Raw genomic sequence first — 288,358 nt, forward strand, 5'->3', positions numbered from 1 at the left:
ACAGGAAGTTGCCTAGGATGGTGGTTTAAAGAGAAGTAGCATAGGATGCTTGTATAACAAGAAGTAGCTTAGGATGCTGGTAGAACGGGTCATAGGAAGCTGGTATGAGATGTGGCTGAGGATGCTGGTAAAATGAGAAGTAGTAAGGATGCTGGTATAAGGAGAAGACCTTATCAAAACGTTCCAATTAGAGCTCTAATGTTTATAATCATTTATTGATGTGAATGAAAATGCTCTTCTTTTTTTATTTTATCAAAAATCATTATTAATGGCTTTTGAAAATTGAATCCTTTTTTGCTCAAATGAGCACTTACATGTTGCTGTTTGGTATTTTTTTCATATAAGTAACATAAATAACTCAACTTCCATAGCTTTTAAATAATTTTAGCAACATTAATTATGCTAACAAGTCTCTTTTAGCCATTAGCTTTTAACAAATTCCTATGCAATAGAACATAAAAAATAGCCATACCTACTTCTCTTGGCTTGAAGTTAGATTAAAGTCCTCCCATTGAAACACTGCATCTAAAATGAACTGTAAAATCAATATGGACTTTCTGGCTGCAAGCTCCTTTCTCGTGAAGAAAGGTCCTATAGCGAGCACCCTGCCTGTCCCCTCAACCCTGGTTAGAAGATAAGGGAATGTTGTAGTAAAGGTGGATGGCAGCTGACATCAAATTGGCAGAAAGTCTGCAAGTTATGTTACGACTGTTAAATAGGCCACATATTTTTTTCAGTGGCAAATCCAGTTCAACAGACTAGAAAAGTATTTACATGTACCAGGTAGTTTACACTGGTCTCAGCAGATAAAAGAAACCTTCAAGCAGCATGTCTTCCCCCCAAGTCATCATCTTCACTTAGATGTGGAAAAAGCAACTATTAGCAGCTAACATAATTATGTAACTGCACATTGAATGAAAACTTTTCAGTAAACTAGGCACCTGATGAACAAATGTGTTAATCTCTTGAATGCCCCTCAACTCCATGATATTACATAGAACCTTTTCCGTCACGAAAAGTTGCAAAACAAAGCATATCACTTCAAATTTCAGTTGACATAAAGAACCAAATAAGGAAGCACATTAGCTTCAACCAGTATTCTCTATACATTTCGGTACCTTATTAAGATAGTTTATTTGTGAGCCAGTTACTTTCAGGATGCCGGAGCAAGGGCAGTGTCAGTGAGCAATCCTTTTTTATTGTAGAAATTTTACGTAATATATCTAAATTGACTTAAAATACAACATGCTTTTAAGGGAGAGTCAGGTACCACGACTTCCTGTCCATCTTTATAATGAAGTTTTATAAAGCTCGATCTGCAATTTTTTATTATTGAATTCTTATTTAAATGAATACATAACAAAATGTTAATTGAAGATTCTTTATTCAATATTTATTTCTTCAACAAATTCAAACAACGATAATGTCAACACTAGTGGTTGACAAAAACATTTTACAATGTAAAAACACACAATACTAGCTAAAGCAGCTTCCTAAACAACTGAAAATTCCATACAAAATACAGCAACGAGTCTTGGAGTGTAAATTACTGCAAAGCACACAATAAGTAGGTCTTGAATAAAATATGAACATGATATGAACCAATCTGAACTAATTGAAAAAGACAAGAAGCATGTTATAGGTACAAATCATACAAGTTTAAAACCAACAGGGTATATTAAATACAGAAAATGACATGTGTACAATCGCAATTTAGTTTTAATTCTGAACTGCACAAATTTATATTCCAAGTAAAAATTCAGATAGTATAGGGATAGGGTTAGAAGAATTGTGTAATTTTTCTTTCTCTTTTTTACATTATGCAATGTCAAAAAAAATTGTCCAGAAATATTCCCTGACGTATACATACAGGATTTGTTCAGATATATTCCCTGACGAATACATACAGGATTTGTCCAGATTTATTCCCTGACGAATACATACAGGATTTGTCCAGATTTATTCCCTGACGTATACATACAGGATTTGTCCAGATTTATTCCCCGACGTATACATACAGGATTTGTCCAGATATATTCCCTGACAAATACATACAGGATTTGTCCAGATTTATTCCCCAACGTATACATACAGGATTTGTCCAGATATATTCCCTGACAAATACATACAGGATTTGTCCAGATTTATTCCTTGGCATATACATACAGGATTTGTCCAGATTTATTCCCTGACGTATACGAACAGGATTTGTCCAGAAATATTCCCTTATGAATAAAAATAATTACAGTGAAATGTTTACTGATATCAACTTAGACGTCATCATCTTAGTTTTTAGTCAAGTGCTAATAACAGCCTATACCCTTATCTACTCTACAAGCGTATGACAGGAGGTTTTACAGACAAGGTCAATATTCTGTAAATAAAAAATTTAAATGGAAAAACTGCTGAAGTTAAAGCGCTTATTGATGCACAATCTTGAATAAACAAGTCTACATATGACTCATTTTACATTAGAACTACCACAAAATTTATCATAAATAAGCATGAATTATGTTTTACATGAAAACCATAGCATTACATAGCTCCAACATAAATGGGGTGTACTTTATGTTTACCAGTTCCAACGAACAACACCAGAGGAAAAGTTTAAATGCTTTATACTTGAGCTTGTTTTTAATATACATTGTTCATTTTGGTCTAATTTCTTTTTATGTTTAAACGCTGTTGTAATTATTTTTACAAAATTTAGTGTTCATAAAGACATGATGATATAAATCCTTTCCTTGTTTTAGGTACCTCGGAACATCATAATATTTATTTATTAACGTAGTGACCTTTTTAATTATTTATATACATCAATGTGTCATGAGTTGTAGCAAAACACTCTCACAAAATTAAAGCAGAACAGTAATGGCTCCATTCTAATTCAGCTCCAGGATCATGTTTGTTTATGTTTGCTTGACTCACAACATCACAAGTGGCAAAGTTCAGTTTATACACATATACAGTCAGGCAAGCGAGTCTCGGTGTTTCTACACCACAAGTGTCTGTTCCATCACGCCCTTGTCTCACAATAGCTGACTGATGAGCTCTCAGATTCTGCACCAATCAGCTCTCAGTGCTGTGACCACTTGATTGACTTCAGGTCGATTCCTTCCTGCACCATCTCCCATAGTGGGCTGTAATAACCAGATACAGGCACGGTGAAACAGAAATCCATAGAAGTATTGATTGCATATTTTATTGTGCACATTGTGTGTGTTTGTGCTGTAGCATATTTGTGTGTGTTTGTGCTGTAGCATATTTGTGTGTGTCTATGCTCGAGCATATTTGTATGAATTCAAATAGCATCAAATAAGTGTGTGTTTATGCTCGAGCATATTTGTATGAATTCAAATAGCATCAAATTAGTGTGTGTTTATGCTCAACATATTTGTATGAATTCAAATAGCATCAAATTAGTGTGTGTTTATGCTCGAGCATATTTGTATGAATTCAAATAGCATCAAATTAGTGTGTGTTTATGCTCGAGCATATTTGTATGAATTCAAATAGCATCAAAATAGTGTGTGTTGATGCTCGAGCATATTTGTATGAATTCAAATAGCATCAAATTAGTGTGTGATTATGCTCGAGCATATTTGTATGAATTCAAATAGCATCAAATTTGTGTGTGATTATGCTCGAGCATATTTGTATGAATTCAAATAGCATCAAATTTGTGTGTGATTATGCTCGAGCATATTTGTATGAATTCAAATAGCATCAAATTTGTGTGTGATTATGCTCGAGCATATTTGTATGAATTCAAATAGCATCAAATTAGTGTGTGTTTATGCTCGAGCATATTTGTATGATTTCAAATAGCATCAAATTTGAGTCTGTTTATGCTCGAGCATATTTGTATGAATTCAGGTAGCATCAAATTATATGTGTTTATGCTTGAGCATATTTTTGAGTTTGTTTATACCATAGCATATTTGTGTGAATTTAAGTTATAGCATATTTGTGTGTTCATGCTGTAGCATATTTGTAGGAATTGAAGTTTTTGCATATTTGCTTGCGTATATGCTGAAGCATATATGTGTCTTTTTATTCTGAAGCATATTTGAGTGTGTTAATCCTGTAGTATAATTGTACATGTTTATGATGTAGCATAATTGCGCGTGTTTATGATGTAGCATCATTGTGTGTGTTTATGATGTAGCATATTTGTGTGTGTTTATGCTTAAGCATGTTTGTTTGTGTTTATGCTCAAGCATATTTATATGAATTCAGAAAGTATCAAATTTGTGTGTGTTTATGCTGTAGCATATTTGTATGAATTTAAGTTGTAGCATATTTGCTTGTGAAAATGCTGAAGCATATTTGAGTGTGTAAATGCTGTAGCATAATTGTGTGTGTTGATGCTGTAGCATACTTGTGTGTATAAATGTTGTAGTATATTTGGTGTTTTTATGCTGAAGCATATTTGAGTGTGTAAATGTTGTAGCATACTTGAGTGTATTAATGCTGTAGTATATTTATGTGTTTTTATGCTGAAGCATATTTGAGTGTGTAAATGTTGTAGCATACTTGAGTGTATTAATGCTGTAGTATATATATGTGTTTTTATGCTGAAGCATATTTGAGTGTGTAAATGCTGTAGCATACTTGTGTGTATTAGTGTTGTAGTATATTTGTGTGTGTTTATACTTTGAGTGTATTAATGCTGTAGTATATTTATGTGTTTTTATGCTGAAGCATATTTGAGTGTGTAAATGCTGTAGCATACTTGTGTGTATTAGTGTTGTAGTATATTTGTTCGTGTTTATGTTGTAGTATAATTGTGTGTGTTTTATGCTCTAGCATATAATTATGTGCATGTTAATGCTGTTGCATCATTGTTTGTGTTTATGCCGTATCATGTTTGTGTGTTTATGCTGTAGGATAATTGTTTGTGTTTATGCTGAATGCAGGAATGAAATCCTTTCAGGAAAAATCTGCATGCTTACCCTCCCGAATGCATGAATTTCTCTTAATTACATTTAACTTATTTCTTTTAGCTTGTTTGTGACAAAAGCCGCCATCTTAAGGACACCCTTAGACCATTGAACCCAGATCTTCTTTGGGTGAAAGGCACCCTCACCCTTTCATAGGTTCAATGCATGAACATCTTAAAAGCCCTCTTCATAAACCAATAACCGATTAAACAGACTTTTGGCCACATGAGGGGTTTAATAGGACAACAACAGTATCACAACATACACCCCACACAAAAATGCCTATAATTTCTACCTCATTTCTCTTAATCTTGTGACATGCTCCACACACTTTGCCGCTGTGTAATCTATCTCATCTTCTGTTGTGAATCGACCTATCCCAAACCTGAAATACACAATTATATCACTTCTATATAAAATTACAATTTAAAAAAAAAAGTTCCCTCTTCCAATCTTGTGAAGGTGATAAGCGTTTAGACTTTCATATTCTGGATCAAGGGGTTCTGAGTTCAATGAGTGCTTGGTGGCTGCATATGAACAGATAAATAAAAGACTATTTACACTACAGTCAAAACCCACTGACTGGGTATTGCTTAGCTCGAATTTTCATTGGCTCCAACTGGATGTAAAGGACAGATTTTGTTTTTATCTTGCCAAGCATTCCATCTTTGGTAGGTATCAAGAGGCTGATCCCTGGAATATTGAGGTAACAGGTTAGGCTTTACATGGATCAGGTATACACTTTGGTGGTTGTACAGCTTGAACTAACATGCTACATTGACAAAATCCTCATTTCATCCTTGCCTTGCAGAATGATCACAGTTACAAGCTTTATATGGTAAAAGTCAGCTGCCACATTGTCCATATGAGTTCATAACTAGGGCTAAAAGTCACAATATTATAAAATATGCTGATCATTTGTCTTTCAAAGGGCACAATTAATTAAACAAGAGCCGTCGTAAGACAGCGCGCTCGACTACGCCGCTTTGACTTAGAATACAATAACGATGTAATATTACCAAGTTTGGTCTCTTTATGTCAAACCTAACTAAAATTATTTGATACATAAGGTGACTTCGATGCTGCCCTCCCACCACCAGGATATGGAGTTATGTAACCTCATTGGGTGATGGTCCTGGACAATTGTGTGAAGTATTAAGTCAATTGAATGAAGGGTATAAAAGTTATTAATAAATATCCCAACCTGCCCTAAAACTTTAACCTAAGTTCTATAGTCAATCAGGGGCCATAATTTGTATAAAAGATAATATGCAGTTATCTAACCTCATTATGTGATGGCTCTGAACAACTTTGTGAAGTATTAAGTCAATTGAATGAATGGTATTGGACTTATAAGTGAAAATCCCAACTTGCCCTAAAACTTTAAAGGGGCAACAGGACTATATAAACCTCCAGGTGGCGCTGGGGCAAGCTTTTGTATAATTTTATGCATGTTTCACTTCAGGGACACTTTTTTCAAAATTAAGCAATACCTACAAAGAGTTTAGACCTGAAACTTTGCAGGCATGTAGAATGAAGGTTACACCAATGAAAAGTCCTTTATTTGTTTTTCAAAGATAACTAGAAACATGATTTTGAGAAAAAAAATCTGTCAGATTGAAAATTTGAATTTGCCGGGGGGAGTTGCTTATTGGTGTTCTGAGGGTTATGAACGTGCTGGTGTTTACATTCCTAGCAGCTTGCTTGTAGCAGACGATCTGCCTCACTATCAAATACTGTAGTAACAAAAGTGAACAAACCTTGATAAGTTTTTATTCCACATGTTTTAAGCATATCCAGAAATTATTGATAGATATCATCAGCTTCATATGCTACATTTTCAATCTGATTGTTTTCTATGATATTTACACTTTTTCCTTTTTAGTAATTCTGGTGAATCTTTCCCAGGTTTAAATATAGAACACTCTTTTCATATTTGTCTTTTTTTTAAAAAATCATGAATTTCATTGCTTCAATGTTATTTACTCCTTCACTTCTCTATCACAGCCTTTGTCATCATTACAAATGTATATATCCCATGTAAAATGAATATCTCCTATTGGTCTTCAGTCATGTAAACTATATGTCTGTCTTTGTGCTGATTATTTTATTCCATATTTTCTTATTCTTCCCAAAGTAATTATTTTAAAACACGGCAGAGCCTAGTTCCATGACTCGCAAATGTTCATGTATGTCTGTGTTTGAGTTCCCTCCTTTTTGACTCAAATGTGAATTTCTTTTCCTGTTATCAATACACAAACCAGATTCCAGCCAGTGACATTTAATTATCAATTAAAGGTGTCAACACTATCTTAATTATGGTATGGCAGACTATACTGTATCCGGGCTAACTCGGTTACAATAAGGTGAATTTGTACTAGGGTTGTGGATGCATTCAAGAAAGCATTATTATAGTATGTTGGCAATATAATAAGTTTTGGATTCCAAACTGAGAATAAACCTTGCTATTTTGGACTGGAATGAGAATGTAGATTTTAAACATTTGAGAGGGATGTCCCATACAGAAAAAAGATCTAGTCAAACTTACAAAATGCCAGTTACGAACAGGAAAATAATCATTTCAAAGAAAACATCAGGAAAACTTTGCTTGGTCATCTTTAGTTCATATAGCAGATAGTAGTGTGGGGAAATACATCGTCTGCTCTGATCAGCCCTGTTTGTTTACATTTCTCCAGGGTGTGCTAAAGAAAGAACACTGAGTTTAACCGACAGGTACATAGCTGAGAGAATTTACAATAAGCCACTCCCCATTTACTCGCTGCCGGGGCAGCCAATGTTGCCCCTTTAACCTGCCCTAAAACTTTAACCTAAGTCAATCAGGGGCCATAACTTGTATAAAGGATAATATGGAGTTATGTAACCTCATTGTGTGATGGTCCTGAACAACTGTGTGAAGTATTAAGTCAATTGAACAAAGGGTATAGAAGTTATTAATAAATATCCCAACCTGACCTAAAACTTTAACCCGAGTTCCATAGTCAATCAGGGGCCATAACTTGTATAAAGGATAATATGGAGTTATGTAACCTCATTGTGTGATGGTCCTGAACAACTGTGTGAAGTATTAAGTCAATTGAACAAAGGGTATAGAAGTTATTAATAAATATCCCAACCTGACCTAAAACTTTAACCCGAGTTCCATAGTCAATCAGGGGCCATAATCTGTGTAAAGAATAATATGGAGTTATCTAACCTCATCATGTGATGGCCCTGAACAGCTGTGTGAAGTATTAAGTCAATTGAATGGAGGGTATTGGACTTATAAGTGAAAATCCCAATTTGCCCTAAAACTTAAACCAGACGCCGACGCTGGGGCGAGTAGAATAGCCCACCTATTTTTCGAATAGTTGAGCTTAAAAGTATATATTTCTCACCTAAAACAGCCCAAATATACCCCTTTATCGAAACACATCAGCTTTAACGCAAACAATCTTATTTATTACCTTACTTTATTTTGGTTGTGCTTTAATCTTGATAGATTCTTCACCCTAAGTGGTTAAGTATGTTTTCAGTAAACAAATGTGGATATTGTTGTGTGTATCATCTTATTAATCCATAATATTATTAATCCATAATTCCCCTTAAATGGGAAAACTCCTTCACTGGTATCTGTCAACAAAGAGTAGAAAATTGCCAGTAACAATGGTGGCATCTGGGTGGTCTTGTACTTAAAGGCTTGTCATGTTAATGAATGTCAATATCCTGATGGTCAAGTATAGAACACCTGCATGAGGGATGATGATCATACCACAAAAAATATAAAGTACATGTACGTCAGTTAAAAAAACTAGTCAATATTCAAAATCTCAATGAAAGTTAGACAAATATTCAGGAAATATCATCCAAAGGTATACACTATTTATACAAGAAGCTTTATACTGTAAGATTGACATCTTTCTTATTGTAGACATTGTACAATTATAATTTGCCAAATAATTTGCTGTTTATAAGCTACTTGCCAGATTACCTGATAAAGGAGTAGACAAGGTACAACACTACCCATGAGCTGTATAAGCTACTTGCCAGATTACCTGATGGATGAGTAGACAAAGTACAACACTACCCATGAGCTGTATAAGCAACTTGCCAGATTACCTGATAAATGAGTAGACAAGGAACAACACTACCCATGAGCTGTATAAGCTACTTGCCAGATTACCTGATAAAAGAGTAGACAAGGTACAACACTACCCATGAGCTGTATAAGCAACTTGCCAGATTACCTGATAAATGAGTAGACAAGGTACAACACTACCCATGAGCTGTATAAGCAACTTGCCAGATTACCTGATAAATGAGTAGACAAAGTACAACACTACCCATGAGCTGTATAAGCAACTTGCCAGATTACCTGATAAATGAGTAGACAAGGTACAACACTACCCATGAGCTGTATAAGCAACTTGCCAGATTACCTGATGGATGAGTAGACAAGGTACAATACTACCCACAAGCTGTATAAGCTACTTGCCAGATTACCTGATAAATGAGTAGACAAGGTACAACACTACCCATGAGCTGTATAAGCTACTTGCCAGATTACCTGATAAAAGAGTAGACAAGGTACAACACTACCCATGAGCTGTATAAGCTACTTGCCAGATTACCTGATGGATGAGTAGACAAAGTACAACACTACCCATGAGCTGTATAAGCAACTTGCCAGATTACCTGATAAATGAGTAGACAAGGTACAACACTACCCATGAGCTGTATAAGCAACTTGCCAGATTACCTGATGGATGAGTAGACAAGGTACAATACTACCCACAAGCTGTATAAGCAACTTGCCAGATTACCTGATGGATGAGTAGACAAGGTACAACACTACCCACAAGCTGTATAAGCTACTTGCCAGATTACCTGATGGATGAGTAGACAAGGTACAACACTACCCATGAGCTGTATAAGCTACTTGCCAGATTACCTGATGGATGAGTAGACAAGGTACAGCACTACCCATGAGCTGTATAAGCTACTTTCCAGATTACCTGATGGATGAGTAGACAAGGAACAACACTACCCATGAGCTGTATAAGCTACTTGCCAGATTACCTGATGGATGAGTAGACAAGGTACATCACTACCCACAAGCTGTATAAGCTACTTGCCAGATTACCTGATGGATGAGTAGACAAGGAACAACACTACCCATGAGCTGTATAAGCTACTTTCCAGATTACCTGATGGATGAGTAGACAAGGAACAACACTACCCATGAGCTGTATAAGCTACTTGCCAGATTACCTGATGGATGAGTAGACAAGGTACAACACTACCCATGAGCTGTATAAGCTACTTGCCAGATTACCTGATGGATGAGTAGACAAAGTACAACACTACCCATGAGCTGTATAAGCAACTTGCCAGATTACCTGATAAAAGAGTAGACAAGGTACAACACTACCCATGAGCTGTATAAGCAACTTGCCAGATTACCTGATAAATGAGTAGACAAGGTACAACACTACCCATGAGCTGTATAAGCAACTTGCCAGATTACCTGATGGATGAGTAGACAAGGTACAGCACTACCCATGAGCTGTATAAGCTACTTTCCAGATTACCTGATGGATGAGTAGACAAGGAACAACACTACCCATGAGCTGTATAAGCTACTTGCCAGATTACCTGATGGATGAGTAGACAAGGTACATCACTACCCACAAGCTGTATAAGCTACTTGCCAGATTACCTGATGGATGAGTAGACAAGGAACAACACTACCCATGAGCTGTATAAGCTACTTTCCAGATTACCTGATGGATGAGTAGACAAGGAACAACACTACCCATGAGCTGTATAAGCTACTTGCCAGATTACCTGATGGATGAGTAGACAAGGTACAACACTACCCATGAGCTGTATAAGCTACTTGCCAGATTACCTGATGGATGAGTAGACAAAGTACAACACTACCCATGAGCTGTATAAGCAACTTGCCAGATTACCTGATAAATGAGTAGACAAGGAACAACACTACCCATGAGCTGTATAAGCTACTTGCCAGATTACCTGATAAAAGAGTAGACAAGGTACAACACTACCCATGAGCTGTATAAGCAACTTGCCAGATTACCTGATAAATGAGTAGACAAGGTACAACACTACCCATGAGCTGTATAAGCAACTTGCCAGATTACCTGATGGATGAGTAGACAAGGTACAATACTACCCACAAGCTGTATAAGCTACTTGCCAGATTACCTGATGGATGAGTAGACAAGGTACAACACTACCCATGAGCTGTATAAGCTACTTGCCAGATTACCTGATGGATGAGTAGACAAGGTACAGCACTACCCATGAGCTGTATAAGCTACTTTCCAGATTACCTGATAAATGAGTAAACAAGGTACAACACTACCCATGAGCTGTATAAGCTACTTGCCAGATTACCTGATGGATGAGTAGACAAGGTACATCACTACCTACAAGCTGTATAAGCTACTTGCCAGATTACCTGATGGATGAGTAGACAAGGAACAACACTACCCATGAGCTGTATAAGCTACTTTCCAGATTACCTGATGGATGAGTAGACAAGGAACAACACTACCCATGAGCTGTATAAGCTACTTGCCAGATTACCTGATGGATGAGTAGACAAGGTACAACACTACCCATGAGCTGTATAAGCTACTTGCCAGATTACCTGATGGATGAGTAGACAAGGTACAACACTACCCATGAGCTGTATAAGCTACTTGCCAGATTACCTGATGGATGAGTAGACAAGGTACATCACTACCCACAAGCTGTATAAGCTACTTGCCAGATTACCTGATGGATGAGTAGACAAGGAACAACACTACCCATGAGCTGTATAAGCAACTTGCCAGATTACCTGATGGATGAGTAGACAAGGTACATCACTACCCATGAGCTGTATAAGCTACTTGCCAGATTACCTGATAAATGAGTAGACAAGGTACAACACTACCCATGAGCTGTATAAGCTACTTGCCAGATTACCTGATGGATGAGTAGACAAGGAACAACACTACCCATGAGCTGTATAAGCTACTTGCCAGATTACCTGATGGATGAGTAGACAAGGTACAACACTACTCATGAGCTGTATAAGCAACTTGCCAGATTACCTGATGGATGAGTAGACAAGGTACATCACTACCCATGAGCTGTATAAGCTACTTGCCAGATTACCTGATAAATGAGTAAACAAGGTACAACACTACCCATGAGCTGTATAAGCAACTTGCCAGATTACCTGATGGATGAGTAGACAAGGTACAACACTACCCATGAGCTGTATAAGCTACTTGCCAGATTACCTGATGGATGAGTAGACAAGGTACATCACTACCCATGAGCTGTATAAGCTACTTGCCAGATTACCTGATGGATGAGTAGACAAGGAACAACACTACCCATGAGCTGTATAAGCTACTTGCCAGATTATCTGATGGATGAGTAGACAAGGAACAACACTACCCATGAGCTGTATAAGCTACTTGCCAGATTACCTGATAAATGAGTAAACAAGGTACAACACTACCCATGAGCTACCCACAAGCTGTATAAGCAACTTGCCAGATTACCTGATGGATGAGTAGACAAGGTACAACACTACCCACAAGCTGTATAAGCAACTTGCCAGATTACCTGATGGATGAGTAGACAAGGTACAACACTACCCATGAGCTGTATAAGCAACTTGCCAGATTACCTGATGGATGAGTAGACAAGGAACAACACTACCCATGAGCTGTATAAGCTACTTGCCAGATTACCTGATAAATGAGTAAACAAAGTACAACACTACCCATGAGCTGTATAAGCAACTTGCCAGATTACCTGATGGATGAGTAGACAAGGTACAACACTACCCATGAGCTGTATAAGCAACTTGCCAGATTACCTGATGGATGAGTAGACAAGGTACAACACTACCCATGAGCTGTATAAGCTACTTGCCAGATTACCTGATGGATGAGTAGACAAGGTACATCACTACCCATGAGCTGTATAAGCTACTTGCCAGATTACCTGATGGATGAGTAGACAAGGTACAACACTACCCATGAGCTGTATAAGCTACTTGCCAGATTACCTGATGGATGAGTAGACAAGGTACAGCACTACCCATGAGCTGTATAAGCTACTTTCCAGATTACCTGATAAATGAGTAAACAAGGTACAACACTACCCATGAGCTGTATAAGCTACTTGCCAGATTACCTGATGGATGAGTAGACAAGGTACATCACTACCTACAAGCTGTATAAGCTACTTGCCAGATTACCTGATGGATGAGTAGACAAGGAACAACACTACCCATGAGCTGTATAAGCTACTTTCCAGATTACCTGATGGATGAGTAGACAAGGAACAACACTACCCATGAGCTGTATAAGCTACTTGCCAGATTACCTGATGGATGAGTAGACAAGGTACAACACTACCCATGAGCTGTATAAGCTACTTGCCAGATTACCTGATGGATGAGTAGACAAGGTACAACACTACCCATGAGCTGTATAAGCAACTTGCCAGATTACCTGATGGATGAGTAGACAAGGTACATCACTACCCACAAGCTGTATAAGCTACTTGCCAGATTACCTGATGGATGAGTAGACAAGGAACAACACTACCCACGAGCTGTATAAGCAACTTGCCAGATTACCTGATGGATGAGTAGACAAGGTACATCACTACCCATGAGCTGTATAAGCTACTTGCCAGATTACCTGATAAATGAGTAGACAAGGTACAACACTACCCATGAGCTGTATAAGCTACTTGCCAGATTACCTGATGGATGAGTAGACAAGGAACAACACTACCCATGAGCTGTATAAGCTACTTGCCAGATTACCTGATGGATGAGTAGACAAGGTACAACACTACTCATGAGCTGTATAAGCAACTTGCCAGATTACCTGATGGATGAGTAGACAAGGTACATCACTACCCATGAGCTGTATAAGCTACTTGCCAGATTACCTGATAAATGAGTAAACAAGGTACAACACTACCCATGAGCTGTATAAGCAACTTGCCAGATTACCTGATGGATGAGTAGACAAGGTACAACACTACCCATGAGCTGTATAAGCTACTTGCCAGATTACCTGATGGATGAGTAGACAAGGTACATCACTACCTATGAGCTGTATAAGCTACTTGCCAGATTACCTGATGGATGAGTAGACAAGGAACAACACTACCCATGAGCTGTATAAGCTACTTGCCAGATTATCTGATGGATGAGTAGACAAGGAACAACACTACCCATGAGCTGTATAAGCTACTTGCCAGATTACCTGATAAATGAGTAAACAAGGTACAACACTACCCATGAGCTGTATAAGCAACTTGCCAGATTACCTGGTGGATGAGTAGACAAGGTACAACACTACCCATGAGCTGTATAAGCAACTTGCCAGATTACCTGATGGATGAGTAAACAAGGTACAACACTACCCACAAGCTGAATAAGCAACTTGCCAGATTACCTGATGGATGAGTAGACAAGGTACATCACTACCCACAAGCTGTATAAGCAACTTGCCAGATTACCTGATGGATGAGTAAACAAGGTACAACACTACCCACAAGCTGTATAAGCAACTTGCCAGATTACCTGATGGATGAGTAGACAAGGTACATCACTACCCACAAGCTGTATAAGCAACTTGCCAGATTAACTGATAAATGAGTAGACAAGGAACAACACTACCCACAAGCTGTATAAGCAACTTGCCAGATTACCTGATAAATGAGCAAACAAGGAACAACACTACCCATGAGCTGTATAAGCAACTTGCCAGATTACCTGATAAATGAGTAAACAAGGTACAACACTACCCACAAGCTGTATAAGCTACTTGCCAGATTACCTGATGGATGAGTAAACAAGGTACAACACTACCCACAAGCTGTATAAGCAACTTGCCAGATTACCTGATGGATGAGTAGACAAGGTACAACACTACCCACAAGCTGTATAAGCAACTTGCCAGATTACCTGATGGATGAGTAGACAAGGTACAACACTACCCATGAGCTGTATAAGCAACTTGCCAGATTACCTGATGGATGAGTAGACAAGGAACAACACTACCCATGAGCTGTATAAGCTACTTGCCAGATTACCTGATAAATGAGTAAACAAGGTACAACACTACCCATGAGCTGTATAAGCAACTTGCCAGATTACCTGATGGATGAGTAGACAAGGTACAACACTACCCATGAGCTGTATAAGCAACTTGCCAGATTACCTGATGGATGAGTAGACAAGGTACAACACTACCCATGAGCTGTATAAGCTACTTGCCAGATTACCTGATGGATGAGTAGACAAGGTACATCACTACCCATGAGCTGTATAAGCTACTTGCCAGATTACCTGATGGATGAGTAGACAAGGTACAACACTACCCATGAGCTGTATAAGCAACTTGCCAGATTACCTGATGGATGAGTAGACAAGGAACAACACTACCCATGAGCTGTATAAGCTACTTGCCAGATTACCTGATAAATGAGTAAACAAGGTACAACACTACCCATGAGCTGTATAAGCAACTTGCCAGATTACCTGGTGGATGAGTAGACAAGGTACAACACTACCCATGAGCTGTATAAGCAACTTGCCAGATTACCTGATGGATGAGTAAACAAGGTACAACACTACCCACAAGCTGAATAAGCAACTTGCCAGATTACCTGATGGATGAGTAGACAAGGTACATCACTACCCACAAGCTGTATAAGCAACTTGCCAGATTACCTGATGGATGAGTAAACAAGGTACAACACTACCCACAAGCTGTATAAGCAACTTGCCAGATTACCTGATGGATGAGTAGACAAGGTACATCACTACCCACAAGCTGTATAAGTAACTTGCCAGATTACCTGATGGATGAGTAGACAAGGTACATCACTACCCACAAGCTGTATAAGCAACTTGCCAGATTAACTGATAAATGAGTAGACAAGGAACAACACTACCCACAAGCTGTATAAGCAACTTGCCAGATTACCTGATAAATGAGCAAACAAGGAACAACACTACCCATGAGCTGTATAAGCAACTTGCCAGATTACCTGATAAATGAGTAAACAAGGTACAACACTACCCACAAGCTGTATAAGCTACTTGCCAGATTACCTGATGGATGAGTAAACAAGGTACAACACTACCCACAAGCTGTATAAGCAACTTGCCAGATTACCTGATGGATGAGTAGACAAGGTACAACACTACCCATGAGCTGTATAAGCAACTTGCCAGATTACCTGATGGATGAGTAGACAAGGAACAACACTACCCATGAGCTGTATAAGCTACTTGCCAGATTACCTGATAAATGAGTAAACAAGGTACAACACTACCCATGAGCTGTATAAGCAACTTGCCAGATTACCTGATGGATGAGTAGACAAGGTACAACACTACCCATGAGCTGTATAAGCAACTTGCCAGATTACCTGATGGATGAGTAGACAAGGTACAACACTACCCATGAGCTGTATAAGCTACTTGCCAGATTACCTGATGGATGAGTAGACAAGGTACAACACTACCCATGAGCTGTATAAGCAACTTGCCAGATTACCTGATAAATGAGTAGACAAGGTACATCACTACCCATGAGCTGTATAAGCAACTTGCCAGATTACCTGATAAATGAGTAGACAAGGTACATCACTACCCATGAGCTGTATAAGCAACTTGCCAGATTACTTGATGGATGAGTAGACAAGGAACAACACTACCCATGAGCTGTATAAGCAACTTGCCAGATTACCTGATGGATGAGTAGACAAGGTACATCACTACCCATGAGCTGTATAAGCAACTTGCCAGATTACCTGATGGATGAGTAGACAAGGTACAACACTACCCACAAGCTGTATAAGCTACTTGCCAGATTACCTGATGGATGAGTAGACAAGGAACAACACTACCCATGAGCTGTATAAGCTACTTGCCAGATTACCTGATAAATGAGTAGACAAGGTACAACACTACCCATGAGCTGTATAAGCTACTTGCCAGATTACCTGATGGATGAGTAGACAACGTACAACACTACCCATGAGCTGTATAAGCAACTTGCCAGATTACCTGATGGATGAGTAGACAAGGTACATCACTACCCATGAGCTGTATAAGCTACTTGCCAGATTACCTGATGGATGAGTAGACAAGGTACAACACTACCCACAAGCTGTATAAGCTACTTGCCAGATTACCTGATGGATGAGTAGACAAGGAACAACACTACCCATGAGCTGTATAAGCTACTTGCCAGATAACATGATGGTTTAGTAGACAAGGTACAACACTTCCCATAAGCTGTATAAGCTACTTTCCAGATTACCTGATGGATGAGTAGACAAGGTACAACACTACCCACAAGCTGTATAAGCTACTTGCCAGATTACCTGATGGATGAGTAGACAAGGAACAACACTACCCATGAGCTGTATAAGCTACTTGCCAGATAACATGATGGTTTAGTAGACAAGGTACAACACTACCCATGAGCTGTATAAGCAACTTGCCAGATTACCTGATGGATGAGTAGACAAGGTACAACACTACCCATGAGCTGTATAAGCTACTTGCCAGATTACCTGATGGATGAGTAGACAAGGTACAACACTACCCATGAGCTGTATAAGCTACTTGCCAGATTACCTGATGGATGAGTATACAAGGTACAACACTACCCATGAGCTGTATAAGCTACTTGCCAGATTACCTGATGGATGAGTATACAAGGTACAACACTACCCATGAGCTGTATAAGCTACTTTCCAGATTACCTGATGGATGAGTAGACAAGGTACATCACTACCCATGAGCTGTATAAGCTACTTGCCAGATTACCTGATGGTTGAGTGGGCTGTGTAAAACACTGCCCATAAGCTGTATAACCTACTTGCCAGATTACCTGATGGATGGAAAGGCAAGGAACAACACTACCTGTATAGGGTTTATGCTTACCTAAATGATAAGTCAATAAAGTACAACACTGCAAGTGAACAGTATCAGGAACCTGCTGGTTTAACTTATAGATGAGTTGGAAGAACACAAGCTACTTGCCAATTTACCTTATAGATGAGTTGGAAAGACACAAGCTACTTGCCAATTTACCTAATAGATGAGTTAAAAAGACACAGAATACCTGGCAAATTTACCTTATAGAGGAGTGGGCGAGGTCGTCGTCAGCACCAATAGCTCGTAACACATAGGAGGGTTCCAGTGAGGCGGACGTGCAGGCACTTGAAATACACCAGGTTTGATGGAGCATATTAAAAAATCTAACATTATGGCTAACAGCTTTGTTACTAGAATGTTATATTACATTTTTTTCAAAATCTTCAATAAAAAAACAGAAATCTCTCATTTCACAAACAAACATTTCTGAAAGTGTTGTACTGTATAAAGTTTTATTTATTTCATAAATCAGTGTTTGTTTGTATCTGTATTTTACAACTTAACTTCCTTTATCTTTTTACTTTTTCCTATTACAGATATTTTTCATTAAGTTTTCCATTACGGTGGCATTATGGAAAGCTTAAAACAAATTCCATAAAGACAGTTGTTTTTGTAATAAAACACAGACGTCAACCGCCTATAAATGTCTCTTTTAGTGCAACAACATTTGACAATGGGAAACAGAAAAAAATGTATGGAAAAGCATAAAACGCTTTAAACAAAAACAGGCATACATACACAATAAATACCTTGTGTGACCTGAACTTGAACATAGCTGGTTGTAACATGAGCTCTGTACATCGTCTCAATATGAAGAACAATTGAGGCGTGTTATTTCATAGTCCCTCAAACAGTTTACAAAGTATTGACCTGACACGAAATGTTATATTATAGTCATATGACCTTTGACCTCAAAGTGTGACATTGACCCCACTTGTTGCAACATGCACTCTGCACATTGTTTCAATATGGTGAACATTTACGTCGGGCTATTTCAAAATCCTTTAAGCCGTACAAGTGATATGGAGCTGACACCAAATATAGTCATATTATAATAGTCACATGACCTTTGACGCCTAAGTGTTATATTGACCTTAAACCAACCTAGTTGTAACATGTGCTCTGCACATTATTTCAATATGGTGGATGTTTGTGGGTAGTAATTTCAAAATCTTTCAAGGGATTCAAGAGTTATGGAGCGTACATGATATGTTGTCATATGACCGTAGACCTATAATTGTGTCCTTGATCCTGAACTGAGCCATTAACTGACTGTTTCAATATGATGAACATTTGCAGCACATACTTTAGAATCCTGTGGTTCAAGAGATATGGAACAAAAATGAAATGTAGTCATATGACCATTGACCTATAAGTGTGATATTGACCTTGAACCGAGCTGGTTATATCATGCATTCTCCACATTGTCTCAATATGGTGGGCATTAGTATTAGGTTGAGTTCTCTTAAAATCCTTCAGGCTGTTCATGAGATAGGAAATGGACATGATTTGTGACGGACAGACACACCCTTATGTGCACCCAGACAGACAGATAGACCGACAGACAGACATCTTCGGCAAAAACAACATGTATATAAAGAGAGACATAATGAACACAGTAATCTTACCTGCCGGAAGAGAGGGCGATATCTTTAAGGGCCATCAGCAAACTCTCCCCCTCAACAAAGGCGAAAGACAAGTTCACGCAGCCTAAATTATAATACATAAAACAACTGTTAAAACTGAAACCAGAGAAAATTTAATGTTTCAATGTTTTGTAGCATTGAGCAATGATGGTGTTAACTCCATTCATCAAGCGAATATCAAATTAATTGTGAAAGCCTATATCTTGTTGATTGATCGCACACTTCAAAGGAACCGTTTGCCACAGTCAGCAATCTTGTGGCATTAGCTGTTGGAGGGGCTGCTTAATAAGGTGAGCTCAAAAACAATCAACCTTTATAAGGTTAATTTCAAACAACCAATTTAAGTTTTGATATAACCAAAAGAAATAACTATGCCACAACATGATGTATAGAAAATGAATAATTAAAACAGGTAGGGTGGTGTAAATCTTCTGTGCTAATTGTCATGTTGAGGTTTTTTTTACTCTTGGACAAGAATGTGTGGTTATTGAATGAGTATTGATAACACTACATACTAAAGTTGTCACAGGAGTGACGAGTACCCCCACAAGCAGCTTGAATACAGAAAGGGTAAACATATTCCTTGGTGGAATGTAGTTAAAGTCATCTTGTCCTAAAGTTACAGGTGTTAAACATTCGTTCCAATGGTTTTTTGCACTGCCCTTCTCCCAAAAGTGATCTTTATGTCTATGATGTTTGAAGTCAATGCCTCAAAGACTTCAGTTAATACTCAAAAAACGTACAAAAATAATCCAAGGGCAATAACTCAAATCAAAATATCATACACAAAATGATATTTCTTTTGCACAGCACAATCAATGGTGTTTTTTATCATAAGACATGTATATACCTGGGTAAGACATGTATATATCTGAATAAGACATGTATATACCTGGATAAGAGTGTTCTGGGTCTCCGTTCCTGATCACCTGGGGAAGTTGTGATGTGATTCTGTCTATAAGTCTGTCAGCCAACCGCGAAATACGGACATGGTCGTACTGAAATACAGTCAGGATGGAAAGGCATGGTCGTACTGAAATACGATCAGGATGGAAAGGCATGGTCGTACTGAAATACAGTCAGGATGGAAAGGCATGGTCGTACTGAAATACAGTCAGGATGGAAAGGCATGGTCGTACTGAAATACGATCAGGATGGAAAGGCATGGTCGTACTGAAATACAGTCAGGATGGAAAGGCATGGTCGTACTGAAATACGATCAGGATGGAAAGGCACGGTCGTACTGAAATACAGTCAGGATGGAAAGGCATGGTCGTACTGAAATACGATCAGGATGGAAAGGCATGGTCGTACTGAAATACAGTCAGGATGGAAAGGCATGGTCGTACTGAAATACGATCAGGATGGAAAGGCATGGTCGTACTGAAATACAGTCAGGATGGAAAGGCACGGTCGTACTGAAATACAGTCAGGATGGAAAGGCACGGTCATACTGAAATACGATCAGGATGGAAAGGCATGGTCGTACTGAAATATAGTCAGGATGGAAAGGCATGGTCGTACTGAAATACAGTCAGGATGGAAAGGCACGGTCATACTGAAATACGATCAGGATGGAAAGGCACGGTCGTACTGAAATACAGTCAGGATGGAAAGGCACGGTCATACTGAAATACGGTCAGGATGGAAAGGCATGGTCGTACTGAAATATAGTCAGGATGGAAAGGCATGGTCGTACTGAAATACAGTCAGGATGGAAAGGCACGGTCGTACTGAAATACAGTCAGGATGGAAAGGCACGGTCGTACTGAAATACGATCAGGATGGAAAGGCACGGTCGTACTGAAATACAGTCAGGATGGAAAGGCACGGTCATACTGTAATACGATCAGGATGGAAAGGCACGGTCGTACTGAAATACAGTCAGGATGGAAAGGCACGGTCGTACTGAAATACGATCAGGATGGAAAGGCACGGTCGTACTGAAATACAGTCAGGATGGAAAGGCACGGTCATACTGAAATACGGTCAGGATGGAAAGGCACGGTCGTACTGAAATACGGTCAGGATGGAAAGGCACGGTCGTACTGAAATACGGTCAGGATGGAAAGGCACGGTCGTACTGAAATACAATCAGGATGGAAAGGCACGGTCGTACTGAAATACAGTCAGGATGGAAAGGCACGGTCATACTGAAATACGGTCAGGATGGAAAGGCACGGTCGTACTGAAATACGGTCAGGATGGAAAGGCACGGTCGTACTGAAATACGGTCAGGATGGAAAGGCACGGTCGTACTGAAATACGGTCAGGATGGAAAGGCACGGTCGTACTGAAATACGGTCGGGATGGAAAGGCACGGTCGTACTGAAATACAGTCAGGATGGAAAGGCACGGTCATACTGAAATACGGTCGGGATGGAAAGGCACGGTCGTACTGAAATACAGTCGGGATGGAAAGGCACGGTCATACTGAAATATTGTCAGGATGGAAAGGCACGGTCATACTGAAATATAGTCAGGATGGAAAGGCACGGTCATACTGAAATATAGTCATGATGGTAAGGCACGGTCATACTGAAATATAGTCATGATAGAAAGTCATGATAGAAAGGCACGGTCTTACTGAAATATAGTCATGATGGGAAGGCACGGTCGTACTGAAATATAATCAGGATGGAAAGGCACGGTCATACTGAAATATAGTCATGATGGAAAGGCATGGTCATACTGAAATATAATAATGCCAGGAAGGCACGGTCATACTGAAATATGCACCTCTTCATATTTTTCACGGTATTAGTTAAATCAGGGCTTCTGCTACATATTAAATCACTGCCAATCTACCTTTATATCCTGCCTCCCCATGCCCTGCTCTTGTCCCCCTTTATGTGTATGTTATAGTGTCTCACACCTACCTCCATTTCCTGCATGGCCAGTTCACATGCCGCCCCAAGGCCCACACACAGGGGTGTGGGCAGTGTTCCACTTCTCATGCCCCTCTCCTGTCCCCCACCACTCTGCGGGGCCTCCACACGCACACGTGGTCTCCGCCTCACATACAGCGCACCTACCCCTGTAAACCATGGGATGAATGTAAGCCTTCCTAGTTTACATAAATTCATCAATTGAAACTTTATCAAAAGATCCCAAGTTATCTATAATTATAAGGTTAAAACTTAACTCACAACAAACTTACAACATGCAAAAGTTTGGTGTGCACTCTGTTCACTATTTTATCCCTGTTGACCTATCAAGTTTCAGCAGCTGTTTCCAACAAGAGTACTTGAAGCAGATGCCAACCTCGGTCCATTGTTCTCAATACATCAATAGGTATAACTCAACATTTATCAAAGCCAGAGTAATGGGCTTTGTTACAGCATCAACGTTTGCATATAAGTGTAGTTTTATACACAGTTACTTCAGAATGATTCTTCAGACTGCTATATTTATTCTGATATATTTTCACTCCTATTGCACTTCCTTAGTTGAACACATTTCCTTTTTACTTCATTTATATTCTGATGAACACATCATCTTTGAAATACCTCTGCTGTTACAAAAACCATGCTTGTGATGAATTAAATTATGTGTCATTGCTTCAAAAAGTCTGTGACGATGATCCAAGTGACTTTCGTGACCTGGATGCAGCCCTATTTATACAACATTCAATGCATTGGTAAAAAAATTTCAGTTTTAAATTAAGACATTCCTGAGAAAATTTGCAAATTATGGGGTGATTGTTCAAATCTTTAACAAGTTAACAACATTGTTCAAGTTACCATTTTTAAATTTCAAATCGTTAATGTTCTGGAAGTTAAATGGATACATTTTTGATCAGCTGTTTTTCCAATAAGATTTCAAACAGGTTTTTCAGCTGTACTTATTACTATTCAAATATGTGAGCCCATAATCCAATATTTCATATTCAAAAGTTAACAACGAAGTTTAAAATCACGTTGATTACTTTAACAAAGTATTGAACAATAGGCTGGTTGTGTTGACTTCTGGCTTGAGAGGCAAACATCTATAACAGAAGACCCTCACTCACATTGTCATCACTTGTTTTATGTGTATCTTTGTAAATGGTGAATGGTGCTTTTGTTTTGGCTAAGATAACAACGTCAACAATTACACAATGGCTGTGACAATACCTCAACCTTCTTCCTTGAAAGGAAACTCAGAAGAGGATAAACCTGATCACTGCCTACATAATGTTTCACACTGATCCATTTACAAACTAACCTGAATGCCAAAAAATTTAAACTTTATTTATGATAAAAAAAGATTCAATAAAATAAGTTTCACAATCATTACATACTTCAAAAGCAACTCTATAATTACCTTTTGGGCCATATATTTTGTGTCCGCTGATAGACATGAGGTCTATGTTCATCTTGTTCACATCCATAGGGATTTTTCCGACAGCTTGAGCTGCATCAGTGTGGAAAAACACCTTGTTTGACCGGCATAAGGCTCCTACAAATGAACAATTGTAATTACAGGGTTGCCCACAAAAAGGACAAATAAATTTCCAACACTTTTCCCAGATTTTCAATGACCGAACCATGATTTTCACTAACCAATAACCTCTTATTTTCCAAAACCCCTTATCCTATTGCCCACCTCCTCCCTCTACGGCCGGCCAATCCAACCATTTACTGTTATTGTAGGTTTCCAGTAACAAGCAAATGCTAACTACACACTAAAGTTTAAACACATAACAGCCTTACACATTTGATGATATAAGTCAGTGAAGATATGCTGGTAAAGATTGTAAGTATCTACATGGCTGCTCGTGTAAGATAGGTTCATCCCGACCCGAGCCTTGGGTGTTTTGCGGAAATGAGGCTTTGCGCAAAACACCCTGCGGGAGGGTTGGGATGAACCTATCTTACACGAGCAGCTATGGTCGATGCTTTTTCTCCCCCCTCAGTTAAACAAAACTTAAAAAGCATGTGTTTTTTGCTTGAACTCTGTTGTGCGTAGTGAAAATAAATGTGTATGGATATGTGATAATTCCTGGTTGTCATGAATATGCGCACAGCGATTCAGATTATGTTAATAGTCAAATTGGTCTTTAAATAGTTGCTGAGGAGAGTGAAGCATTACTTCTTAAAAGGTGCGTGAAAACGTTTTTATGGTGACATTTGATCCGAGAAATAATTAATAAGCATTCCAAAAATTGCCACAAGACAAGGTTTTATGATGGTACAGACGACAGTCTTCAACCAGGGAGGTAACTACAATGTTGTGATCATGATAAAGGAGTTCCTTACGGGTACTTGTTTGATCTTTGCCAGTGGGCAAGATAAGAATTTCTAGCATGGTCAATTTATCAGATCTACTTATCTGAGGTGGGAGGAAAAAGTATCTCAGTGTATAATACGAATAAGAAGAGAAACTCATTAAACAAGCAGGGTATCTTGTCTGGGGAGAGTTTGTCCACTTGGATTTTGTCCCACATTCTGTTCAAAAAACCACGTGCAATAAGTAAATGGATAGGCTGTATTGTCACTGAAACAATCAAACTTATTTTGTTCCTATACAATTCATGGCAGCTGTCTACTCCCATTCACCAACTATCAGTACTCTTTTACCTATTTCTTCCATAGGTTGTCGCACCCCTATCTCGTTGTTCACCGTCATTATGGAAACTAGGACAGTGTCCGGTCTGATCGCAGCTTCCAATTCCTGGAAAACACTTGGTACAAGTAGTCCACACAAAATTGCTGCAATACATGACAGCAATTAACACACAATTTCTAAACTTCAGGCTGCACTGCCTGTGAACAATCAGATTTTTTTGTTTATCTAATATCATTTTGAATCTAACTAACAATAAATATATTTTACAACACAGTATTCTACCAGTACTTGAGTCAGAATATTGAGGTGTGTATGCCAGAAGAGTTAAATTGCCTTGCTGATACTAACACTTAAAACAGGCAATGTAATTAAAACTAGAAACACTGCTATGGGACGAAGCCAGATCGTAATGTTGTGGAAACAGAAACTTGAGTTGAGTTTGTAACAAGCAGTGACCTTCACCCTCCTACCAACTACAGCTACAGTGACCTTCCCCTTCCTACCAACTAGATATGCAGTGACCTTCACCTTCCTACCAACTAGATATGCGGTGACCTTCACCTTCCTATCAACTAGATATGCAGTGACCTTCACCTTCCTACCAACTAGATATGCAGTGACCTTCACCTTCCTACCAACTAGATATGCGGTGACCTTCACCTTCCTACCAACTAGATATGCAGTGACCTGCACCCTCCTACAAAATACTGATGTAGTGACCTTCACCTTCCTACCAACTACAGATCAATGCTAACTGGAATTTTTACACAAATGAAGTAAAAATGAAATTTACTTTTTTTACTTAAAAAGCAATCCTAAGATACACCTTCAGATAAGCTTCCTTCACAAGTTTCATCAATAGAAGGTATTCCTAACTCTTGATATTGAACCCACAAACACAATACGCAATCCTAAGTTAAGCTACCTACACACCAAATTTCATCACTATCCATCAATGCTAACTTAATGCACTTGTCCATTTAGTGCACTCGCTTCTCATCTAGGCGACATAGGTTTGATTCCCGGCCTGGGTGCATGTGAGTTTGGTTTGTGGTCACCAAGTCAGACCAGTGCGTTTCCTCTGGGTACTCTGGTTTGCCCTACAACACAAAGCCACACTCTGGTGCAATATCGTGCCAACCAAAGTGATACATATAAGTTGCAAAAGCTTGTTTCACAATCGTTTAAACTAATGCTAACCTAAGCTATTGAGGGGAAACCATATTTCTATTTTTAGTTACAGTGACCTTACCCCATAACTCCCAAAAACAGATCCGCTGCTATGTCATTACATAAGCTATTCACACATACTATGCATCAATGCTTACTGAAGATTTTGAGCTGAGAACACAATGTACATTACTAAATTTAATGACCATGGTTTCTTTATTCAGTAAAACTTTTTATTTTAAAAACACACAGTATTTGTTGATTGAAAAGTGTGTTTAGGTTAAAGCACCTTTTAATTTCAGAAAGAGCTTAATTATGTCCATGTTTTCTGTAAAACCAAGACCTAAAGTTTACCTTGAGATCAATGAGACCATTTGTCTGCACAGGGAGGTATGTGACCTCAAACCCTTCACCTTCCAGGGCCCGGCAGGAGTCCAACACACACTTGTGCTCCTACAAGATCAAGTCAAGTATGGAATCTGAACATATTTTCTGTTTCTGATATTTGTGATATCTTTTGACCACATACAGCAGAAATGTTTCCATTTCAGAGTAACATATCAACAACATTTCAAACAGCAAATGAAATATGAACAATAATTTTGTTAATGCACACTATCATACATTGTAATAAAAAGTCATTAAAATACAGACTTATTTCTTTTTTAAATTGACAATTTTTCTTATTTGTTAAAGCAAATGTTTGATATTGTCATCATTAAAAAAGTTTTCAAAACGTAAACGTTTGATCTGCTCTATTGCAGACTGAGACAATGCACTTACAGTCTGTGTTGTGATCACATGTTTCTTCTTGCTCTTGTAGAACCTTGCAGCGCCTTTCACGCTGATGTTGTTGGACTCAGTGGCCCCGCTGGTGAACACAACCTCACGTGGGTCGGCACCTATACAGTCTGCTACTTGCTGACATGAGGCAAAAAACAGCACCCTTTTAACATGGCCACAAATCAGGCAACATATAATAAGATGGACTCCTACAGTCATGTTATATATGTTGTACATTTCTTCAATATAGCTACCAAATGTAGCTGTAGACTAAGCAGGCTTAACATAATAAGCATGGTAGTCTCCTGAGTTAACACTGCTTTTCAAAGTGTGATATACCGGTACTAGTAATGTGACATGCATATTTTGGACTAGACTTTTTCTGATTTTTGCAATCAGTAATCACACTTTTAAGTGTGTCTCTTGTACACTGTACTAGGAAACATGTGATTGCAACTTTGGTTCATGAAGAAACAGCCTCACCTTCCTTGCTGTTTCCACGGCAGCCTCAGTTTCCCAGCCGTATGCATGGGTTCTGGAATGTGGATTACCATAGTAACTGACCAGGTACGGCAACATTGTGTCCAGAACTCGTGGATCCTGCAGAAAATAGGGCATTTGAAACAATTATCACACTAAGTTACATTTTTGCTTTTTTTTTTATTGGTACTGCAAAGTATATAACCAAAGATTTCTCCTAATTTTGAAATATTGTCCTGAGCACAAGCTCAAGTGATAAATATTATTATACAAAAAAATCTATAACTAAATTGACTGCTACTGATAATTTTTTGCCAATGAATTTCTTATTTATGTTTTTTTTTCAGAAAAAGTCAGATATTTTTCTATAAAAAAAGTAGTGTCAGTGCAGAAAAACACACACATTAGTACTGTTGTGTTGAAGCCTTACCAATGGTGTACTAACCTGTGCATCCATATAAACTGGTCCCAGCTGGTCATTATCTGACATATCTTACCAATGGTGTACTAACCTGTGCATCCATATAGACTGGTCCCAGCTGGTCATTATCTGACATACCTTACCAATGGTGTACTAACCTGTGCATCCATATAAACTGGTCCCAGCTGGTCATTATCTGACATACCTTACCAATGGTGTACTAACCTGTGCATCCATATAGACTGGTCCCAGCTGGTCATTATCTGACATATCTTACCAATGGTGTAGTGACCTGTGCATCCATATAGACTGGTCCCAGCTGGTCATTATCTGACATATCTTACCAATGGTGTAGTGACCTGTGCATCCATATAGACTGGTCCCAGCTGGTCATTATCTGACATATCTTACCAATGGTGTACTAACCTGTGCATCCATATAGACTGGTCCCAGCTGGTCATTATCTGACATATCTTACCAATGGTGTACTGACCTGTGCATCCATATAGACTGGTCCCAGCTGGTCATTATCTGACATATCTTACCAATGGTGTACTGACCTGTGCATCCATATAGACTGGTCCCAGCTGGTCATTATCTGACATATCTTACCAATGGTGTACTGACCTGTGCATCCATATAGACTGGTCCCAGCTGGTCATTATCTGACATATTTTACCAATGGTGTAGTGGCCTGTGCATCCATATAGACTGGTCCCAGCGGGTCATTATCTGACATATCTTACCAATGGTGTACTGACCTGTGCATCCATATAGACTGGTCCCAGCTGGTCATTATCTGACATATCTTACCAATGGTGAACTGACCTGTGTGTCCAGGTAGAGCAGTCCCAGCTCATTACCTGACATATCTTACCAATGGTGTACTGAACTGTGTGTTTAGGTAGAGTAGTCCCAGCTCATTATCTGACATATCTTACCAATAATATACTGACCTGTGTGTCCAGGTAGAGTAGTCCCAGCTCATTATCTGACATATCTTACCAATGGTGTACCGACCTGTGTGTCCAGGTAGAGTAGTCCCAGCTGGTCATTATCTGACATATCTTACCAATGGTGTACTGACCTGTGTGTCCAGGTAGAGTAGTCCCAGCTCATTATCTGACATATCTTACCAATGGTGTACTGACCTGTGTGTCCAGGTAGTGTAGTCCCAGCTGGTCATTATCTGACATATCTTACCAATAATGTACTGACCTGTGTGTCCAGGTAGTGTAGTCCCAGCTGGTCATTATTTGACATATCTTACCAATAATGTACTGACCTGTGTGTCCAGGTAGAGTAGTCCCAGCTCATTATATGACATATGTTGTACTGACCTGTGTGTCCAGGTAGAGTAGTCCCAGCCCTTTATCTGACATATCTTACCAATGATGTAGTAACCTGTTCATCCAGGTAGGCTGGTCCCAGTTCATTATCTGACATATCTTACCAATGGTGTAGTGACCTGTGTGTCCAGGTAGAGTAGTCCCAGTTCATTATCTGACATATCTTACCAATGGTGTAGTAGCCTGTTCATCCAGGTAGGCTGGTCCCAGTTCATTATCTGACATATCTTACCAATGGTGTAGTAGCCTGTTCATCCAGGTAGGCTGGTCCCAGTTCATTATCTGACATATCTTACCAATGGTGTAGTAGCCTGTGCATCTAGGTAGAGTGGTCGCAGTTCATTATTCGGCATATCTTTGCGAACATTGGCAAAGGCAGTGTGTCTTGCAGGTGGAGCTGAAAGCATGTAAAAAATACTAACTTGCATCAGTTGCAACATGTACACTTCCAAGCATTTAAATAGTAAAATAACACATCATATTGACATTCCACTACTACTTCTTTGCTATAAAAGACTCGCAGAATAGAGACACAAGTTAATTCCATATAGAGGTCATCAGACAGGTCCAAAATACAGTGGATTAAGATTTTTATTTAACATTGTATTGAAATCAATGTTAACAATAGTGCTGCGGAATGAGGAGCCTAGCTCATCATGTGCACAATGTCACTGGTAATATCTGAACAACGTTAGAAGTTATCAAGGGGCATAACTGAATGATTATTAAAGTATTGGCCTTGCTTCACATCGCTTACAATATCCATTTGTTGATAGAAATGTAATAAAGTTGTACATTCTCTGAATGCAAGTTATTTGGGGACAATTGGTTGAAAAATAAGTTAGTTATAGTTTTACAAAAACACAATCATCCATACGAGGGCCTTAATATGTCAACCCTTATAAAGAAATTATAATGATTTTTTTATTTCATGGAAATTTTGGTTAATGTTTATGTTTTTGGAATAATGATCATGTTCGTGTAAAGTGGGACTTCAAACAAGGCCAACAGATCCAATCATAGAAAATCATGCTCGACCCTATAACATAATGTTACACTATGAACGCACATCCACCACCTACAGCAGACTGTTACATTACTTTCCACTCCAAGAAGACTCGTCCCGAGTCTAGACCTGGAAAACTCGTGGGTAAGGCAACTCCCATTCGGCAGTTGTCAATATCCCACAGCTACCACCATTTGTAACGTGCGACGTCAAACAAGGCCAACAGATCCCTTCAGAGAAAAGCATGCTTGACCCTGAATGGGTCCACTAGTCTTTATATACAGTAAATTCTCAATCCACACCGAGTCCGGGCTTTGCTAATTTGCATATTACCATCCAAGTAAACATACAATATTTGAACGTACTTCCGTCTATAACCGAATGTTACACAATGAACGCACATCCGCCACCAACGGACCGTTACATTTGTAATGATGACTGTGAAGTCATATACCGTATTTCCCCGACTATAAGGGGATCCGCTTCTAAGACGACCCCCCAACTTTGCCCATGAAATCTGGTGTTTTTGTCTAGACTCGTTTATAAGACGGGGTTAATTTTTAAAGCAAATCCAGCACTTGAATTTCTCCAAGTCTGTGGTTATGTTCAAGCTAAACAGTCAATAATCACTTAATTTGTTCCTTTGCTTGGAAGAAAATCGCCGATTTAATGTCAACTGTGTATTCTCTAATCTGGAGGTAGGTTAATAATAGACCAACGTTACATGGTTAAGGATTTATTTAATTTTTTTCGTAGAGCCAAAGGTTCATTCATATTTGTAGTAAACTCTTATATAATGGCCATGATTTGAAGGTTCTCAGACGGGAATTATTGATTATTATTTTTCTGATCGTATGGTATGTTCTAACCAGCCTTGATGCAATCTTGGGAGTAAATGGGATTATACGGTAAAGGCTGACCTATTTAAATACAAACCACTGCCATGCACCTTTGATGTTTACAAAGCTCGTGCTGTGACGTCAAAAATTGTACCGTTTGATCTGCAGCCGACAAACATGACACATTCCATTGCATGTGTTAATAAGTTAAATTTTCGCAGGTGTTTGTTTGGATTGCAGTTGATGGGACTTAAATTAGGAGAAATAAATATCCATTGAAGATTGTGGATAAATTAATGTATATCAAACGATTAATGAAATGTGTATAGAAATATCAGTCAGTCGAATACCGTATGTTGAATATTACTGATTCTGACTCTATTCTTTCTGAATTTCTTATAGACTCGCCTACTTTGAGGTTAAAAATCGGGACCCAATTTCCACGTCTTATAGTCAAGGAAATATGGTAGTCAAGTGACTTTGAGATAACAACACAAATGTGAAATAATATATTTAATATAGAAATACTAGGTATGTTGTGCAACTATAAAGAAAAGAACTGCTTACTCAGACCATGCCGGCTGATATACATACAAGAATAGTAATAGTCTGTTTCACATTATGCACCAGTCAATTGTAACCACAGCCCCCCAAGTCCGGGGTATACCGAGGAAATGGGCCGTGTTTTTACCTTCCAGGTGGCCACTAAGTGCGGGGTGAATGTGGTGGTTTTGTCTTCGCACCAAAAATGGAGGGGAATGGGCCTTACCTAGGGTCCCTGGGGTGTGGGGATTTTACCAGCAGTTTGCCGCAGCAGGAAGAGGATTTTACACGGGCTTTGCTGGACCAAAAGTCAAAGTCCCCGCTATACCCGGACCTGGGGGGGCCATTGTTACAATTGACTGGTGCATTATGTAATGAGTATTAAGACATAATGGATCAGTGTTCCAATCATTTTAAGAGGGGGGGGGGGTCAAATAGGGTGGGTCTTGTCAACGTCACTGCCGCCTGTGATTTACATTGGTACTGGAGACTGTAGTGATGGGTAACATTGCGTAACATGAATCTTGGTTAGTGATGTAATATATGAATACAGGAATAATTACCATTTTGCGTCTGCCCCTGACTTGGTTCTTTCGTCTGCATCGTTCGGACAATATTTTGAGATACAATCGTCCGATGCAAAGGACTGCCACGGCGAACGATGCAAGAAAACATTGTTAAACTATTGTAAATTTATATAATTTCTTTAATGTCAAACCAACAGCATGCGCTAACGAAAATAGCAGAACACTTCCGAGTGTATAATATTGTTCTTTGTTACGAATTCTCCAATCAAGACATTATTTCATATTATACACATATTTAAATAAAGACTGATGAATGAAGTTTAAATGAATGATGTTGATAATAATTTAAGCGGCTAAAAATCGCAATTTATTATCAGATATTTATGTAAAATTAACATTTTAGTGCGATTCGCATGTACCACTATTGAGTGAAAAGCTGGCCTCCAGTTCCCATTAGAGAATTTAAACTACTAGAACCTTTAAAAACTGAAGAAATGTTTGCGATGAAACAGTATATACATTGACATTAATATTTACATTGATGTTGTAACAAAACTAAAACTTGGCTGTAATGAGATAAAACGGGAGACTGGTCAATTGAAAGTAGGCTAAATAACACCATATTTTTAACAAGCAAAAATGTGATCTTACACAGTATAACTGCATTATGCATATAAACAGTACATGTATATGTGTTCCATGTTCTGTAAACATTCAGAATATAGTTTAAATATTGTGATATTAAATAGTGACATGATAACAAATAAAGTGACACAAATTGTGAGTATAAAAGCTTCATTAAAAAAGCCAAGAGGTTTATGTGGCAGTATGTATATCTCGTCTCTACAATAGGTATAAACGATATAATGTTTTCCTTCCTAGTAAGAAGACCGCCATTGACATTGCTGCTGAAACCAGCACTCACTAAGAGTCCCATTACAAGGCCCAGCAATACATATGTGAAGCGAATGTTGTCTGATTTGTACCCAAAACTTATAAAGCAGCAAGTCACATGGTTTTTGAGGCAGAATGAATTTAGCAGTGGTGAATTAAATGAGGGTGTCATAAAGAGTTTTATGTCAAATAGTTTGCCAGCCTGTAGTCCTACAGAAGACAGAGCAGCAGAAGTCAAACTCAATCTTCCTTCTGATGAACCGACTCACAGATACATATTTGGTGTCTTTGATGGGCATGCTGGTGGTGAATGTGCTCAGTTAATTAGTGAAAGAATATTCAGCTATATTGCAGTTATGCTATCTCCATACTCTATTCTGGAAAAGATACAGAAGGAAGAATTAAATCCATGTCATGACCTGACATTTCGCTTTAATCACAAGGGTAGCTATTATAATTCACATATGGACAAAAGATACAAAGCAGCATTACAAAAACTTGCAAATGACCTGCTTGAATCACCTAATCATGACTGCTCTAAAGAAGACTTGCTTAAAGGAGCATTCATGCGACTGGATCATGATTTACTTGCTGAGTGTATTCCAAAAGAGGGCCAGGATGATTTAATTGATCTTGAGTGCCTATCACTTGCTTTTACAGGATCTTGTGCAAATATTGCATATATACATGGGAGAAATGTTTATGTTGCAAATACTGGGGATTGTAGAGCAATTATAGGACAGCAAAATCACAAAGGGGAATGGCTACCTGTTGCACTGTCAAAAGATCATGATGTTAACAATGCTAATGAAGTACAGAGAATTTACAACCAGCACCCAGGTGAGGAGAGTACAGTCATTAGAAACGGAAGGCTTCTTGGAGACCTGGCACCATTGAGAGCATTTGGAAATGCAAGATATAAATGGCCTGCCAGGGTTATGAAACATATACTTAATATCTGTTTCAACCCCAATGCAATCAGTGTGTATGGTGATCATTTAATACCAAAGAATTATCACCGACCTCCTTATTTGACAGCAGAACCTGAGGTGATTCACCATGCATTGACTCCAAACGACAAGTTCCTAGTTCTTGCCTCAGATGGCTTGTCAGAATATCTTGACCCTCAAAAGGTTATAGACTATGTAGCAGAGCACATGGAAGAAAGGCAGATAATGACAAATTTTTCTTTGCCAAGAGAAGATATTACGATTAAGGAGATAAACAAACTACTTAAAGACAGAAAGAAAAGTTTAGTACAGAAAAAAGAAGATGAAAATGTTGCAACTCACCTCTTGAGAATGGCTCTTGGGCCAGACCATACATCATTATCTCAGCACTTGAGCCTGTCTGAAGATGAGGTGAAGCACTACAGAGATGATATTACTATTACTGTTGTGTACTTCAATACAGATTATATCCATGTGATGCAAAGAAATTGACCCTGCTGTGGTTGCTGTTTACAGTCATATAGCTTAATAATAAGGTATATTCATACAATACAGACAATCACATCAATATTTTTTATTGATGTTTATACCAGTAAAACTGCATGCTATACATGTTTACAATTTGTATTACATAATAAAACATTATATTGAATGCTTACATCAGCAGTATTTGAAAATATATCAAAGAAACTGACCACAACTCTAATTTCTAAAACACAGGCAGGATATTTAAATGCTACAAAATAACCTTAACACTTTTTTTGACTAAGAACTGAGAAACAATAATCGGAAACTCAATTCAAGAAGGTTAATTTAAGCTAAGTCACTAAAGTGTGTAATAACCTAGAGATATTGCTACATGTTAAGAGATACTAGATGCAGTCATGTATTTAAAAAAGTGCTTTACATGGAATAAGATAGTGACTGTACTGTGTAGATTGTTATTAATTTGAAAAATGTTGTATGATTTTTTTTGTTATCATTTTGAAAATGCCTTTTTTGAAGCATCAGCAGTCTTATGAAATTTTGCCTGCACTGTTACTTGAGAAAGGTTTTTCAACGACTATGAAACTTCACTCGAAGCTTTCCCAGAAGGTGACCCCTTTTGCTTTTAGGTCAGTATGTGAAGGTCGCATTTGACAGTCTAATGAAAATAATTTGCCCTTTTTTTAGTCTAGGGCCATGAAACTTTAGTGGTAGGTTGCCCCTCATCAGTAGGTCAATTGTCTCAAGTCTTATGAAACCTTTGTTCACACAATAACTTAGACCAATAAAACTTCCATGGTACATTGCTGTTGACCAAGAGATGACTCCTATGTATTCATTTACCAAAAATGGGTTATGTTCGTAGATCAAAGGTCACTTTCAACTGTCTTATGAAAACTTGATCTGCAGCTCAAAGGTTGAAATGTAAGTCTCACTTTCCTGAGAAACTTTTTGCAAATATTAATACAGTAATTTTTTTCTTTTCCCTTTTTTTATTTACGATTTTTTTTATGAAAAAATGGTGCTAAGTGGGCATAATGTTTGACAAACATCTCTGTTTTACAATATTTCTATTTCTATTTTAAGGATCATTATTTTTGAATGACCTTATTGAAAAAAGGGCATATTGGGTGGTGATATTTGTCATCACTTTCCTGAAAACTTTGTGCAACCATTATCATACATGCCATATCTCCCGGTGGGGGAAAAAATCCCCCGGAATTTCGATCCATCCCCCGGTCTCCCGGCGGGAGATAAAAATCCCCCGGAATTATTTTTTTTTTTTTTTAATTTTACATCAGGCAATAATGACAAAGTGAAACCACAGTATGTGAGTGAAACTCTCCAAAAGGAAACTTTTACAACAAGTGTTCAATTAATTTGTAGTAATTATCAAAGGCAAAGAAATATTACTCTTTTGGAAGGAAGAAATTAATAATATTTATTCTATTCTCTTATTGTCTGAAAGTCATCAAAGCTGATAGAATTAAGCACAATTTTTTTAAAGACTTTGGAGGAAGGTAAATTTAATTTAATTGTCTCGAAAACATATTTTTCCAATGACATATTTTGTTCTGCAAGTGCATTACAGTATGACATGACAGTGTATCATAAAAATATGATAAATCATGACATAAAATAATTATGTATAATGAAAAAGTTTAGAGGTTTTCAAAGCAAACTATATGTGAATACATTTTTTCATACTTGCGTCTAAAAATACTTTAAAATTTCGCCAACTTAGACCTGCTAAAAAAATCCCCCTGAATACAACCAAAATCCCCCTGAATTTTCAGCCTTTTGAACAAATCCCCCTGAATGGTCTCCAGAAAATATGGCATGTATGCATTATTAATCAATGCATTCATCTTTATTCAGTATTCTTCTTGTTTATGATAAAATAGCACTCAGGGTGCATAATGACAAACGCCTTTTGTTTAAGCAGGGTTAATAGTCATACTAAGCCTTGATACAATCATGGCTTGTAGCTAGTAAAATCCAGACTTGTATGTACATGTACATATTGATAGTTGCATAATTACTTTGATGATCATTCTAAATGATCATCAATAAAACTATTTTAATTTTAGACTTATACACAATCTATACCTTTTTTGTACATTTCAGGAAACATTTAAATGCTTAACTTCTGTTGTATTAAAAGAATCTCATGTTTAAAGGTCTCTTAGTGATTCATGTAGCTGACCTATTGGTTACGGTAATGTATTACCTTTATAATGGAAAAATAGATAAATGTGGCTGTACTTTTGATGAATACAGTCAGGTACCTTCTAAGTGTGTATGTATATATGATTGTTATTTATTCTGCCTAGCCATATTTTATTACAGTTTGTTGTTATATTTCATTTTTTAATATCAATTGCACATGCATACCGGTATGCCATAATATAAATCACATTTTGTGTCAGTTTTTCAGCACATTTTGAGTTTATTTATACATATTTATATATGACTTGATGACATCTATTTACATATAATTTTTTTTATATGTTATTGATTTTGTTGTTTAAAGACTTTTATTAAAGTATTTATCTATTTCACTATTGTTGAACAGTTTGTTGTTAGCAAACTCTACCCTTTATTACTGTGTTGAAATGGTGTTGTTGGTCCCCTTCTGGTCTCAGACCAGGTGTTGGGAGATTTTTATAAGCTTTGCTTGATTGTTATAATAGATTATTACATATATTTTTTACTAGGGCGTAAAACAAAAACTATTTTGAGAAATTTTCTATGAACTCTTTCGATTTCTTCAGCTTTACAAAATCTCAAAACATCACAAGCATATAATGGCAGATGAAATTAAATAAATCTAATATAATTTTAACAGAAGCTTCACCACCTGTAGCTTTACCAAACTAATTTCTGATATCTTTCACTTTATTGTCTGTTGCATTTATAAATGAACCTCCATTTGACATGACAATACCAAGATAATTAAAGACCTAACCTCATCATTATGAAAAATAATCATTTTCAATTTAAGTACCCCCTTCTTATATATGACTAAGTATATGCCCAAGAATGAAGTTTAAAGGGCGTATTTTTTAGTCGTCCTGTAGTCGGTCAGTTGGTTTGTGTTTGTACATAGTCATAAATATTTCCCTTATTACTTTTTCTTGTCTGGAGCATAACTTGAAAACTACTGGATGGAATTTAATTAAACTTTATACAATGGTAAAGCAGAATGAAAAGAAGTCCAGTGTATAAGACTTAACTGCATTTTAGACAAGTACAGAGTTTTTGTCCTTTATTGTTGTTTTTTTGTCAAACGATTGTCTGGACAATATCTAGAAAACTACTACATTTAGAATATATTGAAACTTCATTTAATGGTTAATACCAAGACGGGAAGTGCAGCGTTCCCTTTTTCATGTCTTTATCTTAATTTGAAGTTACTGGATGAAACTATATAAAACTTCATTCAAAGGTTATGCAGAATTAAAGAAAATGGGTGTTCTAGAACCAAAACTACTGTTTTAGGATAGTCTAGCTAATTATGTCTCCCCCTCTCTGGGGGAGACATTTTGTTTTTGCCCTGTCCGGTAGTCCGTCAGTCCGTCCGTACGTCACACTTCGTTTCCGATCGATAACTGGAAAACCGCACGACCTAGGATCACCAAACTTGGTAGGGAGGTTGGTCGTGAGGTGTAGAGGATCCCTATTGTTTTTGGGGTCACTAGGTCAAAGGTCAAGGTCGCGGCGACCCCCAATATAAAAAACATTTCTGCTCAAAATCTTGAGAACGGTTTGACCTAGGTTCACCAAACTTGGTAGGGAGGTTGGTCATGAGGTGTAGAAGATCCCTATTGTTTTTGGGGTCACTAGGTCAAAGGTCAAGGTCGCGGCGACCCCCAATATAAAAAACATTTCTGCTCAAAATCTTGAGAACGGTTTGACCTAGGTTCACCAAACTTGGTAGGGAGGTTGGTCATGAGGTGTAGAAGATCCCTATTGTTTTTGGGGTCACTAGGTCAAAGGTCAAGGTCGCGGCGACCCCCAATGTAAAAAACATTTCCGCTCAATATCTTGAGAATGGTTTGACCTAGGTTCACCAAACTTGGTAGGGAGGTTGATCATGAGGTTTAGAAAACTCCTATATTTTGGGGGGTCACAAGGTCAAAGGTCAACGTCGCTGTGACCTCTAATGTAAAAAAATATTTCCGTGCAATATCAGGAGAATGCTTTGATCTAGGTTCACCAAACTTTGAAGTGAGGTTGGTCATGATGTCTAGATGATCCCAATTGTTTTGGGGGTAACAAGGTCAATAGTCAAGGTCGTGGTGACCTTCCATGTAAAAATCATTTGCGTGTTATATCTTTATGTCTCCCCCATTCATGGGGAGACATATTGTTTTTGCCCTGTCCGTCAGTCAGTCCATCAGTCTGTCAGTCAGTCAGTCAGTACGTCACACTTCGTTTCCGCCCAATAACTATAGAACTCTTAGACCCAGGAACTTCATACTTGGTATGCTAGTTGGTCATGACTAGTAGATGACCCCTATTGAATTTGGGGTCACTAGGTCAAAGATCAGGGTCAACGTGACCTTGAGGTGAAGAAACGGTTTCCACTCAATAACTAAAGATCCTTTGGGTCCAGGAACTTCATACTTGGTATGCTAGTTGTTCATGACTATTAGATGACTCCTATTGATTTTGAGATCAAAAGGTCAAAGGTCAAGGTTACCTTCAGGTAAAAAATGTTATGTTGGCAGTGACCTTAAGCTTAAAAATGGTTTCTGCTCAATAACTAAAGAAAGCTTGTACCCAGGAACTTCATAGTTGTTCATGACTAGTAGATGACTCCTATTGATTTTGAGATCAGTAGGTCAATGGTCAAGGTCACCGTGACCTTGAGGTGAAGAAACTGTTTCCGCTCAATAACTAGAGAACGCTTGCAACCAGGAATTTCATACTTGGTATGCTAGTTGGTCATGACTAGAAGATGACCCATATTGATTTTGAGATCACTAGGTCAAAGGTCAAGGTTGCCATGACCTTGAAGTGAAGAAAAAGTTTCCGCTCAATAACTAAAGATCCTTTGGTTTCAGGAACTTCATACTTGGTAAGCTAGTTGTTCATGACTAGAAGATGACCCCTATTGATTTTCAGATCAAAAGGTCAAGGTTACCTTCAGGTAAAAAATGATACGTTGGCGGTGACCTTAAGCTTAAAAATGGTTTCTGCTCAATAACTTAAGAACGCTTGTACCCAGGAACTTCATTCTTGGTACGCTAGTCGGTCATGACTAGTAGATGACCCCTATTGATTTTGAGATCAGTAGGTCAAAGGTCAAGGTTGCCATGACCTTGAGTTGAAGAAATGGTTACCGCTCAGTAACTAAACAACACTTGCACCCAAGAACTTAATACTTGGTATGCAAGTTGGTTATGTAGATGATCCCTATTGATGTTGTGATCAGTAGGTAAAAGGTCATGGTCACGATGACTGTGAGCTGAAAAATGGTTTCCGATCAATAATTGAATAACGCTTGCGCCCAGGAACTTCATACAATGCAAACTTTGTTTACATTTTCCATGATTAATCAACAACACTTTCTTCTCTTCACTATTTAATATAATCGAATAAACCAAACTTCACTGTTGGTTTGTCTCCAGTCCAAAGTTACAAATTTCATGTCCATCATTTATTTTTTCTCAGCTACGACCACACAATAGGGGAGACAAGCGCTTTTTCAAAAAAGCAATCTCTAGTTTAACATAGTTGTTGCCCTTTTATTTTTCAAGTGTCTGTTCTAGAAGTGGTAATTTCATTTTACTCTGCTATCCTCATAAGCCCATTTGGAACTTTATACTGTCTGATATGTTAATATTAGATCATATTTGCCCTTAATTTCAAAAAACCTACTAAAAGGGACTTCCCTTCATAATTTCATCGCCACTCTGTGACTTAGGGTAGGTGCTCTGCTTTTTCAAAAGTAATCAACAAACCATTACTTGGAGCAGGTTTTAACCAAAGGTACATTATATTATGTTTAGTTACAAAGTCTGAAAGACATAGTTCAACATCTCAACTTAAGGTTTAATGTCAAGAGGTCATAATGCACCACAATTTGACTTGTTGCACCCACAGTTGTCCTATTGCACCCACAATTGTCCTATTGCACCCACAGTAGTCCTATTGCATCCACCGTTTTCCTATTGCACCCACAGTTTTCCTATTGCACCCACAGTTGTCCTATTGCACACACAGTTGTCCTATTGCACCCACATTTGTCCTATAACACCCACAATTGTCCTATTACACCCACATTTGTCCTATTGCACCCACAGTAGTCCTATTGCATCCACCGTTTTCCTATTGCACCCACAGTTTTCCTATTGCACCCACAGTTGTCCTATTGCACACACAGTTGTCCTATTACACCCACAGTTGTCCTATTACACCCACAGTTGTCCTATTGCACCCACATTTGTCCTATTACACCCACAGTTGTCCTATTGCACACACAGTTGGCCTATTACACCCACAGTTGTCCTATTGCACCCACATTTGTCCTATAACACCCACAATTGTCCTATTACACCCACAATTGTCCTATTACACCCACAGTTGTCCTATTGCACCCACAGTTGTCCTATTGCACCCACATTTGTCCTATTGCACCCACATTTGTCCTATTGCACCCACAGTTGTCCTATTACACCCACAGTTGTCCTATTGCACCCACAGTTGTCCTATTGCACCCACAATTGTCCTATTGCACCCACAGTAGTCCTATTGCACCCACAGTTGTCCTATTGCACCCACAGTAGTCCTATTGCACCCACAGTAGTCCTATTGCACCCACAGTTGTCCTATTGCACCCACATTTGTCCTATTGCACCCACAGTTGTCATATTGCACCCACAGTTGTCCTATTGCACCCACAGTTGTCCTATTGCACCCACAATTGTCCTATTGCACCCACAGTAGTCCTATTGCATCCACCGTTTTCCTATTGCACCCACAGTTTTCCTATTGCACCCACAGTTGTCCTATTACACCCACAGTTGTCCTATTGCACCCACAGTTGTCCTATTGCACCCACAGTTGTCCTATTGCACCCACATTTGTCCTATTGCACCCACAGTTGTCCTATTGCACACACAGTTGTCCTATTGCACCCACAGTTGTCCTATTGCACCCACAGTTGTCCTATTGCACACACAGTTGTCCTATTGCACCCACAGTTGTCCTATTGCACACACAGTTGTCCTATTGCACCCACAGTTGTCCTATTGCACCCACAGTTGTCCTATTACACCCACAGTTGTCCTATTACACCCACAGTTGTCCTATTACACCCACAGTTGTCCTATTACACCCACAGTTGTCCTATTGCACCCACAGTTGTCCTATTACACCCACAGTTGTCCTATTGCATCCACATTTATCCTATTACACCCACAGTTGTCCTATTGCACCCACATTGTCCTATTGCACCCACATTGTCCTATTGCACCCACATTTGTCCGATTACACCCACAGTTATCCTATTACACCCACAGTTGTCCTATTGCACCCACATTGTCCTATTGCACCCACATTGTCCTATTACACCCACAGTTGTCCGATTACACCCACAGTTATCCTATTGCACCCACAGTTGTCCTATTGCACCCACATTTGTCCTATAACACCCACAATTGTCCTATTACACCCACAGTTATCCTATTACACCCACAGTTGTCCTATTGCACCCACATTTGTCCTATAACACCCACAATTGTCCTATTACACCCACAGTAGTCCTATTGCACCCACATTTGTCCTATTGTACCCACATTTGTCCTATAACACCCACAGTTGTCCTATTGCACCCACATTTGTCCTATTACACCCACAATTGTCCTATAACACCCACAATTGTCCGATTACACCCACAGTTGTCCTATTACACCCACAGTTGTCCTATAACACCCACAGTTGTCCTATAACACCCACAGTTATCCGATTACACCCACAGTTGTGCTATAACACCCACAATTGTCCTATAACACCCACAATTGTCCGATTACACCCACAGTTGTCCTATTACACCCACAGTTGTCCTATTGCACCCACATTTGTCCTATAACACCCACAATTGTCCGATTACACCCACAGTTGTCCTATTACACCCACCGTTTTCCTATTGCACACACAGTTGTCCTATTGCACCCACAGTTGTCCTATTGCACCCACATTTGTCCTATAACACCCACAATTGTCCGATTACACCCACAATTGTCCTATTGCACCCACAGTTGTCCTATTGCACCCACAGTTGTCCTATTACACCCACAGTTGTCCTATTACACCCACAGTTGTCCTATTGCACCCACAGTTGTCCTATTACACCCACATTTGTCCTATTACACCCACAGTTGTCCTATTGCACCCACATTTGTCCTATTACACCCACATTTGTCCTATTACACCCACAATTGTCCTATTGCACCCACAATTGTCCGATTACACCCACAGTTGTCCTATTACACCCACAGTTGTCCTATTGCACCCACATTTGTCCTATAACACCCACAATTGTCCTATTACACCCACAGTTATCCTATTACACCCACAGTTGTCCTATTGCACCCACATTTGTCCTATAACACCCACAATTGTCCGATTACACCCACAGTTGTCCTATTACACCCACAGTTGTCCTATTGCACCCACATTTGTCCTATAACTACCACAATTGTCCGATAACACCCACAGTTATCCTATTACACCAACAGTTGTCCTATTGCACCCACATTTGTCCTATTACACCCACAGTTGTCCTATTGCACCCACATTTGTCCTATTGCATCCACATTTATCCTATTACACCCACAGTTGTCCTATTGCACCCACATTGTCCTATTGCACCCACATTGTCCTATTGCACCCACATTTGTCCGATTACACCCACAGTTATCCTATTACACCCACAGTTGTCCTATTGCACCCACATTGTCCTATTGCACCCACATTGTCCTATTACACCCACAGTTGTCCGATTACACCCACAGTTATCCTATTGCACCCACAGTTGTCCTATTGCACCCACATTTGTCCTATAACACCCACAATTGTCCTATTACACCCACAGTTATCCTATTACACCCACAGTTGTCCTATTGCACCCACATTTGTCCTATAACACCCACAATTGTCCTATTACACCCACAGTTGTCCTATTACACCCACAGTAGTCCTATTGCACCCACATTTGTCCTATTGCACCCACATTTGTCCTATAACACCCACAGTTGTCCTATTGCACCCACATTTGTCCTATTACACCCACAATTGTCCTATAACACCCACAATTGTCCGATTACACCCACAGTTGTCCTATTACACCCACAGTTGTCCTATAACACCCACAGTTGTCCTATAACACCCACAGTTATCCGATTACACCCACAGTTGTGCTATAACACCCACAATTGTCCTATAACACCCACAATTGTCCGATTACACCCACAGTTGTCCTATTACACCCACAGTTGTCCTATTGCACCCACATTTGTCCTATAACACCCACAATTGTCCGATTACACCCACAGTTGTCCTATTACACTCACCGTTTTCCTATTGCACACACAGTTGTCCTATTGCACCCACAGTTGTCCTATTGCACCCACATTTGTCCTATAACACCCACAATTGTCCGATTACACCCACAATTGTCCTATTGCACCCACAGTTGTCCTATTGCACCCACAGTTGTCCTATTACACCCACAGTTGTCCTATTACACCCACAGTTGTCCTATTGCACCCACAGTTGTCCTATTACACCCACATTTGTCCTATTACACCCACAGTTGTCCTATTGCACCCACATTTGTCCTATTACACCCACATTTGTCCTATTACACCCACAATTGTCCTATAACACCCACAATTGTCCGATTACACCCACAGTTGTCCTATTACACCCACAGTTGTCCTATTGCACCCACATTTGTCCTATAACACCCACAATTGTCCTATTACACCCACAGTTATCCTATTACACCCACAGTTGTCCTATTGCACCCACATTTGTCCTATAACACCCACAATTGTCCGATTACACCCACAGTTGTCCTATTACACCCACAGTTGTCCTATTGCACCCACATTTGTCCTATAACACCCACAATTGTCCGATAACACCCACAGTTATCCTATTACACCCACAGTTGTCCTATTGCACCCACATTTGTCCTATTACATCCACAGTTGTCCTATTGCACCCACAGTTGTCCTATTGCACCCACATTTGTCCTATTGCACCCACATTTGTCCTATTACACCCACAGTTGTCCTATTGCACCCACAGTTGTCCTATTGCACCCACAGTTGTCCTATTGCACCCACATTTGTCCTATTGCACCCACATTTGTCCTATTACACCCACAGTTGTCCTATTACACCCACATTTGTCCTATTGCACCCACAATTGTCCTATTGCACCCACATTTGTCCTATTACACCCACAGTTGTCCTATTGCACCCACAGTTGTCCTATTACACCCACAGTTGTCCTATTGCACCCACATTTGTCCTATAACACCCACAATTGTCCTATTACACCCACAGTTGTCCTATTGTACCCACATTTGTCCTATAACACCCACAATTGTCCTATTGCACCCACATTTGTCCTATTACACCCACAGTTGTCCTATTGCACCCACAGTTATCCTATTACACCCACAGTTGTCCTATTGCACCCACATTTGTCCTATAACACCCACAGTTGTCCTATTACACCCACAGTTGTCCTATTGTACCCACATTTGTCCTATAACACCCACAATTGTCCTATTGCACCCACATTTGTCCTATTACACCCACATTGTCCTATTGCACCCACATTTGTCCTATTGCATCCACATTTATCCTATTACACCCACAGTTGTCCTATTGCACCCACATTGTGCTATTGCACCCACATTGTCCTATTGCACCCACATTTGTCCGATTACACCCACAGTTATCCTATTACACCCACAGTTGTCCTATTGCACCCACAGTTTTCCTATTGCATCCACAGGTGTCCTTTTGCACCAACATTTGTTAGTTTTGTTTATTAAATGCTATCCATAGGTTTATAGAGATTTATCAGTTGATTAAAAATGTTTGCTTCAGTGTGCATTACAAACCCAAGTATTTTCATTTTCTGGTAGTATCATATCGCTAATTAGTGTGTTTCTGATTTGTAACTGAACAGCATGGAACTAAATTTGATATAACTTGGTCAATAAGAAGTATGTTCCCCATACATCTAGGAAAGCTATTGTGCAAATCTCACTCTGTAGGTATAAGGTCAAGGTCATAAATCAGTGTAGTCAGGAAGCATTCAATAGAATGTTTATTTTGTAATAAGAACCAAACCAAATATAATATGCATGTTCACCACCTCTGTTAATTATCATGCAGAACTCTGACAGTGTTGTTAAGGTGAAAGGTCAAGGTTACAGATTTTGTTTGTTTCCCTTAATTGTGTGATATGGTTTTGTCTGAATTGCAAATCTAACTGCAGGGTTATGATGCATCTTTTTCAACAGCATTTTGTCTTAGTATTACTTCCTTTTAAAATGGTATTCATATGGTCAATTTTAGTATCATTCACTGAAATGCATCATATTTTTATTATGACTGTTGTATAACCCATTTATCTTTGCCTTAAATATCTTATGCAATTTGAAGATCTTATCACCAAATTTTTAATGTGATTGACTTTATTTTATATGTATACATCCATAACAGCAAGAATGAGAATAAATGTATACATGTACATAGTCACAACCTTGTCATTCCATGTCTGTCCCCCTTTTTCCACTACTCTTAGGATTTGAAGAAGTTGACAAATTTTCACCACCAATCCAGCACATGTTGAAGTCACACACTTCAAAGGTCAATGTCATACATACATGTAGGCTGAAAGGTCAAATAGAATGCGCATATATTTGCCACGGCTAACTGACGGGCAGAGTGCATGTTTCAGCCATGTCTCTTTTAATCATATATAAGGTATAAAGGATGTGTATGGGTAAAACCTTGTACATTAGAGACTTGATTCCTACTCAAATCTATGATATGACAGAAAAGGTGCTTGGTTATATTTAGGTCAAGGACATGTATTGATCATGTCCAGTTGAATTTAAATCATACATAAAATTTTCAAAACATCTTTCATCATCGATGGACGCCTGTCGTCCACAATTAATTCGGTTATACTTCAGAGACCACAGGTATGGTCCAAAATCAATAAATCCTGGTCAGTATGTTTGTCTTTGTAAAACCAATATAGTTCACTTTTGGGTGATGTGTGGTCAAAAGTAGGTCAGAAGGTCAAATCAGGAAAATCAAGTTAATACTCAGAAGAACCGCAATTATGGCCTCAAATAATTAAACTTGATCAGCTTAATTGTTTTCAAAAAAATACATTTATTTTAATACAGGGTCATATGTGGTCAAAAAGTAGGTAAAATGAACAAAAATCCTTGTCATTAATCAACATGCTTTTACTTTGGTCCAAATCAATCAATTAGGTTCAGTATGTTTGTCATCTGGAAATCAAGATTGAGTTCAAGTTGTGGTCATATGAGGTTTCATACTTGGTCATGTGGTCAAATGAAGAAAATCTTGTTAACACTAGAGACCACAGTTGTGTCCTAAAAGTCAAGGTCGAATTCGAGTTTTGATCAGTTAAATGGAAGATAAATCTTGTTAACACATTTGGGGGCACACTTTTTGCCCTGAATTTATTAATCTACATCAAAATGTTTGTCATCGTAAAACCTAGGTCAAGTTTGGCTATTGGTCAAGTTGGGTCAAAATACTGAAAATAAAGATCATATAGATCTACAAACTAAGGGGATAGAGTTGTGTCCCTAACTCAATGAAACTTTGAAATTTTGCCTCCGTAAATATTGTTGCGCCACAGCTGTTAGGGGGTGTCGTCAGGTTGCAGAAAGAATGCGGCTCGAACATTTCAAGTTATTTTATTAGGTGAAATAAAATTACAACTTCTTCAAATATTTTAATAGCGTGTCTCAAATTAACCAAAGTGTTAGCAATTTCAGTTTCTAAATCTAAATATATGCCAAAACTGTTCCAATTCCGTAGAAAATAGAATGACAGCCGCAGAATAAATGTTATTCATTTTAAATCTTTGTAAAATTATCAAACATTTTCCCCCAAAATTAAAGTTTATAAAATAATCAAAGAAAATTAAAAATGTGGCTTGTCTCAACGAGAACCTAAACAAGAATGCCATCTCCCAGCAATTTCCAGGGAGTTGGCCATAAACTGGCCGAAAATTGGCCGGGTCGTTTTCTGGCCGGTGTCAAAACAGAGCGGCCCGTTTTCGGCCAACAAACGGCCAAGAAACGGCCAACTCTCGACATGACACTTGGCTGTAGCAGAAACAGCGGCGGCCATATTGGATTTCTATGAAAAACAACGTATAGTTGACAAATTCCCGACTTCCTAACAAAGATTTAACATATAAATTTATATAAACAATTCTCACTCAGGACACCAATATTCGCAAGTAACTGTTAATCGATTAAATGATGCAACATAGCAACGTTCAACAAGCAAGAAGGAAGCTGTGAAACATCCTTCAAAAATGGAACTGTACTGTATACAATAGTTCGTGGGCAAGCCTCGTTACCTGGCAACGCAGGTGCCCTCGAAACGGATTTTTCAATCCGGAACGGGAACACATGACAGATATTATTATTCTTGCATACCGGACGTGTGTTTCCGGTCATGTGATCAGTGCTGGAAAAACCATCTTACAAACTCATTTAAGATGAGTCATCATGAGTCACGCGCAACAACGCGCCACTTCTAATTTCATATATTGTATGGTTTATGAAAAATATATTATGTTATTTCAATCAAGCGCAATCAAATATATATGTTTGCAAGACTTTTAATTAAAATTGAAAATAAATAATCGTAAAAAATCGCTATTTTTAGTTATTTAAAATTACTGGTCTCTATGACGTCAGTAAACAACGTCGCACGCGCTTTTTGGTGTAATTGTACAAAAGATTGTTTTCAATGTGATTCTTCCACAAATTGATAAATTTTGATATGCAAGAAAAATTATTCGGGCACGCTGCGTGGCCGGTAACTCGGCAAGCCTCGTTACCGGCTTACGCACGTGCCCTCGTGTCGGTTTTTTTATCCGTACCAGAAACACATGATAGATACTTTTAATGCCAAAAAGCAATGAAATTTGGTCAGAATGTTTGTCTCCATTGCATCTAAATTAAATATATGAAATTGATACTGGATAATTTGCGGTCTTAAATAAGGTCACAAGGTCATCTCCGAAATATATGTTAACACTCTCAAGGCTACAAATTTTATCCAAACTACTAGTATTTAAATTTTGGTCAAAATGTTTGTTACCATTATATTTAGATCAAGTTAGATACTGGGTCGTGGACGACAAAAAATGGTCACTGGGTCAAATTAAAAAGAAAGAAATATTAAGGCAAATCCCAGAAGTCAAAAATTCAAAAATAATCCCTGCTTAGAGGCACTTGGCACGAGTCCAAACGACAATGAACTAGAGACACAGACGTATAAACAATCCACAACTTAGGTCCAAAATCAATGCATTTTGTCACATTACAAATAACTTTGCGGCCGAGTAGAACCTTTAAACAAATGCATTCTATAATAAATATTACAGTAAAAGGCACATATATCTGAGAAACAAAGCTCTATTCTTAATTCTTTTGTAATTGGCAATTACGAACATGCAAGTACTTTCACTGTGTTTTATTTTGGAGTTATAGTGGTATCCGCTCCAAAGATGAATCCAACTGAGTGAACATTATACCCCATATGTACGAAATGCCGTTAGAGCCATCGCCTATGAATGTGTTGATCTGAAATGCGATACTCGATAGTACGATGATGAAAACGCGAACTAACAAAACAACGGGCGATACTATTTCCCGGTCTCTCCTCGTAAAATCCGGTCTCAACCGGTCTCATAATTCCCGGTTCATAACTTATGGCCCCGGGCAACGGATTGTGTTGCCGATGTTTGTTTTTATATGTAACAAAAATGGAATAAAATATATGAACATTATGTCTTAATTTGTTATAGGTCTAAACTGTTTATGCAATTCGTGTTAAAGGTGTAGAGAAAGATGCGATGGCAATAAAAATGCTCATGTGTTTTTCCATAAAAGGTTGAGGACGGCTAGAGTATGTAGTAACGCAGAATTGCACCTTTTAAATTATGCTATGTCAAAGTTGGTTTATTGTTTACCCCCCCCCCCCCCCCCATCGTACTATCGCATTTTCATCAGCGTACTGTTGTGTTTCCATTGTCGTACTATCGCCTTCCGGTGCCCATGCGCATAGAAGAATTTACCCTCCTTGTGACAAAATGGCGGTTTCAGGGGTGCTTGTATTAAGTCAATGAATCATGTCTTCAACTGCAGCTTTTATCACGCATTTTGAATTGATCTGAAATACTGTTCATTAAAAGTTTAAACATCGATTGACACAATTAAGATTAAATTATGAATTGAATTTCATACAATAAAACCAACCAGTCAAAACAGTATCCTCGAACAGTTTTCCAAATGCAATACCTCTGAGGTCACATCATCATCATCATCAGCAACACCACCACCACCACCACCACCATCTCAACCACCACGATCATGATAACGACCAACTTAATGACAATTACAAAGGCGTTTAAGAAACGTCTCGTAAACTCTCCAGTCGTTTAGAAACAAAACTAACGATAGTGCAGCTTTCAAGCGAATGACACATCCTGAAGTGAAATGACGCCACGTCATATAAACCTGATAAGAGCACCTGTCTTTTTTATGAATGATAATTCTACTACAACTACTACTGTTTCTGCCACTGCCACTGCCACAGCCACTACCACTACCACAACTATCACAACTTCCACGACTACCACTACCACTACTACCATTCACTTCCACCACCACCACTACTACTACTACTACTACTACTACTACCACCACCACCACCACCGCCGCCACTGCCACTGCCGCTGCCGCTGCCGCTGCTGCTGCTGCTGCTGCTGCTACTACTACTTTACTACTACCACTTCTACTTCTACCACTACCATTACCACTACTACTACTACTACTACTCGCGGTCTCTTTTCTGATTGACTATGTGTTGCTTATGCTGCTATTGTATCTGTAATATATCAGTCTTATACGTTGTATTCTTAAAAAGCGTTGAAAATAATCCACAAGCACTTGTGGATTATTGTAGATGCTTGTGTTCAGAGAACACGACATAATAATGAGTGCTTGCTAGTGACTATCGTACTGTTGCGTTTTCATCATCGTACTGTCGCGTTTTCACCATCGTAGTTTCGTGATTTCGCGTTTTCATCATCTTACTATCGAGTATCCCATTTCAGATCAACACATTCATAGGCGATGGCCCTAACGGCATTCCGTTCATATGCGCATTCGAGCTACATGTATGTACAAAAACAAATCCACAAAAACAATTGCGGTATACTGCCAAATTCTCTGCATTTCTTTCACTCAAATGACAGCGTTTAGTACAGTTTTGGGATGAAATGCAATCGATGGCGGACAAACAGTTTTACACAATGTAGTCAATTGTGGATCATGCCTGAAAGCTGAGCATGTGGTTGCCGCATAAACTCTCTTTCACAGTTGCTGTCATTCCGATCGCAAAGTCTTTTAAATTGGAAGAATGACGAACTTTTCAAGAATATATTTTCGACATGGTGGAAACTGCCAGTCCGTAGACAATTTTCCGTTTAATCGTATAGGTGATACTTTGCAACAGGTCTGTAAATATCTGGTATCAACCAAGCTGTTTGGTTGACTTCTAGCATACATGTACATGTAAATCTTGTTCGACACGTTTGTGGCCAAATATTTAGTGACAAGTCTGCAAACTTTAGTTTCTATGGCAACTGTGTCCATTGAATAAAGCACGAAGTCAGTGTTTAATATTTTGAAGAATGTTCGTATTTTTTTTAAAACAAAACGATGGCTAGTTTCTAGTTTCACATAGGCGATATGTTTGTCCACCAATCACATCCTTAATAGTTTCGTAGTTTGACAATTGTATAGTACACTATCTGGTTAAGACTATCTGAATTAATTCCACTGTTAACGATAATACAGAATGTCACTCTTAGCCTCATCCATGTTCAACGACAGTAGGATCATGAAAACGCGACAGTACGATGATGCTAACGCAACAGTACGATACTGCGACAACGACGATGCGATATCACGATAGTGAAAACGCGACAAAATTGGCGCATTCTGAGCGTGTTGTAAAACTTTTGTTTCTCCAAAAATGACATACAAAGCAAACTTGGAACTTAAAATGTAGTCACTTTTTGTAGATACCACCGTCACTAATTGTTGCCCAGCTAGTACTAACATGGGACCGATGTGGGCTGAAAAGCGGCGTATCGGTTCATGTTGCCGATGTAGTGCCGATCAAAAAATCGGATTCAAACAGCAGTTCGCTGTGTTTTAACGGGAGCAGGACTTTTCAACCCCTTCAAAAACAAAGACTTTTCAACCCTTAGACTTTTCAACCCCTATTTCAAAGACTTTTCAACCCCTACCTGTTTGGACATTTCAACCCCTAAATCAAAGACTTTTCAACCCCTAGTTGAATTATTTTAATAGCCATATTGAAGAATTTTCAACCCCTAAATCAAAGACTTTTCAACCCATTTTATTTATTTTTTTTTCATTGTTTTTTGGTATAAAACTTTTACACATTCATGCATTCAGTTGGAAATAAATGTGTTTGTTATTTTAATGCTTTTAGAGCACACGTCAATTATAGCAATTAACACATTGTTATTGAAATACAGTTAAAGATATTTATGATGTATATGAAACACAAACAACTGTATAGTTTACGTGTAATAAATTCTGTTCTGTTCTGTTCTGTTTGACCAAACTTTTGTTCACATTGTTATTGAAATACAGTTAAAGATGTGTTTGACCAAACTTTTGTTGTCTAGATAACAAAACAATACTTGTATAAATGCAAAAGAAAGTAATTGCATAGAAGGTGTCATTTTAATAATAATGTATTGTACTGTACTATAAGTTAAAATTAAGTTTATTTCCTGGGTTGGGTTATGAAACTCTGAAAACCATACACATAATTTATCATAGTGTAATACGTTAAATTTAATTTCCTTGGTTGGGTTATGAAACTCAGAAAACCATACACAAATTTTATCAAAGTGTAATACGTTACGATTAATTTCCTGGGGTGGGTTATGAAACTCAAAAAACTATACACATAATTTATCGTAGTGTAATAGGTTAATTAAAATTATTTTCCTGAGTTGGGTTATGAAACTTCCGTAAAAACCGTACACATAATTTATCTTAGTGTGATAAGTTAAAGTAAAGTCGGAATTTGATGCCCCAAAAGATGTTTTATTCTAAGTGTATTACATATTTGAACGAACTAACATATATAATGGACAAAGTTATGTTCATACTTTTGTTCTTTAAGTAACAAAGTTGAATAATTGCAAACGAAAATAAACACAAAGAAGGATTTACAGAACAAACTCCATATTTTGCTTGTAGAACACCTATACAAACTTCCACTTTAACAGTTATCAAAATTTCATTGCTTTTAAAAAAGGTCAGCGGTCAAAACATATTGTTTTAGTACCATATTGCTATTTCAGTACAGTTCGATTTCTGTTGTTGATAATGTAATAAATTATGTATTATCTAATAATTCTGGGAATTGGGGTAGGGTAATAAGTTAAAATTAAGCTTATTTTCGTTTGGGTTTTTAAGTCCGGAAATCATACAAAATATTCATCAAGCTGCTCATGGTTTGAAATGATGGCCATCAGGGTATTACAACCTTAATTAACTGTCACTTTCAAGTCACTATAACCTAAATTAATGGTGTTATGAAGCCCCTTTATCCCTTACGGATTTATGACCATGTCACACGTCTTGCCCATTAAAGGATGTGTGATCTTGATTCCATTCTTTAATGCATAAACATTACTACGCTTAAAGCATTTTTACATATATACCACTTCATAATTGAATGTGTTTTTTTAACTTTAGAAAAAAACATTTATAAAATCTTTTGTAACACCAAGTTATGTTTAACATTTTATCAACACATTCGAAAAGCATATAGCTCTTAATACATTTTAAATAACTTTGAACTCAATGTATACTTTCGTATTTCTTAAACTTTCTCTGCTAAATATAGATATTTTGAAATATTAATATGAAGAATTTTATTTTAAGCTCAACTCATTTTGTGTTTTAAAAAATGTTTTTAGTTCTATGTATTTTGGACAAACATAAAGAAAAGATATTCTGTTTTAACTAATTGTGGGAGCAGTACAATGCACATGATATATTGTGAGAGGATTTCCTCAGGGAGGTAAGGGAAGTTTATTTTTATGCGATTGGATAGCTAAATGAACAGTCATGCATTGTTTTTATTTATTTCCATGTAAATATTTTAGGGATGATTGTATTATCATGTGTTTCTAGAATGTATATTTTGAGTTTATCTTGTTTTCTTAATATATTCTTATTTTTTAAAATAAATTTCTAAATATATTGCGTATTGTTGTACTTATTATCAAGTAAAAGGTGTGATATTAAGGGGTTGAAAAGTCTTTGTTTATTAGGGGTTAAAAAGTCTTTGTTTTAAGGGGGGTTGAAAAGTCTTAGCACTCTTAGGGGTCGAAATGACAAAGGGGTTGAAAAGTGTTGGGGTTGAAAAGTCTGACTGCACTTTTAACTATCAGTAAAGACAAGTCAATTACATGTGTAGACAAGTGTAACTCCAACCCAACTTCCCTATTTTGTATAGCCACATGCATGTCCATGTAAATGTCATGTTCTGAGTGTATGTATGGTGTGGTGTTTGAGTGGATAAATAAGTTTTATATTTGTATCTTTCATTCTGATTGATTCCTAGTATAACTTCACCGCCCTTTTCTATTTTCTGAGTACTGGTATACATGTATAATAATATAGTCCATTTGTATTTGTTTCAATAAAATGGGCGTGGCCCTTGCATTTTGTATTGTACATTTCATACATGTGCTATGTTTTTATATTTACATTAGATATATTCAATTTGTATGCTTATAAGAAAAAAAATAAACATTCGAAACCCTAGCGTGTTGGTTGTGAAAACCCCAAATCCTACAAATTGGCTCCCAAGACGGGAAATCGAACCCGGTCTCCTGCGTGACAGGCGGGGATACTTACCACTATACTTATATATTCCATGTTTTGAAAGCATGTAAAAAGGGCTGTTAAATACCAATTTATTTACTCTACCTGAATGCGGGCCGATGTCGTGCCGGTAATGATGTGTATATGTTATTTTTTATGTCCGTTTACGGAACTATTATTTGATATTTCAGCATTCCAGAAACTATTATTTATGCTGTATATGTGACACATTTAAAATAAAAAATAAACATAAAAAAACCATATTAAAACTTATTTATGACATTATATGATGCTGTAATATTTCATTGTATCTTATGAATTAGAAATACTATTAAGAACTATATATATGCTTCTCAAGACGTGGACTATAAATGTTGGGAGTATCCCCGCCATGCGCCGATTGAAGTACATCAAAGTTATTTCAACGGTTAATTCAACGTATTCACATTGAAATTATAACTCAGTTACATTTAAGGAATGAATCAGGGCTTGATGTAATTTTTGGGTTATGAATGCAGTTTAGCTGGTTTAAGTATTCGAGTCCGAAGTCAAGTTATATTCGCTAATGGTGGCAGAGAGCTATTCTGCTTGTCAGGGGAGGTCACTGCGTAGGAGAGTTTTGTATCATGGCGCATTTTAGGAACATCGGTGTTGGCCAAGTAGTTTCGCATTTGAAAAAAAATAAACGACATTTCCTTTCTTAGACTATTGTTTTTCTTTAATATAAAACAATAACCAGTGTACGTAATAACATATTTAGCTAATTCTGAAAAAAACTAATATACGAAACTAAAACTGTTTACGGTAAAGTCGGCCTCCAAGAAAAGGAATGGCACCTGGTTGACATTGGTTGAATAAGGAATGAATGACAAAAATAATTAGCTTAAATATGAACAAGATAATTGCAAAAAGTAATACTTACCAAAAAGCGTTTAAACGGTTTCGGTCAAGTGTCAAGTCAATCCTGTTTGATGGAAACCACAGAAGGCAAACACGCAACCAGTTACAGAAAACGGTCATCAGGGAATTGACATCGGATCAGTACCCAAAATTATCAAGACAGCAAGTATCATGGTATTTAAGATACAACGAATTTAGTAGTGGGGACTTGAATGATGGTGTTGTTAAGAGTTACATGACAAATCAACTTGCAGCAAACAATCCTATAGAAGATAGAGCAGCGGAGGTGAGGCTCCATATTGATCCAGATGCATCCACAAACAAATATATTTTTGGAGTTATTGATGGACATGGAGGACCTGCTTGTGCTCAAGTGGTTAGTGAACGGCTTTTCAGCTATATTGCTGTTATGCTTTCACCATTGTCTTTTCTGAAAGGAATTATTGTTGAGGACATAGATCCATGTGTTGGCTTAACTTCACGATTTACAAGAAAAGACTACTACCATAGCACAGATATGGAAGAAATGTACAGGGTTGCATTACAAAAACTTGCCCATGATCAGCTTATTGCTCCAAGTGATGAATGCACAGTAGAAGACATACTGAAAGGTGCTTTCATGCGCCTTGATCATGACATTCTTGCAGATGCCATTCCAAAAGAAGGTTCTGCTGATTTAATCAATCATGAAACACTTTCCCTTGCTTTTACTGGGGCATGTGCAAACATTGCTTATATCGATGGAACAGATGTTTATGTTGCAAATACAGGTGACTGCAAGGCCATTATTGGACAACACATTGATGATGAAACTTGGATGCCTGTATTCCTATCAAATGAGCATGATGCCAATAATGATGATGAACTAGATAGAATTTATGGGCGTCATCCTGGTGAGAAACAGACAGTTATCAAGAACAGTCGTCTTCTTGGTGATCTTGCTCCATTGAGAGCATTTGGAGATGCGAGGTACAAGTGGCCTGCAAGGATTATGAAACATGTTCTCAATGTTTGTAACCCAAATGTAATTAGTGTATATGGGGAGAACCTGATACCTCAGAATTATCAAAGTCCACCATATTTGACTGCTGAGCCAGACGTTATGCATTATTCACTGACACCTAGAGATAAATTCATGGTGATTGCATCAGATGGTTTGTGGGAGAATCTAGGGCCACAGCAAGTGATAGATCTAGTTGCAGCTCACATGGATGAAAGGCAGATTCTGACAGAATTTGTTTTACCGAGAGAGAATGCGACATTGAGAGAAATCAATGACATTCTTAAGATAAGGAAAAGAAAACTTGCAAAGAAACCTGAAGATGAAAATGTTGCCACTCATCTATTGAGAATGGCACTCGGACCGAATCACACCATTTTATCGCAGCATTTAACTCTACCAGAAAATCTTGTTAGGCATTATAGAGATGATATCACCATAACTGTTGTATACTTTGATACAGATTTTGTTGCTAAGAAAACAACATAATTTTAGTAATTTGTTTGAAATGTTTTGACCAGCTGCTGTGAAAAAAAGTGAACAGTGGTCAAAAAAGCAGAATCCTGCAAGCCCTGTACTAGTGAAATGGTTTTCGGGCTGGCTCAAAATCTTGATTTTATATAGGGCTATAAAATGATGCCAAGCACTAGTGTAAGCATTTGGGTTTAATTGCCCGGTAATTTCGATGACCGAATGAATAACACTTTGTAATGATGTCATGTATACATGGGTGAAAGTTTTCCGTATTAATACGGAATTCCGTATTTTCGGTCTTCTCAGGGGTCATTTTTCTAAATCGTGTAAATCCGGGGAGTTTTTCGAGGGGGGAGGGGGAGGGTACCCCATCATCAACATCGCGATCTACTCAAAATCGTAGATAAAACGAAGTTAAATTTTCTGGTTTCCCAATTTCGTTCTATAAATAGCGTTGCCATAAGCGGTAAAATTCTGTCGGCGATATCAGCCGAACGTTTTCGTAAATAGTCGTTTCTTTTCGTAAAAAAGCATCGTCATTCCAATGTTCTCCGAATAACCTCGGCAGTTTCCACGCCAACAAAAACTTCGATGGCGGAAAAAGCCGGTTTTTGCCGAATATACGATCAGTATCATTTACGACATACCGCAAATTGGAGGCAAAAATAAACAATGAAATAAATCGAAATACTGCTGTCAAAATTGAACAATGAAGTTTGTACCCCCAGGGTATAATACGAAAGAGCTTGAACAGCCTGCGAAAAACAAATGGAGGTGGCAAAGGCTGTCAAAAGTCGATTCGAAGGGTGTGAAATGGTCCGATTGGTAACTTGATAAAAATACAAAACACTATTCAATATAAATCTTTAATTGTATTCTGTTTTTCATTTTTTAACTTTTATTGAATGAGTTTCAGAGTTAAATGAATTCTTGATTAATGAGCAAGAATTGAAGTATTGAGGGATGTTTCTGTCAGGGGCCTTATGTAGTCATTCTAAAATGCCGTCCAGGCTTCTTTTTTTTAATGATGGTTAGCCTGGTCCAGGCTAACCATCATTAAAAAAAAGAAGCCTGGACGGCATTTAAGAATGACTAGGGCCTTATGTACATATATGTTGACAAAAGCTGCCAGAAATATTATAAATATACAGCATATATTTGATTGATTAAAAGACAGGAAAGGCTTTGAAATGTGTTTTAAAATGCTTAATTCCGGGAGCCTCCGGCCCCCTGAACCCCCGGCCAGGGCTTTGCCCTGGACCCACCAGGGGCCCTGCGGCCCCCTGGCCCCCAGCTTAATTTTTCAGTATTTTGAAAATTTGCAACTTTCACCCATGTGTATAAATTGTGTTATTATATATAATATAGCTAGCTACATCAGTAACTGCTTGGCTGAAATAGGCATTGTTTTATTTGTTACCATGATTGGATGTTTATGAATTTTAATGCGTGAATATACTTGTTTATATTCAAAATTCTTTTTTCTGAATTCTTAATGAAAACAACACTAAAAAAGTATTCCGGGTTATATACTTAATATATAGGTGTGTTATATGATGAGTAGAATGTTTAACTTGTAGAGAGACTGCTTTATTTTCATTAACAAAGTACATCATCTTCTTAACCAAATGAACATGTATCAACCCAAACATTGTGAATTAACAGGTAAAACAAATTATGTAATAACAGTAGTATATATACATGATCAAATAAGGTGAGGTTTAACAGAAGGAACGTTAAATTTTCACATTCTGTAATAAGATATATCAAATAATATTCAATTATGATCAGTAGTTATGAACAAATGCAAATGAAATGGAATTCATCTTCGATATCTGTTGCATGACCAAATAAACAGTACCTTTCATCCAGTTCAATATGATCACGGTTATATCTATCTGTTTCAAGACAAACTGATTGGACAGGTTTTTTCCCTATATTTGTAAATAATAAAACTTCTTGTATTGTGGAAAATAACCAAGATTGAAGAAATACAAAAGCTTTAAATAAACTATTGGTCATTATATCTAGATATGTTAGCTGTCATGTTTGTCAAACTAACATTTTACTTAATGTATTAAAAGATTTTTAATTTGAAGTGTTCATGCAGAGACCAAATGGTCACAGACGTGCACTCATTTCAATGTTACCTTTAAATTTGTGTTCCACTGTTTACTGTGCTGTATCCTATGTTAAATATTAATTGTTTTAGTGGAAGATGGGTCTGTTGTAAATCCCAGTTTAAAGCTGCACTCTCACAGATTTACCGTTTTTACAATTTTTTCATTTTTTGTCTTGAAAAGAGCAAATTTTTGTGTAAATATCTGCAAACCAATGATAAAAGATTGCTGACAAAAGATCAGATGGCAGATTTGCATATTTCCGTTTGAAAATCAATGTTTTATGGCTTAAACCGTGACTAACAGTTTAAGAAAAATGCATAAAACATTATTTTTTTATTTTAAATATATAACTCTGCAATCTAATTTTTTTTGTCAGCAGTTTTATATCAGTGGTTTCCATGGATTTTCGCCAAAATTGGCTCTTTCAAGACACACAAAAAAAGCTGACAAAACCTTCAATCTGTGAGAGTGCAGCTTTAAAGGTTTTCCATCCATTATTAAGTTGTGTTTTTCGAAGTCCTATTGATTGTTATATTGAATGTTAGTGTATATGTATAGTACTCCCATGGTTTCATTTGATGCATAGTAGCCCTATGGTTTCATTTGATGCAAAGTAGCCCCATGGTTTCATTTGATGCATAGTAGCCCTATGGTTTCATTTGATGCATAGTAGCCCTATGGTTTCGTTTGATGCAAAGTAGCCCCATGGTTTTATTTGATGCAAAGTAGCCCCATGGTTTCATTTGATGCATAGTAGCCCTATGGTTTCATTTGATGCATAGTAGCCCTATGGTTTCATTTGATGCAAAGTAGCCCCATGGTTTCATTTGATGCAAAGTAGCCCCATGGTTTTATTTGATGCAAAGTAGCCCCATGGTTTCATTTGATGCATAGTAGCCCTATGGTTTCATTTGATGCAAAGTAGCCCCATGGTTTCATTTGATGCAAAGTAGCCCCATGGTTTCATTTGATGCATAGTAGCCCTATGGTTTCATTTGATGCATTTTTAGTAACCCCATGGTTTCATTTGATGCAAAGTAGCCCCATGGTTTCATTTGATGCATTTTTAGTAGCCCCATGGTTTCATTTGATGCATTTTTAGTAGCCCGATGGTTTCCTTTGATACATTTTTAGTAGCCCCATGGTTTCATTTGATGCAAAGTAACCCCAGTTATTTCCTGGATGTATTTTTATGGTTTGGGACCCCCATTTCAAATCTGCTGTTTATTCCTGTGACCCCTAAAATAAACTTGAACCAAGTATTGACCAGGGTCAAGTATTAGGATGTTTTAAGAATATCAGAGACCCCTATTTCGTCATTCTCATTCACCAGAGTGATGATGTAATGCATACCATAAGTGAGTTGGATTTATAAATATCAAATCTCTGATAAATGAGAATGCATAAACCATAAAGGTTCCAGGTTGCCACTCAGAAAATTCCATGGTAAAACTCTGGTCTAATTGGTTAGATTTTGCATTATAAAAAGTTGATATTTGTGTAACAGTTGTTTGTTACCAATTTTGAGCTATATCGTACCAAGGCAAAAAATAATCATTGTTAGGTCTACTATTTAAAAGATTATGGAGAGCTAAACTACTCACCCTAGTGTAGGCATCACAGCTTGATTTCGCATATAAGCACCTTCTAAGTCATTGTTTCAGCAAAACATGTTTTACATTGAAATATTATATATATCTTCCCAACTATTAAACCTACTAACTAAATGAAGTAAAGATAACACTATTTTGAATATAATGCAAATTATGGGCCTTCAATATTGGACAGAAATTCTGGTTATGGTTTTGCAATTTGTAACCAGGTTTAAGCCAATATCTCAGAAAATACATCATGTATTGCATTGAAACTTTATACAAGGGCTTTCAACCACCCAACCATAAACTCTATCTTGCATGTTATATCAATTTTCCCTCATTATAATTCAACTTAGAAACTATGGTAATGGTTTTGCATGTAAGCACAAACCATAGAAATCAATTTAACTTGTCAACTACTTGATGGATTGGATTGAAACCTTATAAAATCAAGTATGATAAGTCTATCTTGCATATAATGCCCCTTTATTATTTGACTTCTGGTTAATTCTGGTTGTGATTTTGCATGTTAACTAATTTTACAGTTATCCATACATGTTTTACCAAAACTTTGCAATCTTTAAAGTTAAAAGTGGCGTAATAGTCAAGTGTGTTTTCCATGTAACAACTCGTTTGTTAAATAATAAGACAAAACTTCAGTGCCCTTGAGTTGCTCTTGAACCCTCAAGAATCCAATTTAGATACTTTTCTCAGAAAAGGAGAGCCAGTTACGGACTCCTGCACATGCAAATTTCAGTAGTTAAAATGAAAATTTTGGAGTTTTTGCGGAGTGTGGACAAGACATTATAAATTTAAATTGTAGTATTATTTGAATAAAAGAAAAGTCGTTTGTGAGTTTTATATATTAAGAAAAACAATTGTTTTAGAATATACAAAAATGCCTGGTAGCTGAGTAAGAAAATTGCACAAGTACTTAATCAAATTTTGCAAGTCTAGATTGTTCTTCGAACAGACTCCTGGCTATTTCACAGACTGCCAATTAATATGGGGTAGCCAAGTATCCTTTTAGAGGAGGGAATACCTTAATTGTTGAAGTATATAAAAAATATGTGCTCAATTTTCACAGAAAAACATCTGCAGAACTTTTAATTAGTTTCTTGGGCCTAAAGAAGCAAACCTACGTTGAAAGCTGCACTCTCACAACTTTTTTTATTTTTTATCTTGGAAAGAGCAAATGTTTCAGTATATAACTGTAAACCATTGATATAAGGTTGCTGACCAAAAAATCAGATCGTAGATTTTCATATTTTTGTTCAAAAATTATGTTTTATGGCTTAAACCGTTACTAACGCATAATGCATAAAACATCAATTTTTGAATTTAAATATAAAAATCGGCAATCTAGTTTTTTGTCAGCGACCTTATATAACTGGTTTCCATGGATTTTCACAAAAAAATAGCTCGTTCCAAGACAAAACAAAAAAAAGTTGTCAAAGCGTTCAACCTGTGAGAGTGCAGCTTTAAGGCCTACCTAACAAAACCCATCAGTCCTAGACATTTTTTTCGACTCTAGATAAAAACATATATCAGATTTTCTGATTTTAAGCACTTTTGGCCAATGGCAAGAAGAGCTGCTGCGATGGTGCAGTGTCTGACGTCCATAAACAACTTTGCTTAATATGACTGTGATAGTCTTCAGTTTTGATTGCATCTCAAGTAGTTAGATATCCATGAAAGCTTGGTAGCTTTTTAAAACCAGCCAGATCGACCACTCATCCATGACTGGATAATGGCCCTTGAAATGATAAAGCCCTATCAAAATTATACTCTTAAGAAAGACAACTTGTACAGGTTTTGGTATTTTGTAGTGTTACCCATCCTTTGCCATGTGTTACAAAAAGCTGGAAAATATGGTTCACTGATTGCTTTCCTTTGAATCTGTGTTCAGAGTATTGCCCATTACTAGAATGTACATGCTTAAGTAAAGCATAGGCCCTTGTGGGCCTCTTGTTAGTTGTAATTGACCATTTGTGTCCATTACTATTGAAAAAATGAAGTATTAAACATTTCATACACAATATACTGAAATGTCATGGTAAGCATTTGCCAATTGCTTTGCTGTTTTGACGAAACATAAACATCAAACACTTTTTCCTTACTCTTAGTAACCTAGCACTTTTGAGACTGTCGCTCTAAAATAAATGAAGCCTTTATTTACACAGTATGAAAGCTTAAATGACCATGACAGTAGTAATAAAAAGAACAATTCATTTCATCATTCTGGTTCTTGGAAAATACAATGTTATGTTGTAAAATGTATGCAGTTATTGAATCTCTGATGTGCCAGTTAATCACTTTTCTGCATTTTATTGTGTGATCAAGTGAATAATAAAATACTCTCACTAATTTGTTGTTGTTTGTTTTTATAATAATAGATGATATGTTTTATGAATTAAAATTGCTGAGTGACTTTGGTATGTAGCTTGTAATATTTAGTTCCAGTTGGACTGAAGCATTTTAGATGAAGTTGAAAAGTCTGGGGTTTTTTACTAAACACAATATCAGTCAATGCAAATTAATGTTCAAAGTGAATGTAGGCAACTTTTTTTTATACTGAATGTACTTACATAATGCATTCAGTTTCATCACAACTGTATGAACAGTGTGTGTATACCACCTGATAAATTGGGTCATAAATGCTACGTCAGAAGGCAATATTTTGCTTTGAATGAAGACTTTAAACAAAGATAACCATTAACCTATTTCTTCACCATTTTAAATGAAACATAGCGCAGTCAACGCTGCTTTTACCAGAGTTTGTTTGAGAGTTTAGTTTCTTAAAACACTTCGACAAACCTTTTCACAATACGGCCGCCTGATGGAGCACTGTCAAAACATTATTTTGGAAACAGGTTTGTTGAAGTGTTTGATGAAACTAATCACCTTACAAAACTCCGGTAATAAAATGAAGGCGTGGCTCTTAAAGCTGCATAGACTGCCCTTTGTTTCATTTAAAATGGTGAAGTAAAAGAAAAAAAAAGTAATCATTGATTTAAGTCTTTATTTTAAGCAAAATGTTGCCCTAGCATAATTTTTAATTTTTATATGACATAATTTATCACGTGGTATACACACACTGATGAATAATTTCAGAGGTTAAGTCTGGACAACGTTTGTGGTTTTTTATTTCATTTTTAGCTCGACTAATCGAAGAATAGGTGGGTTATACTACTCGCGTCGGCGTCCGGTTAGGGACCTTGGGATTTTCACTTGTAAGTCCAATACCCTTCGTTCAATTGACTTAATACTTCACACAGTTGTTCAGGACCATCACACAATGAGGTTACATAACTCCATATTATCCTTAATACAAGTTATGGCCCCTGATTGACTATGGAACTTAGGTTAATGTTTTAGGCAAGTAAAAGTTAAGGGCAAGTTGGGATTTTAATAAAAAAAACTTCTATACCTTTCATTCAATGCACTTAATAAAATTCAAAAGATTTTACGACCATCTAAAACAAGAAATATAACTCCATTTTAACCCTAAATACAAATTATGCCCCTTGAATATTCTTTTTTTTATATATATATTTTAATATCTTTTGAAAGGCACATTTTTAAATTCTTAACGACATTTTCATTAAGGGAAAACAAGTTATTTGAATGACTTGCGTCATTGTTCAGGTGGGCTGGTGGGAGGGCAGCATCAAAGTCACCTTATGTATCGAATAATTTTAGTTAGGTTTGACATAAAGAGACCAAACTTGGTATTATTACATCGTTATTGTATTCACTTCTAAGTCAAAGCGGCGTAGTGGAGCGCACTGTCTTACGACAGCTCTTGTTAAATAACCCAAAGCCTTACGTCGTCTAAACTGATGTCAGTGCCAACAGCCTTACGCTGAGCATTCCTTAAGTCGTGTGACATTTTATTGCCAGCTTTTCAAAGTTCAATGTCATTCTTTGATGTCAATGTTGCCTATTTTGGAGTTCATAGCAACACTTCTGGTCCCAGCTGTAACTTTGTAACTATTTATGGGGCTTATTTAACTTTAAATATCCTCACAGAATGGTTCAGCAGCATGAACTGTGTTGTGGAAAGATTTCAATCCAATGGTTAGTGTTAATCTAGCTCTCATCAAGGTCACTCATAGAAGGTCAATGTTGCGCAACATAGGCTGCATACCAAATTTTCATGTCTCAGCTGCTATGGCTTTGTAGGTGTGGGTGTATGATGGGAATGTTCATACTGGAACTCTGCTTTATGGATTTCATTGTTTTATACTTTGTAACGATACTAACGGAATAACAAAATGGTGTCACTTATATAACTCTGAAAGTTGTCAAGTAGTATGGCAGAGAATCTCTCTGTATCCAAGTTTCATCAATAGCTTAAATAATTGAGTCAACATCATTTTAATCAGCCATTTCTCAATTTCATGAATATATATACTTCTCTCATCATGTTGTTCGGTGTTTTCGGCTAGTACCGGTATATTAATTGGAATTAAATTTTACAGATTTTGTACTGCAACATATTAAGAAGAATTTTCTAATTCTCATAATAAAGATCAAGCTCACAATATTTCCAATCTAGATAAAGCTTTATATCTACATAATTCTACGAGACTTCATAAAAACACATAATTCAAAATTTATGTCATGAACAAATGGCTTTCAATCTGACAAGCCCAAATCAGGGGCAATTGTTACATTCCTGTGATAGCTCTTGTTTGTAAACATGCTATCGTTCTATAAAATGTCATTATAATCATGGCTCAATTTAGTTAACCTTTAATTACTTGTATATCAAAGTATGAATACAAGTTCTATTTTTGTATGTCCATATAAGTATTTAAATGCTATCTGTTTGTGGCCATCTTCCATTAACCATGTCAGGGTTTATTCTGCGAAGTCATAATTGTTTTTAAACCCGATACCCTGAAACAATTACATGAATGAGCACCGTAGTATGCTTGCAATTAGACCTTGTCAATTTATGGTTATTTGATATTCGAATGACATTGTCATAAAATGTATCAAATCAGGAAACATCATCTAGACCGTTGTCACTGAAACAAATGCCAATGCCCTGGTAGTGGCAATCGATTGCCATAAAGATGGACAATTGCTTTAGTAACTACTACAGAGACCGGACAGCTCCCCCCCCCCCCCCCTCAAAAAAGGGAAATAACAACACTATGAAAATGGAGTATCCAGCTGGTCTTAATGACCTATGTCAAGATTTGGCCAAAGTGTTGTTACCAAGTTGATTGATGCTCATCATACATCATATAAGGTTAAGTAATACTCAAATTTTGGATAAGCAAAGACATTTAAGTAACTATTTTAATTGCCAACTGAAGGATGTCATTCAGGATTGACAGAAGTCATCTCATCAACATTAAGTGATGACTGGAATAGATATTACATTTGTTGGGTGTAATTATGACCATAACTACGACAACCAAGTTTCGAGATTTTTTATAGCTAGGATGTAAGATAGGGAACAGACATTTTATATCACTCTAGACCAAGCTAAAAGCTTAAAAATTTGGTCAAGATTGGATAAGAACATGCATACAAATGACAATTTCGTCAAGGCCATAATTCAACAGGTAATTTAGCCACAATTATTCAGCTTGCAGCACACACATCGATCTACTTCTCAATATTATGAATATGTGTACTATTTTCTTAGAAACAGTTAAGGGCAACAACTCCACCTTAACTTTGAAGATCAGACCTACTAAAAACAACTTTGGATGGTAAAGTAAACAAGAGCTGTCACAGTATGTGACGAATGCCCCCAAATGTGACATTGACCTACGAACAAGGTCAGTACATGAAAAGTTGATCTTGCCTTTACGTGTCAAATACATATGGCAAGTTATTTTAAATTGCCTCTGAACATAAAAAATACCACCCATACTTGACAACCTACACTGTTATGTCCTTATATTCAGAATTCCCTTGTGAATAAACACTTAGTGTATCTTTCACCTTAGAGGTAGGGACATGGGTCTTGCACACAACACGTCGTCTTCGTATGTGGAACACATGTAGCAAGTTATTTTAAAATCTGTCCATACAAGGGAAAGTAACAGCCCTGACACGACAACCTATACTCTATGTCCTTATATGCAGCACTCCATTGTGAATAAACACTAAGTGTGACCTTGATTTGAGGTAGGGACACGGGTCTTGCACGCGACATGTCGTCTTGGTATGTGGTACACATGTGGCAAGTTATTTTAAAATCTGTCCATACAAGAGAAAGTTACAGCCTGGACACGACAACCTATACTCTATGTCCTTATATGCAGCACTCCATTGTGAATAAACACTAAGTGTGACCTTGACCTTTGAGGTAGGGACACGAGTCTTGCACGCCACACGTCGTCTTGGTATGTGGAACACATGTGGCAAGTTATTTTAAAATCTGTCCATACAAGGGAAAGTTACAGAGCCGGCCGGCCAGCAGGACGGTGCGATTTTAATATGCCCACCTTCGGGGGCATAAAAAGAATCACGATCATCAAAGAATGGAGCATCAGTTTACTCAAATTAATAAAATAAATATTGTAGGAATTAGAGTTATGGAAGGGTGCTGCTCCATTCTGTTCTCATGGAGACCAGCATAATGCTCCCTCCTGCCTTCATAGAAATAAATACTTAAGATATAAGTGAAATGTTTCTTTTGTTTTGAATAAAACTTACAGTAAGATTATAAACACATACAAAGTTGACATATTTGGCAGTTGAAACCTTCTATTACTTAAATTAAGCACAATTCCTAACATTTTCAGTCAAATTTGTGATGTTAAGGTCCTTAACAGCCTACACAATGTGCCATTTATTCCCTTAACAGCGCTTTTCTTTTCCTGCAGCACCTGGTCATTTTTTAGCCCTGGTGAAACAAGTATGTGTAAATACCAGAATTTCATATAACAAAAATTCTGACATTTTAAGCTTTATTTTCAGCATATTTTCTAATATATGTACGACAGGATCATTTATACAAGTATAACTGAAAGTTCTTACACTGATGACACTTGAGTTGTCTAAAACATACAAGAGTCATATATGCAAAATGAAATTATACACATCTACATGAATCAAGTATACAACATAGACAGGTTTTACACGGAAGTTTTCCACTAAACAAAATACAGCTGATGTCATGTAGATAAGACCATAATGGTTAATATGTTATATGATGCTTAACTAACTGCCTTCTGAAATTAAAAAAGTCACGACATGTGATTCCTGCAAGTAAATGCTTTCAGTATAATAAGTTTATTGATGGGTGAAAACGAAAAGTTTTGTCACACAACACCTTTTTGCTTTAATCCCTCAACATGTTTTAAAGCTTAATAGAAAAAATAATGGTATGCTTAAATTTCTAAGAATTCCATTGTTTTTACTATATTGTACAGCATTGCATTGTTCAAATGAGCAAATAAATTCCATGTACATAAAATGAGGTGTGGTTATCCAAAACAGGCCAAAAATACACAAATAGCTTTGTAGATTAACAAAATACTCTGAAGGAAGAGGGTCTTGATCAAAAGCAACAGAAACAGAAGTAATTACAATATGACTTTAGATTACGGTAAGAGACCATGTTACTTTTTGACAATTAAGAGAATGTCAAGTGTATACCAATTTTCTAATCAAAATTTAATTTATCTTCAGAGTCAATGAATGAATTAGCAACAATCATTCAAACATTTCAGATTTTGACTACTGCTAACAAGAAACATCTGTTTACAATTCTTGGGCAATTCTACTGATACAAAGTGTTAACAACACAAACCCATTCACTCCATGCTCTCTATATATTATGTTAAGTTGTCTTACAATGGCAACTCTGCTTTACACATATAAAGGTTAGTTTTTCACCAAAGTAAACAATGACAAACAGATAATTATTTTACATATTGTATCACTTTTTACATAAATTTAATCTATTTACAAACTTAAATAGTCTGTGCACAAGGCCTGTACAAAAAACAAGTTCCACCACAACATTATTATCAGCTAATCTGTTTTGTAGCAAACACTATGTATACAAAATCTAGGGAAACGAAAGCATCACATTTAAAAGACTCAATTAATTAAATGTTGTTGCCATGTACGTTACATGTACAAGTATGTTTTCCCAGTATTGAAATAAGTTAACTTTTCAAGTGCAAATGCCTAAAGGTATAAACTTATATATCTATACATGTGCATGAAACCAAATATATTACAAACTGGTATACAATACATTTAATGATTTGCTGACATCAGCCGCATGTGTGGTAAAATCAGCCCTTTTCTTAAAATTAATACATGTAAATACAGGGCTTATCTAGCACTTTGTAACATCTGGCACCAGTGTTTTAAATCTTGAATGCCAGTGTGTTTAAAATCAAAATTGCGTCTAAAACCAAGCTCTCAGTTGCTTGTATTACAAGGAACAACACTTTCCCCTTCACAGTTTGTAAAACCTTGAAACCAATGATATATGATAATGAAATGAAGTTCAGTCCAATCTTGCATCGTTATAATTTAAGTTAGTCTTGTGCTCATGCATACTTAATGATTATCAATTAAGTACAAGTCTTGCAATAAAGAAGCTCTAGGTTAATTGTTAATTTTATATAATTGTGTTAATTCTTGAGTCTTTCAAAGAATTCAGAACAAATATTAAGCTCTTTCTGCAGCTAAATTAAAATTTGACAAGATTTAACAACAATTTTGTGAAGATTACATTTTTTTCTGCTGGTTTTCACAGAATTATTTGCAATAACAATATAGATTGTTTAGTATCATCATAAAAAGTACAAGAAGATATTATTTGAAAAACAATCTAACAAAAATCCAAAATATGATAGATTTATTTCCTTTACACTTAACTAATTATCATGATAAAATGTAGATAATCGTGTGTAAATAAATGTACATCTTGCTGAGTGTTATGTGTTTTTTATTTCACATTTTAGTCAGAACAGTTTCCTTCAACGACCAGTGGTCCCTTGAGTGACCGGATTAGTTGATGATTGGGCAACTGCTGCTGCCTTCTGTTTTAACATTGTCCAGTCGAATGTGTAGTCATACTGGTAGTTCAGAGTGCGGAAAAGGATTCTGAAGAGCTGGCGTAGATACATGTAGTCTGGGGCTTCTTCAAAGCGCAGACCACGGCAGTAATTGAGGTACATGGCAAACTCTGCGGGGAATCCTTTACAGAGCACCTCAACTGGAGTAGACATTTTCTTCTCACTGATTTTTTCATATTTCTGCTTTTTCGTGTTAGCTTTTAAGCCCTGCCAGGGTAAACTTCCACGATTGAAATACATCAACACATAACCAAGGGACTCCATATCATCCCTCCTGCTTTGCTCTATACCCAGGTGAGCATTTATACTAGCGTATCGGGCAGTACCCGTCAGATTCTTATCCTCCCGGTAAGCTATATGTTGCCGTGTGCGGCTATCTCTGTACTTTTTCGCAAGTCCAAAGTCAATCAAAAAGACCTTGTTACAATGGCGACCGATACCCATGAGGAAGTTGTCTGGTTTCACATCTCTGTGAATAAAGTTTTTGTTGTGAACATACTCAATACGCCCAATCATTTGATCAGCGAGCATAAGAACCGTTTTCATTGTGAATCTCCTCGAACAAAAGTTAAAAAGGTCCTCTAAACTGGGCCCCAAAAGGTCCATGACAAGCACATTGTATTCTTTTTCGTTACCATAATAACGAATGTGGGGAATGCCTACACCTCCTTGCAGGATTTTGTAGAGTTTGCTTTCGTACAGTAACTGGGGATGTCTAGCCTTTGTTGACTCCAATTTCACGGCTACTTCTTCTCCATTTGTTATGTTGATGCCAAGATAAATGTCACCAAACGAGCCACTCCCAATCTTTCTTACGAGGCGATATTTACCCCCAACCATGAAATCCCCAGAGTTCTTAGCGCTATCCATAGTTTCGGCGGTTTGATGGAGTCTATTTTTGAGTTAAAGGCTCTGAATAGTCGCTCAAACCTGTTGAAAAACCAGTTTTACTTCGTTGCCATCTTGGGTGGTTGCATCGCAATATATTACCCAGCGTTCTCTTTAAGCGACACTGCGCGTGCGCTATTACACATATACTCATTTCCTGTTCCATTTTTGGATACGTTTCTCATCCAGTTTCGACTTTTTGTCATGAACTAAATCACAGTTTTGTCACAAGACATTGCAAATATGATTAAAACTGTTCCAAGGCAGCAATCTCTGATTGCTCCCGAAATACAGAATCCATTCGTTCACAACCTAAGGCTGGGGTATTTGGATATTTTACAGGTTTGGATAACTAATGCTTTGTTTACTGAAGTGTCACAACATTCGGATTTAACTTAAGTGTACAAGATTCGGATAGACGGTTCACAATTTTTATTCTTCACCATTTACTAAACTGAAAAAGGACAAGTTTTGTGCTTGATATACAAGAACAAAGCAATTTCATTTAATAAATGTGGTGACAGATTTTGTACAATAATTAGAAGATGTTAACTTTTAACTTGAGGAAATCAAGTAAAGATACTGTGCACCTTTCTCAAGCAAGCTATGATTGATTCTATACCAATGCCAGTCAAGAAGGCCCTCTTTCAAAAATGCCCGGTACCAGAAAGGCCCAGTACAAGGCACTTACTTTTTTTGCACATGTTTTCATTTACAGTTTTACCCCTAGAAACTAGTCCAAATAATCGTACATTAACAGATTTTTTTACGATTTTTGATATGGCAAATCCTTCACATACAAATTGTTTTGTACCAAAAGTGGGTAGTTATTCCGATCGGGATTCCGGGTTAAAGCATATTGCGTCTCTAATATATCATAAAAGCATGAAATATTACTAGATTATGTTATTTTAAATTAGTTCCGTGCACCAAAAAATAAATATCCAACGAATAATTGGTTTTCTTCATTTCATTCTGTCAAAATATAACAATATATACATGAAGGGCACCTGCAAGGCTTCAGGGCACAATTTTAAAACAATCGGAACATTTCGGCCATGGCCGAGTTGTTACGATTGTATTTACAATGTCTATCTTGAAGCTTGTCGGAGGTGGCCGAATTATTATGATTGGGTCGAGTTGTTCCGCTTGGCATAATTGTTGTCTGTGTCAGTCAACTTCTGTTTTATTGGAAAGGTAAATAATGTGTTTTAATGCATTGAATGCTTGTTTTGTGCAAAATAACTTTTCACTTACATGAATATAAACCTTTATGATCAAATTCAACCATAAAATACTTCACTTAATACCATTTCAATATTTTTCAAACACCCCCGGTTTTTGCACAAACCTGTTTAGACGTTAGGGATTGGAAGAATCCCGTATATTACGTCTATTATTTTAGACTACCCTAGAAGCGGACCACTGTTAATATTTTATAACATTGATAAGTTTAGTAATCATTAAAATTAAATTAGAAATTTGCATCTTGGACCATAGACAGAGGTAGGTTAAACAGGGTTTTTTTGGGCTACTTAAACAACTTTTTTTAATTTATTCACTTACTACATACATTTTACTCAATTTCGAGTATATCAGTTAAGATGTAACATATTATATTAATATAAAAAAAAAATCCAGGCAAACACACTGAGGCATACATGTAGTCCTCAGAATACTAGCACATACCGCCCCTGTCTTTGATGGGGAGCTTTAGGAAACTAGCTGGTAAGAAATCCTCTTTAAAAAATAATTTCAAACTAGCACGTTAATAAAGGAAATATATTTTTACATTCATAGATTATTTTACCATTTTGACAACTTGAATTTATAGATTTATACATGCTGTTATTTTATAATAATGGATGTGAAATGATGTTAAGATAATACTTCTAAACCTTGACCATTAAACTGTAGATACTTCTAAACCTTGACCATTTAACTGTAGATACTTCTAAACCTTGACCATTTAACTGTAGATACTTCTAAACCTTGACCATTTAACTGTAGATTTTTATGCCCCATTCTCAAAATTGAGAGAAATAAACACACACTATTTTTTTTATCTTTTCTGTCTATTTTTAAGTATGGATGTTTTGTTGTGATTTCAAGGAATTCCCAATTGTAGGTTTTATTCAATTTTAAACTTTTCTATTCATTGAAAAAAGCCTGATCAGGCTTGATAGATTGATTTAGTTATAATACATGTAGCTTGATTGTAAAGTAAATGTGCCCAGCCTCTTGAATCTCCGCACCACAATGTTACATGTCATTTTCCCAGAAAAGTTTATGCTCCAAATAAAGAATGAAGAAAAGAAACATTATATGAATCAAGAAAGTTTGAAATAGTTTTTACATTTATAAGAAATGGTCTTGCATTCAAGCATTATAATGATCAGTTTTAAGAATGATCACAAGGTCTTGATATAAATGTGAATTACGACATTCATATTTATATATATGATAGATTTATTACATGAATGATGTACCTGACATGTAAATTTTTTTTTCAGATAATTATCATGTCTGTGACCATAGCACCACTTCGATTGCTGCTGGTTGGCCTATGTCTGTTGCTGGCCTGGCCCCTTGCAGCTATTGTGGTTGCAGGGCGCTCGGAGGAGGACAAGAAGGAACCACTCACTGGATGGAGGAAGTATGTGCCTGAATTTTTAATCATTCATTAATACATTTGTAAGTGATATAAATTAATTTACTTTGAATATGTTTTACTTAATCCTAAATACTCAGTCTTGATATATAAACTGAAAACATTAATTTCATTAAAAATAGTATTACCAGTTGGCAAACAGTTTTCGGACATGATTGGTTCTCAGACAGCCACAATTTTTGCCTTTAATATTTCAGAAGATAATATCAAGTGCTTGGTGAAATTTCAATCAAGCTCTTGAAGCCCATCAGATAAGGATTGATTGAAGTTAAATAACCAAATTTCTAGCTGTTAACAAATCTTTTTCATTTTTACTCAAAAACTCGAGCAAACTATGCATGCGTAGCCGTACAAAATGAGTGAAATAGAGACAAAAAATAAATTAAGGGAGGAAAGTCTTCAATGCACATTATGGGAATGTTACTTCCGCTGCCAATATTAATAATTAATCAGACAAACAAGCTACATCGGAAGGCATGTCAGGCTTACTAATGATAAATATATTCAGGGCTTTGTCTGCCCATTTTGGGAAAAAGACCCTAGACATTTTGGGAAATTTTGCGTCGTGAAAATGCGGAAATTGGGAAATTTTACAGTGAAAAGAAAAAGCTGTCGAGTCTCCTGTGAATTAGGAAATGATTTAATATTAGCTTATTTTCCCTTTAAAAGACCCACAATGGCTGAAATATCAATCCTTGGAGTGTAAATATCTATTGCAATAAATCATGACAGATAATATTTCATATCTCTGAATGTGATGAAAATCAATGATTTCTGAATTCAATTACCAAAAAAACTTCACATCACATAATTTATTAGGATGTTGAAAATGAACCAGTACAGGTTAAAAGATTTCTAAAAAAAAAAAAAAAAAAAATTGGGATTGGGATTTTTTTCTGAAGATTGGGGAAAATATCTTATATTTTGCTTTGGGAATGGGTCCCGTGGATACTATAGAAAAAGCCCTGATATTTGAAGGCTCTACTTAACAAAGTTACTTGAATAGCAAATGAAATCTGGTTTAAACATTCAACTTGTACACAGATTACTTTAAAATTGTTTAGGGACAAGATTCCCTGTATTGTCCTAAATTTAAGGAAGCACCTGAAAGGCAAACTAGATTTTGGTCATTCAGAGCCAAATTAAATAAAGTAAAGTATGAATCTAATTAATACAAATTTTGCATTAGTTGGACAGAAGAAGGGCTGCAGTTTATTATAACGAAAACGTTCAGAAAAAAATCAAAAAAGTGTCTGAGAACTAATCGCCTGCTGGTAACAGACTGACATAATCAATACTTAATCATGATCATTACACTCATGTTCATTTATCATGATCATCAAAATCACTGTCAATCAGGTTCATTTATTTCTGTACTTTATCATTATCATCACAATCACGTTCATTTATTTCTGTACTTTATCATTATCATCACAATCACGTTCATTTACTGATGTACCTTATCATGATCATCCCAATCACGTTCATTTATTGCTGTACCTTATCATGATCATCCCAATCACGTTCATTTACTGCTGTACGTTATCATGATCATCCCAATCACGTTCATTTATTGCTGTACCTTATCATGATCTTCACAATCACGTTCATTTACTGCTGTACGTTATCATGATCATCCCAATCACGTTCATTTATTGCTGTACCTTATCATGATCATCCCAATCACGTTCATTTACTGCTGTACGTTATCATGATCATCCCAATCACGTTCATTTATTGCTGTACCTTATCATGATCTTCACAATCATGTTCATTTACTGCTGTACGTTATCATGATCATCCCAATCACGTTCATTTATTGCTGTACCTTATCATGATCTTCACAATCATGTTCATTTACTGCTGTACTTTATCATTATCATCCCATCATGTTCAATTATTGCTGTACTTGATTATGATCTACATAATCACATTCATTTATTCCTGTACTTTTATCATGATCTTCATAATTATGTACATTTCTTGCTGTACTTTATCATGGGTCATGGCTTGTAATAGAGACCTTTCATAGTAAACACAAGCAAAAATATCAATAGAAAGTGTACAAAGGCCACACATGTTTGGGTATCTTGAAGAGCTATTGGATCTGTAGGATATTTACAATGTCTCATGGCAGCTGCAGCGTTTTTTTAGGCCTTTCTGAAGAGGGCCATTGCATGGAAATGGTTTTACACCTGTTATTTTTAGAGTAGGCAAGTTTTGCATAATTTGGATGTGAAAGAAATGGTGCTAGAACATTAAAAAAATTATATACAGTTTATGAGTGACTTTTGACTATTGAATCAAACTCACCATTGTTTTAATTAAATACATTTATATTACATTTTTTAGCACCCTACTGCGGCCCATTATTGTGTTTTTATCCCGTGGTGTGTTCTTTGCGGCTGGTTTTCATCACATTAAAGTGTCGGGCAAGCGGGCAAACCCTAGCGAGGCAATGATCCTCGCAGTGGCTCCCCACTCCTCATATATGGACGCATTGCCTGTTGTTTTCCTTGATTTAACTTCATCAGTGGCCAAAAGTGAAAATGGAGAAGTCCCACTGTTTGGAAGTATGCTTTAAGTTGGACATTGTTTAATGCTTATAATTTTGAATTTTCCTTTCTGTACCCGTGGCTTGAGTTTGATGGATATATGTTGTAATTTGCTTGCAGATAATTTATGTCAGGATTAAATGGAAAAAACAACACTTTCATATTTTTAACATATTATATGCTTATGTTAAGCTCAGACTTTTGTAAAGCTGTCAGAAAAATTATGTCTGTGTGGTCAATATTTTATGTGTGTATATAATGAATGGGGTTATTTGCATGTAAAGCGTAGATGTCACCATTTTTACACCCATACCTTACCCTGTAAATCCAATGGAGGTAACATGCTAAGAATGTACATTGTATTCAAGCAAAGGAAGAGCATGATGCCAGGGAATGTAGGGAAATGACAAACTACAGATTCCCTACCTAGGTGTTGGACTGCATGGGGCATGATGTTTACAAAATGTATTATTTCTGTGGTGCTTTTCAGTTATGTGTTTTCAATCCCTTTTGTTAAATTTCACAAACTCATTTTGGTTATCAAATTGGACATATTTAGTTCCCCCTTTTTATAGCATGTCAGACTGTGTTTATGATTTAAATCCACCTTAAGGAAGCTGATTCTAGGTAAAAGACTAGACAAGACCATTTCATGTTTACAGCAGAATGTTTTATTAAATGTTCTTATTGTAGACTTATGCAATGGAAACTACAAAGAGGAGCCCAACAGCCCATGGGTTTAAATTAATTCATTTCTTAGACATTAGCCCAACAACCCATGGTCTTATATTAGTTAATCTCTAAGGCAAGCCCAACAGTCCATGGTCTAATATTAATTCATCTCTTAGGCAAGCCCAACAGTCCATGGTCTAATATTAATTCATCTCTAAGGCAAGCCCAACAGTCCATGGTGTAATATTAATTCATCTCCAAGGCAAGCCCAACAGCCCATGGTGTAATATTAATTCATCTCCAAGGCAAGCCCAACAGCCCATGGTGTAATATTAATTCATCTCTAAGGCAAGTCCAACAGCCCATGGTGTAATATCTTAGGCAAGCCCAACAGTCCATGGTCTAATATTAATTCATCTCTTATGGCAAGCCCAACAGCCCATGGTGTAATATCTTAGGCAAGCCCAACAGTCCATGGTCTAATATTAATTCATCTATAAGGCAAGCCTAACAGCCCATGGTGTAATATCTTAGGCAAGCCCAATGGTCCATGGTCTAATATTAATTCATCTCTAAGGCAAGCCCAACAGCCCATGGTGTAATATCTTAGGCAAGCCCAACAGTCCATGGTCTAATATTACCTCAGCTTCGCCTCGGACAAAATTGGTTTTCGTCTTAGGGAAATGGCTTCTTACGTCTGTAAGAGGACTCTTTTGAAGAAAAACTCATACTGTATCTAATTTACTTTTTATAAGGTTTTCTGTACCTGTTATTAGAACATAACAATGGAGTAATTATATGTTATGGCATGAATAAGCATTATGTATTTCTGGAACAAAGGAGTTATTCTCAATACCTGTCACATTTTTCAGGGCTAAGCCATCTTCAAAAAGTTATATTTCTGTAGTTATTATAAGAATGTTTTTGCATGTACATTGACTTCATTCCGTTAGTACATTTTAGTTAATTGCTGTTGCTCAGTATTAACTTATGATGACAACAGAAAGCAGACAACTGCCGAGCTTTAGCTAGAAATAGAATAGGACAAGTAGATTAGAATTAACTTGGACAGCTTTCCTCCATAACTGGCTTACAGATATGTCTGATTCAGGCAAGGTAATCAATCAAAAAATAACCTCCGCTGTTTATGGAAATTAAACTGCGGAAATGGTTCGTAAAACTGCCGAGAATACATGCTCCTGGTATTGAGATAAAGCTGTGAATGACAGAAAATGCTGTGGAAACTTTAAAGTCTAATTCAATATATAATGCTGATACAATTTTTATCAACATATCATAATGATGCTCTAGATATATTTAAAAAAAATATAATATTAAAAAAGTTTAAAAAAATACAATATCTGTCAGCCAGACCTTTTTTGATGTGTGCTATGTCAGAATTTGACTTGATACCCCACTTGTCAGTGTATGTTAGTTGTGTTCAAAGTACTCTGTTGGATTATAAAACATGTGCTTGTATTTAGTGACAAAATAATACTGAACTTTGTACAAGTCTTCCTAGTCACCAAACCTACTAAAATAATCAAGTAAGTCAACTCCTCCTTTCATATGATGCAAGTTAAGGCCCTTGTTTGTCAAATAATGTTTCAACTTTGGTTAAAGATTTGCCTGCAAGTAACATGATGTCCATATCACTGACACACCAACCAGCAATGAAGTTTTAAACAAAGCTTTACACAGATCTACAAAATGAATCATGTTGGATAACCTTTGAATGATTTTTGCAAATTATGGCCCTTGTTCTACTTGAAATTCTAAATAAACTTTTGCTGGAAAGTATTATAAAATTCATATCACACAAACCACAGATTGTGTGTTTGATTGAAACTAAAATTTTAAGCTTCGAAGTCAACAGCGTACTAAATTAAGCTGCATTTACGTCAAACACACTGTCTTACAGAGAGGTCTTGTTAGAATTTCCAGAGCACACACCAAAACAGGAGGCTGTCTGTTCTTTTTAGCTAACTTTTCGAAGAATATGGAGAGCTATACTATTCACCAAAGCGTAGGCGTTGGCGTCACCTTGGTTAAGGTTTTGCGTGCAAGCACACAACGGTTAATATCTCAGCAACTACTTGAGGTATTGCATAAAGACTTGATACAATGGTTCTCAACCCTACAACCTACTTAAATAACCAAGTTAGATAACTCTAGTTTGCATTTAATGCAAATAATAGGCTTTTATTATTTGCTTTGAAATTCTGGTTAAGGTTTTGCACGTAAGCACACATTAATAGGGTTAATATCTCAGCAACTACTTGAGGTATTGCATTGAGACTTGATACAATGGTACGCAACCATCCAACCCACTAAATTAACCAAGTAAGATAACTCTAGTTTGCATTAAATTCAAATAAAGGCTCCTTTTTTTGACATAGAAATTCTGGTTAAGGTTTTGCATGTTACCACTTTAAGTCAATACCTCAGCGAATACATCATGTATTGCATTGAAACTTTACACACAGGCTCCTAACCATTTAACCTTCTTCTTTAATCAAGTAAGATGACTCTATATCTTTCATATTATATAATTTTTGGCGCCTTTATTATGAGACTTAGAAATTCTGGTTAAGGTCTTGCATGTTAGCACACATAGGATAATATCTCAGCAACAACTTGATGTATTGCGTTGAGACTTTATACAATGGTATTCAACCAACCAACGTAATTGAATAACCAAGTTAGATAACTGTATTTTGCCAATTATGGCCCTTTATTATTAGACTTAAATTCTGGTTAAAAAATTTCATGTAACCACAGTTATGTTAATATCTCAGCACATCATGTATTGCATTGAAATCTAATCTAACAGTGATCCATGCATGTTTCGCCAAAACTTTTCAATCCTTACATTGAAAAGCAGCGGAATAGTCAAGCGCGCTGTCTCTGTGACAGCTCTTGTTCTTTCTAGCAGTGCAGCTTGCCTAACAGGCTGATTTTTTGCTTTTTATTATTTGTAGGGCGTTTGATTGGCCCCTTTTGACGCTGGGCAGACTTATGGTGGTTTTCATGGGCTTTCAAAATATCAAGGTCAAGGGAAAACCAGCAGGAGCCAAGGAAGCACCTGTTGTGGTAGCGGCCCCACACTCCACAATGTTTGATCCAATGTTGCTTTTCTTCCTTGCATCTGTGCCCAGTGCAATATCTAGAGCCGAAAATACCAAAATGCCTGTCATTTCAGGTACTGTTGACTAGAGTGTGTTTTCCCACTTAGTTTGCATAGTTAGCTTGAAGTCCTTGACCATACTGTGGTACCGAAATCTGTTTTTGTACCCGAAAACATTTATTTTAAGTTTGTCTTATTTATATTTGTTTGAGAAGAATAACCTTGGTGTCGTCATCATTGTTGGAGTTGATGTCACGTAAAAACTTCAATTTTTACTAGGGATGGCAACGAGTAGTGAAATTAATACTCGAGTACTCGGACGATCGTTCGATCGAGTACTCGGGTACTCGATTACTCGGAAAATTGAATATGTGTTCGCGAAGACAAGATTATGTATACATGTATCGTTAATGAAGTATATTGTGCGTTGGTCGTATTATTGGTCATTTTCACCTTTAAAGTAAACTTTCATTACGTATTTTAACAAAATATGATATAAAAAGAAAACAAATGTTGTTTCAGGCTTTAAGTTTGTCTTATTCGTTTCATTTGATACAAGTATGCTCTGCAGAAATGAACAACAATCAGAATTACAATGAACGAAAATTAATAGCATACATAAAAATAGTGAACGAAATACAAAGTTCAGTTGTTCAGTTCTTTACCCTATAAATTATTATTTTTAAAATGATAGTTTTTCGTACTGTGTAATTGTTGTTTACCTCATTAATATTCATAATTCTTGATTTAAAATATCAACTAATCAAGAGTGATAATCATTGCAAAAATAGTTAAAATACGCCCATTAAGAAATTGGTAAAGGTCGATACTCTTTCGCTCGTTAGCGTCCATTGTTTGGTGAAAGGTCTCTAATTGGTAAACAATAGAATTGTGTAGGTTAGGTACCGCTATCAAAACATTGCTAATTTGAAATAGGGGTCCTTTGATGACAGATTGCAACTATTACAACAACTGTCAACTAATTGATTGAGGTCATTTGTGTACGCAGCGGGGATTAGAGGGACCGTAAATTGTCCTCTTGGCAACTAACCAGATCTGATATTTTGTCTGTAAATCGTGTATTTGGTGTTTTTTATAAAAAAAAAATTCCGAGTACTCGAGTAGTGATTTGGTACTCGAGTACTCGGACGTTCGATCGAGTACTCGAGTACTCGGGTACTCGTTGCCATCCCTAATTTTTACCATTTACGAGTATATACTTTAATTCAGTTAAAGTAATAATATTAATGTTAAACTTGGTACTTATAATATTAACATGGAACTTGGTACACATTGATTATCTTACTAGTTTTACAACTCATGTTAATATTTGTTGAGTTGTGTTACTGGAGCTAAGAGAAGCAGACCCGTGTTGGCTTACAGATCTCATCTGTTGTCTTATTACTTTTTCATGATTTTATTGATTGCTTGTTAATAGGTTGATTGTATAATTCTTCGTTTTGTTAAAGCTACATTATGTCAGTCTCAGATCGTTTAGCAGGTGAAAAAAACCCACCACAATCTCGAAACTAAAACTGTTTATAAAATCTTGCCTAACAATGCTAATTTTCAATCATTACGACAATCAAAATAGACTTTCAACAAAAGTGACTTGTAAATTTCTGAAATGTCTTGAACAGTTTTATTAACTACCGGTATACGTATATATTAAGAAGTTTGTGTAAAATGTTGAACACTTACTAAATGGATATATAACCGATCTAACAAAATGTACCTTTAAACTGCAACTTATTTAATTGTGACTTTTTTTAAAACATATGCTCTGGTATGAGACATATTCCTTGAAAATATATGAGAATATTATACCACAGTATAGTCATGTTATGTTCTAAAAATATCTCATTTTTATCAAATAAATATGTATACGTGTTATTTGTATGTAGATTACTAATATACTTCTGTATATATCAAGTTTCTGATGATTTAATGTACAGACACTTGAACACAAAGTCATGTCATCCTTGAATATTTCAATATTACTTAACATCAGTGGTTGTCTGGCTAGCGCACTGGTTCTCGCTTCTCACCAAGGTGACCCGGGTTCGATTCCCAGCCTGGGCGCATGTGAGTTTGGTTAGTAGTCACTAAGCCAGCAAGTGGGTTTTCTCCGGGTGCTCCGGTTTCCCCCACAAAACAAGACCACACTTTCACACAACATCATGCCAATGAGAGTGATTGATATAAGTTAATATCTTGTTTCACAATCGTAAAATTAAATAGGTTTAAACTAACTAAATCACTAAAACATGAATCGTTTGACAGTTGTCCTTCTTGGAGTTGAGTGTTTGTTATATGGCCAGTTCAAAGGAAAAATTCTTTCATGACCATTTCTTGAATTATTGTTAGGTGCTCGAAGATTTATATAAAAAGTTGACGCAGTCTGCTCTCAGGTAAAACTTTCAAATGAACTGTGTGTTTCTAGCTGGATTGCCGACAGGGTCTATGTGATCCGTGTGAGAATTGTACCCATGGTCTAAAGGCTCTGTGTGAAAATTGTACACATGCAAACATGTATGATGAACATTTTACCTTCGGAATTAAAGTGAAGTTTTGTCTCATATTTGCACTGCCACTTGAACAAAATCTTAAAAGGATGTTTGCAGAATATCTACATGTTTTGAGTATATTATTGCAGCCTGGCCTTTAATGCAATTTACCTTCCTGAATATATACATGTAATTTAGCATCAGCATATATTGACTGCCCAATTGCATGGTTTCGCATTGTTTTCCATGGTGTTTAGAATGCCCATTTTTCCTTGTTTTGCAATGGTGTTTTTTTGTATAATCATGAGAAATCTGATCAGTAGGCGTTGACTTCCGGATATTTTTCACTAACTATTTACTGAATTCCATTAGTTGTCTAATGCACCGAGTGTGAATTCCTCCACTTGTTTCTATTGTTACAATGCTAATTTACTGAGTAATAAATGGTCAGATTTCTCACAATATGCATGTTTTTGAAGGAATGGTTGTTTGATTTGTAGAATGTCCATTGAATAAATTAAGTAGTTACATGTCAAACGCTTTTTCTGACACCTTAAATAATTATCAGGATTGTGTGCACACGTTATTTCAATGGGCATGTATACATACACCTTCCATGGTGGCTGTAGCCTTGCTGTTGTTTGCAACATTTGTTTGGTTGAAAGTATTCATTATAACTAAGCCTTAAAAATTCTATGATAAACTCTGATATTATAGTAATATATATATATAAATAAATTTTATTTCACAGTATATAATTATGTATTTAATATCATAATGTTTGTGCGCGATATAAACTATGTGCATTGACACAGGTAACTGACTACACTACCGTATACAGAACTTATCATGGCTATATAACACTTATCAGAATAAGCACAATAATTGAATTTGATCAAATGATAATTTTTAGATATCGCTATGTAAAGAAATGAGTTTAATTCTTTAGATATATTACAATAATTCTTTAGATATATTACAATTCTTCATTTTTATAATGCAAAAAAGGAACTATATTTTTTATGCTCTAATAACCTTAACCCATCTGTTTTAGCTCTTTTGGAGTTTACCCAGCCTGTGTTGGTACAGCGTGAGGATGTAAACTCTCGTCTACACACGATCCAGGAAATCCAGCGTCGGGCACGGACCGGCGGAAAATGGCCACAGATCATCATCTTCCCAGAGGGAACATGCACAAACCGATCTTGCCTGATCTCATTTAAACTTGGTAAACATTGAAATGGAATTGTGACCAGTGAATGGTTTGCATGTGGCATTTTTTCTTTTGATTACCCGATATTTAGATCTTATACAATGAATTTTTGCCAAAATTGTTATTTTAACTGACAAAGTACATCAAAATATTGTGCTTTCAAAAATATCAGGATCTTTTTAAACTTGGTAAATTCTGAAATTGAAATTAAGGGTTTCCTGTGAAACTTCTTTAAATTAAGGTTGTAAGTACAGTTTTGCAGGATGTTGTTGAAGTGTTATTTGAAGGGTTTAGCAATATTTATCATTTATGAAAACACTTGTTATAGAATGCAATCAAAGTTGTTTTCTTGGCTCTGAAAGCGGTAGTTTCCTCTTAAAAAAACTCTTTTAGCTTAAAAAACATAATTTAAGTAGGAAATTGGTTGATAGTTTGTACATGTGAATGAAAGTTATGGGGTGGGGGTAACCTAGTTAAAATGTTGTGGCTATATTTGTGACATTTTTCAGGTGCATTCCACCCGGGCGTGCCTGTACAGCCCGTTTGTCTGAGATACCCTAACAGACTGGTATGTACATGTTGGCATGACTTTGAAGTGCGTAAAATGCTTATAAAAATAATCTAGATCTTGTTTAAAGAATTTTTCTTTCATTCTTTTGAAGATTTTGTGATGGTTTTGAAATTGATAAGGTTCAAATTTGATAAGGCTTGAGTCGTTATTGGTAAAACATATTATAATTCAACATTTACGAAAATAAAATAAATCTGCAAACCTCATGGTTTTCATGCATATGTCATGTTGGTCAACAGCAAAAACACTGGGATAAACTTATGTTTCTGTAAAAAACAACCTCTTATCGAAGCTTGCAATGCTCCAATGGGTTTACAATAAAGCTATATTATGATGATGTTGTATATTTCAGGATACGGTCACATGGACCTGGGAGGGACCAGGGGCGTAAGTATCTCAAATATGCTTCATAGTATTTATGCCTTGAAATCTTGCCATAGTTACTTATTTCATCACATGTTTTTTTAAGCCCAAAACAGAATCTTGAAAAAAACATTGCACTGGTAAAATACTTTCCGGGCTTGCTCATGATCTGGATTTTATAAAAAATGTTATGCTAAGAAGTAGTATATGAATTTGGGCTTGTTCATGTAAAAGATTAATTTTTATGACTGATAACATGGTGGACAATCACTCCAAAATTAATTGAACAAGTCTGGTAAAATTGAGCCTTTGCTCATTTTTCATTGATTTTAGTAATCTAATCATGTCTAATGGATTGCATAACAAATGAGCAAGAATGTGAAATTCTGTCTCTATTATACATACTTATTTTGTGATTCACAGCGCTATATACTGACAACATCACTATATGTTAACGTGTACATTTTCAACGCTATTCATTTGTGATGTCACATCAAAAGTTAATAAATGTGTTTTTTTCATGAAAAGAGTATGATGATGTTATTTCATGAAGGCAACATTTATGGTATTAATTAAATTATAATAATTTTAGCAGCCCTGATATTAGTTATATGCTGATGTGTTGGTTTTGCCGAGAAATGAATTGGGTTAATATTCCTGTGATGTTACAATGTACCTTATTTACCCAAAATAAAGAACTAAAGGACTACATTACCAGTTGATATTGTTCAGTGTGATGAGAAAAATATCCAGTAACAAGACTGTTATTTCCCATTGACAAGTTCATGTGATAAATCTGTTCCCAACATTCAGCTAACCAGACTTGTGATCCGTTCATCTGAAAATCACAAATTTGACCAGTGATAACATAGCAGCTGTCAGATACTGCAGACAGCTATTTGTGCTGATAATGTGTTATTACTATTAGGCAATAATTCTGTTACAGCATGTGTACTGTTACATTTTTCCCTGGACAGCAATAACATGTCAGCTATAAAATATTACAATGCCAAGTGCAGTCATGAATTATGCAATATGTGGTGAAGGATTATATTAGTTGATTTCCAGAAGCTGATCAAACATTTTATGTACATAAGTACATGTAAAAACAATCCAAAATGCTTCAATGCCCCATTGTTAACTGTGTTTACAGTTGGTGGTTTTAAGTGGTGTTGGGTTTCCTTGTTCTCTTGCTAAAAACAGCTGAAAATGAATTACAATTTTATGAGTATATGAGGAAGAATTCACTGTCCAGCTTGTTTTGTTACATCACAAATTGCTTGGTGTCCACATAATTTTTTTTTTTGATCAATAGTTTAGTAAGTTCTTTTACATGCTACTGCATTTGTTTTTGTCACTTCTAAAATACCTTAGAAGATTTAAATAAAGCACTTCACACAAAAAAAGTAATGAGCCTTTAATTTATTTAAAAAACATTCCATTATAAATGGAACCCTTTCTTGTTGTAAACATTTGCTTTATTATAATTTGTAATGCTTTGTCACATAAATAGTTGTTTTTTATGCAGAAAAACAAAGCAAACCATGCCGAGTTTTGAAGCATACAATCGGTTTTAGGACTTTACATCCAGATGTTACTGGACACAAAGGCGCACATCAAAGAGTAAAGTTATATACTTTTGTGGCAGTAATATGAGCTATTTGAGGCTTATTTCTCGTATATGTCTCTTGATTATTGCGTAACACAGGTACATAACATGTTTATACATTCTTTCTTACTAGCACTAGAGACTTAAAATGCTTTTCAAAATTATTTGGACGTAACTTGGGACTCTTTTACCCAAATGTCAAAATCGGTAATGAATGGTGTCGCCGTTACATATTTGTGTAATAAGAGCTGTGTGACAACAGGCATTTTTTAAGAAATTCCCAATTATCTGGTTAAAATTTACTCAGTTTATATGCAAAATTGCGAATTATGACGGCTTAAAATACAGCGTGTACCGATGTAAACACAATGACTTCGTAGACGTAACATAAGACACCAAAATACTTCGTAGACATAACATAAGACACCAAAATACCAGCTTCAGTTCGATCTTTACAACACATTTGAACTGAACGCGCGTGAAATCGAATGTTTTAAACCTCAAGGCAATTGAGACAAATCATTAGTTTATGCACCCGTACAGGCGAAATATACAAGATGCATCAATTAATGTCATGAAACTGAATGAAATAAGCCCACCTCGAATCTGTTAGGACGTAACTTCCACGACAACACTTACCCATGCTTTGCTTGTTCCGCCATCTTGGATATACTACACAGTATCAATGCGCGCTTTCGTTGCTACTTTTCTGTCGCGGTATTAGCTATATGCCACACAGTTAAAGTTTGTCGAAATACACAAAGGGCTGTGTACATGAACAAAATCTGAATAATTTGTGACGTAACATTTGAGACACAACTTTAGACGAAATATTTCGGTCGATCAATACACGTTTTGTACGTATTTATGGGAACTATTGTTTTCATCAAATGAACACCTGACCTCGGTAAAATTAAAAACAGGTCACTAAAGTGAATTATACATGTCTGTTGTTGTCAAAAAACCAAGCGACTCGAGACGTAACATATTTGACACGAAATGTTACGTCATGTTTTCTTCAGATTAAATCGTGATTTATATGTTTTCAACTCTTCCAAATGCTTATTTGGCAAATGGACGTTGGGAAATATACCTTTCTATAAAGATAAATCGTCTGAAGCGACCAAAAGTCCAAAGTGCTGAAGGAGGCAATATCAGTTTTCTGAACCCACGGTAAAAATGTTCATCAAATGTCAAACAAAACTGACCAAATTTTATAAAAAATAACTAGTTTCTGTATTTTTAAAAATTATTATTATACACATATAAAATTCCATCAATGTTGTCTTTCTAATGATTACAACACTGGAAGCATAGAAAAAACGCGAACTACAACTAAATCCAATTATTTGAGATGTAACTGAAAATGCAGGACAGTGAATTCTTCCTCATATCTTTGTGGTTTTAAAAGATGTTTACATGTAAATGTCATTTTTATTTGGGTTTCCTTGTTCTCTTGCTAAAAATAGCTGAAAATGATTCATAATCTTTGAAGTATATTGATGGTAAACAGAAACAGAACATCAGCGTAAGCCTTTTTAACAAAATGATGTGTGGTTTGTATCTTTTCAGATATACTTTATTTTGGCTGACATTATGCCAGTTCAACACCAACTTAGAAATTGAGGTAGGGTTTGTAATCTTTCTGTAGTAAAATATATATGTGTCCCCTCTTGACCATGAGACCACTCTCACAACATCTAAGGTTAGAGGTGAACACCTCCACCATAAGACCACGCTCTCACAACATCTTGGGTTAGAGGTGAACACCTCAACCATAAGACCACTCTCTCAGAACATCTAAGGTTAGAGGTGAACACCTCGACCATAAGACCACTCTCTCACAACATCTATGGTTAGAGGTAAACACCTCAACCATAAGACCACTCTCTCACAACATCTAAGGTTAGAGGTGAACACCTCGACCATAAGACAACTTTCTAACAACATCTAAGGTTAGAGGTGAATACCTCGACCATAAGACAACCCTCTCACATCTTGGGTTAGAGGTGAACACCTCGACCATTAGACAACTCTCTCACAACATCTAAGGTTAGAGGTGAACACCTCAACCATTAGACAACTCTCTCACATCATCTAAGGTTAGAGGTGAACACCTCGATGATAAGACCACTCTCGCACAACATCTAAGGTTAGAGGTGAACACCTTGACCATAAGACCACTCTCTCACAACATCTTGGGTTAGAGGTGAACACCTCGACCATAAGACCACTCTTTCACAACATCTTTGGTTAGAGGTGAACACCTCGACCATTAGACAACTGTTTTTCTTTATTATTGATACAACATTAGATACTATTTTAGTGTTCACCTTCCTAGTCTTTCTTTATGGAAATTTTTGAGCACAATATTAAATCTATAATGTAGTACACTTGATTTTCCTGTGTTTCAGTTTTTGCCTGTGTACAAACCAAGTGCCGAAGAGATAGCTGATCCGAAATTGTTTGCAAAGAATGTCAGGGATGTTGTTGCCAAGTATGTACAGCCAGAATGTTTCATGTAGTATTTATGAAATGTTCAATTGTCTTTTTATGGTTCACCAAATGTACTGTCTATTCATTAGTTACCATATCTTAAAACAACAATTGTTATTCAAATATTTCTTGTAGCATTTACCTGTTTATTATTAAATTTTAAGGTCATCAAGCTCCAAGTTTAACATTACTCAACAGGTGCATTGTGAAAGTAACGAGCTTGGTACCACTAGTATGGTAAAGATAAATTGTGACCACACCTGTTGATCATTTCACTAGTGTATGACTGTCAGCTTTTTATGATTAAGACCATTGTCATATCATTATGTTAATATTTGTTTTCTTTATTTTCTACCATAGAGCATTAGATGTGCCGGTTACAGACCACACGTTTGATGACTGTCGACTCATGGTAAAGGCCCGCAAGCTCAACCTACCAATGGAAGCGGGCCTCGTAGAGTTTCAGAAACTTCACAAAAAGCTTGGGTAAGACCCCTTGACATTGGGAGCAGTTAAAGTGACAAAGTCAGCATATTGCTCTTGAGTTAGGGTGCAATGTTTTGGACACTGCATGTGTCACGACAGAGTACAATTAAAGGATGCTGATGTATGACTGGATGAAGATAAAATCTTAACCAAGTGATCAGTTTATGAAACACTATCAAGATGGAGTTTTATTTTGTGTGCAAAGTTGGCTTTACAATGTGACTTACAGTGTGACTTACAGGACTTCAGTTGTTGAAAGTGTTACCATATTTATGATTTCTCAATGAAGAATTCTTTATTCATACTCACTGATCATTTGGGTCGCTTTTCCTGAATGTATTTATTTGCAACACCAAGTAATCCCGAAATGAATCTGATTAAAAGACTGTATGAGTATGTTGATAAAACTAACAGAGTTCTGTCAAAGAAATTGTAAATATTTACGTTTTAAAACATCAAGCCTAAATTTACATGTCTTTAGAATACCTACCTTTCTTGTTTGAACAAAATCATAATTCATAAAAGATACAGTATTATTGTTGAACAATGTGTTTCCTAGATAATGACATGTCAAATTGATTCTATGTTGAGTGTCATCTTGCTGATAGGTTAAGGGTCTTTGAAATTGAAAAAAAAAACATATTTCAAATAGCATAATATATGAAGAAATCTACATTTACAATGATAAATTAGTTCTACAGCATAGAATTATATCATATGTAAAAAAACTATCTATCTTTAGTAATTTATGAACCTGTAAGTCGGTAGTTTTGTTTGTATGTTTGCAATTGCCATAAAGCTTGAATAATTCTTGAAAATTAGACTTTTTGATGAACAAGCCTCATTTCTTACAATAGTGCCTCAATTCTTACTCTAGTTCCTTAGATCTAACACTAGGGCCTCAATTCTTAACTAGTGCCTCAATTCTTACACTAGTGCCTCAATTCTTACACTAGTGCCTTAATACTTACACTATTGCCCAAATTCTAACACTAGTGCCTCAATTCTTTCACTAGTGCCAAATTTCTTACACTAGTGCCTTAATTCTTACACTAGTGCCTCATTTCTTACACTAGTGCCTCATTTCTTACACTAGTGCCTTAATTCTTACACTAGTGCCTCAATTCTTACACTAGTGCCTTAATACTTACACTATTGCCCAAATTCTAACACTAGTGCCTCAATTCTTACACTAGTGCCAAATTTCTTACGCTAGTCCCTTAATTCTTACACTAGTGCCTCATTTCTTACACTAGTGCCTCATTTCTTACACTAGTGCCTCAATTCTTACTCTAGCTCCTTAGATCTAACACTAGTGCCTTAATTCTTAACTAGTGCCTCAATTCTTACACTAGTGCCTCAATACTTACACTAGTGCCTTAATACTTACACTTTTGCCCAAATTCTAACACTAGTGCCTCAATTCTTACACTAGTGCCAAATTTCTTACACTAGTGCCTTAATTCTTACACTAGTGCCTCATTTCTTACAATAGTGCCTCAATTCTTACACTAGTGCCCTGATTCTAACACTAGTGTCTCAATTCTTACACTAGTGCCTTTATTCTAACACTAGTGCCTCAATTCTAACACTAGTGCCTCAATTCTTACACTAGTGCCTTAATTCTAACACTAGTGCCTCAATTCTTACACTAGTGCCTTAATACTTACACTATTGCCCAAATTCTAACACTAGTGCCTTAATTCTAACACTTGTGCCTCAATTCTTATACTAGTGCCTTAATTCTAACACTAGTGCCTCAATTCTTACACTAGTGCCTCAATTCTTACAATAGTGCCTCAATTCTAACACTAGTGCCTCAATTCTTACACTAGTGCCTTAATTCTAACACTAGTGCCTCAATTCTAACACTTGTACCTCAATTCTTACAATAGTGCCTCAATTCTTACACTAGTGCCTTAATTCTAACACTAGTGCCTCAATTCTTACACTAGTGCCTTTTAACACTAGTGCCTCAATTCTAACACTAGTGCCTCAATTCTTACACTAGTGCCTTAATTCTAACACTAGTGCCTCAATACTTACACTAGTGCCTTAATACTTACACTTTTGCCCAAATTCTAACACTAGTGCCTCAATTCTAACACTAGTGCCTCAATTCTTTCACTAGTGGCAAAATTCTTACACTAGTGACTTAATTCTTACACAAGTGCCCCTAATCTTAGGCTTGTGCCTCAATTCTAACAAATAGACTTAATTCTTACACTAGTGCCAAAATTCCTACCCTAGCACCTTTACACTACAGCCTCAATTCTAACACTAGTGCCTAAATTCTTACACTAGTGCCCAAATTCTTACACTAGTTCCTTCATTCTTACACAAGTGCCCCAAATCTTAGACTTGTGCCTCAATTCTTACCCAAGGGCCCTTACACTACACCCTCACTTTTAACACTAGTTCCTCAATTTGTACACTTGTGTCGCAATTCTTACTCTAGTGCCTCAATTCTTACACTACTGCCCAAATTCTTACTCAAGTCTCTCAATTCTTACACTAGTGCCCAAATTTAAACGCTATGTCCCAAATTCTTACACTACTGCCCCAATTCTTACACTACTGTCCATTTTTTTACACTATTGCCCCAATTACACTTGTTCCGAATTATTACTATTGTGCCTCAATTCTTACACCAGGGCTAAAATGCTTTCACAAGTGCCCCAATTCTTACACTTGTTCCTCAATTCTATAACTAGTGACCAATTCTTACATTTGTTTAGTGCCTCAGTTATAACCCTAAGGCCCAAATTCTTACCAAAGTGCCTGATTTCTTACTTTAGTGCCCAAATTCTAACATAAGTGCCCAAGTTATTTTAGCCATTATGAAAATCAATGGACAAAAGGTAATATTTTAATTCAACCAAACTCCAAATTCCCTCAAATTTCAGTTATCCTACAAAAGTTCCACACATTTTACCCTAATTTAAAATTATCAAGCTCCTTCACTGCACAGAAAAAGTAATTTAATGACTTCATTTTGTAGTATATTTTCTAAATGGTGTTTTTATTTGTTGAAATGACAAATGATTGGAATCTACAAATATCATTTAATTATTTAAAGCAAATTATTTTTTGAAGGTACCTATAAATTTTAATGACAAGTAATGACAAGAACATAGTAGCATATACACAATCTATAGAATGCTCACACAATCCACCATTGCCCTTGTATGGACCCTGTGTATCTTTTCTAGGATCAGCCTGGACCAGATGCATGATATGTTGGAGAAGTTCTGCAGTATGGATTCCCAGGGCAAAGGTCACATCACCATGGAAGAGTTTTCACGCTACCTTCAGCTGCCAGAGTCACACTCCCTTAAAGAGGTGTTTGCACTGTATGATAGGGTAAGCATATTTTTCTTTACATCTGTAGACTGTGTGTGCTTTATTATGTCCATCGGTCTCTGTCTGCTTTTTGTACAAGCAATTCTGCCTGCATCTTAAATGCAATAATTATAATACTTTTAGGAAATAGTTTACTGAATAACAGAAATAAAATGTACTGTTTAAATCAGTAAGTTTGTATTTTCAGGTGTTGTGTGTATCCATTGTATACACCATAGGTGTGAACCATATGTATACATTTCCTTTTGTAGAAACCTCACCATAGATTTCCGGGGGATATATAATAGATTTATGGGCACTTGGGCATTTCAAGTTCAAGGTTTACATGGCTTGTTATGTATAACCCTATTGTCTGCACACATTGCAGGATGGCTCAGGGACCATAGATTTCCGAGAGTATGTGATAGGTTTGTCCCTCGTGTCTACTCCAGTCAACACAGACAGCACCATTTCACTTGCATTCCAGGTAAGTACGAAATTAGGATGTTAGTTCATGTATTTTACACCTGTGCAGTGTATGGGCTGTTAATTTCTGATTTTATAACAGCAAAGAACCTATTGGGGGGAATGATGTGTGTTCCATTAGGGGGAATGATGTGTGTTCCATTATGGGTGTTCTGTTAGGGGTAATGATGTGTGTTCCATAAGGGGCAATGATGTGTGTTCCGTTAGGGGTAATGATGTGTGTTCCGTTAGGGGCAATGATGTGTGTTCCATTAGGGGCAATGATGTGTGTTCCATTAGGGGCAATGATGTGTGTTCCGTTAGGGGCAATGATGTGTGTTCCGTTTGGGGCAATGATGTGTGTTCCGTTAGGGGCAATGATGTGTGTTCCGTAAGGGGGAATTATGTGTGTTCCGTTAGGGGCAATGATGTGTGTTCCATAAGGGGCAATGATGTGTGTTCCTTTAGGGGTAATGATGTGTGTTCCGTAAGGGGGAATGATGTGTGTTCCGTTAGGGGCAATGATGTGTGTTCTATTATGGGTGTTCTGTTAGGGGTAATGATGTGTGTTCCGTTAGGGGCAATGATGTGTGTTCTATTATGGGTGTTCTGTTAAGGGTAATGATGTGTGTTCCATAAGGGGCAATGATGTGTGTTCTGTTAGGGGTAATGATGTGTGTTCCGTAAATGGCAATGATGAGTGTTCTGTAAGGGGGAATGATGTGTGTTCCGTTATGGGCAATGATGTGTGTTCCGTTAGGGGCAATGATGTGTTCTGTTAGGGGCAATGATGTGTGTTCCATTAGGGGCAATGATGTGTGTTCCGTTAGGGGTAATGATGTGTGTTCTGTTAGGGGCAATGATGCGTGTTCCGTTAGAGGGAATGATGTGTGTTCCGTAAGGGGCAATGATGTGTATTTCATTATGGGTGTTCTGTTAGGGGCAATGATGTGTGTTCCATTGGGGGAATGATGTGTGTTCCGTTAGGGGCAATGATGTGTGTTCCATTATGGGTGTTCTGTTAGGGGTAATGATGTGTGTTCCGTAAGGGGCAATGATGAGTGTTCCGTTAGGGGTAATGATGTGTGTTCCGTTTGGGGCAATGATTTGTGTTCTGTTAGGGGCAATGATGTGTGTTCTGTTAGGGGCAATGATGTGTGTTCTGTTAGGAGCAATGATGTGTGTTCCGTTAGGGGCAATGATATGTGTTCCATAAGGGGCAATGATGATTGTTCCGTTAGGGGTAATGATGTATGTTCTGTAAGGGGCAATGATGTGTGTTCCTTTTAAGGATATTATGTGTGTTCAGTTAGGGGGAATGATGTGCTTTCTGTTGAGGGCTGTGTGTTCTGTTTGGGGCAATGATATGTGTTCCATAAGGGGCAATGATGTTTGTTCAGTTAGGGGTAATGATGTGTGTTCTGTTAGGGGCAATGATGTGTGTTCCTTTAAAGGATATTATGCCTGTTCCATTAGGGGCAATGATGTGCTTTCCGTTGATGGTTGTGTGTTCTGTTAGGGGCAATGATGTGTGTTCCGTTAGGGGCAATGATGTCTGTTCCGTTAAATGATATTATGTGAGTTCAGTTAGGGGGAATAATGTGTGAGCCATTAGCGGGAATTATGTGTGAATCATTTTGGGGAATGATATGTGTTTGGTTAGGGGGAATGATCTTGTGAGCCATTAGAGGGAATTATGTGTGATCCATTAGGGGGAATGATATGTGAGCCATTAGGGGGAATGATGTGGGAGCCATTAGGGGGAATTATGTGTGATCCATTAGAGGGAATTATGTGTGAATCATTAGGGGGAATGATGTGTGAGTCATAAGGGGGAATTATGTGTGATCCATTAGGGGGAATGATGTGTGAGCCATTAGGAATGATGATATGTGAGCCATTAGGGGGAATGATGTGGGAGCCATTAGAGGGAATTATGTGTGAATCATTAGGGGGAATGATGTGTGAGTTATAAGGGGTTATGATGTGTGAGCCATTAGCGGGAATTATGTGTGAAACATTTTGGGGAATGATATGTGTTTGGTTAGGGGGAATGATGTGTGAGCCATTAGGAGTAATGATATGTGAGCCATTAGGGGGAATTATGTGTGATCCATTAGCGGGAATGATGTGTGATCCATTAGGGGGAATGATGTGTGAGCCATTAGGAGTAATGATATGTGAGCCATTAGAGGGAATTATGTGTGATCCATTGGGGGAATGATGTGTGAGCCATTAGGAGTAATGATATGTGAGCCATTAGAGGGAATTATGTGTGAGCCATTAGGGGGAATGATGTGTGAGCCATTAGGAGTAATGATATGTGAGCCATTAGGGGGAATGATGTGGGAGCCATTAGAGAGAATTATGTGTGAATCATTAGGGGGAATGATGTGTGAGTCATAAGGGGGAATGATATGTGAGCCATTGGGGGGAATGATAAGTGAGCTATTAGGGGGTATGATGTGTGAGCCATTAGGGGAAATGATGTGTGAGCCATTAGGAGTAATGATGTGTAAGCCATTAGGAGTAATGAGGTGTAAGCCATTAGGAGTAATGATGTGTAAGCCATTAGGGGGAATGATATGTGTGCCATTAGGGGAAATGATGTGCGAGCCATTAGGGGAATGATGTGTGAGCCATTAGGAGTAACGATGTGTGAGCCATTAGGGGGAAGATGTGTGAGCCGTAAGGGGCAATGATATGTATGCCATTAGGGGGAATCCTGTGTGAGCCATTAGGGGGAATGATGAGTGAGTCATTAGGAGTAATTAGGTGTATCCTTTAGGGGGAATGATGTGTGAGCCATTAGTGGGAATGATGTGTGTGCCATTAGGGGGAATGATGAGTGAGCCATTAGGAGTAATGAGGTGTATGCCATTAGGGGGAATGATGTGTGAGCCATTAGTGGGAATGATGTATGTGCCATTAGGGGGAATGATGAGTGAGCCATTAGGAGTAATGAGGTGTATGCCATTAGGGGGAATGATGTGTTAGCCATTAGGAGTGATGATGTGTAAGCCATTAGGGGGAATGATGTGTGTGCCGTTAGGTGAAATAATTAGTCTTGTTAAGGGGAATCGTGTTTACATTGTGCACAATCTCTAAATTGTTGTTGTAATACTAAAACATTTTAAGTTATTGACAAAACCTACATTTACATCTGCACCAAATTATATTTAACAATATCTATCTTCGTAATCAAGCTTAAGTATCCATGTGTTTACTTTTATACTTTTAACCTGAAAAAGGAGACTTATATTTGTAACAGTACAGGAACTTAATGCCCCCTGGTCTGATATTCCATCCATTGTACCTTTCAGTTGTTTGACTCAAGTCAGCAGGGTTTCATCAGCCATGAGGACCTACATGACATTCTTCACAATGCCTTCAACATGACCGACGTGGATGTTGAGGAGCTGTTCAGGCACATTGACGCAGACTGTGATGGCAAAATAACATTTGGTAGGGTATAATGGGGCAAAAAAATTGTTTTGTGTATATGGACATGCCATTGCATAGATAACATTTTCTGACAAAAGGCGATAAAGTATTGTTTCATATTGTTTCATGTTTTTGATAACAAATGTGTCTGTGTTAAAAGATACCTGTAGTACATATTTTAAGCATAGGACATGTGTCAGTGTATGTATACCATGTGATAAATTGCGTCAAATGTGCTCCGTCGGAAGGCAATATTTTGCTTCGAATGAATACTTTAAGCGAAGATACCTTTATTATTCCTTCAACGCCTTAATTTAAACCTAGCCCAGTCTACAGAGCCACGCTTTCAGTATTTTACCAGTGGTTGATTGAGAGTTTAGTTTCTTAAAACACTTCGACAAACCTTTTCACAAAAACTTTTCACATAACTGCAGCCTGATGGAGCACTGTCAAAACATGATTTTGGAAACAGGCTTGTCGAAGGGTTGGAGAAAACTAATCACCTTATCAAACTTGAGTAATAAACCAAAGACGAGCTCTTTAAGCTGCAAAGACTGCCCTTTGTTTTATTTAAAATGGTGAAGAAAAATAAAAGTTCTCTTTATTTTTAAGTCTTCATTTGAGGCAAAATATTGTCTCCCGATGTATCATATATAAAACTGGTTAATTCTTTGATTTGGTTTAAGTTTGCCAAAATGTTCATTGATTGGTCAATATTACACAGCAATTTTTATTAACCAATCAAATCGTTTAAATGTGCAAACTAGCCTAAAGATAACTTGTAGACACCTTAATAAAGTTTTACACAGTTGGCTGCTGGTGATGTTATATGTACAGTAGTCGAAAATCACTGTTGTAAACAGTCTTAATTAATGAGTAGAGTATGCATTGCAAGGTGTCAATTATCATTTCAGAAGAGTTCAAGCGGTTTGCCTTAGACAGACCAGAGTATGCGCCATTGTTTCTTGCCTACCAGGAAAGTCAGAAGGGCAATAACAATAGTGTCACAACACTCACAGCAGGCAACACCAACAGTAATGCCACCCCTGTCAAGGAAAATCGAAGTGCCCCTAGCACGCCATTGGCTGAAGATAATGGAGACCATCTTAAAGCTGAATAAACTACTACCCGTCTCATTTGGAAGTGCCCTTAGCTCTCCATTTGTTGAAATATCACAGTGGCAATCTCAATGCTAGATAAATGTGCCAACCAATGACAAAGCAAAAGGAAAAGGGGTGGGGGGTTTCAAACAATTAAACACATATTTTAAAATTATTTTTAAATATAAAAAAATCAAGAAATATTTGAAGGACTTTAAGAATTAATGCCAGTATTCAGCGGGTACCTGGTGCAATGTTTGTACATTTTACTTATCAAGTCTTTATAGTGCTTGGCTTATCGGAACGAGAAGGAATGAAAATCCAGAAAGTTTTTATTCTTTTGATAAATATATTTTAAGCTTCCATGTTTTCTTAAACACTATTTATCATCGAGCGCTTTTGTAAATGACAGTAGGATTATGTTATATATATATGATTACTCTTTTCACAAACTCTTTTTGTTTATTACTTATTACTGTATTTGAGGAGATTTTGTTAAGACAATAGTACTTTGCGGTTAACATTCTGAGGGACCCAAATCATAGTTTAGTGCTTATTGGTATTGGCTTTAAGCTTTGACTTTAGCTGAATGACTGTTAGAATTGTTCACAAGGGCCCAAATTTTAATAACATATCTCACTTGTAAACTTTGAGTGCTCAGGTTCAACTGTAAAGCTCTGGGCAGAATCTATGTGATAAATGTCCTATGATATTTTTAGGCGAAAATGAAAGTTATGCCTAGAAAGTTATGTTCTTAAGTATTACGACCTTTATTGGAATGGGTCCCTGACCCCTTAGTTGGCTTAGTGTTCATATGTGTAGGATGGCCTCAAATATTGTCGTGTTTTGCCGATTGATTAGCTGTTGCCTCCATAGATGTGTCCTTGTTTTATGTTAAGAACACGAGCAATACAACACTGTTTATTTTAAGAAAAAATATAAAACCTTTCTTCATATGTTATACATTTATGGTGGCAATATCAAATTAAAACGTGTATTAAAACCTTGAATGGTGGCTGGTTCATGCAATATTGTTTTGTTTTCTGTTGTTTTATGTGTACTAAGGTCTTATGTGTATATTTTGGTTAAGAATGTTTAATTGCACGTATGTAAGTTTATTATGTGTTGATATTGTTTAATTGGATTTCAAGTTTATAGTGTAGCTGAATATTGTGAAAATGTGCAGGGTCTTTGAAACAAATAGTATTGTGTTATTTCATAAAAACTATAATTCCCTGTAGCTACATACCAGTATTTCTGCATTTCTTACTTTACATTTGAAATAGTATGGTGTATGGTATATTAATGTATTTGTTTTATGTTTTATGTTAATTGATGTATGCCGGTCCTAGTTGTAGTATGTCTGTTTTCGTTATTGCCTAGCTCTCGTCTTAGTTATTGGCTTCATACTCAAATTAAGATTTTCAAAGGGAATCTGATACAGATAATATATTGCTCTTACTTATGATAATGAAGATCTGAAACTTTAGTGTGTGAGCTGAATCCGATAAACTTTGTCCGATAGTTGTACGCCTCCTGTGCATTGTTATTATTCAAGAATCTGATAGCTTTAGAAAAAAAAGTGTTTATAATTACAGATGAGCATTATCTGGAATTGAAATGAACATAGTATAATCCCCTTACTGCAAGAACTCTATATTTGAAGAGGACAATAATAATTAATCTGATAATAAAATGACAAATTTTATACTGCTTCTTTAAGTTACTTAAATTGTTTTTCAAGTTACTTCAATTGTTTCACCATCAGAAGTTAATATCAAGAAAAGATTGGTATAGAAGGCATAGCAGTATCAGTCCACGTTGTCTCAGAAAGGTGTTATTAAATTTACATTTTTTTTTGTCATACAAGTCAAAGGCTGGAATTTTGAAATCTTAATGAATTCTAAGAACAAACACCATGCCAGAATGCATTTTGTCTCCTTACAACTATTATAGATAATTAATTATATTGATATTATTATAAATTTGTTTATTTACATTAAGCTATAATTTTTGGCTAATTGTTTTGTTTTGTTTTTAAATTCCACATTCTTTTACTTGCCATTTGTATTGTTTTTTAGGGTTTAAAAAAAACAACAACATTTTGTTGGACAAAGATTTCTTTTAAGAAATATGGTTGAGCTTGTTTTTTGAAATACTAAAATTGAAAAAAAAAGTCCTTGGAGTTAAATTTGTTCCTAATTGTGTTCATTTTCAGTCAACAAGCCTAAATATCTGCTTGAGTTGACTTCTAAGCAACTATTAATAATTTAAACATAACGATTTCATTCTTATATCTGCTGTCTTTCATTCAGAAATGATGTATTTATTTATATTTGAAACTCATTTCATTTTTATCTTCATGACAACATAGTTTCAACATGTGCTCCAAGCATATATATTTTAATACTTGCATATTGCATGTAACAGTGTATGCATACATTATTGGATATTGTTCTCTTGACAGTGGTGCTAGCAACTTTTTATAAGGGACTTGTTGTCATCTTACATTGTAGAATTTTCAAGCTCTTCAAACATCTTGCTCAATGTAAGAACTCGTAATAAATCATTCAGACTCTTGTACCTCAAGATTTAATCTCATGTGTGACTTTATAAATATTTTGATTTTGATCGCTTTTTGTAAAGGAATCTTTGTTATATTCCCACCTAAGGTATATATATATAATATTTTTTGTAATAAAACTAATTTGTAAAATATGTTGTCATTTTGAAAGTCCCCCTTGATACACATTTAGAAATGCTTTTATGCCAGTGTAAGTATTTGTCTGCTTGGTTTATCATTTAAGAATTGATTATCAATTTTAAAGACAGCTATCAGCTTGTACACATGACTCTTGTGTTCATTTCCTGGGTAGAAATTAGAACAAGTGTTGTTTTGAGAGGCGTAGAGAATGTAGACACTACCACCAGACAACCATCATCCTCTCCTTCTGTATGTCTGACATCATGCTTACCTAATAAAAAGAAGTTACTTCCATTTTGATGATTAGGTTGTTATCAACTTGGTACATTGAAGAATATCTGTTTTTCACCGAGCTTGCTAAATATCTGCCCGCCATTATGCTTAAATCAACTCCTGGTGTTCTTTAAGAATATCAAATAGCTTGTAATTTATTTAGATACCATACTTTATTGATACAGAAACATATACATACAAATCTAAATATATTGGACCCATCTTAAAAACAGATGTGATATTCTACAGAAGAAATATTGAAATGAAGGAATCTGGAAAATATTTCAACATGATCAAATGTATTATAATGGAAATGAAGAATTACACGAAATGAAAATCAAACATAGATACAAATATTTCATCATAATTGACACCGCTTATGTCAGAACTTGTTGAAATTTAATTACTTTATTAGGCAAATGAAGATTCTGTTTCATCAAGCACATTGCACAATCCTGTTCACTCCAACTTAATCATAAACAGTTTGTTTTGTGTCATTGCGAAGAATCTGTCATTTGTAGCAACAGTGCCCACAATGGTGTCCGTGTTGTCCAAGGTGATGACCTGTTGCTTAGCAACCTCTTTCACCTGTTCCCCTGTCTTCCTGTTTCTCAGAGGTGTGGACACAGGTGTAGATTGTCTATACAGGTAAACATGGCGTGTGTTCTCACATATAATTACGTAAGAATGATCTGGGGGACACACTGAAAACTTCCTCTGCTGTTTTGAAGCCTGAACATATCCAAATGCATTGAAGGTAGCTGTGTGCACCCATTTCAGTTCTGATTGGCTGGTTTCTTGTTTCCATAGCAACCCATCAACATCATGTCTCAGACAAACGAGTGGGGCATTGTTATTTATGCCAGCGACATTGAACAGCCACTGATGACCCCCTAATCCAATCTGAAGGATGATTTTTTATTTCATTATAAAACAAGTATCAGACATTAATTTTTTTTAGTTTTTAAAAAAAAAAACTTAAACCCAGATCAAATGTTGACCTTTTTAATATTATAAACTATTATGCAATTTTAATCCCAAGCAACACCTTTAGGACCTTTGTCTTATATCATAATTAATTTTTTTTTTAAACAAATAGAAATTTATAACATCTATGTAATCATTCAAGTCATGGATAATTTTCTTCAAAGTTAAAAGATAATGCCTTATAAACAGATATTTATTATTTACTATACAAATTGTAAGTGAAAACGAACCCTGTGTGTGGCCTTGTGAGTGTTGCAATCGATACGGACTAGCACAGAATCATCGTCGGGATACATGTCACACTCCTCCAGCTGTTGGGTGTTGTAAGGCTTGTTGTCCTGCTTGTCTGGGCACGGATTCTGAAAATAACAACCGGAATGACATGTTTACTTGTTTTTTATTATTATAAGAAAATTCCTCTAGATTCATGATGTTTCACTTAAGTGAAGTTAACCAAAGATAATTTTGTATACATAACAAGTAACATACAGCAGACAGACACTAAAGGGCCTTCCACAGCGCAAAAGTTGTATGAAGAACCAAACCAAAAAATGTTTTAACAAATCATTTTTAATTTTTTTTTAGAGTCAATATTAAGCTAGCACAATACATATATCCGTTGCAACATGTGTAGCTGTAATTATGAGTTAGGCACAGTCTACGAATTTTTTTTTTATCAGATTTCCAAATAAAAAAACATTTGCATTTTTTCATAAATGTCTTGATACAGAATTAATATGTTATGTGTCAAAATAGTCAGTGCTCCCCAATTAACAATGTATTGAGGCTTTGTGGTGGATGCAGCTTTTTAAGAAAAATATTTGCTTTTTTGTTACCGTAAAATGAATTTAATCCACTATTTTTCATTGAATATCTTTCTTATTTGAAAATATCATCAGGAAACCACAATTGATGATTAGGTAGTCTGGGGCATTTTGATACATAGTGCACAGACTTTTAAAAAAAAAATGCAAATGCTTTTTGATCCAAAATCTGATCAACTCCTTAATTACCCTACAACATGTCGCAAATGTATGTTTTACTCAAGAAAAAGATTGTTCCTTAAAACTAAATAAAACATGAATTTTTAAAACATTATTAATGTTTGACCTTCGTTCTACGTTCTTTGCACTGTGGAAGGCCTTCCTACACATGAACATATTGTATTTGATTCAGGCAACATGTATACCAAGTTTTAAATGAATATCTTGATATAATTTTAAATTTATGGCCAAGGTCAAGGTTTTTGCACAAGAAAACAGACACGCTGAAAACAGAGTAAACAAAGTATATCTTCTTCAGTACAATAATAAAACCATCAAAAATTAAAATGGGTTACCAAAAAAACTCATAACATAAATGGTTACCCAAATCAAAGTAATACTCTGTTCAGTAAACAGGATTGAAAAAACAAAATTGTCTCTGGCTCTGATTATTAGTACCGTAGTATTATGTTTACATGCACTTGCAATCTAATTTTAGAAACATCTAGGTTTTTTCGAATCTATAAATAGTGATCCCATTCCACATCATTGACTTGGAAATCCCAATGTTTATAAATAGAATATAACATATTTCAGTTGGATTGCAACAAATAACAAGGGTAGGTGGACGTACTTTACTGTTTTTCCCCTTTATTCCATAAAAACATACACTATTATCAAGTAAATCTTACACTACTGTAGAGTTAGTCATGATATTAAACTATTTTGATTAGACACACATTTTGAAAAAAACAAACTTTCAGTTCCATTTTATAAACCTGTATACTATGACAAATTGACAATGTAAATTGTAATTAAAGCTGTTCACATTAATTTCTCTAATTTATCACCGAAAATCATTTATGTATTAAAATTAAAATGACTACCCAATGGGATAAAGGATATGACTAAAAATGCATTTTTAACAACAAATTTTGTGTTGTGGCATAATTTAAGATTCTACTGTATAGACTATATACAGTTTTGTAAATCTATTACACAGGGATTGAGGTAGTTGATAATAATGTCCTGTAAAAAGTACTTAATTTATTGTGATGTTTGTTAGCAAGCATAAAGATACAAGATACAAGAATCTTTATTTAAAGTCGGGTATATGATAACAAGAATAATTTAAGCTCAATGAGCTATTTGCCGACATACCTTGCATGACATAAACAAATAAATATAAAAAATAATGTCCAAACTGTTAGTTGAAATTATGTCAAAGATAAAATTGCTTGAACACACAGTCATGTTTTCATATACCTGAAATGAGCTATGAATGTGGAGACCAGAATATGTCAGTACAGATGTCAATGTAGAGTGTTTCACCCCCAGTTTGAACATGGCGGAATACTATCCCCCAGAACAAGACTGGCAGTCAACCAAACCTACAATAAGCGAGTGTAGCAAACACATGTGGACACACAAGCTGGCCTGTGACATCACCTTTAATGTCGGACCAAACAAGAAACCGATTCAGGTAAAGCTGATAACAGCCAGTCAAATGATAATGAAATATGGCAACTGACATAGTCAATCACACTTCACCCAATCAGCACCCAGAGTTACATTTCCTGCATTCCGTTTTATTAGCCTACAGGCTACATGACAAAGAACCACCTAACATCATAGTAAATGATCTTATATAGATCTAAGTTTAAAGGTTAAATTGTAAGTCAGTTGTAACGCTTTTACCCGGCTAAGCTCCCTAAGAATACTAGTACATCTGTTGATTTTTTAATTACACGTGTTCTATAAAACAAACTTGACCAATTAATTGATAATGGTTAGACAGTTCTGACTGATGTCAAAACGATGCTGCATGCACTTCAGGCCCACAGATATGTGCTGATGTCTCGGAGCTGTGTTTTCTACGAAATGTTAGCAGAACAACCGAGAGAAGGCAGCATAGAAATCCCCGATGTGACAGAGGATTCATTCAACCTCTTCATGCAGTAAGTATGATATAACCAGTTATAACTTCAGGTATGGACAGTTATAAACAAAACAATTAGGGACTTACCAATACACGTTACCATGGTAACTGATTGGAAGGATTGGAAATTTTGCCGTAAAAATAATGGACAAACGATCTTTGTCAAGAAGTTCTAGATAAATGCATTGAAATTTTTTTAGAGCTTGAATATAGTTGTAACTAAAGCTTACTTCAACCGAATGGTCTCATGCAGCCAAGGAAAAGTTAACTTGTATAGAACAGTGTGTGCATACCACGTGATAAACTGCGCCATAAATGCTACGTCGGAAGGCAATATTTTCCTTTGAATGAAGACGAAAAACGGAAATAACTTCAATATTTCTCCACCATTTTAGATAAAACATAGCGCATTCTACGCCTCTTACGGAGCCCCGCATTTAGTCTTTTACCAGAGTTTGATCGAAAGTTTAGTTTCTTCAAACACTTCGAGAAACCTTTTCACAACACGGCCGTCTGACAGAGCACTGTCAGAACAATATTTTGGAAACAGGTTTGTCGAAGTGTTTGATGAAACTAATCACCTTATCAAACTTCGGTAATAAAACGTAGGTGGGGCTCTTTAAGCGACATAGACTGCCCTTCGTTTAATTTAAAATGGTGTATTAAAACAAAAATATCTTTGATTAAAGTATTCATTTAAAGCAAAATATTGCCTTCCGACGTAGCATATATGACGTAATTTATCACGTGGTATACACACACTGTAGAAACTTAGTCGTTGTTGGAATTACAAAATGGTCTTTCTACGCTCCATACCAAAAACAATTGTGCGATTGAATTCAGATAGCTAAATTCAATGCAAAAAATAACCAAAAAGGTGGTAGTAAATTATTATTCTTGTATCACGGTAGTTTATCTCAATCTTGGTTTCACAAAATTACAAATAAATATTTATAAAACAATCAACATGCATCAGCTCTTTTTATAAAACCATTATGGGAATTGGAACAGGGCCTTTTCAATTGGGAAATTTGGGTCATTTTGATAAAAATTTGAAGTTGTTATTTTGCCAATTTTTTTATTAAGAATGCTTTATAAATTGACAGAAGAGATAAAGAGTGTGATAAAGTTTGTTTCTTTTAGATCACATTATCTCTCGATACACAAATATTTTTGGGATCAATTTCTTTTTATCAAAACATGAACTTTTAGGATTTTTTTTAGATTTAGCATTGTGAATGGGTTTCAATTCAGCCCAATAATGGTCAGAAAAAGAACACTGAACATCAACTTCCCCCTGGTGACATCAAATACCATTTAATAAAACTCAGTTGCATATGTATATGATTATAAAGCTATGAAGACGTTTAAACATTATAACCCATTTTAACTGTGTTCAAAATAGCGTTGGCCATGAATTATCAATGTAAAGGTAAAAACTGTTATCAGCTTTTAAATACACGGTTAAAATCTTATCAGTAATTATAGTATTTGCTATAAATGCATTGTTTAGTAAGTAGTTTAAGGTTTATCACTCAAAATATATGTTGGTTATACATGAGTACGTATTGATTTTAAATAATTAAGAGTTTACCGGTAAAATAAAGTTTTAATTTACAAAAGAAATGTATATCCATTAGCTCATCTGTTATTCCAAACAAAAAGCATGAAGTATGGTCCTGGCAATAACTAAAACAATGTTAAAGATATACAAATGAAACAAATGTTGCCGGAGACAGCATACATATGCATTATGATTTACAAAGTCCATTACTCTAGCTTTAAAGCTGCACCATCACAAATTGACAGTTTAGAAAGTTTTAAATTCTTGTCTCGGAATCAGCTTATTTTGGCATAAATGCCTTATTTAGTCATATAAGACTACCGTAACTAACATACAATAGAACAGGACTCATTTGTTCGTAAAACATGCATTTATAAGGTCCATTTACTCCATGTTGGACTGAAAAACAACAACAGACGAGTCTAAGTGTTCTTATCTGAACGCTCTTGCATACATGTGTATGAACATAAGTTGATATGAGTATATTTCCACTTGCAGGTACCTCTACTACGATGACTTTACTGCCAATGTCACGGGCACCCTGGGATTGCTCAGGTGTGCTAAGAAATACAAAGTCCAGGGCTTAATTAACAGATGTCTGCTCGTTCTTAAAAATCAAATGGACCCTAAAAGTGTTTGCTCCGTGCTAGAGAGTGCTCATGTATTCAACGATGAAATCCTCAAAAACAAATGTCTGAAGACGATACTGTATGAACCATTGCCTGTCCTGGAGTCTGATTCTATTGGAGATCTTTGCAGTGAGTGTTTTGCCGAGATTATTTCTCGAGATGATTTGGCTGTGCCTGAGGAGAAAGTGTTTGATGCAGTTCTGAAGTATGCCAAGATCAAGTGTAGAGTTCAGCGCCAGGAAGAGTTACCAGACAATGTAAGTCGATTTGCCAAAGACTTGATCAAGCATGTTCGCCTTCCACTGACTTCTTTGGAATATTTTTCTGAGGTGATAGAACCAAGTGGACTTCTCGCAGAAAGTGAGGCTCTTAGACTGTATCGTTACTTCGCTAGAAATAAGACTGGCGATACAGGAGAATTTTCCCAAACACCCAGAAAATGCATGTACGAAATTTGCAGATTTAAAAGCACTGCATCTGGATGGGGATACAAAAGGGATAACGTGGATGGAATCACTTTTGAAAGCTCTGAAAATATTCAGCTAAGAGGGATTCAGCTGTATGGGACAGATCAAGGACCTGGGGAGCTGAAGGTGACAATAAGGCTGGTTCAGCAACCATACAGGGCAGTATTGACCACCAAACAAGCCATCGTGGAGTGCAACGGCAAACAAAAACTTTACAGCATCTTCTTTGAGCAGCCCAAAGAAATCAGAAAGGGCAAAAGGTACAGCTTTGATGTGATTATTCGAGGACCGACTACATTCTACGGAGTTGAAGGACAGAGAGAAGTAGAAGGTGACAATGTGAAGTTTTGTTTCTCAAATTCAGACAAAAGCTCCAACAACACGGTCATAGAGAGAGGTCAGATTCCAGGGCTGATATTCGAGCTTCCATCTCCCGCACCTGGAACTGGTGTGTAGTCTCAATGATCTGTTTATATGACAAAAGTTGACCCAGATGGTGCAATTACCCACAGGGGTAAATTTAACCTCACTAGTGGATGTTTCAGCCTCCATCTCTTACAAGTGTTGCCAATGTGTTGGCAGAGTTTTCATGTGGTCAGTTCCCATGTGACCAGCTTCCATGACAAACAATTTCAGTTATGTTAACTTTTACAGAAGTATGAAACAATTTCAACATAACCTGTGTCCAGCATATGACAAGCACTCTTACAGTTCCTTCTAATTATGAAACTTAGAAATAAGTGTTGCAGTATTCTGGAAATCTGAAAAGTTAAACTGGCTCATGGAGTTACACAAAGAATGACAGATTTGTACTTGTTATGTGTTTTTGGTTCTACAGGACATTTCCCTTTGTGGAAAAAACATTATAAACTTGTTCTCTGATGATTAAAATTTTATAGTTCTTGAAATGTGCATGTGAGTTATGTAAATTATATTTTTGAATCAAAATGAAATAAATTCTGACATTCTATTAAATAGATCATTTATCCATAGAAATTGAATTCCAACCTTTTTCGTTGCAAAGACAGTGGACATGCCCAACAAAAGTGCCGCATAATGACCATAATTTTTTCATAGGTCCTAATTAATACCCAGGGCGCATGTTATTTTATGACCCATGTCATATCAAGACCAAAGATGAATTAGGTATGAAACTTTGTTGCAAACAATACTGGTAAAGAGTAACCTACTAGAAGTTGACGTTCACTACAGAAGTGATTTACGGGGAGGATGTCAGCAAGTGTGCTGTCTACAGTGACTGATACAATGTATTACAGAGACATAAGCTGTATTTTCACTATGCTTTGAGCCAAGGTAAGCTTTGTTTATATACCAAGAGTTAGATAGAAAAGGCAAAAAGACCCCCTGTATTTCTATAAGGATACATACAAAAACACCAACCCATTCCTTTTAGTGGACTTGCCAAACAAATGTTGCACATTACAATGGACTCACCCATTCCTCAGAAGTGAGGTGTGCCAGCCTCTCATGAATGGAGTGCACCTCATCAGGGTGCATGACCATCTTCCCACGTGTATCACCCTCCACAATAAGTGGCCAGGAATGCACTCCCTCTCTCTTCCTAAGGGTCACATCAAGCCTGTCAAATAAGTAAATAGATTACCTTTAGAGTAATAACAAACATTAATTGACAAAACATTTTCAAACTTCATTAGGAATACCTTACTTTCGTTTCAGTCAACATAGAAAACTGGATGAAATGTTAACAGGGTCTCAAATAATGTATTCCGCATCCAAGTACATGTAGATATCTGACAAGACTTCCCTCAATGGGTTTTCTTTACAATGACCTTAAAATTTGTAGATTTTTTTAAATCTGATACAAAAAAAATGAAAGTGAAGGCCAAATCTGGCAACTAACCTCCTTCCTTCCTTGGTCCAAGTTGATCCCTCCTTGTCTATTTCCCCGCAGAGGTCACCCTTGAGAAGCTCTGCTTTGTTTTTGACTCCAAGGTCAATGTGGTTAAAGGTCAAGGTCATGTAGATGTCCTTGCTCTCTATGCCCTCTGGCAGGGTAAACTGTATGTTGATCTCTTCAGCATCTTGGTGCCAGGTGTAGTCTGGAGGCTTGATATCTGTATATAAAAGGCAGACAGCTACCAGTATGCGTAAATATACAATGTTATCTTACCATCTGCATAGATATTGTTTGTCAGTCAAAAGCTATCCATAGCTGATGTTAATTGTTCTATAAAGTACCCAACAAAGAATAAATACTGATCTGACTTGACTTGGCCTAACAGGATGCTTGATGTATTTGACTTTATCATGTTAGTAGGCCACATGTTGTTGTTCCCAGATCGGTTAATTATGTAACAAGTATTTACATGCAAAAATAAATAAAAATATAATGCATACAAAAAAGTCCATCGAAAGCAGATGTCAAAGCTTGCCTGTATTTTTCTGTAAATCAAAGGCCGCAACATGACACTTTTAAAAGTTATAAAAATGGTTCTTCGTACCAATGCTCATATTACTACTGCTAGCGTGTTTTATGTAATTACCTTTTTGCCATGTCCATGGGTAAAAATTTAGCATGATGCCAACAGAAATATACACACTAAAGCTAGGACAATATCACAACTATTATCCTTTGAAAAACAGATTAGTTTTCATCTATCTTGTCGTGACCACCAAATGCAACAGAGAAAGAGAAACCACCAACAAACTTAAAAACAACAACAAAATTTATTCACTTAAAGTTTGAGTTTCACAAAAGTTTTTTGACATAAGTAATGTAAAAACTTAAATTCTTTGAACTTAAAATAATGTCCAAAATTCACTAGATATGTTCACTGATCCTGTTATTATTTAATGTGCATAGAATGAAATCCACATAGAACATGAACAAACCAGATGGGGATTTTTTAAATTCAACAACAATTTCAGAATCATTCCCGAAAAAGGATAAAATGTAATCCACAGAATAATAACATTAAACCCATGATTTTAGAAATGTTCTAACTCTAGTTAGACTTTAATAAAGACTTAAAAACGTTTTAAAGAAACTTTAATGTGTACCCAAAGATGTTTGCCCCTAAATACCAAAAGAGAAGGTTCCAGAAAATATTACAAAAATTCTCAGGAACCAACAATATCAAAGTCCATAAGAATCGTAAAATATTGTATATATATATGTAAAACATTATTTTTTCTTAATAAGTCTAAGTCACCATGCAGACAAAATTAGATTATCAAACAATGAACAAGTACTCAGTTTAACACGTACTGAGTTTAAAACTCATATACATGTACCAACCTGTGTTTTCTGCTTCCTTCTCCTCATCACTGACGATAGGTTGCTCAGAGTCCCGTGTGAAGATAAAGTCTGCCTCCCCTGCCACGATGATTGAATCACCTACCCTCCCCAAGGACGCATAATGGAATGGCTTCCTCCCTATAAGCTGCCGTGTACGGTCAAGGGACCAGACAACCCTGTCAACTGAAAACGATAGTGACACAGCATGATATAATTTATGCTAAACAAGTGTAAAACTGGAGTCAAAATAGAAAATAAAGAGCACCACATGGATAATAAAAAAATGAAAACAAGAGCTCCCAAAGGTGATCACAAATGCTTGTGTGTTTTTTTCTCTCATCAAGGAGCATATTGTGTCTGGCAACAATTGTACCAAGATTCTTTTCTATCTTTTCAATTGTTTTTTGAGTTATGGCCAAGGTTTAAGATTGTGCATTACACCAAGGATAGCCACTAGGAAGGAGATGAAATCGCTCATCTCATCTCCATCACATTATCCATTTGGGAGCATATAAAAACTATGAAAGGTACTGTAATGAAATGCAATATTCTTAGAAGCTTTTAACAACTTTGATATAACAAGAGATGTTTGTCAAACATTATGCCCCCCCCCCCCCCCTGAGCCCCATGTTGTCAGGATTATATTGACAATTGAATGAAAAATGCATGGACAGAAATGACAGCTGATTTTTCACTGACATTGGATGCCGTTGAGGCAGTTTTAAGATTATGACCATTCAAAGTGTGAGGATAGAGTGTGTTATGACCATGACCTTTGACTCTATGACCTCAAAATCCATAGGAGTCATCAGCTGCTCACCAAAAACCAAAACGTCAAGTTTGAGGGCCATGGGTGCAGGCATTGTCAAGTTATCACACAGACAAGCTTTTTTTGTTCAAGGTCACTGTGACCTTGACCTTTGACTCAATGACACCAAAAATCATAAGGGGTCATCTACAGGTCAGACATAACCAGAGTCAAGTTTGAGGGCTATGGGTGCAGGCATTGTTGAGTTATCACTCAAACAACATTTTCGCATTCAGATCACTGTGACCTTGACCTTTGACCCGATGACTCCTTGAATCAATAAGGGTCATCTACTGGTCAGGCCCAACTTCCATGTCAAGGTTGATGATCATAGATTCAGGCATTGTTGAGATATCACTGGGAGAAGATTTGTTAACTTTTTGCGTTTAAAGCTACTGTGACCTTGACCTTTGGCCCAAAGACCCCCAAAGTCAATAGGGGTCATCTACTGGTCAGGCCCAACCTTCATATCAATATTGAGGACCATAGGTCCAGAAATTGTTGAGTTTGCTTTCAAGGTCACTGTGACCTTAACCTTTGACCCCTAAAATAAATATGGGTCATCTACTGGTCAGGCCCAACCTCCAAGTCAAGTTAGAGTGCCATGGGTGCAGGCATTGTTGAGTTATCACTCAGACAACCTTTTAACATTCAAGGTCACTGTGACCTTGACCTTTGGCCCAATTACACCTAAAATTAATAGGGGTCATCTACTGGTTTGGCCTAGCCTCCAAGTCAAGTTTGAGGGCCATGGGTGCAGGCATTGTCGCGTTATCACTCGGACAACCTTTTACCATTCAGGGTCACTGTGACCTTGACCTTTTGCCCGACGACCCAAAAAAACAATAGGGGTCATCTACTGGTCAGGCCCAACTTCCATATCAAGTTTGATCACCATAGGTTAGGCATTGTTGATTTATCACTCGGACAAGCTTTAAAATTATTTTACCATTAAAGTTCACTGTGACCATGACCTTTGACCCAATGAACCCTAAAATCAATAAGGGTCATCTACTGGACAGGCCCAACTTTTATGTCAAGTTTGATGACCATATGTCCAGGAATTGTTCAGTTATCACTCAGACAAGCTTTGGTCTACCGACGGACCGACCAACCTACCGACCAACCGTCATGTACAAAGCAATATACCCCTCTTCTTCGAAGGGGGGCATAATTATAAATCATAACACATGGTTAATTGTTGAATTATTCTTATATGCTTAACAAAACTTGGATTAATCTCCCTAATAGTCAATAAAAATAAGATGATCAACCAATCAAACCTGATGTGAATGTGGCCCACTCCAGTACAGTGAGGTACTGGGTCTGGTATTTATCCTTCTGCTCAGGGGTTGCCTCGGCAACATGCACCAGAAGTATCTCAATGTGGTGACTCTCTTTCTCACTCATCTCCACAGCATCTACCAACATACATGGAACATTCTCCTCTGGAAATGTCTTTGTCAAAAGGGTCTGCAATTTAGAAATAGAAACAGGTCTTTGACCTTCATTTATTTCAATTTTCTTATTCAATTTAACAAAATATCCTTAACCATTATTTCAGTCCACAACAGCATCAGCTAGCAACACAGAAATAGGAATTTCAAACGGCAACTTGACAACAACCTGTTAAATGCATTAAACTGGTTATTTTTATGGCTTGTAAAAGTTGGCTCACATGATTACAGAATAGTTTATGTATTTAATAAATAAAATTGCTCTAATGTGAAATAACATGAAATGTTGGCAAATTATCGAAATATTCTACAAATGGATAGGTGCTGACATTTCAACTCCTTTTGTGTACAGAAAATGTCCTAGTATCTTGATACCTTCCAAGGAATATCATCCCCAGTCTGCCTGTTTCCCGTGGCAACAATATGCACCTGTCCCGTGCCGTCACCAATGACAACCAGATCACATGACAGGAAGTGAAGATGAGGGTTGAGGCCACTCGGCACTAGACCCCTGTTCTCCAGGTCAGAAATGGTGTAGACTGGCTCACTGACACTCACCGATGTGTCCTGCAAAAAATTATATGATAAAGGAGAAAAAAAACCACAAGCATCCGATTCTCTAAACTGAACATGTTGTATAATTCCACAGCTATAAAAGCCATGTCACAAGTTATCTCACCATTGCACCATATTGTGCAATCAACAGATGCACTAAGTTATCTTCCATGGCTGCTCATGTAAGATTATAAGTATCTTCCATGGCCGAGAGTGTAAGACCCGAGCGTAGGGTGTTTTGCGGAAACGAGGTTTACCGAGTTTCGGTAAAACACCCTGCGCGAGGGTCGGGATGAACCTATTTTACACGAGCGGCCATGGTAGATGCTTTTTCTCCCACCTCAGTCAAACAAAATTAAGTAAAAATGTATTTTTTTGCTGGAACTCTTTTGTGCTTTATGAAAATAATTGCGTACGGATATGCGATAATTCGTGGTTGTCATGGATATTCGCGCAGTGATTCAGAGTATGTAAATGGTCTGATCGGTCTTTAAATAGTTCTAAGAAGAGTGAAGCATTATTTCTTGAAAGGTGCGTGAAAACTGTTTTCTGGTGACATTTGAAGCGAGAAATAATTAACTAGCGTTCTAAATATTGCCACAAGACAAGGTTTCCATGATGCGCTACAGATGACAGTCTTCAACAAGTGAGGTAATTACAATGTTAAGGCCATTAAAAGAAGTTCCATACGGGCATTTTATCTTCGCCCGTGGGCAAGATAAGAATTTCTAGCATGGTTCAAGTAATGGATCTACTTATCTGAGGTGGGAGAAAGGTTTATCCCACCCTGAGCGTAGTTTCCACAGAAAACCCTGCTCGAGGGTTGAGATGAGCGGTGGTAGATGCTAATTCTCCCACCCCAGTTAAACAAAATAAAGTTAAAATAAATTTTCTGCTGGAACTCTTTTGTGGGTAGTTGAACATAATTATGGAATAGATATGTGATAATTTGTGGTTGTCATAAATATGCGCGCAGTGATTAAAGATATGTCAAATAGTCAAATCGTTCTTTAACGTGGCTCGCTCATGAGTTTAATTTTAAACATACGAAATAAAGTGTGGCAAATCATAAGGAGTATTAAAACAAAATACAAAAAGTTCGATCCCTTCAACAAATGTTGATATTTGCTCAAATATTGTCTTTAAAGATCACAATTTCATAAGCGCTTATAACGCGATTGAAATTAATTACAGCTGTGGTGTTGTGTGATTGGTTGATTGACATTATCACATGATGTTATCAATGTTATCATTAACAGGTCAAAATATCCACCACTTTTGTTAAAATCCTGGTGGCCGTGTGAACTAGCCAGCTGTTTTAGAATATTTTCTGGACTTTACCGGTGTGGGTTCAAACCCCACTAAAACCAAAATATTTCTCTATGCTATAACTGTATTTTTTTCTACATTTTCAATATCATAGAGAAAAACAATGATAAAATAAGTGTTTTCAGATGCATAACTGAGAGTCATATTAAGTAGTTCAAAGGAATGCAGCGCGAAAACTTTTTTTGGTGCCACTTGAAGTGAGCAACGACTTATTTGGGTTTAAAATATTGCCACATACAAGTTTGCCATTGTGCTACAAGTGACGGTCTTTAACAAGGGAGGTTATTGCGTGATGACAATAAAAAAAAGTAGTTCCGTACAAGTATTTTTTATCTCTGCCTGTGGGCAAGATAAGGATTTCCAGCATGGCCAAATATTCAAAACTACCTATCTGGGGTGGGAGAAAGGGCTCTCTAATAAAATGTTCTGTATTATAAAACTCTCATATCAGAATGTTAATCAGCTTACTGTACAATTAGTAGCTCATAGATGATTTACAACGATCTCTCACTAGTCACTCTAAATATTGCACAGTAAACTCGACAATAAAAGGTACAAAACAGTTACTACACCTTCTGATTGAAATAAAACATTACTTGAGATTTAAGCATGTTGTGTATAATCTCAACAACTGGGATAGTGGGAGCAGTAACTATTACTTAACACGAAAAAGCCAACCAATATAGTCGGAGTCAGAACTGTTAACTAATGAATAACAAAAACACCTAATTGACCTTGATAAGGAATATAACTTGCCAAAGCATGATTGCTTTCCGAATTGTAATAATTTCATAAAGTAGGCATTATAAAATTTCGAAAAAATCCATTTGTTGTAAATAAAGGCTTCATAAAAGATTATTAAGGATTTATACGGTATGGATGGTATGTCTGATGTTCCACTGCTTGTCAATGAAGAAGGCTCTCTTCCCGTCACTCCAGGGGTCAGCAACTAGGGAGTTGTGTACACCGAACAGTTTAGCATGGTGGTAGGAAAACTGGTCATCTGATAGCTCTTTGCTGCACACTCCTGAAAATATGACCCATAAATTGAAATAAATGTCTAAACAGGTTTGTCAAAAAACAGGGGAAGGTTTAGAAATATATTAAAATTATATTTAGATATGTATTTGATTCATGAAATAGATTATAAGAGGTTACAGTTATATTTTTTCACCTTGTTATTGCAAACAAATTTTGCAGAAAATTGACATTAATTCTACTAAAAAAAACGGTTTTCGGTAAACAAAGCTTCAAATGAAACAGAACAGTTTTCCATGTAAACCACCGCAAAACTGTTGTCATGTTTCATGTATATACTGTTATTTTGACAGTAAACTTAAACTAATAATTTTTTGTTAGATATTCACTTTTCGTGCAAGGAATTGATATGAAATTACAATTAAGGATAATTTAGCTTGTTTTTATGATTTTCTAAAGACATATTATGCTTTAATCCTTCAAATGTTATTGAAGGTAATAATTAATATAAGGCGATTTCATACAGTGTTGCATAGAGACAGTTCCGAGTTGCAGATAAGTTTTCCAATGTATTTGAGTATGATTCCACACTTTAAAAAAAAATGGGATCTCACACCACAAATAATAATTGAGTAAAAACAATGAACAATTGTCTTTTATTAGTGTGATTGGAAATAATAAATGGCAGGCTTTTTCTGCCTATTTTGGGAAACGACCCTAGACATTTTGGGAACATTTGCGCTACGAATATACCCAAATAGGGAAATCTTGTAGTTAAATATTTAAACAACCTTTTAAGTCTCCTGCACATGAGAAATTATTAATTATTAGTTTATTTTCCCTTTTGAAAGCCCTAAAATGGCTGAAATTTCCCCAGAACTTTGCATCACATAATTTATTAAAATGTTGAATGAACAAATACAGGTAAAAAACCTTTATAAGAAAAAGAGATTTTTTTTACTCTTGATTGGGATTTTTTTCTGAAGATTGGGAAATAATCATATATTTTGCTTTGGGAATGGGTCCGATAGTCGGACCTGTGGGTTCTATAGAAAAAGCCCTGACTGGTAACAAAACAAGAGCTGTCACAGAGACAGCGCACTCGACTATTCCGCCGCTTTTCAATGTAAGGATTGAAACGTTTAGGCGAAACATGCATGGATCACTGTTAGATTAGATTTCAATGCAATACATGGTGTGCTGAGATATTAACATAAATGTGGTTCCATGCAAAATTTTAACGAGAATTTCTAAGTCTAATATTAAAGGGCCATTATTTGCAAAATACAGTTATCTAACTTGGTTATTCAATTAAGTTGGGTGGTTGAATACCATTGTATAAAGTCTCAATGCAATACATCAAATAGTTGCTGAGATATTATCCTATGTGTGCTAACATGCAAGACCTTAACCAGAATTGCTAAGTCGCATAATAAAGGGGCAAAATTATATATTATAAAAGATAGAGTTATCTTACTTGATTAAATAAGAAGGTTAAATAGATGGGAGCCTGTGTGTAAAGTTTCAATGCAATACATGACGTATTCGCTGAGGTATTGACTTAAAAGTGGTTATATGCAAAATCTTAACCAGAATTTCTATGTGGAATAAAAAAGGGGCCATTTTTTTAATTTAATGCAACATGGAGTTATCTTACTTGGTTATTTAAGTAGATTGGATGGTTGAGTACCACTGTATAAAGTCTCAATGCAATCCATCAAGTAATTGCTGAGATATTAACCTTTGTGTGCTTACATGCAATACCTTAATCAGAATGTCTAAGTCAAATAATAAAGGCCCATAATTTGCATTATATTCAAAAAAGTGTTATCTGGGAATACATATCTAATGTTTCAATGCAATACATGATATATTTGCTGATATATTGACTTAAATGTGGTTACATGCAAAACCTTAACCAGAATTTCTAAGTCGCATAATAAGGGCAATTATTTTGCATTTAATCTAACTTGGTTAATTTGGTAGGTTGGATGGTTGAGTACCATTGTTTCAAGTATCAATGCAATACCTCATGTAGTTGCTGAGATATTAACCTATGTGTGCTTACACGCAAAACCTTAACCAGAATTTCTAAGTCAAATAATAAAGGGCAATTATTTGCATTAAATGCAAACTAGAGTTATCTTACTTGGTTAATTTAGTAGGTTGGATGGTTGAGTACCATTGTATTAAGTATCAATGCAATACCTCAAGTAGTTGCTGAGATATAAACCTATGTGTGCTTACACGCAAAACCTTAACCAGATTTTCTAAGTCGAGTAATAAAGGCCTATTATTTGCATTATATTCAAATAATTGTTAACTTCATTAATTTAGTATGTAAGATAGTTGGGAATACATATCCAAAGTTTCAATAAAATAACTGATGTATTTACTGAGAATATGACTTAAAGGTGCTTACATGCAAAACCTTAACCAAGGTGTGACGCCAATGCCGACACCGCCGACGCCAACGCCAGGGTGAGTAGTATAGCTCTCCTTATTCTTCGAATAGTCAAGCTAAAAATGAGTGAAACTGAGTGTTTAAAGTTGCTGTATAGCATAAAGTTTACATTAATACAAAATAAACTAGAATTTCAAAACAAACACATTTAACACTAATAGTATATAAACTAACAATGTCTAGAACAACTAAGTATGACATAAACAATCTGACCAATTATTGACCCTGGGATGCAGCACTGATTCTGAATTGAATGTATCCGAAATGTCACCAACTATCTTCGATGATGATGGTGGGCTTTAATAATGTGTTAATATGTTGAGTTGGTAATACCTTGGTAATACCTAATTCGACCCTTTTTTCTTGACATGTTAGCGGGGAAAGCTTGCATATGAACACGTGAGTTTCCGCCTGCATCCATCTTTAATTGTATTTACTTGTTAATCAACAGAAAGGGTCCAACCCCCAGGTTTTTGATTATTTTCGGCTTGCTTCCAGAAAATGATTTGCCAATTACAGAAACCAGTGTTAAAAATTTGCGGTAGCCCGATAGTCTGAGGCTACCAAATTTCAGTTCAGGCTAAAGATTTTCCACAGAAACTAGCCCGACCCGGCTACAGTTTTTTTCCTAATGTGATTTAAAAAACATGCCAATTAAACATGTAAAGCATCATGTTTTTTTATGCTTTTTATTCATGAATGCGTCCTTCAAGGCGACTTGGGCGAAGTCAGATTCGCCGAAATTTACGATCATCAAAAATCTAATTGCTCTGCAATTTAGTGCCGCAAGCCAAGTGCTGAATGTTTCTTTATTCAATTAATGAATATAAACACATGTCAAAATTGATTAACACCCGAAGTGACAAGTGACTATCGATCAGTTTCTAACCAGTAACTGTGTCTATTAGCAGCGGTCAAACTAAATGACGTCAACAATTCTGCCCATTATGTAAATTAATGGATAACTTTAGCAGTTTTCGCTAACTATGATGGCTATGAAAATCATCAATGCTAAAATAGCATTATCAACATTGATATCTTATTTCATTTAAATGTTTTTTTATTAGCTAACATAAAAAGAAAGATCTTTAAGTTTTTAATGCGAACAGAAAATAATAATTCAACAGACATCATCTTAAATGCGCGGGAAAAAGGTGCCCGTTACTTCCTCACAAATTTAATCAAAGTGAATGGAGAACTGTTGGACTTAGTTAAATCGTTGTCAGTGTACAGTACAGTAAGGTTCTATTTTTATACCTTTGAATTGGTTTGCCATTTATTTTAAAGAACAATTAATGAATATTGGCAATAGAAACATCGAGTATTTTTGTTGTTACTTCTGAAACTTTTAAGTGAAACTGAAAGTAGAAAAGAGAACGCCATTGCACAATTGCTGGAGCATATCGGATTTGAAAAGCATTGGATAATAGAACTTATAGTATATATGCATAACTCATCCATTAAATAAATGATATGTTCAGAAAATATTTTTTCTTTTTTTTTAACCTTTTAGAAAACTTTATTATTTACAGAACTTTTGATGACTACACTATCATATGGGTGAAAATTAAAGAAAATGAAGCCTTTTAATGATTTCCTTTTTACTTTTCACTGAAATAGAAAACTGGTTCAATTTTTACTCCTGAATATGTGATTTATAGTGGTTTATTGTTGTTCCAAGTTTCATCGCATTACAACGGTCCATTGAAAAATAATGCAGAAAAAACCTTCAAATCATGTCCCAAGTGTACTGGTTTTAGCATGAAATTTAACTGAAATCATGTTTTGAACTTAAAATAACTTTGTAACCACCAAAAATATCAAAAAAAGGTTTTCTTTATGCTGAAGTGTAATGTGTTGGTTATTGCATTAGCAAAAGTTTATGAAATATTGATGAAAAGTTTTTCTATATGGTTTCTTAGAAATTTAAGGATGTCAGGTTTTGGTTTGCTCCGAAAACGGCCAATTGATACTTTTCTGCTTACAGCATTGAAGAGTATTATTAATTAGATGAAGTCTTGTTTCTTCATTTAGTAGTGATATGATTTTTTTTTTTTTTTTTTTCAATATTTTTTCGACTAATTCCGTTCTAAACGGCACATTATTTGTTAAATGGAACAAGAGATGTTTGTCAAACATGATGCCCCCCCCCCCCTGAGCGCCATGTTGTCAGAATTATTTGGACAATTGGATGAAATATATATGGACCTCCAAGTCAAGTTTTAGGGTCATGGGTGCAGGCAGTGTCAAGTTATCACACAGACAAGCTTTTTGCTTTGAAGGTCACTGTGACCTTGACCTTAGACCCAATGATCCCTTAAATTGAAAGCTCATCAACTGGTCAGGCCCAACCCCCTAGTCAAGTTTGATGATCGTAGGTCCAGGCTTTGTTGGGATATCACTGGGAGAAGCTTTGTCGTGTTAAAGGTCACTGTGACATTGACCTTTGACCCGATGAAACCCTAAATCAACAGGGGTCATCTATTGACAGGCCCAACCTTCATGTCAAGTTTGAAGACCATAAGTCCAAAAATTGTCAAGTTTGCCTTCAAGGTCACTGTGAACTTGACCTTTGCCCTGATGACCCCCAAAATAAATAGGGGTCATCTACTGGTCAGGCCCAGCCTCCATGTCAAGTTTAATGACCATAGGTCTAGGCATTGGTGATGAATCACTTGGACAACCTTTTATCATTCAAGGTCAATGTGACCTTGACCCGATGACCCCCAAAATCGATAGGGGTCATCCACTGGTCAGGCTGAACCTCCAAATCAAATTTGACGGCCATAGGTGAAGGCATTGTCGAGTTATCACCTGGACAACTTTTTATCATTCACGGTCAATATGACTTTGTCCTCTGGCCGGATGAACCCCAAAATTAATAAGGGTCATCTACTGGTCAGACCCAACCTCCAAGTCAAGATTGAGGGCCATGGGTGCAGGCGTTGTCAAATTACCAATCGGACAACCTTTTAGCATTTAAGGTCACTGTGACCTTTGACCCCTAAAATCAATAGGGGTCATCTACTGGTCAGGCCCAGCCTCCATGTCAAATTTGATGATCATAGGTCTAGGCAATGGTGATTAATCACTCGGACAAGCTTTAAAATCCTTAAACCATTTAAGGTCACTGTGACCTTGACCTTTGACCTGATGACCCTTAAAATCAATAGGGGTCATCTACTGGTCAGGCCCTATCTTCATGTCAAGGTTGATGACCATACGTCAAGGAATTGTTGAGTTATCACTCGGACAAGCTTTGGTCTACCGACGGACGGACCGACCTACTGACTGACCGACCGACATGGGCAAAGACATATGCCTTCTTCGAAGGGGGGCATAATAAGTGTGTATTTGTGTCTCAAGTGTACAAAAAATATCAAAAATATGTTGCCAATGAATTATATACATTTGACATATGTTGATATATTGTTATGAAACTTTGCACATTTCATTCATACATCGTGAGACTTGAAAATGTAGAAATTAACCACTAAAAATGACACTGTAATGGATCTAACTAAATTTCAAGTGGTACAAGTATAAGAAACTGACCCTTTACAGTAAAAAAACTTTTGATTTTGACACTTTTTTGCTTTAATATGTTGACTGTTTACTGTTAAAATGTTATTAATACATTTTATTAATAATAAGATTGATCTAAAACAGCTTTAAACCTGTTATTTAAAAAAACAAAATATATCAAAGTATTGTACTCATTTCACAAAAATTTCAATATTGTTTTCAAAAATAATAAGTTTGCAATATTTTCTTGTTTTTGAATCCACTTGCCCTTTTGATATATGTAACTAAAACCTTTTAGCTACCTTATTCAATGTATAACTTACCGTAAATGACTGGTTATAAGACGATAGGGGTTATTAGACACAGCAAAAAATTCTGTGAAAAGTCGGAGAAAAAAAACTTTTAATCTATGTTTTTGGTTAAAAGACGCATAGAAAATATGTCAAAAATGTCTGTCAATTTCGGCCACCATGTTTGTTGAAAGTGACGAAAAATATTTTTTTCGTGAAAATGGTGATGGTTATCTTTAAAACCATACAATGATAATGCAAAATGTGTTTCATTTTAATTCGTTTTATGTTAGGAAAGGCACTTAAAAGAACTGATTGTGACCATTTGTTTCTGGGTAGCACTGAAAGGTGCCTTTTATGAAAATATGTAAGATTTCTTTTTGACAGTATATCGTAAACGATAACCTGTCAAGAATGAAGTCAAGTTATGCACAAACCTTATATTGTGCGGGTTTGTTCTCAAAATGTCAACACCTACAGAAAAGAATAAAGTTCGCGTAATTGTGTGAAAAAAACAAGACCATTATCGCATCAATTTGTAGTATTGGTATGTTAAACAGAACAAAAGGCAATGCGAGTTTTTCACAGTCCTTATCATACAACTGACAAAAAATATTTTGACAGTGCCCAACTTTGCTTCCTTATATGCAAGTTTAATTATTGTTCAATTCAATTTATTATTAAAAATAATATTGAATAACTTGAATCAAAAAATATTTAATCGAAAAATATTTTTGTTAAAATTATAAACGTCTTACGATATACCGTATCCCGATCTTCAACTGCCGTTTTAACTCGTATATACTCGATCAATATGACGCGAGTAACATCCCTTTCTACATAAATCTAAACAAACTCTCGGCTTGAAATCGACCTCAGAAAAAAAGTTCAAAAATTTGTTACTGGTTATTATACGCAGGCATTTTTTGCATCGGAATCTGAGGGAAAAAACCGCGTCTAAAACCCAGTCATTTACGGTACTCCTTGCATGTGGTATAAAATTTACCCTTTTTCACGCTCAGGGCTTATTTTTTTTATTTTCACCCATATGTACCACTTTAATTTATCTACGTTTGGGGGGGGGGGGGTTTACTTCTCCCTCAAATTTCGGCCTAGGAAGAGCCCTCGATGCTTATTGAATTATTGATGCATTGTCTAAATTGAGGAACAATAAGTAAAACTGTATGAGCGTGCTCGATTAGTTGGTCACAATTGGGGCGGAATTGCATTCAAACTTTCATAAAATATTCCAAATGAGTGATACTTTATGGTGTTAAAGTTTGGGTTAGTGAAATTGGTTTCAGGCTAGTAAAATTTCCTATCGGGTAGATCTAATGGGCTCGTGGATTTAAATCCGAATTTCGTACACTGAGAAACCATTATCAATTTTTAACTGAGTTAAACAATTTAATTGACCGAATCGAGTTTGCGGAATTAGACGAAATGAGTTTCCAAATTTCATTTTATATAACGTGTGCCTTTTAAATTAATTGCGTATTCTGCCTTTCCTTATGCATTTTGTTACTCACTGAATTTCAAAACAATTGTGTTTTCTATTTAAATTGCGTAATTTCGCAAATACGCAGCTTATTTGTAACTCTGGAGACTTTGCTGACTAACTTATTCGCTGACCAGTTAATCACAAGGTTATACCCAAAATGGTGTCAACACATTTTGAACGTGAAGGATCTGCCACATAAAAAAATCATAAAAAAATCTGTCCATATTCAATTATTTGGATTATGCAAAAGGAAGTATGTTTTTTCTAGAAAAAAAATTCTGTTTTCATCCTAACCTTTAAAACAATGGTACATGCAAAACAATTGAAGATAGATACGGTAATATGTCGTTTTATTTCTACTCGTTTTTTAATCACACAGTCTAGTCACAAAGATGTTTTTTAATCACATAGTCTAGTCACAAAGATGTTCAAAGTTTGCTAAGGCTAGGGAATTATAGCTTAGGCTACCTCAGTGTGTAACCACATTGGCTATCACGGTAAAAAGGTTAATTTCGCACACTGAGGGTCCCTGATGCACCAGTCAATTGTAACCATGGCCCCCTCAGGTCCGGGGAATAGCGGGGACTTTGACTTTCTGTCCAGCTAACCCCGGGTAAAATCCTCACCCTGCGGAGACAAACTGATGGTGAAATCCCTGCCAAATGCCCAGCACCCCGGGGACCCTATGTAAGGCCCATTCCCTGCTGTATTTTGAGCAAAGACAAAACCACCGCATACACTCGGCACTGCGGGGCCACCTGAAAGGTAAAAACACGGCCCATTTCCCCGGCTATCTCCCGTATACCCCCGGACCTGGGGGGGCCGTGGTTACAATTGACTCATAAGTGTATACAGGAATTTTTGGGACTTAAAATTCATCCTAATTATTCAGCTGAATTTAACAATTATTCTACCATGTGTGTCATACATGTATGTGGACGTATGACGTGGATATGAACACATCATACTGAAGTTTTTACTGTTAACCAAGTCATCAAAACACAATGTAGACCATAAATAACAATTGTCAGTCACCCATAAATGAAGAAAATACTCACCATCATTTATTTCCTTCGAATATGTTGGAAGTTTGTCCAGAGAAAGTTTGTATCCCTCGAAATTAGGATGTAACAGATTTCTATCTGGACGAAGTTCCATGGAGGCCGCCATGTTGAAAAGTAGATCTCGTTCAATTTCCAATGCCGTATTATTTCAATTTGGATAGACACCACTATTAAATTCGATACTGTGCTTGAAAAGTTCTTCAAAGCAGCGAACTATGGGAATAATAATTACTTAATCTAATTTGAAATTATCCATTGACAAAGCGGTTATAGTAGTACAGTACATAATAACAAACTCAATTTTGTGGAATAATCTGGGAGAAAATGGAACAATCGTATTGTTGTTGTTTCTATTAAGTACAGTTTTTTTTCACTTTGACCACCCAATTTGTTCTAGTTAAAATGGAAAGTTTTTCCATTTTTTAAAATACTTTTTTTCGAGAAGCAAATATGGGAACACTGGTCCATAGGTTATTGTTTTGAAATGAGACTGAGTCAAACAATTATCAATATTAAATTTCCATTCAAGTTCTCAATATACAATGCGTAATCTGTGACTCTTTATAATCAATAAAGGGATTTAACAGTGTGTCACATATTCATGGTTCATATAAAGAAATATATAAAAAAAACTACAGAAATAAGTCCAGTAGTCGAAAGTTTAAACATCAACCCCGTTTAATGGCACAGGGTCAACGACAATGACATAGACTATGACACATACACAAAAAATCATAAACCGGAAACATGGAACAACAACACTAAACTTCACAAACAACACACTACATATATACTATGTATACAACTCGACACCTAGAAAGTCTATACTGAGTCTAAACTTTAATTCAAAATCTTTTCAGTGATAATCGTAAGTAGATTGATTTGCTAATTATTTATAAAGTCTACAAAGGGCAATACATTATACAATATCAAAGTTGGAGTTACTTTTCATAAGAGAACATATTGTAACTATGAACAAATATATATATTTTTCAGTTGATATCTCCAATAGGTTTATAAAGTCATTAAGGTAAACAGACGGACGAGGAGCGTGACAACTAAAGGGCACCCGCCTTTTGCGGGCCCTCAAAATAAGAAGAACAGACGGATGGACTATTCTAAAAGAACAAAATAACTTAAATTCAAGCTTTCTACCATATATTCCAATTGAAATTCATGTCACCCTGAAGAGCAACTGAAGACTGCCTTTTGCAAGTGACAGCCCAAAACTGATTTAGGTTCAAATATATTCTTGATAACGAGTTTGGGTTAGTGTAAGGATTTCCCTAACACTTAACGTAACCATAAACCTCAGTCTAACGAATGTTTTTAAGATATTTTGAATGTTTACATTGTTTATATCAATTTAAATTTTCTACTGTAAAGTAACAAATTGGTTCTGAATGTTTTCAAGCTGGATATTTGTGAACTGCAACTACTGAATGATAATTGATCATTTGTATGTTTCTTCAACAATAATATGCAAAAATGAAAAATGACGAGGATGTAAAATGACTTTTTATAAAGTTGACAAAAATGTTTTACCCTAAGTATTTAAAATAAAAATAAAAGACAATTTTAACTTTGTTACAAATATTTCAGCCTTTATACTTTTACATTAGAAAAAATAAATAAATGAACTAGCACATTTAAGATACTATAAATTTAAATCAGGACATAATTTGTACTTGAAAAAAATCGGTCATGACAGTATGGATAAAAACTGAGTCAACAATGTTTCACCTTATCAAATCCTACCATATTCAGAGGCGTCACTAGGACAATTTTGTTTTACGTACAACCCCTTACCGACTTTGCCCTCAATTTGCCAGGCTGGAGATATGCATGCGCCTAAGTGTGTATCGCTAGCTACGCCTCAATGTTAATGTTAGTGACTTTATGCGAGTGAAGATCCAATCATCTGCCCCATGACTTTATTTTCTCATGAACTATGACATAATTTCATGGTAAGACTTAGATAAGGTAACATCTAGCACTTTCCACCGAAGAAAATAATTGTTGGTAGGTCTATCTTTAACGCTGATTATGAATGTAAGTCAACGGTATGTTTGATCTGTGTAAGAACTTCAGTTCATTTCAATGGGTTTCTTAGGTACAAACTTTTCGCCAATGGCCAATATGTCATCGAGAAACGCAAGCACGGAGTTCCGATTCAAGCCATGTAGCTCTAAGTTGACGACTCGCACAAACGTTGCTGGCGCATTGAACAGTCAAAATGCCATGCTCACAAACTCCTACAAGCAAGACTTGGTTTTAAACGCCGTTTCCTTTTGGTCCGTTTCTTTTATCCGCATCTGCTAGTATGCCGAATAATCATCCGACTTTGAAAACAATTTCTGACCTGCCAACACATTTATGCCGTCGGACATGAATGGTAACTTCTACGCATCTTTCAGGGTAACGGCATTCAACCACAAAAGTCTACACACAAACGCACCGACCAATATCGTTTTCTAAACAGAACAGGAGCTGAGCAACACAGTGTTCAATTGCTGTGAAACCACCTAAAATCAAACTCATTCTCAGTGAAAACACCTGGAACTCTATCATCAATTCTGCTAACTACTCTTTATGGAGTTTGTTGAGGTTTTCGCAAAAGTCTTTGAATATGTTCAGGAATCTCTGAACACTGGATTCGCACTAAATAACTGGCGGGACACGATGACACCCCTTCTGGCACTGTCCTAATTAATTTTACCTCTTTTGATATACAGTCAAAACTCGTTGGCTCGATAGCCTCGTTAGTTCGAACTGGAATGAATGCATTTCCAAATGGATAATGTATAAAAAATTATCAAGTGCTGAGCTTATGTGAGCTGTATGATATCAAATTGTATATAACATTTTGCAAAGGCCTCATAAAATATCGGGCTGAGTGCTTCTTCAAGGAAAGTATTTGTAAAATGCTGAGCTGATGTGATAGTCACTGTATAGACTATTTTGTTTATTGCATTGATATTTTTTTCTTTTCCCTACATAAATCACTAAACTTTCTTTGTATTATCATAGTATCGAATGGGCCATGAAGCAAACAGTACGATATGTGCACGGACAGCATGCCAAATAAAAAAAAATCTCTAGCGGAAATAACGTATAAAATAATAAGCAAGTTTAACATGACTAAATTTAACGTTTCAAAGAAACAACACATTCATAAAGCATTTCCGCTTGGCTTGCTATTCTCGAGGCTCGAAGGATCTTTGCCGGATCATGGAATATCGAGCCAACAAGTCATGCCTAGAGATCCCCTCTCTGATGAAAATGTCTTAGGGCAAATCAAACAACCATATCTAAACAACAGAAGTTCATTGACCATGCAACACTCCGCTTTCGAAAATCTTATTGTATAAGTTCGCTAAAAGTCGGTCAAAGATAAGGAAGGTCAGATAATTCAGTATAAAAACATGAACTGAAGCCAGTCACAGCACATCGTGCTGAGAAGGTATGGACTTAATTGTGACAATAACTGATAAAGCTATCAATTAGATATTACAACGCCTCAATCTTTTTTGAAGACAATATATTTCATTATTTTATTCTTTTCACCATGCGGGTTCTCCTCATTTGCGTTGTACTGACTATTGGCGTCGCTACGGCGTCTGAACTACGTGCCAAGTCTTCGAAGCGCTTTCTTCTGACCAATGGACATGGTCTAACCTCGACCCAGCAGAGTCAAATCCAAAATGGCTTCAATGCAGCCAAATTCGTCGCAGATAAAATCGACAAGAAGGATTTTGGGGGTGCTGTTGGTGCTTTAGTAGGCAAATTCAGCTCCTTTCTTGGTGTTTTGGGTCCATTTGTAGGACTTGCCCTCAGTTTCTTTGGTAAGCCTTCAGCCGAATTAACGCTACTTAAAACGTTGTTCACGGAGGTTGAGAATAGGTTCGATCATATAGATGTACAATTTGCACAGCTTCGTCAGCAGGTCGCGTTTATTCCAACGCAGGTACACTTCACGGACTTGGAATCAAATATCAATGCTGTTCACTCAGAGTTCATAACCTTGTCCAAAACTACCAACTTAGCAGGCTACAAATATGAGGCAGGTGAGTTCAAAAACACATACGATCGCACCTACGAATCATCTGGAATAAAACTCTATCAAGGGATAACCCATGGTGGTCTGACAACTGGTGGAATATTTCAAGAATTCATGGCCCACAGCGGCAATGACAGAAGAGGAACACAGAATTTCATGCTTGGCACCTTGAACCTCTTGATGAGAGCTGCTGCATTGGAAATGACGTATGCCGAAATCAACAATGATCCAAACCACGCTAGAAAGCAAAGCGATTGGGTAAATCGCATAACACAAGTTAAAAACAAAATGGTGGCGCTTGATAATGAGATTGTCATACATTACCATACACAAATGACCAGTGACGTCAACAACTTCGCAACAACTCACCCGAAAGGCGGACTGAGCAATACGGACTTCTCTTCCCAACTATACGGAATGCTAACAAACAAGGTAAAATCAATTAAGTGTTACATCCTTCATTTATTTAATCATGTTTAACATTGATTAGATAGAAAGAAAAAATATAACTCATACATGCTGGTGCCTTGTATAAAAAGAAAATGAGAATAAATTATGACCCGTTTCATTAGTGTGCAGTGTAACTAATTTCCTGACAATAAAACTGCTTAAAACGAGATGTTGTATACTTGCTAATTCTTTCGATTAATGAGCTTTGAAACATATTCTACAACTTGTTCAATTTCTTTAATTTAACAAGTCACAGAACTGCAGTAAAAAGTCGGGCTTCTAAGACTAGTTACACATACAGGCATTGATATTGTAAACATGAGTACCAAGTTGCAAATGTCTTCAAATAAACTGTTTTCTAGAACTGCCAGCTTTAAGCCTATCACATAATCTCAAACATAACGGCTTACAAAAAAAACACAAGCAGACACCAACACACATTTTGTTTCGGTTCAAAACACAAGTTGCATCGGTCTTGTCAACTGTCATGTGAACATTCTGAATATTTTGTCGGATTTTGTTTAATTTTGAAGGACATGTATGATGACGATGCCGAAAGTCAAACATTGGCTATGACAAAACCTTTTTTTCTTTCGTTGAAAAACAGACGAAAGCTTAAAGTGCATTTTCTTTGCTTAAGTTCTTCTGGCGTGATTGGTTTGTGATGGTCGGCGATACGTATGGCTCAGACAAGCTAATCACCCACGCGTGTGAATACAGCCAGCACGATAACCACGGACGCTCCATTTACATTGCCAGCGTTGAGAGGTCAAAGACGGCTATGGACCAGCATGCTGCCACCACTGCAATGAGTGGTCTGCATTTATACAGGTATAGGTTCATTATCTGATGAAAAGACAATTTAACTGTATGTTAACTAGTATTACGCATGAACATGTTCGAAATTCAAAATTTGAAAGATAAGGAGGAGTGAAGTAACTCATTGTCATAACCTCATTTTTTTCTGCGAAAAATGTGTATGAGGTATTGTCATGTCCTGCTTTTGGAATATGAATCATTGTGGTTGCTTTTGCATTGCAAAAACTAAACAGTTGAGGCATCAGGGATTTACTATAAGAGCTAGTGATCTAGGGGTAAAATAGTTTGTTTGTGTGTTTTTTATGTTTTTGTTTTATGTATTAGAATGTAGCTATAAGTCTGCAAGTTGACATGACACTTCTGTAATTGCCTGCATTTATCATTAAAGGCACAGTGGCAAACAAGTTCAAGTAAAATAAACATGTGTGTAAATCTGATAACATTTGACAGATCTTTCATCGGTCATGGTGATCTACAACGCCACTAATTTTCTTGCCTGCATTTAGCATTAAACGTGCAGTGGCAAACCAATTCATTCAAAATGAATATGTATGGAAAAAAACCCTCATCATATGTTACAGATCTTTTGTAAGTCACGCTAACCAACAACGCCACTACCTGTGTGTCAGTCCTGCAGACGGATACAACGGGCTGCCCGACTCAGCACGAAACCACTGCAACACGTACGCAGCTGCCGGGGTCTACTGCACCCACAACACCGACATCCACTTACACGCTCCAGCTGCGAGGATGCATTCGATTACGCCACACGGGGCTAACCGTGCCTTTTTGTTCGGTTAATATTCTTGAAAAAAAGATCTCGATCGACCGAGAAATAAACCATAGCAAAGCTTATGTTGTTTGTTTTCATTGTTTTCGTACTAATTGAGATTAATAACAAGACCTGTTTACCAATGATAAATGCATCCGGATTCGCCTTTTCGTATGCTTGCACAAAACGAAATCAAGCCATTTTTTAATCGTTTCATGCATAGACCTCTTTTAACGACGAAGTGTACCGCTCGTGTTAAGTATGAAATTGTTGAATTTAACTCTATACTGGTTGAGAAGCAGTTTCCGACGGAAAGCAGTTTCCGACAAATCGCTTTTTCGCGTACCTTCCATAGATCTTCATAAAGAATGAACTGCAATTCAGCTATATGGTAACTAGGCAATCAAAAGCTGATTTTTTTTCCGAGACACGTAAAAAACTTTTATTATTATTTAATGTTTAATGTTTATTTTTCATTTTGTACACAAACTTGCACGTGGGGGATCTGCACGCGCAGCGTATTGCGCATGCGTGTGAACCTAATTTGCATATCTATGAATAGCTACAAGGTTTTCCTTAATTGACTTATACAAACGATGATCATTGTGTACATATTTGTGAACACTGGTGTCATGCTTGTTTCGCATCCACATTCACTTAGATGTATACAAACACAAGTTTTCATCAGAAATGAATAAAAAAAATCATTGATATTCAGTCTCTGCCTGATTTCGAGTATGAATTGAATGTCGTAAATTTTAAGGTTTAATTTTTTTTGTAAATGCTGAAAAATTAAATAACATTTCTCTTATTACAGGATTATGTTTAGTTTATTAAATAAACGGATAATAAAAACACACAACAGGCACCTCAAATATGCCCCGCATTCAGATTGTCGGAAACTGCTTCTCATCACAAGCTAATCAGAACAACGTAAGTACCCTCTTTGCGCCCCTATTAGATACACTATTATGTGACGTCACACATGTTAGAAATATATCGACAATAGCAACTTGAGCTGTAGTTATATAAAATGTGAACACTTTCAGTAGATATTTAAACACGTATAAATAATTCAATAAAAACGTTTAAAAACTGTCGGAAACTGCTTCTCAACCAGTATTCGTGGGAAAAATCGTGGTGCATTTTTCGGCCCGTTACGTGGTGCATTTTCGAATTGTCGTCTTTTTGCGGCAAAAACAATAATCAAGACAAACAAATCAATATTGTTCAAATATGAAAACTTAAAGTTATGAATATCGGACACTTTTTTACTTGATAATAACAGACTGAGTTTAATTTTATTTAGGCGACACAAACAAAAAACAACAACAATGGAAATCATTTCTTGAAAGAAAGGGAATTGATGATAAAACTAAACTGGTATTTGAATGATAAACAGGCAATCACCAACATTTCAAGGAAGGTCTCCGAAAAATATGTCCTCAAATCATGGAGTAAAAATAAACAAATATAAGACTTCAACAAAATAAAAGCAGCTTTAATAGAGATATGAAATAACCAAAGTTTGTACAAAACAGGTAACATTCAGTTTATATACATAGTATGTGCACTGGGCTGTTTGTGTAGTTTGTGCTGTTCTTCCAAGTTTCTTGTTTGTGATGTTTTGTTTTTTGTGTTCTATGTCTTTTGCGTTTACCCAGTGCCATCAAACCTGGTTTATGTTTAAACGTTTTGCTACTGAACTTGTTTCTGTAGTCTTTCTCATAAGTATATATATTCAAACAATAAACATATTTTACTCTAGAATATTTTTTTCTGAACTAAATAAACAAGAGAACCAACAAATGACAAGTAGTTATTTTATACAAAAAATAAGCCGATTAATTTCATTAAGACACTGCTGATAACATATAGGATAACTCAAACAGACAATACAATCAAAGTGCTGAAAGCACTGATGGACTCGGGCTTCATTTACGGGAATGTTGACAACGGTGTTCTAAGCATTGAACACAATGGCACACCACATGGGATCATTGTTGAATGGGCTAGTCGAAGCATAAGACTGAAAATGCTTGCGAGCTGCATAGAAAATGTTAAAAGCCTCGTTATGGAGGGATAAAATCATCATTGTTCGTTTTAATTTGTCAATACAGTAAAATCACACCTTAACCAATTAATTTACATGTCTGACGTATGATAACCTTAGTTCTCATAGTCATATATTTCCAAACAATAAGCATTATAATTTATGTATGTTCTTGCATAAGATTTACATATCTCAAAACACCAGCATACATCAAAGCACTAAGGGTGCTAATGCGGCCATGCCTTAATTAAACTGACAGTCAAATTTGTTGAATATATAACGAAACTTAGATCATAGAAAGTTTCTTAACTAAATTATTGGAAGAGGAACATTGTTTTGATATATTTAATTATATAGAAAAAGAACTGGAACGTGAGGCCGGGACAAGATTCAACCCAATGTTCGTAATTTAAACAAGCTTGGTAAAGGGCCTCTTAATGAAATCATACATTATTGTAGCAAAGGTCTGTTATTTGCAATTTCAGAAGACGATTTTCAAAGATGTAATTATATTCTATATAGAAAAGACCTGTCACCCCTTGGATAGGTCAGCTTTAAACCGCAGAGCCATACTTTGGACAATCTTTGTAAAAGACAACTACATTTTACATGTATGCCAGACTGCATTCAGAATGCTAAGGAAGTAGTTTTAATTGGAAAAGTGAAGAATTAATTTTTCCGTCTTAATTTTTGTTTGGTATTCCATTCATATAAAATGTTACTATGATTACTCAGAGCTGCTGATGCATATTAAGCTCCACCTACTGTCTAATGTTATTCTTATTACTGCTGCAGGCTCTTGTACATAGCAGAGTTGTGTTGACTATTATGAGATGTATATCGTTTTTAAAGTATAAAACATTGAAATGTGTTTTATACATTCATCACTATCCACCAAATTTCATAACATGGTGTCAGAAGTAAATTCCACTGCTAGTGAGAATGGAATACAAAACATAATAACATTCTATATAGAAAACCTGTCACCCCTTGGACAGGATAGCTTCAAACCTCAGGAACAACCTTGTAAAATACAATTAACGAATGCCAGATTGCATACAAAATGCAAAGGAAGTAGTTTGGAAAAGTGAGGAATTATTTTCTCCGTCATAATTTGTTTGCATCAGATGACTCAATAAATACACAGGGTTGGCCATTCTTGTATTTCCTTCTGTAACTGTCCTGATAGCTCCTCATTGGTTGCGAAAAGTTGTAGGTCCATGATACTCCTGGTCCAACGAGTCACGCACTAAGAAGACGTTGAAAGTAGAATCCAGTAGATTTCTTTTCTGGCACTCCGACACTGAGATATTTGTTTGCTCAGAATTTGTTCATTTCCCTGGCAGCATGTATCAGGTGTTGCAGTACATCTGGCAGCTACTTTTCACCCGTCCATTTAGATCTAAAAAAAAGCTTTAGTTTCGCAACAGTAATTCATTGTATTTTGCTAAAACAGTGTTTTAATACCTCTGATATCTAGATGCGCCTTTAAATGCAGCAATTTTAACTCACATCAAGATGTCATATGAGCTGGTAAAGCCATACATGCAGTTCATGTGTGGGTTTGGGGATTGCTTCATTTACTTTAAATTAACAAGCAGTTCTTGCTATGGAAAGGACAATGTATGCACATGCAATATTCCTGCCCTGACTTCATCCAAGCCCGAAATATTATATCAACATGTACAATGTTCTTTGGGCTATGTGAAATTTCAATGAGAACAATAAATTATGCTCCATGTATTGCATGAATACACTTATGCGATTTGATTTCACAAACAATAAATCTAAACATGTTCTTTAAAACCAATATCACTTATATGAATGATATGAACCATTGCCAAGTTGGTAATTTGTTAACACATGGAATTTGATCTGCTAAGGGTTTGACATTGTCCTTTTAGACAGCTGGGCAAGTCTTCCAGTTACTTTGAAAACCTTCAAAACCTTAACTGAACAAGACCGAAGCATAACACTTATAATATCATACCAAACGGGTCTAAAAACATACAAAAACATTCTCACTTTACCTATACCATTAAATCTTATCTAAAAATTTTAGTCAACATAATGATGTTTTACATAAATTTAACATGAATAAAACATATTGCAATAACATATTAATCAATTACTTCACTATAAGGTAAGATATGAAATTTCGACATATTCCACACATACAATAAATAGTTATACTTTTTAAATAAGCAATCTAAACAATTTTCTAATTATTTACACAAGCCGGCGATTCATTTTTACTTCGAAATTTGTATCCCTTGTTCAATCCCAAGCATATTTACTTGTTCACATTCAGGGGCATAGCTAACTATCACTGGAGCTTTATCAAGAATTTCTCGAAGTTAGGCGAACTGCTATATGCGGTTGTGGGTAGATATTAGTTCCAGTGGGTGAAGAGCAGCAAAATGCGTTTGATCTACGTTGGCAAGCATTGGTAAACCCTCTAGTCCTTGCTCTTCCTAAACAAACTGGAGAGTTTGTTCTAAATTGTGACCATCAAACAACGCTATTGGCGCAGAACTTGTGCAAATGCAGAACGACTCCGAACATGTTGTTTCATACGGTAATTATGCTGTAACAAAAGAGCAGCGAAGGTACTGCACCACGAGAAAACAACTTTTGGCAGTTGTAAGATTCACTCGGCAGTAAAGACATTATTTGCTCGGTAGACCTTTTAAGGTTCAAGTTTGACTTGGTTGTTGTATTTTAAGCAACCACAAGGTTAGCTAGCTCGTTGGATTGAGGAATTGGCTCAGTTCAACGTGATCTTGGAGTATAGACCCGAGAAAGGGCACGGGAATGCAGATGCACTTTCTCGTATGCCACACTCTGGTCACTGCAATTCATATGTAGCAGGAGTTGCAGCTGAAGATATGTCTTGTGGGGGTTGTAAGTATTGTGTGAGGGCTGACAACCAATGGGGTACATTTTCCTGGGAGGTAGATGTAGTCCGATGGCAGCGCAGAAGGCTGAGGTTGGGGAAGGTCGCGCCTTCGAGAACCCAGTAGACATGCAGACATTTATTAATGGTATAGACATTATATTCGGATTTACTTTGAGTGATCTCCGTCAGGCTCAAAGTGCAGATAATGAACTTGGCTACATGATTGAATGGTTAATGAATTCATCTAGCCCAACTGAGAGAGATCTTTTCCTGGCTAGTCCGTGTGCTAAATCATACTGGCTTACTAAAGAACAATTTCTGTTGATTTAAGGAGTCTTGTATCGACAACAGAATGGAGGAGAAGAGAAGATAATAGTGGTAAATTGTTGATAAATAACCCGAATTGATTCCAACACGTATAAAATTCACATTATCCGCATCCGGAAGTAGGTCAATTTTTGTTTTAATCATTCAGCCGCTCTAATCAGAGTCAATGACGTCAATACAGTAGACTGGTCCCCTACGTTACTTTTCTACAAAAATATAACGACAGGTATGCACAATGTACATCTATCTATCTCTGTAAAATGCCAACTCCTCATCCGAGGGTTACTGACATGACATATGGTTATTAGTTTACATTAATAATATTTAATCAGTAAATACCAACAATATTTAAAATCTTATTTTTGAAACCTCAAACTATTCGAAAAATGTGATGGCACATATTTTAATAATAATAAAAATGTCGAGAATATTCAGATATAATAAAAGAAAAAAGTCAATTGTATTAAAAATGCTATGTGCCATGCAATGAATAGTTAAATTAAACATTCTATCAAAAAATGTCAAGGGGACATGCAAAGTTTGTCCAAAAAAAAGACAGGTACTGACTTTTAAGGTAATTTAATTAATCTATGTTAATCGTTTTGATAAAAAATACCAACATTCTATACAAATGATAACATTAACGTTTTTAACATCAGTTTTCCTGGTTGTTTACTACTTATACCGCCATTTTGATTGTACCGGTCTGTCAATACAAAGCATTGAATGGTATTGGACCGGATCAGATGCAAACGTCTAGATAAACGAGACTATGTCAATTTTCGCAAGACGGTTGTATATCATTTAATCGATTACTTTCATTTTTGTACACACAGTACTTGAATATGTCATTCATTTTGCTAGACTTGTTGTCATTTCTGTGTTGTTATATTATATATATATTGACATAATCCAATAAATACAAAGGCTGCTTTAGGACAATTTCTCACGTTCTAGAACAATGATAGTGCTCAGATCTAGTACTACTTTCGCTAACGGACATGCAATCAAAATTCAGCGCAGGAAAACATTACCAAATATCACAATATATATATATGATATAATTATAATAGATACTCGGCCTCATAGCAGTCCGATGACATAGTTTGTCGTCTAAGTGGACTTCATATCCAGATGAGCTTTTTGTACCATGGGAATATTATGACTGACTTGGGACTTAAAGAGTTGTTAGAAATTTTGCATGTAGAAAATGTAGTCTCATATATGCTTAGCGGAAGAGCAGTAAGTAGAACCATTAGAACCATTAGAAGGCATTAACTAGCATTATAGAATTATGTTCTGGATGAAAATGGAGAAGATGCAACAGCTTGTGAAAATAAAAACTGCATTGCTATAAACTAAGTGTGAATGTTGTTAAAGATAAAAGTTGCACAGTTGATAAAGGGAATACTTAAGACATAAATATTCAAGTGAGGGTGGTTAAATGAAAAATAGCCAAATAAACATTGGTGAAAATAGCATTCCGAGTGTAAACCCAGATGTTGCAGACATAAAATCAGGCAAGAAAATGGAAATGATGAAGGTGATATAATCCTCAAACTTACAAGCAGCAATGAAAGAATTTGAACGCGTGATAGATGCAGAAGTAGAATTAAAATCTGAAGTAAAGTGAACAAGACTTTATGTTTATGTGTTGCGAGTTAAAATGAAAATGCATAATACGGAAATAAACATGAAGGAGAAATAATTGCCATGCAATGGTTGGGTTATGTGGAGTTTCTAGACATTTTTAAAAGAAATAAAAAAGGCGAACGTTCTGGTGACTGACTGCTTCACTTATAGTCCTTATTAAAAAATGAATCCATTCTTTGCAGCGACTGGTAACAATGCATATACAAAATCTACTTACAATTACCTGAATTGGATGCCAGATTAACTAACAACACATCCTCAAGCATACAAGAATTTCGTGAAAAGCATGCATGTTGTTCGACGTTCTCACAGATACAGGGCTGGGTTATCTACGGACCTAGTCATAGAACAGATGTCGATGTGCAGTGTTGAAACATTCGGTGGCTTGACAAGAGGAACTCAGGTGGATGAAGCCCAGAGGGCACAGCGAATCTTGTCCCGGCCAGTATAATCAGAAATCTATACAACATGCAGCAACCAATAGGTCACAAATTTGAGTCAACATAAAGAAAGCGGCAAGTCAAGAAAGCGTATAGATAATGATGATATTCAAAAGATGATGGCATTTCTTGTGGATATAAACCCATTATTGGTAGAAGAGTCATTAAGAAATAAATAATGCTAGTGGTGCAGCAGCTAGGGGGAGAATATATGTGGACAAAACGCATGTTTGTATGCTATTTTTGAGATATGGAAGGGACGAATGTAGATAATTTCAAGATTAGCAAGAAAGCTCAGGTGATTACTAAGAACGACAGCGCCAGTGAACAGGTGGTTGGCGATGAGTTGCAGATCGAGCCACAGTTTCTATTTCAAAGATTTACTGTGTTTTCCCACAGAACTGTAGTTGTAGATGACTTGCAGAATTTCTTGGCGTATGAGCTCTGCACCTACTCGCCAGCACTGTTTGAAACCGCACAACTACTGTGACAAGCCAGTAGATCGGTATCAGCAAAGGACATAACAAACTCTATTTCGATTGATGACAGTAGATGTCGCCGATTTGAAACGAAATATGTGTTAATTAAGACGGGGAGGTGGGTTTGGCTTATCTAAAAGCTTAATTGGCCAAGAAGCAGAACCTACAGGGAGTTGTGTGAAATGTATATGAAGTATGTAACAGATAACTACCCATACAACCACGTTGTGTTTGATGGATACAGGGCTTGACCACCAACAATGGACAATACGCACAAAGGCGAACAGGGAGACACATAGTCGCAGAGGTCAGATTATGGGATGACCTAAACTCGAAGAAACAGAATTTGCTAGTGAAAATCGTAAACAAGCCAAACTTAAAAGACATGCTGGCAGTGAAACTGGAAGGTGTAGAAGTGAATGTCACAAAAGCTGAATGGGTGTATAAAGACATTGTTGGTGTTGCAATTCCATATATATAAATATATATATAAACCACATTAATTATACCGTCTGACGCACACAAAATCTAACTGGGTTGTGGGAGGAGAAACAAAAATATTTTAAGACATGCCTAGAGAAAAAGTCTTGTATTGTTGACGATATACAATGTAAGAAATGGAGGTTTATCTGCCTGCCTGCCTTTCTGCCTACCAGCCTGCCTGTCTGCATGCCTGCCTGCATGCCTGCCTGCCTGCATTCCTACCTGCATGCCTTCCTGCCTGTTTCTTCTTGAGTGAGAACGCACCTGTGGTGATACAACTGTATTTTAAAGTAAGGCTAAACATGAGTTGCGAAAAGGCGACGATGGTCATTATTTAGGCCTAATTTTGTGATGTCAATAGCAAGGGGCAGGGAGTCAATTTCTATAAAATGTCAAAAGGATACGATATTAAAAAGTATTCTGATTGTATCAGTATAAAAAGTCTATACAACCTGCTTTTAAATTTCATAACATGAAAAATAATGTAATTATGTATTAGCAATCTTATCAGCATTGTTATCTTGTCATGAAAAAATACTGTTCAGTACCAATTCATTCCGAATCCCACTGACCTATACCGTATACAGGTTATATATAAGTTCAAGCTTTATTCTGGAAAAAATATATATAAACCCCATTATTTATACCGACTGACGCACACAAAATCTAACTGGGTTGTGGGAGGAGAAACAAAAATATTTTAAGACATGCCTAGAGAAAAGATCTTTCAAGAAAGTGTCTCAGGTCAAACTAAACAACACGCGACAAAGCACTACATGACCATTGACGTCCACTTTTATCATATCTCTTCAGTTCGCTACATTTTTGCCAGTTGATAAGGAATTTCAGATAAAACCTTATATAGACTTGTCCTGCAGATACTCACTGGACATCGGTCTGAGAAGGTAAGATCTAAGTTTTAAAAGTAATTGATGAAGCTATCAATCAGATATAGCAATGCAATTATGCTTTTTAAAAGACAAATTTACTGCATTTAATCAAGGATTTAGGACCGTTTTATGAATAAGCTGATTTTTCTCATCACATATACGAATATTTGAGCTCTGCAATGTGGATTATATAGATCACTTTCGTAATTAATAGAAGAACACAGCTTATTGCTCATACCTTTAAAACAAGTAAAGTCATTTACAAAATTCTGTCAAGGCACCGAGAAGTGTGCATGTAACACCAATTCCTATGCATAATGTCTAAATTGTACTTTAAGTTCGAACAAACATGATTGGTGATGGATTGCAGTAGTAGGTCATATCCGTCTTATTATTTTTGATTGACAGCTGATGATACTTTAATTGAATATCACTTCCGATATGGTTCAACATTGTGAATCATTTATATCTTACGGTCTCAATCATTAGGTCCACCATGCGGGGTCTCCTCGTTTGCGTTGTACTGGCTATTGGCGTCGCTACGGCGTCTGGTCTACGTGCCAAGACTTCGAAGCGCTTTCTTCTAAACAATGGACAAGGTCTTACCTCGTCTCAGGAGAGTCAAATCAAAAACGGCTTCGATTCAGCCAAATACATTGCAGATAAAATCGACAAAGCAGATTTTGGGGGTGTTGCAGGTGCATTGGTAGGCAAATTTAGCTCCTTTCTTGGCGTGTTGGGTCCATTTGTAGGACTAGCCCTTAGTCTGTTTGGTGGGGACTCACCCGAATTAACGCTACTTAAAAGGCTGTTCACAGAGGTTGAAAATAGGTTTGATCAGATAGATGTACAATTTGCACAGCTTCGTCAGCAGATCGCGTTCATTCCAACGCAGGTACACTTTACAGACTTGGAATCAAACATCAATGCCGTACAGTCAGAACTCATCACCTTGTCCAAAGTTACCAACTTGGCAGGCTACAAATATGAGGCAGGTGAATTCAAAAACACATACGATCGCACCTACGAATCATCCGGCGTTAAACTGTTTCAAGGGATTGTTCATGGTGGTCTGACAACTGGTGGAATTTTTCAAGAATTCATGGCCCACAGCGGCAATGACAGAAGAGCAACACAGAATTTCATGCTTGGCACCTTGAACCTCTTGATGAGAGCTGCTGCATTGGAAATGACGTATGCCGAAATCAACAATGATCCAAACCACGCTCTTAAGCAAAGCGCTTGGGCAGATCGCTTCACACAAGTTAAAAACAAAATGGTGGCGCTTGATAATGAGATTGTCAGAAATTACCATACACAAATGACCAGGGACGTCAACGACTTCGCAACAACTCACCCGAAAGGCGGACTGAGCAATACGGACTTCTCTTCTCAACTGTACAGCACGTTAACAAAGAAGGTAAAGTTAATTTTGTTTTTCATACAACCTACATTCAATATTAAACACTGATTAAAAAGACAAAAAGACTCATAATATGCAGTCGGGCCTGGATAACATGGATTATGAGAATAAATTATGTGTCGATTCATAAGTGTGCAGATCACGCTATTTTACTTATTTCCTGGCAATATATATCTTAAAACCAGATGTTTAAGCTTTATAAATCCAATCGATAATGAAAAAATATGAGCATTTAAACATATTCAACAGCTGCTTGTCCATTTTCTTACATTGAACACGGGGCAGAACAAAAGGCAGGATGATGAGACTTGCAACACTCACAGGCATTGCTATTTTAAACATGGGTACCAAGTTGCAAACGCATATCTTCAACTGTTTTTCCGTTACAAAGGCAATCACACAACATAAAACAGAATGGCTAACAAAAACAACGCAAACAGACATCAACATACGATTTGTTTCCGATTGAAAACACAAAATGTCTTGTTTGTGGAGTTTTGTGCTGTTCTTCTATGTTTCTTGTTTGTGATTTTGTGTTCTATGTCTTTGGCGTTTGCCCAGTGCCACTAAACCGGGTTTATGTTTAAACATTTTGCTACTCAGCTTGTTTCTGCAGCTTTTTGCATAAATATTGGCCATGTTATGTGTGCTAACTTTCATGGGAACCTTCTCGACATATTTCGGGGATGTCCAATTTTGAAGGGCATGTCTGATGACGATGTCGACAATTAAGCGATGGCTATGACAACACCCTTATTATTTCTTTAAAACACAGAAGAGGGCTTAAGTACATCTCCTTTGCTTTAGTTTTACTGGCGTGATTGGTTTGTGGTTGCCGCAGCGACGTATGGCACAGACAAGCTGATCAGCCACGCGTGTGAATACAGCCAGCACGATAACCACGGACGTTCCATCTACATTGCCAGCGTTGACAAGTCAAAGAAAGTCATGGACACGCATGCTGCCTCCGCTGCTACTAGTGGTTTGCATTTATACAGGTACATGTATAGATTTTCCAAGTTCATTATCTAAGTAATTACAGTTCAATTTATGTAAGCTAATATTACGCATATAAAAGTTCGAAGTGGTGTCAAAATTGAAAGACGATGAGGAAAGAGACATCACATAACTATATAACCACTTGAGTCATTAGGTGACATTCTATAATAAAACACTATTCTTTCCTTCGATCAACTCGTACAGACACTAACTGTTATAGTAAAGCACTGAAACAATGACCACAAAGATTTTTATACCTATAACAGTACAGGGCATTACATCAAACACTTTCTTCTTGGAAAAGAAAACTGGCAGACTAATAAAATGACACTACTTTTCTTGCCTGCATTTAGCATTAAACGCGCAGTGGCAAACATATTCATGCAAAATGAATATGTATGAAAAAAAAACTTATGATATGTTACAGATCTTTCGTCGGTCATGGTGATCTACAACGCCATTACGTGTGTGTCAATGCTGCAGACGGATACAACGGGCTGCCCGACTCTGCTCGGAACCACTGCAACACGTACGCAGCTGCTGGGGTTTACTGTACCCACAACACCGACATCCACTTACACGCTCCAGCTGCTAGGTTACACTCGTACACGGCGCACGGAGCTAACCGTGTCTACTTGTTTGGTTAATTTTCTTGAAAACATGATCTTGATCTAGTGGAAAATATACCACAAAAAGATTGTTTGTGTTGAATGTTATTTCATCATGATTAGGATAAATGCCAAGACCGGTTTATCAATGATTTAAGTATCTGTCTGAAACATTTGGTTCAACACAAATATGCTTCCATATGAGCTAGCTTGTTATACGTCAAGCTCATCATTATGCATTATGCCCTTCTAACGTAAATGAGTAATGACCATTTCTGTATTATGTGACAGCGACCATGACTCTACCTAAATGCAATCCCGAGTTGTCTCAACTGGAGAGCAAGAAAACGTGGTGGGGCGTATACGAGCCAAGATGCGGGATAACATTGCGACGAATTTCCGCTCCGCCACTTGGCATATCGTCGCATTTCTTCCTCGCCACGGCGCGTATTCGCTTTTTGCGTTTTTGTTTGCATACGCAAAACGAAATCATGTCAAATATATTTTTGTCTTTGCATGCATTGACCCTTTTTAACGACGAAGTGAACCGCACATTAATGAAGTGTTAAACACTTGCATATGCAAATATTATAACAATGTATTCGTGGAACGGTCGTGGTGAATTTTAGGCCCGCAACTTGGCGCATTTTTGAATTGTAGTCTTTTTTAGCCAAATTACTACTAAGCGACATATTGTTTCGCAGATATAAAACAATCATTACAAGTCTTTAAGATCTTTGGTTAATTCATTGGAATCATTTTCAAAATGGTCTGGTCTATACAGAAATCTTTGCAATGAACTTCACCTTGATTTTAAATGATATAGATAATGTCCTAATACGCAAAATTTAATGAAGGAAATACTCTGTTTTACAAACAATAATCTATTTGACTATAAAACAAAAAAATCGTTTTACTAATTCAATAAAAAAGAAAACATTCAAAGTATACGGAGTACTGATTGTATGAATAACTAGAACTGTAAGCCATAGGCTAACGAATACCCCCCACCCCTCCATGTCTAGGTTGTTTGCCCTGGAGTTAGGCCGGACAAAGCTAATTTTGCCTACAAGGGGAGATAACTCCAGTCAGGGTCATGTGACCTGTACCAAATTCACAGAGGCGAAAGTTTACAACATGGCCATTAATTTCTGAAAGTTTGATAAAGATTTGTTGAATAATAACAAAGATGAATCCCGGACAGGGCTTATTTTGCCTACTTTAACACATCAAGGGGAGATAACTCCAGTCAGGGTCATGTGACCTGTACCAAATTCACAGAGGCGAAAGTTTACAACATGGCCATTAATTTCTGAAAGTTTGATAAAGATTTGTTGAATAATAACAAAGATGAATCCCGGACAGGGCTTATTTTGCCTACTTTAACACATCAAGGGGAGATAACTCTGGTCAGGGTCATGTGACCCGTACCAATTTCACAGAGGCGCAAGTTTACATCATGGCCATTAATATCTGAAAGTTTGAAAAAGATTTGTTCAATAACGACAAAGATGAATCCCGGACAAAAAAAAAACGGACGGACAGACGGACAGACAGACAGACAGACGGACAGACGGACAACCCGATTCCAGTATACCCCCCCCCCCCAAACTTTGTTTTGGGGGGTATAATAAACCCACGTGTTCGATCAATTCCATTACATATTAAGACAGAGCTGATAGCATATGTGGAAAAAAATCAATCAGAGAATAAAAACAAATTGAAACATCAACAAACGTTTGTATTCAATTTTGTTGCAAAATGGTCTTCACCCGACTTCTGAATAAAAATGGACCGAAACTAAACTGTAATTAATAAAACCATGGAATTGAAGAATATTTGTGGTAATGTTTACAAATAAACGATGGAAACACCACTGCTTAGTTTTCACTACAAATTGAGAATACTCCGGCCATTAAACATTAAAATTCAAATAAGTCTACTGCAGACCAAATAACATTTGTAGCTTAGATGTAGAATCAATTGAAAATTTATATTGGTAATGTCTAGAAACACAAACATCGCTTTTGTACATATGGCCAATTGGTAAAACTACAATAAACAGCCAGCATTATTAACCCGGTTAACCATACTAGCTTTGCGATTGTGCATATGAACAAGGGGCATAACTAAAGTAAATAGCAAGGATTATGAACCGTGCAAAACATACATAGCCAGGATATCCAGGAGTATGAATCCTGCTAACCATACTTGCTACACATCCCGGCATTGCTATTGTACATATGCAAAAGTGGCATAACTCAAGTAAATAACCAGGAGAATAAACCCTGCTTACCAAACAGGCATTGCTATTGTACATATGCAAAAGTGGCATAACTCAAGTAAATAACCAGGTGTATAAACCCTGCTTACCATACAGACATTGCTATTGTACATATGCAAAAGTGGCATAACTCGAGTATATAAACAGGAGAATAAACCCTGCTTACCATACAGACATTGCTATTGTACATATGCAAAAGTGGCATAACTCGAGTATCTAAACAGGAGAATAACCCCTGCTTACCATACAGACATTGCTATTGTACATATGCAAAAGTGGCATAACTCGAGTAAATAACCAGGAGAATAAACCCTGCTTACCATACAGACATTGCTATTGTACATATGCAAAAGTGGCATTACTCGAGTATATAAACAGGAGAATAAACCCTGCTTACCAAACAGGCATTGCTATTGTACATATGCAAAAGTGGCATAACTCGAGTATATAAACAGGAGAATAAACCCTGCTTACCAAACAGACATTGCTATTGTACATATGCTAAAGTGGCATAACTCAAGTAAATAACCAGTAGTATAAACCCTGCTTACCAAACAGGCATTGATATTGTACATATGCAAAAGTGGCATTACTCGAGTATATAAACAGGAGAATAAACCCTGCTTACCATACAGACATTGCTATTGTACATATGCAAAAGTGGCATAACTCAAGTAAATAACCAGTAGTATTAACCCTGCTTACCAAACAGGCATTGATATTGTACATATGCAAAAGTGGCATTACTCGAGTATATAAACAGGAGAATAAACCATGCTTACCATACAGACATTGCTATTGTACATATGCAAAAGTGGCATAACTCAAGTAAATAACCAGTAGTATAAACCCTGCTTACCATACAGGCATTGATATTGTACATATGCAAAAGTGGAATTACTCGAGTATATAAACAGGAGAATAAACCCTGCTTACCATACAGATATTGCTATTGTACATATGCAAAAGTGGCATAACTCGAGTAAATAACCAGTAGTATAAACCCTGCTTACCATACAGGCATTGATATTGTACATATGCAAAAGTGGCATAACTCGAGTATATAACCAGGAGAATAAACCCTGCTTACCATACAGACATTGATATTGTACATATGCCAAAGTGGCATAACTCAAGTAAATAACCAGGAGAATAAACCCTGCTTACCATACAGGCATTGATATTGTACATATGCAAAAGTGGCATAACTCAAGTAAATAACCAGGATAATAAACCCTGCTTACCATACAGGCATTGATATTGTACATATGCAAAAGTGGCATAACTCAAGTAAATAACCAGTAGTATAAACCCTGCTTACCATACAGGCATTGATATTGTACATATGCAAAAGTGGCATTACTCGAGTATATAAACAGGAGAATAAACCCTGCTTACCATACAGACATTGCTATTGTACATATGCAAAAGTGGCATAACTCAAGTAAATAACCAGGAGAATAAACCCTGCTTACCATACAGGCATTGATATTGTACATATGCAAAAGTGGCATTACTCGAGTATATAAACAGGAGAATAAACCCTGCTTACCATACAGACATTGCTATTGTACATATGCAAAAGTGGCATAACTCAAGTAAATAACCAGGAGAATAAACCCTGCTTACCATACAGACATTGCTATTGTACATATGCAAAAGTGGCATTACTCGAGTATATAAACAGGAGTATAAACCCTGCTTACCAAACAGGCATTGATATTGTACATATGCAAAAGTGGCATAACTCAAGTAAATAACCAGGAGTATACACCCTGCTTACCAAACAGGCATTGCTATTGTACATATGCAAAAGTGGCATTACTCGAGTATATAACCAGGAGAATAAACCCTGCTTACCATACAGGCATTGATATTGTACATATGCAAAAGTGGCATAACTCAAGTAAATAACCAGGAGTATACACCCTGCTTACCAAACAGGCATTGCTATTGTACATATGCAAAAGTGGAATTACTCGAGTAAATAACCAGGAGAATAAACCCTGCTTACCATACAGACATTGCTATTGTACATATGCAAAAGTGGCATTACTCAAGTAAATAACCAGGAGTATAAACCCTGCTTACCATACAGACATTGCTATTGTACATATGCAAGTGTCATTACTCGAGTAAATAACCAGGAGAATAAACCCTGCTTACCAAACAGGCATTGCTATTGTACATATGCAAAAGTGGCATTACTCGAGTAAATAAGTAGGAAAATAAACCCTGCTTACCAATCAGGCATTGCTATTGTACATATGCAAAAGTGGAATTACTCGAGTAAATAACCAGGAGAATAAACCCTGCTTACCATACAGGCATTGCTATTGTACATATGCAAAAGTGGCATTACTCGAGTATATAAACAGGAGAATAAACCCTGCTTACCATACAGGCATTGCTATTGTACCTATGCAAAAGTGGCATTACTCGAGTAAATAACCAGGAGAATAAACCCTGCTTACCATACAGGCATTGCTATTGTACATATGCCAAAGTGGCATTACTCGAGTAAATAACCAGTAGCATAAACCCTGCTTACCATACAGGCATTGCTATTGTACATATGCAAAAGTGGCATTACTCGAGTAAATAACCAGGAGTATAAACCCTGCATACCATACAGGCATTGCTATTGTACATATGCAAAAGTTGCATCACTCAAGTAAATAACCAGGAGTATAAACCCTGCTTACCATACAGGCATTGCTATTGTACATATGCAAAAGTTGCATCACTCAAGTAAATAACCAGGAGTATAAACCCTGCTTACCATACAGGCATTGCTATTGTACATATGCAAAAGTGGCCTTACTCGAGTAAATAACCAGGAGTATAAACCCTGATTACCATACAGGCGTATATATTGTACATGTGACAAAGGAGCAAAACTACAATAAATTGCAAGATTACAAACCTTGCTACACATACAGACATTGCTTTTGAAAATATGTACAAGCAACAGAACTGCAGTAAATAGGGATAGAAACCTTGCTACGCATACAGGCATTGTTACTGTGCATTGGAACAAGGGGCTACACTGCATTAAACAGCTAAGATTATGTGACTTGCTTATAATACAGGCAGTGCATTTTTTTCCAGATGACCAATGGACAGAACTACAATAAATAGCCAGGATTATGAGACTTGTTTACCATACATGCATTGCTATTGTTATTGACGTAGGGGCAGAACTGCAGTAAAAGACTAAGAGTATGAACCTTGCTACACATACCGGCATTGCTGTTGTACATATGACCAAGGGGTACATCTAGATTAAATAGTCAGAAGTATGTACGTTAATACACATACCGGCATTGCTATGGTACATATGACCAAGGGGCAGAACTACAGTACTTAGCCAGGATTATGAGACTTACTAACCATACAGGCATTGCTTTTGTAAATATTACCATGGGGTAGAACTGCAGTAGATAGCCATGATTACGAACTATGAGACTTGCTACCCATACACGCATTGCTATTGTACATATGGCCAAGAGGCAGACCTACAGTAAATAACAAGGATTATGGGACTTGTTATATATGCAGAATTGTTTTTGTGTAAGTTGTCTTATACAAGTGTATTACGAATTGCCTACATGACAGCACAAAGTCTATGACTTAACTTCAAACAGAATGGCGCACAAAACATCACAAACAGATATCAACATACGTTTTTTTTCTAGTCCATAACCCACTATTGGCCATGCTTAATGTACTTACTTTCATGTGAACGTTTTTGTTACTCTTTATGGGTGATGGCTTAGTTTGAAGGTTCTGCATGATGACGATGCTGACAATCACACCATGGCTTTGACAAAACCCTTTTTAATTTATTTTAAAAGACATAACAAGGCTCAACGTACATTTCCTTTTCTTTAGTTTTAATGGCGTGAATGGCGGGTGAATGCCTCAGTAACGTTTGGCACAGACATGTTCATAAACCGCACATGTGAATACAATAAGACGATAACCACGGACGTTTCACTGTCATTGTCAGCTTTAACAAGTCAAAGAAAAGCGAGGACATGAACGCTGTCTACACTGCTTCTGATGGATTGCATTCATACAGGTACAGATGTTTCCTATTTTTACTATTTTTACCGATAAGTTATACAATTAAGTTGTCTGGTTTAAGATTATGTCAGGTTTTAAAGACGAGGAGAATTAGACATCACCTAGTTTGAATACCACTGGTAACCCTTCGGCTAAATTCTTTTAAAACGCTCCTGTCCTCTTAATTCAACATGTATAGACACTTATTGTAATAGTAATTCCTGACGTACAACTTCTCTCACTTATTTCAATTTGACCATATTACCCTGGTATATGCCTTAAGACTTATGACCCACAATATATATATAGATGTTTTTGATATATAGAAACGAACAAAACAATAAGAAATACATTTACTGTATTTGAGTTAGCATCTGGGGAGTCAACTGAATAAAAAGAACGGCAACTTAATTGTAAAAACTTGATGGACCCTTAATCTATACAGAAAGGCCTTGAAATCATACATACATTAATACAATCGTGTATTAACACCAACAAGTCGCATTACAGTCCTAAACACAATGAAACTGATAATCGTTCATGTATATCATATTTGATGTAACCATTCTTTGCACGTTCACTGACCCAACGGCCATGTATTTTAAATAGTCTGTCTTTAATACCATTGTTTGCAGCAACAGTAACACCACCTGGTCTTAAAGAGCGCAGCAATATCTATTAACATTTTTTACATGAAGCGTTAAAGTCCCTAGAAAAAAATCCCTGAGGTTCATATACGACATTTTCGTATTTGTCTTTCTAGTTTTGTAACCGTCTTTCGTTAAACATATGTTGCAAAACGAAAACTCCTTATCTAAAAGTTTGCTCCAAATAATCAACATCTTAACATTCTCAACTGGACATAACAATGTATTTGTTTTAGCAATCATAACCCTAGCACCATCACAATACTTATCAGTCTTTCTCTCTTTAATAAATATAGCCATATAAGAATCGTGGAAAACAATGTCACATACACGAATCTTTAATAACTCGGAACTACTCAAAAAGCCTGCAAAGTCTACCAAAAATGCACAAATGGTACGCTGACTTTTAATTTTTTCTGCCGTATACAGCCTGTCGTATATGCTATTTAAAATATCTATATCTATTGGTTCTTTTTTAATATTTGGTTGAGACATTATGTGTTTTGCGGACTCTAGAATATTCACTACTTTTTTAGAATTTGTTGGAGATACTACACCGAACATTTCATGAAACCATTTCATAGCATAAAAGGCAGCAGTCACAGGACCTGGTGTTTTAGCGGCTTGAATTAAAGATGCTTAATAAATAGCAACTACAATACTCTTAGCGGGTAAGGGGTCCCTACTCACTAACCCATTACACAACGCCCATTTATTAAAACGCATAAATGCACCATGATATTTAGTGTCCGGGGTGAATGCGCGAGTCTTGCGAAGCAAGTCCAAGAGCAGGGTCACTCTCTCCGCAGAAAACGTCAGGCAGTTATTTAATTTATTGTTCATGAACCTGAAAAAAATAAAAAAAAATAATGTATAAAATCACAATAACAATTATCTTACTCGATAACATAACTTGTTACAAATATTAAACTTATATTCGTCATCATGTTATAACACAAATGTTTTATATTGCCGCCGTGAATGTATATATATATGCATTTGGCTATGTTAATGTTTATGCCTAATAAAAGTTCTGTTCTGTTCTGTCATAACACAACTATAAATTATGCTTCTCTGTGTTTATGCAAAATTAAAGTTGTTTATATCATAATTAATCCATCATGTGCTTCTTTCTATGTTTTCAATAATCTTTGATAGGCAAATCTGCTATATAGCAATGCTGTAACTTCACTCTTGCGATACCGCAGTGTAAAAATTCTGGCGATACCGCCTCTTGACAGAAATACTGCAAATATCAAGAACGTCTCTTAATGGAGATTATCCACTGTCCAAGACAGATTTACAGTCTTTTAAATACAGTTAGTTCATTTTACTTAAATCAAATTTTAACCCCAGCATTCTTAATTTCAAATCAGCATTTCCAAACATCCCCTTTCCATTTTTACATTTTACATAATACTGCTTCTCTGTGGGTAAATCGAACCAATCGATAAATTCATCGATAAACACACCATTTTTACCCAAAATGCCCAAAACAATGATACAATCCATCACGGACAGACTTAATTACATCTTGCTCTATCATGAGCCATTTTTTCGACTAATCTATGAATAACTGCAATTGGTTGCACAAACAATCCTAACAGACCGCTCCAGATTTCCGCAAATGCATCTATACCTGAACAATTCAGATGCCAGAATCTAGAGTATAATTTTGGTAAGTTTGCATTATAAAATGATACAAACCAATCAACTTGTAATTGACCGTATCTGTCAAAAATCATTTGCAAAATGCTATTGATATTCTCCAGTCATCAAAATCTGTTAATCTTGACAAATAATCTGCCTTTTCATTTTCAGACCTAGGAATCCATTCCATTTCTAGTGAAATAGAGTTTACCATGCAAACCTGTAAAATACTGTACACAATATCTGTAATTCCCTGTTTATGGAACCTTTTACAGCAATTGATCGGACACCTTGATTATCGGCAATACCATTTAACCTTTTGGTCACTTACACTATGTACCAACGACAACAATAGTTTGTACACTGCAACTAACTCACGCCATGTAGACGACTTTACACTTTCTTCATTTGACCAGACTCCTTGCGAAACTCCATTTACAGTACTAACCTTATACCCTGCATACCCAATATCACTAGCATCTGAATAAACTACCTTAGTACATGCATTTGACTGCTCTAACTTTTTGGTATTCATTAATGCTAAATGCTAAATGACTCCAAAATAACAACTGTTCTTTACTCTCATCGCTCAAAAAATATACGAATCCTAATAGCGTGCATTTAAAATGTCAGCACTCAAATACAGGAACACGAGCCTTTTAATCAGCTTAACCAATCAACTCTTTGATGGTTGAATATGCTTTACTCAATCTACGAACTGGTATGGATATGGTACCTTGCAATTATCAAGATCGCAGCCTAAAATTTCTAAATTTTGAACATGGGTCCATATACATTTTGTCGCGTTTGAAATGAAGCCGGATTTTAATAGATAACTTGCTAAATAAATAACAAGCGGACGATAATCCGAAAGGCAAAACCAGAATTTTGTGGTATACGGGACATCCCCCTTGTCATACCACAAAAACCCTAAATACTTCGTATAATGCTTTTAAATATGCACACAATGATATGCACTTGTAAGATCGAACTTGGTCATGAAATATCCTTTCCGAATTAAAGCCAATGCGGTTTTGATGTCTTCATTTCTAACAGGCTGCTTCCATAAATGTTTATTAACCTCTCTTAAATCTAATATCAAGCGTTTTGACCAGAATTCTGAACTGAAACGGTCAAAGGACTGACTACATATGAAGGTTTGCTACATTTCTTCATTAGTCTTCTATCAAGTAAATCTTGTATTGCCTCAGGAACAAACTCTGGCTCTGAAATAGCTGACTTGTGTTTTTACAAATCGTTTCTTGTGGCTCCGAATATAAAGGCATCTTATAACCATGATTCATAATATTCAAAATAAAATAATTAGCGTCAATGGTTTGCCAACAGTTTAAATGATCTTTGAACATACCCTTAACAATCATATGCTTCTGACCTTGTTCATACTAGAAAAAAGATCATGAGTAAAACGTCTGTAATCATACTCATATTTTATACTAGTCGTATCATCAAAAATCACGCTTTCAGGGACCGCTGACTGGTCGCTATGGGCACCTGTACGGACGTGGGGACAGATCTGCCAGAAGTGGGTGGTCTCTCCGCACGTGAAGCATAGACCGGGAGCGGAGGGTCTGCCAAAAACCTGGGACTGTACAGTAGCCGAAACCGGATGTGAAGCCTGGACCGTAACCGGAGGTATTGCTAATGGGTCCGTCAGGACGAAAATGACATCGTCACTCTCCCACAGGAAAAGGCGGCTGCACAGACTAGCGATTGCTAGAAAAGTCACGGCCCTTACCCATTGAGCGTTTATTCTTGAGGGCTCTGCTCTCAGCCCTGTTAATGTTAGTTTCATCTTCACTGTCGCTTGCTTCTGGGTTTAACACATACTGGCTTACTGTTTTCCATCCGCCCTCGGCACTATCTGCAATCCTTATCAACTTATTTCTCTTGTGTAATTTGTCCGACATCTCACTTAACTGTTCATTGCAATATTCAATCTTCCCGTGTTGTAAAGCCCATTGCAATTGTTTAACAGTATCTACAAGTTCATTATTGAATTGAAATTGCACTTTATTTACTTCGAAACGCCACTTTATATCCTGCTCTGATTTGAGCTTTTTAACTTATGAAGCTACAGAGTATCTTTTACCATGTACTTCTTGCTTCAGGCTACTCGATTCTGACAAAATAGTACTTAGTACTTAGCTGCAACCTAATGTGCAACTGAATGGGACACGAACAAATTAGCCTAGTCTCGCCAGTCTGACTGTCCAAAGCTGAATGACCAATGCACTGATCAAAACTTCATTTCCTCGTGCTGACTAACAGCGCCACCTAGCGTTCGTTACATTTAACTAAGGAAATTATTTTTCTTCTAATTCGTAAACTCAAACTAAGAAAATTACATATCACTTCAGCCATCATTATAATGTGTCTGCAGGGCAACAACGACCAAAACGACTAAATACCAGTTTTCGAACACGTTAAAATCTTTTTGTCTTTGACAAACGGAGGGATTAAAATTTATACTTATACTGCGGCGCTTTATCGCTGACACAAACTGTCGCAATTTTGCCCCACCACTTTTAGAATTTTCGCATTGTCTTCTGACTATTTATTTATGATTCGTCTGTTTTTCCCCTTTTGTAAACATTTTATTTATATCGAAAAACGACGAACGTGAACTATGTAAGAGTGTTTTGTTATGTTTAATGTTGTTCAAAAAACTGTATCACCTGAAGTCTATGATCGTTTCTAATAATTATGTCATAAATATTTCACCCTCTTCATTTTCCAGTTTAGAAAAACATGGAAATAAGCATTTTGGAAACTTATATAAGGGAAGAATAGGTCACAGTAGTGCCGAATAAACTGTGTTAACAATTTTTCGTTATCATTACTGAATTCAAATTACTCGATATAGAGTTATAATGTATCTTTTTTTCAGGTGCTATTGTTTATTAGACGTGTATAAGTAAAATTGTATCGATGTTATCGTATAAATATAGCTTTTGAATTGAAAGTTTTTTCTCTGGAAGTAGGATCTTTTGTTTTTGTACGTTTCAGCAGATAAACAGTGATTGTCCCTCATCTGAAATTTCACACCGAATTTTGTTTTACACTGCGTGGAGGAAACATAACAAAAATGCATGATAAAGAAGTGGAAATGGTCTCAATAAAGTGTATTTGTAAACGTTCAATTATAGACTTCAACGAGCAACGGCTGGTTAGATGTAAAACCAGTTACACAAAGACTATCCATCGAAAATATTGTATAATGACTGGTCCGCTTTATGACCCTCATACATTCTTTAATTCTTATCTGACATAATTTAGCTAAGCTTTCAACAGATAAATAAATGCTAACTAGACTTGACTAAACTAAAATCTTAACGCTACTTTTGCACGGAGAGGACACACTGGTAGGGATCGCCGTTAGCCTGATAAGATCCAAAAGTGGCAATGACCATAGTCAGGGACGTCACTAGGACAATGTAATGATAAGTTCCAAAAGTGGCAATGACCTTATCAAACCCTAGCATATTCAGGGGCGTCACTAGGACAATGTAAGTTTTACGTACCAACAACGTAGTCAACGCCCCTTAATTTGTTAGGATGAAGTCATGCATGTGTGTTAGTGTGTCTAACTAGCTACGCCCCTCATCTTAGGTAAGATGACCTTAAATCTAAGTACTGGCACGTGTGAAGATCTATACCTTCTGTTCCTAGGATATTATTTTCTCATGGCACCATTTATGATAAGATTTATATAGCCGGTATACTTCCTGTCGTTCATGAACTATGCCCCCATTTATGATAAGCAATGGACTGAAGGGATAATTATTCATTATTTACCACATTTATAAATGTTGAAAAGTTTGTGAAGAACATGATACTATTACGAATGCCCAATTCGGATTGCGAAAGGGTTGCTCTACAACTGATGCTATATATATTGAGTTATATTTACAAAGTGATATTAATTTAGGATTACACATAGATGATATTGTATTGATTTTATTATTACTTGCTGATGAAATGGCTACTGTAGGAAAATCTTCTGATGAAATTCAAACCCATTTGGATCATTTAAAAAATAGCTGCAACACTAAGAGTAAATACTAATAAAACCAAAATAATTGTGTTTCGTAAGAACGGCGAGTTATTCCCCAATCGAAGCTAGACATATACTGGCAATGACATTTACGTTGTTAACGACTTCAATTATTTAGGTGTTGTGATTAATTATACTGGCAATTGTAGCCTTAACCAAGAACATTAGATTGGTAAAGCCCGTAACGAAATGAATGTTTTATCTTGTAAATGTCAAGAGTATAACTTAAACAATTTACTGTATAACTTTATTCGAGATTGTTGGGATAAGAGTGAGGTTGTGCACACAAACTGGTTTAAACCCCCATTAAATTTACATTTTACTGACCGTTCCAAGGCGGTAACTAACAATCCTTGATAAACATACCTAGTTTTTATATATATAGTATGTATGCACTGTGCTGCTTGTGGAGGTTTGTGCTGTTCTTCCATGTTTTTTGTTTGTGATTTTATGTTCTATGTCTTTGGCGTTTACCCAGTGCCATTAAATGTTTATGTTTAAACCTTTTGCTACTGAGCTTGTTTCTGTAGCTTTTCGCATAAATATTAAATCCAAAAATATTGTGTAAGTAATTTGACGCATTTGTTGGTTTTTATCTTTAATTCGTCGGCAGAGGTATTTGGGTACACCAAATCTAAGGAGTTAGAAAGAATTCATTTAAAGTTTTGTAAAATATTATAAAGAGTCAAAACAAATACTTGAAATGCCACTTTTAATGGCGAATTAAGAAGATACCCGTTACATATTTAAAGATATGTGCGTACATTGTCATATTGGTTTGAAGTTGCTACCACTGTTGATATTATTATAAAAACTATAAATACGCAAGATAATTGTGATAAAGGATGTCGTAGTTAGATGTTGTATAACACTAGAAAGATAATAAAATGATTTGGGTTTTAAATATGTTTATGATGATATTAACAAAATTGATGTCAATAGATTTACAAAAAAAAATCAAAAGTAGAATACATCATGCGTTTAAACAAGATTGGTATGGTGAATCACACATTGTATGTATAGACATTTTAAGACTTATCTCGGATATGAAAATTATTTAGACATTTTACCCAAAAGTTTACCATTTTTCTGTTGTAGACTATGACTCTCTGTGCTTGATTATGATTTTCATTTTGTCTGTGTGTGTCAATCTGTTAATGATTTTAGAAAGAAATTTATTGAAAATTGCTATTTTACAAGACCGCCTGTAGTTAATTGTTTACAATTATCGCAATCAAATAATAGAACTGGGATTATTGAACTGTGTATGTTTGTTAAGTCGCTATCAGCTTAGTTTAGTTGTAATGCTGATATGTTTATATGTAAACATAACAAACATACTGTTAAATTTACGTGTTATAGAATATGTTCTGTTCTGTATACTTTTAAGTTTGATAGATTTATGATTTACAATTCCAGTTCATCCTTAAAAAAAGTTGATTATAATATGTATTTAATATTTCACACTACACTGTATAATTGTAATTGTAATATATTTATTATGTATATGAAACACAAAAAACTGTATAGTTTACGTGTAATAAATTCTGTTCTGTTCTGTTAAAGACTGGCTTCAAGTAAGATCCTTTCTTATAAATGTTTGAACTTAATACAGTCAAAATTGTTCATTCTCTGAATTAAATAAATTGTAACAATAATAATTATTATTTTTGTATTAACATTTTTTGTATATATAAACTATGTATTTGCACTACATTGTTTGTTGACATTAATCACTATAAACATATGTGTTGATGACGATGTACACTTTACAATATTTTATATGAAAAACTAAGTCGAAATAGACTGTCTATCTGTCTATATAGATCCAAAGTATGAATGCGCTTGCATTATCAATGGTAAACAAAATATTACCTTCATCCTACTATTGGCAATGTTGATGCAAAAGATATCGTATTAAAAGTTCTTTTAGCAACAAGGGTATATATCTTTTAAATGAATATGGTTAATTTGAGAAGAAGAGAAAAGAAATATGCATTCGCAATACTTAAAGAATAAAGAAGTGTTTATAATATGTTATAAATATAAAAGATATATTCGAAAATTCACATTTAACTATGACAAAGTAGTGGCAGTTGATAACTTTTCTGAAAATATACATTCTTCTTTTGACATTATAAAGTCTATGCCATATTATTACTGGATACTTTTAGTTTATTATGACATAATTTACTGCCAAAACTTCTAAATGAAGGTCCTAAATATAATTTTCAAACATATTTATTAGAATTGACATAAACTATTATTTTAATATTGTACCAGCTGGTGTAAAAGAAAATGGGTTCAACTTAATGCCTAAATGCGGTGGATGAATAAAATATCGATACGAAATTTTAGTTGTTTAACATTCATCCATTTGCCCGTACATTAAGACTATTTCGATATCTCCAAAATTTAGTATGGACATCAGATCCCTACGTTCTAGCTGACAAAGCAACACATAATGTAATTATTGTTTGACGTTTGTTTTATTAAATACTATCATTGATGAATTACAATCTTTCAAAACTTTCTTTGCCTACTCGAAAGAAAGAAATATTATTAAAAATCATATTGATTCTTATGTTCAACTTCAAGTTGTGTTAAATGATTATCATAGAAACATTCCTACAACACACTGTCTACCTTAACTGCATAACAAACCTGTATAGATCATGATTTATAAGGAACTCCATTTCTTGTTCCAATACACAGGTTTTAGCCTTGTTAACATCCTGCTTAATAACGATACAAATGGCTGTGAAAAAAATATTGTAATAATGTTTATGTTTATGAGAACTCTGGAATTCATCTTTTTTGGTTCATCAAATATTCGCTGGAAATGGTTAATACTATTGAAAGGTGAATGTGCATCTGTGCTTAATACTTATGACTTTTGAATGCTTTATACATTTATTCCACAGCATTTGCTACGGAAGAAATGATAAAAAGCTCTTTTTACTCATTCTCACGCTGACTAATAATATCTGTCATGTGTTTCCGGTCCGGATAGAAAAATCTGACCCATGGAAACCTGCGTTGCCAGGTTACATGGCTTGCCGAGTTACCGGCTACGCGGCGTGCCCGAGGGTCGGAATTTTTCTATCCGGACCGGACATACATGATTAATTTTTTTGTCTAGCATATCATAAATAACATTTTGTGAACAAAAACATGGAAAAACGCATTTGTACATATCACCAAAAAGCGCTCGCGATGATGTTTACTGACGCCATGACCCGCAGTACTTTTTATTTACTGCATATGTCAAGAAATACGGTCAGTATCACGTCTTGTTTTGTTTTTAAGTTACATTGTTGTAAAGTTAATGTGAATGGAACTCATCTATTGAAATTTCATAATTATGGTGACATAAAGTGTATAATAAAAGAAATAAAAAAGTATAACGTCACAGCGCCTGACTCATCTTGCATGGAGGGTGCCAGATGGAGTTTTCCAGCACGGCTGAATTCAACGGATATGGTTATCCGATGGATATATGTAAAGATTAATCTAGCGTCTATATATAACTAAGCTTACAGTCCTTTGATTTCAATAGAGAACATTGGCAGATTTTGTGATATCTTAAAATTGTTATTTTCAGTGTATAACGTCACTTTATTCAAATATTTTACTAAGCTTTATCATTTGAATGAGATGTTAGCAAATATTTATTATAATTTATTTTGTTAATTAAGTTTTTATTGTTTATTCCAAGAGTAAATGAATCGTAGCTTTTGATTATGAAACACTATGATCACACAGTTTTAAACCTTGTATTAAATAAGGCAGACAGGGTGGGATTTTGTAACTGCATCATTTCTTTAAAAAGTGTGCATTAGATACTCTGTATTTCTTCGTCTGTAGGTGATCAGTAGAGATGCCTAGTCAAAGAAGTACTTTATCTATTATTATTATTATTATTATTATTATTATTATTATTATTATTATTATTATTATTATTATTATTATTATTTGTTTTGTTTTTAAGTGCCTTTATGTTAATGCCTACTTAGATAAGATTTACCATTTACGTTTTTTTTTTTTTGGATTGTTGGAATAAGTGTAAGGCTGTGCACATAAACTGGTTAATATCCCCAGTAAATGCACATTTTTCTGACCGTTCCAAAGCGGTACCTAAGCATCTTTGATACACGAAACACTAATTTAATAAAATGTAAATATAGAACGAATAGGTCGTGGTTTGGTCTAGAGTGCATAAATTCGCGGTTACGCTATGCAATGCAGCACGAAAAGCTTTAAATATAAATAGATCAAATTCAAACAAAGAAAGACTGCAAACTGCGTGTAAGCATCAAAAAGTTACTAGAATACGTATGTCGCAAAAAGGCATAAAACAGAATACAAACTGCGAGCACATTTAAAATATCCTAAAGACTACTGGAACTACTTGAACCAAGTTAGCAACGTATCTAAACACTAGTCAGCCCTATAAACGAACTTTATTCTGTTTGAATATATCAAAAACGTTGTTCACGCGAATGATCATATACCGGATAATAACCACCCTGGCTTCTCAGGCGCTAAAACTGATGTGTTGAATAGGCCAATAGAACATGACGAAGTTATAAAATGAAGATGAAAAGTAAGAATTGATAAACGTCGTCGCAGTTTGATAATATTATCAATCAATTCTTTCAAGCCTCGCGCGTCGATATTGTCTAAACTTAATGTACACTTCTCAATATAATCCTTGACACGTTTATTCTTCCGGACCTATGGCTTATAGCCTATAAGTACAATAAAGCCAAGTTTTAAAAATACAAGGGTTCCCCTATCGATCCCCCAAATCATAAACCGATTGCCATTCTTAGTCGTAAAGGCAAAGTATTCACGCCTATCCTTAATGAATACATCCACAATTTCATCTAGGGTTATAACTTCGACGGATTCTGCGAAAATTATTCAACCTGTGGCCATAGTCTTACATTGCGTTTCCTTATTAGTAAACTTAGAGCCCAGAAACAAAACTGTTTTGCTCATTTACTGATTTTTCGGCCGCAAACTCTGTCTGGTGGGCAGGTATTTAAATCTGGTTTACAGGGTAAAGGTAATAAACATCATGTACAAAAACAATAAAATCAAGCGTTTCTATCAATGGACAACTGTCTCCTATGGGCACAAGGTTTTGTGGAGTCCGTCAGGGAGAAAATGTTTGTCCGATTTTATTTTCTATTCACCTTAACGATTCAGACGAATTGCTTCAAAGAACATGTTCAAGTGGAGAACTAAGGAGATGCAAATGAGACAATGGTTAAACTTCAATTACTTAACCTCCTGTACGCTGACGACACTGTACCTTTTGCAGACAATGAAAGTGACTCTCAACAAAGTCTTAATTGTTTTAAAGATTGCTGTATACAATGGAAAATGAATATTAACCTCTGAAACACTAAAATAATTGTTTGTGGTGCAAAGAATCAGAAGAATTTAACCTTAGCATTGATAAGATTGATAACGAAGTAATAGAGATAAATAATGAATTCAGATATCTAGGTGTATATTTCTCGTCCACTGGAAGGTTTTTATACTGCCGTAAATGTTTAATTAGCCAGTCTAACAAAGCAAGGTATGCTCTATTTCTTAGAATGAATAATCTAGACCTGCCTTTGGACAAACAACATTTTGATGCTACCATTGTTCCTACTTTTACGTACGGATGTGTGGTCTGGGGCTTTGAAAAATTTGATCTGTTGGAGCAACTTTACTCTATCTTTTTTGCGTCGGATTACATACACTAGAAAGAGAATTCCACGTTACATGCTCTACTCGGAACTTTGTAGATATCCTTTAGATGTTATAGTTAAAACCAGAATGCTAAGTTACAAGAGTAAACTTATTTTATCCCATTTATATGAAAAGCTACAGAAACAAGCACAGTAGTCGTAAGTTTAAACATAAACCCCTATTAATGGCACATGGTCAACGCCAAAGGCACAGAACACACAAAAAAAAACAATCGCCAACAAGAAACATGGAACAACAGCACAAAACTCCACAAACAACGCAGCACGTACATACTATAAAAAAATAAAGGGTGTGTATCAAGGATTGTTAAAACCGCCTTGGAACGGTCAGTAAAAGGTAAATTCATTGGAGGTTTAAACTAGTTGTGTGCACAACCTCACTTTTATTCCAACAACCCCGAATAAAATATGAACGAAAATGGTAAATCTTATCAAAAAATGCGTTAACTTGAGGAAACTTAATAATAAAACAAATAATAATAAACTTATAGGTAAATCCCAAAAGACTTGAAAATAAGTTTCTTGATTTATGAATACATGTTACATAGCAATAATTTAGTTTGGGCCAATTATATCAAGTCAATCATAGATTGAACGGAGTATTCAAAAGCTTCGCTTAACTAAACAAGAGTGCTTGCAAAACATGTAATACACTTGTGAAATCTAATCTTGTAGACTTATTTCAGCAAACTTGTTTTGAACAATTTAATATTTTTTCTAAGGGTATGATGTATTCTGTGTTTAAGTCCGATATAAAAAAAATCTAACATTTTTTGCATTTCCATATTAGCAACCAATGTCCCGTTGAAGTCGGTAGATGGAGACAAAATGCTGTACCACATGTCAATAGAAAGTGTCCACTTTTAATCCTATCAGTGTGAATACTAATTATCCTGTCATGGCAGTGAACACTTTTTACTATCATAATTGTTGTATTCACGGTATATGCACATTTTTTTAAAATCCTTTGTCCCTTTCCTTTCTTCTTTGTGTTACTTTTCATTTGCTCGCGTAAGAGACAGATTGTTATTTCTTTACTAAACTAGATAAAACCATAAAAACATCTTAGCTCTCCTGGTTAGCCTCTTTATCTTTTCAATTGTCTTAATTTCTATTTAGCATGTCGTTCGTAGTTGTGTATTTATGTACTTCTGTATTTTGTATTTGTGAATTATTGTCTATATAATGTCCTAAAATACTCTTTGCTTGCTATAGGTTTTTTCTTCCATATATCATCAAGAATAAATATCGAACCTACCAAGGCTTTTATGGAGTTCTACAGTAGATAAGCCCACAAGGTTACATTTCCCCCTCTCTCTCACTGACGTGGAGCCCGTGATGCACGATAAGCCTCAAGGTCATTGCATACTGACCTTTGTCTCCGAAATTCGAGAACGAATTACAAACTGGAGGGGGAATGTGTAACCGGGTATTAAATAGGTATATAGTGGCACTTATAATGTCTCGCTATAGAGCTAGCTTTTATAGCGACGCGGTAGAGTGTCCACCTGCAAAACGAGAGGTTGAGGGCTCGAACCCCGACAGGTGCACATAGCATTGTTTGCAGTATGTTACATTAATCCAACCCTTTAAACTTATGTCCACATGTAGTAATTTCGAGTTTTCAAATGCTTTTACTTAAATGTAAACTGTGATATAATAAAAGTAGATTGAGTTGAATTGAGTTGAGGTGATAACCACCCCTAGTTTTATATATTATAAACATGTATTTAGTGTGTAGTTAGTGGAGTTCTGTGTTGTTGTACCGTGTTTCTGGCTTGCTGACATGTGTTATGGGCGTTGGCCCTGTGTCATTGCATGTTGTTTTTATTTAAACTTTTGGACTTGTTTCTGTCGTTTTTTATATCAATCTTGAACGAACTAACAAGCAGAAAGCAATAATTTAAAAACATTATATATATATATATATATATATATATATATATATATATATATATATATATCTCAGCGCAGATCGAGTTCGCCATGTCATAAGTAGCTTGGCATTGGACGACACATAAATAAAAAAGATATAAAGTAGTAAACAACAGTGAAAGTGTTTTTTTTCCGTACGCTTTGTATGAAATATAATACACGTCACTATATTGATCAGTGCTGTTTATTTACCGTATAGAAAAAAAATACCCACGACATTTTAATGTGAATCTTGGTTTTGTTGTGTTGAAAATTTTGCATTTGTCTAAAGGACTGCATCTTTAAAGGAAACAAAACAGCTGAATCTAACACGTATACCTCTTGCTTAAAAAGAGTTGCTTAAGAAAGACAAGTATAAATATAGTCCACTAGTTCTAAAAATGCATTGCATATGCTATTTTATATCAATAAAATCTTTGATATTTTTTCTTTGACTATTAATGACAAATAATCAACAAACACAAAACTCCAATGCTCTTATGCAAACGTGTTACAATTTCTTTACCGCAAATGTGCTTAGTTTTTAAAAAAAAGAAAGAAAATAAAACATAACTGGCCATTTTCAAACCGCTCTAAAATGCTGTTATTTTGTATTTCCGGAAACAGAATTCTAAAACTCTTTTTTACGTACCACCAATTGACTCTTATTTTCTACACCGCTAATTGGCTATCGACTAGGTCGGCGGCAACAACAAACGTATTGGACGCGGCAGGCCGCATGTATAGCGATACATGTTTACAGTTTGCAACGAGAAAATTTCTATGGATACATTCTTGTAATAAAACATGAATTAGTAATGATAGCAACGAAATGATTCAAAAATAATTCGCTGTGTGTTTATTTTAGTTGGTCTCCAGTCACGAGTTTGTTATGTTTTACTTTCTACAACAACGATTTATATATACGTTGTTCATGGATAGACGCATTTGGGAATAAATGGGAATATTGTAAATTAATAGTTTATGTACCTGATAAAAATTCTAAGAGTCAACCCACTTAACCAATTGATTAATAGGAATATAAGTGATATAAATTGAAAGTTCAAAGCTTAATTCACACGATTTTAAACAAACACGAAATAAATTGACACTTAATTTTAAATAAACTGATGTAAAAAAGAATTTATAAGTTTAATTCATACAATTTAAAACAAAAGAAAGCCGAAAATGAACAGTAGACAGTCTGAGAATAGAATCTACACCACTGAATTGCAAGGGTGATAACACAAAGTACAGGTTTAGAAAGTCGTGTCCGTGATTATCCATGCAATAGAGGGCCGAGTAACTACGATTGAGAAAATTGTTAAACATATTGCTCGTTCCAAAAATGTATCATAATTATATCATGCGATAAATGAGTCATAGTTTGATTATTTTGTATTCAGTTCGAATATTTACAAAATACACTGACAGTTGAAAGCACTTGAAAATACCGTCGTCAAGTGAAAATAAAAACGCCACAATAAGACGAAACCAGGTTTTCAATGATTGACTGGAGAACAACAGGCTTCGTTGTGAGATTCGGTTTCAACTGTTTTTCTATTTTAAATAACAGTGACATTGACCTTGACCATGGGCGCCTCAAATGCAATGTCATAAAAGTCATCCATTAACTATTCTTACATACAAGTTAAGTCACTATATGTCAAACCTAGCAAAAATATTTCATACCATAGGTTATTTTGACGAGGCCGTCCCGCCCTTCCGAACAACGACGTACGTCATTATAATAACCAGGATTCTTACCTTTACAATTTCAGATATCAAGTCATTATAAGTTTGAGTTAACGTTATAGTGCTGTCAGATTCTTCATACCCAGTACCAACGTCATGGTGACATCATTACAAGCTCGATTACGGGCATATGTATGAAGGCCAGTTTCTAGAGGGTTTCCGGGGGCATTCCATTGTTGTAAAGACATTAATAAGAGCACTAACATAATTATAGTTTACCTCAAATTTATTTGAATATTAGCTTAAAGATGCACTCTTACTCCCTAATAAGATTTTTCACAATTAATACAATTGTTTTAATATATCAAAAAGGATGAATAAATGTCGAAAACAATGTTTTTTATAAAGAATACCGAGTTTTTTTAAAGAAAGGTGCAGTAAACACGGCAATTTTACCTTCTGAGACGATAGTAGATCCATATAAATCTTTTAGCAGTAACCAATCATTTAATATTTTGGCGTTTTCTGCTATTAAATACACGGTTTCAATCCTGTTACCGGTAATTAATATTTTCCATAAATGCATTAGTTAGTAAATAGTTAAAAATTTATCACTCAAAATTTATGTTTGTTACACATGTGCATATATTGATTTTGAATAAGAGTGTCTCTTTAAGAAGACAAGTCATAGATATAAATTATTGATACTTTTATTAATTAAAATACTCTCAATGATTTGATGTCAAAACAAAATCTAAACATATGTGTATGCACAAACAATGTCAGATTACAAGTATCTTCCATGGCCGAGAGAGTAAAATAGGTTCATCCCGACCCGAGCGTAGGGTGTTTCGCGGAAACGAGGTTAACCGAATTTCCGCAAAAACACCCTTCGCCGCCGGAGGGTTTGGGTGAACCTATCTTACACGAGCGGCTATGGTAGATGCTTTTTCTACCACCCCACTTAAACAAAATTAAGTAAAAATGTATTTTTTGCTGGAACTCTTTTGTACTTAGTGAAATAGTTGCGTATGGATATGCGATAATTCGTGGTTGTCGTGGTTATGCGCGCAGTGATTCAAATTATGTTTATAGTCAAATCGGTCTTTAAATAGTTCTAAGGAGAGTGAAGCATTATTTCGTGCGTATAGGTGCGTAAAAACTGTTTTATTGTGACATTTGAAGCGAGAAATAATTAATAAGCGTTCTAAATATTGCCACACGACAAGAGAACCATGATGCTACAGGCGACAGTCTTCAACAAGGGAGGAAATTAGAAAAAAGAAGTTCCATACGGGCAGTTTATCTTCGCTCGTGGGCAAGATGAGAATTTCTAGCATGGATAAATTATTGGATCTACTTATCGGAGGTGGGAGAAATATTATCTCAATTTCTACAACACACTTTCCGGGATCATTAAAAAAGCTCTAGATTCCTCCATTATTGCGATGCAAAAACATTGATGACGCGGTCAACATCTTTGATCATGCTCGTGTGGCTGTGGATAAGGACCAAGGATGACAACCTGTAGCTTTCATCGTCGGTCGCAGGAAGTTTTTTTTATCCCTTTCATTCCATTAAACGACCTTTCACAGGAGGCTGATGTAGACAACATGGTAAGAAGAACGTCGAATATAACAAATATTCATGGATACAGGTGCTCGCGGGTCTTTCGTTATCTAGAAGACTTGCAGATGCGATGCTCAATCTGACCTTCAATCGTGTAATTACTGTTTTAAATGTGTCAAATGTTTCTTGGAGATCAGGAGCATAAGTAGCATAAATCGATGTCAGCATGTCGTCCTGCAGAATGTCCAGTTTTGAAGGCAACGAATGTTGTGCACTGTATCTGTCATAATTTCTCAGGATAAGACTTCAATGCCTGGTACTAAATTATCAATGAATACAATGACGTGTGTTTGTTCAACAGCGTGAAAAAGATCACTGTCTTTCTTTTAAAGTAGATTTGTCAGCTTCACGATAGTACCCAATATGTGTTGCGCCACTACAAGTGAGATTATAAACTCAAAGCGCAGTACTGCGGCAAAATACTGGCCGGTCTTCTCGTCTCCGTTTTCATTAGGTGTTTCAAGTGCGTGGAACACTACGGGTAACGCATTCTGGAACGTTTCGACATCCCCACGACTGGGCCACCGTGTCTGACATAACGAGCGAAGCTTAGTACGCCGGTTCATTTCCTCTTTCTCTGCGACGTCCCTAGAAAGACTCGTCCTGGAATGCTGTTAGCAGTTTCGCTGAATAATCGAACAAGACTTCAATGTCCTGAACTTTTGCCATTAAAGATCGGACACAGGAAATGTTTGAACTATGGGCCAGATGGATCTTGAACTAGATTCAAGCAATGCGACTTGCAAAGCACATAATTTGCATGCGGCGAACTGCGGCATGAGAGCCTGGAGCCCACGATATATTCCAGACATGTTAGTTGCACCGTCGTAACACTGAGCTCTGATCTTCAATATTTCAAGGTTGGCTTCCTGCAATATTTCCATTATATTTTGCAAAGTGCAACCCCTTTGATAAAAGTGCACTCAATGAAACCCACAAATTCTTCTCTCTCGTTGCAACTCTTATCGACGAAACGTACACACATAGACGGTTGTTCTTTGTGTGTGTATGTGTGTGTGTGTGTGTCTGTATGTCTGTGTGTCTGTCTGTCTGTGTATTTGTGTGTGTGTTTGTGCGTGCCTGCGTGCCTGCCTGCGTGCCTGCCTGCCTGCCTGCATTGTAACACTACATTCACACATGAAATATTATAATAAGAAACGAAAAACGATAAATAATATTCTGTTTCTTTTTGAGTGAGAACGCACCTGTGGTGATAAAACTGCATCTTTAAGTAAGGTCAAACATTAGTTTCGAAAAGGCGGTGATGGTCATTATTTAGGCCTTATTTTGTGAGGTCAATGGCAATGCAGAGTGAGTTAATTTCTATAATAATATAAAAAAGTCATGAAGTTTAAAAACAAATATGATTGTATCAATATAAGAACTCTTTTCAACCTGCTTTTGAATTTCACAACATGGAAAATAATGTAATTATATCTTAGCAATCTTATCAGTATTGATTTCTTGTCATGAAAAATCAGTATCATTTACGAATCCCTATAGCTCATACTGTATACAAGTTATGTATAAGTTATAGCTGTTTTCTGGAAAACAATATATGGAAACCAATTAATTATACCGACTGACGCACACAAAATCTAACTGGGTTGTGAGAGGAGAAACAAAAATAATTGAAGACATGCCTAGAAAAATAATATTTCATGAAATTGGTTAAGGTCAAACTAAACAACACGCGACATAGCCCCAGGTGACCATTGACGTCCACTTTCGAACATCATATCTCTTCAGTTCGCTGCATCTGTTTGCCAGTCGATTAGGAACATTAGATAAAACCTTATATAGCCTTGTCCTGCAGATCATTGCTGGACATCGGTCCGATAAGATAAGGTCTTATTTGTTAAAATAATTCATAAAACTATCAATTAGATATGGCAATGCCAGAATGCTGTTTAAAAGACAAATTTACTGTATTTTATCAAGGAGTTAGGACAGTTTCATGAATAAGCTGATTTTCCTCATCACAGATACAAATATTTGAGTTCTTCAATGTGAAATAATCTCGATCCACTTTCGTAATTAATAGATAAACGCAGCATATTGCGCATAACTTTAAAACAAGTTAAGTTATTTACAAAAATCTGTCAAGGCACAGAGAAGTGTGCATGGAACACAAATTCCTGTGCATAATGTCAAAAAATGTACTTTAAGTTCGAACAAAAATGATTGGTGATGGATTGGATTAGTAGGTCATATCCGTCCGATCATTATTTTTGATTGACAGCTGATGATGTTTCAACTGTATATCACTTCCAATATGGTTCAACATTGTGAATCATTCATATCTTACTGTCTTTATCATTAGGTCCACCATGCGAGGTCTCCTCATTTGCGTTGTACTGGCTATTGGCGTCGCTTCAGCGTCTGAACTACGTGCCAAGTCTTCGAAGCGCTTTCTTCTAACCAATGGACAAGGTCTTACCTCGAACCAGCAGAGTCAAATCCAAAATGGCTTCAATGCATCCAAATTCGTCGCAGATAAAATCGACAAGAAGGATTTTTGGGGTGCTGTTGGTGCTTAAGTAGGCAAATTCAGCTCCTTTCTTGGCGTTTTGGGTCCATTTGTAGGATAAGCCCTTAGTCTATTTGGTGGGGACTCACCCGAATTAACACTACTTAAAACTATGTTCACAGAGGTTGAAAATAGGTTTGATCATAAAGATGTACAATTTGCACAGCTTCGTCGGCAGGTCGCGTTTGTTGCAACGCAGGTACACTATACAGATTTCGAATCAAACATCAATGCCGTGCACACGAACTCATCACCTTGTCCAAAGTAACCAATTCGGCAGGCTACAAATATGAGGCAGGTGAGTTCAAAAACACATACGATCGCACCTACGAATCATCCGGCGTTAAACTCTTTCAAGGGATTGTTCACGGTGGACTGACAACTGGTGGAATTTTTCAAGAATTCATGGCACACAGCGGCAATGACAGGAGTGCAACCCAGAATTTCATGCTTGGCACCTTGAACCTCTTGATGAGAGCTGCTGCATTGGAAATGACGTATGCCGAAATCAACAATGATCCAAACCACGCTCTTAAGCAAAGCGCTTGGGCAGATCGCTTCACACAAGTTAAAAACAAAATGGTGGCGATCGATAATGAGATTGTCAGAAATTACCATACACAAATGACCAGTGACGTCAACGAGTTCGCAAAAAAATAATCCGAAAGGCGGACTGAGCAATACGGATTTCTCTTCTCAACTGTACAGCACGCTAACCAACAAGGTAAAACCAATTTTGTTTTTCATACAACCTACATTCAATATTTAACACTGATTTAAAAGATAAAACGACTCATAATATGTAGTCGAGCCTGGATAACATAGATTATGAGAATAAATTATGTGTCGGTTCATAAGTGTGCAGATCACGCTATTTTACTTATCTCCTGGCAATTTAATTTCTTAAAACCAGATGTTTAAGCTTGCTAAATCCAATCGATATGAGCATTTTAACATATTCCACAGCTTGTCCATTTTCTTACATTGAACACGGGGCAGAACTACAGTGAAAAGCAAGGACTTGCAACACACACAGGCATTCTTATTGTAAACATCGGCACAAAGTTGCAAACGCATATCTTCAACTGTTTTCCGTCACAAAGGCAATCACACAACATAAAACAAAATGGCTATCAAAAACAACGCAAACAGACATCAAAAAACGATTTGTTTCCGATTCAAAACACAAAATGTTTTGGCCATGTTATGTGTGCTAACTTTCATGGGAACCTTCTAGACATATTTCGGGGCTTTCCAATCTTGAAGGGCATGTCTGATGACGATGTCGACAATTAAGCGATTGCTATGACAACACCCTTATTATTTCTTTAAAAAACAGAAGAGGGCTAAAAAGCATGTATCAATCTTTATGATAAACGTAATGATTTTAATTTTAAAATAATTAATTACCCTTCTTTAGATGGAGATTATCCTAGTTTACCATCATATGGTGTTTTTATTGCACAGTTGATAAGATTTGCAAGAATATGTACAGATGTTAAAAAAATCAGCTCTCGAAGTAAGCTTATGACGAAAAAACTTCTAAAACAGGGTTTCAGATTTTATAAATTGAGGAACATTTTCTCAAAATTTGTTAATGGTCATTATAATCTTATATTAAAGTACAATAGTATGATAGTTGTAGTAGATCTTTATGGTGATGTTTTAAAGAAAAATGGTAAAAAAAAAATGTTTCCAGCAGGTAGTTGGGCAGACAAGCTCAATGAATTATTTGGATTTTATTTAAACCGTGGATATAAAGGCAATATTTTGAAGAGTACTTGCCTTCTAGTTTTTAAAGATGAATTCCTGAAACAAAATATAGGGTTGAATGTAGCATCCTTACATAACTAAGCTTTCAGTCCTTTGATTTTATGAAGATTTTGCTAATTCATGTTCTCTTTAAAACCTTTTTTGGCTGACTCGGGGTGTTTTGGCATGTAACTTCATTTTCTTCAAATAGTTAACATTTTCAAATCATTTGGAAGGAAAGATTAGCTAATACATGTCGCTTTTATTTGTAATAATGTTTTCTTTATGCACCAGGCAATTGTTACCACGGCCTCCTCAGGTCCGGGGAATATCGGGGACTTTGACTTTCGGTCCAGTCAACCCCTGCGAGGACGAACAGATGGTAAAATCCCCGCCAAATGCCCCCCGCACCCCAGGGACCATAGGTAAGGCCCATTCCCCGCTATATTTACATAATCACCGCAATTACCCGGCACTGCGGGGCCACCTGAAATGTAAAAACACGGCACATTTCCCCGGCTACCCCCGGTATACCACCGGACCTGGGGGCCGTGGTTACCATTGACTGGTGCATTATTTGTTCCCAGTTTTAGTACAATGATGCTCTTTATTATGAAACTCTATGATCACACTGTTTTAAACGTTTTATTTTATAAGGCGACTGTGTGTGATGTTCATAGTTTCAAACAATGACTGCATCTTTGAAAAGTTTTTGCATTAGGCCATCATTTTTTTATTATCTGATTTACAAGATCTTTTTCAAAAATGTTGAGTCGAGGGGGCGAAATAAAAATAAAAATAAAAGCTGAAAAAGTGAGCAGTAGTACAACAAAATAAAAACAACAGTACCGAGAGGGAGCATAAATTTTATTTTCATTTATATCATTTTAAGCCCAAAATGCCTGTTTATAGAGCTATATATCATGTATATGCATGTTTTGTGTCCATAATAACCACAGAAATGTATAATAAAACACTATTTTACTTCACAACACAAATTTGCTCAATATATGCTTTTTTTTTCAAGTCTTGTAGATTGAAGCCAGATTAAGATTTGGAATGGATTAACAATTGAATTGTACAAAATAAATTGAATGAAGAAACATGTTTTGGCTTATGAACATGAACTTGTAAAACAAGAATGACATTTCAGATGAAATACTCGCTAACATCAAGTTAAACAGCAGTCAAACAAATATTGCAAGCTATTTGATTTTACTTAGGTTGTAATGCACTATTACCAATAGTGAATGGTAAACTTTCTCTTATTCATAACAACTCAAAATTAATGTTCTATGTAGCAGTTCAAGGTGACATAAAACATCAGCTATTTCAGATACAGTAAAACCTCCCTTAAAGACCACTTCAATAATAAGACCACCTCAAAATTAAGAACACAATGTTCAAGTCCATTTTCCAAATTTTGCTCTTTCATTTAAGGTCGTTATTTAGGCCACCTCAATAATAAGATCAGTTGTAAAGGATCCCCAGGGTGGTCGCAAAGTGAGGTATACTGTATATTGTAAGTATTGTAGCAGTATAACTACAGACTTTGTGAAATAACTGAACATAATGACATCAAGTTCTCACAAAGTGGTCTACAATATCAACCAACAGATTGGTCATAAATGTTGACCACACATTCAATACATACACAGTAAAGTATTTTACTTCACTTCAGATATGTTAGTGTACAAAGAATGAAACAGAAAACTGTACACTGAGAAAGTTTGACAGCATTTAGGTAAAAAGCTGCTGAATAAGAGACAAAAAGGTCTGCATTATCTGAAGTGCATTGTTAAGTACTTGTCATACTAACTGAGTCATAAGAACATTTTAATAGACTGTCTAGATGGTAAACGGTTTTTAAACCTATTGAAACAAATATCGACGTCCAGATTTCAGCACTGTTGGCACAATTCATATACAAGTCCACCTTCCACAGTCTAATCTCTTATTACTTGTTATTGAACTTACATGATGTGCTTGCAAAATAAAAATCTTCACAAACAAACTAGTGTTTGTTAATGTTTTAACTCAGACAAGCTAAAATGATGTTAGAAAATTATGTAGTCATAACAAGAGATGTACCAAAGCCTTACTATTGGTATTTTGACTAGAATAAACATTGTAACATATACATTTTGTCATTTTTTCAACATATTAACAAGATTCCCCTGGTATACTGAGGATATAACATTAAATGCTATCAGCAAAAATGATATATTCTCATTTTATATATACATGCATGCATATATATATATATATTTATTTATTGTGCTAATGGCCACCGGCCTATACACAAACATATGTACATATACAAAGAATTATGGTCAGTGTTTATACTAATATACATACATTGTACAACAAAAGCTTTTCACAAAAGAAGTTTGTAAAAACAATATTCATATGACACATGACTAAACATTATCAAATTCTAATATGGCAATTACCGTACACTGTACCATAAGTTTACATTACTGTTGCATTGTCATATTCAAACCTTCGTTCTAAGTATTTGTCAGATTACTATATCACACATCCAACATACAAAAATTTAATTATTTGATGTCTTGTCCAAATATTGTTACTATGAGAGGATTAGCTATTCACTCAATATAATGGGAGTTAATTCTGTTAAAACGGTAAAGAATAGCTAATTTAGGTTATGTGGACAAATAAAATTGAGTCTATGTCACCACAGTGAGCACGACAGATTCTGCTCTAGCTTGACAAATACTTGGTTCGATTACGTGCCTGGAAATAATTTTTAAAATATACAATAATACATTATAGATCAATATAATAATTATAATCAGTTACATTTACATGAAAATGACATGGCAATCAGTAGACCCATGCTCAATTCCCGGTAGCGCCATTGACCGATTTTTTTGTGGTCTACAAAAAATGACTTTTTTAAAAACATTCAATCATTGTTAAGTTGGAAAATCTTTCAGTTGAGAAGAAACCTAAACAGTCTGTAGTTGCTTCAATTCTGTATGAATTGTGGATTGGTTTTGTTTGAAATGTAATGCAATGCCATGCATCCCATTGATCAGTTGTTTCAATTACTCGTGAGTCCAAAGTCACTAAGTGAAATGTACCAAAAAGAAGAGACAATATGTTAACAAACGTCTCTAGACTGCCTGCATGGTGCACTTAACTGTACAGTACAGTTGATGTAAATTTATAATTGTAACTGCGCCACCATCTTTTGCTTGTGGTCTAGACAGCATTAATTGCACGTGACCCAAAAAGTGGGAAAGTAATGATGTCATCACAGTTAGTGTGTAAATCCAAATCACAAGTCAAAATCTGTCATGAAGTTTGATAAACATGTAAATAGAAACAGTTTTACATCAAATGGCTCCATCATCTTCTTTGATATGTTTTTTTTTTAAATTAAAAATGAATCCATTCAAATGTCCGTAAACTCGTCACTTTAAATAATGTTATTCATAGCCCATCGGTATTCAGGGTCATCAGTACCGTATATTCATCTCACTCTCAGCCTAACTCGCATTAATTTGGGGAAATATTAGTCGTTGCATCATTGTTAATCTCGATAATAAATTGCGTTTTGTAAAAAGTTTCAACTGGAATATTTCTCTAAATGAGAAGGCGTGTATTTTTTAAAATTCAATTACCCGAAATCATTCAGAACCCAGAACGGCGTGTTTAAATCCGTGTCCGCATCATCCCCGGCCACACGCTCGATATGGACGTCTATGTCTGCTAAATAAGCAGATGCGAACTCCGACAACGATTGGTTATGGTTGATGGCCTGGATTGTCGATGTTTCTGTTTTGTTGAGGATTGTTTTCACTTTAAAATAACAAGCAGCTGACGATGCCGCCATTGCAGACGATATTCAGAGTCACCTCCCTTGATGGTTATACTAAAACACGGCATCGATGCTCGAAATGCGGATATGTTTTGCGAATTCGTTAAAACTAGTCGAAGAATGCATTGTTTTCTTTCTTTTGAAGCACAGTTGATAGACGAAAAACTTAACTTGTAATTGGCAGACAATCAAGTTAGAATTTTTGCAACATTATGCACAGGGCCTATGTTTAGCACAGAGCGTCGTGGAATAGACGAGTTCAAGCTCCGGGCTTTACCACATCCTCACCGCAATCGAATCTCCTCGGCCAACAAGCTGCAATGTTATCTGTGTAACGGAGTCGTTCGGAAATTTCCGTGGGTTGTCGACAATGACGTCGCCGTAGCAGCTCGGCGATCACAAAGCTGTAGAGAATGTCGATGGATAGCCGAATGTCAGCTTCCAATCACCAGGGAAACCCGTGATATAGGTTTAATACTCGGAAATGAAGTCTGCGAGTTGTTTTTTAATGATCATGTAAAGCTAATTTAATTTTTCCAAGAAGTTATTTTATTTTATTTGTTTTTGTAGCTTTTCGAATAAATATTAAGTGCATCTCCTTTGCTTTAGTTTTACTGGCGTGATTGGCTTGTGGTTGCCGCAGCGACGTATGGCACAGACAAGCTGATCAGCCACGCGTGTGAATACAGCCAGCACGATAACCACGGACGTTCCATCTACATTGCCAGCGTTGACAAGATGAAGAAGGTCATGGACACGTATGCTGCCTCCGCTGCTACTAATGGTTTGTATTTATACATGCACGTGTATAGAATTTCCAAGTTCTTTGTCTGATGTAATGACAGTTCAATTTATGTTATTTAAGCTAATATTACGCATATTCAAGTTCGAAGTGGTGTCAAAATTGAAAGACGGTGAGAAGGGAGACATCACTTAACTACATAACCACTTGAGTCATTAGGTGACTTTCTATAACAAAAAAACTATTTTTTTCCTTCCATCAACTCGTACAGACACTAACTGTTATAGTAAAGCACTGCAGCAACGACCGCAAAGACTTGAATACGTAAAACAGGACAGGGCATTACTTCAAACACTTTCTTCTTGGGAAAAAACTGGCAGATTAATAAAATAACACTACCTTTCTTGCCTGCATTTAGCATTAAACGTGCAGTGGCAAACCAATTCATTCAAAATGAATATGTATGGAAAAAACCCTCATCATATGTTACAGATCTTTCGTAAGTCACGCTAACCAACAACGCCACTACCTCTGTGTCAATGCTGCAGACGGGTACAACGGGCTGTCCGACTCAGCACGAAACCACTGCAACACGTACGCAGCTGCTGGGGTCTATTGCACCCACAACACCGACATCCACTTACACGCTCCAGCTGCGAGGATGCACTCGATTACGGGGCACGGAGCTAGTCTTGTCTAGTTGTTTGGTTAATTTTCTTGAAAACGTGATCTTGATCTAGTGGAAAATATACCACAAAAATATTATATTGTTTGTGTTGATAGTTATTTCATCATGAATAGGATAAATGCCTAGACCGGTTTACCAATGATTTAAGTATCTGTCTGAAACATTGGGTTCAACACCAATATGATTCCATATGAGCTAGCTTGTAACGTGAAGTTTCATCAATGTGCAATTTTAACGTTAATGAGTTAGTACCATTCCTGCATTAACTGACAGCGACCATGACCCTAACTTAATGCAATCCCGAGTTGTCTCAACTGGAGAGCGAGAAAACGTGGTGGGGCGAATACGAGCCTAATTGCGGGATTATATTGAGACGAATTTCCGCTCCGCCACTTGGCATATCGTCGCATTTCTGCCTCGCCACGGCGCGTATTCGCATTTTTTGCGTTTTCGTACGCATTCACAAAACGAAATAAAGTCAAATATATTTTTATCTTTGCATGAATTAACCTGTTTTTTACGACGAAGTGAACCGCACATTATTGAAGTGTTGAACACTTGTATATGCAAATATTTTAACGCTGTGTTCGCGGAATGGTCGTGGTGAATTTTCGGCCTGCCGCTTGGCGCATTTTTGAATTGTGGTCTTTTTTAGCCAGATTACTGCTAAGCGACATATTGTTTAGCAGAAGTAAAACAATCATTTTTCGCTGGTGATGCAACGTATTATAATGATGGATCAGGAAGGCCATTAAGATCTTTGGTTAATTCATTGGAAATCATTTTCAAAATGTTCTGGTCTATACATAAACCTTTGCAATGAACTTCAACTTGCATTTGAAAATGAAATAGATAATGTCCTATTAAACACAATTTTAAAACAAGGAAACACTCTGTTTAACAAACAATACATATTTTTTACTAAAAAACAAAAATACTTTCTACGAATTCAATAAATAAGAGAACCTTCAAAGTATAAGGAGTACTGATTTTATAAATAATAAACCCATCTGTTCGATCAATTCCATTACATATTAAGACAGAGATTATAACATATGTGATAACTCAATCAGGGAATAAAAAAAATGAAACATAAATACAAACACACAAACGTTTGTATGCAATATTGTTGCAAAATGACTTCTGAATCAAAATGGACCGAAACTCAGAAATTAATGAAACCATGGAATGGAAGAACATTTGTGGTAATGTTTACAAATCAACGATGGAAACAACACTGCGTAGTTTTCACTACAAATTGAGAATACTACCGGCCAATAAAATTATGCTTAAATTCAAATACGTCCATTGCAAGCTTAATACCTTTTATAATTCAGATGTAGAATCAATTGAACATTTATATTGGGAATGTCAAGAAACACAGCAGTTATGGAATAAATTAAGCTGCTTTATTGCATCGATTGGAAATAGCAAGCTAAAACGATAATACAAACATCTCGTTTTGAGAAATGTTCCTGCCAGGTGTTTGTATTATCGTTTTAGCTTGCTAATTTCATACGATGATGAAACGGGTAAATATTAGCAATTCAACATATTCCACAGCTTGTTTATTTTCTTACGTTGATCTCCAGGAGTATGAGACTTGCTACACATACGGGCATTGCTACTGTACATATGACCAAGGAGCAGAAATACAGTAAACAACCAGGATTATGTACCGTGCTACACATACAGGCATTGCTATTGTACATATGACCGAGGGACAAGACTGCAGGTAATAGTTAGGAATATGAAACTTGCTAACCATACAGGCATTGCTGTTGTACATAAGACAAACGGGCAGAACTACAGTAAATAACCTGGATTTTGGGACTTATTACACATACCGGCATTGCTATTGTAAATATGTCCAAGGGGCAGAACTGCAGTAATTAGCCAGGATTATGAGACTTGCTATCCATACAGGCATTGCTAGTGAACCAAAGTATAACCATACAAATACAGGTCAAAACCTTTTTTGTCTAAGACAAGCTGAGGAATTATTACAATTGTTTTGTTTGCAATTAGCATTATTCGCGCATTGACAAGCAGGTTCATATAACCCTGAAACTTATCAATACATACATGTATTGAACAATCCAATTTAACATGTTTCAGATCTTCCTACAACGCAACTACTTCTGTGTCAATTCTGGAGACAGATACAACGGTTTGCCTGACTCTGCTCGGAATCACTGCACCATGTACGCAGCTGCCGACGTCCTATTGACCCAGCTGCGACATTATAGTCGTATACTACACACGGAACCAACCATGTTCACTTGTTTGGTTAATTATCTTAACATATCTTGACCGAGTTGGTTAACCGTTATCTAGACCCAGCCCTAATGCAATCCCGAAGAATGTGATCCAGCAGATGGCGAGAAAATGTGGAGGGGCGAAAATGCGTCAAGTGGCGGGTTACTTATGGGGCACTTTTTCGCTCAATACTTGACAAATTGTTGCATTTTTGCCCCGGCATGATTCGTCTTTCTGTGCTGCCCTTTTGTAAACAAAGAATATGCACTATTAAAAACGAATTTTGAAAATTGACGAGTGTGACACATGTAAGATTTTAATGTTTAATGAAGTATAAAAACTTTATCACTTCAAGTCTATATTCGTTTGAAATAACTGTCTCATTTTTTCATTTGTCTTCATTGTCCATTTTAGCAAAAAATGGAAGGGCACATTTCGGAAGTTATTTATTTATATAAGAGAATTTCAGCTTAAAAATAGGTCATTGCAGTGCCGAATAAACTGTGTCAGCAATAGTTCACCTTATCAAACCCTAAGATATTCAGGGACGTCACTAGGACAATAAAAGTTATACGTACCAACAACGGAGTCAACGCCCCTTAACTTGTTACGCTGAAGTCATGCATGTTTGTTAGTGTGTCTCGCTAGCTACGCCCTTACTATTAATTTTAGATGACCTTAAATATAAACACTGGTACGTGTGAACAGCTTAACCTTCTGTCTTTAGGATTCTACTTCTCATGAACTATGCTGCTATCTATGATGAGACTTATAGCCGGTATCTTTCTAGTCGTTTCCGTACTGAATATGTATATTAGTTATTTTAAAATTGAAGAAGTTAAAATGTTTATACATTATTACTGATATTTTGCAACAACTTGTAATGCAAAAGGAATAAGCATAATACTTAACGTTTACGGTATAAGAAAGCGGAAAATATCGTTTAAAGAAGAGACCCAAAGTATGAACGCGGAACAAGGGTCTAGATATTCTAATGTAAATGGTTTATTGGTCCGCAATACGTAAAGAAAACAGAAGTGCCAAATAATATGGTATAAATATAAAAAGGTATATTAAAAACTTTATATTCAACTTAAGCAACGTAATGGAAATTGATTACTTTTCTGCTAATTAACATTCTTGTGATTGAATAAACTCTGTGCTGTTGGCCATATTCTTCCTGTCGACTTAAGGTTTATTAGATATAGTTTACCTCGAAAACTGCTTTATAACTTTCTCTTAGTGTACAAGCTGGTATATTGGGGGAATGGGTTAAACGTAATGCCTTAACTAAAATAACTTCTATAAAATATATTTTTAACAATCATCTATCAGCTCTCCCATTAGGTCAGTCACGATATCTCCAAAAATGATAATGGGTATCAGATCGCTACGTTCCAGCTGACAAAGCAGCAAATAATCTAATTATTGTTTGACGTTTATTTTATGTTAATACTATCATTGATAAATAAGTCATAGTTCGGATATTTTGAATGTTTATAAAATAAATTGACAATTGTAAACACTTGTAAATATCGTCATCAATTTACACAAGAAACGCCGCAATGAGACGAAACCAAGCGTCCATGATTGACTGAAGAGCTCCAGCCTTTGTTGTAAGTATGATTTCCAAATGTTCTTTTATTGTTAAAAACAGGGACTCTGACCATAGGGACCTAAACAGCAATGCTTTACATATTTCAAACTCCCTTTTTCTATAAACCATGTTCGGTCACTATATTCCAAATCTGGATAAATATATTCGAAACCATCGATAAGTTTGACGCCGCTCTCCCGGCATTCCGAACATTTAGATATTGAACGAACTACGAAGTAGAAAGCAAAAGAGAAACTTTCATAAAATGTATTTGATAAATTTGTTGTCAGGTATAAGATAAAACTGACAATATATTTAGAAAAAATATTTATTTCCTTCTGAATTGATTTCGCCATGATATAAGTATTTTTGCTTTGGAACTTGTATTAAACGACGAATAATATAAAGACATAAAATAACAAAACTTATTATATAAGAAAAATGATTTCGTAATGATAGCAAGTCACAGCCAACTAAGCTTATAATTTGTGACCAAGAATCGTGTTGATACGTGCAAAAACTTTCAAAACGGCATATAACATGAATAAGCCAACTGAATAAAACGAAAAGATTCGCAGTGTTTTTATTTTAACTGGTCTCCGAGTCTACAGGTGATAACATAAGGTTCAGGTCTTGAAAGTTGTTTCCATGATTACGCATGCAAGAGATGGCAGAGTAACTACGATTGAGAATATTGTAAAACACTTTTTTAGCACCAACAATGTATTGTTATTCAGTGATGATATAAATCAGTCATAGTTCGGATATTTGGAATGTTTACAAAATAAATTAACAATTGAAAACGCTTGCAAATATCTTTATCAATTTAAGAAAGAAACGCCGCAATGAGACGAAACCAGGTTTTCAATGATTGATTGAAGAACTTCAACCTTTCTTTTTGAGATTCAGTTTCAGCCGTTTTTCTATTTTTAAAAATTAAGATTTTGTGCAGTTGACATATCTAATAGGATATTTATGATCAACTTTATTGCTTTTTATGATGACATTTTATTGTCGTAAGATAACCTGATAGCGTTTGCAATTTCTTTCGTGTTTACCACTTAATTTTCGCGAGTATTATCCATTTGTCTGGTAAATATTCACGAAACTTATTCGATAAGATCAATAACATAAGACAAAATCAGACTTGAGGTGCCCAGAACTGCCACCTGTTACTTTTTCATTTTGTAAAACACTAACAGTTTATCTAATTATGGTTTGCGAATTTCACTTCAAAACCAATGAACGTATTGTACATGTCAAGTGTATTAACATAAGTGTGAAAATAAGCATAAAATGTGTATAACATCAACAACGTTACGAGTTTAATATTGTTGAATAAGATATACAAATATTTGTGTTTTCTAACATTTTGCAATATCAAAAAAGTATAATATGGCATCAGTGATTCTTTAACCTAATTGCATGGTCTCTCCTATGGATTCGAAATAATTATCCGCCAGTTCATTTATTGTGCTTTATGTTATCCTAACAGGTACTTCATTTCATATTATTATCTCATTATTCCTTGTTTTCATGACCGCCAAGTGTGTTATTGTAATATATACTGTATTCAGCTTACATTTACTAACATAGTTCAATAGGAACGAAACACAAAGGTTTGTAATGATATCTTAGCAATCCTATCAGTACTGTTTTTCTTTTCATGAAAAAAATGTTTAGAAGCAATTCCGAATACCATAAACTTATAACGTATAAAAATTGTGTATAAGTTAAAGCTGTATTCTGAAAATAAAAAAAAGATATGAAAAAAAGCACATTAATTTTACCGACTAATGCGCACAAAATCTACCTGGGTCGTAGGGGAGGAAACAAAAAATATTTTGTCATGCCTAGAGATGTCCCCTCTGATGAAAGTGTCTGAGAACAAATCAATCAACACGCAACAAAGCACCAGACGACAATTCGAACATGTTATCGCTTCAGTTCGCTACATATTGGCCAATAGATAAGGAAGTACAGTAAAAAACCCTTATATAAACTTAACCTGAAGGCAATCACAGAACATAGGTCCGTGAAGGTAAGACCTTATTTGTTAATGTTTAAACAAGTGAATCTTTATATTAACTGCTGCAACGGCACCGAAAGTGTTCATAGTGTACCAATTTCTGTGCATAGCGTCTAAAATGTGCTTTTAGTTAGAACAAACATGACTGGTGATGAATTAAAGTAGGAGGTCATATCTGTCTGATATTATTTTTGATTGACAGCTGATGAAGTTTTAATTGTATATCTTGCATGTGCAATTTTGTTCCAAAAAATGTGAAGCATATACTTCTGTCTGCTTTTATCATAAGGTCCACCATGCGGGTTCTCTTCGTTTGCGTTGTACTGGCTATTGGCGTCACTACGGCGTCTGCTCTACCTGCCAAGTCTTCGAAATGCTTTCTATTTAGCAATAGTTTAACATCGTCCCAGAAGACTCAAATTCAAAATGGCTTTAATTCAGCAAAATACATCGCAGACAAAATCGACAACGCGGATTTTGGGGGTGTTGCAGGGGCTTTAGTAGGCAAATTTAGCTCCTTTCTTGGCGTTTTGGGTCCATTTGTAGGACTTGGCCTCTGTTTCTTTGGTGCGGAGTCGCCTGAATTAACGCTACTTAAAAAGTTGTTCACAGTGGTTGAAAATAGGTTCGATCAGATAGACGTACAATTTGCACAGCTGCGTCGGCAGGTCGCGTTTATTCCAACACAGGTACACTTCACAAACTTGGAATCAAACATCAATGCCGTGCACTCAGAGTTAATCATCTTGTCCAAAGTTATCAATTCGGCAGGCTACAAATATGAGACAGGTGAGTTCAAAAACACATACGATCGCACCTACGAATCATCTGGTGTTAAACTCTTTCAAGGGATTATTCATGGTGGCCTGACAACTGGAGGAATCTTTCAAGAATTCATGGCCCACAGCGTATATGACAGGAAAGCTACCCAGAACTTCATGTTTGGCACCTTGAACCTCTTAATGAGAGCTGCTGCTTTAGAAATGATCTATGCCGAAATCAGCCATGATCCAAACCACGCTCTTAAGCAAAGAACATGGACAGATCGCTTCACACAAGTTAAAAACAAAATGGTGGCGATTGATAATGAGATTGTCAAAAATTACCATGTACATATGACCAATGACGTCAACGAATTCGCAAAAAATAATCCGATAGGCGGACTGAGCAATACGGACTTCTCTTATCAACTGTACAGCAAGCTAACCAAGAAGGTAAAATCAATTATGTGTTACGTACAGAATACATTCAATGTTTAACATTGATTGAATAGCAAGAAAGTATGACTAATATATTCCTCGTGCAGATAGAGCCGGGATCCCTAATCATAGGTATACTAGTGGTTTACCTAGAAGTATTTTATTATTTGTTGTATTATTAGGTTTCCTCATGTGTATGTATACTTTGATAAGATTTACCATTAACGTTTTTACTTTATTTGGGATTGTTGGGATACGAGTGAGGTTGTGCACACAAACTAGTTGAAACCGCCAGTAAATTAACATTCTACTGTGTTCTATATCTATGGCGTTGACCCTGAGCCATTAAACAGGGTTAATGTTCAAACGTTCTACTACTGTGCTTGTTTATGTAGTTTTTCATACATTATGAGAGTACATTATGTGTCGGCTCATAAGTAAGCAAGTGACACCATTAACTAATTACTTGGCACCAAAATTCATGAAAACCAGATGTTTAATGCTTACTTATTTCAATCGATAATATAAAATGTAAATATAAGCATTTATAAATATTCCACAGCTTGTCCATTTTCTTACATTAAATAAGGGACAGAACTGCAGGAAAAAGCCAGGATTATGAGACTAGATACACATACTGTCAAGCTATTGCAAACATTGGTCCCGAGTTACAAATGTATATCTCCAACTGTTTTAGGAATTACCAGCACAAAGACTACCTCATAACCACAAACAAAATGGCTTATACAAACATCAACATACGTTTTGTTGTAAGTACATCAACATACGTTTTATTGTTAGTTAAAAACACAAAATGTATTGGCAATGTGATATGTGCTATTTGTCATGTGAACATTCTCGACATATCTCGAGTATGTCCAATTGTGAAGGGTATGTATGATGACCATGCCGACAATCACACCATGTCTTTGACAAACCATTTTTTCTTTGCAAACAGAAAAGAACCTAGAATGAATCTGCTTTGTTTTAGTTCTACTGGCGTGATTTGCTGGTAATTGCCGCAGCGACGTATGGCACAGACAAGCTCATCAGTCACGCGTGTGACTACAACCAGCACGATAACCACGGACGTTCCATTATCATTGCCAGCGTTGCCAAGTCAAAGAAGGCCATGGACAGGAATGCTGCCTCCGCTGCTACTAGTGGTTTGCATTTACACAAGTAGGTTTTCCAAGTTCATTATCTGATGTAAAGACAGTTTAATTGTATTTTAGCTAGTATTACGCATGTATAATTTATTCGTGTCAAATTCGAAAGACGAGGACGGGCGAGGCATCACATGTTTACATTGCCCATTGTAGACACTAGGCTACATTGTACAACAAAATGCTATTTCTCCCCTTCAATTAACTCGTATTAACACGAACTGTTATAGCAAATCACTGCAGCAATAAATGTGTTTTTGCAATGCAACAACGGTTACAATGAGTAATGTACCAGTAACATGGCAGGGCAATACCTCGAACACAATTGTTTTAAAAATAAACCTGACAGACTAATAAATGGTATTACTGTTCATGCCTGCATTTAGATTTAAACGCGCAATGGCAAATCTGCTCTGGTAAATTAAACATCTATGAAAAAAACTTAAAATATGTTGCAGTGTTCGTTACAAAGGTCAGTACAGCCCAAGTGGCCATAACGTCTGTGTCAATCCTGGAGACGGATACAACGGGCTGCCGGACTCTGCTCGGAACCACTGCACCACGTACGCCGCTGCCGGGGTCTACTGCACACACAACACCGACATCCAGTTACACGCTCCAGCTTCGAGGTTACACTCGTTGACGAAGACCGATGCTAACCGTGTTTTCTTGTTCGGTTAATTATCTTGAATTGATCTCGACCGAGTGAAAAATAAAGCATATGAAGTTTATATTGTTTGTGTTAATTGTTAATTCGTCATGATTAAGATAAATACTAAGTCCGGTTTACCAATTGTTAAGACATCTTTCTGAAACATTTGGTTTAATAAGCTTATTTAATTGACTGTTTGATATAAACCAGAGATCACATGACACCAATATGTCTCCACAAGAGTTAGCTTGTTATACGTCAAGAATCATCATTATGCATAATTCCTCCCTGACGTTGATGAGTGGTTACCAATTCTGTAATATGTGACAGCTACCTACACTCCACCTAAATGCAATCTCATGCGGCCTCAACTGGAGAGCGAGAAAACGCCCCGCAACTTTGCATATTGTCGGATGTCTGACTTTCCACTTGGCGCACATTTGCATTGTCGTCGCGAAAAAGCAAAAAATACGACAATAAGGTGTTTGACACTTGTAATTATTAAAGCTGTATTCGTGGAAAGGTCGTGGTGTATTTTCGGCCCGCCGCTTGGCGCATTTTCGAATTGTCGTCTTTTTTTAGCCAGATTGCTGATTATCGATATATTGTTTTGCGGAAAAATTCACTTTTCGCTGATGATGCACGTATTTTAATGATTGATCAAGAAATTCTTTAAAATCTTTGGTTTATTAGTACATTGAAATCATTTTCAAAATATCCTTGTCCAAACATAAAGCTTTGCAATAATTAAACTTATATACATTATAATCATAATTATAATAAAAATAAAAGAGTAAATAAATAAAAATAGCCACACATTCACATACAAAGGTCGAAGAATTTCTATAACATACTAAAACACTGGGAACATATAAAAATAACATTGATTAGTAAAACATATGCGTTACAAAAATCATCTACCCATCTGTCCTCGCAGAATCCAGACAAAATAAAAAAAAAATCTTTACTCAATAAAAGCTGTCAGGGATAAAAAAAATATATTAAGACGACAAAAAGTCAATGGAAAATATTACTTAAAAAGAAGCTTATTAATCATAAAAATAAAGAAATGTTTGAATGGGAAATGGACACTGTCGTCATAAACAAAATCCCAAAAGATTGTTTCTTTCATAAATTACGTCCTCAAATCATGGAGTAAAAAAATATATATGTTGTTTGTGGAGATTTGAGCTGTTAATCCATTTTTCTTGTTTGTGATTGTTTGCCATTGTGTTTTATGTCTTTGGCGTTTACCCTGTGTCATTAAACGCGGGTTATGTTTCAACTTTCGGCTACTGAGCTTGTTTCTGTAGTTTTTCATATAATTACTCAACACAATAAAAACAACTAAAATAGTGATACGAAATAACCAAACTAAACTTAACAGATCGTGTGTGCATGCCTGAATGGTCTTGTATATTCGTTAATATTAGCCAAATCGTGATAAAATCTTTAATTAATATAGTTAAGGGACTTGACATATATTCCCTGTTATTTTATTTCATAACAAACGTAAAAACGTTGAAAGTCAATGTCGCAAAATGATGATGTCAAAGATACTAGTAGTTCATTGTGCTAATACATCGCATGACCAACCTGCCTGATGATCACAGCCTGATATCATCGGCGCATGGATGTTACAAGACGTTGAATATAATCTATATATCTGGGGTAGATTAGCCCACTCTCGAACTATCTTCGCTCTTCACTGGGCGATGGTATGTTGCACTGCACCAGTCCCTATAAGGCGATTCAACTCATCCTATATGTTTTTCTATCACATTTAAGTCCAAAGATTTCGATGATATGTCCAACTTGTTAATGTTGTGAGCTTTCTCTTGATTCCTTAACATTGGTGATACATCATTTTGAAGCACTTTATTTTGATACCGAGCTGCGTTTAGAATACCATTATGAAGTCTTGTGATGAAAAGACATATCCATATGTGTGTACATTTTGAGCGAGCTGTCAAGTTTCCAAAACGAATTGTATTACTTACAAACAAGACTGGTACTTATCGCATGTTGGATAAACTATCAGACAATTACAATCAATATTTATTATTATTTAAAATTAATAATAAGCAGTATATCTTGTAAATTTGTATCCGTTCTATGCATAACTATTGCCATATAGCAATTTTTACGTCTCGCTTTAGCTACTAAATCCGATGTAAGGTGATCCACCGTGTTTATGGTTTTACTTTATTTGGGATTGTCGACATAAGTGAGAGGTTGTGCACACAAACTAATTAAAAAAAACAGTTACAGAATTTACATTTTGCTGTCCATTTCAAGGCGGTTCCTAAAAATCCTTGATTAACATAGCTAGTTTTATTTATCATATACATGTGTATAGTGTGTTCTTAGTGGAGTTTTGTGGTGTTGTTCCGTGTTTCCGGTTTGTGGATGTTTGTTTTACTGATCTGGTTATCGGCGTTGACCCTGTGCCATTGGATAATAATATTAATATTTAAACTTTCGACCACTGGACTTGTTTCTGTAATTTTTAATTTAGATATTGAACGAACTAGCATGTAGAAAGCAATAGAGTAACTTTAATAAAATATGTTTAATAATTTTGTTGACATGTATAAGATAGCACTGACCGTATTTCTAGATATATGAATTTATTTCCGCCAAAATAGAATTCGCAATGATAAACGTAGCTTGGAATTGGAATTTGTATTTAACGAGACATGAATATAAAGACATGAAATAATAGCAACAGTTAAATAAAATATGATTATTTGTTCCATATGCCTTGTTTGACATATAATAAACGTAAATGTATTGACCAACGCTGTATTTTTCTAGTATGAAAAAATACGCAGGGCATTTAAATATGTTACTTGTTTTTTATGTGTTTTTTGTATGTGTGGGGTGTCTGTGTGTGTGTGTGTGCGTGCGTGCGTGCGTGCGTGCGTGTGTGTTGACACTTTGGCATTTGTTTCATGGACGCATCTTCAAAGGAAACAATACAGCTAAATCCAACATGTATACTTTTTGCTAAAAATTAGAAACTTAATAGGGGTAGAACCAGATTATAAAATGGCAAGAAAAAAAGAATCGACAAAAACTTACATAAAATTGATATCATTGTGTACAACGCATTGACTCTTACATTTATATTTCACATCGTTTACGACACATGCATTCTTCGCAGTTTATGCTCATTTTTACAAGTTAGAAAAAAAATCGGTATATTTATTTGTATTCATAACCAGATATGATTTAAACTGGGAACCCATTATGCCCTATTTTAAACAGATGAGACAGCAACATGATTGTTGCGTTTATCATTTAAACCATGTAAAGTGACCCCCTACTAGCTCGCATTGACAATTCTAGGCTTGTTTTAAGAAATATTGCATTTGCCGATTTTCGGACCATCTTTAAGAAGGACAAGTAGAAATATATTTGACTAAACCTAATAATGTACATTTCGTTCGCTATAATAAAAATAATAATAATAAAGTTGATGATGATGTTGTCAGATTCTATATCTTCCGTACCCTTAGTAGTAGGATAGGCCATGAATAGGTATTTATATTATTATAAGTCATTATTGATATAAAGGTCACAGCTTTACCTGTGATTACCCTCATATAAACAACAATAAATTTGGTGGAGTAGTGGACAGATAATTTGGACAAATCTGTCAACCTAGCTTTTGTGCAATTGACATATCTAATTGGATATTTGTAAACAAATTATTGCATTATTATGGTGGCATATTACTGCCGTAAGATAACCTGATAACGTTCGCGATATTTCGTCTTGAAACTTGATCTCGATAATCATCTAGCTATCTACTTAATAGTTGCGAAACATTTACGGAAAGATAAATATCACAAGACTTAAACAGACTTGAAGTGCCCAGAATTGCCACCTGTTACCTTTTTATGCTGTACAACACTAACAGGTGATCTGGTTATGGTTTGCGAATTCCAGTTACTACGTAACATTATAACTATCAAAACACATGACACTATATTAAATATGTCTAGTGTATTAAAATAGTAAGTGCATAAATAAGCATAACATGTGTACAAAATCAACAAGATAAATAGTAAGAGTATTATTGAATAAGGTCTATAGTTAACAGTGTATGCATAAAGACATTGTCTTGTGTTGCAAATCGATTCATATGGCATCATACTTTAATATATTTGTGTTTGTCCTTATTTTAACGATATGAGGAAAAACGTAAAATAAGTGGTATTTCATTAGACCACCTCTATTTAGATATTTGCAAATAGAACTGATAAATGCCTTATTTTGGGCTTTTTGTATGTATACATGTATATTTTATTACTATGCACAAACACGTTGACATACTATGCACAAACACGTTGACATACTATGCACAAACACGTTGACATACTATGCACAAACACGTTGACATACTATGCACAAACACGTTGACATAATTCATAGTGTATATGTTATGTATTGTTGACGATATATAATGTAGGAAATAAACGGTTTTTTGACTGCAGTCTGTCTGTCTGTATGTCCGCCTGCCTGCATGTCTGCCTGCCTCCATTATGTCTACCAGCATGCCTGCCGGTCTGCCAATCAACCTGTCTGCCTGAATATAAAGATAAGCAAGGCGACACCGAACTTTACATAGGAAATAATAATTAGTAACGAGAAACGAGTAACCATCTTCTCTTTTTTTAAGTGATAACGTAACTGTGGTGATACAACGATATCTGAAACTTTGGTCATAATTAAGTTTCGAAAAGGTGGCGACGGTCATGAATTAGGAATAATCTTGTGAGGCCGATAACAATTAGTTGTAAGTTTATTTCTATAACATCTCAAATTGTGTTCTTTAAATTGTTGTATCAATATAAAAAAGTCTTTAATGTCTACCACCTGCTATTAAATTTCAGAACTGGTCCAGAATGAAATCTTAGCTATCTGGGGTTTACTTCCGAATACAATTGACCTATGCCGGATACAAGTCACATATAAGTGATAGCCGTACTATGAAAACATAAACAAAAATACATCAATCTTTGGACAATCGGGCTGGCTCTTGGAGGGTAAACAAAGAATTTAATAAGTCGGCCCTGGAGATATTTATTCTCATAAAAAGTGCGTCGAGTGTTTATCATCATTTATTGTAGAATGTTTTACATTAAGCCGATGTACTTTATGAACCTTGGCGTCGGTAATTGTCTACTGAGCAGTGGCATAGAAAATACACACATGTGAAGTAAAGCTTTGACCCTAATAATTCTGGCAGCCACAATTGTTGGAGCAATGGCCTATTTATGAATGAAAACCAACACGGAACAAAACAACAGACGACCATTGACTCCCATTTGCTCTCCTCTTGTCGCATCAGTATAAGACTCAACATTTCGGTCAAAAGATAAGATAAACAAAACCCCATATTTAATCGACCTGAAGAAAATTACTGTAAATCGCACTGAGAAGGTAACACCTTGTTTGTAAAATTTGTAATAAATTGTAATTGATTAAGTATCAAATAAATATGAAAATGTAAACATGTTTTTTAAAACAATTCACTCCGTGTTAAAGTAAGGAATTAAAACGCTTTCGTGATTTTGCGGATTTTTTCCTGTCACAGATAAAAATATTTGAACTCCTCAGTGTGGATTTATTTTCTATTCTAATAAATGAACAGCGTATTGTTCATGACTTTAAAAAATGTAACTTTACCAATTAATCTGTTAATTAATTAAAACAGTATATTGATATTAAACAAGTAAATATGCATATTTGTATATCAATGCATTAAGAAATGTGTAAGTAAAAATAACTTTTATTTTAAACGCATATGATTTTTTGATAAATTGAAATAGTAGGTCATATTATATCACTTACAATATGATTAAACGCATGTACTTACTGTCTTTATCATTAGGTCCACCATGCGGGGTCTCCTCATTTGCGTTGTACTGGCTATTGGCGTCGCCACGGCGTCTGATCTACGTGCCATGTCTTCGAAGCGCTTTCTTCTTCACAATGGACAAGGTCTAACCTCGTCCCAGGAGAGTCAAATCAAAAACGGCTTCGATTCAGCCAAATGCATTGCAGATAAAATCGACAAAGCGGATTTTGGAGGTGTTGTAGGTGCTTTAGTAGGCAAATTCAGCTCTTTTCTTGGCGTTTTGGGTCCATTTGTAGGACTTGGCCTCAGTTTCTTTGGTGCGGAGTCCCCTGAATTATCACTGCTTAAACATTTGTTCACAGAGGTTGAAAACAGGTTTGATCATATAGATGTACAATTTGCACAGCTTCGTCGGCAGGTCGCGTTTGTTGCAACGCAGGTACACTTCACAGATTTGGAATCAAACATCAATGCCGTGCACTCCGAGTTCATCACCTTGACCAAAGTTACCAATTCGGCAGGCTACAAATACGAGGCAGGTGAGTTCAAAGACACTTACGATCGCACCTACGAATCATCTGGCATAAAACTCTATCAAGGGATTATTCATGGTGGCTTGACAACTGGAGGAATCTTTCAAGAATTCATGGCCCACAGCCGCAATGACAGGAGAGCAACCCAGAAATTTATGCTTGGCACATTGAACCTCTTGATGAGAGCTGCTGCATTGGAAATGACGTATGCCGAAATCAACAATGATCCAAACCACGCTCTTAAGCAAAGCGCTTGGACAGATCGCTTCACACGAGTTAAAAATAAAATGTTGGCGATTGATAATGAGATTCCAACACATTATCATACACAGATGACCAGTGACGTCAACGACTTCGCATCAACTCACCCGAAAGGCGGACTGAGCAATACGGACTTCTCTTCTCAACTGTACAGCATGCTTACGAACAAGGTAAAATCAATTTTGTGTTACATACATTCAATGTACTGAGAATTAATGGTTTGCCGGATTATAGGTGACACAATTTAACTAAGTTGAATTTCTTTAATATAGCCATCGTTAGATTTCCGTACTCTTCTCGGCAGCAAAATGTCCATAAACCAAGAATTTGTATTATCGTCTTACTTTTCTCATTCCATTTGATAATGGGAAATAAGGGCAAACAAGCGCAGTTAGAAAAAAAATCACAGCTTTTCGATGTTCTTCCGTTGCCTATGGGGCATAACTAAAGAAAATGTCCAGGATTATGAGTCATGCTACACATACATGTATTCTCATAATTGTTACAACTCTCGGTTAGGCTCTAGATAGTGGCTGAGGTGTTCGGACCATACATGCCAAACCGGAAGTTTGATTTATCCCCGGTCTCTCGGCAGGGAACGAATATCCCCCAGATTTGTTAAAGAAAAAAAACAGGGATGAATCTAAGCAGCATTTTACATACAGGTACATGCCATTGAAAATGAAATAGTCAGACCACTAAAACTTAAGGTAACAAACAACTCCACACGGTAAAAAAATGACATAATGACTTGAATCGAGTATTATAGTTATTTGTTTGATAATTGTCAACTTTCACATGAAATGATAGATTAATGTGCAATAGTTATCCGAGTCAAACATTTATGTATTTTTGGGAAATGGAAGTAATCAACAATATTTATAATATTTATTCCATTCTGGTATGGTCTGAAATTCATAATTTCTGATAGTAAGCAGAATTCTTTAATTTTCTTTTGTGGAGGGTGAGCTACTTATATCTATGTGTTCTATTTCATTTTTAAGTGCATTTCAGAACACAGTCTTTGTATATCACAGTGTCTCAAGCATGAATTAAATGCTTCTTGATTAACAAATGGTAAAATGATACTCGCGCTGTAGCGATAACTTGATTGATCCCCTGGTTTAATGTCATAATCCCCTTGAATTCAGAACAAAAATGTTAAAATCTCCTGGAATGGTCTCAGGAAATATGACATGTACGAGTTCCGAATAGCATTGCCATTGTGAACATATGTACCATGCTGTTAATGAATATCTTTAACTGTTTTGAGAAGTGCCCACATGACGCCACAAAGGCTTTGACACAACCACAAACAGATGTACAACAACAAAAGCAAACACCAATATACGATTGTTTTTCATTTTCTTGTTCATAACACAAGCTATGGCTACAGGCCATGCATGATTACGGTTGCGAAAATGACACCATGGCTATGACAAAATCTCATTTTATTTCTTTGAAAAAAGAAGAAGATAACTTAAAGTGCATATACTTTGCTTTAGTTCTACTGGCGTGATTGGTTGGTGATTGTCGCAGAGACCTATGGCACAGACAAGCTCATCAACCACGCATGTGAATACAACCAGCACGATAACCACGGACGTTCCATTGTCATTGCCAGCGTTGACAAGTCAAAGAAAGCCATGGACATGCACGCTGCCGCCACTGCTGCTCATGGGTTGCATTTATACAGGTACATTTTTCCATAATTCACTTAGTATATCATATTGGATAGACAGTTTTAAGATTGCACCACTCAAGTTTGTTTATTGGTTTGAAATAATGTCAAGTTGTGCAAACGAGGAGGAGTGAGGCATCAAATTAATGACAATACCTCTTGTAGACATTCGAAGTAATAAGAGAGTGGTTGTGCACACAAACTGTTTTAAACCCCCAGTAAATTTACATTTTACTGACCATTCCACAGCGGTAACTAACAATTATTGATAAACATATCTAGTTTTTTATATATAGTATGTATGCACTGTGCTGTTTGTGGAGTTTTGTGCTGTTCTTCCATGTTTCATGTTTGTGTTTTTTGTTTTTTTGTGTGTTTGGCGTTTACCCAGTGCCATTAAACCGGGTTTATGTTTAAACTTTTTGCTACTGAAATTGTTTCTGTAGTTTTTCACATAAGTATTAATTCTTTAAAACAACATTGCCATGATACAAATTGATTGAACTAATATTCATTGTAAAAGTTACTATCTGTGGCCAAAATGGCTGGGTTATTTTCTATGCAACACCGAACACATCAACAGTTATACTAAGACTAGGACCAAGAAATACCGCAAACAATTATTTGTCTTGGAAAAACGAACGGTCAAATGAAATGACACTAATATGCTTGCCTGTTTATAGCATTTAACGCGCAGTTTTGAACCAGTTCATATTAAGATAAACATGCTTGGAACACCCTTATAACATATTACAGAACTTGGATTGGACGACCTGACCTTCAACATCACTACGCCTGTGTCAATGCTGCGGACGGATATAACGGGCTACCAGATTCTGCACGCAACCACTGCACCACGTACGCCGCTGCTGGGGTCTACTGCACACACAACACGGACATCCACTTACACGCTCCAGCTGCGAGGTTATACTCGTATACTGCGCACGCTTCTAACCGTGTTTACTTGTTCGGTTAAGTATCTTGAAAAAATTATCTTGACCAAATGGGAAATAAACCATAAAAAGTATATATTGTTTCTTTTCATAATGTTTAATATTGTTTAAGTTTGATACCAAGATAAGTAATGAATGATTAAAGCATCTTTCTGAAACAGTTGGTTTAATTAGCTTATTTAAAATGGTTGCTTGATATGAACAAGAGTCCAAGACCCTTATATGTCTTTCTATGAGCTTGCTTTTCACCATTATTCATCATTTTTCATAATTAACTCCTAAATGTATTGAATGGGAACCATTTATGTAGTGGCGGGGCGAAACTGAGCCAAGTAACGGGATAATAGAGCAGCGAATTTTCGCTCGTTGCTTGTCATATTGTTTTCGCCTCGCCATTTGGCGCATTTTCGCTTTGCCGCGAAAAGGCAAATATAAGGCAAGGGCTACGTCGCCTTCCTGTAATCAAAACGATTTCAATACAAGTTATATCGCTGAATTTTCAATATGTGCATGCATTTGCCTTTTAACGACGTACCACACATAATTTTAAGTGTTAAACACTTGTCATGCAATTATTGAATAAAATAGCTGTGTTCATGGCGCATTTTCGGCACACCGCTTGGTTCATTTTCGAACTGTTACTCTTTTGCCGCCAGCCGCCAGATTGCTGCTTAGTAGCCTAAATATTTGCTAAAATACAACAGACAAAGTCGCTTACGTTTCACAGACAAATAATTTAAAAATTGATCAGAGGGATTATGTCCGCCTTGACAAAATGATGGGGGGGGGGATTATGTCCATATATACAAAAATAAGCGGGAGGGATCTGTCCGGGGGGATTTTGTCTGCCTCCCCATTTACAATCTTCCAAACCAAAAAAAGTATGTGAGAACTTTTTGTTTTAATATACCTTTTACATATTAATATAAAGAAAAAGAACATAAAGTCATCAGACATCCAAAATTGGTTAATGGGTGGCATACTTTTAATTGTTACTAAATTTAGCACTAGATGGATAAATTAAACGCCATAGGTTTTCTTGTCAAAATAAGTTCGTTTGCCTAAGAATTTCAAGCTTCAACTCTTTGATTATCAGCACTATTATTCTAAAACCTGGCTGGGAACCAAACAAACAAAGCGAATACTATGCGTATGTCTTTGCAGTGTCTACTTCCCCTACATCACAAAAATGTGACATCATCGTTTCTGAAGCGACTTCAGGTCCTCATCGTTTAACCATTGATTTTTGTAGAAACATTATTTCAGAATATGTGGCAATAAAAACACGATAACGTTTCTGATAACCAACTTTAAACTGAAATGATCAGGAATGAGCAAAGTCAAACAAATATGATGAGCACTACACATCCATGACACAATTAACAACTAGCAATTCTTGATAAACAAACCTATTTTGCATATATATAGTATGTATGCACTGCGCTGTTTGTGAAGTTTTGTGCTGTTCTTTTATGTTTCTTGTTTGTGATTTTGTGTTCTATGTCCTTGGCGTTTGCCCAGTGCCACTAAACCGGGTTGATTTTTAAACGTTTTACTACTGAGCTTGTTTCTGTAGTTTTTTTGCATAAATATTATCTCACGTTTAAACGTGATAAAAAGGTTTTGCCGTCACGACACCCGCAAAATAGTGAGCCATTGTTTAATCATTCTGACTTTTTCAACATGTGTAAGATGAATAACACTTCTCCGTATTTTACGTCGCTTCTGTTATACATCAAATAATAATAATAATAATAATAATAATAATAATAATAAATAATAATAATAATAATAATAATAATAATAATAATAATAATAATAATATCTCTATTTAGAGAAGGTATATACACACTATGACATAATTGCAGGTTCAACCATAACATCATATTTACAATGTGGCCTTCTATGAAGAAAATAACAAAAACAAACAAAAAAATGAAATTAGGAAATCATAAAAACATGTGCATCGTACTAGTACATTCGTATGCAGAAACAATTCTGAACTATTGATGTTTTGAATATAATTATTCTATAAAAAAAACATGTTAAATTAACATAATCAATTTTTTACATAATAAAAAGATTATATTCCCTTTTGAAACTAATTATATGCACACTTCAAGAGGTCCACTTTGCATTTATGCTTAAATGTGCCTTTTCGCATTTCGTATTTCATCGAGAATATTCCAAACCTTCATACTGTAATACGAAAAGAATCCATGACATAGTTAGTTCGCGGTGTTTTTATCAAAACTAAATCTCGTTTTGAAGTTAATCTTAGAGAATAGTTTTCATTATTTGCAAATATTAGCAATTCAGACATATACCTTGAGGCCATTCCATTAAGGGTATTATAGTCAAGGGTTGCACAGTGATATTTACATCTGTCTGTAAACGTAAGCCACTGAAGTTCTTGTAACAATCTGTTTGAAGTTGATCGTTTAGGAATTTTAAGAATGATTTGTGCAGCCCTATTTTGCATGGTTTTAACTTTATATAGGCAACTTGAGTTTCCTTTGCCCCAAATATGCCAACAATAATCAAATATTGGAAGGATATATGCATTGTAAAACAAACGTTTCATATCATCGTTGAGGTAGAACAATAGACGTTTCAAAAGTGAGATTTTACATTGATAACAATTTCTATTTGCGGATGTCAGTTTAGATTATCATCTATATAGAATCCAAGTAGTTTCTGCACAGTCACATTATCTAATGCTGGTCCATCGATTGTTAGATTTATTGCCTAACTTGTTTTGTTTTGTTTTGTTTTATGTATAGTTCCGATAACCATACATCTGGATTTAGATGGATGGAATGACATGTTATTTATTTTGCACCAGTCGACAACGAGATTAAGATGTTGTTTTTCCTGTATCTTGCAAAGGGCCAAAACCTCATCCACAATAAGTCCTGTCCCTCTAAAGGGTAGAATCTCACAGAATGAGCAAATCATCGCAAAATGAGTAAATCTTCGTAAAATGGATTCCCACTCCCACCCTTTTCCAACAACTTCAATAGCAACAATGACAATATTCAGAGGCGCGCAACGATCTTGATATGATACGTCGTCATTTTATGGTGACGTCAAATACGAAATTATTTCCAAATCCCACCCTGAGTAATAAAATCATGGATCGGTCATGAATCACAAGCATCCGAAAGTCGTCAAAGCAAAGCTGACAACGTTCTTAGTTGGGCAGTGACCTTGCCACTCAAGCTAGAAAAAAAGGGTTCTTTAGCGCGATATGTCATCATATTAGGATGATAGTGAAGACGAACTAATTTACAAATCCCACCATGAATGGCAAGGCTATGGACCGGACAGGAACCACTATCATCAGTAAAGCTTATATTGCATAATTAACAAAGTGATTAGGTACGCAGTGACATTGACATTCCCACCATAAATGACACGAACCGGACACGAAAACAGGACGGTCATGACGACGCTTCGTGATGACATTGCTCCTTTAACGTTCCATGTTATATACTACAGGTTGACGAGAAAGTATGTGTAAGGTTTATACGTGTAAGGAGTAATACACGCAATCACTTTTTAGTTGAGGCTGTGTTGTTCTCTCATTTCATTTTCAGTTTGAGTAGAACAGCGACTCCCATTCACCTCCTTCAATATATATTTCTGGCCAGAATTGCTTATCTTCAACATTTTCCCAGTCGTGTTCAAATAGCCATACTAGCAGCGAGTGTTCCCAGATTAATGTCAATGAGTTAAATGTGGCATAAGAAAAAAAAATGTTCTTATTATGTTTGCTCTAAATGCTCCCGTGCTTATGCTCGTCGGCGAAATCGGTGGTTTTGACTTAAATGCTGTCGCGTACGACCGTTCATTACGTGTTTCTTTGGTGTTGCGCCCATCCGCTGCAAATTATTTATTGGCCCCTCGCATTCACCAACACTGTTAACTGGCCCTTGGTTTGACAAATTCCATAACTGGTTGTCTATGTTTAATAGTATTTTAATAGTATTTACTAGTATTTTATGAAACTATGTTTGCAATAATTTGTAATTTTGTTTTAGATTGTTAGATCATCTTAAGTCTTCTATCTTCTATCTTAATTCAATTTCTTAAAATATAGTCAAATGAAAAGAAATGTACGTGTTTTAACATGTTTTTCAAACAGGTCAATAAAAATAATGCATCTTTTAGAAAATATAACGGTTTTTATATATGACCAATGAAACACTAAAATTAGGAAAATGACTTAAGTTGGGAAATAACTAAAGAATCTTTATGAATACCTACCCCGCTTTATTATCCATCTAATGTACAGCGGCGTCTTTTGATACCTTCGTGATATTACGTAAGTGTTGGTTTCATGACATTTCTTTTAACAACAGGATGCAAATAACTGCATAGTTTGACGGTTTAGCTGTCACAAAGATAAGAAATTGTTGTTCACTTCCCTAATATGTATTACATTTATGCAAAGTTTTTGTTTATTGGATTGCAAATTATTGCAATGTTGTACCTGCTTGCTAAATCCTTATCGTTTTCTCAGTTTATTCAGATCCAAGTTTTTTTTGTATATATTAAATCCATGAGCGGTCCAAACTTTTATCGTCTAGTTTACCTGCCACGGCAATCCCGGCTTTTCTCAGGTGTGTGTAATCTCATTTTTACTCGCACTTGCATGGGCATTGGCCATTCGGCGAGTGTATCGATAAGATTGTCAGTCATTCTATGTTTTGGAATATAGTCCACAGACAGAATGTTACCCTGGTTATAGCTACCCTGGTTCATTAACGTGAACCGAAGTATAGCACTGTCCCCAATTTAACGGGGAATCGAACCTGCGATTGACAGTCAAGTGTGTTACCACTATACCACGGATCAGCCACTCCGCATTTCTCAGTAAGCGATCACGGCAGTTATAAGCTAAGGTCCCACCCACAGCGGTCCTGGCATTTCTCAATCAGGGATCAATTAAAATGTCCAGGCTTATTCATAGATGGTCCCGGGATATTTACTAAAATGTAGACACATCCTCAGTTCAGATACTAGTACATTATGTTATAAATGTAAATGTTTAAATTCGAACTAACAAAAAATCCTAACAAATTCATTATAAATGTTTTCCTAAACAATTATATATATATATATGTTTCATACATACCTCATAATGCACACAGTGAAATTTTGTGATGTTTTTTTTTTTAAAGGAATTTACCATTTTAATCACTTTTTTACTAACTCAAACACAATACATGCTAAGAAATAATGTTACAAAATTATAGTACTTCAAGTTAATTTTGCAAGTTAATTTTGTACTTTAATTGGAATGTTAGAAAAATTACATAAGCTAAGGAATTACTCTTTATGTTTTGTAATTACACTCTAAAGGACGGTTTTTAAAACGTTTAGAATTGTTGTTGATCAAGTATTTTGCGTTCAAAATAATGTTTGTTGTATTATCTTCTCGAACACCACATTAGACAATGATTTAAATTGCATTACTTCCCTTTGATGATAAACTCTTAATATTGCATGTCGTATTAATCATTTACTGATGGTGTACACTTTAGTAGCAAATGTTATTCGGACATCGCAAAGTAAACATGTAATGAAAACTTTGTGTCGTTGTACATCTCACACCCATCTCAATGAATACAACAATTAATCTATAAACACGTTTCACCCGAAGTATGCAATTATGCCCCGTGCTAATCAAGTATCCATTCCAAATTATACTTAAAATTCATTGGCAATGATCGGCATACAAATTCCTATGGTCTTTAAATACATGGCCATGGTGATACTATATATATATAAACAAATACAAACCCACAAAGATTCAGTAGTACGGTAGAGAGCATATTTAAATACACAAAAACGCACAAAAAATCAACAACACAATAAAAAGACAGTCAAGTTATAAATCATTTATACTTTTTGTCACAGTATACTTAAGAAACAGTTAAAGTTCAAAGGTATATATTCTTAATTCCATTACAAAGTTGACGAATTTTATAGTATTTAATAATTTAAAAATTGACTTGCTTAGTAATGCAGATTATAACACATTTATAGAAGTCCTTGAGGTGTTGCCTAAGTATGCTTGTCTCAATCTATTGTATAGTGTACAACATAACATAAAATGATACTCGTCATCTATCATATTTGATGAAAAAGTACATTTACATTTTCTGTATTTTCTGGCAGTACCAGAATATCTACCAGTTTCACTTTCAAGATTATGTGCTGATTATCTTAAACAGGTAATATATGTTCTTAATATATCGTTTTCAATCTATACACGATCATTTTCAAAACAAAAGTTTTCTTTAAGTTTACAAAACATTGTAAGTTTTGGCATATCATTTATAGAAGCATTCCAATATTGAATAAACTTGTCACGAATTCTACATTTAAGTAAAGGAAAATCATTTATATTTACATTAAAGTTTTGTCTTACATACATAAAACCAAGACGATATAATTTATTCTATTTGTACAAGAAGAATCATATACATTAACATTCAAATCATTATAATTACTTACGTGAAAAACTACAGAAACAAGCTCAGTAGCAAAAAGTTTAAACATAAATCCGGTTTAGTGGTTTAATAAACCATATTAATTGGTGAATGTACATTTTTTATCATTTTAACCAAAATTTAACATAACGTTCCTTGCATTAAGTAGATAAAGGAAAGCTCGATATATACAGCAGAGTAAGGGGTGAGTTGCTTTAAAATATATTTCAGAAATCTATTTAATATGTAGCTTGTCAACTTCCTTAACGTTATATACCGCCCATATCTATGAACCGTACAATAAAACTAGAACGACCATAGCGTCAAAGACAATTTAGTTTTAACATCTTGATGAACTTTGTCAAAGACAATACACCATGGAAGGCCTTTAGAACTTGGTCATTTAGCATTTTTATTGCATAGGACATATTGCATATATAGTGAAAGTTAACACCAAGATAATTAAAGTTATCTACTATATTCAATTAATTGGATCTGTGGTAAATAATACAATATCACCAGCGAATAAAATCATATACCTTAACAAAAGTTCTAAATCCTTACAAGTAAATGTTTGAAAATTTAATTTCTAAAAATATCATGCATGAACAATATAAATAAAAGAGGAGAAAGTGATTTTCCTTGTTTCCTTGTTTCAGACCAACTGTTTCTCGTACATCGAAAATTTAAGAAAACTCCAATTCGCAAGCAGAGCATAGTTTAACACATGTCTGTACGTCATTAAAACACATTTGATCATGCTAGTCATTTGACAGCTTTATATATATTCCTGTTTGGATTAAATTAATCCATAACGTATATCTTTACCGTATCACAAGCTCGCTGGTAATCAATAAATACACACCAAAGCTTTGACTTGTTGTTTAATACATTTTGGATAATAGCATGTAGAAGATAAATGGCATCAGCTGCAGAATGATTATCACGAAAATCAAACTGGCAATCACTAAACTTATTATTCAGTTCACACCATTGAACTATTTATTCTGTTTCTAAAAATTAAAGAAAATATTTCAGGAGTGTAGGACAAAATCTCCCCGGACAAAATACCGACATAATCCCCCTCATAAATTTTACAAAACACCCCTCAACATGGCATTGCATGTTTTTCCTTATAATTAGTACATATAATCATACATATTTGGTTTTTGATGGATGGATTGACATATTATTTGTCTTACACCAACAGTTCACACTATTAAGACTTTAATATTAAGACAGCTAGATAATTATCGCGAAAATTAGGTGGTTAACACGCAATAATTCACGAACGCTATCATGTTGTCTTACGGCAGTTAAAAAAATTGCCACCGATATTCCTCTATTCGCCCATTCAAAATACTCAAATTGTTCTCTTTACATATAGTTGATATAATAACCAAAAACATTTCATTGTTTATCGGAGTTTTTAAACACAGATAAACAGTTTACTAATGATCGAATTCTGGCATGTTGACATAAAGGTCAAGGTGTATTTCTGGTATCTCTATAGTCCAGCTGATCACCAGATCTAGAATTTCGGTCACCGGTCAAGTAAACAATCCCACGGTCACTGTAATAATGCACATCAGAGGACAGTTGTTCAAAAAGTCAAACTGAAATAAAATTGAGTTCGGATTTCTGCAAACATTGGAATCATGCGGAGGTATATAACAGACACAATAATAAGAATAGGTGAAAGAATTAATAAAATCTTTTTTTTAACTGTAACCATATATATCCTTTATGACTGTTTCCACGCAAACCCCTAATCATAATTATTTCTGGTGAGCACTACATGTTATTGTGCTCGTCATGATGCATTGTGTACACACCGGTCTTACTGAGACTATTTTTGAGACCGGTGTGTACACATTGCGTCATGATGCAGACTATTGTAAGAAAGGATCAGCCCAAATATCACAAAAATACTCAAATCTCAATCGCAATCTCAACACAATTAACCAAATAAAAGCATAACATGATTCAAAACATTCGATGTTCATTTTTATGCGCATTATCTCAAAGATTCTGTGGATTTTAATGTTATGTCAAGATTTAATAAAAAGACACATTTCGAAATTTGAAACCGTACTTGAATCCAATTAATTATTTTGGTTATTACTCAAGCACATTTTGTGCTCTAGAAATAATTATCTTTCAATTGGGAGTAGGATTTGTTATCGGCCTCGGCTTTAAACTTTTGAGAAATGATGTTTATAACATAATGCGTAACAAAATAGGGGGTGTTTTAAAGAGTAAAACATTAATTAGTTATTTTGAATAAAACTATATGCTTTAATGTGGAAAAATTAGTTGAGCTTGAGTTTCAGAAATGACTTGAGTATTTTTGTGGTATTGGGTCATGTTAGATCTGGGATTGGAATCGAGTTTGTTGTGGGTCCCAGGATCACGGGGATATTTTCTTGCAGCGTTCCACCAAGATTCGTCACTTATTGGTTGTGTAACGTGCCGGGGCTAACTTTCAAATGGTTATATATAAGATTTTCCTCTTTGGCTACTTTGCCAAATAATTTGCACTAATGATTATTTAAAATCGTGAAAATAATTATCGTTCAATCAATGATAAATCAACAAAGATTGGAATATTTACAGTTTTCATAGACGCACATATTAAATTATCTAACTTTTCCTATATCCCTAGCTTTTCACTTAAAAACTGTACTTAATAGTATTATGTCAATGTATGGTAAGGACTTTTGAGTTTACTTTCATTACTTCTATTGTTAAGGAGGCGCTTTTCTATTTAATACTCTCTGGTTCACAGTTTATACCATACTTATATCTATATTAATATAGATAGTTCGGTATAAACCCCTAGGGAATTAACATGTATATTTGCCGCTAGGACAAATAGTGTTTAACCCCTATTAGAGACAATAAATATAGTACACCTTGTCTTATCAAGTTTTTGCTCTCGCAGAAGCCAGCACAAGAATTTTTTTGTTTTATGCGCTGTTTATTGTTGTATCTTTTGTTTGTTATCACTCGCTCTCAGTACTTACCCTTCACATAGTACATTACATGATATGTAGATACAATAACTTTAACATTAGTGTGAATGACTGATTGTTGAAAGAATTATTTTCGTTCGCTTAAATGTCTAAATAATCAAATATAACTACAAAAACAAACAGTTACAGGGTATGAAGGTAAAAAAGGATATTAAACACGGTGGAATATTAATACATTTAATGGTAAATACTTAATTATAAAAGAGTAAAATAAGTACAGAAGATGTTTATACACCAAAACCATACCTGGATAAACCCTTATGTCATCATATAAAACGATTATGGTAAACATGTTTAATTATTTGGAAGATCTAATGGTTACTACAATATACAATCATGGCTCTTTTCAATACATATAAAAACCAAATCACATTATGGTTAATCCGTACTATGACCATTCGAAAACTAATTTGCTATGGCAACACATATAGCATCACTTAATGTTCGAGGTTAATCCGTACTATGACCATTCGAAAACTAATTTGCTATGGCAACACATATAGCATCACTTAATGTTCGAGGTTTAGGCAATACATCGAAAAGGAAACATATATTTGAATGGTTAAAAATGAATAACAATAATATATATATGCTTCAAGAAGTACACTGCAAAAAGTTTTTTAATCAAAAATGGAAACTAGAATGGGGAGGTGACTGTATATTTAGCGGAAACAAAAAAAATAGTGAAGGCGTCGCAATATTGTTCAATGGAAAACATAAACTGGAAATATTAAACGTAACTGAATTAATAGAAGGAAGAATCCAAATTGTTGACATCATCTTGAACGATTCTGAGTTAACATTAGTCAACGTATACGGTCCAAATAAGGATGACCTACAGTTCTTCAAACAATTAGAGAACTATATATTAAATAATGATGATAAATCGTACATTATTGGTGGCGATTTCAATACAGTCCTAAATGAAAATATTGATAAAAAAATGGAAATACAGGTAAACATAAGAGAAATAGAGAAATCATTACTAACTTTATGAGCTCAGCAAATTTAATTGACGCCTGGCGCCTAAAGCATCCAAACAAATTACAATATACCTGGCACTCAAACAGTAAACCGCATATACATTGCAGACTTGACTACTTTTTAATTTCCGAAAACTTGGTCAACTTACTAACAAAAGCTGACATAAAACCAAGCTACAGAACCGATCACTCACTTGTTCTTATAGGTTTGAATACAATAAAGGTAAAAAAAGGACCTGGCTATTTTAAACTAAATAATTCAATCTTAAAAGACGTACGATATAAAGAAAATATAAATAGATGTATTGAAGAAACTGTTAATTTTAATAAAGAATGCAATCCAAATGTACTATGGGAATTAATCAAAGGCTCAATTAGAAATGAAACAATCAAATATAGTACTTATCTAAAAAAAAAAAGAACCTTGAAAAAGCAAAGCTTCAAAACGATATAGAATACCTAGAATCAAAATTAAATACAAACAACACAGATGAACTTGACACAATAACAGAACAAATTATAGCTAAAAAACAAATATTAGACGAATATTTACTTGCCCAAATCAACGGAAATATACTTAGGTCGAAAGCCATTCATGTAGAAAACAATGAAAAAAATACAAAATATTTTGCAAATCTTGAAAAGAAACGCGCAGAAGGAAAATCTATATATAAACTTACAGTTAAAAATAAAATCATAACTGGAACAGAAAATTTTCCTTTCGAAGAAGTGAACTTCTTCCAAAGACTTTACGCAGAGAATGGAAATATTAATATAGAACATATGAAGACCTTTTTAGAAAATCCAAATAGAAAATTAACCGGAGAAGAAAAAGAGGCCAGCGAAGGTTTTTTAACATATCATGAATGCGAAACTGCTCTTAAAGATATGCAATGCAACAAAAGCCCTGGATCTGACGGAATAACAGCAGACTTCTATAAGATATTCTGGAATAGTATAAAAAAATACTTAATAAACTCGCTAAATTATTCTTTTACTAATGGACATTTAACAGCGCTTCAAAACAAGGTATAATAACACTCATACCAAAACCAAATAAAAACTTAGAAGAATTATCAAATTGGAGACCAATTACATTATTAAACGTAGACTACAAAATTGCAACGAAAGCAATAAATAATCGAATTGTTAGAAAGTGTTACCCTTAATAATAAACCATGTTCAATCTGGGTTTGTGAAAGGTCGCTATATTGGAGAAAACGTTAGATTGATTTTTGATGTCATTGAATATCTAGAAGATAAAAATAAACCTGGGCTCTTGTTCTTTGCTGACTTTGCAAAGGCCTTTGACAGCCTAAGCCACAAATACATCTACGAATGTCTAAAATCATTCAATTTTGGACCTGACATTTTGAATTGGACGAAGCTATTTTACAATGACATTCAAAGTTTGATAATTAATAATGGAACTCTTTCACAATCTTTTGGACTAAAGAAAGGCGTTCGACAGGGTTGCCCCTTGTCTGCGACATTGTTTATAATTTGTTTACAACCTCTTTCTAACTATATTGCAAACAATTCTCAAATTGAAGGGATTGAAATTAATGACAAAACTATTAAACAAACCTTTTTTGCAGACGACTCAACCTTCTTTAATAATGGTAGTAGACAATCTTTTGAAACTCTTGTTAAGACACTAGAAATGTTCTCTGATTGTTCAGGCCTAAACCTCAACACCAATAAATCTATAGTCCTTAGAGTGGGATCATTGAAAAATACAAATACACACTTCTGCAACACTCAACACTTTATATGGACTTCTGACACCGCAAATACACTAGGCATGACTTTTACAAACAATAGGCAACTAAATATACAAAAGAACATTGAAAACAAAGTGAAAGAATTCAGAATCTGCTTAAAACAGTGGCAGCACAGAAAGCTCACACTCATGGGAAAAGTTACGGTCGTTAAAACCTTTGCACTTCCGAAACTTATATACCCTTTTGCGGTTCTTCCTAATCCAAGTAAACAAACAATTGACGACATTAAAAAAGCAGTTTTTGAGTTTTTGTGGGACAATAAACCTGACAAGATTAAAAGAAATATAATATGTCAAAACTATGAATATGGAGGCCTAAAATTAACAGATATAGAACACTTCCTAGGCTCACTCAAATCTCTATGGATTAAACGATATCTAGACCCAAATAATAATGGGGATTGGAAAATATTTATGCATGAAAAACTAAAGAAATATGGATACGATCTTATTTTTTGAATCCAATCTAGACCAAAACGAAATTAAACACATTTCTCAAGAAAAAACCTTTTTGAACGACATATTGAAGTCGTGGGTAAATATTAAAAGTAATCACGATGAAAAAAATAAAATTACTATAAGCAAAATGGTGATATGGAATAACAAATTACTAAAACAAAATGGTCGCACCTATTTTTATAAAGAATGGTATCAGAAGGGTATTAAGCTATTTGAACACATTTACGATTATAGAGCAAAGACCTACTACAAGTTTAATGAACTTAGATTTCTGTATGACCTTAATGAACAAGATTTTCTGAAATATCTAACACTTGTTAATTCAATACCAGAATCATTAAAAACGAAACTTATGTCAGAAACGATTAACCAAATACCACAAGATAAATTAACTGATAAATTACTAAAATCGAAACAGACTAATAAATTCCTTTATTCATTACAGCAAAGAGATATTTTAAAACCGTCGTCAGAAAGTAAATGGCGAACATTATTTCCAAGTTTAGATGACGACAAAAAATGGCAGTCAATTTACAGGCAAACATATATTACTACAATAGACACGTGTCTGCGCAGTTTTCAGTATAAATTTTTACTAAGAATAATACCGACAAATAAATACCTTTATAAATGTAAAATAAAATCAACACCTCTATGTGACTTTTGTAGCATAGAAACAGAAACAATAGAACACGTATTCTGGGACTGCCAGAAGATACAACCTTTATGGGAAGAACTTAACATCTATATAGCTCCGCAATCCATACATATTATGATAACAAAACAAGAAGCATGTGTAGGCATTCAGGTAAATGGAAAATACACAGTCATATGTAATTTCTTAATTGTGTTATTGAAATTTTATATCTTTTCTATGAAATATAAAAACACTATACCGACTTTTAACTCATACAAACAGTATTTGACATTGAGAAAAAGAATTGAATCGCAAATCGCACTGTTGAACGATAAATATGATACCCACGAGAAGAAATGGAAAGTTTTAAACCTCGATCCTGAGATAAAAGTAAAAATTCAGCATTCTAACATAACGTATAATACGGTCATAAATTACTCATTATAACCAGTATGTGATTCAGCAAATTATAACAATAGTTGATTATTATTACCTTTCCACCTTTAAGTATGTATAACTAACTACAATACATAGCTTGTAAAATCCATTAGGGAAAAAAGCTTGAGAGACTGAAAGAATGTGTACGTGTGAATGGATGCGTGTGTGTTTGTGTGCGTTTGTGTGCAGGCGTGCGTGTGTGTAGGAGGGGGATTAGGGCTTATAAATAAATAAAAAAACATAGAATAGTTATAATGCTATTAATGGTTTAATGTATGTGAATTGTTTTGTATTCTGTGTAAAAAATAAATGAGAAAAAAAAAAGAATGAAGAAAACCCGCTGGTTTGCTGTATTTATACCCACGATATCACGTGACCACATTGGACGGTCCTAACCAGTTGGAATAGTCCATTTTCAACGTTAAGTCTTTTTCATAGGGGGTTTCGCCTTATATTTTCATATTTTCAGAAAACAACATTATTATAATAAATCGCTGTTCGCATCATGATTATTATTATTCAACCATCTTATTTCAATTTACAATCATGTTGTACTATTAACTGTTGCTTTTATTGAGAAATTCACTCTGTACACTAATTTCATACCCCATATTAAAAGTTAAGCATTAAGCGCATATTAAAGATATCCAAATAGTAATCCAAATAATAGTTGATAATGAATATTTACTATTTACTATTCCCTCTTGTTCTTTTAAAGAATACTTGCTACAGAAATATATTACTTTTATAACAATTGAAAAACAGCGATTTTCTAACTATTCAAACAAAAGTGAAAGTTTACAATTGCAAAAATATATACCTTACAGTAAAAGCAGCAGACAACAGTTTAACAACGTATCGCTCGGCCCAAATTCGCTACAGTTGTATTTAGCCCTAACATGTTACATTCGGTGTAGGTTTTAATTGGAAATCCCCAATCTAATAATAGAAAACGGAAAGGCCAGAATGATATCAGACACTAAAGATGGTAAACTAAAAACAATGAAACATTATCTTGTTTTTATTAAGTAAAATGTTGTTTTATATAAGATATTAGCCACAGCAATCACTAACAGACAATATTACTCGTTGAAATGCATATCAGTGCCTTTTTGTGAATGATTATTTTGAAATTATTACGAATGCATTTGTTTCGTTTTGTGAGTGAATCATTACAGACTAACTGATTAGTGAATTCAAATCATTAATATATATTCTGTTGTTTACAGAACGTTGTGTGGATCTTCTGCGAAGAAGAATGAAGATTTTCTGGTGAGAAAATACGCATTGTAAATGTGTTAAATATGATATTATACAGTTTATATATGTAGTCCATTTAAAGAGATTAAATATTCTCTTATTTTAAACTGGACTGAACCCAACTTACCATCCAATATATAGAACCAAACTGTCGGTGTCTTATCAGTGATGTCAGCATTTCATCTTTTTCATCGTCTATAAACAGGTCAAATAGTGTATTCGCACTTCAGGGGCCAGTTTCATGAAAGGATCTTACCAAGCCAGCAATTCCATATCAGATAGATATCAAATATCGCTTTGTCCATCAGATACAAGTCTAACCAATATCTTGATTGGCCAATATAAATTCAGTCATCTTACCGTCATTGGTTTGTCATTCATTCTACATTCTTTCAGATATCTTGAAGCCTCATATAAGTGTTATTTTTAGATCAACTTTTTCTTCATTTAGTATTGGTAAATTTTGTAACACATTTCTCTCTATTTTTATCTCAGTGGACTGTGCCAGACACATGTACAGATGGCAGTGTGTCTGTCAGATGCAGACAAAAAGATTAAAGATATATATATATATATATATTAACTATAATTGTTTCATTTACATGAAGACATTTGTAAAAGTAAATTATATACAGTTTTGATATGTGTTTTCATTAGTTACTTTTTTGATCATATTCAAGATATTTAAAACAAAAGTTTTAAATGAATCAACTTATAACGAAGTGAATTAAAATCAAGGGTCCGGTGATAATAAAATGTTAAAAAAAAGATTTTCACAAACAGTACGGATATCACAGGCGCGTAGGAAGGGAATTGAAATTGGGGCCGTGGAAGGGGTGGGCTTGGGAGGGGTGTCCCGTCCCGTCGAGATTTTTTTCAATTTTAAGCATTGAAAGACTCGATTTCCAGTGAGTTCAGGTTTTATTTTCATGTTTTTATCTAAATCTTTTTCGGTTAAAATAGTTTATATATAATATATAGAACTATTATAGTTTAGTAACATTTATTTACTATTACATTTATTTCATAATTTCTATTTCTGTACCATATACAATTATAAATTGTCACAGTAATTCAAACCCATTTAATACATTAATTTGCACACTTTGTTGAACAATCAAAGCAACATCATTCAGAACTTGCCGAGAACGTCCATTTTAAAGTCAAACTTTAATGTGGCGAGTATGAAATAATACATATTGCTGGCTATTTAATGACAATTCTATTTTAACGAGTAATTGCCTCGTCTTCCACTAACCCGTCTTTAATAACCCACTGACAGTTTTCACGCCAATTAGCTAGATGGTGTAATTATGACATGGTGACCTGTATATTCAATATCGTGTCAGACTGGTGTTGATCTATATGCGAGTAGCTTTATTTAAAATACGATTATTTAGAAAATCGGTATCAAATATTCGCGGCCCCACTGCCGCTACTAGCCACAATATTGGGGCCGCTCCTACGCGCCTGTATCAGACCTTTATTGTATTTGATATCTATCTGATATTTAAAATAATATGGGACTGATATATTTTCCTATACACATACAGGGATAATTACGTAAATATCTGACAATATCAAGCTATCATTGGGCAGAACTGCCGACTATCCGAGATGGCCATGCTCATTGGGTAGTGATCTCAAAAGAATTGGACTCAGTGCTTGATCTGAATGATATATTTAAGTCATTTTATGACCAAATACTGACAAAAACAACTACTTTGGACAAAAACCTGTCAACTAAAAGAAAGGAGGGTCACTATGGACATGCCCAAAATCAGGTTAAGCAACTTTGATGGCAACAAATTTGATTCATATACACAACCAAAGATCTCTTGAAATACTGTGACTTTTTGATAAGCTCAATCAATAACCTTTATGGGGATATACAAATTAAATTAATAAATGCGTAATAAACAACTATCCATTCATTTGTTAACAATAAATTAATATATCCTTTCAGACCAAACACTTGAGTCAAATTCCTGTGAGTGATCTTAGTAGTTACTTCTATAATCATAGATATGCATAAATGGCACAAATGTCAACAATTTGTTTGTTTTATTTCCAATTCTTTTATTTTTATTTAATATTCTAGTTAAAATTCATTTTACACGAATACATGTATGTGGGGAAATAATGTAAAATGTATAGTGATATCAATTTCTGACTAAAAATTAACTAAGATCTTTACGGGCCCAATGAGTGTGTTATGATTTAGGGTATTTGTAGACTCTCGGCATCCATAGTAATTGTCCTTCCTTCAATGGTGAATGCAGCACGCTATTCTACGATTCTACGACCATTGGTCCCAACTTTTATGATAGCTATTCAAAGTTAAAATTATTATTAGACACTCAATGGACCTTTGGCTAAAGGTTTCTCCATGAAAAATCATTGAAATAAAAGTTAATGATATTAGGCATGAAAAGATGGACAGGTGCGGTGTTCATGTATATGAAGTAACCAATAATAACAATCATGTCAAAAAAGGTCATATTTAGCTTGCATGTTCGAAGAATAAGGACTCTGAGCTATACTAATACTATTCACTTGAGCGCCGGCTTCACACGTTTGTTAAGGTTTTGCATGTAAGCACCTTTAAATTGTTATCTCAGCAAAAACATCATGTATTGCATTAAATCTTTAGATGTGTGTTCCCAACTATCTATCCATCCTACTTAATTAATGAAGTTAGATAACACTATTTTGAATATAATGGCAGTTAAGGTTTTGCATGTTAGCACCCATAGCAAATTATATTAGCAAATAATAGATGTATTGCATTGAGACTTTATACAATGGTACTCAACCATCAAACCTACTTGAATAACACAGTTAGATTACTTTATTTTGCATATAATGCAAAAATTGGCCCTTTTTTATCTGAGTAGGTCATTCTGGTTAATGTTCTGCATGTTAGCATATATAAGTCAATAACTTAGAAACTACTTCATGTATTGCATTGAAACTTTACACAATCTAGTAAGATAACTCTAACTTACATAATATATTATATATTAAAGCAGATTTTGACCTTTCATATTTTACTTCGAAATACTGTTTAAGAGTTTGCATGTTATCTTATTTTATAGTGATTGTTGCATGTTTTACCAAAACTTTGCAATCCTTAAACTCAAAAGCAGGATAAAAAGTTGAACAGTCGAATAGTCTCTTGTTTCACAAACTGTATTATTGGCCAGGTTTATGTATATGTTTATTTATATTTAAAAAAAAAATTGTTTCTTTTTCTGTATGAAATTAAAGCTTAAATGATATACGCTATATTTTAATGCCCCCGAAGGTGGGCATATTAAAATCGCACCGTCCGTCTGTCCGTCCGTCCATCCGTCCGCCTGTCCGTTCGTCCGGCTCTGTAACTTTCTCTTGTATGGACAGATTTTAAAATAACTTGCCACATGTGTTCCACATACCAAGAGGACGTGTGGCGTGCAAGACTCGTGTCCCTTCCTCAAAGGTCAAGGTCACACTTAGTGTTTATTCACAATGGAGTGCTGCATATAAGGACATAGAGTATAGGTTGTCGTGTCCGGGCTGTAACTTTCTCTTGTATGGACAGATTTTAAAATAACTTCCCAAATGTGTTCCACATACCAAGACGACGTGTCGCGTGCAAAACCCGTGTCCCTACCTCAAAGGTCAAGGTCACACTTAGTGTTTATTCACAATGGAGTGCTGCATTTAAGGACATAGAGTATAGGTTGTCGTGTCCGGGCTGTAACTTTCTCTTGTATGGACAGATTTTAAAATAACTTGCCACATGTGTTCCACATACCAAGACGACGTGTGGCGTGCAAGACCCTTGTCCCTACCTCAAAGGTCAAGGTCACACTTAGTGTTTATTTACAATGGAGTGCTGCATATAAGGACATAGAGTATAGGTTGTCGTGTCCGGGCTGTAACTTTCCCTTGTATGGACAGATTTTAAAATAACTTGCCACATGTGTTCGACATACCAAGACGACGTGTGGCGTGCAAGACTCGTGTCCCTACCTCAAAGGTCAAGGTCACACTTAATGTTTATTCACAATGGAGTGCTGCATATAAGGACATAGAGTATAGGTTGTCGTGTTCGGGCTGTAACTTTCTCTTGTATGGACAGATTTTAAAATAACTTGCCACATGTGTACCACATACCAAGACGACGTGTGGCGTGCAAGACCCATGTCCCTACCTCTAAGGTGAAAGATACACTAAGTGTTTATTCACAAGGGAATTCTGAATATAAGGACATAACAGTGTAGGTTGTCAAGTATGGGTGGTATTTTTTTATGTTCAGAGGCAATTTAAAATAACTTGCCATATGTATTTGACACGTAAAGGCAAGATCAACTTTTCATGTACTGACCTTGTTCGTAGGTCAATGTCACATTCGGGGGCATTCGTCACATATTGTGACAGCTCTTGTTTGGTGTATGAATTGTGGTGTTACAGGGAAACAAACAAATGTCATCATTGCATTACTCAAGCTGAGTATTCTCTTGATAAAGAGTATTCTCATGATATGCCCACAAATAATTTTTAAGTTTCCCTGAACACCCATTTATTGTTGCTAAATATATATAGCTCCAAACTAACGGAGAGCTCAGAGTTTAAGCCAAATAATAGACATTCAGCCAAAGGGATATTTATTTATCATTTTGAAACTTCTTATGTATCCCTGTACTGTGACTGCCAAATACAAAACTAGCCAAAAGTCTCTATGGTATACATTTATTTGGACTAGAACTGAGACAGAAAAAAACATTTCAGTAAGGAAAGATTTGGCCCATCATCACAAGAAAACTTTTAAAGCAATTCCATTAGTGGGTGTACATGTAGAGCCATTCCATTGATGGGTGTGCATGTATAGTAATTCTATTACTGGATGTACATAAACAATGATTCCATTAGTGGCTGTGCATGTCTAGTGATTCCATTAGTGATTACTGGAAGTACATGTACAGTGATTCCATTAGAGGGTGTGCATGTAGTGATTCCAATAGTGGATATATTAATATATGAACAGTGATTCCATTAGTGGCTGTACATGTACAGTGATTGCATTTGTGGGTGTACATGTACAGTGATTCCATTCGAGGGTGTAAGTGTACAGTGATTCCATAAGTGGGTGAACATGTACAATCATTCCATTTGTGGATGTAAGTGTACAGTGATTCCATAAGTGGGTGTACATGTACAATGATTCCATTTGTGGGTGAACATGTACAATCATTCCATTTGTGGGTGTACGTGTACAGTGATTCCATAAGTGGGTGTACATGTACATGCACATTGATTCCATTAGTGGGTGTACATGTTCATTGATTCCATTAGTGGGTGTACATGTACATTGATTCCATCAGTGGGTGTACATGTACATTGATTCCATTTGTGGGTGTACATGTTCAATGAGTCCATCAGTGGGTGTACATGTACATTGATTCCATTAGTGGGTGTACATGTACATTGATTCCATTAGTGGGTGTACATGTACATTGATTCCATTAGTGGGTGTACATGTACATTGATTCCATTAGTGGGTGTACATGTTCATTGTTTCCATTAGGGGGTGTACATGTTCAATGAGTCCATCAGTGGGTGTACATGTACATTGATTCCATTAGGGGGTGTACATGTACATTGATTCCATTAGTGGCTATACATGTACATTGATTCCATTAGTGGGTGTACATGTACTTTGATACCATTAGTGGGTGTACATGTTCAATGAGTCCATCAGTGGGTGTACATGTACATTGATTCCATTAGGGGGTGTACATGTACATTAATTCCATTAGTGGGTGTACATGTACATTGATTCCATTAGTGGGTGTACATGTACATTGATTCCATTAGGGGGTGTACATATACAATGATTCCATTAGTTGGTGTACATGAACAATGATTCCATTAGTTGGTGTACATGTACATTGATTCCATTAGTGGGTGTACATGTTCATTGATTCCATTAGTGGGTGTACATGTTCAATGAGTCCATCAGTGGGTGTACATGTACATTGATTCCATTAGTGGATGTACATGTACAATGATTCCATTAGTGGGTGTACATGTACATTGATTCCATCAGTGGGTTTACATGTTCATTGATTCCATTAGTGGGTGTACATGTTCAATGATTCCATTAGTGGGTGTACATGTACAATGATTCCATTAGTGGGTGTACATGTACATTGATTCCATCAGTGGGTTTACATGTTCATTGATTCCATTAGTGGGTGTACATGTTCAATGATTCCATCAGTGGGTGTACATGTACATTGATTCCATTAGTGGGTGTACATGTACATTGATTCCATTAGTGGGTTTACATGTTCATTGATTCCATTAGTGGGTGTACATGTACATTGATTCCATTAGTGGGTTTACATGTTCATTGATTCCATTAGTGGGTGTACATGTACATTGATTCCATTAGTGGGTGTACATGTACATTGATTCCATTAGTGGGTGTACATGTACATTGATTCCATTAGTGGGTTTACATGTTCATTGATTCCATTAGTGGGTGTACATGTACATTGATTCCATCAGTGGGTTTACATGTTCATTGATTCCATTAGTGGGTGTACATGTTCAATGATTCCATCAGTGGGTGTACATGTACATTGATTTCATTAGTGGGTGTACATGTACAATGATTCCATTAGTGGGTTTACATGTTCATTGATTCCATTAGTGGGTGTACATGTTCAATGAGTCCATCAGTGGGTGTACATGTACATTGATTTCATTAGTGGGTGTACATGTACAATGATTCCATTAGTGTGTGTACATGTACAATGATTCCATTAGTGGGTGTACATGTACAATGATTTCATTAGTGGGTGTACATGTACAATGATTCCATTAGTGGGTGTACATGTACATTGATTTCATTAGTGTGTGTACATGTACAATGATTCCATTAGTGGGTGTACATGTACAATGAGTCCATCAGTGGGTGTACATGTACATTGATTTCATTAGTGGGTGTACATGTACATTGATTCCATTAGTGGGTGTACATGTACAATGATTCCATTAGTGGGTGTACATGTACATTGATTCCATTAGTGGGTGTACATGTACATTGATTCCATTAGTGGGTGTACATGTACATTGATTCCATTAGTGGGTGTACATGTACAATGATTCCATTAGTGGGTGTACATGTACAATGAGTCCATCAGTGGGTGTACATGTACATTGATTTCATTAGTGGGTGTACATGTTCAATGATTCCATTAGTGGGTGTACATGTACAATGATTCCATTAGTGGGTGTACATGTACAATGATTCCATTAGTGGGTGTACATGTTCATTGATTCCATTAGTGGGTGTACATGTACAATGAGTCCATCAGTGGGTGTACATGTACATTGATTTCATTAGTGTGTGTACATGTACAATGATTCCATTAGTGTGTGTACATGTACAATGATTCCATTAGTGGGTGTACATGTACAATGATTCCATTAGTGGGTGTACATGTACAATGAGTCCATCAGTGGGTGTACATGTACATTGATTTCATTAGTGGGTGTACATGTACAATGATTCCATTAGTGGGTGTACATGTACAATGATTCCATTAGTGGGTGTACATGTACATTGATTCCATTAGTGGGTGTACATGTACAATGATTTCATTAGTGGGTGTACATGTACATTGATTCCATTCGAGGGTGTAATTGTACAGTGATTCCATAAGTGGGTGAACATGTACAATCATTCCATTTGTGGATGTAAGTGTACAGTGATTCCATAAGTGGGTGTACATGTACAATGATTCCATTTGTGGGTGAACATGTACAATCATTCCATTTGTGGGTGTACGTGTACAGTGATTCCATAAGTGGGTGTACATGTACATGCACATTGATTCCATTAATGTACATGTACAATGATTCCATTAGTGGGTTTACATGTTCATTGATTCCATTAGTGGGTGTACATGTTCAATGAGTCCATCAGTGGGTGTACATGTACATTGATTCCATTAGTGGGTGTACATGTACAATGAGTCCATCAGTGGGTGTACATGTACATTGATTTCATTAGTGGGTGTACATGTTCAATGAGTCCATCAGTGGGTGTACATGTACATTGATTCCATTAGTGGGTGTACATGTACATTGATTCCATTAGTGGGTGTACATGTACAATGATTCCATTAGTGGGTGTACATGTACAATGATTTCATTAGTGGGTGTACATGTACAATGATTCCATTAGTGGGTTTACATGTACAATGATTTCATTAGTGGGTGTACATGTTCAATGAGTCCATTAGTGGGTGTACATGTACAATGATTTCATTAGTGGGTGTACATGTACATTGATTCCATTAGTGGGTGTACATGTACAATGATTCCATTAGTGGGTGTACATGTACATTGATTCCATTAGTGGGTGTACATGTACATTGATTCCATTAGTGGGTGTACATGTACATTGATTCCATTAGTGGGTGTACATGTACAATGATTCCATTAGTGGGTGTACATGTACATTGATTCCATTAGTGGGTGTACATGTACAATGATTCCATTAGTGGGTGTACATGTACATTGATTCCATTAGTGGGTGTACATGTACATTGATTCCATTAGTGGCTGTACATGTACAATGATTCCATTTGTGGGTGTACATGTTCAATGATTCCATTAGTGGCTGTACATGTACAATGATTCCATTTGTGGCTGTACATGTACAATGATTCCATTTGTGGGTGTACATGTACAATGATTCCATTAGTGGCTGTACATGTTCATTGATTCCATTAGTGGGTGTACATGTACATTGATTCCATTAGTGGGTGTACATGTACATTGATTCCATTAGTGGCTGTACATGTTCATTGATTCCATTTGTGGGTGTACATGTACAATGATTCCATTAGTGGCTGTACATGTTCATTGATTCCATTAGTGGGTGTACATGTACATTGATTCCATTAGTGGGTGTACATGTACAATGATTCCATTAGTGGCTGTACATGTTCATTGATTCCATTAGTGGGTGTACATGTACAATGATTCCATTAGTGGGTGTACATGTACATTGATTCCATTAGTGGGTGTACATGTACATTGATTCCATTAGTGGCTGTACATGTACAATGATTCCATTTGTGGGTGTACATGTACAATGATTCCATTAGTGGCTGTACATGTTCATTGATTCCATTAGTGGGTGTACATGTACATTGATTTCATTAGTGGGTGTACATGTACATTGATTCCATTAGTGGGTGTACATGTACAATGATTCCATTAGTGGGTGTACATGTACAATGATTCCATTAGTGGGTGTACATGTACAATGATTCCATTAGGGGGTGTACATGTACAATGATTCCATTAGTGGGTGTACATGTACAATGATTCCATTAGGGGGTGTACATGTACATTGATTCCATTAGTGGGTGTACATGTTCATTGATTCCATTAGTGGATGTACATGTTCAATGATTCCATTAGTGGGTGTACATGTACAATGATTCCATCAGTGGGTGTACATGTACATTGATTCCATTAGTGGGTGTACATGTTCAATGATTCCATTAGTGGGTGTACATGTACTTTGATTCCATTAGTGGGTGTACATGTACAATGATTCCATTAGTGGGTGTACATGTACATTGATTCCATTAGTGGGTGTACATGTATAGTGATTCCATAAGTGCATGTACATGTAGACATGTATAAAACATTTTATACATCTCTTTATTTTGATGTCTTGTGAATCCAATGTTACATCTCAAACTAGATGTTGCTTCTTTCTAAGCTTTATAAATACAATGAATAATAATCATTTGCATACAATATTTTAAGTATGAATAATTATAAATTGCCTTTCAGAAACGTGATTTTATAGTCTCTGATTGATTCGTTGAAGAATTTTGAAGAATCAACATGCCGGCAAATGCTCCAAGATTGAGGTTTGAGGATCTTCTTGTAGGGGATAAATTAGGAGATGGTGGGTTCGGAGTTGTGTACAAGGGAAGTTATAGGAACAAAACCGTTGCCATTAAATTTCTTCACCCGAGGGATAGGGACATCTCACAAAGGTAAGGAAAAAGTATAGAATTTGAATTTTTCTTAAGTAAAATTAAAATCAGAGCATGTTGCTTTAAACTAAAATTTTAAAGTATCACTCTCTGTTCTAGCCAGTCTAAGTGTTATATTTACAAAAAAATAAAATAATAGCAGGTTGAACGCTGAAAGTTAAAGGGACTGTACACCAGATTGGCACCAAAAAAAGTTTTTTTCTGTTACGTATCTCAGGACAATTATTTAATAAAAAGTTTTACTATTTGATATCATAATTGTAAAAAAAAAATACCAAGATGTAAAAAAAAATCGAGTCGGAGACCGGGTTAAAAATGGTGCCGCCAAATTTGAGGTCTAGTGTTGTATCCACTGTGCTACGAAGGCTCACCCTAAACGGTTGGAATATTTAAGGTATATATACCTAACTTGGTTATATCACGTGATAACATCGACTACCTAATCACACATAAGGAATTGTACACATTGATATCAAGTTTATGTCAGTTTCGACAATTTTCTTTTTTTTATCAATATTTCATCATACAGAGTACAGCCCCTTTAAGTCTCATAACCTATTGCCTGCAAAAAGCTTTGTTCTAGAGTATGTTCTACACAATAACTTGTTGACATCTTCCATCTCTATGTTGACAAATTACGCCACAATTTTAAATCAAATTTATATCTTACATAAAAGCGTCTTAGTTGTAAGTTGTACCTGTCTACAGTGTTGTAATGGATACGGTCCGTGACTGCTTACCTAGACTGCCAGAGTTCCAAATAATGCTGTTGGCGACATATTTTTTTTCTAAATGTTTTTTTATTATGCACCCCCCTTCAAGAAGAGGGATATATTGCTTTGCACTTGTCGGTCGGTCGGTCGATCCGACAATAGACCAAAGCATGTCCGAGTGATAACTCAACAATTCCTGGACCTATTGTCAGCAAACTTAAAATGAAGGTTTGGCCTGACTAGTAGATGACCCCTTTTGATTTTAGTGGTCAACGGGTCAAAGGTCAAGGTCATAGTGACCTTTAATGGGGAAATATTGGCAAAGCTTGTCCGAGTGATAACTAAACAATGCCTGGACCTATGGCCATCAAAATTGGGACTGGGCCTGACCAGTTGATGACCCCTTTTGATTTATGGGGTCATCGGATTAAAGGTCACAGTGACCTTGAATGCTAAAAGGTTGTCATTGTGATAACTCGACAATGACTGGACCTTTGGTCCTCGATATTGACTTGGAGGTTGAGTCTGACCAATGAATGACCCTTATTGTTGATTGCAGGAGTCGTCGGGTCAAAAGTCAAGGTCACTGCACCTTGAACACAATCTCAACAAATGCTGGACCTATAGTCATCAAACTTGACATGAATGTTCGGCCTGACCAGTCAATGTCCGCTGTTGATTTAAGGGGTCAAAGGTCAAGGTCACTGCGACCTTAACACAAACTCAAGAAATCCTGGACCTATGGTCATCAAACTTGATGTTTGCAAAATAAAATATCTCTTGATATCTCTTGTTATTATTAATTTCATGCCTCAACTTAACACCTTGATATTGTATTTCAAAACTTTCAGGAAAGTTTTATATTTGATTACATCGAAACAGGCACATTTGGGCCTTGATAGCCTTACTCGACCCATAACCTTTGGCTTATAATGGTAAGCCAGTGTTGTAAAACAGTTAATAGATACAATTTACAAGACAATTTGTATTGAGTATTTCATGAAGGTAACGTACATGCACCTTAGTATCTGACAACAAAGTTTCATGTCGGAATAATAGCTTCCAATGGTAACACTTTGTATTCCTCTTTTATACCCTCTCTTCACAAAGTGAAGTCGTGGCTATATAGAAATCAGTATAGTTGTCATGCCTGTCTGTCTGTACTGTTTTTGTCCAGTTTATATTTTTCTCAAATTATGGTAGGATTATTGTTTTTTAAATTATTTGTCAGAAGTGACCATCATAGCATGAGGATATATCCCGCACATGACATACGCCCCTACCTTCAAGGTTAAGGTTACAGCTACCTTTTCTTTCCCATTCATGGTCGGATTTTAAAACTACTTGAGAACTTAGTATGTTTAGCTATATTAAAGCCTTACTGAATATGGTTTAAGTCCATTTCTTTCCCATTCATGGTCGGATTTTAAAACTACTTGGGAACTTAGTATGTTTAGGTATATAAGCCTTGCTGATAATAATTTGTGTCTGGTCCATATCTTTCTTATTCATGGTCGGATTTAAAAAATATTTGGTAGAAGTGTCCACCAAAGAATGAGACTTTTAACTCTTCATTCAATGTCAAGGTCAGAGCGACCTTCTGATATCAGTATGTTTTGCAAAATATAGGTCATACTTATAATCTTTCTCATCTATGGTAGGATTTTAAAATTATTTGACAGAAGTGACCGCCAAAGCATGAGGATATGTCTTGCACAAGACCGATTGTCCTTACTTTTGAGGTCAAGGTCACAGCAACCTTCTGATCTCGGTATGTTTTGCAAAATATAGGTCATACTTATAATCTTTCTCATCCATGGTAGGATTTCAAAATTATTTGACGGAAGTGACCGCCAAAGCATGAGAATATGTCCTGCACAAGACCCCTTGTCCTAAATTTTGAGGTCAAGGTCACAGCAACCTTCTGAGAACACCATAGTATAAGGACATGTCAGCCACAAGACTTGTGTCCCTCCCTTAAAGATCAAGGTCACAGCAACCTTCTAAACTTATCCTGTTTGGCTATATAAGCCTTCCTGATGATAGTATGTGTCACTTATCAGGTACAATACCGTTACAATCTCCCTCATGTCTCTCCATTATAGACAATTCTGTGGCATATTAACCCTCAGTAAATCATGTTTCGATCAACTCGATTTCTTTAATTGTTCTATTCAGGCAGTATTTTGGACACTTGGGTGTGCTGAGGTATTAATAACATTTAATGAAAGCTCTTCTTTAGTTAAACTATTTGTGTATGTATAACTCAGGGACAAGCGTGACTTTGAAAAAGAAGCAAGGAGGTTGTTTGAAGCACTTCATCACCCTTTTATCATTGACATAGAAGGAATTGTTTTGGGTGAGAAATACGCTCTTGTGCTAGAGTACATGCACTTCGGCCATGTACAGCACTTCGTGAAGGATTATGAAGGTAGGATGCAAGTTTTCATTGATAACAAATTAATGCCTCAGCTTGCAAGATGAATGTTGTTCTTTAGTCAGAGGTTATATACCTTTAAAGGGACTGTGTCACAGATTGGCACGATTTTTTTTTTTTTCTTAACGAATCTCAGGACAATTATCTTATAGAATGTGTTACGCTTTGATATCATAATTGTAAAAAAAGTACCAAAATGTAAAAAAAAAATTGTGTTGGAGACTGGGTTCAAACCCACGTCGCCAAAATTGAAGTCCAGCGTCTTACTAACTGAGCTACAAAGGCTTATTCCATTTGGGTGACATAATTAAGTTATACACCTACCTCGGTAATATCACGTGATAACACCGACTAGCCAATCAGGCATAAGGAATGAATTCTACCTGGTAGACATACCCAGTAATCTTTTTTAATGGAAAAATACGAAATAACTGCTAAACTTAAATAAATTGTACACTATGTGGTACTTCAGTTAGTAAGTTTCAATGCATTGTACACATCGATGTTTATGTCAGTTTTCGACATTTTTTGTTTTTTCGCTATTTTATCATATATTTTATCATATGTGAGACAGACCCTTTAAATCCAAGGGAGTGATTAAAACTCAGGTCACTAGATCATTTAGTATTGTGAGGTTATTCACTTATTGAGAAATTCAGCAGTTTAAGGCTTAAACTATATTTGATATAACCTCAGATTATAAAATTCTTTCCTTGGGCCTATTTTATAAACTCTGAGCGACAGTAAATAGAAGTAGTTCACCACTTTTATTCAGCTACCAACCGATCGCAGAGGAACAGTCCATTATAAAAGTTTTGACTCCAACAATATGCACAGCTTACCTCCCAAACCTAGCATGAATAAACCCGCCTTGCATATTACCTGATCTCATGACCTATTGTTTTAACTTGCTAAAAATACATGACAGTCATATTAAGATCTCAACTATTGTGATTCACCAGCATCTCTTGCAAAACTCTGCCTACAGGGGTCACAAAAGGTCAACCAGATGTGTTTAATACTCACAGGCACGTGATACCAAATAGTTTTAGTGTGAAGAAATTAACACTACTGTATACTGAGTTTGACAGTTGATTAATGGACACGTAAGAATCAAAGGTTAAAAGGCAATATATCTGTAAAAGTATAATGTCATGGATAAATACTTGAATCAACTAGTTTTGTATGTACATTGTTTGTAAAAGGCTATTAGATTCAACTTGTGTATAATAAGTCAGAGACTTTTACCTTTGTGTTTGTATTCATTTTGGGCATATATGTGTTGATATATATATATATATACTGTAAATGACTGGGTATAAGACGATAGGGGGTATTAGACGCAGACAAAAAATCTGTGAAAAGTCTGAGAAAAAAACGTTTAATTTATGTTTTGGGTTAAAGGACGCATTGAAAATATGTCAAAAACCTCTGTCAATTTCGGCCACCTGATGTTTGTTGACAGTGACGAAAAATATTTTTTTCGTGAAAATGGCGATGGTTATCTTTAAAACCATACAATGATAATGCAAAATGTGTTTCATTTTAATTCGTTTTATGTTAGGAAAGGCACTTAAAAGAACTGATTGTGACCATTTGTTTCTGGATAGCACTGAAAGGTGCCTTTTATGAAAATATGTAAGATTTCTTTTTGACAGTATATCGTAAACGATAACCTGTCGAGATTGAAGTTATGCATAAACCTTTTATTGTACGGTTTATTCTCAAAATGTCAACACCTACAGAAATGAATAAAGTTCGCGTAAATGTGTGAAAAAAACAAGACCATTATCGCATCAATTTGTAGTATTAGTATGTTAAACAGAACAAAAGGCAATGCGAGTTTTTCACACCTTATACAACCACGGACCTATAAATGGTTTATAGGTCCGTGGTACAACTGACAAAAAATATTTTGACAGTGCGAAACTTTGCTTTTTATATGCATGTTTAATAATTGTTCAATTTAATTTATTATTCAAAATAATATTGAATAACTTTAATCGAAAAATATTTTTGTTTAAATTATTAAAGTCTTACGATATACCGTATCCCGATCTTCAACTGCCGTTTTAACCCGTATATACTCGATCAATATGATGCGAGTAACATCCCTTTCTACATAAAACTAAACAAACTCTCGGCTTGAAATCGACCTCAGAAAAAAAGTTCAAAAAATTGTTACTGGGTATTATACGCAGGCATTTTTTTACATCAAATTCTGAGGGAAAAAGTGCGTCTAATACCCAGTCATTTACGGTATATATATATACAGTCAAAACTCGATAGCTCGATATTTTAGGGACCGGCCAAAATACTTAGAGCCTCGAGAATATCGAGCCAAGCGGGATTGCTTACAGAATGTTATCTTTGTTTTCTTTAAAAAAGTATTGTTTACCTCGTTTGTTATTGGCTACGCTATCTCCGTAACGTGACTTATTCGATACTTAGAAAATATTGTTTGATTTTTTTATTTATTATAAAAATACATTTATGCGAAAACAACAAACAAGCAATTTCAAACAGTGGGTAACACAAACATAGCTTATAAGTTATATCTAAATGCATAGAAATTTATAGATATGGATAACAATTAGAGACAGAACTTAAGGTGATGGCATGTTTATTCAAATGGTTAAACCATTTAAATTTGATAACAATTATAATACCAGTCAAGCAATTTTAATCGATTATACCTTATGCTTATCGAAGCCAATCAAACAAATCAAGGTGTGAGATTCTTAACTGAACCCGGGAAAATGACATCCACCTAAGCAGACAAAACAAAGTGTGAAATTCTTAGTTGGGACCGCGAAAATGACTCTGAGCGTGGAGAAATATCGACCCTCAAGATATCGAGCCATCCGATCGAATTTTATAAGAACAAAGAGTAAAAAAAAATCGGTCCTTTTAATCTGGTTCGAGCCAACAAGGATATCGAGCCATGAGATATCGAGCCAGCGAGTTTTGACTGTATATATCCCGGAACAACCTATTTTTGACCACAGTCTAAACATGTTATACAAATTAAAATAAAAAAATATTGTGCACAAAATTTTGTTGCGAAGTATAGTTAAAGGTCATGGTCGAAAGCATGTTGTATCTAGGTCAAATACAACATGTGACAGCCGCCAATTTGGATCCAAAATGTAAACAACAGACGATTGAAACAGATTTTATTTTTTTGTTTTTTGAAAGATGAATGATTGCTTTAAATGGTACACACAAACATTTATTTTTTATTATCACTTATTTATGATTAAACTGTAAATAATCCTTAGGCGGTCGAAAACCCGTTGTTCCGGGATATATATATTTATATATATATAAGTAATGGTGATTTTTTATGAATTAATCATTATTATCTTACAGTTGGTTTACCGCTCAAGATGCGTATTACCAAGCAGATTATATCGGCAATGGACTTTCTTCACATGAAAGAAGTAAAGCATCTTGACTTGAAGGCTGAAAATGTGCTTATGAACAGTAATTTTGATGCCAAAGTAAGTGTATTTTCATTTATTTGTTTGCAATTTTTTTTATCAATAGCTTGTCGCACAGTCTATTTTTCCAAGTGAAAGGTTGAGGCATTGTCAAATTCTAAGTCTTCTTAAAAAATATATTTCTGAACATCAATGCTTAAAATGATGATGAAAAGTTGATTTCAGTACATTCTTTTATCTTAAGGTTTGTGATTTTGGCCTGTCAAAACGTAAGACAGCAACTTGTACAGTGGAACTTCATGGAGAGAGTCCTGTCCGACGGGCAACTATTTCCCACATTGCACCAGAAGTACTAAAAAACATTAATTTGGAAGCCTCCTATGAACAAGATGTATATGCCTTTGCGGTCACAGCTTGGGAGATATTTACTGGACAAATACCATTCGGTTTGAACGACACTTTTTCCCTCTTGTTTAAATTTGTTATTTCAATATATTTTGAAAAGGATTTATATATGTTAAGCATGATATTGGCATAATCACTTTGGTGTACACATACTTATGGACTTTGCTGCATTCTATAAAGACAACCTTCCACTTTAGAAGTCCCTGAAGGCCGTTGTCATACACTTACACATTTGAATTTGGCTCTACCACTTTCTTATTGTATATATACACACATGTAATAGATGTCAAGTACTTGTCAAATACCAAATTAACATTTTTTCAGGTAACCAAAATAAAAATATGATTAATGAAGCTGTGATCGGTGGCCAAAGACCAGACATAATGCTATTGGATCGTGACTGTCCACAGCAAGTGAAAGCCATGATAGAAAAGTGCTGGACCCAGAGTTCAAAGGATAGACCACTGTTCTACTGTAATATATATGGATATATCTGATTTATAGTTATTTTAACTTTTCTGTTTTTCAAAAATCTCGTTATTATCCCCTGCTGAATTGAAGGTCTCAACAGGGCATTATTGTTTTGGCAATGTCTGTCGGTCTGTCCGTCCCTCTGCCCATCTGTCCGTCTGTCACATTTTTTTCTGTCTGGAACCATGTAGTGCTACAGATGAGTCAGATGATGTTCAAACTTTGTCAGACTGTCCTCCTTTATAAAATCTCGACCACTTGTAAATGTGGTCACATGGGGTCAAAAACTAGCCCACTAGGTCAAATCTTAGAAAAATCTTTGGAACACACAAGTTATTATATTTGGTTCAATTTTCATTAAATTTTATCAGAGTGTTTTCCTTAATTAACTTTTCAATTTGATCGAAACCTTTGACGTATGGTGTCAAAAAATAGGTCACTAGGTCAAATCTTAGATTTTTTGTATGCAACCATATTATCGAAACCATATCTTGGTAGGGATTGGTTATATTATGTTAAACCAGTGGTCAGAATGGTTCCCTTGATCAAATTCCAATCACTTGTAAATTTTGGTCACATTGTATCAAAAACTATGTCACAAGGTCAATTCTTAGAAAAGTCTTTGAAATAACTATAGGCATTAGATTTGGTCCACTATTCATTGAACACAATCAAATTCCCTTCATTAACTCTTGCGCTAATAACTCTAAAAACTGGGTCACATGTGATCAAAAATAGGGCACTAGGTTAAACAATTTTTCTCTGAAACCATATCATTGTATTGATTGTTCAAATTATGTTCAAACTTGGACAAAGTATTTCCTTTGATGGAAATTCACTGTATTTTAAAAGTGGGTCGCAAGGTGTCACAAGATAAAATCTTACAAAAAAATCTAGGGAATTCTAGAGGCAATGTTTTTCTTGATTAAATCAATGACTAGTTTGAAACTGGTCATAGCAATTCAGAAACTATGTCAGTAGGTCAAATCTTTCAAAACTCATGTCCAGAACCTAATATTGGTATTGAAAGGTCAGAGTTTGTTCAAACTGTGGTCAGAATGTTCCCCTTGATGTAATCTTAATAGACTCTAAAAGTGGGTCACATGAGGTTAAAACTACGTCATTAGGTCAACTCTGAAAGAAAACTTCTGCACAAACGGAGCCAATATATCTGCTTGAATCTTCATGAAACTTATTCTAAATTTGCCTCATTGGAATCTTTGAAAACGAGGCCAATAACTAGGTAAATATCCAGGTCACTAGGTCCAATTTTAGAAAAGTCTTGGGAACACTCTTGAGGCTATATATTTGCAATATTTCTCGTGCAATCTTGATTACTTAATTAAAATAATTGCCTTGATGAAATATTGTTTTAGTTTGAAACTGGGTAATGTAGTAATTTCGGTTACTATGTCAAATCTAAATTCTAAACTATGTACAATATTCTTTATATTTGCTCGTTGTCATTGTCTTTGTGTAAGCATCAGCACCATGGTGCAAAACTGGAGCTCACAATATTCAAGCACATGTTATAAGTAACAATAGGCTTGGTGTCATAAACCCTTACATCTGGCTTGAGAAATTGTTGGGTTATGCCCCTTTACAACTTAAAACAACAGATGAGCACTGGGGTTCGCTCTGTGGCTCTCTTGTGTTTTGTTGAATTCCAAATCTTTCTAGATTACCTTAATACATATTTCTTTTTTATTAATAAATAATTACTTATCTTTGAAATGACCTTACTCTGAAGTTTCCTTTATTTTGCAATTGAAATAAAATATAAATTTATTTCTTTGTAGATTTGAAAAAAGATTTTGACATGCTGTACGTACCTTACCATGCACGAGTAAAAAAAGTTTGCTATGAAATAAGAGCCCAGATTTGTAGGAACTATGTAAGTATATAAGGGGATATTTTTATTAACAAAAAAGTATACTAAAAAGTAACCCTATATTATGTAATGATTAAGACACATATTAGTAAGAATTTCTGTCTAATTGACTAGTACCCCTACAGACATACCAATACCTGTACTGCCTACTGGGTTAATATCTGTCTTTTTTAAATGGATAGATTCTGATGCATTGACATTACGAATACAATGCCAGTTAAGAATTTTGCAAACTGTGAAAACACCGAAAAGGTGCGTATATTGTCACGTTCGGTGCTTAGTAACCTTCAATGAACTAGTAATCGACCAATTATTTCATTAAATAAAAAAATCGAGTATGGACACTCATCACGCACATCTTGTAAACTTGGAGATTTTCATTGACAGCACACGTTTACCACATGCTTATAACTGTCAGTTGCTGCATAAAACACATTTAATTGATTTGGTTCATTATTTGTTAAAGGCAGTTATAATATATTAACAGAATAATGATCGTAAGTTATACAGTGAGACAGGTTTTAACACTGTATACTGCGACCAATGTAAAGAATATACTAGAGTATGTACGTAACAAGGCAATTGAAAAAATGAATAAAGGGTTTATATTTCGTGGGATCTTGAATTCGTGGATCACCCAACCCACGAAAACCACGAACATTAATGCCCCACGAACATTAATGATTTTCTCATTGTTTGGGCGGGCTGGTGGGAGGGCAGCATCAAAGTCACCTTATGTATCGAATAATTTTAGATAGGTTTGACATAAAGAGACCAAACTTGGTATTATTACATTGTTATTGTATTCTAAGTCAAAGCGGCGTAGTCGAGCGCGCTGTCTTACGACGGCTCTTGTTTTTTTAAAGGCGCGCTGTCTTACGACGGCTCTTGTTTTTTTAAAGGAGTTTATTATACACTTGTGTATGTCCATATTGTTATCAGAATTTTTGGCTATGTATTATCATTTTGGCCAAAAAATTCTCTATCGTATAGTAAAAGGCATACTGATTCTTGAACGAGAGATATTGATCATGATCGTAATTGACTTTTGTTTTTTTGCAGTTACATTCTTTATAATGAAAATGGAAGACAAACATTATTTATTATATTTGATTATTAGTATCTTGAGAATGGGTTCTGTTTATAGAAAGAAGATCCATCCCATTATAAAGAAGTATATGAGTGTACAAAGGATTTTGATACACAGCGAACGGAAGAGGAGACATTTAATCAGACCACTCCATGGGATTCACAGCCAGATGCAAATAAATCAACAACAAGAGTTGAACATCCAGAGGAAAACCTAAATCCTGAAAGTGGGACAAGTAATGAGGAAAAGTCAATTCAGGAGGGTGAACCAACTGTTCAAACTCAGCTCTCGTCTTCCTCTGACAGTAGCCTGGCAACTCCTGATGGGAACACTGAGAGATCATTATGGAGCAATGTTGCTGGTCCAGTGTCTCAACAGTCTGGTTTACATTGTATCTCGTATGGTAGTCAAAATGCCAGCACCAATCTTGCGACTCCTAATCTTTCATGTTATGGGGCTTCAAATGATCAAATATCAAACAGCAATGTGACACCAGCTGTAACTCCACAGGTAAATGATGAAATTGCATTAGCTAATTATACCCAAAGATTGTATGTAAGAGATCTGACAGAGGGTGAGACTGGACAGACTGACATGAATCATCATTCTCAAGATGGTGGAAATCCGAACATAGACATACTTGTGGACAGAATAACTAACACACAGGAAGCCTCAAGAGCATATGTTGAGCCTCAAGCAAGAGTTGACAGACAAATTCCAGAAGCAGGAAGAGGAGGGAACCAGGGAAATCCATTAGAAGCCACTTGGGTTGGAAATAATCCTAACAACCAGGAAGAGAATGATATGACTATGATGAAGATGAGTCAAATGTCAGACAGGGTTTCAGTTCTTCCTCCGGAGCAATTGGTGAACAGATTTCAGTAAGTATATGGTCAAATCTGTCAAAAAACAAAAATCTTAACCTTGTTACTGAGTAATCCATTTCAAATTTATATTTTAAAAGAGTTATACTTAAAATCCGTATACACTCCCTGACAAAAATAATTAGCATTGTTGCTATTATTTTCAATCTGGAATGACATTTCCTATGATGGGCATATTTATTCCTGAGATTACCAATATTCCTTGTTAAAAGGATTTTTTTCTCATGATTATCATGCTCTGAATTACTTTTGCAGTATTTTTTCGGAAAACATCTTTTTTTCTTAAAAAAAAGAGCCTAGTTGAAAAGAGCGCAACGCTAAGTACATAAATTGTTCAATACAGCACGGCCATTTTCAACGCTTTTTATTAATGATGTGACATCACACTTTTTGGATAGTAATTACGCAAATTGTATTAAAAAATAACATAATGACATATTTCATCATTGCGGTGTCATTTATGATTTAAATATAATTATAAGATTTTCATCCCTTGCCCAATAAACATGTTTTTAAGTGTTAATCAAATTTAATGTGCATTTGTCTTGGAGAGCGTGGATGCAAAACCGTGTTTGAAATTTTTATGTCAACAATTTTGTTTATGTATTACTGTTAACCATCGCACATCCCCTTTCCTCACAGGTCAAGGCAAGGGACAGTGTTTGACCAGAACCCACAACCTACCATTCATCAACCCTTGATTGTAAGTTACAAGTGTGATTTATTTATTGTTGGAGAATGAACACCAGTGGCAGTATTCAATTAATTTCTTATCCTTAGATACCCTTCAGTGATTCTATTCAGTCTATTGGCCAGTTATTTTTATAGTCCAATGAAAACACTCAGTACAGGGTGCTACCAAAGACATTGACTCAGGGTAATTTTATAACATGATATCTGTTTGTAACTTCCAAAAAAAAAAATTTAATTGTTTTATTCTATCAAAAACTGAAAATGAAGGTGTTATGCACCAGTTAATTGTAACCACGGCCCCCCCAGGTCTGGGGAATAGCGGGGACTTGGACTTTCGGTCCAGCCAACTCCGGCTAAAATCCCCGCCCTGAGGGGACGAACAAATGTTAAAATCCCTGCCAAATGCCCCCGCACCCCAAAACCCTAGGTAAGGCCCATTCCCCGCTATATTTAAAGCGGCACTGCAGCGCCACTAGAAAGGTAAAAACACGGCCCATTTCCCCGGCTATTCCTGGTATACCGCCTGACCTGGGGGGTGCGTGGTTACAATTGACTGGTGCATTATGGTAATTTGGGTTCAAACCTGGGAGAGTTGCCTAGGCAGAGAGTACCAGAGAGCTCTCACATCTCCACCCATGTGTGACACCCTTGTCATATATATGATTTGGGGAAAAAATCTTAAATTGGACTTAATCTGCAACTAGTTCCTTACTATGTCTTATAAAAACACGGTTAAACTACAGCTTTTGGTGCTCTTATTGATACATGTTAATACATAAAAACATGAATTCACATGGCCCATGAAGCAGAACACTGGACATGTTTCAAGCATTATTATGAAGGTAAAATCTTTTTAAGATTAATGATAAAAGTATGCTTTTATATATGTGTTATGATTTCAACATTTCAGCTGCCTTCCAATGTGAACTGCAGACAAGAGGCTCAAAATCATGAATATAAGACAGTGATGCCATCAAAATATGGGTAAGATGTTTTTACCTTTCTTTGTGCATTATTTTTTAGTTGCCTTAAATGATTGCCATAATCTATGTTCATCATGGAAGGCCTTACTGCCATAGTGCGTATTGATGTAGAAAAATAATGATTAAAAAATAGCCAATAAGTATATGTAAGAGTATAATTTTTGTAATCTACAGGAAATATTTTCTGTAGATGGCCAAAATTGGGCTATTAACTTATTTGGTGTTTGCTGGTGCATTCATCAGAATCAATCTGTGTAAAATAAATGAACAGAAACTTTGAAAATTCCTCGATTGTCATTTGCCCACACAAAATTGAAAAAAACACAAAGTTTAAAAATAAGTTGACAATCTTCTATAAATACTATTCCTTTGTGTGTCAACTTGTTCTGTGTGCTTTTAACTATTTATTTACCGAGTATTATATTGCCAATTATGAGTACCAGTATCTGTGGTACAAAAGATTTCTGTTCTGGTATTATTTTAGACCAAGCACGCCATATGTAGATGCTCAGACGGGAAGTCATGCAGGTAAGATAGTCGTGTACAAGTAATGATCATGGAAATGAATTTAGTTTGACAAATAAAAAAAAAATGTGAGTGGTCTATCCAACATGGAATTTAAGAGTTATAAAACTGATGTCAATTGAGTAATTAATTTTAAGTTTGGTATTGAATGACTAAAAATATGATATTCTCTTTAATACATGATATTAAATACTTATTTCCATTCCATTCTTTTATTGCATAAACAATACTATGTGTATAGCAAAAAAACAACAATACATACAATATCAATTTTATTATTGATTATATATTTCATAAGTTACTAGTGCTAAATACATACAAGTCACTTAGGATGTCTACATTTTAAACACTTTTTATTTATGACATCATATAAAAAATTATGACACTAGTAATATATCAAAAATAGATGACAATGTTATTTTATGATGGCGTTATAAAGGACATTAATTGATCATTCTTTTTATTTTCATGTTGTTTCAATTAAAAAAGGTTTATTGTATCATTAAATGTTAATATGTACATACATATCAATGCTGTTCATTTTCAGGTCAAGCACCAAGACAGGACCCTCAAGGCCATGGATCTCCATTTAATGCACATGCAACTATGAATGAGCAGTCCACAAATGCCAGAACAGCTCAAAACCTGCAGACCAGGGAGACAAACATGGCTGTCAGCAGCTCAGCTAACCAGAAGTCTCCATCATTTCAACCTGATAACACACCAGTGCAGAGAAACACAACAAATGGAATTGTGCATCAAGCTATTGGTTCTTCTAAAGGGCAGTTTCTACCATCCTATGCAAGACAACAGGAGATATTTGGTCAGCGGGTTCAAAACCAACATGTTTCCCCTCCCACTTTTTTAAATCAACCAGCACCTTTTATGGTGAGTGGTGATTACCCACAACATGCAAGAGTAACTTTGAGTCAAACAAACATGCAAAGACCATTTTATCCGCCACAACAGCAGGCATCGATCAATCCCACATATCAGACTGCTCCATCTCAGAGGCCAATGTACCAACCAGGAAGCTCTCAAAATCAATGGCAACCATTACACATTCTGCCTGGTGATTCAGGGACTGGAAAATTAATGTCAGACTTACCAGAACCACCATCTAACTCCACACAGTTCAGACCATTCAGTTCAACTGAAAACTCAGCAGATCAGTTAAGAACTGAAACACGTCCTTCCCAGACTTCCCAACCATATGCATCCCGGGGGGCGTCTCAAGAAAGACAGGTATGTATATGACATGTGAATTGAGATCAAAGCCCCTTTTGTAGATAGTCTTCAGACCTCAAACTTTGAAAAACTACTTCTTTTCAAGTTCATTTTAACCCACTTTTTGTATCAATGAGTTCTTTGTTTAGCAGAATGACCTTGAAACCATAACAATAGATTAGTTGCATTGCAGCCCGAGTGTGAGTTTGTACTAGTTAGGCTATTTCCACGCTGTACCTTGTATTGTCTAGCAGATAATAACTATTTTTGATCTCTATATTTATGAGATTAGTAATGGTCAAAATGATGGAGGCTCTGAAAGTAAGGTAACATAATGATATTCACTCTAGAGTTCAGCCTATTTACTTCTATGAGATAAGAAATAAAACAAAGCAATTGCATTGGCTGTCATTTTGTTATTATGTTATCATTTTGTGACATTAAGAATTACGTCACATGCCTTATTTTGCAGGAATAAACTGTAAAAATATAGTGTGCATTTGACGATACAAAAAAGGCATAACATTTTCCAATGGGAACCTTTTCTCCATTTTTTTTTGCTTAAGTTCTTACCGGCAGATAGTCTTTCTGCGCATTATGCGCTTTGATTCAAGGACAGGATTTGAGTCTTTTAGTAAATATCGGTATTTTCAGACACTATAAACAAAAGCTTAACATAAGCTACCCTATGTACATGTATATCCTTAAACCAACAGTCGAAATAAAATTATTTTAAAATCAAAAAGGTGGGAAGTATTTATTTACCATTATAATTATGTAGATCATTTCAGGTTATCAGGAAATCATAAATAAATGAGGCTAAAAAATAATTTGAATGCCGGTATATGACACAATTTCAGGATATTACAAGTTTCATACAAAAGTATTTGAGCGAAATATATACAAGTACATGATTTGTATAATGGATCAATACAATATTATTACTTAATAGGTCAATGTTAAGTTAAATAGACAATGAGTTCCTTCATATTCTCTGTTGAAACAGGCAACCAGAGGGACATATCAAGACTCGCGTACATCTGGCAAACCCATTACTATCAATCACAAACATGGCAAGTACAAGGTTGTCTTTGTAAGATAACAGAGATAATTGAACATTCTTTTAGTCTGAAATTATTTCTTTCGAAATAAAATATTTTATTTAAGTACTACAAAAGTGCCATTTGCCTAAAAAACATGATCACACTTTAGGTAAGGTGTACAGAATACTTATCACTGCCGTCATGAACACATAATTCTCAAACACCACACATCAGTAAAGTCCCTATCCAGTACAACAATAACTTCCATCATCATCTCCACACATCAGTTATGTCTCTTTGCAGAACAGTTATCACTGCCATCATGATCTCTCTGCACCAGTTACGTCCCTTTGCAGTACAGTAATCACTGCAGTTATGTCCCTTTGCAGTACAGTTTTCACTGCCATCGTGATCTCCACACATCAGTTAGGTCCCTTTGCAGTACAGTTATCACTGCCACCATGATCTCCACACATCAGTTAGGTCCCTTTGCAGTACAGTTATCACTGCCACCATGATCTCCACACATCAGTTAGGTCCCTTTGCAGTACAGTTACCTCTAACATCATGATCTCCACACATCAGTTAGGTCCCTTTGAAGTACAGTTATCACTGCCACCATGATCTCCACACATCAGTTAGGTCCCTTTGCAGTACAGTTACCTCTAACATCATGATCTCCACACATCAGTTAGGTCCCTTTGCAGTACAGTTACCTCTAACATCATGATCTCCACACATTAGTAAGGTCCCTTTGCAGTACATTTACCTCTAATATCATGATCTCCACACATCAGTTAGGTCCCTTTGCAGTACAGTTACCTCTAACATCATGATCTCTTCACACATCATTTAGGTCCCTTTGCAGTACAGTTACCTCTAACATCATGATCTCTTCACACATCAGTTAGGTCCCTTTGCAGTACAGTTACCTCTAACATCATGATCTCTTCACACATCAGTTACGTCCCTTTGCAGTACAGTAATCACTGCCACCATGATCTCTCCACACATCAGTTATGTCCCTTTGAAGTACAGTTATCACTGCCACCATGATCTTCACACATCAGTTATGACCCTTTGCAGTACAGTTATCACTGCCACCATGATATCCACACATCAGATATGTCCCTTTGCCGTACAGTTATCACTGCCACCAGGATCTCCACACATCAGTTATGTCCGATTGCACTACAGGTACCTTTGACATCATGATCACTGTGCACCAGTTACATCCCTTTGCAGTACAGTTACCACTGCCCTCATGATCTCTTCACACATCAGTTATATCCCTTTGCAGTAGTTACCTCTGACAGCATGATCTCTTCACCCATCAGTTACATCCCTTTGCAGTACAGTTATCACTGCTATCAGGATCTCTGTGCGTCAGTTATGTCCCTTTGCAGTACAGTTATCACTGCCATCAGGATCTCCACAAATCAGTTACATCCCTTTGCAGTACATTCATCACTGCCACCATGATCTCTGTGCATCAGTTACATCGCTTTGCAGTTCAGGTATCACTGCCATCAGGATCTCTCCACACATCAGTTATGCCCCTTTGCAGTACAGTTATCACTGCCTTATGATTTCTTCGCATCAGTTATGTCCCTTTCTATGTTACAGAGGGCGGTGCATTCACCCAGGTGTTTATTAATAGTGAGATGGACTTGCCCCCAAACATCCAGATAGGCAATAAGAACCGCATGGTCGTGTATGACAACAGGGAGGGCAAACAGCATAGGAAGGAGAAGGTCGCTAAGAGGAAGAGCAAGTGCAGGCTCTCACAGCTGTCTGGTTAGTTAAATGATATTAACAGAGGTTATTTACTATTTCTTTGGATTGGAAGATTCAGAACTAATAAATAGATTCAAAAACACAGATTATGTGGATTCCATTGTTAAACTAACTTTATAAATTTATAACTTTCTGTGAAGTTTGAAAAAAATTGTTTATAAAAATATGTTTTTATTATGCCCTAAGGGGCATATATGATATAGGTTTGCAATTGTCAGTATACATGTACCATGTATGGGGATGATAGGTCAAAGATCAAGTTCACAGTCAAAAGTCTTATGATCCTTAAGCTTACTTTCATGAGGCGAAAATATTGTAGTTTAACACTGAGACAAACAAGTTTTTTTTTAATTATATGCCTAAAAAGGATATAAAAGACAGTAAATTGTAGTTCTTCAGAAAAACACTCTGAATTGTATGCAAATGTAAAATATATTCAGACCTTGAAACTCTAATGTCATGGTGTCCTTGGCCTTTTGACTACCTCTATAATGTATTTAGGTCAATGGGTTTAAGGTCAGCTCACAATTAACGTTTTTGTTGAACACTTTGTCTTCACAATAACTTGTAAAAGTTTGACCTAGGACCATGAAACATTAGTAAAAGGCTGTCCATGCTAGTAGACGCACCTTATATTTGGGTGGTCATGTGTCAAATGTCAAGGTCAACAGTCTAATAAAAACTTTGTTCACACAATAATTTAATGGTTTCGACCTAGGAACTGAACTTCTTTAGAAGATTCTCCTTGACCAGTAGATGTCCCATATATTTTTTGAGGTCAAAGTCATGGTCAGATTCTAATGATAGCTTTTTTTGCACAATAACTTAAGAACGTTTTAATTTAGGTCCATGAAACTTCATGCTAATTTGCCCTTGATCAGTTTGCCCTTGATAACGGCTATTAGAGGTTAGTAGATAAAAAGGTCAAGTCTAATGGATTTAGGATCGAGTAGATCAAAGGTCAAAATGTCTGCCACGCTTTCCTGAAAACTGTTTTAATAATCAAAACACTTCTTCATCTTGTTAAAACACCTTTATTTAATCTTACCGTAAGCATTATGTTTCTGGCAAAGAAGTGCCAAGGGTTATGTTTGAAAAACATTTCTTGTTTTTGGTGAATTCTCTTATTGTCTGCTGGGTAAAATTGTTAGTCTAAAATGAGCACACAGGGTTTCTTTTCATCTGTAAATGGGACCGAAATTTAATATATTTTTACAGAAATTGGCGTAACGCCGAAATGTTGAGGTGCAATATTTTTCAGAAACATAACATGTTTGTATGATTTTTTTTACACTATTTATGCCTTCTTTCATAAAGTTATTCAAACCTAAGTCTTAAAATATACTATTTAATTAAATTCACATAATTAGGCATTTTTTTTTATCAATTTTCACGATTCTAAGGGCCTAGGCCCATTCACAAAAAGGTGGAGAAAAACCACTGCAAATGTCAACTGTTTTCTTGTATAACAATTCTGTATTTTTTTGTAACTCAGAGTCAAGACAGGGGCTATCCCCAGCGCAGGTTGACCTAGTTTCTGCGGAGTCAGGCCAGGGGTGGAGGAAAGTGTGTCGACAGCTTGGATTGGACGATCCAGAACTGGAACAACTTGAGTATGATTATCACCTCTCTGGACTGTATGAGGTACACACTAAAAGTGAAAAAGGATTTTTTGTAAGAAAAGATTTACAAATTCCACAACAAGTATGAAAAATGCACTGTTATAATATTAGGATTTATCACTTTTTTGTGTGTTCATCATTTTGATTGTATAAAGAAAGGTATACTTTGGTATAAAAGAATAGCAGTAGTGTGGTAAACCATTAGTTAAATATCATAACACTAGTCCAAATAGATCCCAATATGGAAATAAACAATGTGATAAATAAAATGTGAACAGTTTTCTCTATACCGTCCGCTCTGAAGACCAGAAGAATGAAAGTACCGGTATTGTCTTTTAACAATAATGGCATATTTTCTACATTTTTCCGCAGCCGAAAAAAACAACAAGAGTTATGACATAATGTGACAAAATGCCCCTGAAATGCTAACCAGTTCAATGGATTTAGCAATTACTAACTTGTCTTCAGGAAGTGCAAACATAAGCATATGCCAGACCCCAAGATGGGTAGCTCAAGTGTGGGGGAGTGATGTAGTACGAGGTAGAGACGCGGGTCGTTCCTAATAAATAAAACCTAGATATTGAGAAAGGGATGTGGGTCTTTCATGGCAGGAATCATCTCATAAACCAAACACATGTGTGGAGTAATCCCTCCCTGCAACAAAACAAAGCTCCTGCCCGGACAACTATACACTATCTATGTGCAAATATGCAGCATTCCATTATAGTTAAACTGGAAGTGTGACCTTGACTTTTGAGGTTACGTGTCATCAATCTTGGAAGTGACTCATGACCTTTGATTTTCATGTATTTCGCATATATGCCAATTTATTTTTAAATCTGTGCATGCATAAGATACAGGCTGGACATGACCAATGATACTCCAGTTGCATATATGCAGCATTTTATTATGATAGACCTGAAAGTGTGACCTGGACATTTGAGGAAGGGACATGGGTCTTTCATGCGAAAGTTGTCTATGTACCAAACACATGTGCCAAGTAATTTTAAAATCTCTCACCAGGAAATGAATGGACAGAGAGACAGTCTGATTTTAATATGCCCACCTTTTGGGAATATAATAAAAGCTTAAAACAATTGATGCCCATGTATTAGTCAGATTATTTTTCATTACAGAAAGGAGCGATCATCAATCACATACATTTTACTAATTTTATGATACTCATAGTTGCAAACTATGTTTAATAGTCCTGTATATACATGGCCAAGACACCCTACAAATCTTTGGCATTTCAAAATAAGACATCCTTTGAGTATTGGTGTTTTTTCCAGATAATGTACCAAGGAATCCGTCGCTGGCAGCAGCGATTGGGCCAGGAAGCAACTGTGGCTGCTATGGCCAAGGCATTATGGGAAGCAGACCGAGATGACTTGGCCCTCCAGTTGCCTGAAGTGCAGGAGTCGTAAATGGCTATGGAACTACTAGTATGTGTTTTAAGCAAAGATGACTTTAGCCAATCTGACGGGGATGACTCAGCTTTCAAGTTGCCTTAAGTGCAGAGTCATATTGGCTTTGTTACTATGTGTTATTGGAAGAAATGACTTAAGCCAATCTGACCGGGATGAGTTGTCCCATCAGTAGCTGACACAGCGTTCACTGGGAAAGTTGAAAAAGTGTTGAAAGATATGAATTATTGTAATGTTTACTTGTAGATTCACAGTTGATGGGATCATACTACAATTACAGGTGCAGAGTTGAATGGCTCACACTTAAATGGTCAGAGATGTACATTTTTGTTAAGCTATGGTGCTCATTTCAAAACATTAATAATGTAAATATTTAATTATGGATATGCTCAAATGGTTTTATGATAAAGAATGTGCATCAATTTTATAAAATTATGTCCATGATATTGATGTATCTAAAAATATATTCCCCTTTAACATTTACATGTATTTTCATTAAACTACAATGCCATGAACCATGTGTTGCATGTCGGCCTAAAATTATCAATAGCGATTATGTACTTAAAGCATGACTAATGCTGAAGAATATCTATTATGCATAAGAAAATATTTATATGTAATGATCAGTGTTTGCTCTGAATGAAGAAATTTGTAGCTGTAGTAAGATATTAGTTGTAGCACATTTTTTATCTGCCTTATAAATATGTTGTTATTTATTTTGTTCTTTGTTTACTTACAATATGAATAATTTGATGGATGTTGCAACATTGAACATTTTAAATGTATGTTTCCATTATAATTATGTTTTAAATATGTTATGAAATGTCGTATATGAATATTAACCATATTTATTATATGCTTTCCAGTGATTTATAATGTTTTACCAGTGAATTAAAATATTTGATAAAATATTGATATTTTTCTGTTTTGAAATTATGCCTGCTCTTACTTCAAAATTGAACATTTTCACACAAGGCTGAGACAGAATTCCAGCGACATCATTTATGAAATAATGTTACATTGGCATGAAATTTGGCGCATTATTATAAGTTTTAAAATTAACAATAGTTTTATATCCTTTTTAGGCATAAAATACAAAGGAAAAAATGTTTGTTTCAGGGTAAGATCGCAATATATTTCATTGGGTAAACACAAAAAGTAAATATTTCACTAATGGCTACCCCACTCGTGAAATGTAGTATTTGGTGCTCAATGGTGGTTGGTGAAATAAATTATCTTACACTGAAACATTTATTCTCCATATAATGATGTTTTATATATTTCTCATCACAGAATGTCATACTTTTCTTGGATGCAGACATTTTTTATAAAAAATCTTCAACATATTTACAAGACCTTTTGATTGATAAAGATGGCTATGAATTCTGTTCTGAATGTTTCATGTTAGGTTTTTCACATTGATCCAGATGCTTGCTATTAGTATATTTCATTGTTCTGTTTCATTGTGTTTTTCTTTAAGGCCACACCATTTTTTTTTTATTGTTCAATGGATTTTTGTCTGGAAACATTTTGAGGGGTGAGAAAAAAAAAGCCAAAATGAAAATAAATTTTATTATTTAATCAAAATGGAGGAGAAAGCCATAAATTAGAAATAGTTCAAATTAAATTACTCAATAATTAAAACTTAATACTGCCCAGAAATCCTAATTTTTAGGACATATGAAGAACCCTCTCCAATGGTTGCTTTACCAGAGTGGATTTTTCTTTTCTTTTGTTTTCAGTGCAAAAACATGATGATTATGCAGATGGGCAATTTCTGTTTAAGCGCTTAAAGTGAAAATCAGGAGCGGCCTCTTAATTTTTATTTTTTAAAAACCTTGTATTTAAGAAAAATCATGTGCAATAAAATAACATGACAAAAAATATAAAATTGGTTTGGCCTTAAGGTTCTGTACAATCAATTTTTATTTTGTTTTGATATTGTTGCATAAAATAAGAAAAGTTGTATGTATCTATCATTACAAATGATATTTGGTTATAAATGTAGTGGACATAGGTGAGCTTCTTGGTCTCACAGTCTGGGCTGTGTCCAAAATCTGTTTTTAAAAAGGCAAAAGCGTGGATTGATCTACATAAACATGCACTCTTACTGGTACTCCCAAACAAGATGTATCTCAATTATCATAATTGTTTTTATTTACCAAAAAGGATGAAAAAATACCAAAAACAATGGTTCTTCTGAAGGATACCATGTTTAATTTGAAAGAAAGATGCAGAAAACATATGAGACAATAGTTAATTGCTGTAAATCTTTTAGGACCCACCAGTCATTTAATGTTTGTTCGTTGTCAGCCATTAAATACACAGCTACAATTTTGTTATCAGTAATTAATATTTTTCATAAATGCATTATTTAGTAAGTAGTTAAAGATATATATTCCTCAAAATTTATGTTTGTTATACATGTGTATTGATTTTTAAAAATCAAGTGTCACTTTAACTCTATTACTGCAAGGTAAATTGTCAAGATGTTAATGATTATTGAAATGAATTATGAAACGTTCATCAGTGAAATAAAAAAAAAAGGTTCTTGTTTTATTTCTTTCTCACTAATGTTGAAAATTTAGCTAGTTTGATAGGGGTTATTATAAGGATTGAAAAGAAAAATGAGAGAAGTTTGTCAAACATTATGACCGCAAAGATCCTCATTGTCAGAAACATGTGAATGGTTAAATAAAAGAGTTTTAAGAAAAAAAATGCATTGATTAGTAATTGTTGCACAAAGTTTTTTATGAAAGGGAAAACAAACATTTCAAACTTTGAACTGCAGTTTAAGTTTTCATGAGACTGATGACTGTGACTTTAACCTTTGATCAACAGATACCCGCCCCCCCCCCCCCCCCCCCCCCAAATGGTTGTCATTGTGGTAAATGGCAACCTACCACTGAAGTTTAATGCTCAAACGTCACACCGCCCTGAAATTATTTCGAGAACACATATTACATACGGTAAGACCGTAAGAGGCCTTGACCTTTACCCTACTTAACTCAGACACTAGGCGTTAATTGCTAGCTATGGGCAACCTACCACTAAGGTTTAATGATCGTATGTAAAACAGTTCCTAGGTGACAAAGTTTTCATAAGACAGTTGACAGTGACAGAGACCTTGTCAGGACAAGACCTGGTCTACCGACCAACCCAAAATTGCCCCCTTTTTCAAAAGAGAGAATAATAATAACTATCGGATGTTGATGGCAAGATGTACTCATTCTTATTTCCAAAACTCTTGATACATGTTTTAAATGCTTAAAATTGCACTGGTCAAAATTAGCACAAGCACCAATCCCACTGGTGGAATGCTTCCAGGTTAGCTCAAAATTAGGATTTTACATAAGCGCATTCGACTATACACTTCTTTGTCATAGAAATGAATACAATTATGATTGATGTAAGATGTGCTTGTCACAAGCAATAAAAAATAGTCAAATTAAAAAGTAAACAAGAAACACCGCAATGCAATGAAACCAGGTTTTAAATGATTGACCGAAAAAGTTCAGCCAACGTTGGAGATTCAGTTTCAAACCTTTTTTTCTATTTTCAGTAGCAGTGACCTTGACCATAGGGACCTAAAATGCAGTCCCATGGAAACCCTCCATAAACACATCCTACATACCAAGTTTGGTCACAAATTATGTCAACCCTAACTTAAGTTATTCAGTACAAAACCGTTATTTTTTTTCAGTAAGTGACCTATACCTTGACCATCACTCCCCAACTTTCCCTATATACATGTACCAAGTCTCACAAAATATGTCAATCCTAACCAAAGTTATTAAGTAACCTTGACCTTGACTCTAGGGGCCAAAAATGCAATCCTATGAAAAGTCTGCATGAACTCTTCCTATAATATATTACCGTATGTCAAACCTAACTAAAATTATTTGATACCAATTAAGTCAGTTTGACACCACCCTTCCGCAGGCCCGCCCAAACAACAATGTACTTCATACCAGGTTGCACTTTGTGAAAACCTGATTAACAAGAGCCGTCGTAAGACAGCACGCTCGACTTCGCCGCTTTGACTTAGAAGTGAATACAATAACAATGTAATATTACCAAGTTTGGTCTATTTATGTCAAACCTAACTAAAATTATTCAATACATAAGGTGACTTTGATGCTGCCCTCCCACCACCGGAAATATGACGCAAGTCATTCAAAAAACTTAATTTCCCATTATGAAAATGTGGTAAAGAATATACAAATATGCCTTTCAAAAGAAATTAAAATAAATTAAAAAAAAAAAAAAAAAAAAAAATTCAATGGCCATATAGTATAGCCCTCCTTGTTTTCCCTTGGTAAAAAACTGGTTAAGAATGTAAAAATGTGCCTGTCAAAAGAAATTAAAAAAAAAAAAAAAAAATATTCAAGGGACATAATTTGTATTTAGGGTTGAAATGGAGTTATGTTTCTTGTTGTAAGATGGTCGTAAATAATTTTGAATTTTATTAAGTGCATTGAATGAAAGGTATAGAAGTTTTTTTATTAAAATCCCAACTTGCCCTTAACTTTTACTTGCCTAAAACTTTAACCTAAGTCAATCAGGGGCCATAACTTGTATTAAGGATATGGAGTTATGTAACCTCATTGGGTGATGGTCCCGAACAATTGTGTGAAGTATTAAGTCAATTGAATAAAGGGTATAGAAGTTATTAATAAATATCCCAACATGCCCTAAAACTTTAACCGTAGTCTAATAGTCAATCAAGGGACATAATTTGTATAAAAGATAATATGGAGTTATCTAACCTCATTATGTGATGGCTCTGAACAACTGTGTGAAGTATTAAGTCAATTGAATGAATGGTATTGGAGTTTTAAGTGAAAATCCCAACTTGCCCTAAAACTTTAACCTAAGTCAATCAGGGGCCATAACTTGTATGAAGGATAATATGGAGTTATGTAACCTCATTGTGTGATGGTCCTGAACAACTGTGTGAAGTATTAAGTCAATTGAACAAAGGGTATAGAAGTTATTTATAAATATCCCAACCTGCCCTAAAACTTTAACCTGAGTTTCATAGTCAATCAGGGGCCATAATCTGTGTAAATAATAATATGGAGTTATCTAACCTCATCATGTGATGGCCCTGAACAACTGTGTGAAGTATTAAGTCTATTGAACAAAGGGTATAGAAGTTATTTATAAATATCCCAACCTGCCCTAAAACTTTAACCGGAGTTTCATAGTCAATCAGGGGCCATAATCTGTGTAAATAATAATATGGAGTTATCTAACCTCATCATGTGATGGCCCTGAACAACTGTGTGAAGTATTAACTCAATTGAATGAAAGGTATTGGAGTTTTAAGTGAAAATCCCAACTTGCCCTAAAACTTTAACCTAAGACAATCAGGGGCCATAACTTGTATTAAGGATAATATGGAGTTAAGTAACCTCATTGTGTGATGGTCCTGAACAACTGTGTGAAGTATTAAGTCAATTGAACAAAGGGTATAGAAGTTATTTATAAATATCCCAACCTGCCCTAAAACTTTAACCCGAGTTTCATAGTCAATCAGGGGCCATAATCTGTGTAAATAATAATATGGAGTTATCTAACCTCATCATGTGATGGCCCTGAACAACTGTGTGAAGTATAAACTCAATTGAATGAAAGGTATTCGAGTTTTAAGTGAAAATCCCAACTTGCCCTAAAACTTTAACCTAAGACAATCAGGGGCCATAACTTGTATTAAGGATAATATGGAGTTATGTAACCTCATTGTGTGATGGTCCTGAACAACTGTGTGAAGTATTAAGTCAATTGAACAAAGGGTATAGAAGTTATTTATAAATATCCCAACCTGCCCTAAAACTTTAACCCGAGTTTCATAGTCAATCAGGGGCCATAATCTGTGTAAAGAATAATATGGAGTTATCTAACTTCATCATGTGATGGCCCTGAACAACTGTGTGAAGTATTAACTCAATTGAATGAAAGGTATTGGACTTATAAGTGAAAATCCCAACTTGCCCTAAAACTTTAACCTAAGACAATCAGGGGCCATAACTTGTATTAAGGATAATATGGAGTTAAGTAACCTCATTGTGTGATGGTCCTGAACAACTGTGTGAAGTATTAAGTCTCCTATTATTAGGGGACCTTTTTATTATGTGGTGGCTCTAGTTTCTCTTTAGAATCACTAAAATGTGGAAATAAAGACATCTTCGCTATCTACTATCTAAGTTCGAAATCTTGTTGTTCAAAGTTTGTCAAGGACAAATCTAGAGGTGAAAATTCAAAGAATTGAAATAGCTCATCAAAATCAAATTTAATATCAAAACATGTTATTGTTGTTTATTGGGTCCTAAATGATCTCTGGTGTGCCACACAAGGTAATAATCAAAACAGGTTAGGGTGAAAAGGATCATTATTCATAAAACAATCTATTTAATCACTTAATAAAATAAGAATATATACATTTAAACATGTCACATTTGAAACAAGAAAATTATAGAGAACACTTCAATGTTCTGGTATTAGAAATATTTCTTAGAATAACACTGTCAGGCATATACGTCATTTGTCCTTTTTCTTTCCACTAAATAACATGCTTTCAATCAATCTGTTTCTTATCACTCTAGATGTAAATGACTCTATTCCATACACAAGTAGAATGTATCAGTTTCCTAATTTGAGACTATCATTGTAATATCACAGGCTCTTCAAGTCTTTCAACAGAATACTCCATATTTCAACGCACACATTTCTATTCTATACACAAGACAAATGTCTCAGTTTTCTAATTTGAGGCCAATTTTGTTATACCAATGGCACCATTCAGATCTCCTAATTATTTCCCAGTTGGTGTAGCTAGCGGCCGGCCGTCTTGGGGCACGAGGTTTGGTATTCCATTCACTATTGGGTAAGCCACTCCTGTTCCATCACTGATCAACTCGTTTTTCTCTTTGTCATACCTAAAACAGGAACCCTTCTCTTCATTATTCCTGTCATCACAGTAATGCATTTGACAAGATTTACCCCATGAAACCACATAAAAGCACAAATAAATGCTTAAAAGGCCTAAACGCCTAAACTAAAAGTAAACATGCTTTGATCAATTAATGCTGAATAGAAATTTGCTTTCTAAACATGGGTTTTTCAATCTTAATATAAAGTAGGTATACATATGTTCTAAGTTTTATGTAAACAATTTGTAGATTAGATATGACTAAAAAGAAAACAACATGATGCATGTAAATTACAGGCAGAAACAAAGTTTAAATGAAAATTACTGTACCCCAACTTTTTATTCTTATTCTAACATCAAAACTAACAATGGGAAGTTACCTTAGAGGTTCTTTTGTCAGTGGACAAACAATGTATTCTAAAAGGGATTCATCAAACTGTCTTGGAATGCTGTTAGATACATTTGACTGAGATTCGAAACAGTAGGATTTTCTGCTGGTGATTTGAGATCCACTCACTGTGACTGCCCTTGAACTGATGGATTTAACAATGCCTGGAGTAAAAAAAAAGAAGAAAAATATAGAATGTAAGATGTGAAAATATTGATCAAGAGAACATGTATATATAAGTTTAAACCACATGTTATGCAAATGTAATGTACATGTTTGTGTATCATTTACTTGTTTATAAATCCAATATCAATGTACTACATGTATGTCAAATATCAGGTTTTAGCACCACGGTGGACTTGACCCACTTCTTTAATGCCTACGTCCTTTTAGATTATTTTTCTTTTAGAAACATATAAATATATATATATATATTGTTATAACAAGTGTAATTACTTTTTGATGCGACGTCTTAAATGAATATCATTGAAAAGTAGTGTGCCAAAAAAAAAGCAGCATGTAATGTATTTATCTCTGAAATAAACAGGATATAAAATATGTTGCCATTCATTTTAAAATTATCAAACCATACTATGAACATCTGGCTGTGCCAGAGAGGTAGATTTGGGCCCAGAGAGTTAGATTTGTTTCTCCAGAGTTACATTTGGGCCCAGAGAGTTAGATTTGTTTCTCCAGAGAGTTAGATTTGGGCCCAGAGAAGTAGATTTGGGCTCATAGAGGTGAGATTTGTTTCTCCAGAGAGTTAGATTTGGGCCCAGAGAAGTAGATTTGGGCCCAGAGAGTTAGATTTGTTTCTCCAGAGAGTTAGATTTGGCCCCAGAGAGGTAGATTTGGGCTCATAGAGGTGAGATTTGTTTCTCCAGAGAGTTAGATTTAGCCCCAGAGAGGTAGATTTGTTTTTCCGGAGTAGTAGTAAGATTTGGGCCCAGAGAAGTAGATTTTACCGTAGGTATGCGATTTCTTTAGTTTTTGTGTCTTTTTGTGTTTATGGTACACTTCAATTGAAATTTTGTCATAAATTATCTCATTGCTTGACCTTTTAGGTGTTAACTGATGGAAAACTACTAACTCATAACTTGTTTTTTGTGTCATTTTCCATGAAGTATCATAAACAGAACATAAACAAATATTTTCATTATCAATATTAAAATAAGCCTCAATTTATATTCACAATCTATTTGACAGCATTTGTAATTGAAATTCGGCACCTTGCAACGAAGTTGTAAAAGCCCTGGATTTAGACAATAGCGGTAGATTTTAGAAGAGTCTACAAAGCGGTAGATTTTGTCTACAGCTAGTTAAAAGATCATTATACTTGGCACCAGTCAATTGTAACCACGCCCCCCCCCACGGTCCGGGGGTGTACCGGGGATACCAGGGGAAATGGGCCGTTAATGTTTTTACCTTTCAGGTGGCCCTGCAGTGCCGGGTGAATGCAGTTGTTTTGTCGCAAAATATAGCGGGGAATGAGCCTTACCTAGGTCCCTTGGGTGCGTGGGCATTTAGCGGGGATTTTACAATCAGTTCGTCCCCGCAGGACGGGGATTTTACCCGGGGTTGGCTAGACCGAAAGTCAAAGTCCCCGCTATTCCCCGGACCTGGGGGAGCTGTTATTACAATTGACTGGTGCATAACATTGATTAAAACTGGCTACGGATGGTTTCTATCAAGATTTAAAAACTTGATATTTTAGTTACGAATGTCCACGAATGAATAATCCTTTACATGATTGTGTTCGCATCTATAGATGATAAGAAAAATATTAAATGAAGATATGGTTGAATGTAACCTACGTACTTCGAAAATATCAAATGTTAGACAAATGAAGTGAATAAAAATCACCTATGTGAAAGATCACTCAAATTTAACATGCTTCACATTCGCTGGTGAGTATTAAATAATGACATGACGAAATAATGAAGTAAAAACTGAACCTGTCAGAAAATGTGACATGGGCAGCGCCATCTTGTGATCAGTAATTAAACATTTAAATCAACCAGCATTATAATTATATTCCCCCCTCATACATACGTATTATGGTCTTAAGTACTAACAAAAATATTAAAAATAAAAAAATTAATAAAAAAAATCGACATTTGATGATCATTTAGATTAATTTAAAAAATAAATAAAATTCATACTACAGGCCAAATAACTGATCCCTTCAATGGAAAATACGTGAGAGAAGTTTTGGCAATATCATAATCAGAGTGAGTAATTTCATTCAACACTGTTCAAAGTTTATTCTAAATGACTAGCTATTGACGTTAATTTCATCACTGTACACGACGGCGCTCGTTGACAAATAAAAGGATTTATTCAATAAGTTTCGTATTATCTGTAGCGTTTGTGTGTGGAAGAACCAGAATAGTGCATATAATGCACCATTTTTTTGTAATCACGCCCCCCCCCCCCACCCCCAGGTCCGGGGAATAGCGGGGACTTTGACTTACGGTCCAGCCAAGCCCAGGTAAAATCCCATCCTGTAGGGACAAACTGCTGGTAAAATCCAAGCCGAACACCCGCACCACAGGGATCCAAGGTAAGACCTGCTACTTTTGGCGCAAAGACTTACCACCGCATTCAACTGGCACTGCGGGGCCACCTGGAAGGTAAAAACATGGTTCATTTCTCCGGCAGCCATGGTTATAATTGACTGATGCATAAACATCTGCTTCAGAGTCTTTTACAATTTTTGTTTTGATGACTCTACGCCTAGTCATTCTAAAATGCCCTCTAGGCTTTTTTTTAACTCTACGCCTAATTGGAACAGAATGGATGTCCAAATTTTAAAAGATTTCTCTTAATGCTCATTATTGTGCCTGGAAACAGCTGCAAGTTGCTTAAGTTGGTTGGCTATAATAATGAGTGTTCAGGGATACTTATTTTGACATTTTCTATGTATCCCTTTAACAAGTCTACCATTGTCATAAAATCATCGAAGGACTCATTGACAGCCATTTAGGTGAAAGACTTAGTTGGTTATAGCGCCGCGCTTGTGATCTGGTGGTCATTAGATCGAGCCCAATAAAGGGATTATAAATGCGATGGATTACATGTACTTTCACTGGAACAAATGACAAGCAAAGGGGTTTCTCTCAAAATAATATGCCCTGTAGTATCTATCACTGTCTATAATGAATACACTTTATCACGAGTCATTATAAATAATCATACAAATGAATGATACAAGCAATATTGGTTGAAGGCTTCCGAGGTGGTTTGTTCAGAAAACCATGAGATTTTAATATTAGCACAGGTAAAGCATCTAAAAATTCTGTTTATATCTCTTACATGATATTTTTTTTTTGAAGTATTCTCAGAGGATTTAGCTCAGAAACCCAGGACATAGTTTGCCCTCAACTACGGGGGCAAACTGTCGTTAATCAAGGGAGAGTTGTTTAAAAGATGGCATGGACCAGTGCCCGCAGGCCAGGAATGGTGCCCATGGTGTTTCATCGTTAAAACCCATTACCCGACTAATACCGCAATACCATCTGATGTTTGTGCTTTTTAGGTGTTTGAACATTTATAGCATTGTCACCTTGTACTTCTTGATTAAAAGTGCATAAATGGGTTATTATTTCTCCATGTGCTTTTTCATAGATAATTTTCCCCAACCTTTGTGACAAAGCTCAGATAAACAAAGACGATTGGGTACTCGCTACCAAACTTTTTACCCATCATACCCTATTAAGGGAATTAATTTTGTCAATTTCAGGCACAGGTGAAGAACATGGAACTATACAAAAAGTTGCCAAAGGCTATAAATGTTACGTCCACAAAGGAAAAGGTTTGTAAATGTAACAGATCCAGCTGAGTCATGTAGGACATGATTACCGTAATAACAATAATAATAATAATAAGAAGAAGAAGAAGGAAGATGAAGAAATAAAATAATAATAATAATTGTAATAACATCATAATTATTTTGTAAAGATAGTTCCACATTATGAAATAATAATTGATAATACAACAAAAACATCATATCCAAAATATGGCCTTCGGCTTCCTATAACAAAAACATGAACTTTAATAATGATTAAAACATCGCAGTTAATATCACATTAAGATACATAAATAAGATAAATACATTGTTATTTTACTGATTAAAACATTACAATTCACTTTAATTCATTTCAAGCACTCGCCGACAGATACACAATAAATTTCTATGAATTGTGTTCATGTAAATTGGCATGAATATAGTATCAATTATGTCATAAATATGTAACCTAATCACTGTCATTCAGAGGTGATTTATATAATACACAATATCAACGTGTAGTACGGTATACTTGCACATTTTTAGGTTAGCTACGGTCAAGTGTTATAGTTATGTGCCCTTCTAGCGAGGTAATGTGCTGATACTTGGTAATGGTTATTATCATATATGTGTACTCATGTCTGCTTAACTTTTCAAAAGGCTTGTCCATTTGTTGAGTTATGCGTCCTTGTACTTTAACTGCACATTTTTTGTTATATGGCAATTTATGAAGCAAACCGGAAGTACTTGTTACAAATTCAAATGTTTCAGTGCACTAGTGTCTAACATATTTTTCATATTGACCTCATGGCAAATTAGAATTACTTCTATTATTTTCCTTTATCATAAATTATGTTGGATATATTATATCTGCATGAATCAATAAATATCGTGTGTCAAGGCAGCATGGAGCTGTAGTAATCTTTCCTGGAATAGCTCGAGTTTAATTTAAATGATATTTACAGACATCTGGAAAGCCAATCAAGCAGCACCTAAAAGACTGTATTCCTGCACGACACAGAGGGTTGGATGACCTTGAAGTCAAATGTCATGTCCTGGACAGTGTTCGTAAGAAATGGAAGCGACCAGAGAAGGGCAAGGGTAGAAACACACTTTCTATACGAGACAAGAGAGAGTTAAAGGTGTTCGAGATGAAACGGGATGGACACAGGTATTTGACTAGATCAATTACATGTATTTTAATTGTTTAAAGGAAACAGGAGTTATGTTAAAGCCCTGGTATCATAGGCAGCAGCAGCTGCTTTGTCATTGTGACACATAAACATAAATTTTTGGCGATGATTCAATTCAATGTTTTTCTGAAACTAAGTACACAATGAAAATATGCATATTAATATTTTGTAGCAAAGCCCATACCTCTGCTTAAATGATTATCAAGTTATGCACATCACAAACTGGGAGTAATGGACGGTCTCTGGCATTCGCTTGATGTGTACGTGTCATTTCTTTCTGAAGCACATGAATACTTACACCAAAAATAAATAATTCATATGGGAAAGTTAATTTTACTTTTATTGACTATTGAAATAAGAACACTCGCTGACTCTTGAAGACGTGGGATATTGCTGTTGGTATGTTTAATCACATACACTGTACGCGTAACCGTAGGATCTGATGAAAGTGATTAAAGGGGAAGAAATATCAATTGTTCACTTATTTTGTTCACATCAGTATATGAAGGCTATTGATATCCAATTTAATGATTTATTTTCAAGGTTTGAGGATTATCTTCCATTACATGAGCTCTGGCAAGACTATATGAGGGACATTCTGGATGTCAGCAGGTAATTATTACCAGCATGACCTTGTTCCACTACAAGCCATGCCATTTTTGCAGTGTCATCCCATTTATATGTAAAATAGGAGAACATCAATGACGATATATATTTTGGTTAAGGTTGAAAGATGTAAGACATCTAGTCAATAGATAAGCATCTGTAAATTGATTGCACTTAAGAGTTTAATGTAATAAAAATTGCTTTAGATTTGATGGTATTGTAGCTTACAGCATATAAAAAGTAGACACAGCTTTATGCTGGTATATGATTTCTTTACCCTTTAAAATATCTGATGCTATTTGACAGATTAAATGCTATTTATACCACTGACAAAATTTGTAGGGAGTATATTGGAGTCTCCCTGTGGTCAGTGAATCCATTGCAAATTTTCTTGTCCACTACTACTAGATGGAACTTTGAGTAAATTTCATACAATGATAGAACACAATGAGAGAAAGTGCAGTGTACAGGAACCACAGCTCTGTTTTAGCGAGTTACAGAGTTATTGCTACTTTTTCTTAACCAGGTACAGCTCAGCAGACCGTAGACAGTACCAGATGAATAACGAGCGCTTGCTGAAGGCTGACTATCATGGTTGCTATATCGTCGTCAGGAGCAGCAGGTGCCCCTCTCTGGTCGGCCTTGCAGGCATTGTTGTCATGGAAACCAAGAATATGGTCAAGGTCATTGGGAAGGATAACAGATTAAAAAGTAAGACCAAATCAAGTGATGTCTATAAATTAGAAGTGCAGAAGTACAAAATATTTCATAAAGTTAAATTATATTGTTACAGTTATACTTTTTTGCAGAAATGCTAAATATAAATCAGCCTTGCTTTAGTCAGAAAATATTTTTAGATTTTAACCTACATTTCCCCCTGACGAAATCGCTTATCGACCCGATAAGTATCATGCTTTATTGATAAGAATTGTACTTTTAAAACTGAACAGACATGATGTCATAGTTTGGTTCCCTGCCTGTTGGAAACATCTGATGATCTAAGTCTGCACCCTCCACCCCTTATAAGTAATTAAGATTTGACATAATATGATCTATTACTAAGTTGACAGTTACCTTTTATTATATGTAAACAATTTACTCTGTCATGTAACCCTTTTTCATGTCCCTCTGCATGCACTTTGTTTTCTGGTTAAAACCATGCATGTGGTGAACCTAAGAATTACTTATTGTGTACTTGGTTTAGGTCAACAGATGGGCAGGGTATTAACTGTCCATCCATACATGTATATATCTTTTCCAGGCATTCCAAAGATGCATTCAGTCTTTTCATTTGAGCTGGACGGCTTCCTCTTCACAATTCACGGGAACAACTTTTGTGTCAGTGCTTTCCAGAGATCTAAACGGAAATTTAAACAAAAAGCCACTGTGGAACTTTGAATGCTTTCATCAGGTCATTTTGTTGATTTTTTATGTAATAAAAGAACTTTACTCACATGTCTGTTTTTGCCCTCATTGTATCAGTGAATTTGTTTATTACTCACGAATATGCATGTTGTTAAGCCTATGATAAAAGCAAATGGCATATCAGTTACAAATATAAACAGCCCATCTACGTTTTTTACATTGATCTTTTCTTGGTTTAAATGAAACATGGAATAAAAACAGATTTGGGCTGAGGGTCCTCAAATTTAAGTCGTATCAGGAAAATGACCACTCGTGATTTTGAGGTTAAGTCAAAATCAAAGTGACCTTCAGCAATTAAAATCAATCAATAGATCCAAAGCATCCTTAAACATCTAAGTTGGGTTTTCTGAAATTCCATTAGGTTTGTCACATCACAATGTAGATTACACCATTGAATTCTTCATCCATGGATGAAGGAGACCTTCTGGTATGCGGTGTTAACCCAGCATTAATGCAAGTGTTGTGGGGGGGGGGGGGACCGGAGTGCTCAAAGACAACCCACATGTCCAGCATGGTGTCCACCAACCAAACTCACATATTGGAAACACCTTAACTACATGCAAGTTGTTAGCTCCACAAAACCATGTCTAGCTATTATGTGAATATCAAATGATAAGGTGTATAACACTTGAATGTTTTGGTTGTGACTCGCAAGAATATGTAAGGCACTAGTACACTCCATGTCAATCATGTGTACCAAGTTTGAAAACAATCCAAGCAGTTCTCATTAATTATATTGCTACATATTGCTGGCCTGATCAACTAACCACTCAACTGACTATGTTGACTATAAAACCCTTCCAACTATAAACCATCTAGCATTATAATAAATTATATAATAATAAATACACTTGAGGTTTATCACAATTTTATTTACTAGAAGTAATAACATGAAATCAATGATCAAAGTCATAACAACATCAGAAAACAACAATGTTATATCATAAATAATATAATAATAATGTAATAATCATAAATGGGACAGACATTTTATCTGAGTAAAACATTTCTAACTGATTAAATACTTGTATAATCTAAATGCCCATACAATTTGTTCTCTACATCTAAAAGTACTCACAACCATATAATGCATGTAGCACCATTGTGACCTTTTGATTTTCATGTAATCTCATTCCTGAAAGTATTACCTAAATTGCCGTCCATGGCGCACTTGTTTTTCCAAATAATTAAGAGCTATATTTTAGCACTACAATGAAAACTCCACACTGTGGTTACTTCCCTTTGCTGCCGTGCATACCATGGGATTATGACCCCATTCAAAATATCAAAATATGAATTAAATTTGATAAAATTTAACTTTAAGATATGAAACATACACGTTTTTAAAGGGTAAAACAAGACAATAGGGCAATGAGATGAAATAAATTAAATTCCTTAAAAAGTGAACAGCTAAAATCCAGCTTTTTCGTAAATGGTGGTAGAGATCTCCGCTGCTCAACAAGGGAGATCACTGTGTAGCATATTGACAACCTCTAATTGTAAGCCCTTTAGCCTCCGAGCCAGTTCCAAGGTATTGTCAGTTCACCATCTTTCATCAGAGTGTAATATGTGGACACCTTGAGTTTGGTGCCCTGAAACAGATGATTTATCTCCCTTCTATTGTCCAGAAGTCTCTGGCAGCACTCGGTCATCTGTTTGGGGGTTACAGCTTCATCCCTGCTGATCTGGGACACATTCAGGGATTGCCTACACTGATCCAGGGTCTGATTCATGTAGAATGTGTGACTGAAAATGGAGCACACAAAGTAAAGCAGAGAGGTACAGAGAGGAAGTTGAAAAGATACCTTGATGTTTTATTTAAAGATCTTGAATGGATTTTGATGATGTGTGACCCACCAACACTATCACAAGAAGAGTTTCCTTTGTAAAACATACTAAAATGACAATACATGAAAGAAAATCATATGCACATGAATAAATTTTGATTTTTTTTTATTAATTTAGCAATTTTAAACATACAAGTATTGAACTTAAGTGGAAAGCACAATTAAGTGGTGGAATTTAAAAATGAATTCAGTGGGAATGCAGGAAATTAAATATGACCGTTCTTACTATGCACCAATTCATGTTTATATAATTATAGTTTGATATGAAAACAGTATCCAAATTTAAAGGGACTAGACACCAGATGGTCCCAAAATTGGCAAATACAGTATTTCCTTGAAACAAGCCTAGAATTATCAACGTGAGATAGTATGAGGCAAATAATACATAATTTAACTTCTTTAAAATGATAAATGCAACAATCATATATCTGTCTTTCCTATGCCTCTTTAAAATTAGCCCATTATGGTTTTCCAGTTTAAATCATATCTGTTTATAAGTACTGATAGATATACCAAGGATATTTTTTAAACATGATGGGCTTTATGTGGTAGAAAAACACAATTTTAAATTTGAAAAATGCGCAAAAACTGCAATAAAAATGCATGTGTTGTTATTGATGTAATACACCAGTAAGTAAGATTCAATGTGTTGTTCACAACGATGGCAATTCTATGAAAGTTTTTGACCAATTTTTCTTGCAATTGCATCCTCTAGTTTCTAGTCCCTATAATGCTCGACTTGAGTTTATAATAATACACTCACTACTTGGCATCTATGAGGAAGGTAGCGGCCTGTTCCTTGTTTTCTGCTATAAACTTGAGCATCATGTTCGCTGGTACAGACACTGGAATCAGGAATTCGCCACCGTTGGAGACAGCCAGGGGACCGGACTCACTGGAAATGAGTAATTCTCAAGTTGTGTATATCTCACATTGATGTTAAACTTTGGTGGTACAAGTTAAATCAAAAGCACAACAAATGGATGCCCAAAACTTGTACTCTATCTTTGTCAACCAATGGCCTTAACTCTATCTATATTTTGGGCTTTACCACACACGTGTGTAGTTAGATAATGAACTTATATACTAAGTTTCACTATAATATCGTAAGTTTTTCAGGTATTTGCCTATAAGCCAATACCTTGAATTTTTCTTTGAAAAATGATCTGAGCTACTGATGTTAACATTTAATTGCATTACTTTTCAAAACCTCCTCAAATGCCTTTCCTCAAGGAGTTGACGTTTCTTAACGCATTATTTGTTCTTTAAAGTAAGAGTATTAAACAAATATGTATAATATCTGACTACTCACCATTCCACCACAAGGACTAGATTTGAGAGATCCTGAGCCCCCAGGACTTGGGAGACAGTCTGCTGGCTGCGTCGCAGTGAGTTTAACATCCGGTTAAGGAGCACCTGTTTACACAGACTGTACAATTAAGGCACTTGTTCACAAAAATGAAGGCACTTATTCTTGACTCATACACACTCAGAGATGTACCCAGTCAGTGTGTGTATACCATGTGATAAATTGCATCAAATTCTATGTCCAAAGGCAATATTTTGCTTCAAATGAAGACTTTACACAAAGATAACTTTTCTATTTCTTCACCATTTTAAATGAAACATAGCGCAGTCTACGCCACTTACAGAGCCACGCTTCCGTCTTTTACCAGGGTTTGATCGAGAGTTTAGTTCCTTAAAACACTTGACAAACCTTTTCACAATACATCTGTCTCGCGTAGCACTGTCAAAACATTATTTTGGAAACAGGTTTGTTGAAGTGTTTGATGAAACTAATCACATTATCAATTTCCCATAATAAAATGAAGGCGTGGCTCTTTAAGTGGTTTAGACTGCCCTTTGTTTCATTCAAAACGATGTAGTAAAAGAAAAGTTATCATTGATTTAAGTCCTCATTTTAAGCAAAATGTTGCCTTCTGATGTAGCATATATGACGTAATTTATCACGTAATATACACACACTGCCAGTAAAGGGCCAGGCTAGAGAATGTATTTTTTATAATATTGTATGGAAAGAAAAATAGAAAGTAAGAAACACTTAAGAACATCGTACAATTCATAAGGAATTGATTCCTAATTTGTGTTTGTTCATACAGTATAAATGCTCTGGAACTTGTCTGCACATCCATGAAGAGTGTCAAGGCTTTGTGTTTACAATAGGGATGCAAACGAAAGGCAAAATTGATATTTGGTAATTCTTTCAATCGAATATTCGAATACCAAAATGAACCTTTTAGAATTGTAGTAAACTATTATTCACTGTAGTAATAGTCGGGCCATGTTACCCTTCTTTGTGGTATCCGGTATACGCGACGGACACTTATTGTTTCACAAATTAGCCTCTGAATTTCCCCATTTTCAGAATATATCCCAAGAAAAAGCGATACATTTAATACAAAAAAATCGAATTATTTCAATTCCTGTGCGTTCATATTTGTAAACAATGCAAAATAAGATCGTGGATTTTTGTATTTTCCCGGTTGAATGACGTTATGCGCCAACATGTGAATTGCAGCCTCGTTCTGGGATTGATGTTTGTAGAAAACGACACCATGGCCAAACATCCATTTTGCCTTATGTTTTGTACAACAATACAGGACATATATCCTTAAACGCTAAACTATACAGTTACGTTTTAAGGCAAGAGCGTTATATAGACAACAGATTACAGTTTAAAGCATATAACTAGCACATGTCCTTCGTATCATCAAGGCGATTTGAGCAATAACGCCAAGCTTGATCAGCCGTAAAGACAACACATTGGTATAAAGCCCGATCTCTTAAACTCTTAATTGGCATGGTCATTTAAATGTACCAAAAATAATTGGAATGTGTTTAATGTCACTTGTCTAACAGCCAGTAAATGCAAAATTACGGGGACTGTTTATAGTTCCCGACGATGTATCCGATATAATAATAATAATAATAATAATAATAATATCTTTATTTTAAGAAGGTGACATATTAAGATCATGTACAAAACTACAGAATCTTATTTTCGATATGGCCCTCTGAAACAGAATGAAAATATGGCAAATAATCATAAGACAAACATGAAGACGATGCTAACAACGATGACGATGATGATGATGATTATAAGTATGCTGTTGATGCTGACGATAATGATGCATATGATGACATGATGATGATGTTGAATCAATATTAGACAGATACTCGCAGTTAAATATAATTATGAATAAAACATCACAATTTGTATAATCACAAGTTTCCTATGAGGTACTGTTTGACCTTTATTTTATACGTATTAAAGTTTTTTGATTCTCGTATTTCCAAAGGTATATTATTCCAAACAATTCTGCTGTAATATGTAAACGATGCTTTCATATAATTAGTACGAGGTCTAGTTTGTAAAACAATATCTTTGTGTGCCATTGATCTTAGCATATATACATTATTGTCTGAAACTGTTACTAATTCTGACATATATGATGGAGCCATGCTATTCAACGTCTTGTAAACTAATACTGCTGCGTGGTATTTACATCTATCCGAGAAGTTTAGCCATTTTAGTTCTTTAAATAGATTTGTTGATGAATGTTGTTTAGATTTACCAAGTATGATTTTTGCAATTCGTTTTTGTAAGTTATTTATTTTATTCACATATGAATTGGTTCCCTTGCCCCAGACCAAGCAGCCGTAATCAAAATTTGGCAGAATATATGCATTGTAAAACATTCGTTTTGTATCAGGTGTGAGGAAATATATTATATTTTTTAGAAGTGCAATTTTCTTATTCAGATTTTTACAAACATAATCGATTTGCACATGCCAGTTTAGTGTATTATCTATATACAACCCTTATAACTTTTGCACAACAACATTAACTATTTGAACATCATTAATACAAAGTTCAAGATTCCCAGTGTTTTTTAATTTATTTGCAGACCCTATTAACATGCATTTAGTCTTGGAAGGATGCAATGACATATTATTTAGTTGACACCACTTATTAACATAATTTAAATGATGTTGTAATTTATTTTGAATATCCGTCAACTGATATCCAGATTCATAAAGTGTTGAGTCATCTGCATATAGATCTATATTTAATGTTGGATGCATAACTGCAATATCATTTATGTATAAAATAAAAAGCAAGGGTCCCAGTATGGAACCCTGTGGTACCCCAGATGTAACAGTGAGTTTTTGCGATTTAATTTTGCCAATCTTTACAATTTGGTTTCTATTTTCAAGATATGATTTAAACAAATTCAATGCTATTTCAGAAAAATGATACAGTTTCAATTTATAAAGAAGAATTTCATGATCAACTAAATCGAAAGCTTTTCTCAAATCCAAAAATATCGCACCAACTAGTTTACCACTGTCAACATCTTTAAGCCAAGTATCTATAAGTCTTATTAGAGCAGTGTTACATGAATGGTGTTTTTTAAATCCAGATTGTGTTTTGTGTATGACATCGGTTTTCTCAAAGTACAACTGTACCTGTGTCGCTATATGCCTTTCAAAGATTTTTGATATAGTTGGGAGTATTGAAATGGGGCGGTAATTATTGGGGTCCTCTTTGTTGCCCGACTTGAAAATTGGTATTACTCGTGCTTCTTTCAGTTTATCAGGGAAAACTCCATGCGCTATACTACTGTTGATAATTGATGCTATACAAGGTGTAATAGTATCACCACATTGCTTCAAAATTTTGGGGCCTACTCCATCTATGCCTGTGGCCTTTCCAACATTTAATTTATCAATAATAGTATGGACTTCATAAGGGGTAATATGTTTAATCTCAAACCTATTTGTACCTAGTTTTGTATCTAGAATATGTTTTAAGTTTCTAAAATTTGTATTCAAAAACTTTGTTTTATTTATAATGTTTGAAATGCTTACAAAATGACTGTTTAATTCGTTTACAATATTTGACGGATCTTCAACCGGAAATTCATTAAATGTCATTTTATGAGGTAATGCTGTCACAGTTGATTGATTCAAATGTGAAATATCTTTTAGATTTTTCCATAAATATGTCGGATTTTTTTTGTCTTTTATTGCATTGTTGAAAAAATTCTTTTTACTTTTCTTTATCATAGAAGTTACTTTATTTCTAAGTATTTTATACTGGTCTATGTTGCCAGTTTTTCGGCATTTATCCCTGTGATTTATTATAGATATAATTTCCTCAGTAAACCAATCAGGCTGATTCTCGCGTTTCACACGTTTATCTTTGACTGGGGCATGTTTAGATAAAATGCCATTTAGAATTTCATAAAATCTTTTTAGTGCATCATTGGAATTTGACAATGAGTCTATTTCATCCAGTCCTGAAAACATCAATTCTGCCTGAAAAGCTTCTTTTTCAAATTTCTTAAAAGATCTATATTGTATAACTGTATGGCTATTAGGGGCCAATTTTGGTAATTTGTCTGTAATAGAATGTATGAAACAAACGGGAAAGTGGTCACTTAGTGATAAGTGAGACACACACCATTCAGTTACATGATTACTCATATTCGTATATAAATGATCTATTATAGTAGAGTTATTTTTTGAAATTCTTGTTGGTGATTTGATTAATTGTTCCAAGCCATACTTCGTGGTAAGATCTGCCCATTTAGTGTTGTTATATTTGCCACTTTCCGGCGAATAATTGATATTAAAATCTCCAATTAAATGAAACCCAATATTAGAACTATCAGCTATTTCTAACTGCTTATCATATAAGTCAATCCATTTTTGTTGGGAGTTCGGAGGTCGATAAATGAAATTGATTAAGAACGATTTGCAATATAGACCATTAATTTCAAGCCAAATCGATTCAATGTCATTTACCTCGAGATCTAGACGTCTACGGTACTGTATATTATTGTTCACTTAAACAAGAATACCCCCTCCCTTTTTATGTTCTCGGTCTTTCCTTTCAAACGTGTAATTCTTAACTTGCAGCATATTGTCATTGATATCTGCGTGTAAAAAAGTTTCACATAAACCTAATATATTTGGCGAATACGATTGACAAAGGTGGTATTTAATTTCCTCAAGTTTCGGAAGCAAATGACATACGTTTAAGTGTGCACACCGAACACCCTTCTTATCAAACATGAACACAGTGTCACCTTGAGAAGAGGCTGCTGGAGTATATGTGTTTCCATTTGTTTCCATATTTGTATTAATACACTGCGAATTATGACTACCGCCCAACACACTCGTGCAATTTAGTTGACAGCATTTTTGGCTTATTATGGTGCTTACGTTGTTATCGGTATCGGTAATAATTTTATCAGATTTAATATCGGTTCCTAGCGAGTTGACGTGACCGTATAACGCAACATTATTTTCGATACAATTTGTGCTAGATCTATTCTCATTTTGCCAGACGTCGTATGTTAACTCAGAATGTATACTTTCGATGTTTTTACACGTTTCAATTTGGTCAACACACATAACTTGCCTAAAAAAACAGGGATATGACAAGTGTATAGTGTCATCAAGTTCTCACCTCTGGCATAAGGGGCCAATCGTTGTAAAAACAAGACAGACGAAGAAATCAGTTGTAGGCAAAATGTTTATTAATTTATTACTTCAACAAAAACATTATGACATTCGAATACCAAACGTTCGATCGAATATTTGAATATTCGTTTGCATCCCTTGTTTAAGCATGTTTCCATTCCTACTGCATGCATACACACAAGCAGGAATCAATTCTTTTATTTAGGTATTCTCGGTGAATTTTCAGTGTTCTAATTGAAGGTATTTTATACCACCTTCCAGTGTCTAATTAAGAAATATAAGGATAAGTAGCAGTGTTTCTGGTTTGGATGGTAAAGCCCAATCAAAAGGCACGTGCAGACATGCCACAAAAAAGTATTATACAAAACTAATCATTTTCACTATTAAACTATGTTACATGTGCGTGTCAGCTTGTACCTCGTAAGTCTGTGCCATAAGAAACTTGCGATGGTGACGTCGCATGATCTTGATGTCGTTGAGAAGTCCTGACAGTTCCTGCTCCATCTTGGGAAGGCGCTCGATCATTGGGTCGTAAGCTTGGATGGAACGGAGAAGCTGGAATACAATCATGTAGTTCTATGTAATCTTTATAACACAGAAAACCAGATAGAATAAAGTTAATTTTGTTTAAAACTGTTCACACAATATGCACATTGAAATTTAAGTAAAGAAATAATCATTGATCTTTCATAAATTGTATTTTATGCATAAAATAATTATATACATGGCAACAGAACGATAACTGTATAAATATATGAAATAAGATAAAATAGGATTTGAGCAGTTTATGGTTTGTTTCAAAAATATGGGTTAACTATGTTCTTATAGAAATATATGTTTGTAATGGTGTTAATACACTAATGGGAATCAATAACTTATTCCTAAAACCTGGTTTATGTTTTAACTTTAATGACTTAACAACACATTTTCTGATTTTAACAAAACAAAATCAGGTTTTTTTTTAAAAAAACAGAAAACTTTTTAAATGAACATAATATTATTCAAATTTAACATGTTGGCCCATCTATCAACTTGTGGATTGAGGAACTGTCTTGTGTTGAAGATAATAAAGTTTACCCAAAAGATTTTTTTTTTTTCAAGTTTTAATTCTATGAATCAATCCTATAAGTCCAATATCACATATAAATTATTAACAGCACACCATACCATCATCCAGTCTGTGGCAACGTCTTCACTGCCAAGGACCACTTCCCCGTGCAAATTGATCCCAGTGTGGTTACCAAACACCAGGTGACGACCTTAACAAAAGTACATACGTCAACAGTCAACACAATCTAAAACAACATAACCTAAAACATTATTGCAAATAACACCACTGATAAACATCAACAACTGAATGCCTCATTTTCATAAATACCTAGAAATAAACGGTCAGAATGCTTTTGTAATTTTGACAAAATGTGCTACACATGATTAAATTTCCTTGTTTTTGTCGTATATTGATTTTACCTCCTACAGTATTTCTCATCCTGGCCAGCTGCGCATCACACAGGTTGTTAAAGGTACGTAGACAGGCAATGTAGTGACTGTTTCCCCAGATATTTTCCCAGCGGACAGACTCCACCCCAACACGGGATACAAGCCGCTCACATAGAGCATCTATTTCTTCTTGGGTCTATATAATATAGAGTAATAGAATAGAACCTATCAAAGAGTCTCTTACATGGTCCATTTTTGCCATACAATGTTTTTAACTTTATTCAAATTGATTAATGTCCTTCATTTTCATTAATAAACAGTCAAAACGGCCACTTTATATTCTATATTTACATATTATCTGTATTTACAGATTTTCCATTCACGACAGAAAGCCCTTAAATATCATGCACTATATGAATACCTGAAACTTAAACACATTTACCTGTCGGCTGGCTTCACAGTATGTTCGTAACCGCTCCTCATTTTCTTTCAGCCACCGTCTGAAACACACACAATATGGTTTCATGCAGATAAACAAGACCATCAGATAGTAACTCTCATCGATTTCTTCTCAATTTACCAAGAGGCACAACAAAATATATCAGCCTGAGTCATGGCAACAGATGCAGTTTACTACGTTATGTTCATGATCATTGTTTACATGTGTTTTTCACATTTATTCAGTTGACGTGGCCAATATATAGTCTTTGCACATTGCCACAGTGATGCCAGGGAAACCAATGAGAAGGCAATACCTATCTGTTTCTGCAGTTCAACAATAAACAAAAACAGCTTCACATGATACTTACATAGGTTAATATTCTTTCTACAGATACAGTGCACAAATAATAAACAGCTGTATCATATTCATTCCTTGATGTACACTATATTATCCCCATGAATAAATGTGCTCACATCAAAGTCCTCAGCGGTGGTGGTTTCGGCCGCCACTCCCCGCCATAGCGTAATTCTCCTTCCTCATACTGGTACCAGTTGACGGAGTTGGCCCTCTCACCAGTCGAATAGTTCTCTTGTTTCGGCAATGTGTTCACATAGTCAAGGGGCAGGCCACAGGCTTGCAGTACAGACACCACAGTCTGTCGGATGTCCTTGGATTTCAGGTTGATTCGGATTCTTTTGAAATCTGAAAAGAAAGGAATACCTTGAAGAAGTAGCTTGGTATTGTTTTTCATTTCCTTGCTAATGGGAATTTATGGTCAAACAAGTTCATAAAAAAACATTTTGTCAATAGACATTTTTCCATATGACCCAAAGCACAAAGACAAGTTCAAATAAATTTCTCTTTGTTTGTTTTTCTCGTAGGGTCAAGAGGCATGCCACAAAAATTCCACAATTATTAAAACACTTGTTAAGGGCCTTACCATACATAAAAAGAACCTATTTGTATGCATAATCATGTAATGGGAATGAAAACATCAAGTATCAAGTGCATTATGTCATATTATGCAAATAGCTAACTGACAATGACAAAACAAAAGGGCCAGGATGGCCGTATATAACTCATCAAAGGTTAAATCATTCTTATGAAGCTTGAGGATCCTAGGAAATATGCCGCTTCTACTCCAAGGAGTTGAATGAAAACTTGACCTTATGACATCTTTTTTATCAAGATGATTTTGAAATTGTGTTTGAAATTATCCAAGAAGTCAGCAACACACTCATTGCGTCAATGATTATAGTGATCAGATAAAGAAAAGCAACCTTGATAAGTTTTTTTTTTTAAATTTTAGACCTAGTGCCTTAGTTATCACGTCAGATGATCTATACTCAAACCTTATAGAAGCTCCATCAACAAAATCATACTCATTAAGTTTTAGAAGGGAAGAAAAAGCAGCCAAAATTATATAAACCAGGTTTTCCAAAAATTAACCTAGAGCCCTACTTGATGACCTAAGATGACCAATTTTTCAAACTAGGTCAATAATTCATCAAGACAATCATTCTAGAAAAGCAGCCAATTTTTTCTTAGATTTTACCTAATAAGTTGGTGCTTTATGTATTTTCCAATAATATATTGACCTAAATTGGTCAAGTTTCACACAAATCAGTTGCAAAAACAGCATCTTTTCAGTGATAAGAATTCTCTAGGATTTGACCTAAATTTTTGACCCTAAATAACCCACATTCAAACTTTTATCACAATCATTCTGGTCATTTTTCAGCAACATTGGTCTAGATTGTTGGACACCCCACCTTCCATCATATCTCACCCTAGGGGCAAAAATGAGCTAAAAATAGTACATGTGTTACAATAAAAAAAAAAGCCTAAAATCATGTCAGTTTAAAAAATTCTTACTTCTGCTTACAGGACTGCGCAAGTAAAAGTTGAGTTCTACTGGTTGTAGCGAAATGCGCTGGTTGGCTTGTATAGAGGATACATATTCATGGAGGTGCTTCAACGATTTATCATTCACAGCCTGAAAAATGTGAAGGTTATATACATGTGTAAAATGTACAAGAATATTATCAAAGACTTATCAAAATATGTTAGATTTCATGATGATCATGTTCACCGAGTTTCAGGGCAATCTCTAATCAATTCTAAAGGAGTTTGCTCTATAAAACCTTTAAAATATTTTATATATATATGAATATAATGTGAAAAATCAGTAAAAGGGCCAAAAACCCTAAACGAATTGGCCACATCTCACAAAAATTGTGTAGAGCATGCTGATCATATAAACTGAGACCATCTTAGTGTGCCTGTCAAAAACAATTAACAAGAGGTCCATGATGGCCCTGAATCGTTTACCTCAGATGTGAAGATAAATACTGCTTATAAACATTCGTTGGTAAGATTACCAAATTGACATATAGCAGGTCTGAGTCCACAAGGAGGGACCCTTATATATTTCATATTGTCAAAGATAATATAGCTTAACTTACTGATCAGTTCACTAATAGCAGAAAAATGCTGTTTATTTTTTGCGTGTTGATAAAGTGATACAAAGTTTGATTGAAAAATGTATAATATGGTGAAAGCGAAGTCTAAAATTAAAACAGCCCTGTATATTGTTTGAAAACTTCTTTTTTAAATATCAACGTTTTCATGATAACCTGAAAGGCTACAAGAAACCATTCCTTTTCCTAACAGGTGTGTATGTCAATCTCCCATGTTCTAATCTCCCTTCGGGAGTAGGGGCAAATGAAGTTTTGAAAACTGACATTATGCTTGTTAGTTTTGCAATGTCATTCAAAAGAAATAATTCTATGTTGTTTCCTCATAATGAATAAAAAATCCTATTAATTTACTCATTACAGTAAAATGCGATAAATTTTTACAGTTTTATCAGCAATAGTTTCTTTCTAATACATAAATGCTAAATGATTTATCAGTTAAGCACCAAAATACTTTTCATATATCACTCTTCCTTGCAATAGACTCTCAAATATAACACTTTGGATTCAATTTTCCCCAAAGTGTTCACTGTTCTGGTCGATCAAACATCTTGTTTAGAGTCAATCAGGGGCCATAATTTATTTTTAGGTATATATAGAGTTATGTGATCTACTTGTAAACGGTCCACAACAAATGTGTGAAGAATGAACTGAATTGAATGAAGGGTATTGCAGTTTAAAGTGAAAGTGATTACTTGCTCTAAAACTTAGAGTATAGTCCTTCTTATTCTTTGAATAGTCAAGCTATAATTGACCTTGTTAACTAAAGGTAGTATTATCGCACTGAAAAATTGCACAAATCCCTTTAAGCAAACACACCCTGTTATGAGACTTCACACATCTGGTAAATGTTAATAAATCACTACCAAGCCAAGGGTTGAATGAGCGGTTTCATTTTCATTTAGAAGTAGTAAGTAAAACCTCAAAAGTAGGGGGTACTCCTCCACTGGGGTGAAGGGGACAACACCCCCTTTGTAGAGGGTTCATGGGATTCAACCCCCCTGACTTAAAGCATATTTTAGTATTTCTGAGGGGAAATTGGAAGCCTTCTGTACACTTGTTTCTATCCTATATTTACATGTGCTATAAATAAATGCATTCATCATTGATCCAGGAATGAACACAATAATCTTGTTAATTTAAATAGACTTTGTAACATGAAAATTACATTGTAGTCTAAGATATGGTATTTTATTTTCAAATTTCTGCTGAAACCCCTGATTATGCAACTACTGGGCAAGAATAGATATTCATTAACACAAAAAAACTACTAGGACATACTCTTTCTTTGGGGAATTTTCCAAACAAGTCCGGATGAACAGCAAAGTAGAATGGTCGCAGTGCTGTTGCAGTCTGGGTGCTGTTTAGGTGCCTCCTGCATGAATATGTCCAAAACACTGTTCCTCTTTTCTGAACAACACTGCAAGTACAATATTAAATTAAAGATATAAAGGCTGCAGGTTTTTATTGAATCTGTTTGCTTAAGTATTTATTGGCATGTGTTTAATACGCATGAACCTTGCCTGATTTGGGAGATGTTTTACTTTCAGCTATTCAGGCTTTTCGAAATTTTATGACATTTTTTAACTGCAGTTATTTATAGCTAATTTGTGCTACTTCTAAATCGGTGGTAGTCCTCTCCTGAGTGACCTGTGATAAATCTAAAGAAAAAATGATATTTCAGGTTAAATGTCACTTATTCTTTAAAAGGTCATAAAACACCAAAGCAGAAGTGCTTTTTCTTCCATATACTCTGAGCTGAGCGACCTTTATTGGCTTTATATCTCAGTTTTTTTTAAAACTTATTTATATATTTATTATCAAATACATATTTGTGTATCACTGGTGTTTAGGCTGCAGGCTGCTCAATCAACATATCTTTGAAGGCATCCAGCATAGGAGCTCAGATACACCTTTATAATCTAAGTATGCAGGAGGTTCCAGTCATTCACAGTTCTTGGAATGAAGTTGTTGGCCAATGTCTGGTCTGTGATATGCTCCTGGTACAGCCTGTGATGGCATCTTGTGCTAGAGGTGCCCTAATGTTGGTATACCTGTTAGCGTTGATGTCTGCAAGGTTTTCATGGATATTGTACATCATATGAAGCCAACTGTTTTAACATCACTGCTCAAGAGTCATCGAGTTGAGGTCTTTCATCATCTTGGAGACGCATCCTGGAGTTCTTGTCAAGTAGTCATTGTAAACCAAGCATGATGCTCTGCGATGAACCTGCTCAATAGGTTTAATAAGGGCCTGTTTGTAACGGGTTTCAGACATTTCCTACCATTGGTCAGACCATGGCTTTGTAGGAAGCTTCTTTATAAGAAGTGGTGTGCATTCCTTGATATTTCTAAGTACAAATCTAAGTGTCCGAATTGCCTTGCCTCTTATAACACCTATGAGTTGTTCCCAGGTGAGGTTCTTTGTCAGTGTGACTCCTAGGTACTTGTTGGAGTCAACTACTTCAAGAATGTGTCAATTGTACTGAGAGTCAAGGATCTTTGTGCATCGAGGTGCTATCCTTGTTTTATGTTAACTATAAAATATCTAATAATTCACCTCAAATATGTCAAAGTTTACAGGTAGTCACTATCGGTAGTAATTAATATTGTATCAATTCTGATTGGTCGCCTCATTTTCCGATAGTTTTGTTGCAAATATTTCTGCACTAAAATTCCATTCGATCTTTGTCGTGCCTGACAATTGTCTTTTGAAATAATTTGTAAAAATAACAACCCTGGTTTTATATTGCAGTGTACTGTGTTTGATTTATGTTGTTAAAGCTACATAACTGTTGTTTAACTTCACATGCATGTGTTGTGCTATGCTAACTGTTTGTTTGCATGTTTATATTCATCATGGTTTATAATTAGACATTATGTTAGTTGTAGTTACACAGTTGTATTAGCTGTAACATTGTTTGTAATTCCTGTGGACATATTTGTTATCTGTGAATTGCGGATTTATATGTTTCTGGTTATTTGTTGAAAAAATGTTTAATTATATTCATTTTATGGCACAACAAGTAAGCAATACATATTGACTATCATTTGGTGTTGTTTATTTTTTTTTCCTTTATTTACTGTTAAGAGAGTTAGCGCACTCATGTTACATAGAAGAGCCAAGAATAATTATAATCCTTATCATTGTCAAGTTTCTTCCCAAATCTCTAATGCAAAAAGTTCCTCTTGAAATCTGCATCTATCTTGTTCACTGGTGTGTAGGGATCCCAAGTAGTTTGATAGGAATGAGCTCTTAAGGTATCACCAGTGAACAAGATGACCAAATAACAATAAAGCTCTTAGTGATGCAGATCTTATAACCTGTCAATGACAATTATTTAATACCAGAAAAAGAGATGACATGCGGAAAGAAGGGACTGCTTACCGAAAATAACGAGTTAAGAACATTCAGGAAAATCGTTTTCTTTGTTATTCTTCATCAAAACTTCATTAATGTAAGAAGATGAATGTTATTTTACATAACTTAAAATGTTGTTGTTTACGTCTGCTAGACGCTAATTAAAATGGGCAGAAAAAATGAAAGCGCTCCGTATAATTATTTTTGACTGGTTTTCTATCTGTGAATAAAACATATAATGCTCATCAGAAAAGTGAAATATCTTAGAAACCGGTCTATGTTTACAATTGTGCCAAAACTTTATCTGGATTAAACTGGTCAGCACTTTGAAGATAATTCGAAGTCACAGCGTTGTCATGCATTCCTTGAAAATGTATCGTGCAACGGGGGGAATATGCAAACTGCAGCGTGTTTTCGGAGCGGCACAATGTCGGACAAAGGTTCTGTCAGTGGAAAACATGAACCCTCATGTGAAGAAGATGGAGTATGCTGTGAGGGGTCCCATTGTCATCAGGGCTGGAGAAATTGAAGAAGAGTTGAGACAGGTGAGCCTGTAGTTAAATAGCTAATGAAAAAAATGTTCTATATATTTTTTGCAAATATTTAATTATTGTTTACTTAACATATGTTTGTACACTAATGCAATTACTTTGTGCCCTGACTGATAATTGAAACCCTGAATTTTACTACTGCTTGCAGAAGAACTTGGCATTTCAAATGTAAGATGGATTGAAAGATTGTTGCTTTTAGTCCACCATAATCTGTCAAGTGCATTACAAATCTAGTACAATATCTACAGCCTGTTGATTCACTCCCATATATCATAAAAAACTTGCAGTAACCATTAGCAAATTTGCATATATAGATGTATATATTAGTATTAAAAAATAAGGGTTTTAATTCTGATGATATACTTTGAACTCAATGAAGCATCCTCATGAACTGTTTAAAAAAGAGGCAGGCTCATACCCTTGCAAAACATCCATACAGTTTGCATTGGTTTCACCTCAACTTTCAGATTAAAATAGTTTAAGCCCGGAATTATAGATATTCTGGTTTTCCCAAGCTAATCCTCCAGTACAAACAAAATTATAACATTTTAATGTACAAACGTTACTTCAGAAGCAATAGAGTCATTAGTTAGTCTAAAATAATAGACGTGTTATACGGGATTCTTCCAATCCCTAACGTCTAAACGGGAATGTGCAAAAAACGGGGGTGTTTTAAAAATATTGAAATTGTTTTAAGTGAAGTATTTTATGGTTGAAATTGATCATAAATAGTTATATTCATATTTTACCATGTAAGTGAAATGTTATTTTGCACAAAACAAGCATTTAGTGCATTAAAACAAGTTGTTTACCTTTCCAATAAAACGAAAGCTGACTGACACAGACAACAATTATGCGAAGGGGAACAACTCGATACAATCGTAATAGCTCGGCCTCCTCCGACAAAGCTTCGAGATAGACCTCGTTATACAATCGTAACAACTCGGCCATGGCCGAAATGTTCCGAGCGATTTAAAACTGTGCCCTAAAGCCTTGCAGGTGCCCTTCATGTATATACCGTTATGTTTTGACAGAATGAAATGAAAAAAAGCCGTCAAACTCATAATTATAAGTTGGATATTTATTTTTTTGTGTACGGAACTAATATAAAATAACATTATCTGGTAATATTTCTTGTTTTTATGATATTTTATAGACGCTATATGCTTTAACCCGGAATCCTGATCGGAACAACTACCCACTTTTGATACTAAACAATTTGTACGTGAAGGATTTGCCATATCAAAAATCTAAAAAAAATCCGTCAACGTACAATTATTTGGACTAAGTCATTAGTCTGGTACATGAATTTCAATAGCTCGAAATTCACCTTTTAGGCTTTTATTTGTACCAGCAAAACCCAGTTATGTAAATTCCGGGCCATATATATTATGCTCACACGAATGGCAGGATGGCAACCCTCTTTCAAGTTACTTAAAGTTGGATTCCACTTGAGGGGTGTGGTACAAATTCATTGCAAAATGCCATTGTGGTTGTGGTTTAAATAACTGATTGATATTTTTTTTTTCAAAAAGGGGTTAATAGCTCCTTTGGCTTTCTAAGTTAGAAAACAAGTCAAATTTAATTATCATTGTCAATATCAGAATGGGCAGCAACTATGTGCAAAAAAAATAATTTGGCCATAATTGATTTTATTTTCAAGCTATTTACATGGAATTTTAAACACGAGTAACCAGTGACAATACACACTACGTAACAAGGCCTCTTATTTTGATTATTGTTGAGTTATGTCCCTTGCACAGTCCAGGGTCCATTACCAACCAAATGCAAAAGCTTAGACAATATTCATAAGCATATAAATTTAAAAAAAATAAATAAGCATCACCAATTTTGTACTCAGTACATGATTGATCTCAATAACAACCTACATGTAGGTAAGGTTGAGAGGTAAACACCATCTGTAATGACTGACTTTTTTCAGGGTGTTAAAAAGCCATTTACCGAAGTGATTCGTGCAAATATTGGTGACTGTCATGCTGTTGGTCAGGAGCCTATTACATTTCTAAGACAGGTAGAATTGTGTCTTTTTATAAATCCAAAGTGAAGAGTTTATTACAGAAAACTCTCTAATTGAATAACTGAATTATTTTACTTGTAGTACATGATGACTCATATAATAATTAAGACCAAACAACTAATTTTTATAATAAAATTCTATATATCTTATATATAAAATTGCTTGAACATAATTATATATTCTAGTAATATCAGCAAAAGACCCAATAATATAATTTTATTGATAAATTATACATGTATTTGTCCTCATGTTTTCATGTATGATAATGGATGAAATAAAAGATGTTTGTGTTCTATTGTATTGATAAATACATGTACATATATACTTCAGGTAGTTGCCATATGTACCGATCCAGACAGACTACTAAATGATCCAAATTATCCCAGTGATGCAAAAGAAAGAGCTCAAAGAATCCTTAACAGCTGTTCCGGACAGAGTATTGGTATGTCAAACAGATGTTTGCTCTAAAAAAAAGATTCTGATTAAAACCTTTAAAACGCTCAGCATTTTTTTATTTAAACCTTATCATAAAAGTAATCCTAAATTATGGGTTTTGGTGAACAAATGTTCATGTTGCTCTTATACGCAGGTTCATACAGTGACAGTTCTGGCGTTCGTGTGATCAGGGAGGACATTGCCCGCTATATCACAGAGAGGGACGGGCACCCTGCTGACCCAGTCGACATCTTCCTGAGCACTGGAGCTAGTGACAGCATCAAGGTACATTTCTAGATGAAATGTTTGCATTAAATTTTCTCATCTGTGAACGTTTCGTTAAACATTTTTGGAAAATAATAATTATAAATTGTTTACTTTATTGTTGGGATGCAAAACCTTTTTTTTGATGATTGTTTATTTCTACAGATATATTTTAATTTTTTATTATATGGCAGAAAAGGTCATTTCAGTCACTTTTGGTGTAGCTTTATTATGTTAACCATTGTTAGCACACAATTAGCATGTTTTAATTCTATTCAAAGGGAAATGCTTATGGCACCTTTTTTATTATAAAATGAAATGTGGCAAATAATGAAGAGAGTTAAAACCAATATACTGACAGCTGGAGACCTTCAGCAAATGCTGATATTTTCTCAAATATCTTTTTTGAATATATAGGTCATTGTGGCCTAGTGGGTAAGGAGTCTTATAACAGGCTTAATTCGCAACCCACATTTTTTTTATATCTAATTCTATTATTCTTTTCTGCAATTTTGATACTGTTGATAAAAATAATGATGAAATAAGTGTTTTCAGATGCATTACCGGGAAAATAAATTTTTGGTCAAAAGCATGAGTGTGTCCCTTTAAGATTTATTGAAAAATGTACCTGTAAACTTTACCTGATAGTAAACGTAAAAATTAAGGGTATTTACTCTCTCTATACATATATCTGTATTAATATCTATGTACATTTAAGACAATCATGAAGCTGTTGATGACAGCCAAGGATGGGAAAGACCGAGCTGGCATCATGATCCCCATACCCCAATATCCACTCTACACAGCCACCATAGCAGAGTACAACGCTTACCCTGTAAGTAACCACTCTACACAGCCACCATAGCAGAGTACAACGCTTACCCTGTAAGTAACCACTCTTCACAGCCATGATAGCCGAGTAACATGCTTACCCTGTAAGTAACCACTCTACACAGCCACCATAGCAGAGTACAACGCTTACCCTGTAAGTACCCACTCTTCACAGCCACGATAGCCGAGTAACATGCTTACCCTGTAAGTAACCACTCTACACAGCCACCAAAGCAGAGTACAACGCTTACCCTGTAAGTAACCAGTCTACACAGCCACCATAGCTGATTACAATGCTTACCCTGTAAGTACCCTCTCTAAACAGCCACCATAGCAGAGAATAATGCTTACCCTGTAAGTACCCACTCTAAACAGCCACCATAGCAGAGAACAACGCTTACCCTGTAAGTAACCACTCTACACAGCCACCATAGCTGATTACAATGCTTACCCTGTAAGACCCATTCTACACAGCCACGGTAGCCGAGTACAACGCTTACCCTGTAAGTAACCACTCTACACAGCCACCATAGCAGAGTACAACGCATGCCCTGTAAGTACCCACTCTACACAGCCACCATACAATCTATAATAGATAGCTTATTCATGTTAATTTAAATATTTGTCTGTCTTTGAGTGTAAAATGGGCTTATTTAGAGCAACCAAGCTGTGTTTTAAAGTCAAAGAACTACTTTGTATTGCAATGCTTCCTCTTATTTATATTAATATTGTATGTTTACATTCAACAGAGACTCTCTTAACAGTTGTTTAATTCATGTATTTCAGATTGGCTACTATTTGGATGAGTCTAACACGTGGGCATGCAACATCCCAGAGTTGAAGCGTGCCATCAAGGAGGCCAGATCCGAGTGTAAGCCCAGGGCCATCGTGATCATTAACCCTGGGAACCCTACAGGTAACCATGGCAATATAACAATTTCAGGGCATTATTACTTCTATTTATTTTGATGAACCAATCAAGTTGGGAATTTTGCATGCATGGAAGTACATGACATTCATGTTCCATAAATATGGCATTGTTTTTATTGACGGACATGTTTGTCTCTGTTTACTCTGTACATGATAAATGTTTGTTCCTTGACAGGCCAGGTGTTGTCCAGACAGAATATAGAAGAGGTCATTAAGTTTGCTAAGGAAGAAAACCTTTTCCTAATGGCTGATGAGGTAAATATAAGTCTTTGTGCATTTAAGATGTATCAATATGGGAATTAATGCTAAGTAATGTATGTTTCGATGTCTTTAAAAGATATTTTGTTGCATTGCTTTAGTAATGCTTATACAATTTTGAAATGGCTTTCTCAAAAGAATGTTTGATTTGTATGTTGCAAAAATTTTTTTTAAGTAAAATCAACCCTCCTGCAGGATATTCTGTAATGTTTGAAAGTAGAGTTCGGAAAATGAAAATTAGTGTGTTTAAGACAGTGTGTTAACTGACATCATTTGTGTTATTTCTTTACATGCATTGTTTTAAACCTTTAGTATTTTAGTCTACAATAATATTTACAGTTAATTAATGAGTCCTGTTTTAAGGCACTGCTCTTTGATGCCTTGTGGTCTATCTAAGTCTGTATTCCCACCTGACCCTTGTGATGTCAAAGTTTTATGACTATGTTCAAATCATATGTTATAATGTTGCTTAGCTTTTAACTTAATTCAAGCAAATATTCTTGGAGAAGGGTCAAGAATTCAGCACAATTTAATTACATGTAGCTTCATTCAGTGTCTGTGTATACATATTATAGCTAATGTACAATATTGCTTCTAGGTATACCAACACAATGTCTACGCAGAGGGCTCTGCTTTCCACTCATTCAAGAAGGTGCTGATGGAGATGGGCCCAGAATACAACACCATGGAGCTGGCTTCCTTCATGTCCACATCAAAAGGATACATGGGGGAGTATGTAAAAAAATATTCTATTTTTATTAGTTAATACTTATTTACCTTACAATGTGTAGCTTGATTGTGATGACAGATATAGACGTATATAAATCACATAATATTCTGTTTTCTTTGGTTACTTTTCCGTTCTGGTTTACATTTTGAGAAAACCATAAGAAAGCGTTACCCTAGTTGCGCTGGAACCCTCAATCTCTTGCGTCTTAGGTGGACACATATATCACTAGACCAATCTTATTTTGTCTTGAACCCTAGACCTTTTACGTAATACATAAACACATATACAACTAGACTGCTCTCACTGGTGAGGCTTGAAACCTTGACCGATACAACTAGACTGCTGTCGCCCTGGTTAAGCTTAACCCTTAACCTTTTGGGTTGAAGGATGGCACCTTTACCACTAGACTAGTCTCACACTGGTGGGGCATGAAGTATAAGTCTAATTACCATATGTATTGTTGTACAACAGATGTGGGTTCCGAGGTGGCTATTGTGAGGTGATCAACCTTGACCCCGCTGTGAAGGTCATGCAGCTGAAATCCATTTCTGCCAAGCTATGTTCATCCGTGAGCGGTCAGGTATGGGTCATCTTAGGGTCATTATAACCCAACTCTTGTCTTTGGCCTCTCTCATCTGTATCTATGATTTAGAATAACAGTTATAAAATTGCAATGGTTCAAGCAACATCCTTTAAATGGGTGTTGTTCCAGGAGTATATTATTTTTGATGCAAACAAAATTCACGAAGAATTTCTCTTTAGACTGGGCCTTGCCTATATAACTAAAGACTCTTATCCTCAACAGTGGTGTATGTGCCTCTTATAGTTAGGATAAATCTCATCCAAGCCAATCATTTCTATCATTTTCCTGTGTCGTTGTTACTACAGGCAGTGATGGATGTTGTTGTCAATCCCCCTAGGCCAGGAGAACCTTCCTATGATCTCTTCATTAAGGTAAGAAGCATAATATTGAAGTTGATCAGTCATAAAGAAAATAATATTCAGGTATATTCAATATTTCTAAATTGACAAGAGTTATTGTACTTTCTTGGCATTGCTGTTTCTATTATGGTAATATGTAACTGTATTTTGAGAATACAGGAGACATTCGTTCACTGTAAGATTAGGTTACTTTTTTCTTGAGACTACAATATATTAGAAAAAATTCACGATACCGGTAGCTGTGTTGAATTTTAAAACCCTTTCAATGCAAAGGAAGTAAATAAAATCAATAATCGAATGTTTGAACAAAAACCGAGTTTTAATGATTTGTTATCACTTCCTTTTTATGAAATTCAAGTGAATATAAAATGCACTAACCACATGTATCATTTATTTATCCTATTATGTATCAACTTTCAGGAGAAGGACTTTGTTTTAGGGCAGTTAAAGAAAAAGGCCGAGATGGTAACTAAAACATTCAACTCTATAGACGGAATATCGTGTAACGTCGTTCAAGGGGCGATGTACGCGTTTCCCAACATCAAACTTCCTCAGAAGGCCATACAGGCTGCACAGGTAGTTGCGCTTTACTTATTTCCAAAGTGTTCATGGTTTGTATTTTAGTAAAAGATGACATGAAGTAAAATCTTAATTACTAAGAATGGGCAGAGTGAGCGGAGTCAATGAGCCCTTCTTAAACATGAAGATGTTTCAGGTCATCTAACTGACTTACAATACATTCTCATCAGCTGACACATTGTGAACACAAAATCTGATGCAGAGACGGATGAGTGGCAGTAAGTTGACCTTTAAACACCCGTGACAGTTGGAATTCCTAATGATTGACCCTAGTACTTAATTATTGCCTATCTGCGATTTCATTGGCTGAAAATGTAGATTATATTCAAAGTATGCTTTGAATCCATTAACTACAAACACTCTTGCTAAACTGAATGTAAAGTAAAACTAGAATTCCATTAATAAGATTTGTCACCTGTCTTGATCGCCCATCATTGTCAAAACCAATTGTATTCCAATTGTAATGTTAAAAGAGTCACTTTGACGTACTGACTTCAAAAGCAATAGGGATCACCTACTGTCCATATTAAATGAAAATTCCAACAAAGTTTGAGGTGTAGGATTAAGTGTTCTGGATATATTAAGTGGAAACTGTTCTTAGTTTCTAATGGTTTCGAATGGTCGAAATAGTATGATAGCCTTGGTGTCAGTGTTTGCATTGTCCATTTTAATTCCCTTGGCCATAACTCTAAAAACCCTTCAACATATCAAATTAAATTGTGTACAAATCCTGTCAGAGATAATATAAACAGTGTTAGCAAATCCCATAACACTGGCTTTGATAATTGTAAAGTTATATGTTTTATTTTACCAAAAAACAACAACAAAACATTGCGCATTTGCTCACTAGCACATTTGTTTCAAGTATAAAAGGTCCTTCATTTTGGAGTGTATGCCCAGCAGGTTCCTAGTTCATATAAAAACTTGTAATAAATGCAATGTTTCATCTATAAGCATTCAGTGCAGTTTCTAGGAAGTTTATTCAAATTAAATCTTGTTCAAGTATTGCAATTAAATAAAAAAAAATACTTAAAATATATCCATTGACTACTGACAGTAGGCAGTCAGGCAAACGTGCAAAAACTCAGAATGTCTTATACTGAGTTAATGATCTGAAACAAATATTCAAGAAGGGTAAACTACTGACTATGACTAGTGTGCATACACAATCTGAGGATGCTACAACTAGTCCTGGGTTTGAAGCCATTTTTCAAGGTCACCACAACCTTAACCTTTGACTTTCTTACTTTAAAATCAAATACAACATAAGAGGCTGACGTTGATTCAGACAATGCTGGATTTAGCATGGTTTTGAAAATATAAATGAAATCATTTGGCTTACAAAGACTTACTTCAAACATGCAAGGACAACTACACACATGTATTATATTGTAAGAAAGAATTTGAATCATTAGATTAGTTTCTTAACGCATTGACTTTATTCCCCCAGGCTGCAGGCATGAAGCCAGATGCTTTCTACTGCTTCCAACTGCTTGAGGAGGCTGGTATCTGTGTTGTGCCAGGATCTGGCTTCGGACAGGTGGAAGGCACATTCCATTTCAGGTATATGTACAAGTTTTATCACATGCTCCATCCTGTCAAGTATATAAAGCAGGTTGTGTGAAACTGCCTAGAACTGATTGTTGACATCATGATGTAATTCCATATTGGTACTTGAAAATAGTTAGTTATCAGTGGCCTGACAGACTTCCGTTTGATGGAGAGACAAAGAAAAAGGACTTCTGGAAAATGAAAAAGATATTTAATGTAATGCCATCACTCAATCATAGAATAATAAAGGTCAGGCCAAATCGAACAAACAGTATAATGCTGAACATTGTGTTGTTCTTTTCAGTATCTTATAAAACCGTAAATCATATTATGGGAATATTATTATTTTGGGAATATATCCAGGATTGAGACATGATAAAGAATTATGCCTTCGAAGTTGACAAATCAAATACAAAAATAGGAGTCAAACAGCACAATTTGTATCAAAGTCTATAAATATAGCAATGACCTAGTCAAGAACTAAACTTGATGAATTGTTATAGCCTTGGCATTTATCCATAGTTATTTGTGCTGTTGCCATGCCTAATTTAAAACATTGGGCCATAACTCAAAATCACTTAATAGCAGCCATAAAACTAGCATGTACCTTAACTCTAGCCTAAATATTATGCCATGTGTTTGCATTCATTGCTGCCAAGTGTTGGCATTCATAACTTTCAAGAATTGGCATTCATAACTGCGAAGTGTTGACATTCATAGCTGCCAAGTGTTGGCATTCATAACTGCCAAGTGTTGACATTCATAGATGCGAAGTGTTGACATTCATAGCTGCGAAGTGTTGACATTCATAGCTGCGAAGTGTTGACATTCATAGCTGCGAAGTGTTGGCATTCATAACTGCGAAGTGTTGCCAAGTGTCATAGCTGCCAAGTCTTGGCAGTCATAGCTGCCAAATGTTGGCATTCATAGCTGCCAAGTGTTGGCAAGTGCTGGCATTCATAGCTGCCAAGTGTCGGCAGTCATAGCTGCCAAGTGCTGGCATTCTTAGCCGCCAAGTGTTGGCATTCATAGCTGCCAAGTGTTGGCATTCTTAGCCGCCAAGTGTCGGCAGTCATAGCTGCCAAGTGTTGGCATTCTTAGCCGCCAAGTGTTGGCAGTCATAGCTGCCAAGTGTCGGCATTCATAGCTGCCAAGTGTCGGCATTCATAGCTGCCAAGTGTCGGCATTCATAGCTGCCAAGTGTCCGCATTCATAGCTGCCAAGTGTCCGCATTCATAGCTGCCAAGTGTTGGCAGTCATAGCTGCCAAGTGCTGGCATTCATAGCTGCCAAGTGTCGGCAGTCATAGCTGCCAAGTGCTGGCATTCTTAGCCGCCAAGTGTCGGCAGTCATAGCTGCCAAGTGGTGGCATTCTTAGCGGCCAAGTGTCGGCAGTCATAGCTGCCAAGTGTTGGCATTCTTAGCCGCCAAGTGTCGGCAGTCATAGCTGCCAAGTGTCGGCATTCATAGCCGCCAAGTGTCGGCATTCATAGCTGCCAAGTGTTGGCATTCATAGCTGCCAAGTAACCCGCATTCATAGCTGCCAAGTGCCAGCATTCATAGCTGCCAAGTGTCAGCAGTCATAGCTGCCAAGTGCCGGCATTCTTAGCCGCCAAGTGTCGGCATTCATAGCTGCCAAGTGTTGGCATTCTTAGCTGCCAAGTGTTGGCAGTCATAGCTGCCAAGTGTTGGCATTCATAGCTGCCAAGTGTCGGCATTCTTAGCCGCCAAGTGTTGGCATTCATAGCTGCCAAGTGTTGGCATTCTTAGCCGCCAAGTGTCGGCAGTCATAGCTGCCAAGTGTTGGCATTCTTAGCCGCCAAGTGTCGACAGTCATAGCTGCCAAGTGTCGGCATTCATAGCTGCCAAGTGTCGGCATTCATAGCTGCCAAGTGTCGGCATTCATAGCTGCCAAGTGTCCGCATTCATAGCTGCCAAGTGTCCGCATTCATAGCTGCCAAGCGTCGGCAGTCATAGCTGCCAAGTGCTGGCATTCTTAGCCGCCAAGTGTCGGCAGTCATAGCTGCCAAGTGGTGGCATTCTTAGCGGCAAAGTGTCGGCAGTCATAGCTGCCAAGTGTTGGCATTCTTAGCCGCCAAGTGTCGGCAGTCATAGCTGCCAAGTGTCGGCATTCATAGCCGCCAAGTGTCGGCATTCATAGCTGCCAAGTGTTGGCATTCATAGCTGCCAAGTAACCTGCATTCATAGCTGCCAAGTGCCGGCATTCATAGCTGCCAAGTGTCGGCAGTCATAGCTGCCAAGTGCCGGCATTCTTAGCCGCCAAGTGTCGGCATTCATAGCTGCCAAGTGTTGGCATTCTTAGCTGCCAAGTGTTGGCAGTCATAGTTGCCAAGTGTTGGCATTCATAGCTGCCAAGTGTCGGCAGTCATAGCTGCCAAGTGTCGGCATTCATAGCTGCCAAGTGTCGGCATTCATAGCTGCCAAGTGTCGGCAGTCATAGCTGCCAAGTGTTGGCATTCATAGCTGCCAAGTGTTGGCATTCATAGCTGTACTTTTGTTAAGAGACATTCTATGTATATACTTTAAAGGTAAGATCTGAAGTTGTATAAGTTTATTTTTAAAACAGAAATTACTTTTTTGTTTTCAGGACAACTATTCTACCTCCGTTGGACAAGTTGACGGGAATGATGGAGAAATTTAAAGTGTTCCATGAAAACTTCATTAACAAGTACAAGTAGAGAGTTGACCTTGAAATGGATAGGAGTATTAAATAGCGCTTTTTGAGACTTATACATGTTTATTGAATAAATGTTATATAATATTCACCAGGTGTTTTCCATGTACAAGCTGCCAAATGTGTTATATTATTATGATCTATGGTCATCTTGTACCGTATTGGAAAGAACTTTGCAATAAGTACCAAGAGGATAAATTACAACGATACTCACTTATACGCATGCTTCTTATTGAACGCTATCCTTGACTACATGGTACATAGGAGTTACTATACCTACTACACTGGAGAATGAAATCATACTCATAACTCACACTTATACTAGTGAATATTGTAAATAACTTGGGCAGTGGTCGCAGTGACTGTTATATCCATGTTTTTGACTCGTTTTACATATTATATTTGACATATTATACTATATAACATCACTTTTACTTAAGAAGATCCCATGTCTTTTGAACGACCTTTATAACCCAAGTTTACAACAAAGTCTAGTCTTTTGTGTATGTGTGAAGTAAGTATTTTTAGAAATCAATGTTACTGGGAGCAGGGCATGATATTGAAGGGCAGGAGGACTACAAATGCAACATCTTATTTAATACAACATATTATTGAAGTCAACAGAAAAGTGCTAATGTTATATTTATGTTATAAAAGTGCTATCGTAAAACATTTCTTGAAAGCATTTGGTTATTTGCACGGTGTTTGAGAATGATAAAACACCTCATTGTTAACAATAACCGGGGATATAACTAACGTTAATGTTTCACATGGTGATGAACAATTTTTATTGAATTTATTATAAAAATATATTTTTGACAACCACATAAAGTTGCACTTGATAAGAGCTCTGTGTTTAAAGCCACTAAGAAATGAATGTTAAATTGGATTTTGGTAGTTCTTTTTTTGTATGGAATATTAAGTATATTTTAATGAGAGTCTCCTTATGTGTTCCATATTAAAATGTGAACATGATTCTTTCTTACTTTTATTAAAAAAAGAGACTTTTTATTTGCTATTTTTCATCTTATATTGTATGATTGTTGTGTTGAAGAATCTTGTTATAATATTCATGGATGGTTGATGTCACCTGTGATTTTAAGTACTTTTTGAGCTTGTCTATTTTTAAAAGAAAATAGTTCACAAAACCTTGGTGTCATTGGGGATGTGGTCATTCAAAACATTGAACCTTTCCAAATATCCGCATGGAAACCCAGTTAGCAACTTTTTTATGACAATTAGCATATTTGTGTTTATCAAGGCCAATGACTCTTGGTTCAATAATTGTCGAGCTACACACTTTTACTACATTAGAAAAACTGTCTGGCGTTGGCCTCCACTTCTTATGCATTTTGTTATCATGTATTTGCTTATACTTGATCAAGTGTAGTTTGTTTAAAGCTTAATTATTTCACACCAAAACTTATGTCCCAAACAGACTACAAGTAATTCTTTTCTTTCTGAACTGGCATTAACTCTTTGGTGCTGAATATAATGCGTGTTTTTCGTGACATATTATGTATAAAAGATCTAGTTATTGTCTTGCCAATAAATATAAGTCGCTTTAAAAAAAAGAGATTTTGAGACATCAAGAATCTCTGTATGGATGTTAAGATACCTGTATGGATGTTAAGATACCTTTACTATGTAGGAGGTGCAAATATCTGCTAAAAGCTGTCTTTATGATGGTGGATCTGATTTTTGTTTTTGAAATCTTTAGGGTTTTGGCTTTTTTGCAAAACCCCTCCACTGTTACTAAGGTTATGCTGCACTGAACGCCATATTTTGCTACACCAAATTTATGTATAACTTTGTAATTTAAATATATTGTTTTACTCAGTACATGTCATGAATAAACTACAGATGTTTTGTTGAATGCAGTGTGATTTATAAAAAATATGTGATACATGAGAGTTTGTTATTAGTAGTAATTCTTGCAAACCATTTCTTGAAATGGTTAACTACCATCAACAGTTTTACATCAATGTTTTACACATCTGTTTAAAATTTGCCATGGCCCTAATGTTACTTCAGTTCACATTTGCAAGCAAAGACAATTTAAACGAGCACCATTTCAACACCCGGTTGAACCTGTTCCCTCTCATTGCGAAACATTGGATTAGAAATGCCTTAGATACAATTGGGACAAACGGTGAATTTGATAAAAGAATGACCAAATTTTTTTCTAGGTGAAGACGCCAATTCAGTCCAAGCTTGGCAATTCAAGGGTCATCACTCTGTTATCACTGAAATGCTCATCAGAAATAATATGCTATTTTGATTGACATTACATTGTATAACCAAGTTTAGTAAGTTTGGAATAAGAACCGCTTATGAAAAAACGCTAAATTTGTGTTTACCCTGAATTCCAATATTCTTACCTATAATATAAAATTACTTACTGTACCGGGATATATTCAGAGTAAAGAGAAAAGATAGTGTATTACAACTTTGACCTGATTGATTCACCAGTGATTTTCCATTTGTACATGTACCAGTTGACATAATTTTTTCAGGGTTATTTATTATTCGGCCTGTATGACTGTTGGACACCATATGTTTGAATGTCATCTCAAAATATTTGTTTTAACATTTGCATACATATTTCTAACATTTCAGAAAATATCACATCTGCTCAATCCAAAATTTACATGCTCAAACATCCTTTAGTATCAATATAAAAATGTTCCACCATACGTTCATGCCAATATTTATGTGTTGAAACATCAGCTTGTGCCGATTATAAAAAATGAAATGTTCAAACATCTGCTCCTGCCAATATTATTTGTTCAAACACCCCCTTCGTGCTAATAAATAAAAGTTCAAACATCTGGTGGCGCAAATGTTTAAATGTTAAAATATTTGTTGTTGTCAACTTTTAAATGTTTAATCATCTGCTTGTACCTATATTTAAATGTCAAAACATCCACTCGTAACAAATATGTAAATGTTCAATCAACTTTCGTGCCAATATTTAAGAGTTTAAATATCCCTTTGTGCCAATATTTTAATGTTAAAACGTAACTTTGTGCCAATATTTAAATGTTTAAACATCCCTTCGTGCAAATATTTAAATGTTCAAACATGCCTTCGTGCCAATACTTTAATGTTCAAACATCTCTTTGTGCCAATATTTTAATGTTGAAACATCCCTTCCTGCCAATATTTGAATATTCAAATATCCCTTCGTGCCAATATTTAAATGTTCAAATATACTTTCGTGCCAATATTTAAATGTTCAAACATTCCTTCATGCCAATATTTTAATGTTCAAACATGCCTTTGTGCCAATATTTAAATGTTCAAACATACTTTCGTGCCAATATTTAAATGTTCAAACATCCCTTCGTGCCAATATTTTAATATTCGAACATCCCTTCGTGCCAATACGTTACTGTTCAAACATCTCTTCGTGCCAATATTTTAATGTTCAAACATCACTTCGTGTCAATATTTTAATGTTCAAACGTCACTTCGTGTCAATATTTTAATGTTCAAACATCCCTTCGTGCCAATTTTTAATTTTTCAAACATCCTTTTGTGTGAATATATTAATGTTCAAACATCCCTTCGTGCCAATACTTTACTGTTCAAACATCCCTTCGTGCCAATATTTTAATATTCAAACATCCCTTCGTGCCAATACTTTACTGTTCAAACATCTCTTCGTGCAAATATTTTAATGTTCAAACATCACTTCGTGCCAATATTTTAATGTTCAAACATCACTTCGTGTCAATATTTTAATGTTCCAACATCCCTTCGTGCCAATTTTTAATTTTTCAAACATCCCTTCGTGTGAATATTTTAATGTTCAAACATCCCTTCGTGCCAATATTTAAATGTTCAAACATACTTCCGTGCCAATATTTAAATGTTCAAACATACTTTCGTGGCGATATTTAGAAGTTTAAATATCCCTTCTTGCCAATATTTAAACTTAACGTATCCGGTCTTAAACTTTTAGGATGAGTTCTAACCTTTCTTTGTTTTCGAACGGGTAAAATTATCCCAATTTTGCATTCATTTATTATCTATGATGTTTTGAGCATCATCATTTAGTAATAACGTTATTAAATATGTTCTGCTGTTCACCACCATATCGTAGTAATTGTTATTAGAGGGACAAACTACCTTACCTATCAGTTCATTTATGCGCTGGCTGTAATCATCCAAAGCATTAATGAATGCATTGCAATCTTAATTTCAGTAATATTTTATTGCATGACAAAAAAAGTAACAGCAACGGTGCAATGTTACAAAGCTTAGATTCATATAAAAAGGGACTGGGCCACGAGTTTTTCCAACATCAGTTACGGCCCTTTTCCAAAACGACAAAAGAAAAGCATAACGATAACGTTGTCAAATACACTGACACCAAGTGTAACATTTCATTTGAATATATATACACAGGAATGAGAAATGTGTGTTCTTTAACTACGAAATAAGCAGTTTCTAATTTTTAGATCATGTAATGCAATAAATAATAATACAAAAAAGTAGAAATTAAGCTAAGTGTGCGAAATAAAACTGGAGAGAGAGATATATGTAGGGGAAAAGAGAAAGATTGGAGAAAGTAGTGGAGTGCTCCCTGTGCTTACTGTGGAGTGTTAAAAAAAACTGTACTCTAAATAGTGATGTACTTCCGTAAACATTACCACATTATGATTATTAGAGAAGATTCGAAAAGTAGTTATTAGTGCACTAAGGATGAACTTGTTTTGTGTTCTGAAAAAGTATCTGCATTTAATTTAAAGCTGCACTCCATTGGCCATTTTAACTTTTTGATTTTTTGTTTTGGAAAGAGCAAATTTTTGCGTTAATATCTGCAAACCAATGATATAAGATTCCAAAAAATCAGATCGTAGATTTTCGTATTTCCATTCGAAAACTTATGTTTTATGGCTTAAACCGGTACTAACGGTTTAAGAAAAATGCACAAAACATCAATTTTTGAAATTATACATAATAATCTGCGATCTGATTTTTTGTCAGCAGTCTTATATAACTGGTTTCCATGGATTTTCGCAAAAATTGGCTCGTTCCAGGACGAAAAATAAAAAAAAGTTGTCAAAACGTTCAATCTGTGAGAGTGCAGCTTTAAACTGTAAATAGTGAACAGTTAAAGAAATAGTGTTCGGCATCTTGCTTAACCATAACAGTGACAACATAACGGAGAGTATCTAAGATGATTTTTAAGATCAAAGCAGTTATTGCCTATACTTACATGGTAAGCCCGACCAGACCTTTAAACCTTTGTTGTAAATTGCGATTGAAAGACTAGAGCGAATGCGATGGTCTTGTGTCTACATGGAGTTTGTTCACAATAGAATTACAGAAGAAATTGTTGACTGCAGGTTTCTAATCTCCTTTATAGTGATACTAGATTTTCAATGTTTCGAAGGTTATGGTTAGACTCATTCACAGTCACCGAAAAGGGCTGCGATAGGTAAGATTGTAGTTATACACATTTTATTTATATGACTAAGGATGAGTTTTTGCATTATTCTGATGAGGAAATACAACTAATTTCTTTAATCAAGTTTGTTATTGACACCGACCGTGTTAGACCCGTAACAATTCTTGTTGCCATCTGTTGAAATTTCTTGACTGTTTTTCTTTCAGTTTCAATACAATTATCCCATAATTCTGAAGCATATTCAAGGTCTTTAGTAGTTAAGGTAAATTTGATTGAGAGTTCTTCGACGAAGTTTGAATTTAAGAGCTTGCATTGAACCAATAACCTTCTTTGCAGAAGTTATAATGTGTTTATGCATGTTGCCGTCATACGTGACTCAAAAGTGTATGTGTGTCAAAATAAATATGAGCTGCAAGGGAGCTATCATCCGCAAAACGATCTACTTGTGCTTTGGATTGCATCATTAATGTATGAGAGAATGAATAAAGGGCCCAAAACAGAGCCCTGCAACGAGAAATGGATGAGCCAATGAACTGTAGTTGGCTTCCAGTGGTTAAGTAATGGGACATCCATTTGAATACAATACCGGTTATTCATTCTCATTATTATTTTTTTATTTTCGGTGCCGAACTCTATCAAAGGCCTTGTATATGTCACAGAAAACTAAGGTTGTTTTGTTTTAACTTTATTCTCGAATGACTTGTATATTTGATTGTAGATATCAATAACT

At 35.7% G+C, this 288,358-nt stretch overlaps 16 protein-coding genes across 20 annotated transcripts; 11 read left to right on the top strand and 5 right to left on the bottom strand.

The window, feature by feature from the left end:
* Positions 1 to 1,367: 1,367 nt before the first annotated feature.
* LOC128244698 (cysteine desulfurase-like) lies at positions 1,368 to 32,488 on the bottom strand. Its single transcript, XM_052962741.1, has 13 exons — positions 32,300 to 32,488; positions 29,645 to 29,745; positions 27,582 to 27,698; positions 27,099 to 27,236; positions 26,670 to 26,768; positions 25,157 to 25,250; positions 23,901 to 24,035; positions 22,475 to 22,632; positions 20,488 to 20,593; positions 19,578 to 19,659; positions 18,150 to 18,233; positions 5,239 to 5,328; positions 1,368 to 3,140 (listed from the first exon to the last, which is right to left on the bottom strand). Exons 1-13 carry the CDS (start codon positions 32,409 to 32,411, stop codon positions 3,077 to 3,079), a joined length of 1,380 nt encoding a protein of 459 aa, XP_052818701.1. The 5' UTR covers positions 32,412 to 32,488; the 3' UTR covers positions 1,368 to 3,076.
* A 211-nt stretch (positions 32,489 to 32,699) lies between these two features.
* Positions 32,700 to 35,551, top strand: LOC128242353 (pyruvate dehydrogenase [acetyl-transferring]-phosphatase 1, mitochondrial-like). The gene has a single exon (XM_052959472.1). The coding sequence runs from the start codon at positions 33,082 to 33,084 to the stop codon at positions 34,597 to 34,599; it is 1,518 nt and encodes a 505-aa protein (XP_052815432.1). The 5' UTR covers positions 32,700 to 33,081; the 3' UTR covers positions 34,600 to 35,551.
* A 20,118-nt stretch (positions 35,552 to 55,669) lies between these two features.
* Positions 55,670 to 63,320, top strand: LOC128243548 (pyruvate dehydrogenase [acetyl-transferring]-phosphatase 1, mitochondrial-like). Its single transcript, XM_052961385.1, has one exon. The coding sequence runs from the start codon at positions 55,725 to 55,727 to the stop codon at positions 57,246 to 57,248; it is 1,524 nt and encodes a 507-aa protein (XP_052817345.1). The 5' UTR covers positions 55,670 to 55,724; the 3' UTR covers positions 57,249 to 63,320.
* A 4,552-nt stretch (positions 63,321 to 67,872) lies between these two features.
* LOC128243276 (casein kinase I-like) lies at positions 67,873 to 71,063 on the bottom strand. Its single transcript, XM_052960930.1, has one exon. It carries the CDS (start codon positions 70,887 to 70,889, stop codon positions 69,921 to 69,923), a length of 969 nt encoding a protein of 322 aa, XP_052816890.1. The 5' UTR covers positions 70,890 to 71,063; the 3' UTR covers positions 67,873 to 69,920.
* Positions 71,064 to 71,110: 47 nt separating this feature from the next.
* LOC128243274 (lysophosphatidylcholine acyltransferase 2-like) lies at positions 71,111 to 100,263 on the top strand. Of its 2 annotated transcripts, none has more exons than XM_052960927.1 (13): positions 71,111 to 71,249; positions 73,421 to 73,563; positions 75,931 to 76,151; positions 83,494 to 83,667; positions 84,162 to 84,220; positions 84,576 to 84,610; positions 87,768 to 87,822; positions 88,610 to 88,692; positions 89,052 to 89,177; positions 92,390 to 92,540; positions 92,908 to 93,006; positions 96,308 to 96,449; positions 97,343 to 100,263. In XM_052960927.1, the coding sequence occupies exons 1-13, from the start codon at positions 71,151 to 71,153 to the stop codon at positions 97,546 to 97,548; spliced, it is 1,593 nt and encodes a 530-aa protein (XP_052816887.1). In that variant the 5' UTR covers positions 71,111 to 71,150; the 3' UTR covers positions 97,549 to 100,263. The 2 variants fall into 2 exon arrangements, with proteins under 2 accessions (XP_052816887.1, XP_052816886.1); XM_052960926.1 differs by lacking the exon at positions 75,931 to 76,151 and adding an exon at positions 79,787 to 80,007.
* Positions 100,264 to 100,630: 367 nt separating this feature from the next.
* Positions 100,631 to 124,435, bottom strand: LOC128243272 (nudC domain-containing protein 1-like). Its single transcript, XM_052960925.1, has 9 exons — positions 124,320 to 124,435; positions 115,376 to 115,530; positions 112,995 to 113,186; positions 112,446 to 112,635; positions 110,355 to 110,537; positions 108,957 to 109,170; positions 108,530 to 108,674; positions 101,723 to 101,851; positions 100,631 to 101,408 (listed from the first exon to the last, which is right to left on the bottom strand). Exons 1-9 carry the CDS (start codon positions 124,429 to 124,431, stop codon positions 100,965 to 100,967), a joined length of 1,764 nt encoding a protein of 587 aa, XP_052816885.1. The 5' UTR covers positions 124,432 to 124,435; the 3' UTR covers positions 100,631 to 100,964.
* Positions 103,052 to 108,043, top strand: LOC128243275 (BTB/POZ domain-containing protein 2-like). Its single transcript, XM_052960928.1, has 4 exons — positions 103,052 to 103,095; positions 103,814 to 103,958; positions 104,312 to 104,433; positions 106,477 to 108,043. The coding sequence occupies exons 2-4, from the start codon at positions 103,821 to 103,823 to the stop codon at positions 107,528 to 107,530; spliced, it is 1,314 nt and encodes a 437-aa protein (XP_052816888.1). The 5' UTR covers positions 103,052 to 103,095; positions 103,814 to 103,820; the 3' UTR covers positions 107,531 to 108,043.
* Positions 124,436 to 127,804: 3,369 nt separating the features above from the next.
* Positions 127,805 to 130,477, top strand: LOC128242080 (uncharacterized). The gene is made up of 3 exons (XM_052959116.1): positions 127,805 to 128,817; positions 129,476 to 129,666; positions 130,236 to 130,477. Exons 1-3 carry the CDS (start codon positions 127,894 to 127,896, stop codon positions 130,453 to 130,455), a joined length of 1,335 nt encoding a protein of 444 aa, XP_052815076.1. The 5' UTR covers positions 127,805 to 127,893; the 3' UTR covers positions 130,456 to 130,477.
* A 4,970-nt stretch (positions 130,478 to 135,447) lies between these two features.
* On the top strand, positions 135,448 to 142,770 carry LOC128244525 (uncharacterized). The gene is made up of 6 exons (XM_052962525.1): positions 135,448 to 135,659; positions 137,671 to 137,803; positions 139,574 to 139,665; positions 140,140 to 141,070; positions 141,881 to 142,071; positions 142,500 to 142,770. The coding sequence occupies exons 1-6, from the start codon at positions 135,448 to 135,450 to the stop codon at positions 142,717 to 142,719; spliced, it is 1,779 nt and encodes a 592-aa protein (XP_052818485.1). The 3' UTR covers positions 142,720 to 142,770.
* Positions 142,771 to 181,847: 39,077 nt separating this feature from the next.
* Positions 181,848 to 184,915, top strand: LOC128242546 (uncharacterized). Its single transcript, XM_052959737.1, has 4 exons — positions 181,848 to 181,866; positions 183,751 to 183,823; positions 184,045 to 184,235; positions 184,678 to 184,915. The coding sequence occupies exons 2-4, from the start codon at positions 183,791 to 183,793 to the stop codon at positions 184,898 to 184,900; spliced, it is 447 nt and encodes a 148-aa protein (XP_052815697.1). The 5' UTR covers positions 181,848 to 181,866; positions 183,751 to 183,790; the 3' UTR covers positions 184,901 to 184,915.
* Positions 184,916 to 190,780: 5,865 nt separating this feature from the next.
* Positions 190,781 to 194,191, top strand: LOC128244526 (uncharacterized). The gene is made up of 3 exons (XM_052962526.1): positions 190,781 to 191,704; positions 193,040 to 193,230; positions 193,972 to 194,191. The coding sequence occupies exons 1-3, from the start codon at positions 190,781 to 190,783 to the stop codon at positions 194,189 to 194,191; spliced, it is 1,335 nt and encodes a 444-aa protein (XP_052818486.1).
* Positions 194,192 to 208,935: 14,744 nt separating this feature from the next.
* Positions 208,936 to 242,543, top strand: LOC128243174 (probable serine/threonine-protein kinase DDB_G0278665). Of its 3 annotated transcripts, none has more exons than XM_052960766.1 (17): positions 208,936 to 208,991; positions 209,233 to 209,275; positions 219,134 to 219,342; positions 222,326 to 222,486; positions 225,865 to 225,995; positions 226,180 to 226,381; positions 226,665 to 226,814; positions 228,611 to 228,705; positions 229,850 to 230,673; positions 231,319 to 231,379; positions 232,280 to 232,353; positions 232,837 to 232,880; positions 233,425 to 234,122; positions 235,111 to 235,177; positions 236,774 to 236,944; positions 238,440 to 238,588; positions 239,859 to 242,543. In XM_052960766.1, the coding sequence occupies exons 3-17, from the start codon at positions 219,188 to 219,190 to the stop codon at positions 239,991 to 239,993; spliced, it is 3,117 nt and encodes a 1,038-aa protein (XP_052816726.1). In that variant the 5' UTR covers positions 208,936 to 208,991; positions 209,233 to 209,275; positions 219,134 to 219,187; the 3' UTR covers positions 239,994 to 242,543. The 3 variants fall into 3 exon arrangements, with proteins under 3 accessions (XP_052816726.1, XP_052816727.1, XP_052816728.1); XM_052960767.1 differs by having other exon boundaries at positions 238,440 to 238,557; positions 239,859 to 239,993; XM_052960768.1 differs by lacking the exons at positions 208,936 to 208,991; positions 222,326 to 222,486 and having other exon boundaries at positions 209,234 to 209,275.
* Positions 242,544 to 246,269: 3,726 nt separating this feature from the next.
* On the bottom strand, positions 246,270 to 249,311 carry LOC128243450 (UPF0434 protein AM070-like). Its single transcript, XM_052961237.1, has 3 exons — positions 249,271 to 249,311; positions 247,308 to 247,479; positions 246,270 to 246,934 (listed from the first exon to the last, which is right to left on the bottom strand). Exons 1-3 carry the CDS (start codon positions 249,299 to 249,301, stop codon positions 246,811 to 246,813), a joined length of 327 nt encoding a protein of 108 aa, XP_052817197.1. The 5' UTR covers positions 249,302 to 249,311; the 3' UTR covers positions 246,270 to 246,810.
* Positions 249,312 to 249,396: 85 nt separating this feature from the next.
* LOC128243449 (ribonuclease P protein subunit p29-like) lies at positions 249,397 to 254,354 on the top strand. The gene is made up of 6 exons (XM_052961236.1): positions 249,397 to 249,546; positions 251,058 to 251,129; positions 252,068 to 252,273; positions 252,839 to 252,907; positions 253,428 to 253,612; positions 254,163 to 254,354. The coding sequence occupies exons 2-6, from the start codon at positions 251,073 to 251,075 to the stop codon at positions 254,297 to 254,299; spliced, it is 654 nt and encodes a 217-aa protein (XP_052817196.1). The 5' UTR covers positions 249,397 to 249,546; positions 251,058 to 251,072; the 3' UTR covers positions 254,300 to 254,354.
* An 829-nt stretch (positions 254,355 to 255,183) lies between these two features.
* LOC128243343 (T-cell activation inhibitor, mitochondrial-like) lies at positions 255,184 to 270,590 on the bottom strand. Of its 2 annotated transcripts, XM_052961054.1 has the most exons (12): positions 270,434 to 270,552; positions 269,100 to 269,275; positions 268,327 to 268,465; positions 266,444 to 266,564; positions 265,042 to 265,270; positions 264,569 to 264,626; positions 264,157 to 264,322; positions 263,854 to 263,945; positions 263,104 to 263,241; positions 257,486 to 257,589; positions 256,937 to 257,068; positions 255,184 to 256,072 (listed from the first exon to the last, which is right to left on the bottom strand). In XM_052961054.1, exons 2-12 carry the CDS (start codon positions 269,144 to 269,146, stop codon positions 255,835 to 255,837), a joined length of 1,464 nt encoding a protein of 487 aa, XP_052817014.1. In that variant the 5' UTR covers positions 269,147 to 269,275; positions 270,434 to 270,552; the 3' UTR covers positions 255,184 to 255,834. The 2 variants fall into 2 exon arrangements, with proteins under 2 accessions (XP_052817014.1, XP_052817015.1); XM_052961055.1 differs by lacking the exon at positions 269,100 to 269,275 and having other exon boundaries at positions 270,434 to 270,590.
* A 48-nt stretch (positions 270,591 to 270,638) lies between these two features.
* LOC128243342 (alanine aminotransferase 1-like) lies at positions 270,639 to 284,115 on the top strand. The gene is made up of 13 exons (XM_052961053.1): positions 270,639 to 270,951; positions 272,900 to 272,989; positions 273,326 to 273,437; positions 273,585 to 273,715; positions 274,413 to 274,529; positions 275,312 to 275,441; positions 275,631 to 275,710; positions 276,312 to 276,445; positions 276,915 to 277,023; positions 277,332 to 277,397; positions 277,806 to 277,961; positions 279,415 to 279,527; positions 282,123 to 284,115. The coding sequence occupies exons 1-13, from the start codon at positions 270,763 to 270,765 to the stop codon at positions 282,211 to 282,213; spliced, it is 1,518 nt and encodes a 505-aa protein (XP_052817013.1). The 5' UTR covers positions 270,639 to 270,762; the 3' UTR covers positions 282,214 to 284,115.
* Positions 284,116 to 288,358: the final 4,243 nt, after the last annotated feature.

The sequence above is a fragment of the Mya arenaria genome, chromosome 8, assembly GCF_026914265.1.
Source record: "Mya arenaria isolate MELC-2E11 chromosome 8, ASM2691426v1".
Lineage (NCBI taxonomy): Eukaryota > Metazoa > Mollusca > Bivalvia > Myida > Myidae > Mya > Mya arenaria.

What these genes read in the sequence shown, in the direction of transcription:
- LOC128243275 (XM_052960928.1), top strand. Translation starts at nt 103,821, where the DNA reads ATGGCGGAATACTATCCCCCAGAACAAGACTGGCAGTCAACCAAACCT. An exon ending in CAAACAAGAAACCGATTCAG is followed by an intron (nt 103,959 to 104,311) that starts GTAAAGCTGATA and finishes CATGCACTTCAG; the next exon opens with GCCCACAGATATGTGCTGAT. An exon ending in TCATTCAACCTCTTCATGCA is followed by an intron (nt 104,434 to 106,476) that starts GTAAGTATGATA and finishes TTCCACTTGCAG; the next exon opens with GTACCTCTACTACGATGACT.
- LOC128243174 (XM_052960766.1), top strand. Translation starts at nt 219,188, where the DNA reads ATGCCGGCAAATGCTCCAAGATTGAGGTTTGAGGATCTTCTTGTAGGG. An exon ending in CCCAGATTTGTAGGAACTAT is followed by an intron (nt 228,706 to 229,849) that starts GTAAGTATATAA and finishes TTCTGTTTATAG; the next exon opens with AAAGAAGATCCATCCCATTA. An exon ending in GGGCGTCTCAAGAAAGACAG is followed by an intron (nt 234,123 to 235,110) that starts GTATGTATATGA and finishes CTGTTGAAACAG; the next exon opens with GCAACCAGAGGGACATATCA.
- LOC128243342 (XM_052961053.1), top strand. Translation starts at nt 270,763, where the DNA reads ATGCATTCCTTGAAAATGTATCGTGCAACGGGGGGAATATGCAAACTG. An exon ending in GTTCATCCGTGAGCGGTCAG is followed by an intron (nt 277,024 to 277,331) that starts GTATGGGTCATC and finishes TTGTTACTACAG; the next exon opens with GCAGTGATGGATGTTGTTGT. An exon ending in CCTATGATCTCTTCATTAAG is followed by an intron (nt 277,398 to 277,805) that starts GTAAGAAGCATA and finishes ATCAACTTTCAG; the next exon opens with GAGAAGGACTTTGTTTTAGG.
- LOC128242353 (XM_052959472.1), top strand. Translation starts at nt 33,082, where the DNA reads ATGTGGCAGTATGTATATCTCGTCTCTACAATAGGTATAAACGATATA.
- LOC128243548 (XM_052961385.1), top strand. Translation starts at nt 55,725, where the DNA reads ATGACAAAAATAATTAGCTTAAATATGAACAAGATAATTGCAAAAAGT.
- LOC128243276 (XM_052960930.1), bottom strand. Translation starts at nt 70,889, where the DNA reads ATGGATAGCGCTAAGAACTCTGGGGATTTCATGGTTGGGGGTAAATAT.
- LOC128243274 (XM_052960927.1), top strand. Translation starts at nt 71,151, where the DNA reads ATGATTAAAACTGTTCCAAGGCAGCAATCTCTGATTGCTCCCGAAATA. An exon ending in GTCAGGGATGTTGTTGCCAA is followed by an intron (nt 88,693 to 89,051) that starts GTATGTACAGCC and finishes TTTCTACCATAG; the next exon opens with AGCATTAGATGTGCCGGTTA. An exon ending in TGTTTGCACTGTATGATAGG is followed by an intron (nt 92,541 to 92,907) that starts GTAAGCATATTT and finishes CACACATTGCAG; the next exon opens with GATGGCTCAGGGACCATAGA.
- LOC128244525 (XM_052962525.1), top strand. Translation starts at nt 135,448, where the DNA reads ATGGCAGCGCAGAAGGCTGAGGTTGGGGAAGGTCGCGCCTTCGAGAAC. An exon ending in CTGGACATCGGTCTGAGAAG is followed by an intron (nt 139,666 to 140,139) that starts GTAAGATCTAAG and finishes CTCAATCATTAG; the next exon opens with GTCCACCATGCGGGGTCTCC. An exon ending in AGTGGTTTGCATTTATACAG is followed by an intron (nt 142,072 to 142,499) that starts GTACATGTATAG and finishes GATATGTTACAG; the next exon opens with ATCTTTCGTCGGTCATGGTG.
- LOC128243450 (XM_052961237.1), bottom strand. Translation starts at nt 249,301, where the DNA reads ATGGCGCTGCCCATGTCACATTTTCTGACAG. An exon ending in CATGTCACATTTTCTGACAG is followed by an intron (nt 247,480 to 249,270) that starts GTTCAGTTTTTA and finishes TTTTTACTCCAG; the next exon opens with GCATTGTTAAATCCATCAGT. An exon ending in CTGACAAAAGAACCTCTAAG is followed by an intron (nt 246,935 to 247,307) that starts GTAACTTCCCAT and finishes TTCCTGTTTTAG; the next exon opens with GTATGACAAAGAGAAAAACG.
- LOC128243343 (XM_052961054.1), bottom strand. Translation starts at nt 269,146, where the DNA reads ATGATGTACAATATCCATGAAAACCTTGCAGACATCAACGCTAACAG. An exon ending in GCAGACATCAACGCTAACAG is followed by an intron (nt 268,466 to 269,099) that starts GTATACCAACAT and finishes TTGTACTTGCAG; the next exon opens with TGTTGTTCAGAAAAGAGGAA. An exon ending in GAAAATTCCCCAAAGAAAGA is followed by an intron (nt 266,565 to 268,326) that starts GTATGTCCTAGT and finishes CACATTTTTCAG; the next exon opens with GCTGTGAATGATAAATCGTT.
- LOC128243272 (XM_052960925.1), bottom strand. Translation starts at nt 124,431, where the DNA reads ATGGCGGCCTCCATGGAACTTCGTCCAGATAGAAATCTGTTACATCCT. An exon ending in GGGATGATATTCCTTGGAAG is followed by an intron (nt 112,636 to 112,994) that starts GTATCAAGATAC and finishes TCTAAATTGCAG; the next exon opens with ACCCTTTTGACAAAGACATT. An exon ending in ACCTCACTTCTGAGGAATGG is followed by an intron (nt 101,852 to 108,529) that starts GTGAGTCCATTG and finishes TGTTATTTTCAG; the next exon opens with AATCCGTGCCCAGACAAGCA.
- LOC128244526 (XM_052962526.1), top strand. Translation starts at nt 190,781, where the DNA reads ATGCGGGGTCTCCTCATTTGCGTTGTACTGGCTATTGGCGTCGCCACG. An exon ending in ACAGCATGCTTACGAACAAG is followed by an intron (nt 191,705 to 193,039) that starts GTAAAATCAATT and finishes ACTTTGCTTTAG; the next exon opens with TTCTACTGGCGTGATTGGTT. An exon ending in CATGGGTTGCATTTATACAG is followed by an intron (nt 193,231 to 193,971) that starts GTACATTTTTCC and finishes AACATATTACAG; the next exon opens with AACTTGGATTGGACGACCTG.
- LOC128242546 (XM_052959737.1), top strand. Translation starts at nt 183,791, where the DNA reads ATGGCTTATACAAACATCAACATACGTTTTGTT. An exon ending in ACATCAACATACGTTTTGTT is followed by an intron (nt 183,824 to 184,044) that starts GTAAGTACATCA and finishes GCTTTGTTTTAG; the next exon opens with TTCTACTGGCGTGATTTGCT. An exon ending in AGTGGTTTGCATTTACACAA is followed by an intron (nt 184,236 to 184,677) that starts GTAGGTTTTCCA and finishes AATATGTTGCAG; the next exon opens with TGTTCGTTACAAAGGTCAGT.
- LOC128244698 (XM_052962741.1), bottom strand. Translation starts at nt 32,411, where the DNA reads ATGTTTTCTTGCATCGTTCGCCGTGGCAGTCCTTTGCATCGGACGATT. An exon ending in ATGTGATCACAACACAGACT is followed by an intron (nt 26,769 to 27,098) that starts GTAAGTGCATTG and finishes TTGATCTTGTAG; the next exon opens with GAGCACAAGTGTGTGTTGGA. An exon ending in CTCGCCCACTCCTCTATAAG is followed by an intron (nt 5,329 to 18,149) that starts GTAAATTTGCCA and finishes TGTGTATTTCAG; the next exon opens with GTTTGGGATAGGTCGATTCA.
- LOC128243449 (XM_052961236.1), top strand. Translation starts at nt 251,073, where the DNA reads ATGGAACTATACAAAAAGTTGCCAAAGGCTATAAATGTTACGTCCACA. An exon ending in ATGAAACGGGATGGACACAG is followed by an intron (nt 252,274 to 252,838) that starts GTATTTGACTAG and finishes TTTATTTTCAAG; the next exon opens with GTTTGAGGATTATCTTCCAT. An exon ending in GACATTCTGGATGTCAGCAG is followed by an intron (nt 252,908 to 253,427) that starts GTAATTATTACC and finishes TTTCTTAACCAG; the next exon opens with GTACAGCTCAGCAGACCGTA.
- LOC128242080 (XM_052959116.1), top strand. Translation starts at nt 127,894, where the DNA reads ATGCGGGTTCTCCTCATTTGCGTTGTACTGACTATTGGCGTCGCTACG. An exon ending in ACGGAATGCTAACAAACAAG is followed by an intron (nt 128,818 to 129,475) that starts GTAAAATCAATT and finishes TCTTTGCTTAAG; the next exon opens with TTCTTCTGGCGTGATTGGTT. An exon ending in AGTGGTCTGCATTTATACAG is followed by an intron (nt 129,667 to 130,235) that starts GTATAGGTTCAT and finishes CATATGTTACAG; the next exon opens with ATCTTTTGTAAGTCACGCTA.